A 288358-nucleotide genomic window follows, 5' to 3' on the forward strand; every position below is an offset into this window, starting at 1 on the left:
TTCATCAATATCCACATCAGCATATACATGAGTATTCCACTACATATCCATAAGAAACTTAGAACATGCAATCTAAACAGAAACTTTTATATATTACAGTAAAAACTTAAATGTGATGCAACTACTACAAGACATTCAATACAACATAGAAACTATAAAAAAGGTGAAAGCCTTGGGACATTCCTCATTAACATAAATAAAACTTGATTTAGGATCAAACTCTAAGAAAAGAACACTTGATAATTATTAAATGTTAAAAAAAAACATTATGAAAAAAGCAATAAGAAATATGTAAATAAGAAATAAGTCTATTACCCAATTACACCTCAAAACTTTCAACTTTATCCAAGGAGGCACAAAGATTAATGGTTATTGAATCTCTAAATCAACTTTGCGTACAAACAAGTACATCTACTATTCTTGGAGATAGTGAACTACAAAATGGGTCAAGCACACGACTCCTTTCACTAAAGGCTCACTTAGAAGAAACAGTGAAAATGAGAATGACCATCACAAATCATGCAACTTGTGCAAAATAGAATACTTTACTTCATCGATCTTCCATCAATCCAAAATATCAAATTTTGGAGCTCGTGTTTCACAACCATGTTCCAAGTATTGATCGATCTATGATTTTTTCATCAAATTAGATTCAATAATTCCTTGCTTACACTCAACTCAAAAAATTTGATGAGACTTATAATCAATCATATTAGGATCAACTAAGAAAGGAGGTCCAAAATAGGGGAATAACTCCACTTGAACTCACGTACATAACACTATACTCCATGTACATTTCAATCATTAGTTATTTCACTTGTACAATAATTTCTTCTACTAAACTACCACCATATACTTTTTGAACATAAAAAGGCAAAAGACTAAATTTCCATCTTGGATCAAGAACAACAACGATGAATATCATCAAGTTAGTCTTTTCAATTGATCTCCAATATTTGTCATACTTTCTCTTCATTTCATCACCATACGTCTCAACATTGGATCATCACTTTAATTCATTTTTTATAAATGTTATTGATGCCACAAAACTTTTAGAAATAAGCATTATATGTGATATACAAAGAGTTAAAAAGTCTCACAATGACATCATAAAAAAAATTTCAAAAACTTTACCAATACTCTAACTCTCTCCCAATTACTAAGTCTTGGGGGCACAACTTCATACTATGATAATAATGGAAAAAAATAATCGTCATCCTTTCCCAATTGTAAAAATGGTTTTGAAATGTTTCTACTACTTCTAACATGAGAGAAGCTGAATTCCATCATGTTGGAACATCAAGGTATACTAATTTTGAACAACCAATTTTGTCCTTCTTTATACCCTTTTTGAATTTCTCCATTCTTGCTAGAGAGGATCTAGCATATATAACCGCATTGCGCACTCTTGTGATTGAATGAACACAAACTTTTAGCCAATCATTCAAAATGAGGTTCATAATATGGGTGTAACACCTTATTTAAATATATTTTCCTTCCAACAAATGACCTCTTATGAACTTCCTCAAATACTTGATGGCAACATTTTTTAAGGAAATATTGTCAATTGTAACAGTAAATATCTTATCAACACCTCAATCTTGTGGACATAAATATACATGCTTTCAAATAGCATCTCCTTTGTGATTAGGAATCATAAAAAAATTTATAATTATTTTGTGCAATTTCTATTCACAATCAATATAGTGTGTTATAATACACATATAATTTAAGTTTTGAACTAATATCCATGTGTCAGTGGTTAAAATAATTTGCCAAACTACCTTGAGTATATTTCTTGATACAATCCCTTGCTACAATGGTTTGAGTTGGCATTTGGAATCTTGGTTCAAGTGACTTACAAACATTCCTAAATCCTAGGCTTCTACTACCCTAAAAGAAACCTCATCACAAATTATCATCTCTACAATCACCATTCCTACATTTTTCAAAAGAAACTTACGTCCAATTGCCAAGCTACTCACATCACTATCTCCAACTACCTCAAGAGCTCCCTCACGACTTATAGTTTATTGATCCATTGGTCTAATTCTATGAGGATGTTGCTTACAAGCCCTAAGATGTTGCATCATACTTGATGTACCATATTTTTTGGGATAACAAAAATAACTCTTGTGACAATAACTACACTCTGCTTTTAGGTCTTTTAAAGGGCCTCTATTTATTTTTGTGAACTGGTCTCACACTGCTAAAGGCCCCTTACTTGCTCTCTCCTTTTAGGAGGAGTAAGACCTGTAATACTGCACAAGTTAATATTTAAACTCATATGTGATCGGGTTTTCAAATGAGTAATAGCCTCGTCATCTCTTAAATTTGTAGAATTGTCACTACAAAAGCAATCCATATATGAATTGACATGAAATAGATGAAAATATAAATTAAAATCTTATTTTTGATTGTTAATCTTCCACAAAAGTCCTCATTTAATTGATTTACATTTAAGTACATGAATCTCTAAGTTGTGATTCAAAGAGTCTTTCAAAACTACATGCTATTTAACACTTTTATAAGTTGTGATTTTCTTTTCTCTATAAAAGTGGTTAAATATTTTATTTGCATCTCTTTGTTCCTTTCAAGTACCTTCAACTTAACTCTATCAATTCTAAATAGGTATGATTTGTTTAGCTACTGAAGTAACAACCTATTATAAGCCACTGAGCAACCATTAAATAATACAATCCCTCAACAACCAGTCATAAAACCTTTTTTCTATAGCCATTCATGAAACTATAAAAGAAGATCCTTGGCTAGTAAGGATAGGTTCCACCAATGCAAGTATTCTTCTTATCAAAGAATTACAATTGAATAGTGTAACACCACTGCAAACAAGTGAGATTGTATTAACAATGAACATGTAATAAGATTTGACATACAGGTCCATGTAAAATAGGGCTTTCATGTTGCCACTAGGTTTAATTGATTGGGCTAGAATATTAAACATCTAGGTGTATTTATAGGTACATGTTGGAAAATATAATGAGGAAAAACAAAATAAAATACAAGAAAAGTTCAAATTTATGTATACAACAAAAGAAATATAATTAAATTCAAGTAAAATGATGAGCTACAAGTATTAACAATGAACTCTTTTCATGAACCTAAACTCAAGTGTGTCTATAATTAGAAAAGAAAAGCATATAACTTTCAATATCATCTCTTTAAAATTGTGAGCATTCAATAATAAACTTGTCGGTCGAGTATTTGCAAAGTGGACCAAACCTTCAATTCTAACTCAAGCTCTTCACAGCCAAACTCACGTTCACATTTAAACCGAAATTATATAATGCATGGCCATTATTATACAAACCAAAGTCCAAAAGTTAAACCAAAGAGACTGGAGTCTTCTCTTTTAGCCAAAATGAGCAACTCATTTTAAAAAAAGAAAAATAAAACTATTGTTACCAAACCAAAAGATTGAGGAAGACAATAAATCCAAAGGAGACCCAATTTCTTGATAGTGAGACCAATAGACATGAACTAACAAGATCTAACTTTTAAGTGATTTTCATTTAAAAAAAAATTCTTCATTAATACCAAGACAAAACTCCAATAAGAAGTTTAAAAGTTTGCAATACCATTCAAAGTTAAAGAAATCTAGATTCTTTAAACACCAAACTAAAATTTACAAACCAAAGAACCTTCTCAGGCAACACGATTCCAACCAAAAGAAAGAAAACCAAGCAATAAGAAATTATGTCAAGGGACGAAACTCACTACATAATCTAACATCCAAAAGACTAAGAAAACAACAGATCCAAAAGAGACCCAAATTTGTGACAATGAACAAAAATACCCCTTGTTCTATACAAAAAGTGTTAGGGTACATACAAAATTAATCCGTAAAAGAAAACAAAGAGGGATTGGAAGAAAAAAACAATTTAGCAAACCAACCAAATGGATCAAGGGCTTCCAACCAAAATAGGTTCTGATCCCATATCGATCTATCATGGAAGTTCCTGTAGACCCAAAAACAAAAAGATTAAAGTGAGAAAAATTTCACATGCAGTTATGGAGAGGTTTGGTATACTATTAAGAATTGGATGGATTCAATAAGTAAAGACATGAAAAAGGTTAATAAATGTTCTAATTACAAATGTAGATTTTACAGACTCTGCAAATTCCGCCTAAAGTTCCCGCGAGGCAATATTTAAAGCTTGTGGCTTGGCAAAAGCTTGCTCAAGGGGGAGTTAAATTGAATATAGATGGGAGTAGTCTAGGAAACTCAGGTTCTTCAAGGGTGGGCGGTATTATTAGAAATGATCAACGACATTTGGGTCATGCTTTTAATTCTCATATTGGCTTCGGGTCAAATAATAGAGCTGAGTTGTTAGCTCTGATGCAGGGTCTTAAAGCCTGTAAAAATCTGGGGATTAACTTTGTGGAAATTGAACTAGATTCTCAAGTGGTAATCTCGTAGTGGAATAGGCGGAGATGTGGAGTATGATACTTGGAGGATTTTTGGGAGGATATACTTGTCCTTATGGACTCCATGGTTTGCGTAGTTTGGCACGTTTATAAGGAAGGAAATAAAGTTGCTGACTAGTTGGCTCGGAGCAGGGCGGCTAGTCTTAACACGGAATGGAATATGATGTGGGATTTGCCTATGATCCTTCGATGATTAATTCGCTTGGATAAACTTGGTTTACCATCTTTGCATTGCTGTTAGAGTCATCCATCATGTGGAGCTTGGTTGTTGTGTCTATTTTTGTTGTGCTGAATTTTTTTTGCATGTGGGATTTTTTTATTGTTTTTTCTTTGGCTTGTTGTTTTTTGGACAGCAAAATCTATGCTTTTTTTATACTTGGTTTCGGAACTTTATATTGTATCCCCAGGTATTGGTCTGTAATCAAGGTTTTCCTCCACCAAAAGTGAGGGTTTATTAATAAAATTTTTACAGGGTCACTCGTGAATAGGTGATTCTCAACTCTTTAATAATAAAAAAAAAAATTGGTTTTGCGGCTTCTTGTTTTTGCTTAAAGAGAACTCAGGGCTAGGGTTTGATGACAAACGACAATAATGAACAAAGGCGATGATGAACGAAGATAAAATGAGAGAAGTTAGGGGCGGGGGCTAGGTTTATACATAACCAAAGATAATCATACTTTAACTTAAAGAGTCAAGTTGCACTTGACACCCGACATTCATCAGCTTGGATGATCTTCAGACCAAGATTTGAGGTTAAACTGACTTTATCGGGGTAGGCCGAATCAGGTCGCGCGGACAGATCGGGCCCATGGTTGATTTGCACAAGCCGATTAGCAACATGAAGGCCTTGAACAATGCTAACAATGCAGAGATCTGTAATGGAGTTAATATTAAGGAAAATTTAAGAAAAATTGCTCTTGTTAAAAAAAATATTTGCCTCTCAAATATGGTACATGCCTTAAATACATGGTTCAATTAAATTAACTTCTACAAACTTCCATCTATTTCGATCAGTCTAGACAACATGGTATTCAACCTGTCATGAACATAGATAGTTTATTGTTAGCGGTGTGATGTAGTACACATGAAATTAGATTGTCACAAATAAAGAATATTTTACCGTAGTCGGTGTTGGTATTCACAGGTCTCTTTTGCTACTACTGTTATGTTTATTTTTCATGTTGTCAGAGCCTTCATCATCAATGAAGTACCCTTTCAACTTTGCACGGAGACGTTTGTTGTAAAATGTTGACATGTTGACTTGGAGGCATTCTTCTACAGCTCGATGAAATAGAATGACATTGTCATCATTTCTAATGGAAGCAATCCTCTTTATGCATGTTCATGAATTGGATTTTTATCTTGCTCTCCAAATATATGTGTCTAAGCGAAATTTCATACAAGTTTATGTTCATAATCTTCTACACCACTTTCCAATTAACCCCAAACTTGGCATCTTTTAGATAGATGACCTGCTTGGGCCGACATGTAAGGGTAGCGGAATCATCTATATACATATTTTAAGATGTATTCCCATTAGTTAGGTGGTCGCCTACAGTTATACCATTTTCCCATCATCTATTTCCACCATTCACATTGAAAAACATAGGCCAATCGTCATCCAATGTATTGTAATCTCAAGATATCTAGCATCACACCACAGAAATTAGTAGTTTGTGACTAATATTCCCCACGTACAACCACACTACTATTTTAGATGTAATGATTTTGTTTGCAATTATTTTTATGGAACCTAATTTTGTTCATTATATACCAGGAAAAGGTGCAACACATAAATCTGAGCTGCACACTAATGAGTAGACATTCCCACTAACATCATTCAAGCTTGGTTCCCATAGTTCTCAGACCTGTGCATAGTTGTTAAGGTCATGTCAAATGGCATCTTTTCATGTATTATGATAGAGAAAAGAGAAAAATATAAATGAGAAAACTTACAAGTGCCTTGAACCATTTAGGCAATCCATTTTTGTACCTATGCTTAATCTTAGCAAGACATTCTTCTTATATCTTTTGTAATACTTTCTATAGGATAAAATATTTTGATTATTAGATTGAGTATGACTAAGTGTCAGAATTCAGAAGGAACCCTTGTTGAGAAAAATGATATGCTTACTCTATATAATACTCAATTTTTGCACAACTATTAACAATATACCACCAATTCCTAACAAATAAGTCATCATCTAATTGATGGAATGTTTGCGAACGTAGTAGACAAATGTTTTATGAGAAAATAGATACATCTTCTTCTCCCCAATCTTGATTATGGTTGGTGTTTGATTCTCATCAAGGATGTTTGGTATCAATATCATGTAGATAAACTGAGTAAAAAGACAAATACTCAATATGATCATATATCTCGATTATTAAGCCCTCTGGCTAGGTTTCGTTTTGGATGTAATAGCTAAACATGTCTAGAAATTTTAAAAAGGATAAATCCACATGTAATGCATAGGCCCCACATGCATTTCTAATGTCATAAATGAATTATAAGGTGCACCATTATGTTGAAGATTGCATATGGGAATATCATTTCAAGTTTATAAAGGATGATACAATTATCAAATCACTATCGGTTCAAAACGAATATGGTCAATTTTCTTGAACACAATTCTTGGAAAAATTGACTCAACTCAATCAACGGTATGCATGTATCAGGTTGTAACTACACACCAAGTACTATAAGTAGCAATATTCGCATGAAAATGTGATAATCATGATTCTTCATTCTTGAGATTTTTCACTCACTAAAGTTAATGCACCTAGCAACATCGGCAAAGTCTTATGGGAATTCAAATTGTGACTACTCAAAAGGCTTGCCTCTAACTTAACTCTAACATGGAAGACTCATTAGAGAACGATCAACAACTTGTTGTAGATGTAAATCTTTTCTTATGTTAAGGATGGCCAAATCCCTATGTGCATTGACTATATCCTTGGTTGTTCCCTCAATATTCATTAAGATCCCTAAAGTTTTATCACATATGTTCTTCTCAATGTGCATTACATCTTGGTTTAAACGATTTGACAAAAATATATTTAAAAAATATATTTTTTTTTTATCTAGTTCAACTCTGTTAATGTGTTTCCTCTTTTTAATTCATTTTCTAAAGATTATATCTCTAACATGAACTAATTTTTTGATAATACATTCTACTGAAAGGTCTAAGGTAGATGGTAATAATCTTCTCAACTATTGAACGAAACATTTTCCCTTCTCCGAGGATGTTTTGGTACCAACTAATGAAGATGATTAATATAATAACGCTTTCATCTATACACAACTACACATTGAGTTCCTTCGAAAATCTTCTCGACTATTGAACGAAGCCTTTTCCCTTCTCCGAGGATGTTTTTGTACCAACCAATGAAAATGATTCATATAACAATGTTTTCACCTATACACAACTACATTGAGTTCCTTTGAAAATCTTCTCGACTATTGAACGAAGCCTTTTCTCTTCTCCGAGGATGTTTTGGTACCAACCAATGAAGATGATTCATATAACAACGCTTTTACCTACACACAACTACATTGAGTTCCTTTGAAAATCACATATAGAACAAGCTAGTTTTCAATTGGTCCTCCAATCAGATTTGGTGGCACATGTGAGAAAGTCATTAATAATTTAGAGCAATGCAACATGCAAACAAAACATCTCATGTAGACGTGTATAATACATCCAAACCATTTTTTAACAAATCTTTTAGTTCAACAAATTAAGGAAACAAGCACAAATTGATATCGTTTTCCTATGTATTGGGAACATAAATTTGCAAGTGTATCGTGAAACATGTGCATTTAATGCACATCCAAGAGAGCAAGTTGTACATACAAATATAGCTCAAACTATATTGTAGGGTATACACATTATAAAATGGGTTGAAACCATCCCCAACTAGCCCAAATTTAAGATTACAAGCATCATTAGAAAACCAAGCATGCCTCCAAACAAAGTCTCATAGAAAGTAAATAATCATGTTGTTCTCTATGTCATTACTTGTGCTATCATCATTGAAACACAATCTTTGGTGCCTCAACTTTAAATAAAAATAATGTAGCACATTTTGAGATACGCGAGAATTTTTGTAAATATTTTATGAGTTTGATTAATATCTTATAGGATCATAATTTGACATTGTGCAAAACTAAAAATACATGTACAAGTACTGATTAGACTCAATAATAGTTATATCCTGCAAGTAAAGGTTGACCGCCTATTAGATATTGTAGAAGAAATATAACTACACTCAGTTCAACCAGGTGACATAGACAGCAAATTGTTGTCACAATTACAATCCAAAAAATCATATTTAACAATAATAGGACATGCTAGTTTTATTCTGTGAAGGGAAATATAGAAGACATTGTCTTATAACTATAAGAGCACATAATCCATGTGAATAGTTTTCATGAATAAAGAAACTGCATTCCAAAAGATTATTGAAGTATTTAAAATTTTACAAACTACAAAAGAACATTTAATCAACAATCTATACGTGAGACATAATCTTTGGGCATCACGCTGAAATATAGAAAACCATTATGCATGAATTATATTGTGTAAATATGTATACATAAATACCATTATGAATACTTATTATAAATGCCAATATCTAAACTGTAGCACAATTGAGTCATATATTAGAATTTCTTCAACATTAATTGCGATAATGATCATAGGAAAATTAATAATTTAAAATTTAAATTAGGCTTACTTGAAACTTGAATGTATACATAATAATAGTAAAATATATGACTTATATATCAATGTTTAAATATAGAAATCCTTGTGCCACATTACTTAACAATGTTGAAAACCATCTAAAAGCTACCATAACAAAGTTCACTTCCTTTGGAATGAAAATGTTTTCAATTAAAAACTTAATTAATAAGAGAAAGATATAGCATTTAAAAACTGAAGAATACAAAAAACGATGTTCTATCACTGTTCACAACTTCTTACCTTTATAACAAGCCCATCAGGGACAAGAGCTTTATTTTAGAATAATTACATGCTCTTGATTTTGTGTTGATGCTTAGTGACGAAGAATGAAAACAAATATGCTTGCAAGTAAGATGTATTTTTATAGAAAAATTGCTAAAAGATTTAAGAAATAATGATGATATAGGACATAAAATAGTTCATCAATTTGGCCAAATGATCCATCTTTAAAATAGCAAAAAACATGCAATAGAACTCTATTGGCTAAATGTGAACTATTACTTCTCATACCTAAGCATCCTTAGTTAGAAATATAAACATGATACATTTGAAAAATCTTTCTTATGCTTTCAACAATGTTTTTGGCAGTTCCCATTAGAAGAAAAAAATGGAACTTAATGGCCAAGAAAGTTTCCTTTATGAATAATTCAGATAAATGCTTTACAAATTGTGACTTACTGAACTCCTAATCATTAAAACTGCAATTCAAAACTTCAACTAATCAAACATAAACAACTCTAAGTTATGATTCATTATTATGTACAACACATAAAAAACATATTTGGTTTCTGAATTATAATTTCACAATAGATGAAAGCTAAGTGTAGAAATTACGCTTGAGCATACAAGCATGAGCGATTACAAATTTTAACTAAATAGCTAGGTGGGTTAAGTTTTGTTAGGTTAGAGTAGACATGTATGCACCTTCTTTTTACTTCGACGTTGAGCAAAGGGTTTGTTAAACCAATATCTATTTATAAGAGGTAGTTAAAGAGGTTCTCTTACTTATCCAGACCCATAATGTGCTTCTGTTTCCTATTCTTTCCAGCCCCAAAAAGGTGGTTTTCTTTTCCTGAGCCTAATTCCAAGAGGTTAATTTGTACTAATCCGAATAATCATTAGAACTTCACAATGGACAGGAGCTAAGTGTAAAAGATGCATTTGTTTCCAGCATGCTGCAATTTGTTTTTATGCAAGCAACCACTTAAATATTAAAAAAATGGAAAAGTGAGAGATTGATTGTGGTCAATTGTATCTCATCAAGCTTCTCATATGGAAACGACAACAAGATCTGACAAACTCTCATTATTGGTAGTCCTTTCAATGAAGTGATCATAATTGAGAAACTAATGCAGAGAAATAACAAAGTCTACATATGTGTGTAAGAATAAAAAGAGTTCAGAGAAAAGAAGGGACTAGTACATCAAAGGAGTTGAAATCAAAATCCTTAATACACAAGATATTGAATTTTGATTGTAGAGAGAAGAGGACTTACTTTTGCAGCAGAGAGGACTGATTGCATAAAGGATATGATCACAATTAGGGTTGTCACAAGGTCATGTGAAATATATTTTCAAATTGAGGATGAAACTACAAAATTTAGTATTGACATAGTTAGGGCTTTGATTGTTAATAATCAAAATTGTGAGATTGTTGGGTTTCAGTGATTAAGGGTGCAAAATGGTTGGGAGCTGTGTTTTGTGATTTAGATGGCCGCTTAACATTGCAATGTTGCAATGTCGCTTCAATTAGTGAGAAAATCATTCAAGATGTGGTCAATACTATTCCCAAATCTGTTGTTTTTACTTTTCAAAACCGAGCAAAGTGGCACTTTAGTTGTCTTTAGAAAATGTAAGATGTGATGACAATAATCATTTGGCTACAAATAATTAGCTTCTAAATAAAGTTATGTTGTAGTGGATCTAGTTGTCTAGGTGGCATAACGTGTCATAAATGCCAAAAGGCAAAGAGTAATATTTCAATTAGTGTGCATTGTTTATTTAGTTATTTATTGCTTGCTTAGGATAGCTTTGATGTGATTATAGTTCGTTACAATTGTCCATTGTGTTATAGGTTGTTAGAGTTTTATGTATGTAGCTTCACATACTTCATTATTAGATGCGGTTAGGTAGTTTAATAGATGGTTTAATTTTAAATGGTTTAGAGTTTTTTTTGGATAAAAGTCTATTCAAGTTTTGAAATTTTTTTATAAAACCTAAATCTATAAGCTCATATAGACCTCCCTCTTGTTCTAACCTATAGAATTTGTCACAAACATGATGAAAAATGTCATACAAAGAAAGGTCATAGCTTTAAAAATTCAATTCAAAAGAAGCTCAAAACACAACTATCAAAGTCAAAATAAAGTCCGTATATGGTTTGGAAAATGCAATATGAAATAAAATTCAAAAAGCCTAAAATAGAGACCCACTTTGAAAGTTGGAATTGGGAAGTTGACATTTTAGACTTTGTTCAAAGTTAAGACCTAACCTAATTTTGAGTGACTTCATAGGTCAACCACTTTAATGAAAATTTACTTCAAATATTACACATCAACTGTTATAGCTAAAGATGATAAAACCCAAGCATTATTAAGGACAATCACTTGGAATCATTTGGGGCCCAAGCCTTATAGTTGCACACAACATTTGTAGAAGCTTTTGCATTTATTTTTCTAAGAAAAATATTATTTGAATGCCTTACACTATATATCATTCACATGGTATAATTTGATTTGTAAGATTCAAATTTTAAAATTTATTTTTTAAATCAAATTGTGGCACTTGGATGTTGTGTGGTGTAATGGTCTACAAATACATTTATTCTTTTCTTAAAACGAAAGCTATTAAAAGAATATAGAACAACATAGTTGACCAATCAATCTTCAAGTTTTCTTCATGTTTAGTTGCACAATCTACCCCTTTTGATCCAAAACTTAATTGTAGAAAAGTTCAAATGGCAAATAATAATTGGCTTGACGTGTAAAAGTTGACGTATGACTACTTCTACCAAATTTTGAATAGAAAAATGAACAAGAGGAGCTAATTCTTGTTTAGAAAGAACAAACCTCATTTCCTAATTTGATGAAAGTAAAAACCCAGGTCGTAGTTGGGAAAAGAGTAAAATTTCAAGGGTTGAAGTTATCAATTTCACTAAAATAACTATAAGAAGTTATATAGATATTTATCTTTTAGTTCCTCTTTAAAACGGACCTTCCATTTTTGTGGGTTTAACACCTTTCAATAAAAGTCGGTCACCTCAACATTCCATAGATTAAAATCATAAGACTTGATATAGGTGATAAAAGCTAATGACCTATGTGAAAAAGAAAAAATATAGGGGCATCATTGAAAATAGAGGGTTGTTTACTTTGTGAGCTTGTGAGCCATTAAGCCAGTGACCTCTAGACTGCCTTATTAGGGCACCACACTATTACCCAAAAGTTTCGTCACCACCACGACCTATCCTGACATTTGAGTTACCAAGTTCCGTAACTTAACCGTATTGGATCTTGATTCTATTTTTCTTTTTTCTACAGCTTCCTCTTATCCTTGCTTCTTATCTCTGTCATGCCCAATCTTTCTATTGGTTTGAGTTGCATATTGCTTTATTTTGAAAAAATCATATCAACATGAAAGATCATCATATTCATAATTCAAAAAGAAACAAAAATGGGGACAAGCAAATGAAGCCCACAAAACTCAGAAATGGAAAAGCTCCAAAAATACCAAATCTGAACAAGCAAACGAAACTCAAAAAGATAATTACAGAGAACGAAACCCATGAAAATTATACAGTTTATATTTTCTTACACTATCGATTTTACTTTTGAATTAAAAAGTGTAATGCTTTCACAAGCGAGCACATTTGACATGTGCACAGGCATAATTGCCTTCCCAAGCCACGAGTTTTTCCTCTTCATCGTCGAGGGTAGTGTCGCGCCTCGCTCTTGTCGAAATCGAGGGTCATGGAGATCTCTTCAGAATCGAGGGGCTTCTTCGTCGATGGAAATGGGTGAGTTCTCATCGATTCAAGGTTCACAATGATTTTGGGGGTCAAGCTTAGCCTCAGCTAGGAGAGGGGAAGCTCAATTTCGAATAAGGTTTCCTTTTTTTGTTGAGTGATCCTATATTTTCCATTCCTATGCTTAGCTCAATGCACCGCTGACGTGACACCCTCCCGTTGGAGAGTATTATATGATGAATTATAACATCTTGTACCCTTCCCTCCATATGATTTATATTTTGTAAACTTTCCAAAATACTCATTTCCTATGACTCTAGTATAAAATATTAAATAAAATAGAGTTGAAGTTCAAGATATTTATTCGATGTTGTAAGTTATCTGTCTTCGTATTGTTTTTCAAAACTAAGTTTCTTAGTGTAGAAATAATATTTTGACATATTTCAATGTAAAAATAATATAACTTCATTTGTTATTTGTTTAGATTAAGTTTCATATGAAATCGTATTGAAAATTAAAGAACTAATGATTTCGATAGACTCCCATGAGTAGCACGATCGATCAAAACTTCCATAGAGACTTTGCTAGCTTGTCATATGGTCAGTTAAGCAATGCTACATTTTATTGTTTGCTAGACATAAATAGGATACGCAGTCAAGCGAGTTACATAAGAAAATTTGGTAGACTCGTGTGACACATTTCAATTGAGTGGGTTGGGCAAAGTTTGTTTTCAAGTTTAAGAAGTTGTTTTCAACTCTAATTTGAGCCATACCAATATAAGAATTCCTACATATGATTTTCTTAGTATAGAGAGCATATTTTCAGAAAATCCTTATTTGCTTATACAAATCATTACACATTATTTTTTGGTTATCTTGTTCTTCAAAAAGGTTTAGTGAGTTCATTAGTGTGCTAGGGTTTCAAGTGGTATTGTATAATAAATTTAGAGTTTTAGATCAGTTGTGGTTAGAGATAAAGTGGTTCACTCGCAGTGACACTACAAGAAAAAACTATAAATTTGGCGCAAATACATATTTTCGGCCATTTTTCTATCGTTGAAATGTCGTCGCAATAGTTGAGCCAAGAAAATGAATTTCCAACATTTCTTTCGGTTGTCACAATTTATTAATTTTTTCTGGCTATTATATGTTGCCAAAAAAAGGCCTTATTGTTCAACGAAAAATTTCTACCAAAAAAGGAGATTTATTGCCAAAAATTTTACTATTTTCCTGAAAATTTTATTGAGCCACGAAAAATAATTTACGACTACATTCTTCGACACAAATAGATATTTCCGGCGATCTTTTTTCGCCAAAAATATATATTTTGCGGCGAGTAAGTCTCACTCGAAATAATATTATATGGCAAAAAAAATGTTTTCGGTGAATTTTGCTCGCTTGAAAAGGACTTTTACAAAAAAAATAAATAAATAAATAAAAGAAAAGGAAAGAAAGAAAGAAAGAAAATTTTCACTAATACATAAAAAAATATAACACATCCACATTATACTAACTCAGAATAAGTCACACAGCAAATATGTATTCTTCGGAACAAGTCCACAGTTTAAAATGGGAGTACTTAAATTTCGATATTATCTTGCCAAGAAACAAATTTCTCAGACATTCTAAACTTAAAGTGCATATTCAACACAAAAATAAAGAATCCAATATTACTGGCCTCCTAGTGCATATTCAATTGGATTCTTGTTTGATGTTCACCCTACGTAGTGAATAGCTTGAGTGAATTTTCTTTTAAAGAGGTTTTCAAAAGTCTCATTTCTTGATCAAGGTTTTTGTATTCCTCATTTCTTATTGTCATTTTAGATTTAAATTTTTAGATATGATATTATTTGAATACATCATTTTGATGTTTAGCACAACTCACGATTGTATTTAACATTACTATTCTTTAAGAACATTTTTTTTGAAACCTGTAAAAATTATATTATTTTTTTTTCTAGTAATGATTGGATGAAAAAATGAATTGGATTTTTTTTTATAGATCTAAAATGTCTAGTTTGATTTTGAAAAAGCAAAACTTAAAACTCTTCTAGAAATTTTATTAAACCAAACATACTCATGTATGCAAGCTCTTATATTATTGAGTTTTCAATATTATTTTAGAAAAAGTTCTGGACTTTCTTCCTTATCTAATTGAGAAATGAATACCTTTTCTTGACCCTTTACTTCTTGAAAAGGAGTAAAAGAAATGGAAGAATCTACTTTAGTAAACCTTTTAAATTAATTTGTCTGTATACCATAAATAGACCTGACTCACTTCACAAAATGCATGTGGTTGAATCTCATAAGAGAAGAAACGTTTTTGCACCACAAATTAAGCATTTCCTTTAAGGGCGAAATAACTAGAAAAATCCTAATTTATTACTATGAACTGCCATTATTGAACAGGAAAAAATAAATATGTCAATTATGCCGTATAAGGATTAAAGTCTTGAAGCTTAGCAATATTTCTTCTCCTATTGGGAAAAAAAAAAAGAATACATAAATGAGACATTATATATAAGTAAATATCATGGTGATCAACAACTAGTTAGGTTTAAATCTATTTCAAATAGATCGATGATCGAGCTCCTTCAAAAATATGTATGTAAACAAATATTGTTCATGAGTTGCTATTATGGATGGGAAAAATGGTAGTTAGCATCTCAATCATTTTGTTGGTGATTATGTTATTAGAATGTAATTAATTAACAAGTATCTTTAAAATTTCAATAATCAAAATGTTGTTAATCAGATAACTATTCCGGTATAGAAGTTCCTATAAAAATGGAACATTCCCTACCTTTGAGTCGTATTGAATAGTCGAAACATTCCCTACCTTTGAGTCGTATTGAATAGTCTATGTCGTTTGCTTTCTGTCCATATAATGCATACAGCTTTAGTTGCTGATTGGGCCGGTTCGACGGCTTTATACAAGTTAGCAGCTTTAGTTGCCGATTAGGCATATTCTTGATCCAATGTGGAGACAAGATATGTTTATTATACCTTCCATAGCTCGTATTCCTCAATCAATATTTATGATTCATTATTGTCTTTGATGAGTTTTCGGTTAGGTTAGGAAACGACAAAACTTATCATAATTTTTGTCAGCTTAACGAACAATATTATTTCACTTACGGTTATCATAATTTTAGGAATCTAGTTAACGAACAATTCATGCCCTTGCATTGTCGAAATCCTAATTATTAATTCGATAGTGCAATCAATATTTATTTATGATTCATAAAATTTAGTCTAAGCTCAAGTTTTAAGTTATTCATTTAAGTTTTAAGTCTCAAAGTGATTATTTTCGAGATATATGGGAGCAGTTGACTATCAATGAAATTAGTCTAAGCTCAAGTTTTATGTATTCAATCCACTGTGATTAGTGATTTGATGTAATGTCTTCTGTTATCAATGAAATTTAGTTTCATTTAAAAAAAAAAACCAAAAGCTTTCATCTTATTTTTAACTTGTTATCATCTTATTTTTAACTTGTTACAAAATAACATGAATTAATTAAGTGACTAGGAAAATAATTAATAATAAGATCAGAACGTGTATGGTCATACAATAAAGAAAATAATTAAAGTTTTAGAGTTTTCTTCATAAGTTTTTTTTTTTTTTCTTGTGAATTATTATATATAGGGACTTAAAAAGATTGTTGCAATTATATATGGCATATTCGTGGTTTTTTTCAACTTTATGGCTAAATGAGTCCCAAGGTGCTCATGTCTTTCGACAGTTACTCTTTGATCTGCTAAGAAACAAGAAGCTGCACATCCGTTTAAACAAAGAACCAGGCGGCCAGCTCTATATATAACAAACACCCACACTCGCAGCTCCCATTCTCCATGCATATCTAGGTCTCTGTCTGTGCGTGCGTGTGAAAATGGCGTTGCATATTCACAAAGGTTTGCTTCAAGGTTTCATTCAGTGCATGTATGACGAGGTAACCTCCTTGTCCGATCCTCTCCGCCTCGATCAGTAGTACTGTCTCGATCTAACTTTCTCCTAATAAAATATCATATGAAATCGTAACATATATACTCTGATCTCTCTTGTTTTGATCGATCAGTTCCATGGTCGACGTCTCTTTTCTTGTTTTTTTGAATCTGAACACCATTTTTGCATTATTTTTTTGTATATATGTTCATGATCAGCATGCACGTACGTGTTTTGAATAATGGTTTATATATGTTTGTTTGGAGATAGAGAAAATGAAATGTTGATGAATTTTTGGAAAATGGGTTTTGGTGTGATTTGTTTGGATGGATGCAGGGATTTGTAAATGACCAGTTCTGGCAACTTCAAATGATGAAGAGCAGCCGTAATCAACCGGATTATGTTGTCAGAGTTGTCACTTCCTATTGCTCGTCTGCCCAAACTTTGTTCTCTCAGTTGACCCATCACATGTAATTATTATTATTATTATTATTAATTTAATTTCTAACTTTAATTTCCCTGCAGCTTTATTCATAATTGCTTAGTAATGAATGATGATTAATTTATATATATATATATATATGCTTCTGATCTGCATGCATGCAGCAACCAAGAGAATGTTGATTTTCTACAAGTCAAGGTTAGTGCTCGTGAATTGTACGACAAATCGAGCAGGTAAAGATACATGATATGGGTCGTCACTTCATTATATAGTGATCATGAGGTCATGCATTTATCTGTTTAATTTGGGTTAGAGAAATATTAGTGCACGGGAGATTTCATAATTCATTGGAAGGATACATGGAACAAAATATATATATATATATATATATATTGTTCACTAAACAGTAATAAGCAATAACATAAATAGTCTCGAGTCGGTGCGTAGAGTATATACAATAAAGTACTTATATATATGATACGTATAATTTGATTTGAAAGATAAATTTTAAGATTTAAATCTTATAAATCAAATCTTATCATTTAAGTAATATAGATAGTGTATTCTACACATCGGTTTAAGAATAAAATAACTCTTAATAACAGTAATAACACAATGTTACAGTCCATTAGTGTTTGCGCTATTGTTCATTAGTACTGTTTATGTGAACAATGAAATTTATTTTCGGCTTAGCTCTTGTATCGTAATTCCGTGAAATCTTTGGTGGTTGTAGCATGACTCTTTGGGTTAATAATGCATGTCCATATGAATTGTAAGCTAGGAAGAAGATGATTTGTCTTATATATATTTTCCTTAATTTCTTGCTTTGTACAGTGTTGGTGCTGAGCATGTCAAACTTGCATGTGCTGAACTTCTTGTTGCTTGTGAGGGGCATGATAAAGAGTAGTAAGAAAACACATTCATTTATGAATATTGCATTCGTCTACCAATCATATTTATATCTGCTTGTTTCAGGAACTTTGTATTCATGTCTTACTAACTGATCTGTATTTTACAATTCATAACCAATATTGCTCGATACTCCTTCAACTCTTAATTTATAACTTTTTTACAACTCTTTTAAATGAATGGGGGGTTTTGTTTTTGTAAAATGATGGTCGATACTCCTTCAACTCTGTTGCCAAATCAACCTAGCTATAAGATCCCGTTTGAATGTTGAGCTGAGTTGAGTTCTTTATAAATAGTAGTGAGATGAAATTGTGAAGTGAGTTTTGTGGGACCCACCTAAGATGAGTTTAAATGTATTTGAATGTTAAGATGAGTTTAGATATATTTATGAAAAGTTAAAAAACGTTTTGGGTCCCGCGTGTAAAAAGGTGTTGAGTTGGAAAAAGTTGTGTGTTCCACGTGTAAAGAAGTTTTGAGTTGAGATGAGTTTAGTGATTTGAGAGTTAAGTATTTAAATGTTAGACTATTTTAAAATTAGACTAAACTCAGTCCAAGTTTCAAACGGGCCTAATAAGTATATATGGTAGAATTTGTATATTCATGTTGCGGGTTTTTTTTTTTAATTCTAATTTCTTTAAGATTTTCAAAGTGCATGATATTATATGTGATTAGATGTGAACCGGAATTTAAAGAAATTGGACTTGGCATTGGGCCGGATTAAAAATGGGCTAAAGCGTATAAAGGGCCGGATTAAAATTAGAGGGGATCGTTGTAGAAAACAAGAGTAGACGAGTGTCAAACGGGCCGAAGGAAAACAAATACTTGGGACCTAAATTTCCAGACCCAAAACTCAATCGATTTCGTAAACCGGTCCGACATTTGTTAGAACCCGGCCCAATGCTCATTAGTGGCAAGTGAAACGATGTATCGGGTCGGTTTCATGCGGTTCGTAGCCACCGTATTGCACCTCCGGCAGGTGTGGCGGCCGATATCCTGCCGGAGTTTTACTCATATCCGATGGAGGGGAGACTTGGGTTGGGTGACTCCGAAAAAAACCCATCGCCAAATGAAAGTGCCAATGGATCTAATACGAGCTCTATTATGGCAGGTAGTCCCAGTGACTCATCCATCATCTGATTCTGCTAGAGTTACTGTGGTGGGACAGGAGGTGTTAATGGTGACAAAGAAAACTACTTGAGGGGGTGATTTTGCGGATGAGCGTACTTTCTTGCTAAAAAACGGAAGAAAGTGTCATTGGAACATGGCCTATTGACTTTACACATTACGAAAGGAAGTGAGGGGTTGTATATCGAGTCCTTGGGGAGGAAAAGCAGTGGGGAATGGGGATGAGCCATGAGGTGGGTAGTAGTAGTATAGAGGTATGAGGGAGCATATCTTGTGAAGATGGTAACAGGAGAAGTGATATAGAGGTATGTCTAGCTTGGAGCTGGATGCTTATTCAGGGGAAAAGCCTATTCCATTTAGATCACTTTTTTCAAGAGAACATGGAGTAATTGATGTGTAATTCTTCTAATTGGGTTATACAAAAAGCTATAGAAATTCAACATTATAAGAGGCTATCGTATGAGGGATTTGAAGCTCAGCTTATGGCTTTGCTGACGGCCATCGAAGCTGGCTGTAGAGACAAGGGGAGGTGAAGAATGTTTCCATATGAAGCCTAAATTAGTATCTTGGAACATTAAGGGTATGATTAAAGCTAACAAGCGTCGTAGAATTAAATTGGAAGGTGGATATTATTTTGACTATAGGAGAAATTGGAAGTTTTTTTCGAATGTGTATTCAAAGCTTGTGGGGTTTTCAACAAATAAATTGATGTTACAGACGTTAATGGGCTAAATCTACATGACTTTCTTGTACCGTTAGTTTCTTCTGGGTAGGTATCTTCTTCGGTATATTTTGTACTTGAGTTGTGCCTTTTTCGCTTTTTAATAGAGAATTATTGCTTATTAAAAAAAAAAAGAGCTTTCTCTGCTATAGTGGAAGGATGAGTTTTTGAGCTTTCTCTTCTGTTTGAGTTTCTAGATCTTCTGAAATTCAAGAACTATTTCTGTCATTGTTTTTTCTCTTCTTTTTCTTTATCTTTTCCTTTTCTTTTTTTTTTCTGTATTTTCTGTTATGTGCCTCTCCGCCTACTAGGGTTCCAACCCTGTTATGATTTCTCTTTGAATTTCCTTTTTCTTATCCAAAACAAATCAAAGAAAGAGAAGAATGTAACGATAATTAGTTTCATTTGGAAATATAAAAGTTACATGAGTTAGTGATCAGTCCTTGAGAAATATCTCAATATGATGATCAGAAAAGTACTATTCAGTCAATAGATCAAACGTTGAGAACAATGCTGATAAAGTCGACTAATTGTTTTATGCCGATAATAGTTTTACGTTTCAAGATGAAAGTTCAGAAGTCAGAACTCCTCTTTCTATTTATTGGATGTTTACCGTTGGTATCATTCCCCCAATTGACATTCAATTTCATAACCACATATCCACTATGGAGAATGAACACGAGCTCTTTTTGTTCGACTTTCTTTCCTTTTTATTTGCTATAATTTACACACCACTTATTGACTTAAGATATCCTTACAATATGACTATACATGTGTTTATTTGGTTATTATTTTCTTAGTATTTCTACATATATGAATTGTTAAAGTGCATTCATTGTTTGAATGATATTTCAGTTGCTCCAAGGCTTTGTATTGGACTAAGAATGAATTTGCCCACCTGAGAAGAAAATTTGAGACTCTTGTCCAGGTAAATATCTTATGAATTTTCAGGTTCTAGGCTTCTAATGATGATTCTCCTTTTTCATTCTGGAAATATATGAACATTGTACCATCCTTTTCTTTTCTTGATAGGAATAGGCTAATAGCATATTATATCTGGCCTTTGTTCTATTTATTTTTCTTTCTTTTTTTAAAGAAAAAGGTCAGTGCAAACTTGATGCAAATATAATCCATCCTGGTATTTGAGCATGGAATTTACATTGATATTTCTTTGGATGATCATAAAAGCTCACCCAAGATTTGGGTTATAACTTTCATATTAGGTCAAGAAAGCAAATTTGAGCTAAAAGCTTAAAACAATCTGATCCAATAATTAGTGTATTGTGATGATCGCTTTATTGTGCTGTTAGACAGTTGCAGGGAGATTCTTATTAGCATGAGCTGGAGTAGGTTCTTATTGTAGCATGTTGGTAGATTTGGTTGAATCTGTTCTCCTTGTTGCGTTATCTGCATTAAGTACTCTTGCATCATTATCTGCAAACTTTTAGTGGACTATTTTTGCGAAGTGGATAAGAAAAGTGCTAGATTTACAAAGAGATCTTACATAAGTATAATATGATACGTTAGATCTACTTTATAATAAAAATAGCTTTACAATCTAACATATCATATCAAACCACATCTATTTGTAAACTTACTTGTACAAGATTTCTTTGTATACCAAGCATTTCTTAGTGGATAAATTCTTGCATCGTGTACCTCATTTTATAAGGAGGGAGAGAGAGAGAGTGGATATACGTAGTGCAGGTTTTATTTTATTTTTTTATATCCGCAGAATTTATAGATGTTTCAGGAACATAAAACTTGTTGAGGGTTGGGGATAAAAGGGTAGTATTTTGGTGTGCAACAGTTCTTAAAGTGGGATGAGGCTGCAAGGTTGCTGTGAGAAAATAGAAAAATAACAAACTAAAGAGAACATGATGTGAAACAAAATAGGAACTCTAGAACCTCAACTAAATCCTTCTAGGAGTATACTTTAGAAGAAAAAATGGTATCCTACCAATAGAAGAAGTGTAGTATTTTGTGGGTAGTACACATTTGAGTTAGGAAAATTACGCTTTGCATCCTTCAAAAATCAGGCATTTCACACTTAGCACCCTAAACTACCAAAACTAACATATTGCACCTTCAAAACTATCAAATCAAAAAATATAGCACCCTCATCCAAGTTTGGCGGGATGGAACAATCTTGACAGTCGGATCTTAACAGAGGTTGCACATGGCAACTTTTTGGCAGTTTGAATTTAGGTGCAATGTATTGGTTTTGTTAGTTTGGGTGCAAAGTGTGAAATGTTTGGTTATTAGAGGACACAAAGTATATTTTCCCTTCAAGTTTTATTTTTTCCCTTCAATTTATTGGATTGTTCACACAAATACTTGTTCATGAGAAATAAACAAGTCACAAAACAGAAACATTTAATGCAAATATGGAAAGGACTTCACAATAATTAAATGAGCTCCATCTTTAAAAAAACATTAATAGAAAAAACTTAAACCATAAACATAGGTACTAAAAGTGCCCAAATCTATAATATCATTGAACTACAATGACAAAAGATAATTATTTTCAGATTTTGTAAGAGAAGATGCTGAAAATCTTAATTGAACTATGCTGTGGTACATCTTCATCATTGATGGACCAGAACTGTGAATGGGAAATTATATCTTACAATTTCAATGTTGTTTCGCCTATCTTTGGGTAAGAACATCAAACAATAGACATTCCCCTCATCACCATTTCCTTCCCTTTAATCCTTGTCAAAGATAAGAAGCTTTCATCAAAGGCTTGAAGCATTGTAAATATTTATTTATAGAAGGCAAAGGTTTGAGTAAGACTTTAGAAATCTTTATAAGTACTAGGTATTACGCTACCTCATAGAAAAAAAGCATGTATAATAAATTTCACTAGTATGCATATTCAGTATATTCTCTCTTTCTATTTGAAAGCATGTGAAACACAAAATGTTTTCTGACTTTTGAAGTTTTTTGTATACAAAGTGTTATTAGGAAATCTTTTTATCTCTTATATCACCAACAGAATTATACATTTCTAGATACCATCTTGTGTACTTGGGCTATGCCTATTCATATCAATATAATCATTCACTTATAAAAAAAGCAGGAATAATTCATTTCTAGATATGTGAATGCAGCCATGATTCAATACATTTTTTAGAGACATTCATCCAAAATTAAAAAGAATTTGCAATATTGGAATGTGTTTCTGTAATGACAAGAGAATTACTGCAAATAGGGAATATCGGGATGCACTGTTTTCATTAAAGTTGAATATTTGTGAATTAAGTGTGAAATTTCTGCTGCCTTCAGTGTACTTATATACATGCAACATGCAGGAACAACTTTATGTCATTTAGATAGAACCTTATGGAGCTGCAAAATATTTGGAAGCAAATGAAAGCTCTTTTTTTCCTTAATACATTTTGTTTCCGAAAGAACTAGTAAGAAGAATAAAGAAGAATGGTTGCTTGATATTAACATATTATTTAAAATAAACGTGAGATATACACTAGATAAAACTTACAAAAAATAGATGCGTTTCTGCAAATGGAAGATGATATGTCCACATGCCTGAAAAAACTATTGCCAATGAGCTCTAGTTCAAATTTGATTAACTTCTCTTTGACGAAGGGGATGGAGGGTAAGATCATGGATTTAATTAGATTGATTGGTTATTTTATTATGCATCTGTTGACTTTTAAGTTATAGCTACTTGGAGTTATGGTAATTAGCAGAGATATATTGATAATTATTTGAGTTATTTATGTGCTCGGATAAGAGAAAATCTCAGTATTTTTGTTTCCCATAGAACTTTTCCTCAAAGATCTTACGTACTGTCTCCCAAAACCCTCACATCTTCCTGTTCCTCATTCTACTTTCTTTGGGCTGAAAACTATTTAAATGGATTTTTAGGAGCCAGTACTTTTTAAGTGTTTGGATATTCTAACTATGTTCATCTCTGTGCCAATTTCAAGTGCAGATGGAGAGGAAGATCATTGATCTTGAAAGTGCACCTTGAAGGAAACTGAAACCTATCTGAAGGGGTCCCATATGATATTCCCAGCTAAATAATGTCTTGAGTGAAAATCTGAAATGTAGTCTCAGGTTTGGACTAGAGAATTTGATGGATACATCAACTTTGTTATATGTGGTCTATCTATATCTATATGTTAACTTGACATCACGTTTGGGAAGTTGGTTAAAATCTAGTTGCACCAACTAATAACTTGCTCATAATAATTGTTTTGTCCTCAAATGTGCTAAGTCCATGGAGATTTTGTTGATATTTGCAATGAGTTACTCTAGAATGCCCTCAAAGTGTTAGAACCAGTAATGTTACTTGATTCCCTGGCCCCAACTATGTATGTAAGGTTAGAAAGCTGTTTAGCTTTCTTGTCTTGATATGGTCGTTAGTCATGTTACTAAGAGCGAGAGAATAGTGGCATTGTCCTCAAATGTGCTCAGCCCATGGAGATTTCATGGGGAACATTAGAAATCAGTTCTACAATCCCATTAAATGGTTGAACCTGGAATGTTGGTGGATACCCACGCCTTAGCCTTGTACGTAATATTACCGACCTGCTCAGTTTATTTGTCTTATATGGTCATCAGTCGGTCAGTTCGAGCATGAGAGTCATTCCTCATAATTTTATGTCTATATCATAAAATGTCTATATCATAAAATGCCCTTGGTGATTGCATCACAAATCATTAAGAAGTAACCAATATGATTATCCTATATCTGTTGTTTCATTCAGTTACCTATTCTTGCTAATTGGTTCTTCATTCAGTCGGTTGTGGGTGGGCATGAAAATAATCTAATGCTGGAGAGAAACACGAGAAATTCAATGGACTAGCAAGATGTTTTTGGTATCACCTTGATAATGGAGTCGGGTGTTTCACAATATGTGAACCACATAGGGTATGAAAGATGCAATTCATTTTCCTTTATGGATTTATGGATCACTAGTCTTTGAAAACAGAGTTTATGCAACGAATTTGACCCAGCTGTTTTTCTTAATGGGTTCCCTTGATGCTTCTCTGAATTTGGACTGAAAATTAATGGAAAATAGAAGAAGTGTATGCCTAGTAGCAAATAATTATAATTAGTTTGACTCTCAGTGACTTGGTTGAAAGGACATTTTTTGTGTGTTGGATCTTTGGATGGAGAGATGATGTAGGGGGATTTGAGTTCGAATCCAAGTCCGATGAGGCTCAGCTGACAGATGCAACGTTAAAAGCACTGGACTACTTCGAGAATGTAGACCAGCACAAAACTGGCAGAAAGAGATGAGTACTCCTAGGATTTGGGCGAGGAGTGGTAGATTTGGGTGAGAAGCGGTATTCGTCGGATTTGGGCAAGTAACGACTTATTTTTCGATTGGGCGAGAAGATAGAGCCTGTTTGGATAGTGAAATGAGATAAGATGAGTTGAGATGGTTTGTGAATAGCAGTGAGATTATTAGTTGAAATTAGATGAGATGAGATGAGGTGAGGTGAGATGGTTTCAAACCATCTCTGTATCCAAACGGGCCCGAAGTTGGGTAAGGAGAAGTGGCAACATCAATATCTTAACTATAACTTTGGCTATAAGTGTCAGAATCGCGCATATGACCCTAATCCGAAAAGCTCTCTTCGGCACACTCGTTGTGGTCACCATGCTTTGCCTGGGCCCCCTTGTCGACCCCAAAATCAGCCGTTTTCCCTTCTGAATCATCACTTTTAGTTAATTCTTCCATTTTTGGTCAATTTTCTTTTATGGTAATGTTTATCTTTGGTAACGATTTTATTCCGAATTCTTAGGCTAGATTTTAACCATAGTTATCTTATTCCGTATTCTATTGTTTGGCCTTAATTACAATTTTGCCATTTTTTGTTAGCTATTTAAGCTCGGTTTGTGGGCTTCAGAAGATTATCATTGATTTATTTCATAGTAAAACTCTAATCTCAAAGTTTCTCTCTGTTTGCGATTTTTCTCGATCTCTAGCTTCCATTGTTTAACTAGCCGTCAGAATAATTTCTTATTATGTTCCGGCATCAAGAGAGAGATGGGGGGAGATGAATTGAGATTTCCCTTTCTTCTCTGGACCATTTAGAAGTTCTAAGCCTTAGATATGGACCTTTGCCTTTTTCTTCTTTCTCTTTGTTTGGGGTCTTTGTTGTAACTACTTATGTTGGGGTTTCACCATCTTCCTTTATTTACTTTCTTTTGGTCGAGGTTGATTTTTTTAAAAGGAATTTCCATGTTTACATAAAACACTCTTTAAGCTCCAATTATTCAAAAACAAAAATAATAGAAAGGTTTTAAAATTGTGTTTCCTATGATCCTATATTTGTTACTTGTTCCCAATTTTGATGGGGGAGGGGGGAGGTGGCGTGTCTTACTTCAAGTGTTGAAAAAAGGAACTTCGTAACCTTGTGCTCTTGCAGGGATATGTGATTTTAACACTATCGAAAAATTGACAGACGACTACATTTCTCAGAAAATGGTGATTTTTTTTTTCACATTCTAATGTTCTCGAGCTAACCAATAGAAACCATAGAGTTCAACATAATCAAATTTGTGTCCTGTCACAAACCAATTTTTTAAACTTGATGCCAAAGTGTGTATGGTCTGAGGTTTTTTGCTTGCAGATGCTGTCCTTGCACAGTGGTAAACCACCAAATGTTAACCTTGTTAGTCAATTCTTTGGACTGTCTCTAGAGGCTCGGATCAAATCCTAATTCTACCTTTATTTGGGGAGTAAAACCGCCTCCTGCTATGTGGTTCAATGGGCTGGCCATGGACCCAAAATAAATTACTACGGGAATCTTTTTGGTTTCGTTTGATTCTCATTGCTGAAGAAATGATTCTTGATTTCTATTGCTAAACTTTGGTTTGACAAAAAAAAAAAAAAACAGCATTTTTCATGATTTTTGTTATTCATTATCTCAGTTGGATACTGCATCTGGGGATAATGTTGCTCCCCTGGTCTCTCTTCCTCCAATAGCGGATTGGATTCTGCCTAAAGTTAACGAGATTCAGCAGTTAATGGGAATTTCACATGGAGGATGTGAAGACCAATTTAAAGAACTAATCACTGCAATTGAGGCAAGTCACTCGCTTGAAACCAAATCAAGTTTCAAGAAAAGCAGGGAGTTATAGCGTCTTTCTTGGGCAATCAACTACGACGCTAAGGGTGGTAGCTCAACTAGAGGGAAGTCTAAAGGGAGGGCATTGTGAAGACTAGAAACAAGGGGTTGGGGTTGGGTTTTCCGGTAGAGTTTTAGTTCTATGGGGGTCGGGCTTAGTGTATTTTGGATTGTTTTTCATGGGCTTTTTGGGTCATTAGGGGCTTCTAATATGGGCAAGGTGTTTTCTTGTATACATCCAGTGTATTTGGTTACTCCGTTTGATATATATAATATTTTTACTTATTAAAAAAAACAAAACCAATGCAAAGCTCATAATCTTACTCGTGAAGTATTTTAGTCATGGTTTTATATTAGGTAATCTTCTTCCTTTTAATATTGAGGCTTTATTAAATTGTTTGGTCTTCATTGCATCTTCTGAGGATACCTGTTTGTTCTTTTATCCTATTAATGTTTGCATTGTGAGTAATCCTAGCAGCAATATTTCTAGCCAGCTGTCCATTATCTGTTTCTGCTCCAATTGCCTTTTAGGGTTCCATTTGTGGCTCTTCAAGAAATGGCCCATGTGTGTGTGAAGGACTCTAGAGAAAAGATATGTTTTATAAGAAATCTTTCGGCAGGATGTGTAACGTGTACTAAGTTATAAGGAAATCTGAAGAAAGGTCAAAGAGAATGCAAATAAGATAGCTAAGGAGGGAAAGAGCAAAAGCTCATAAAGATGACAGTTGTCATTTCCTCTGCCCATTCATTATGTACACATTCCTTATTATCTCTCTCTCTCAATCATTCACTGTGGAGTCCTGCCTTTTGTCCTATATGGATTTTTTTTTCTCATTTCTAATAAATTTAGAAATGTACCTACAGAGTATATTTGGGCCATTGTTTTCTTTTCATAAGATATTCTGATTCATATGTTCGGTTTGAGTTAGTTAATATCTAGTCTACTAGTGCTCTCTGGGGATTTAGTAGAATTGTGTAATATTTTATAGATTCTAGACATTTTGAATCCTTAAATTCTTTTTCATTTCTTGTTTAGTTTTGTCATTTGCTCTTCTCTCATATATGCTGGTGTACTCAGTCGGGTTCTTCTCAACATCTCCACTTCCCTCAAACTGTGTTTTTTTTTCTCATTTGAAAATATGAGGTGATGGAGATCATATAAGTGTGATTCACATTTGATGGACTAGCCATGGTGCAGGACATCTTATCTTTGTACAACACGAATGCTGTTTATAGTTATTAACTACCAATAATGGTACAGAAACATAATCGAGACATATTTGGAAGTTGGCACCCCTATATCAAAAAACCACCTCTACCAAGCTCAAAATCTCCAACTTCAACAAATATTTGTCATTTTTACATTGTTTTCAAAAGTAGTGGATTCTATTTATGTGTTAGAAAGGCAATATAAAAGTTTGCCTTATATGGTGACCCTCTAATGAGGTAAGTAAATAAATGCTCAGCTAAAAAAAGAAGCAAACATTTGAAATTCTGTACTGTTAGATAAAAAGTGAATGAATTTAATTTTAAAGAGATTTCTGACTAATCAATTATTGAAACTAAGGAATTTACGTCTGTTATCAGTATTAACATGAATAACTGACAAATATTTTACTTTTTTTGCAACAAAATAGTTGGCACTACATTGGAGGTTATTTGCTCCAAAGACAGGAAATATAATTTCGAATTTTCCTTAAACCTTACCCTTATTAATATAAATAGCCATTTTATCAGAATTGACTTGATAGATTTTGTTATCTGGTCACATCCCAGAATATTTGGCAATGGTGGTTATAGTTATAACAAGTGTACTTCTTTTATTTACTTTTGTTTCTTTAGTTCCTTTTCTATACCTCCTCTCCCTTTCTCGTGGGGTGTTGAGTCCTTTATTGGGTGGTGGTCATTATGTGCACTTACAAACTTAAATGGGATAATATAGAATCCCAACACAACCTCTTTTTTATGGTACATTAAGCCAAAAGCTTAAATTATCAAGAGGTGGGTCAACAATGTATGTCATTCTCAGATATACACTAACAATTTCTTATCATGTTAAGTGGAACGGGGAGTGCACCTAATTGGAAGCACATATAATTTAAGTGCTTTACATACTAGAATGTTATTTACTGCTATAAAATCTTTTGATGCAATAGTAAATCTGCACTTGCCTTAAATCATTAAATGTATTGATTGAGAGCAGTAAATTCTTTCAAGTTTTTTATGGTAATGTTGTTCAAATTAGATTCTCTAGAACCTAAACATGTAAGCGTACATTTGTTTGCAACTGAGCAGGGCTTTACATAGGATTCTTCTAAGTTTTGGAATTTGCAGTTGTGAAGCCATCCAATAAAGTTTTGCCACCTAGATATCAATTCCAGAAAAGGCATATATTTTGTCATTTCCTTCAAGAAAAGATAGATATTCGATTTTATGCTTTGCACCAGGGTAGTTTGTTGTCATGACTTGGTACGTTGGCCGATTATTATAAGAATAACACTATTGATTTATGGATTGTGACATTCTAATGGATTACCATTGACGGCGTTGTTGTAAATGCCCGACAGTTTGGAGTTTGAATCATCTGAAGGGCAGTGCCGCTGGGGGAATAAGCTGCTATTGAGCTGCTGCTACAGGAGTTTTTTATCCTTACCACATTATTCCATGATTGCTTTTATGGCGATTTCTCTTTTCTTAACTCCCTATATCTAGGTATGTAATATAATGCAAGTCCAGAGTGATGATTCGACAGAAATATTGAGAAGGGTCAATTTGTCATCGACATGGCAAAGATGTTAATTTAAAAGTTGTAGGTGTTATATCTACAAGGCATCATGCTAAACTCATGGCAGTCTGACGCACATTGTTGTCATCTGCAACTCATTTTTCCTTTTAAGCCTCACGCTGAAGCAAGTATGTCTCATGCATAATTGTTTCCTTCTCACCTCTGCTTAAAATTTTCTTTTAGCTTCAGTTGTTTAGGGTGTCTGCCACTATTTTATACAGAATGGCCTTGTCTATCCTTAAAGAACTGCTCCAAGGATATGTGCAATCATTGTTTGATGAGGTGATATATTCTTTTTCATTTTGTTTTTGGTTATGCTGTGATGTCTTCTTTGCCAAGGATCCCTTTTGCTCTTACTCCGTTGGGATTTATATATTGTTTGGTGTTGAAATGATATCATCTGCTTGTATAAGATGAATTCAGAGTTGGATTCTCTCAGTTGTCTAGGCTTTGAATTCTTAGATATCTGTTTTATAATTGGATACCGACACCTTGTAATGCATTAATTCATTTATTTAATAATATTTGTATAGTAATACAAGTTCAATTTTATTTGAAAAATATATAGATTTAATTTTGAATGAGATGCAACATGTATTCTGCCTCAAATATTCGTTTAGAAAAGAATGTTCAGGTGCTTGGCAAGGTGGATTGATGTCATTAATTGCAGGGAATAATAAGCAATCAGTTTTCTCATATTCAGTCTTTGGAAAGTTTGGAGGAACCTGAGCATGTTGTGCAGGTGATCGTTACGTACCTCATTGATGTCGAAACAATTTTATCAGAATTAACAAGCTACATGTACCTCCATACTCGATCAAGTTTATTTAGTTTGATTATCAATGTTACACCTACTTTAGGTTATTTCTTGTTCGTATATCTATATCTGCAGGGATTGTCCTGAAGCCGACTTCTCTACATTGGCTGCACTTTCTCACAAAGTAGAGGAGAGAAGCTCAAGGTTGTATGAAAGAATAATTTATTTATACAATATTTAACGATGTTCACTAATGTCTGATAAATGGAGAAAGTCAGTGAAGGTTAAAGATGGTATGTCGACAAGCCAGCTATATTATGAAAGGCAGTTTAGATCTATTAGGTTATATTTAAATCTGATTGTAACATTGTTTAAAATCTGGCCAGTTTTCACAAAATCCTTTGCTTTGCTCTAGTCTAGTTATCTAAGGTTTGGGACTAGACATCCATCTTAGTGGACAGGCAAGGCATGTAAACACACGATCATTAACTTTAAAGATCCGAATGATGTGATGCTAAGTAACCTGGTACTTTTATGTTTACTGGTATTGAATAGATTTCCATCTTAGTGGGATTCTGCAGAATAGACTTCCATTACTTGTATTGAATATGAAAAATCCTCATGATTTGTAGTTTGAACTTTTAAGATTCAAATGATGTGATGCCAAGTGACCTGCTACTTTTAATTTAAATGGATCCTGTAAGCTACAAAATTAGTATTCTGAGATTGAATAATATTGCTTTTGCTCTTATGATCATCTTATTGACATTATCGGCTATTCAACATGATACTTATGTGAGTAGTTAAACTTTTATGTCATTTTTTTTAGTGTTTATATAACTTAGAGAAATACTTGGTCCACAAAAAGAATTACAAAAAACTACTTCACAAAGTAATGTGGCTTGATGTGATACGTTCGATTGTAAGGCTTGCTTTGTTGTAAAGAGAATGTGACGTACCACATCAAGTCACTTCAATTTGTGAGGTAGTTTTTTGTGATTCTTTTTGTGGGCGTAGCAACTCGCTTTAACTAATCATGAATTCCTGGAAAACTTCACAATATGATTTTTAGTTGCACCTAAGGAGATGTGGAAGATTAATCTTGTCCTTCCATCTCTTAGTGATTACAGACAAGATCTTACCTTTTTGTTTGGTGTTACAGCATCGGTGCCGAGCATGTGAGACTTGCATGTGCTGATCTCATTCACGCTTGTGATCAGATGAACAAGGAAAAGTAAGGCTTCCAGTTATTCACACAGCCTAAAGACTGATGATGTCTAATCAAGAAGTAATAGATTAATAATGGCTTATTAAGAAGTAATAGATTAATGATGGCCTATTGAGAAGTAATCAAGAGAAATTGCCAATAACTTTTGGAAGTTAATATAACTGTGTTCGTCTTTTCACATGCCTTAGACCTGGATGTTTGACCATCCAAATATCAAATATGACCCTGATGCTTGTGTATGCTCCCAGACTTCATCTGTTGCTAAAGAAGTTCGTTTTCATCAAAATGCTGATAATATAAAGTGGTTTACCAGTGACCTAGATTACTACTTTGTCTAAGCCTTCTAATTGGATATCCATTTGGAAGGCATGTATTGGAAGAAAATCTTTTTGTCCTCCCTCTCTGGGTGAAGTTTAGATAAATGTGATCACTTTGTGAAGCCTTTTAAATTCTTATAATTTTCATTATGTTTTTTCCTCTCTTTCCAAGTTTCTTCCTTTTACAATTGTTCTGTGCGGTTCTTCTTGTATTCATGTGGTCCCATGGGCTTAGCCCTTTCCATATATTCCCAAATAATAACAATCGTCTAAATTACAAGAGATGTTTTTAAGCGCTCATTCACATTTTTCCACTAATTTGTTTTAGTTAATTTCCATCATAAACTGCCTAGTTAAGTTCATTTTCTGGTTCAACCTCAGGTCTGACTTTTATTTATCTATTGTAATTTTGTCCAAAGTTGAATACTAGCTACCACATACTGCACTTTCTTCTTTCCTATGAACTAGGAATCACTACTTGGGAACCTCAGCTACCTTATTACTTGACATATTTGTGCATACTACACTAACTAGGTTACAAGTTACCTAATCCTCAAATATGTAAAGCAACTTTATTTTTTGCCTAGTTAAGTTCATTACTTGACATATAGGGCATGCACACACGTACATACATGCATATGTATATTTGTATGCAGGTATGCATGTATGTATGTATGTATGTATGTATGTATGTATGATACACAAGGTAGGTAGCTATCCTTCTCCTTTGGGTTGAACCTAAATCCCTCTATTCTTAAAGGGAAGGAGATTCCAACTTGGCTGCAAAGGCTGAAAATCTAGTCTGCAATGCATCCAAGAAGGTAACTAATATGTTTTCATTTCAGCTGATAAGTAAATTCTATAACAGATAAATGACAAAGAAACAGAGATTCTGCTCCATTAAAATATGCACACCACTACTGGGTATGTACTACTATGTTTTCTTTTTCTTTTTTCCCCCATCAGTTCAACTATCTTAGTGACCTTGACGGATGGAGATCGTCTTTGATTCTCTGCCCAAATTGGAGTATCCAAATCAAAGGGAGAGACACAATATTAAATATCTATGTGAGGCCCACACAGCTCGGAAGCCTCGCACAGGCAACATTTAATGTTATAGGATCCACATGCTGGTCTGTTTCTCTTCGAACTAGACCATCAAATTCAGACAAATAACTAGAGAAGATCTCAATATGATGCTTACTGCTTACAATAAGGCAGCCAACTTGATCAAACAAATCATTTCAATGTAACCTTACAAAGAGAAGACTTAAGACATGCTAATCCCATATCGGCAATTACCTTCTCTGTTACCATGTTGGCATGTGCATGAATACCCCACTACCTGGCTTTGCTCTTCATGAAAAAAACTTGTTCATGTAGAATCACAGCCATGATTTTCAGCCACAATCAAATTCAACGAATGTTTTCATCCACATTCAACATTTAACATATGTTTTCAGCCACGTTCAACCTAGAAGCTCAATGACATCTGAGCAGTTTTAGCATACCGCCTATATGGTAAACCTTACATTTTGAATCAAGGCATAGCTGATTATATTAATTTAAACTAAGTTTATCTTTCCATTGTTCTTTTTGGTCCTTTATTTGAATGGAGATGTCAATATTATTCAGTTCTGTATTAACTAATTATATGCCATCTACGTAAGAATATTTTTCTTCATTCTCTTTCTTGATTTATTCTTTCTGTATCAAAATTTTCTATATTTGCATAATTTACTTTCTAACCCCGCCCTCTTTCTATTAAAAACCTATACGTTTCAGCTTCTCCAAAGCCTTAATTTGGGTAAAGAATGATTTTGCACAAACCCGAAACAAGCTGGAGGCGTATGCTCAGGTATTAAACAGCATTCATTTTGTCTTATGCACTTCCAAGCTAGGGTTTGATTGGAAAGAACCTACATATTCTGTGTTCTTTTGGATATATGACTTTATTTTCCTTTACCAATTTAAGTCTTCTTTGGGGAGAAAATTGTGGAGACTTGATATGTAGGACTATAAGAATTTTAGCTATTGGTGAGTGGAATTGGGGGCTGGCTTTACTCTGGGGCACAAGTTTGCACTAAAACATTTCACGAGTTCAGAAAAAGAATTTCCACGTTCATATAATTTTATGACATCACTGTAAACTGATATACCGCTTATGGTAGCCTGGAAAGTTATTTCTTTGAGAATATGTTGGTTTGGCAAGCAGAAAGTGTTACCACAAAAGCTAGGTTGAGGGAGGGAGGGGGGACCCACACACAACAAAAGCAGAAGAAAGAGAAAAATCAAAGATAAATAAAATAGGAAATAATTTAAGAAAACAAAGAATCATTGCAATTTCTGAGAATTGGAGGAGTTTTAGTCCTCTCAATGCACTAGTTGGAGCTCCTATCACCCTTGCATTTATACTTCAAGAGTCTTCATATCATCCTCTCTTAATTTCTATGTTGTCCCATAAAGGATTTTCGTATAGGATTTAACATAGCAAATCCACAAGAAGTTGATCCTATATCAACATATCCGGGCTTACATCTCATTTCTTATAATAGTTTTCTTAGTGCGCTCTTGCTCCTTTATGACCTCATGAAATTAATTTTTGAGTTGTAAAATCTTTTTGAGTGTTAATAATCAGATGATATATAGCTTATTTTTTAGTGATAGGAAGGCTTTTAGTGACGGTACATAAATATGTTCTTGGTGGAACTTATCAAGACTTCATTTTCCCAGTTATTTTATTTTTTGTTTCAAATATTTGTAACCTAATTCACAAAATCAAATGGCATAAACAAATTGGCTAAAATTACTGGGAAGAACTAAGATGACATGCCAACTGGGAGGAATTGATAATTTATGATCTTAAACCTAGTCATGATCTTCCATAAGACTTACTGGGCAGATTATTCCCATGTCCCAATAAGCCCAAACTCGACTGTTTCTTTTGTTCAGATGAAAAAAAATACTGTGTGTGTATGTGTGTCTTAAACTCAGACGCTCACAACATAAACCCAAAGGGGGGAAACTTCAAATCAAAGCAATCCAGGAGATGAAGGAATTCATATGAGTATGAAACTATTTGAAAGGCATAGGTTACTGCAGCATTTATTTTATATTTGAGTAATACCTCATCTATTTCTTTTTTATGTTCTTAATTTAAATTAACACATTTATGAGCACAGATGGAGCGGAGGATTATCAGAGTAAAGAGCAGACAGAAAAAGTAGAGCTTTTTGTGGTATCAAACTCTCTTTCAGTTTTATGGGATGAAGCTCCTGAGAATGTAATGTTTTCCTTATGTAAATGAAGGTCTAGAATAATTTGTATTAAAACTTGTGATAGTCACTGCTTCATCTACATGGTTGCATGTATTCTCAAAAGGGATACTATATGAACAGTAGCTTCTTTGTCTACCTGTAACTACCTTTAAAGGGATACTATATGTGCAGTAGCATTATTTTCAATTACACAAACTTAGAGATTTAATATATTTAACTGTGTTTAATCTTGTGAAATTTACAGATTGTGACTGTGTTTCTCTTGCCTCGTTTGTATTCGTAACCCACCTCAACTCATCTCATCTCATTATTATAACTTTTTCAAATTTCCACACAAAATATAATAAACAATTCAACTTTTTCAAATTTCAAAATAACTTTTTCAAATTTTAAAACAACTTTCTCAAATTTTCACATAAAATATAATAAATAATTTAACTTTTATTTTACTATTTACAAACCATCTCAATCCATCTCAACTTATTTCTGAATTCAAACCACTCCTAATTGTAGATAGAGAATCTCAACCCTTCACCCTTTCCTTTTGTGCAACCAATGAAGAAAAATGCACATCTATCCTTGAAAACTGATTTTTTTTTTTTTTTTTCAACAAATGTATAAAATATTTATTTTAATCAACCTACATTTACCATATTTTAAGAAGAGTTGGAAGAAATTATTTATCCCACTATTTGGGTTTCTCGCCATAAGAGACCTAAATAGATTTTATTTTTGGTCAAAATAAGAGTTTTTAAAGTGTGTGAATAATCATAAAAAAAAAAAAAAATAGATGATGTTTCGGAGTTTTACAAAGGGGTAAGAATTTTTTAAATTTCTGGATGATATATTAAATTAATTAAAAAATTATTATTATTATTATGTATATAGTAATATACGAAAAGTTTTAACTAAAAAATAAAAATCATGGTTTGATTTAGACTTAAGAGGGGTTTTAACTTGCCAAAAATCACATAAACGTAAAACCCACGAGATTTTCATCTCTCTGTTCACTGCCGGCAACCGCTATCGAGCTCCAATTTTAGTGATTCCAGCCACCAGACTAGAGGCCACACTCTCCAATATTCCAACACATATGACCCAGCCGGCAACCACCCACCCACCGGTCTAGCAACCGCCCTCCACCACCACCACTGCACGGTTAGCAAATTCTCTCTCACTCTCTCTCTCTCTCTCTCTCTCTCTGTCTCTCTGTGCCGCATAGGGTCTTAATTTACGTTATTTTGATACGCAGTCGCGTTGAAAAACTGTGAAAACAGCTTCATTTCCCAGTATATACGATCGAAATTTTATGGCTTTGTTGTCTTCAATCGTGATGCTGTACTCTAAACTGGGTTTAATAATATGCCGTTTATCTGTTCAATGAATTGCTTCAATAACTCTGGAAATTATTTTTGTAACTTGTTTCGAAAGTACTAACACAGCTGTTACGATTACTTCATTACAAACAATTCACTATTATCTACAGTTCATTACTATTCACAAATTATTTTACTACTATTCACAAACTTTTTCACTACTATTCACAGATTATCTAAGATACTCTTTAGCAACGGAGCCTAAAAATGCTTATTAGACAGCCGACTGCAGCTGTTGTGAACCCCCCCCCCCCACAAAAAAATAAAAAAAGGTTTTTGAAGTTCATTCTTGCACCTGTATTTTCTTGAGTTCTTATTCTGTATGGTGGTTTCCAGGTTTCAATTTCTCCACTTACAATTTAATTAAATCATTGGATCGTGATAGTGGAAGAAGGGTAACAAGAAAGCAATCATGGATGGTAAGGGAAACTTACCAACTCCCTTATGTAGTTTTCTTTATGCTCTGTTTTGAATTATATATCAATTTACTTATCAAAAAAATTATATATCAATTTACACTTAACTACTTCCAAAATGCTAGCTCTCCGGTTATTTTGTGTGTCAATGGTTTTGGTATTTGAAAGATGGAAACTTATTTTTATCAGAAGGTAGGAGTCCATCCATTATGCGATGAAAGTATCTTTGGCCAAAAAAACAAAAAGAGGAAGAACAAAAATAAAACAAAATAAAAATAAAGTCTAAATTTTAGTGGTGGAGTGCCCAAAGCATCCTGTTGCAAATGTTAATTGATATTCACCTGATGTTTAAGATAATCTGCAAGTTTGTTGCAGATCAATGGACATGTTTATCCCATTATTCATTGTGGGACGTTTTGAAGTACATACACCGATACACATATAGTATAGTTCCTCATGTCAGGTTAATTTGTATTTATAAAATGTGCAAGTTTTTGGTTTTAGTGTATTTCTGTAGGGTTATTTTCAAGAATTGCAGTATAAGCTTTAGTAGTGATGTAATTTCAGCATTTACTAAACGTTCTAAAGCAGCTGAACTCAGAGCACAGCCATACACTTGAATCTATAAATTTTTCTTATGACAGACCTATATTCAGTGTTTAAGGAGAGCCAATGTCTTTTACACCTCAATCGATTGACATTTAAATATGTCACCTCATTTCTTCTGCACATCTTAAGAACACTCGTGACAATGATACAGCTTCTTTAACCTAAAAAAAAAAAAAAAGGATTTTGAGGATATATCTAAGATTCATTGCTGTGTTTTTGGGCTTCAGTGGATTCACAGCCTACTATGGAGGAGACTATTCTGGTTGGTGATGATCTGATGCTGGGCCCACCATCACCTCTCATTCCACCAGAAATTGCCTCTCACGTGCTCGAAGGAGTTGATTTATGTGATGGGATTCTTAGGAATCTATTCCTCTGTAAGTTTTTCATTCTTAGTTCGTTGGCTGGATTTAATCTTGCTTTCGTAGAAATTAGTTTCTGTCCTTGTTTTATGGGTTTTATCTAGATAGCCTCATTCTACTAAGTAAAATGTCTGTATAGAATCATTGTGCCAAGAGGTGAAAACCAGCTCGGCCTAGTATTCAATGTTTCAAGCTCAGCTTGGATATGCAAGGGCCCGTTTGAACTCATCTTGAGCTCAACTAATGTATGCCATGTTTGAGCTCAATCAAGGGCATTTAACGGGCATCTTGAGCTACCTGAGTAGTTTTAAATTAGATAAGTTTTAAATTAGGGTGCAAGTATCATGTTGGAAAATGCTAAAAGGTGGACAACTGTTGCTTCGAGTTGATTGTTTTAAAAGTGTGCTTATGAAGTAACTGAATGGGGCAGTACATTGTCAGAATATAAAAATTATTTTTGATAAGTAAAAATTTTATTCATCAAAATAGTAATAGGCAAAGCCCATGTACACAGGAAGTATACAAAAGAAACACCTAGTTACATTCTAAATCTAAAAAAGCGACGACAAAAACTCATTGACAGCCCCTCCATTGAGTACAACAGCAGAAAACCAACCATGAAGTTGACCTGTTTCGAGGAATAATCCCATCCTTTTCTAATAAACTTTCATAAACTTCCTCCATAAGAACCCCTACACTCCTTGGTGCACCAACCCCCCCAATCACTTCCATATTTCAGAGCGATCACCCCCCTCCACAATGCTTCCTCTTCCCCATTATATCTCCATAACCACTTCCCCAACAACGCCTTATTAAAACTACACAAGCTGTGAACCCCCAATCCTGCATCAACAATCAGGCAGCAAACTTTTTTCCAGCTCACTAAGGGAGTCTTAGACTCCTCTTCTAAACCACCCCACAAAAAGGCTCTATACAACTTTTAAATATGGTTAGCCACTCCGACTGGTAAAGGGAATAAAGAAAGGAAATAAGTTGGGATATTAGAAAGGGTACTCTTTATAAGGGTGATTCTACCCCCTTTAGATAAATAAACTCTTTTCCACGCCGCCAACCTCTTCTCTATCTTCTCAACCACCCCATCCCAAATATGCTTAGCCTTGAATGACGCCCCCAACGGTAGTCTCAAATATTTCATGGGCAGATTAGCAACTTTACACCCCAGTAATTCTCCCCAAATTATGAATATTATGAACATCTCCCACCAGGACCAGCTCCAATTTACTTAAATTTACTTTTAGTTCGGAAATGGCTTGAAAACATAACAGGACAGCCCTCAACGCTGGAATCTGTTCTCCAACAGCATCACAAAAAATAAGAGTATCATCAGCAAAAAGCAAGTGTGATGTGGAAATGAAGCCATTAGAATTAGATCCTACCGAAAAACCTGAAATAAAACCTCCTCCTACCACTGCTTCCACCATACGGCTCAAAGCCTCCATAACAAGAACAAATAAAAAAGGAGATAATAGATCCCCCTGCCTTAAGCCTTTTGAACTCTGAAAATAACCAAAAGGCTGCCCATTAACTAAAACAGAAAACCAAACAGTTGAGATACAATGTCTTATCCAGCCACACCACTTATCACCAAAACCACATCTTCTAAGCATGTATAAAAGAAAATTCCAGTTTACATGATCGTATGTCTTTTCCATGTCCAGCTTACAAAGAACCCCCGGAACACCTTCCCGCATACGACTATCTAAACACTCATTTGCAATCAGCACAGAATCTAAAATTTGTCGACCTCTAACAAAAGCATTTTTGAGGTTTAGAAATTATCTTCTCCATCACTTTGTTCATTCGATTTGCTAAAACCTTCGAAATAATCTTATAAACACTACTCACCAAACTAATAGGACAGAAATCTTTCAACTCCAAAGCACCCACTCTCTTTGGGATTAAGGCAATAAAAGTGGCATTCAACGACTTCTCAAACTTTTGAAATTCATAAAATTCATGTAGTACCTTCATCACCTCCTTCCGCACAGTCTCCCAACAATCCTGGAAAATAGCCATAAAAAGCCCATCCGGACCAGGAGCTTTGTCTCTCCTCATCCCACAAACCACCCAATACACCTCAAGCTCTTCAAAAGGCCTCTCAAGCTAGTTTTCTGAAAATGCATCCACAGCTTTGAAGTTCAAGCCATCAATTTTGGGTCTCCAAGCTTCCGTCTCACTTAGGAGAGAACTATAAAACTGCACAACATGCTCTTGAATCTCATCAGGTCTGGATAGAAAATTATTCTCAGATTTAACAATTCAATGGCATTGTTACGCCTGTGAGAATTAGCCATTTTATGAAAAGAATTAGTACACTTATGCCCCTCTTTAAGCTATAGAACTCTCGATTTTTGCCTCCATGCTATTTCTTCCCTCAAAAGAACCCTCTCAATTTCTGCCATCACTTCTTTTTTCCTAGACGAAGTCACCTCACTTTCCCCTTTAGCCTCAAGGATTGAAGCTCATCCCAAAGGGACTTTTTCTGCTACTCTACATTCCCAAAAACTTCCTTATTCCATTTCTTCAAATCAGCTTTCAAAGCTTTAAGTTTACTTGCCAAAACAAAACTAGGAGTCCCCTCAAAATGATAAGAAAGCCACCAGCTTCTTACCTTATCAACAAAACCCTCCACTTTAAGCCACATATTCTCAAACTTAAAATAACGTTTACCCTCATGAATACCCCCACTATCAATTAAAATAGGAAAGTGGTCTGAACATACCCCCCCTTGACAATCTTTTTTGGCATAACTTCGGATAGTGAGCCTCCCATGAAGAAGAGACTAAGAATCTGTTCAGTCTTGAGCCACCTCTAGAATTAGACCACGTATATTCACCCCCCACCAGTGGCAAATCCAGCAGTTCCAAGCCAAAAACCAGCTGAGAAAAATCCTCCATAGCTGTAGTCATAGAAGATAAACCCTCCCTCACTTGGAAAACGAATTATATTAAAATCCCCGCAAATGCAGCAAGGTAGATCCCACAAAGAATAAAATACTGACACTTCATCCCACAACAAGTATCTATCCCAATCCCTATTGGGTCCATATACACTTGCCAATGCCCATGTCCACCCATCTTCCAAATTTCTTAAAACATAGGCCACCGAGAAAACACTAATACAATCTTCTACCATCTCGAGAACCCTACTATCCAACATTACTAAAACTCCACCAGAAGCACCCGAAGAAGCTAAATATGTCCAACCTACAAATGAACCTCTCCACAAACTACAAATTATACTCCTATCAACAAAATCCAGTTTGGTTTCTTGGAGGCAAACAAAATCAATCTTCCAACTATGAATGAGAGATCTAATGCGAAGACGTTTATTGATGTCATTGATCCCCCTTACATTCCAAGAAAATATTTTAGGCTCATTAACAAAAGTAAAATCCCTCCCTTTTAATCTGTCCCTCCTCAAAGTTCCCTCTTTATTGTCATAATTGATAGGACATTGCAATCGTTTCAACTCTCTCTCGTTTCTAACTGTTGACTTCATGGCCATGGAATGACCAACTTCAATGGCTACTAGGAGGACCATAAATTATTCTTCATAACCATCACAAGATAGTCTCACCTAATTTACTTATCAAAAAAAAAAGATAGTCTCACCCAATCTTGAATCTCCTCCACTTTTTTTAACACCCAGTCTAAAACTTCTTTAGACGCAATCTGAGGGGGAAGCATTTGTAAAGGTGACAGACTACCCCATCTCCTCCTCATCACTATCTACTGCAACTACATCCATTTGTAGGTCAAATTCTAACCTCTCTTTCTCTTCCATGTCAAACAACTCATACTCATATTTGACATGAAGATTTGCATCTACCTCCCACTCTCTACTTCCCTCAAAATTCAAAAAATGCTTCAACAAACTAGTGCCCTCATCTACCAGACTTGTCTCATTACCCGTGGAAGCCAGAAAATCTTTTTTACCTACAAAATTCTCCACGATTTCCCCTTCCTTGATTGTTGGCGCCTGAGACACCACCTCTAACATTCAGAAGCTTCTGTAGTATCTGTCAGAACTTTCTGTTTGATGGTTGGAGCCGTCGGCTCAAGCATCAGTGCCGAAACAGTATCGTTAGAGTTAGCCGAGACAACCGAAAAATCGAGATTGACTGTAACCTTGCCTTTTCTCACAGACAGCTCCTCTTTTCTCAACGAGGTTGTCGTAAAAAATGTGCCAGCAGCCACCGTCGATTTGGTTTGTGTCGGTATCGAGTTGTCGGGGACTAAAGATACGAAAGAAATGCTTGAATTCCCGCCTCCAGACTTCGATAGTATTGCAGCCGGTGGCGGGGCTTCCGTCGATGCTTCTGCGACCTTTAGCGAGGTCACCTGAGGCTTCGCCGGCGACAGTGGCAAGGACCCACTCGCCGATGGGCCAATGACGTGCTGTAGCTTTTTCCTCCAGAATGAGCCATACCGTTGGCCATTCTATTGTATGGACTCAGACCTCCCCGTGGGCTGAAGCCCATCACCTGGGCTAGACTGAACCGAGGCCTGGGCCTTCCCTTTAGGCCCACAAAATTGACCCAAACCCAACGGCTCCAGCAAGCCGGACCCTCTCTTCATTTGGTCTGAAACCAGACTGCAGCCTAAGCCCAAGCCGAAGCCCAAACCCAAACCCACCTCATCTTTACCCTCAACGCACCGTATTAAGCTCTTTCCTTTATCAGACATCTCATCCAACGTACTCTGCATTACAAACAACTCCTTCAGAATTCTTTCCTCTTTCTGCCCAGCAACCCCCCTGCCATCTCCCTCTTGTCTCTAAGCAGCTGCCTAAAAGGATGTGCCACCTGACCTTTGCAGTTCTGCCGTAGCTGATTGTCGCACGTCTCGAGGTATCTCCAAGACCTCCCTGTACGACCGAGACGACGAGGTGGCTACCGCTATCGTTGGTGGTAAAAATCTCCCCTGACCACCTTCTCTGCCAACATCCTTCAACGCCGCCGCAAGCTTCCTCCACCCCATTCCATCCCTATCCCCAGGGATGAAGATGAAACTTCAGTGACCTCCCCCACCATACTCTACCAGAGCCATGTAAATACCACAAGAGTTGGAGCAATGCTGGACAATGAAACCTCTGTCCCCTTCCCGATGGGCAGTGTAATACCCCTTGCTCCCAATCTTAGACATTCCTCTAGCGCTCTTGAAACCCTCGGGTAGTGGCTAACCCCAACCTCAAGTTTTTCACAACTTTCCAATCTTTCTCATTAATAAGCACATCACGCCCATCTTGTCTCACCTCAAACACTTTCGATTCAATAGCTAGACATCTCATGGGAGGCATTTTCCTTCCAAGGATACTCCAAAAAACCCACCGTCAAGTGCCCACAACCACCATCGGCGACGTGAGTTACGAAACAGACAGTAAGTGTATGAAGAGAACCCAGAAAAAGTCTTCAACTCTCTCTAATGGAAACATTTGTCAGAATATAAAGTTGACAATAGAAACATTAAGAATTTATTTAACTTCAATTTAGCCTATTAAAACACCTCAAGATCTGTTGCAAATTACTTGCACCCTGTTCATGAACATTACAAAGTCAAGCAGGCAATTGATCGAGTTTGGTTCACAAATGTAATGAACTTGAAATTGCATTTTCTATTCTCAGCTCTTCAATCTGGATGATGAGCCACATCGAGCTCAGACTGAGATAAACTTGAGTTGAACATGGGTAGATTGAGCTCATTTTACAGCCTGTTTTTGTCCCATTTCTTTTGTGTCTGAATGTGGTGCTTCTTTCTAGAAGGTTGCTAGTGACAATCTCAGCTGTAACAAATAAGTCTGCCATGTCAACATGCAGGGTGCATTGGTTTTGCCCTTAATGCTACAGAACCACATTATAGAGTCCATGTATTAAACATGGCACCTACTTATTGGCGAGAGTCACAATTTTCATTGAAATTTTCCTTAAATTAGCCTCCCCTACCCCTGCACCCCCAAGAATAAAAGAAAGAAGACACACACCTACACACAGTTCTTCAGTTCATCGATAAAGTAACTCTTAATGTAAATTTGGTCTTTGAAATTAGGCCTTGACTTAACTTATAAAAAAGAAATTAGGCCTCCAGAAACTATGCAAAATGTGGACAGAGCCTCCCAAGACTGTACATACTAAATTGGATAAGTTTCAGCATGTGTCCTAATCATGTTGGACAAATGTTATTAGAGCTAGAATCGAGCCAAGTTCGAGCTAGTAGTATCCAGTCAAACCAGGCTAGATTATTAAGAGATCGGGCTCAAGCTTGACTTGAACTCGAGTCGAGCTTTTTTGGATGTTCGAATTCAACTCGAGTAAGACTTTCTTATGGCCAGACTTGCCTCAAGACTTGACTAAAAATCAAGCCGGGTTCTTAACTCTACTTTTTTTTATCATTTTTTAAAAAATATTTAATTTAAAAAAAAATTAACAGAATATTCTTACTCACAATGTATAATTAGATACAAGTTTGTTCTTACAATCACAATTATTCATAATTATATACAAATTGAATTAAATGGCTACTTGGCTCTTATCCAACTCTAATGAATTATACTTGTAAAAGATATTGCTATATTTATTAACATTTATACAATTATACTCATAAAATAGTGAGCTATTTATATAAGAATATATCACACATGCACCTATAAAAAAAAGCGAGATATCATACATATATTACATATGTATTCATCATATTGCCATCTATATAGTGAATTATATACATATATGTAATGTGTTTTTATTATTAATATATAGTTGTGTATTAATATATGACCGAGCTAACGGTTCGAGCTGAGTTTCATATAAGCATGGTCAAGAACAATAATCAAGTTGGGCGAGTTTTATACGAGTTTATATAATCGAGTCTATTTTTTTTTTCGCAAACAACTTATTCAATAATCAAAACAAGTCGAATTCGAGTATCAAGCCAAATTTGAGCTGTCTGTTAAGTGGTCTTGTTCATTTATAGCCCTAAATGCTAAAAAGTGGACAACTGTTGTTACCAGTCAATGGTTTAAACTTATAAAAAAAAAAAAAAGGTCAATGGTTTTAAAAGTGTGGTTATGAAGTAACTGACCTGTGCAATACATTGTCAGAATATTTCATAGACATTAAGAATTCATATAACTTCAATTTGGCCAATTAAAATGGCACAAGGTCTGTTGCAAATCAGTTGTACCCTCTTCATGAACATTACAGGTCAAGCAGACAATTGACCAAGATTGGCTCACAAATGTAATGAGCTTGAAATTGTATGTTCAATTCTCAGCTTTTCAATCTGGATGATGAGCCCCATCGAGCTCCAACTGAACTAAACTTGAGCTGAATTGGTGTGATTGAGCTCATTTTACAGCCTATTTTTGTCCCATTTCTTTTGTGCTCTGAATGTGGTGCTTTTTTAAGGAAGAAATTTTTCCTAAAATGAGCACGCTGCGCAATCCACACTCCACCTACAGTGCACAAAAGAGTGTGTAGATTGAGCTCATTTTAAGGATGGAAATTTTCCTGAAATGAGCTCAATCTACCATTTACTCAATCCACATTCCTAAATAGTAGATTGAGCTCATTTTCATCCTTTAATTACCCTCCCCCATTCCTGCACCCCCAAGAATAAAAGAAAGAAGACACACACACAGAGCTCTTCAGTTCATCACCTAAATAACTCATAGAAAACGTTGGCCTTTGTAATTAGGCCTTGAGAAACTATGCAAAATGTGAACAATGCTGGGCCTCACAAGCTACATATTAAAAGTTGAATACAACACCTTTTTCAGTGGCCAGGGTTGGGAGGGGGGCTATTATCCCAGATACTTTCCTGGTGAAAAATAAAGTGGCAGATTAGGTAATGACATCAGTAGCTTTAGTTAGAAACCACATGTGTGCATGAATTGTATGGCTTTGGAAGCTTGGATCATGCATTTTCATTTTGAGGCAGTCATTTGAAGGAGGCTTTATACGAACATTTTTTAACACTCTCTGTAGGCTTGCAAATCAATGATATCGAGCCTTTTTGTCAAGATGAGATTGCTTTATATCGACAGTGCACTGACAAAAGGGTGAGACTTTTTCTATTCTGCTTCTTTTATATTCCCATTTTGTTGTTTATTTTGTAAATGAGTTGAACTGTTACTCGGTATTTCACTTCACTACTTCATGTTTGTTATTTCCAGGATAAGGAACTAAGACAACGACTTCAAGATAGTGAGCACAAATTGGGGTCATCAATGCCTTTAGATGAAGCAAAGGAGAGAGCTGCTCAACTCGAATCAGAAGTTACATCACTAGAGAGGTATTTTTTTAATTGATTGTGCTAGTGATTAATGTCTCGTGATTTTTTTCTTGATAACATGTTCTGATGCAACTAATAGTTATTCTTGCAATGGGCTATTGAGTCTGTTTTATATTTGTCTTCTCCTCAGATGCATTGAACGAGATTTAATATCTTTCCCATTAACTTTATATGCAGTTCCTTGGCATGGTGTAACCTAAATTAGGAATCAAACTTCTTCATGTCTGCTAATTGTATTGTAGATGCATGCAAAAGAAGTTTTTTCAACTTGCCTGAATGAAATATAATAAAATGCAAATGGCGTCTTTTCGATTCTTCAGCCTACTTTTGATACTGTCGCTACAAGTGAAGTCTCTGTATTCCTCAAACCATAAAGGTTTACCGGGATAAGCTTTTGTGCACATGTTACTAGGGTTTTAAACAGTTATACGGGGTAGTGTAATCATTTGCTGCTTCTACTGCTACCTCTCTCATCATGTTTTAGGGGTAGACTGAATTATGGGGCGATCAATTTTACTTTGCAATGGTCTGGTCTGAAGTTTACTTGTCCGGAAACAGAAAAATGCAGGTCAAGACTCAAGTCCTAACTGTTACATGTATTTTGATTTTGGCACAATGATACCTCCGAGGATAAAAATGATGTTGACTAGAAGTTTTACACTGGAAGATAATTGCCCAAGGCAAGAAATGGAGTACCTTGCCAATCATATTTACATACCTGAGTTTGTTCTTCTAATTACATTATCCACCCACAAGGCCTTTTGGTCTCCCAAAGTTATATTACCTGCATTTTATTGGAACCACATTCCTATAAACTTTGCTTTCCGCTTATGGACATATCTTCCTTTTTCTTTTTGCTAACATATGGTTTTATGGCATTGAATCATGTAATTATTAACCATCAGAAAAAAATCGTGTAATCATCTTTGGTAGTCTCTCAAATATATCATGTTTCTACATTTGTAGGCGCTTGATTCTTGCTACTGGAACTGAAGGCATGGAAGGATTTCGCCAGAGATGGAGCTTGCATGGTCGCCTCACAGATACCAAGTAATGCTGTTTTTCCTCTTTTGAAGAGCAGATACCTAGTAATATTTATAATACACATCCTTATGTTTTCATGGAGATGCATGAGAAGCATGTTTTGTTAGCTCTTTATACTTCTGGGTTTCTCACTCCTAAACATTTTGGTGAGACTTCACTTCTCTGTTTTCTTTTTCTTTTCTTTTTTCACCTAAAAAAAAAGGTATTAAAGAATAAGGTATGAAGATCTCTGGTTAAAAAGGTGACGGTAACACCACCTTAAATGAGACAAGGAGAATTGCTTAGAATGGATTATCCGTGGGAAATAGAGACAAATTGTTGCATCAATGAGAGAGGGTGAAGTGATAAAAGGAAACCTAAAAATAAATTGTTGCATCAATGAGAGAGGGTGAAGAGATAAAAGAAAACCTAAAATAACATGATGGAACTAGATAAATGGGAAGTTGATTAATATGTGACTGTAGATGGGATAGAGAAGACACAAGTAGCCCGCCTAAATTAGTTGGTAAAGGATTCACGGTGAAAGCTAAGTTCAATTAGTTAGGTTAACTCGTTCAGGCTTGTTTGTTTGGAGTTGACTACTATAGGTCAGGAGACAGAATTTTCTTTAGACGTGAGAAATGGTGAACTACAATGAAAAGTAGCTTTACTATTTTTCAAGTGCTTTTTATAGTTTACCAGATAATTAAATGATCTGAACGCTTACATTCAATGTTGCTATACATGCATAGCAATGGACGGTTGAAGGATTATTTTATCTGGCATTTGCTGTTGAGTTGCAAAAATAAATGTTGTTGCCTGAAGATTTTCACTATTCTCTTCTGCATGCTGTTCAATTTAATGCAAAGTCATTGCGTGGAATCCTTTAGCTGTATTGTGTTCTGTGCAGGAGAAGACTGGAGTCCTTGAATCAGGGAATTGGGAATAGAAAAAAGGATGAGCCTGTTGGTGGGTCGACTGCCAAAAGATGGTCTTTTTGGTGAAGGTTCAACAGGCACATCTTTGGCATGATTATTGGACTTGCTCTTACAATGTTGATTGGTTATAATTGGGGATTTATTATGGTTATAATTAGCCATTTTTTCAAAGTCTTTTTGACCACTTTGAAAACATCTGAGTCAGAGATGTTGTGGTGCTAAGTAATGCATGCATGAATATCACAAGGAAGTTTTGTTTTATTACGACGAAAAGCGCTTGCCTTCAAAGAGCAAGATTGATATGTGAACAGAATTTTATTTTTAAGAAAATGTAAGTTAGCAAAATTCTCTCTTTTTTATCATACAAGCGAGATGCTATGGATGCCACGTCAACATTTCGTTGATGCAGCACTTTGCCGTTAGGGATTCAGATGGATAATTAATGCACGATAAATTTTAAATAAAAAATTTATTATTTTTATCATTTTATTTTGGATAAATCTATTTATCATTTTTTTTTATCATCATCCTCTCAACATTCTTTAATGTGGTATTATAGTCTCAATAAAATATAATAAATAGTTTATAATCATTTAATATCACACTATAGGATGGTGAGAGGATGATGGTAAAAGAGATGATGAGTAGCATTACTTATGATTAAATGTCTTTGAATAGAATGATAAAAATGATAAATCATATGCCAGTTAGATAAAAGTGTGGTGTAATGCTTTCTTGTAGAGTAACTCATAACGATGGATAATTAAAAAAAAAAATGTAGGGTTAGGTACAAGCACTACTTTTTGACTCGATATTAGAATAAAAATCAAATTAAGAGATAAAGCCTAGCTAGAAAAGATAAGACAAGTTGACTCAAACTCTTAAAACGAAAGATATTCAGACTTTTAAAAGGAAAGACACTCAGAAAAATAAAATAATTCACAAGACAAGTTGGATTCAATCACTCTAAGGAAATAGGCCTCTATATACTGAGGAGATTCCCACAAATCTCAACAGAAACTCCCTATATACAAAACTCCACTACACATAGCGCATCCACCAGATCTCTCTCAAGGGAGACATCATCTTCAACCTCCTAAAATCCCATATTTCTCTATTATATTGAGCGATATATGAGACCATTTTATACCAATCATAATGGATTTTTCTCTCAAACAACTCGTGGACATAGTCTTTTATGTCGAACATGTCTCTCTTTATTTATTTTTATTTGGTCGTTTATTATTATTTTATGGATGAACGTAAAGAGTAGGGGTGTACAAAAACCATTAAAACCGACCATAACTGCCTCAGACCGGCCGCCGAAGCACGAAACTGGTGTAGAACCAGTCGATCGGCGATAGAATTATGTCAAAACCGTTGTCGGTCGGTTCGGTTTCAATTTGAAGCTGGAATGGACCGCTGAACTGGCCGATTATATAAATTATATTTTATATATTTTAGATAAAACGACGTCGTTTCACCGTTTTACACGTATTGGTTAGATACAAAAATTAGAATGAAACGACGATGTTTGGTTTAATACACCAAACGGCGTCGTTTCAATATAGGTTTAATCCCTCCACCCCCCTTCTCTTCTTCTTCAGATCTTCTTCCCTCTATTCTCTCTCTCTCTCTCTCTCTCTCTCACTCTCACACACACACACATCGCACAGTCGCGATTCGCACGACGAGCCATCTCTCTCTCATCATGATTCACATATTTGATTCTCCATTTCTGAGTTTCGCACCATTCAAGATGTTGAAGGGACACTGACGACCAACCAGGATCACGCCGAAACCAACGTCGCTGGTTTCCTCCCCTTTTACCGGCCGGTTTCGGCCGATTTTATCCATGTGTAGTGGTTACCAGTTCGGTTTCAGTTTTGGACTAAAACCGAACCAAATTGAAACCATCGGTTTTCACCCCTATCGACACCTGAATCACCATCGTTGGCCGGGGATAATTCTTTCCTCCATTTCGGTCTGTTATGCGAATTTAGACATTAACAACTGGCGCCATCTGTGGGATCAACTAATATTCTGCACCAAAATTGGGAGAATGATATTTTCCGACTCACAAGATCTTCTCTAGAAAATATCAGATAAGTTCCTCGACCCCGCACCTATTATTTTGCACCTATTATTTTATTTTGTCAGTACTATTAGAACATATATATATATATATATATTGTATATGTGGAGGGACCTAGGAAAAGGGGGTGCACTGTCAACGTGCACCAAGCACTGGCTATGTCTGCGATGTACCCCATACACAAGCACGTAACCCATACACAAGCACGTAACGTGCGTCGTGCATGGCATCGTGCACCTACACGTCCCCATGCCATGCATGACAGGCTCGTTGCCCGCAACCTCTGTGTGTGGTGTGGCATAGTCCCGGCCACTCGGTCGAGCACCAGGTGTTAAGTATCTGCTTCTCCACCAGCCAAGTAACCATAACTTTGATAAAGAACTATTAAGAAAACTCAAGAACAAATCAAGAACCCTCTCAAGAACTCAAGATGAAAACTAAGAAACCATTCTCATTTCTTGGAAGAGATTTTCGAGTAATCTCCCAAACTCCAAACAATTCACACTTAACATCCAAAAGCAAAGCCTCAGAATATACCACAAGTATGTTTTATACCTACGCGCTAATTCTCATTACAACGCATCATTTTATTACAAGAATACATTCAATACGACGCCGTATTTAGTGAAAACAACTATCGTCCATGCCACGCTTCCTCTCACCGTTTCATTAAAACCCTTCCATGCATCATTTTTTCAAAGGCCTCTTGCTTCTTTTAATCCCAAAACGCCCCATTCCACTTAATCTCAACACACCGTTTTGCCAATAGCACTTTATTCCATTACATTATTTTTCTTCCCGCCTTACAACCCAGAGCCCCTTACATTCTCCCCCTATTAAAGGACTTTCCCACATGGCCTTAACATACTTCTCCCCCTTCAGAGGACCTTGTCCACGAGGTGTTGGAAAAGTTTCCTCAATTTCCATAAGCAATCCTCCACTGGAGCACCCACTCACCTGATCAAAACTTCTGTCATTGCACAGTTCCCCTTCTTCCTCATTCTCCTGTCTAAAACCTCTTGAGGTTCTGGTTGAAGTTGTCCTTGCAAGTCTGTTAGTGGTAAAGTTGGCAAGGGAGTGAAATTCTAGCCAATCTTCTTCTTTAAACAGGATACATGAAAAGCTGGGTGTACCCTAGAAGAGATGGGCAAGTTAGGCTTATATGCCACTGAACCAATTTTCTGTACAATCTGAAAAGGTTCATAGAATCTAGGAGCCAACTTCATCTCATGCCTCATCGCTGCAGTCTTCTGTCTATATGGTTGGAGTCTTAGGAAAATCCAATCTCCCACCTAGAAGCTCCTCCCAGTTCTGTTTCTATCAGCATAAAATTTCATCTTGTGTTGGGCTTTATGCATGTTGTCCTTCAACAAAGACATTAGCTCTTCTCTTGATCATAATTAACTATCCACTGCATCATTAGTGGAGGTGCCTGGAATGTATGTTAGCAATTTAGGAGGGTCATACCTATAAAGAGCCTCAAAAGGGGTAACTCTTATAGAAGAATGTGTTGTGGTGTTATAACACCACTAAGCCAAGGGCAACCATGAACTCCACTCCTTAGGTTTCTGACTACTATAGCTTCTCCAATAACTCTCCAAGCATTTATTCAGTGCTTCTATTTGGCCATCAGATTGAGGGTGATATGTTGAACTAAAGTCCAAAGAGACTCCCTGGAATTGAAATAGCTGCTTCCAAAAAGAACTAGTCAAAATTGGATCTCTATCTGATATAATCGACTTAGGCAACCCATAAAGTTTAAAAACTCCAGTAAAGAAAACTTGAGCCACTTTACTAGATGTATAAGGGTGAGAAAGAGGGGAAAACTATACAAATTTGGTCAAGTTGTCTACCACAGAAAAAACCACAAAATATCCATTAGAAAGTGGCAACCCTTCAACAAAGTCCATGGAAATGTCCAGTCATGGAGACTCAGGAACTGGCAGTGGTTGTAGCAATCCAGGTGGATGGATAGTTTCATACTTGCTAGTCTAACATACTTTACATTCTCTGACCAATCTCCTAATGTCTTTGCGCATACATTCCCAATAAAAATCCCTCTTTTCCTTCTATAGAGTTTTATGATAACCCATATAGTCTGCTTGTGGGTTGTGGTGAATGTAATGCAAGATCTTAGTTTGAATTGATGAAGAAGGAATAACTACCAATCTACCCTTCCTCAGCAACAAGCCTTGCTGCATAGAAAAATGCATTGGCCCTTCTTGTCCCCGCTGCAGTTTAAAACAATTTAAAAAATTTAAGGACATAAAGAATAACTACCCTTCAATTCTTCAATCCATAAGGGGTTTGGAAAGGAGATGAGTGCAAGAGTTGTTGGCTCTTCCTCATTCCTTCTAGAAAGATCATTAGTCACCAGATTTTCCTTCCTTCTCTTGTAATCAACTGTAAAATCATATCCAATCAGTTTGGATATCCACTTCTGCTGCGATTCAATTCCAATATTTTGTTCTACCAAAAATTTCAAGGCCTATTAATCAGTTTTAGTCTTGAAAGGATACCCCAGCAAATAAGGCTTCCATCTCTAAACTGTATAAACTAGAGCCAGCAGCTCTTTCTCATATGTTGACAGAAGTAAAGCCTTCCTTTTCAGAGCCTTGTTGTAAAAGACAATAGGCCGAACTTCTTGTATCAATACTGCCCCTAAGCCCCACTCCAAAAGCATCACATTCAATAGCAAAGTTTTGAATACCGTTTCGGTGATCGTTTCGGTTAAGGCACTAAAACGAAATATTCCAGTATCGGTACCATTTCAGAATAGTTTATATATAGATAAATTAATTATATATAAATTATATTTCAAAATAACATCAATGCAAGTCTTAAAAAGTTAAAACACATATTTATAAAACTCAATAATACTTCTAAGTTCCCAATACAACTATTTAAAAAAATAATCACACATTTTCATCACGAAAGAGGAGTAGGGATTGGATTTTCAGTTCTCGAGAAAAGGGAATTTAAGAAAAAGTTAAAATAATGGTCTCCAGATATGAGAATTTGAGTGAAAATTATGAAAATACACTAAAAATACACAATTTTAGCAGATACACTGAAAATTGGCCAGTATACTAAAAACTAGCTAGTATTGACCGAAACGCACCGAAATGACTTGTATTTGACCCAGTATGAAACACATATCTCCCCTGTGCCAGTTACTAGTCCAGCACAATATATACCAGTCGTACCGATTGGTACGGCACGGTATTCAGAACTTTGTTCAATAGTGAATGCTTTAGTAAAATCTGGTAATCTCAAAACAGAAAGATTATTGACAGCCTTCTTCAGTATCTCAAAAGCTGTAGCAGCTTCTTCACCCTAGTGAAAAGAATTATTCTTCAACAATTTTGTTAATGGAGCCACTATAGACCCATAGCCCCTTATGAATTTCCTATAGTAGCCTATTAAACCTAAAAACCCTCTTAGAGACATCAAGGTTTTAGGTACAGGCCACTGCACCATAGCTGTTGTTTTAGAAGAATCTGTTTGCACCCCTTTTCTAGAAATGATGTGACCCAGATATTCTATCTCTTCAACACCAAACTTACATTTTGGCATCTTAAAATATAAAGTATGTTGCTTTAACACCTCCAAGACAATTCTTACATGCAAAAGATGGCCAGCCACATTCTGACTACACACTAATATATCATTATAAAAAAATAAAAAAAGGAACACAAATTTTCTCAAAAAGGGTTTAAAAATGTCATTCATCAATCATTGGAAAGTTGCATGAGCATTTGTGAGTCCAAATGGCATAACCAAAAACTCATAATGGCTTTCATAAGTTATAAAGGTTGTTCTTTAGATATCTTCTTATCTAACACGAATCTGATGGTAACCAACCCTTAAGTCCAGCTTAGAAAACACCCTAGCTCCAAAAAGCTCATCAAACAACTCATTAATGATAGGTATTAGAAACTTGTCTTTGATAATTTCTTGATTAAGTGTACAATAGTCTATGCACATACACCAAGTCCCATCAGCTTTCTTCACCAGTAAACACAGGTGAAGAAAATGGACTTTGGCTGGGTCTCACCACCCCAGACTATAACAAATCATGGACTATCTTATCTATTTCAGATTTTTGATCATGAGGGTGCTTGTATGGCTGTACTGATACAGGAGCAGTGCCCTCCTTGAGGTTGATTGGGTGATCAAAGGCTCTTCTTGGTGGTAAGTCCACAGATTCTGCAAAGACATCTTTGTACTCACTAAGTAATTTAGTCATCACACCTTTAGGATTCTCATCATTTAACTTCTCATCCACATGCATCAACTGTAAAAACCACCATTGTTTCCTCACAAAGTCAGACTTCAAGCCTCTGCTGCCTATCAACACATCCACATTGCTAGACTTCAGCCCTTGCAATCTCACTGCTTCACCACCCAGTTTGAAACTCATAGACATATCTGTAAAATCCTACTGGATAGAGCCCAAAGTTTTAAGCCATTGAACCCTAAGGACTATATCACAGCCCCTAGAGTTAACACATGAAAAGGCACTGAAAACTTGGACCCTTGGATTCTAATTATTTCTTTACCTCTCCCTTGGCTCAAGATCTTATCCCCATTAGCAACCCTGACCTGCAAGCTAGAATCTCTTTCAATCTTCACTTTAGCTTCTTGAATCACTAAAGGATTCAAGAAATTGTGTGTACCCGAGTCTATCAAAATTTCCACAACACATGTCTCAATTCTACCATGCAATCTCATAACATTATTATTATAACAACCTGAAATTGCATTGAGAGAAACCTATAAGCCCCCAACCTCATCTTCATGTAACTCTTCAACACTAGCCAACCCATCACTCTCTTCTAATACAGGCTACTGCAGATCATTATGCTCAACTTGAAATAAGTACACTTTTGGGATTTTTACATAAATGGGCTGGACTCCACTTCTCATCACAATGATAGCAAAGACCCTTCTCCCTTTTGTCATCCATTTGAGATGAGAAAATCTTCTTTATAGGCACATTACTCATTTGTATCTTAGTATTGTCCTCTCCAACTTCAGAATGACCTTTACTCGCATACACTACATTGTTCCTCCAAGACTTCCATGAAGCCAACAAATATTCCTCCTGAATCTTAGCAAGGCTAAAGACAACATTCAAATTAATGGGATTGAGCATCCGAACAGGCAATCAAATCTCATATTTTAACCCACTTATAAAACAACTCAGCTTATGTTTTTCAGACAATCCCTTCAATCTATTATATAGAGCCTCAAATTGTGCCTTATAAACAGCCACAGATGACAATTGCTTTAAACGTGTCAAAGCCTCCATAGGATTATAATAGGTCGTAAGGCCAAATCTGACTTGAAAGGCCTTCACAAAGGAATCCCAACTTGTAAAAATGCCACAATCAAAAGCATCTTGATACCACACAAGGGCCTCACCATCCATGTGATATGAGCTCATCAAGAGCCTCTGATTCGTCGATATCTAATGAAATTCAAAGTACTAAATGGCTTTGAAAATCCACCCAGCAAGATTAGACTCATCAAAATGTGGAAAGTCTAATCTAATTCCCATTGGCAACCTCTCTTCATGATACAAACTCCTCCCATAAAACCCTTCTTCATGATTCTCTTCTCTACCCCCACCAAAACCACTAGGAAGAGAATTAATTTGTTAATGTTCTACTAAAGTTCGAAAACTATCGGTAAGTTGGTCTAACCTACCCGTAATGCCATTGATAGCATGATAACCCATCACGCTGCTGAAGACCCATGATAACCAAGCGTTCGTGTGCCGGCAAGTCACCACCAATCAACACCCGAGATGCCGAAGATTTCTGTCACTAGCAAGGAGGTCACAATCCAGAAGGTGCTGCTCGTCGACCGTCCCTCGCCGTTCTCACCAATGCACACCACGAGAAGCTTGCTCGATTGTAGCTCGCTACAAGGTCTAATCGCCAACATATTCTATCGCCGATGTGGCGGCTCTCGCCGTTCCTCACCGCCATCAATGCTCCTCGCCTACATCGTTGTTCGTGAATCATACAAGTTGCAATTTTGCAATAGATGATGAAGCGCAACCACAGCATCTCCACCGCACCACCTCACTTAGCCACGTTCAAGGACAAATCGCCATGATTACACCACCGTGAAGCTGCCACCACAAGGCCACAACCCTCGGCATGGTGCTAAAGTGATCCACGACAATCCCCTGTTTTATGATACCAAAAGCAAAACACTCCACTACGACAAAGTGTTCCTCACCAATTGCTCACCACATGAAATGTTCCTCGCCAATTGCTAACTATTCGGAGTGTCCCCTAGCCATACGTAGTATTTTCCGCACCATACACATGATTTTTGTTCGGTGATACAATTCGATAAAAAAAAAATAGAGAGAGAGAGAGAGAGAGAGAAGAACAAGAACAAGTCGAGCTACTTGGCTCGGAGTTGAAACTCACCTTGCTTCCAAGAGATCAATGAACAAACAAAAATATCCCGAGACAGAATAATTTTCATTATTACAAAGCACTCAAGCATGAACAATTTTCCCATGCAAAAATTATTCAACAACAAACGATCTCAGTCAAAGAGGAATTGAAAGTAGCAACTAAATTACTTTGGTTTATCTCTTTCAAACTTCCTATTTTATTTTTACTAAAAAAATTGGTTGTCAAATATTTTCCCAACAACAAGGTTCCACAAGAAACCTAGTGGCTATAAGCCCCAAGAATACACTTCGATGGGAATCACCTGCATGGCACGAAACACTAGCTGCAAAGCCCTTCGCAAGCACCACTCATGCATATTAATTTCATATCATTAGAATAGACTGTTCAGTATCACGGGCATCCCCTGTCCTCAATGCTACCAAAGCATGGTTGCCTATGGGCATCGCTCGTGTGTCACCTGTCTTCCCCACACTCAAGTGAGATGGCTTAAGTTTGCAAACCTCAAACTTGTAATTTGGATTATTTAATCTAACCAGTTTGCTTCTTTTTGTTGGTACGATCGAGCTCTATCTCCCACCGCAACAAAGCGGTTGACATCAACTTTAACATTAATGCGGTCGAGGCATCCTCCCGTAACACTCACATCGACAGAGTTATGCGATCGAGGCATCCTCTCGCTACACTTACATCGCCAGAGTTTCGCGGTCCAGGCATTCTCCCGCTACACTCTCATCGCCAGAGTTACACGGTCCAAGCATCCTTCCACTACACTCACATCATAGAGTTACAAGCAGTTGAGGCATCCTCCCACTACACTCACATCCCAGAGTTACGCGGTTGAGGCATCCTCTCTCTACACTCTCATCAACAGAGTTACGCGGTCGAGACATCCTCCCGCTTTCTCATCGCCAGAGTTATGCGGTCGAGACATCTGCTGACTACACTTACATCCACAAAGTTACGCGGTCGAGGCATTCTTCTGCTACACTCACATCGCCAGAGTTACGTGGTCGAGGCATCCTCCTGCTACACTCACATCGCCACAATTACATGGCGGAGATATCCTCCCGCAATACTCTTATCGCCAAAGTTACGCAGTCGAGACATCCTCCTGCAACACTCACATCGCCACAGTTACGCTACGGAGGTATCCTCCCGCTACACTCTCATCGCCAAAGTTACTTTTTCAAGGCATTCTCCTGCTACACTCACATGGCCAGAGTTATGCGGTCAATGCATTCTCCCGCTACACTCTCATCGCTAGAGTTATGGGGTCGAGGCATCCTCCCGCTACACTCTCATCGCTAGAGTTACGCGGTCGAGGCATCCACCCGCTACACTCACATCTCCAGAGTTACGCAGTCGAAGCATCCTCTCGCTACACTCTCATCGCCTGAGTTACGTGGTCGAGGCATCCTCCCGCTACACTCTCATCGCCTGAGTTATGTAGTCAAGACATCCTCCCGCTACACTCACATCGCCAGAGTTACGCAGTGGAGGCATCCTCCTGCTACACACAGATCGCCAAAGCTATGCGGTGGAGGCATCCTCTCACTACACTGAGATCGCCACAATTACATGGCGGAGGCATCCACCCACTACACTCTCATCGCCAAAGTTACGTAGTTGAGGTATCCTCCCGCTACACTCTCATCGCCAAAGTTATGCGGTCTAGACATCGTCTCGCTACACTCACATCACCAGAGTTACGCGGTCTAGACATCCTCCCGCTACACTCTCATCACCAGAGTTACGCTGTCGAGGCATCTTCTTGCTACACCCACATTGCCAAAGATATGCGGTCGAGGCATCCTCCTGCTACACCCACATTCGCCACAGTTATGTGGTCGAGGCATCCTCCCACTACATTCACATTGCCACAGTTACGTGGCGGAGGCATACTCCCGCTAAATTCTCATCGCCAAAGTTACACGGTCGAGGCATCCTCCTACTACACTCACATTGCCAAAGTTATGTAGTGGAGGCATTCTCCCGCTACACTCACATCGCCAGAGTTACGCGGTCAAGGCACCCTCTTGCTACACTCACATCGCTAGAGTTACACGGTAGAGGCATACTACCGCTACACTCACATCGCCAGAGTTACATAGTAGAGGCATACTACCACTACACTCATATCACCAGAGTTACATAGCCGAGGTATACTTCTGCTACACTCTCATCGTCAAAGTTAAGCAGTTGGGGCATCCTCCCACTACATCACATCGTCAAGAGTTACACAGTCAAGGCATCCTCTCGCTACACCCACATTACCAGAGATACGCGGTTGACACATCCTCCCGCTACACCTACATCGCCACAGTTATGCGGTCGAGACATCCTCCCGCTACACTCTCATCGCCACAAGTTATGCGGTCGAGGCATCCTCCCACTACACTCTCATCGCCACAGTTTCGCAGTCAAGGCACCCTCCCTCTACACTCTCATCGCTAAAGTTACACGGTCGAAGTATCCTCCTGCTACACTCATATCGCCAGAGTTACACGGTTGAGGCATCCTCCCACTACACTCTCATTGTCAAAGTTACGTGGGCGAGACATCATCCCGCCACGCTCTCATTGCCAGAGTTACACGGTCGAGGCATCCTCTCTCTCCACCCTCACATCGCCAGAGTTATGTAGTCAAGGCATTCTCTCACTATGCTATCATGATCAGAGTTACACAGTCAAGGCATCCTCCCGCTACCCTCTCATCTCCAGAGTTACGAGGCCGAGGCATCCTCCCGCTACCCTCTCATCTCCAGAGTTACAAGGCCAAGGAATCCTCCAGCTACACTCTCATTGCCAGAGTTACGCGGTTGAGGCATCATCCGGCTACACTCACATCGCCGGAGTTACGCGGTCGAAGCATCCTCCCGCTGCACTCACATCACCACAGTTAAGCGATCGAGACATCCTCCCACTACACTCACATCAACATAGTTACTTGGTCGAGGCATCCTCCCGCTCCACTGTCATCGCCAAAGTTATCTGGTCGAGGCATCCTCGTGCTACACTCAAATCGTGAGAGTTACGCGGTTGAGGCATTCTGCCTCTACACTCATCGCCAGAGTTACGTAGTTGAGGGATCCTTTCACTACACTCACATCGCTAGAGTTACGCGGTCTGCTACACTCACCATTAGCACAGTCAAGGCTTCTTCCCGCCAAGTACAAGCCGAGTGTCTCCACTCACTACAACCGCTGCCAGCAGGTTACCTTTGGGAACAAACCTCTGAGCTCTACAACCACCTTGCATTGGTTTCCTTCGAGAACAAGTCGATGAGCCCAAAAATATGCTCAGTTCACTATCATTTGCATACAATCATCAGTACACTCAATTATCACGCAAATATTCTTACAAACTTCACTGTAGTCCATCCTCAAAGGACCTTACTACAAAGTTCACAAATGCTTCTTGAGAACCACTCATGGAGATCACCATTGCATTGCATGACATTGACAAACTATGGACCAGCTCCCAGATTTTCTTTTTCGTAGTTTCTTACAGGTTGCCTCCATCACGATTGATTTGAATATTCTCAAGGCCTTCTTGACAAACAAGTCAACCTTAAGAATCGTGAACATCTACAGGGGTCAAATTAGCAGCCTATAATTTCCTCAAGATAAGGTCGAAAATCAAGTTAAGAGATAAATCCTAGAAGAGATAAGACAAGTTGACTCAGACTCTTAAAAGAAAAGACATTCAAACTTCTAAAAGAATAAAGACTCAAAAAAGGAAAAGGCTTCATAAGGCAAGTAGGACTCAATCACTCTAAGGAAATAGACCACTATATAATGAGGAGATCCCCCAAATCTCAACAGAAGCTCCCTACATACAAAACTCCACTACACGTAGTGCATCCACCATATCTCTCTTAAGGGAGGCATCGTCTTCAACTTCATGAAACCCCAAATTTCTTCACTGTATTGAGTGATATGTGAGGTCATAAGGGATTGTAAAATACCAATCATAGTGAATTTTACCCCCAAACAACCCGTGGACTTAGGCTTTTATGCCGAACCACGTAAACTTTTGTGTCTCTCTTTATTTATTTTTATTTGGTCATTTATTATTATTTTATAGATGAATGTGAAGAGCCTCGTATCGACGCCCGAATCACCATCATAGGCTATGAATAATTCTTTTCTCCGTTCCGATTTGTTATGCCAATTTAGCATTAACAAGGGGAATGATCTCCTTGAGTTAATTGTTAATTTGACTTTTCTTTTTGGCTCGATCCATTTTTTTTCCTTTTTCTTATTTAAAAAACAATATAGCTACAATGTTGGAGCTTCAATGTGATTGAGTAGAATTTAGGTATTTTTCATCTATATCATGATGATTTGATTCAATTGTATAATCTATTTTATAGTAATTATTAGATACTTGCAGAGTATAGATATATAGTATTCATATCTTATTATAGGATGTCATGTCAATTAAAATTAATACTTCCACTAGAAATTTTAAGTGCATAACATATTATGATAGGATAAGAGTATTATGTCATTCGTACTCCAGAAGTACCTAATAACTTTTCTCTATTTTGAGTGTACGAAGTGAAAAAATAATAATAATCAACTGTAAATTCTAGCGTGGACAATGTAAAAATAGAAAATCTTAAAATTGGATTAGTGAAAAATTGAATTTTACACCCTTCAATAGGAGGGGGACACGTCAGTGGTCTTATGCATTTACTGTAGATCTAGAGACTCGAATAAAACTCTCACTTTCACTTTCCCTCAGTGAGAGGCTGAGAACCCATTGGTCACAAATTTTGTCTCAGTCACTCTCACTCTCCTCACTCTTACCAAGCTCTCTCTCTCTCCTCAACCCCATTTCTCCCTCGGTCTCTCTCTTTGTCGAAAAACCTTAGTCAAACTATCGATCGAGTCCCACATCACATACCATGCAATAATGTTAAGGACCAAAAATTGCAACAGAGAGGTTAACCTCTCTAATGAATAACATCATAGATTTGAAAATGATCTTACATTTGCATCAAAAAATGAGAAGCAATGGGGGACACAAGTAAAAATTTCCAAAACTTAAATAAATTAGCTTGCTAAAAAAACAAAATAATGAAAAGTGAATGGGAAAGAGAAACTTCTATACTAGTCATGTAGATTTTAATTTTTCCTTGGACAAAGCCCTCTATAAAAAAATTTCTTGGTTATCACATAACCCTTCCTCCACTACAAATTAGTGCAAACAACTGGTTTCTTAATACTAACAGCTTAGAAGCTCTTCACCATTTTTTGTTGTTGATTCTGATTATTTTCAACTGAAAAGGAAAAACAAAACAAAATCTCTTTAAGAACCACTAATAACGGGGGAGAGAGAGAGAGAGAGAGAGAGAGAGAGAGAGAGAGTGGCTTGGCCTATGATTTTGAGGAGAGAGAGAGCTTGAGAGCAATGACATTTGAGTGCAATGAATCCATTTGCTCCGCTACATTTGTGTCTATTGTAACAATGAGCGGTGCTACTCTGCCGCCTGAGTAACACCGCTCAAACTGACCACTAGTCAGTTTTGTAAGTTTTTTTTATTTTTTCATTTTTATATTCACATTTTTTAATATATTTAAATATTTTTTAAAAATAAAAAAATTATTAATATATTTAAAATCATTTCTTTAATCACTAGAAAAAAAAAATATCCAAACAGTACATTTAAGCGGTACACTTGGGGAGGCAGAATAGATTTTCTCTTGTAACAATATTATAAAGGTCACGTGGTTGTCTTATCACGGGTGCGAATCTCAATTTTGCACAACGTTTAGCCCAAAGAGACCCTTGTATAAAAAAAATATAGAAAATGATTAATGTATAATTCCTTTTATAACTGTATTGCCTTTTTTAATTAAATAAAAATGTTATAAAAGTAAAAAAAAAAAGAAAAATTTAGTGGAAAGAAATATTTGCATTAGTTGATTGGGCGTGAAAGAATTGCAATTGCATTTTTGCTTCATATTGTTTGCATAGGGTTGGAAGACTATTGGTCCAGATCGGAAAAATCGGCCGAACAGGATCGATAGTCTTATTGATTGGTTTTGAGATGTTTGTTTTTTTATCGGATCGGACAAAGACCAACCAAATGTGTGTATATATATATATATAATATTATTTTATATAGTAGTTGTAAAAGTTAATTATGTAATTTTCATTCAAGGGATTACCATTGACCATATATATAATGAAATTATTTAATATTCATTAATTATGTATAAAATGTTAAAGAGATTATTTAATTTTAATTTTACTAATTTAATTAATTTTTTGTATTAATATTTTTGACAAAAAAAAAAAAAAGGAGAAAAATGTTCATGGACAGATAGCTAACGGTCCAATTCAACAAAAATGATAGATCGAAATTTTCGGTCCGTGACTCCCCGGACCTGGCCGATTACACCCTTAATTACACCGGTGAATAATATATTTTGTTTTGAATCGCGTCACAAGTATTGATGCATCTTACCGATAACACATTTTATCATTTTTTTAAATATTAAAAAAAAGATACAAAATACTGCATCAGTAAGATGTAGCGGTTCCATCTGCATTTTCCTTTTATTTTTGTTATGAATCACTTTTAACTAATTTAGAGAAAAACTTACAACCGATCCATCTATTTTTCTCCAAGTAATAACACTCGAATGAGAAAATGCCACGTATGGGTCCCATTTTATCAACACTGTAACCGTACCATGGACTAATCTTCGCGAGAATAAAATTGGATCCCACTAGAAATCCTTCTCCCCCTTATCAAGGAGATCCCGTGGTTGTCTTATCACGGGTGCAAATCTCAATTTTGCACAACGTCTAGCCCAAAGAGACCCTTGTATAAAAAAAATATAGGAAATGATTAATGTATAATTCCTTTTATAACTGTATTGCCTTTTTTAATTAAATAAAAATGTTATAAAAGTAAAAAAAAGGAAAAATTTAGTGGAAAGAAATATTTGCATTAGTTGATTGGGCGTGAAAGAATTGCAATTGCATTTTTGCTTCATATTGTTTGCATAGGGTTAGAAGACTATTGGTCCAGATCGGAAAAATCGGCCGAACAGGATCGATAGACTTATGGATTGGTTTTGGGATGTTTGTTTTTTTATCGGATGGATAATGGATTTTTTTAATGTATATATATTTATTAAATAAATGGTTTTCTATAGTGGTTGGATGATTATTTATGCATTTTGGGTCAAGTAATTAGTTTGTTTGTGTAAAAATGAAAAAATTTAAAGTCCTACTTATGTTAAAATTTAAATGATTATTAATTTTAATCTTACTATTTTACCATGATGTTTGTTTATACGGCAAACAAAAAAAAAAAAAAGGATGAATGGTGATCATGGACAGAGGCAAATGAGGCACTGGACACTAATGTGAAACTTATTGTTGTGGACGATGGTGAAACGTCCCGGCTGTGGACTCAAAGAGGGAACACTCTGAATATTGAGCGACGGACGATGAACAAAGACAATAAAATTTTGGAATCGTCGAGTGCTTTGGTTTTATATTCTTTAGTGTAGATTTACTGACGTGGCGCCTTTTGATTAGAGGCTGTTAGACGCTCAAAACCAGTCGGCCGTTCCAAAGAGGAAATGACTAATTTATATATATAAATATATATATATATATAAATTTAATTTTATCTCAATTTATTTAATATCTTCTACTTATTTTGAGATCCTACCGTTAGCTTATCTTTTCAGTTCCACAACATTCATACCTTTCAGCTTCTTTCCACTTCATTTCAGTCCGTTAATCTTCACGCCGAGCACCACCAACGCCTTGCCACCGGTAATCTCTCTCTCTCTCTCTCTCTCTCTCTCTCTCTCTCTCGGATCTAACTTGTCTCCATGTTTCATTCTGAGTCATTGTCTCTCTCGAAAGTTTCATTCCGTTGATTTTTGCTATATTTCTGTTTGATGATATTTGCCATTTGGGAGTTGCTATTTTTCTTTGGGGCCGATTGCATGCACAAAAATGGGAAAAAAAACCTGCCCGCTCTGGGCGGCTGGGGGCGGTTTCGATTGCTGGACTAGGGCTGATTACGGTCGACCTTTTCTGACAGCGTACTGCACCGTTCAGTTACTTCACAACCATGCTTTTCAAACCCTTACTGATAGCAACAGTTGTCCACTTTTTACCATTTTGTCCAACATAATTAGAACACTGCTGAAACTTATCTAATTTAAAACTATCCAAGTAGCTTTAGATGCTCCTTAAATGCCCTTGATTTAGCTCAAACATGGCCTGCTCATATATTATTTGAGCTCAATTTGAGTTCAAACATGCCCCAGCATATCCAAGCCGAACTTGAAAATCCTGAATACTTGGCTCGGATGGTTTTCACCTCTAGGCACAAACTATTCTATACAGACATTTGACATCGTAGAATCACACTGTCTTAGCACTATAGAACACATAAAACAATAACAGAAACTAGTTTCTACCAAAGCAAGATTAAACCCAGGCTTATTTCAGACAACAATCGCAAGATCAGAGATACAAACCGAGTTCAAGGAAGTAAGCGAGAGCTAGATTGTATTCGAGAAATGGAATTCGCTATGTGCTCTGCTATGGGTATGAAATACAGAAGCATCTCCCCAAAAAATCTCACCCGGCATTATGGACACAAATTCTCTCCTACTGCTCCCAGAAATGGAATGGTTGTAGCAGCAAGCTGGCCCTCCTCCTCCTCCTCCTCCTCCTCCGGTCTGACTACCAATGGGCATGTCTATGAGGTGAGCAGCGGCAGCTCCCAAATTACTTCCAATAATGGTAGGTTTTATAGGAGGCAAGATTCCTGTTTAGTGAGTGCTCCACCCAGAGGTACGAAGCCACGTGCAATTATCAAGTTCTTGGGCGGTGCATTCATTGGAGCTGTTCCTGAAGTCACCTACAGCTACCTAATCGAGCAATTGGCACAGGAAGGGTTTCTCATCATTTCGGTACCTTACAATGTAACTTTTGACCACGCCCAGGCTGCTGCACAGGTTTACGAGAGGTTCAATGCCTGCTTGGACTCGGTACTCACCTCTGGATTGCCTCATGTCAATTTGACACCTGCCCAACTTGCTGGCCTTCCTCTCTTTTCTGTCGGCCATAGCAATGGTGCACTTCTCCAGGTACTTGTGGGAAGCTATTTCTCTGAGAAGGTTCCAAAGGCGAATGTCATAATCTCGTACAACAACAAGCCAGCAACAGAGGCAGTGCCTTACTTTGAGCAGCTGGGTCCTTTGGTTCGTCAGATCATGCCAGTTGTTGAAGCATCTCCAGTTTATGCGATGACTAGGAGTGCCTCGGAAGATGCATGGAAGATGCTACTTGATGTAGCTGGAGCAATGATTCCTGATGGTGATCGGGAATCCTTAGTTTCACTAAACAAATTTGTTGATCAGTTGCCATCAGTACTAAATCAGGTCACTCAAGGGATATCAGAGTTCAGGCCAAATCCATCTGAGAATCGTGATCGTTGCAAAAGCTCATACAATGTCCAACACACCCTGTTGGTGAAGTTCAGCTCTGACACCATAGACGAGACGGACCTTCTGGAGGAGGCATTGAAGCCTCGTGTGGAGTTCATGGGTGGGACACTGGAAAAGGTGCAATTGAGTGGTAATCACATCACGCCATGTGCACTGGAACCAAAGTGGCAAGTGGGTTATGTGTATACTCCAGCAGATGCCATTGCTCAGGGGCTTAAAACTCTTTCCTTGAATGAGACTAGACGACTTGCTAGAACCATAAGCAACTGGTTGGGTCATTTTGAAGATTGAAGCGTCAAAGTTTCTATTACAAATGATAAAGTGTATGTTGTGTACAAAAGTTGAGTTACGTAGCAAAAACAAGTTAGTAGAACTGAGCTTGTTTCTGTGTAATGGTAGCTGGACAAAAAGTATTACTTGATAAGCATGATTGTGATGATCCATAGAGTTAGAACCCAATTGTTATATGATATTGAATTTATCAAATGGCCATATATTAGAGTAGCACTTTTCCATTCCTTGATTGAGTGGCTATCCTTTTCTTTTAGGCATTTTGGTTTCCATATTCTTCTCAATATGCTTCTATGCATAGGGCTGTCAATGGTTAAAATTTGGATCCAAATGTGATTGAATCTGTCCTTATCAATTTGAAGCTTCCAGTGCTCAAGTTACAAACTACTGCATTTGAATTTTATTCTACTGCACTGAATAGAGATAGATCTGATTCTATTAGAATCCAGGTTCGATTGATTTTATTCCATATATAAGGTACATATAAAAGAATTGTATATATACATGTGAGGATAACAAAGGATTTTATGAGATACAATGCTTATCTGTTACCCGGCCAATGAACTAAAAATGCAATACTTACAGAGGAATAAAATCCTCAGAACTCCTTCGAGCAGGAGAGAGGCAAAGTCTGGTCGAATGAGAGGTGATGGTGGGCCTGACACCAGATCATCACCAACCAGAATAGTCTCCTCCATAGCAGGCTGTGAATCCACTGAAGGCCAAAAACACAATAACGAATCTTAGTTATACCAGTAGTTAAATATTAATTTTCACCTAACTATTTTGTCTGGCATTAGTTTTGGTGTTGAAAGATGGCAACTTATTTTCATCAGATGTTTAGGGGTCAATCTTATTATGTGATGAAAGTTTCCTGTGCCATCCATGATTGTTTTCTTATTACCCTATTACAGAGACCCAAGGATTCAATTAAATCACAAGTGGTTGAAACCTGGAAACTACCAGACACACAACACATGAACACAGAATAAGAAGAAACTCAAGAAAATATCTTCAGTTAAGTTTCTGGCGGTGTACTACTTTTCCCCACTCACACGCTCCAGTCACTTTCACTGGTATTCTCTGTGTGTGTGTGTCTGTGATCCACAGTCACGTTGAAAACCTGTAGAAACAGCTTCATTTCAAAGCATATAGGATTGGAATTCTATGGCTTGGTTTTCTTGAATTGTGATGCGGTACTCCAAACTGGGTTTAAGCTATGCCATTTATCTGTTAAATGAATTGCTTCAATATTAGAGACCCGACTATAGGATCGGAATTTATGGCTTGGTTTTCTTGAATCATGATGCAGTTCTCTAAACAGGGTTTATGCTATGCCGTTTATCTGTTAAATAAATTGCTTCAATAACTTTTTGTTTAGAAGAAAACTAAAACAGGTTATTAGAGACCCAACTATGCTGTCATGAACCCCCCCCCCCAAAAAAAAAAAAAAAAGGAAAAAACAACTCCTTCGAGCAGGAGAGAGGCAAAGTCTGGTCGAATGAGAGGTGATGGTGGGCCTGACACCAGATCATCACCAACCAGAATAGTCTCCTCCATAGCAGGCTGTGAATCCACTGAAGGCCAAAAACACAATAACGAATCTTAGTTATACCAGTAGTTAAATATTAATTTTCACCTAACTATTTTGTCTGGCATTAGTTTTGGTGTTGAAAGATGGCAACTTATTTTCATCAGATGTTTAGGGGTCAATCTTATTATGTGATGAAAGTTTCCTGTGCCATCCATGATTGTTTTCTTATTACCCTATTACAGAGACCCAAGGATTCAATTAAATCACAAGTGGTTGAAACCTGGAAACTACCAGACACACAACACATGAACACAGAATAAGAAGAAACTCAAGAAAATATCTTCAGTTAAGTTTCTGGCGGTGTACTACTTTTCCCCACTCACACGCTCCAGTCACTTTCACTGGTATTCTCTGTGTGTGTGTGTCTGTGATCCACAGTCACGTTGAAAACCTGTAGAAACAGCTTCATTTCAAAGCATATAGGATTGGAATTCTATGGCTTGGTTTTCTTGAATTGTGATGCGGTACTCCAAACTGGGTTTAAGCTATGCCATTTATCTGTTAAATGAATTGCTTCAATATTAGAGACCCGACTATAGGATCGGAATTTATGGCTTGGTTTTCTTGAATCATGATGCAGTTCTCTAAACAGGGTTTATGCTATGCCGTTTATCTGTTAAATAAATTGCTTCAATAACTTTTTGTTTAGAAGAAAACTAAAACAGGTTATTAGAGACCCAACTATGCTGTCATGAACCCCCCCCCCCAAAAAAAAAAAAAAAAGGAAAAAACTTTGAAATTCATTCTTGCACTTGTATTTTCTTGAGTTTCTTCTTATTCAGTGTTATGTGTTTAGTGGTTTCCAGGTTTCAACTGCCCCACTTGTGCGGATGGCAATGGCAGTGACTCTACGCCCAACTATCTTCACTAATATCACCCATCTCAAATCCACCACTACCAGGGCGAAGACCGCAACTTATCGTAACTCACAAGCAAACTCGGTGAGGTGCTTCGAGGGAACCGTGGAGGCCCAGCGAGTCACTGTCCAGAACGGGAATGATTCGCTGGATATATGCCGAGTCCTGAACGGGATGTGGCAGACTAGTGGTGGTTGGGGCCGAATTGATCGAGATGACGCTGTCGAAGCCATGCTCCGATACGCTGATGCAGGCCTCTCTACCTTCGACATGGCTGATCACTGTAAGTGGAGGATCTCTATGTATCCTGCTCACTGCTGCTCTCAGGCAAAAATAGTCAAAGTTCTTGCTCTCACCTTTATTTTTGTTTACATGGGAGATTTTGATTGGGCCGTATCCAACTTTCTGTGACAGATTGTTGCGTAAATAACCAGACCACATGGCCTCTCGTTAGTCACTGCTTGACCAAGAATTAGGGTTTGTCTCTAATTGTTATTATGATATTGTAGATGGGCCTGCTGAAGACCTATATGGCATCTTTATCAATCGAGTTCGTCGAGAGCGACCGCCAGAGTTTGTGGATAAGGTCAGAGGGTGAGTTACTACCATTATATTGGACACAGATATTACATGCCATCATTATCCTGTAATTATATTTATTGGAGCAATATCAATCCAGTTTACGTCGTTTGTTGCATAGAAAGAAGTTAAAGCCTTTTGATTCATTATTCTGCATGTTGTGGACAATATAGAAATGAAACTTTACAGTATGTTTGCCTCATTGTCTGTTCTACGATGTGATGCAGTCTTACAAAATGGGTGCCACCACCAGTTAAGATGACAAGTAGCTATGTGAGGGAGAACATTAATGTTTCGCGGAAGAGAATGGACGTGGCTTCCTTGGATATGCTTCAGTTTCATTGGTACCCACACACACCCACACACCCCACACACACATATTCCATTCCTAGCATATTTTTTTAAGTTGATTGATGTAGTAGCATGGTTTTTCTAGTGATGCAATTACCCAATATCGTGTTTTGTTGTCTAGTTTGAAAATGATTCCGAACCAACCATTATTATTTATAGCTTTAAAATTAAAAACGTAGACTAAGTAACAATGCTTATATCAGCTGTGCATGACAGGGTACTAATTTTTATTGGAGTGCCCATGTTACAAAATCTACAAGTGTTCTAAATTGATCCTACAAAAAATAAGAGTTCAGAAGTGCAGTATCTGTTAACTTCAAGCCCTATGAAGCTCAACAAGATTTGATAATGACATAAATTTCCTACACAATTATAGTTAAACTAACTTATACGCAAAGTTAAATCTAGATAATGATTTTGAAAGATTCTAATAGTATCTAGTTTGGTGCAGAATGGAATACTCTGCCATGTATAAGTCACCATCACTCTATAGATTGTCATTCATTATTTGTTTTGCTTGCTACTATCCTGCCCCATACAAGATAGTTTATTTGTGTTCTATGATTTGATTAACTCAAAAAAAAGACAATTTATGGCTTTTTACTTGCACTCCAACGTATATGAAATAATAGACAGCGAAGAGTAAGCTAGTTTCTTTCCAGTGTATTGTCTGATAGTAGTCTTCTGTATTTCTACTCTGAAATAGGTGGGACTATTCAAATCCTGGTTACCTCGATGCACTAAAACACCTTGCTGATCTGAAAGCAGAAGGTAGTGTCATTTCTCTCGTTAATTTGCAATTAATACCTGAGATTGCATTCCTCGACTTGATCAGATTATTTCAGCAAGTGGTTTACAGGTAAAATCAAGACAGTTGCTTTAACAAATTTTGATACAGAAAGATTGCAAATAATCCTTGAAAATGAAATTCCTGTTGTAAGCAATCAGGTAATACTAAATATATTGTTTCTTTTCTTAAATATGTTTTTATAATCCCTTATGTTGCATTTTATATTCTAATGCATTATTAGAATATAATCTTTTTAGGTGCAACATTCAATTGTTGACATGCGTCCTCAGCAGAAAATGGCAGAGCTTTGTCAGCTTACAGGAGTCAAACTTATAACGTCTCTCTCTCTCTCTCTCTCTCTCTCTCTCTCACACACACACACACACACAAATGCATATGCGCGCACAACAATATTATCTAGTCAATCATCCCCCACCCCCCCCCCCCTCCTCTTCTGCAGTAGGTTCAAATCAAGACAATCCTATAATTTAAATATGAGTCATTTTGCCCAAAACAATGTTCTTCTCCAGTGCATTGCACTGACATTGGCCAAAAGGACACCATTCTGACGACCAAAATATAGTCCTTTCAGGGGATGTCCAACTTAGATGTTCAGATTGATGTTGGGTTTTTTTATATTGTCCCTGCTAGACAACTAAACATTCCTTCACATTTCCCTTTTTTTTTTTTAATGTAATATTAATGCAGGTATGGAACAGTAATGGGTGGTCTGTTATCTGAGAAGTTTCTCGACACCAACTTAGCAATCCCTTTTGCCGGCCCTCCATTAAACACACCCTCCCTCCAGAAGTACAAAAGGGTATGAAGTCCTTTAACAGAACTATCCAGTCATAGTGATTCTGAAAATTGTAAAACTCTGTTAGGTAATGCAAATTTTGTAAAATTATTTTGGGGTGAGGGGGAGTGGGTTAGTGGAATTTGAATTTTGTGCATGATGTTGATATATCCAAATCTTTGTTTAAAATTTTGCAATATGTGGCAGATGGTTGATGCCTGGGGAGGATGGAGCCTGTTCCAAGTCCTGCTTCAAACGCTTAAAAAAGTAGCATCTAAACACAAGGTTTCGATCCCAACTGTTGCAGTGAAATATATTCTAGATCAGGTAAAATCAGTTTCCAAATTTTTTTTTTTTCAATTTTTCCCCTTTCTTTGTATAGGCCACATTGAGAAGTCCCCCCATTTTTTTTTTATTTGTTTTCGGATATGGCAGCCCACAGTGGCAGGATCAATGATTGGCGTTAGACTTGGGCTGTCAGATCACATCAACGACTCAAATGCTATCTTTTCTCTTGATCTTGACGAGGACGATATAAACAGCATAAAAGAAGTCACAAAAAAAGGGAAAGATCTCCTTCGTGTAATTGGTGACTGTGGAGATGAATATAGGCGTATATGAGACTAGACAGTGTTGACTTGCATGTTCTTCTCACTTTAATTGCTTTTACTTGAGTAATAAATAAAAAAATACTTCGCTGATTTTTCTGTTAATGTATGTTGTAAATCTTGAGTTTGTTCATTGTATTTCCTTTTTGGTCCTACCAGATTTTTTTTTGTTCGTTAAAAAAAAATTATAGATGTAATGTTTAGGTAAATTGTTTACTATATTATTTAGTAGAATTTAGGTAAATTGTTTACTATATTTTCTTCAACCTTTACTTCGAAGCATTGTTTCGTCAGTTCAACTTTAAAACATTAATTTCATGCTCATTATATATGTGAGCCAAGCTCGATCAAACTCGTGCTTGCAAAATTAGCGTTAAAAATTCTATGTTTTTTTTTTTATTATTTAAATGAAAATTTGAAAAAATTGAATTGAGATTTGAAAAAATTTAAACGGTTTATTACATTGTGTGGAAATTAGAAAAATTGAAATGATGAGATGGGACGAGACAAAATACTCTGAATCCAAAGGAGCCCTAAAAGACGTAAGCATAAATGGAAGGCCACTAAAGTTCATAAAAATGTCAATTACATAATTTACATTGAGCACGCCATCGCATATGGCCGCCGGAAGTAATCACATTTATTCTATTTCCATCCCGGAGTGACACTCCTTGACCCAAGGTCCCAAACTACATCTTCAAACCTCCATAATCCCCTCCACTTTCGTTTTAATATTTCTTGTTTTCCCATTGAAAAAAACTAAAAAAATCCCCTCCACTTTTCTGCTCTATTACATCATACAAAATATACAAAGAAATAAAAGTTGTAGCGACAACAATCTTTAGCCAAAACTTCCTCACCGTTTACAATTCTACACTCCGCCATTCCAGTTTTAATTTCCTTTTTTTTTTTTTTTGTAACTGCCAACCTTGATCAATCAGATAAAAAGAATTCTCTACAAAGGCAAAGGCAAACTCGAAGAGCTAACGAAGTTCTAAAATCCATGAGGTACACTCTTGGAGAAGTTGAAATTTCTGATGAATAGCAATGTTCAAGAAAATCTGCATTTTACTACGGAAGTCTTTCAAATCTTCCTTGCATCTAAATGAGCCGGCACATGCGCATTGCTCAGCTAAATGTGCAGCTTTCACCTGTTGGCACCTAAGGCACACCAGATCCTGAAAGTGGTAGATGCGTTCTCTTTGTCGTACAATTTGAAGAAGAGCGTTCTCCATGACCTCGCGATCATAAGGTTGGCCACATTGTGGCACGGCACAGCGCCACTCCTGATCCACTAAACCCGAATCACGGCATAAGTCTAGGTCTCTGCAGTCGTTGCAGTAGCTGTCAAGAAAAATGATCACTAATCAGCAACTTCTTCAAAGTTGGGAAGAGGTTAAATGTGATAATTGGATCCAAGGATTTAAAAGAGAGTGAAGGAAAGAATAACTTGTTTTTTAACTCTTATCAAACAAGGATCAAGCATGTATGAGCTTAAAATCAACAAGCCCCCAAATAAATCGAACATAATTCACATAATCCAACCATCCAAAGTTCCTCCTGCTACGATACTTCCTCTAGTTTTGCCATGATTCAGAGTCATACAAGTCCCTTAAGGAAATGTCTCCTGTGTCTATTAATAATGATAAACTGAACTGTTGAATTTATTCAAGGCTCCTTCAAATGTAATTTAACAAATTTCACTCTTTTCCCATAAATTGTTTTCTCCAGGAGTACTTGTACCAATAATACAGTTTTAGTATCTGGAGCATATATTACTTGGATTACTGAGGCAATGCAACAATAAACATGAGAAAGAGTTGTGTACACTTCCATTAGTATAATTAGCACAAAACTTAGGAAACAAAAAAACACTTCTCTTCTTCGTTTTTAAGAAAAATCTAACCTGCATATGACATTTGGCAAGATGAAAGATGGGCAAGGATCATGAAACTCAGCTTCTGGAGCAAACTCCCTCACACGAATGTATTTTAATAGATTCTTTCTCATCACCTGTAGAATAGGGGCAGATTATCAAAATATCACTTCAGTGTCCAAGCAGACTCAAATAGAACATTTCAACTTGTTCCAATTGTCAGAAAGAGCTGATATTCTGAAGATGGGAAAAGTGCACAAGATTTCAGTTGCAAATAATATATAATTTAGAAGCTGAAGTGGCAAAAATCTGATTGCATGAGAAAAGAAAACTCCAATCAGTCCAACATCACATGCATACTGACTCATAAATACAGTTTTGTCCTTGGTATATATGAGCTACTCAAAAGGGCCTATTCCTCAATCTTTCAAATTCTAGAGCTGTCTCTAAGGGTACGTCTGGATAGTGAGGTGATCACATCTGTGAATAGTAGTGAAAAAGTAATGATAAAATATTGAATAATAGTGAATAGTAGTAAAAAATAGTGAAAAGTAGGTGAAAAGTACTGATAACTCCACTACCCAAACACAACCTAAGTCAATTGCCAACCAGTCAGCCAGCAAAAGCCCTTACTGTGTATCTGGGGTTTACTCCCCAGGACGGGTCTGAAGGGCCATACCTTAGTGAGTTCCAGGTCATTTAAAAAAATACTTTGGCGATGCATTAATTGTCCAAGAACAACCTTGCCATAGCCAGAATTCCAGATAAGATATTTTGGTCTACAATACTGGCTATAAAAATCATTTGATTCTAAAATTAAAATAAATTCAATAATTCAATATAAGAAAATCTCCAAGTAATTAAAAACCTCGAGTGAAGCAGATAAGATTGAGCAAGTACGATATATGTGTGTTTTAGTGTGTGTGTGTGTGTGTGTATGCCTTCAGTCATAGACCCGAGGAAAAGCCAAAGAAATCAAATAGGCATGCATTATACTAAAAAACTATTAGGTACCACTTAAACTTTTTCTAAAGAGCAATTACTACTAGAAGTAGGATTGCCGTTGGGAGCAATAATAACAATGAAAAAGGTTGAAAATAATAGCGAAAAGGTAAACCCACTAATCACTGGATGAAACAACTATTTACAAGGTTTCTCTGCAAATGCAAAGATGTTAACATATTGCACAAATGTTCCTCAAAATTATATTAAATTGAAATACTGTGACTGAATATGATTTTTACAATATCATGACTTGATCAGTAGAACAAGTATTACCAGAACATCGTGTTGGACATTTTCATCCAGGGCCAGAACAGCACACACATGCTTAATGAACTCCAGCGCAGCATCCCCTTTGTGGGTTTTATCAGCGAATTGTTGGAGGCCAGAAGACGTATGCTGGTCATTTTCTGTATTGTTCACTCCCTTCATATGAAGAATGGTATCACGAACAGTACCCAGAAGTTTGTCTGTGAAGTAAGAGCTGATCTGCAGAATTTTAATAATAAAAAACAATTAGTATATACACACAATGAGGAATCAAAGGGTCGTCCAACCTCTGAATACTAGCATTCCCATTTGTACCTGCTCTCTAAGATATTCGGTCATATGTGATTCAAAAGTGTCATTAGCTGCAACAGTTACGGATGGTGTGCAGGAGTTGCCATCCCGCAAAGAGGCTCTTATTGCAGCTTGCTTTTGTGCATAACTCCAAGGAATATACAAGAACTGTGAGACAACGAAAACAAAATGATCCTGCAGGAAGAACAGAATAACTACTCAGCATGGGAAGAAGATGAATTCCCCAAAAACAATTGAATGGTAGTATCACATTTAACAAATAGAACTAAAGCACAGCATATTACTTTACTGGGAAGTTCATCAAGGTTGCATCCCGTTGGACTGCAAAAATATTATTGAGAAACTTACCTGGATTTTCTTAGGCAAATATTCAGCGATATTCCAGCATGACACAATATCCACTTGAGAATCATCATGTATGATATCATCAGCTTTGGCCGGAATTCCACCATAGTTATACTATAAAATTAAAACAACCAAATATTAATAGGTCTATATGCTTGATGGACGATGGACATGATCAAGGTGAACAAAGAAAAAGAGAACAATCTTAATAGCCAAGGCATAACAGCTCCAAGTCACAAATAATATCCTAATGCCTTTTTTTTTTTTTTTTGTTAATCCTCAATTTTCACACCAAGTTGGAAGATTTTGCCAGTAAGGCATTGATGCTTAAGTTATATCAACTGAGGAAGGATGATAATATAAACAATTTATTTTACTCAGTTTTTCACTCCAATTAAACAAAAAGACGAGACATGTCTATTATTAAGATGCATTCTCCAGCATAAGGTTCTTAAAAGTTAAGTCTAGAAACAGACAGGACTGACCCATCCCCAAACAGATACAGATATCAGGGCATGACTGTAGCAGCTAGTATTTAGCTCAGGCTCATGCAACCTAAAGCCTAGACAATCCTAAAAAATTAATATGACAAATTTACACCAAAATTTACGGTATTCCAGATTGTAGGGTGAACTCTCAAGTGAGATGGATACGGATATAAGATATTAGAAAAACTCAAAGGTAAGGATCCGTGCAAGTTACAGTGTATTCATTGCCCATTTTCGCGGCCATTCAAGAGAATGATAGAGGTGGGATGAGGGGCTAATAGCCATACCAGAAGGTCCCGCATGTAAGGGGTGGATAACCTTAGAGGAAGAACTGCACAGGGTGGCAAATTCTTTGGTAAACGCAGTTCGCTTTTGGTAAGCAAAACATTTCAGCCTTGGGACTTTGCAATTTGTGCTAAAGCGTGCTTTTATCAAAACTGATTGTATGGAGAATTAAAACACAGCTAGGAGCAGCCCCAAGGGTTCTGGGTCTAGTTCTCCCGACTCAAGATACAATGGAGAAGAATAGAAAATCTCTAGCCTTCAATAACAATGGTCAAGGGCATGTGGGTCAGAAAATGCCAAAAATCCTCTATTAATGCTCTATTTGTGCAAAGGAAGTAATGCTCAAAGTTGAGGAAGTCAACGCCAACCCTCTCTATGTATCTCAATGAATACTGACAAGGAAGTTATGGCCAAGGATCATAAGCGTAGAACCCGAGAACATCTCTGAGGGGAATGAGAGTGTGCAAGAAATTGAAGTGATGCATGGGGCATCTGAAGGCATGACAGTTATTGATATGAAGGGGGTAGGTTGTGAGAGTCAAACGCAAAGTGCCAAACAGAGGTATCTTTTGTTGGGGACGTTGTCACCGGTGGTGGTTTTCCAGCATCCAAAGATTTTGATGGGCATGGGAAGTGTAATGAAGTTACAGAAAAGGTTTCTGTAACTGAATGGGAAATAAGAATGGGGGGAAGGCAGCAGCTGGGGGAGGTGGTTCCAGAAAATCTCAAAGAGCTGGCTGTGTTAAAAGACCGCAGAAAACAAACATCCTCCTCTGCTCATTTGATTCCTATTGATGGGAATGAGCTGAATTTCTATGAGCCATTAGATGGTAAACCCCCAGAGCCCTCAAGTCGTACCTCAGCCTGGCTGTTGCAAAAGGGACAGTATCGTTGCGATGGAATGAAGATTGGTGAGATGGAAGCGGCTTTATGTGTCTAAAGGAGGCCAGATCACATTTATCAAGAGCATCCTCTCTAACTTTCCTGCATATTTGTTGTACCTTTTTCCCCATCCCAATAGATGTGACCAAACAGTTTGAGAAAACCGAGATTTTGTTTGTGGTGGTGTAGATGCCGGGTACAACTACCATTTAATTAATTGGCCTACTTGGTTGTGTTTAATCAAGCATTACTAGGCAAATCGTTGTCACGGTTTGCAACAGAGAGGGAGCACATGTGGCGATCGGTGGTGGAAATGTTTTTTTATAGGCAATTAAAAGTTTTATTGAGACAATTAAATAGGCATAGCCCAAGTATACAGGAAGAATACAAATACAGAAACCTAGTTACAAGTCAAGAACTAGAAAGAAAAAAAAAAAAAGAAGGAAATCATGGACACTAGATCCATTGAATAAAATGGCCGAAGCCCAAAAAAATAAGATGTTAAAAAAGAAACATCTAAGTTCGTCCCACCAAGTGATGTAGTCCTGCAGGAGTAGATTTTCACTTCCTAGAGATTGGCAGTTTGGGGAGGCATATAGGAAGGAAAGTATGTATGGATAATGGTTCCGATGTGCTTGATGAAGTGCATTTGAAACGAACTCAATGCTGCGATTTTAAAGACCATGAGAGATCACAACTGAAGCTAAAAATTGTATGCTTAAATCTTTGTATGAATGGTCAACCATCCACAACACTACTAGATTTTCTTCTCTTATGGACTTTTTAAAACTCTCATTCTCTTTCCTCCTCTTAGATAGGCATTCTCCAATGTATACTCCTAGTGTACTTGGTAGGCACCCTTTTGCGCTCCTAATGAAATTTTGTATTGTTACTTATAAAAATTTTGGCATGATGTATGATGCGGCGATAGGGCACTCAAGGAAGTTTATCCACAAGTTTATGGCTTAGCAAGAATGAAAGAAGCCTCGATTGCGGATCTATTAATCATCTCCAATGGTATTCTCCAATGGAATGTTACTTTCCTCAGAAATGAACAAGATTGGGAAATTGACACTTTTTCGGCATTCTTTAACTTTGTGTACTCCACCCGTTTGTTGGGGGGAGTTGAAGACAAGATCTTTTGATGCCCTTCTAAGAAGGGGACATTCACAGTCGGCACTTTCTACCAAACCATGACCACGCACAACACAAATCCATTCCCATGGAAGAGCATTTGGAAGACAACGGCACCTCCAAAGGCAGCATTTTTTGTATGGACGGCTTCTTTGGGGAAGATTCTCACTCTAGACAACTTGAAGAAACATCGAATCATAGTCACGAATTGGTAGTGTATGTGCAAGAAGAGCAGAGAGCCCATTAATCATCTACAACTTTATTGTGAGATTGTCATGACTTTGTGGAATGAAGTCTTTGATCAATTGGGACTAGCTTGGATGATGCTGAGAAGGGTAAGCAACCTCCTAGCTTCTTGGAGAGGCATTCAAGGAAACTCTCAAATTGCATCAATGGAAGATGGTCCCAATATGCCTATGGTGATGGTTTTGGAGGGAGAGAAATGAAAGAAGTTTTGAAGACAGAGAGGTCATGGATGAGATTAGAAATTTATTTTTTAATACTTTCCTCCATTAGTCGATCGTAATTGATTTTCATGGCACGACCTTTCATGAATTTCTTGTATCACTAAACTAGCATGCTTAGGTATTGCTCTTGTATATGTCCTGTATACTTGAGCTCCAGCCTACTCTTTTGATTAATAAAAATTTGTTTACCGATAAAAAAATAAAAAAATAAAAAAAATAAAAAAAATAAAAACTTATAAAAATAAAAGATTATAAAAAACTCATAAAAATCCAATTCAGCACAAACTAAGTTACAAACAAGGCGAAGGTGACAAAACCTGATCCATGAAAAGCAGGGAATGCCAGAAATTCAGCGGCTCAAACTCAATCCACTCGAATAGGTCTCTGTAAACGAAGATAAAAAATAATGGGATGGAAGAAAATTGCAATAATCTACTTAAAATTGGAAACCTACCTAGCTTTCAGAGTTTTAAGCAAGCTATCACAGTAAGCCTTGGCAGCAGAGAGATCAAATTTGCCCGTGTCTATAATAATCTTTGAGAAGTTTGCAAAAACAATTTTGGCACCCAATTTGCGAAATTCTGCCAACAATAGTGCGAACACTTTCCGCATCACCTGTAGATATTAAGAAGAATCGAAAGCAGTCATAAATCATTGCACGCCTGCTTTTACATGTACAGATAGTTATAAAAAGGCCAATTATGTAAGAACAGAATCTAAATCATTGTAATCATTCTTTTGATTACTTCTCTGTAAGAGGAATATGAAACATTTTGTCAAGAGAATGAAAAAGTAAAAGGAAAAAAAAACAAACAAACCTAGTGAGCAACCTTATAGTCTGTGCACCCTAGAACATTTTTCATGTCACAAGGAAACACCCTATGTAATCCAACAAGTATTTACCTTGTGAAGAATGCGGTGAAGGGATGGGTCATGAAGTTTTGATTGAGGGCTGCAATATAAAAGGGAAAGAGGTAATTACTTGAACCAAAAACAAGAACCATTCAAATCAAAGTTAAGATACTGCAACCTGCAGAGCCATCGATAGAGATGTTGCAATATTGCATCCGCGTATACATTTCCAAATGTGACTGCATCCGCAAGGCACCTTTGGATCAACTGTTTTAGTATACGAAATGCAGGTGCACATGCAGTATCCTCATCAAAGCCACCTTGTTCATTCAGAATATGTACTCCAGAAGTCATGTCCTGGTCATATCCTAACAAAGCACCTCCTTCCATTTCATTCACTTGGTTACTTTTTAAAAGACCATTTACAGCCAGGTGATGAATCTTTAGCTCCACAGTTATTTTTCTATATGCACCAGGGTATGTAATAACAGGTTGATGGACCTCATCAACAAAACAGGTCTCTTCTTCATTAATGCCTCCTAGATCCGGAACACCATCATCAGATATCCAAAGTACCTGTTGCTGATCATGTAGTGCTCTTGAAAAGAAAATATCTGCTGTAAAGATGAGCCAGTCGAGTTCAAAATTCCCTACTGGTACATGGGCATATTTCGAGAGAGAAATTCTCTCAGTCAACCACTGGGATGAAGCTGCACACCGCTGCATCCCTATTTTTGCAGCCACTTGTTGCCACCCAAGAACTTGATAGTGACTATCACGAGCATTGGAAGGAATGTTCACACATGGGAAATCATCTAGAGCTCGTATACCTGACTTCATTGATTGAGGATTTGGGCATTCAATAACAGCAATTGTAGGCCCAGGGTGCTGATGTCTGTGCTCATTTATTGCCCTTTGCAAAATATTTTCAGCATCCTTAACATATCCAACATAGTCCAACTTGATAACGACACCATTACTTGAAGGCTGCTTTTCAACAGACACGGCTTGGCAAGCTTCACGGAATTGTTTTTCAAGAAATAATGGTGATAAATCTTTATTTTGATAAGGATTAACCACCACAACAAATATTGTTCTTGATGCAGGAAAATACCCAATGCATATAGCTCGCCTTTCTGAGATGCTGTGATACAAGTAAAAGAAAGAGATGGATTGTTCCAGATAAGAGCATTCCGTTGTAGTCTTCATGTGAAGTTCACTTAGACTCCAGCCATCCTGAACATTTCGTTTCTTGGCTGTTTTTTCCACCTTACAGACACAACCAATCTGGAGGATAGCATTAAACTCCAATGGAACCTTCGTTTCGTATATCCCCTGACAAAGGATTGCATTCTAATCAAACTAACATATGCAATTAAACCACTCAATTAGATATTTCAAATTAAAACTCCAATTGGTAGCATACAAGTTATTCTAGCCCTACTCATAAGAAGTTCAAAATTTCAATGTACTAACCTTAAGAGTTGAATCCTCTCAAAAAAATTACTTCCTTTGTCCTCAGAAAAATTTTCATTTCTTTAAAAATGCTTGAAAATTATGACATGAATATGTGGAAGCTTTAAGCACAGATATAGTTTTTACCAGCATTTGGAGGAAAAATAACGATGTGCGGAAGCTTTTAAGGCTGAAATATATTTTTTATTGGCATATGTGAAAGCTCTATAAAACTATTGCAACCCTAAAACTAATTATTTTGCACAGAAAAAGTAAAAATTTTCAAATATAAATAAGAACCACAGGGAAGTTATACAATGATTTAATAAAAGCCTAAGCCACTGGTCCTCGGTTTACCCCCATGTGGTTTGGCATGTACTAGTTCCTGAGTTCAAATCCGAAAATGGATTTGCCTTAGGGCGTTAGTATTAGTCACCTAGGGATTCATTGAATGTCCCAGTAGGGTTGGGATCTGGCTATAGCTCAAACCCGACTTGAGGGAGCCCTATGGCTTCTCATCGTCTAGGCCTCTCCAATCAGGTTCCCAGCAAGTAGGGTGCTACCATGGTCACGCTTTGGTAGAGAGGTTGCCTCTGATTTCCCCTCCAACCCTTTATTATTCATAAAAATAAATAAAAAGTAAAGGCCCAAGCCACAATTGGACGTATACTCCAATTCACCACCCTTCTATATTCAATCTTAAGCATTACAATCCCTTCCCTTTAAATCCCTAATGCTTTCTTTAGACCATTCCCAATTCTGAAAAAAAAAAAAAAGAAGCTAAAAAACAAAAGATAGGTGGCATAGCTCAAGTCCCACACTTCTACTAGGACTAGTTTTGATACCGTCAGCAACGAACTAAGAAAAGTCCAAGTCACATTTGGGTTTATACCCAAAAGGACTATTTAAGGTTGCAATTGGAACCCCTTTGAATCATTATAAACCACAATAACATCTCCTGACACCCTCATAGGCAATGTAGGATTCTATTCACCTTCATCATATACTCAATCTGAGATGGTTGTTTTTTATAAGTTAATCTGAGATTTTACAAGCTATCATGTTTTAGTCTCACTTCACAAGCAACTAAAGAACAAAAGATGGAACACATAAAAAAATGTACTCACCTTGCAAATGTGTTGGTAGGAGTATTTTTCTAAGACTCCATCCCTTTCCAAAATCCCTTTCCAAAAATGTTACAGTAAGAATACTAGTTGGGAATGCACATTCTACGGCAACTTAGGATGCATGAAAAACTGTTTCGACCAAAAATTTCACCCGAGGTTTCTAAAGTCTAAGATAAAATTTAAGAATTCCTTAAAAACTAGCATTGGGGGTGGAGATTTTGTATTACATATAACCTCTCATCTCTAAAGCTTCCACAAATAAAATGTCCGAAAGTAAAATTTTAAACAAATGCATATAATGCTTCTATCAGGCCATAATCCCATGTCATCTTAAACCAAGGTTGGTCGAACTTTACCTTAAAAAAACCAAGGTTGGTGGAACTTGCCACATCCTTTGTGGCTTGTTATGCATTGCAACTTAATCATGAAGTCAAGAGTGGTACTCAAAAGTCTTTTTTTTTTTTTCTTTTTTTTTTTCTTTTGACAAAATGTTGTACCCTTTTTTTCTTTTTCTGGCCAGCTGAAAATCCGTGTAATGTGATAATATGGTTAGAGTTGCAACAGTCCCTTATATATTGAACTAATCTAGTAAGGTTGGTTTGTTATCTACAAATAATACCCCACATTACTGTCAATGCACAATAAGAAAACAATGAACTAAAAACCATAAAATAGATTTGCTAAAAATGTCATACTGATGCATAGCCATCACGACAAATGCAAGCAGAAATACAATGAAAGAAGTCCAAGAAACTTGTGACATTTACCGTAGATTATGACCAGAAATATAAACGAGGTACACAAACAAGAATCAAATATTTCTTTTTTTTTTTATCTTTTTTGTTTATGAAATGATTAATGTACTTGGTTACCGAGTGCTAACCTCAACTTCAGGGTCTGCCAGGAGGGCTGCAAGTTTTTTACTATATTTTCTAAATTGATCTTCATCGATTGTAACCTATTAAAATTCATCAAAGCAGAAGAAAATCAAAACCTCAGACCTTGAATGTGAAAAATAAAATCAGATGAAAGGACCATTATGAAAACTATAAAAGCCACAACACCAGGCACACCTCATATAAGTTATAGCTATGCCTTCCATGAGGAAGAATCTTGTTGACACGCCTTCCCAGAAACTCTTCAGTTACAGGTGCTTTCGAGTTGAGGTAAAATACTCTGGGAACAGTTATAGGTATCTTATGCATGAATCCTTCTACAACAACCCAGGCAAAAAATTGGCCATTCTCTGAACTCCGAACTAGCTGTACAACCTGAACCATAGAAAGATGAGATCAAGCTTTCACATTCTAATCATTCAGCCCAAACATTCAAAAGGAATTAAAGTCATATTACCTGCCAGTGGCAGCGTGTCAGGGCTACTTCATGCCTCCTAAAATATGAACTGACACCAGATTTTTCCAGAGTATCTTTCTGATTTATCACACCACCCAGGAGTTCAGAAACACCAGTACCATAGTGTCGAGTCTTTGAGTTGCTCAATCTGTCAAAGCCAGTGCCATTACATAATGTGGTAGATTATTAATACCATAGGGTAAAACATATCTGCTCACAATAAGGAGGCACACAAACAAATCACAGTCATCCAGATCTGCATCCAATTGGTGAGGGGAACCACATATTTGATCAATCCAAAATAAATTAGCAAGCATGTCTCTGTTTTCCCATGAAATTTGGATGGTAATACTGACGTACAGCCTAAGCAACATCAACCATCTTGAAGTCATTGACAATAGTTGATGGTATGGATTGATTTTAATAAATTATGGAAGTTCCTTTTTTTTTTTTTTTTATGTTCATGCTTTCCACTTTTGAATTGTCACTAGTCATGATAGATTTTTCACAAAAGCAAACCACCTAACATCCTTTGAAGCTAATAAGGATAATCAACCCCTCTGAACTTTCAGATGGAGCACAAATAAGTGTGACCTTTTAGGTAAATATTTAAACCTAACTATAAATCACATCCCATTCTATAAACAATTATATGTAAAACTCTGGTTCTCAGAATGAAGTTTTGTACTAGGAAAATCTCTGAATCCGTAGGATGACATTTTGTACCATATCTCAATCTGCATGGAAAACTTCCAAGCCTTCATAAGTAGGTAACAAAGAACAGCATACCTTTGCCTCTTCCTTCTCTCCAGAGTATCTTTCCACTTTCTTTTCTTCAGTTCAAGCCATCGTTGGTAATCCACATTCCTGTCAATATTTTCAGAAGAGCGAGCATTTTGGTGCAATTGTGGAGACTCTTGAAGCACATTTTCACCATGACCAGTTTTGTTTTGCACAGAGTGTACTTGGCCATTTTTCTTGACCAAATGCTGTTCATCATTAACTTTATAGCTACGAACAATCGGTCTAAGTCCATTTACAGAACTGCTGCTTTTATTTCGAAAGTCTTCCAAATCTTCAATGACTTCTTCATTCCTCACAACATTGCTGCCAACAGGATCACTGTTCTTTCTTAACAGATCATCTCTGTTCAATGAGTTGAAGATGTCAACTAATTTACGTTGTCGAAACTTGTCCTCCTTCTCACGAACCTTCTTATGCAGCCAATCGGGATGTACAACCCTAGGGACAGGATTTGCAACCTGAAGAATTCAAATAATATTACACAAGGCATGCAAAAGAGAAAGGGAGGTAAATAACCTCAACAATGAAAAAGCAACAAAACCTTTTGCATAGCTGCCGGAATGGTGATAATTTTCTGAATTGCTGAACTAAGCCGTTGCTTGTAATAAGACCAGTCAATAATGGATCGAATGCCAACATCCGATGAGATCTTGCACCATTTTCGTACATAAAACTTCATTATTTCTGCAAATTTGAACATTTTACCCCCTTTCTTCAATAAACAAACAAACAGAAAATGAAGTTGAAGAAAATAATGGAAGAACTTTACCTGCATCAGTTTCAAATATTGCAACAGGAACAGCACGCTCACTTACAGGTGTCCCCTACTCAGCCAACATAAAAAAATGTTTCCATCAAAATGCCCCCCAAGAAAGCAAAAGAAAAAAGGAAAGAAAGCTGAACATAACTATGCCATTTATTAGAATAACAGTTACTGAGATATCAAATAGAGATGAAACTTGCATAGCAGTAATCCATATTACTGAGGAAAAACAAAAAAAAAAGTAACGACATCACATCATGAGTAGTACTCCATAAATTTAGGAAGTGATACGCAAAAACAAATGGCTTAATTAAAAGACACTATCAGAAAAAATGTTTCCATATGTGAACTTACAATTATAAGGCATACAAAATCTCTCTGAGAAGTTGCAGAGAAGAAGAAAGAAAAGCATTGAGAGGAAAGAGAGAAGAATCCACAATGATTATCAGGTTAAGTAGTGATGTTGGAATTTTGAAGGCGTTGTTTTCTAATTACCAAGAAGAAGACGAGGAGCTGAAATTTTCTGTCAAATGATTAGATAGTGGATGTGTTATTGAGCGAAAGACTGATTAACCTTGACGGAGTAGACTTTTTACAGGAGTGGGTTCACCAGTGTAATAGCAAAAGAGCAACTTAAATCAAGGAGAGTTCCATATAATTTTAGCTGGGGTCGAGGCATGGATGAAGTGAGTCAAAAAGGCTGATGAAATTGCCAAGGCAAAGAAGCATTTTTGCAACAAATAACAATGTCTCCGATGGTGACATTGTCAGCAAAATAAACATGATGCAATTGAACATGTCGGCTTTGCTGCCACTATTGCTTATTATTCATGAGGTCCAGAAGAGAAAAAAATTGCTCTTTCTTTCCTTAAGACATTTAGAACAACTTTCCCATTGCATCTTATCTCAGTAGTGCAAATTAGATCAGTAATCCATTTTGGGTGAAAGACAACAAAAAGAACAAAATGCCAAATCTACTATCACAACCAGTGTTTTAAATTTCGTACCGTACCGGCCGGCACGCCGAAATTTTTCGTTTCGGCCGTCTGTCCGGTACAGGTACTATATCTGTTCCATACTGGCCGTACCAGCTGGTACTGGCTATACCGGACTACATTTCGGCCTGTGTTTTTTTTTTTTTTTTTTTCGTTTTTTCAAACAAACTTATTTTTTAACCCCTAATTCAGACTAGACTATTTATAATTTTTATATATATGTATTTATATATAATTTATTTATATATAGACTATTATTTTGGAATATAATTTTGATATATATTTATATATATAATTTATTTATATATCGACTATCCCGAAACGATACCGGTACCGAAATATTTCGTTCCAGTGCCTTGACCGGTATGACGTCCGGTACGGTATTCAAAACATTGATCACAACACCCTTCCGGGTTCAATCAAAGAGTATATATAACTAACCACACCTACAAAACTCATGTCAATGTAACACTGATAATATTAATGTACATAGAGCTGCAATATCGCCCATGGTAATTCACCTAAACACTGCAGAAACAAAAATGTGACAGATAACCTTCCCTGCATTTTTCACTGCCAGTGAGGAGTGTTCAGTCATGAACTCCAAACTACAAGTATATAGACTGGCTTCAGTACAAAAATAAATGCTTGTAGACTTAACTTGCAATGTTATGCCAACAAAATCCTGAATCCAACCAGTACTGTTGAATACTTTAACCTGTTCCCAATGACATAAACTTATCTTTTCTTTCAGGATAAATAGCACTTTCCTTCCCATGAACTATCATCCCTTTTTCACTTACACCCAAAAACTTTTATTCAGTGCAACTTCAACCCTATGCCATAGTTTTTGGTGACATTTTACCTCATCTATATAAAACAATCATTAACTCAGATGAAACACGTGAGAAAAGACAAGATCATTCTTAAAGGGCTTGCTTTTAATTTTAAGGGCATTTTTGTCTTTTTGACACATTTCTGTCCATATTAATGTTGGTTGACACTTGATAGAGGGGCCAAATTCAGACAGAAATTACTAGTGGGGGGGTCCGAGTCGTACTTAATTGAAGTTTAAGGTGTAAGAAAAAGATGGTAGATAGCTCATGAGGGAAGTATCATGTACCCTTTTATTATGTACGGATCCCTATTATCAATACAGTAACCTATTTCTGATTGTTCCCTTGATTTGCCACTGAAAATTCCTAATGAATATCAGAAGATAAGAAACTGCATATGCTAAGTTTTTTTTTTTTCAGTAAAAGATAGATATTATATATATGAATGAAATATGCATAGCCCTTGTACACAGGAAGTGTACATAAGAGCTCCTAAATACATTCTAAAAGCGGTAAATTAAAGACAAGAATTCCTGAACATTATCCCCATGTAATACAATAGTGGAAAACCAAAATATTAGAGTGTGGAGAAAAAAATTCTTCAACTCGGATATTGTGCATTCCTTATCTTCAAAGCAACACGCATTCCTTTCCGTCCAAATACACAACGGAATCATCTTCCACACTGCTGCCACTTGAAGACAGCCTTGCATCTTTGGCCAACAACCCAACAAATCCATCACCCTCATAGGCATAACCTAAGCAACATCAACCCTAAGAAGAATCTCATCTCACAACACCCTTGTTACCTCAAAGTGTAGTAATAGATGGTCCACAAATTCTCCATTCTTCTTACACATGTAACACCACTCCAACACCACACATCCTCTCTTTTTCAAGTTATCCGTGGTCAATATCTTCCCAATAGCAGCACTCCAAACAAAAAAAGCTACTTTAGAAGGCACTCGAGACTTCCAAATGTTCTTCCAAGGAAACGGAGTAATATCAAATTGTGTTGTCAAGATGCTATAATATGCCTTAACTGTACACATCTTGTGATTATTAGACCGCCACTTCAAGCTATCTCGCTGTGTCATAGTAGTCTTCATGGAGTATAGTAAGCTGAAAATTTCTGAAACAATAGGTAATTCCCAGTCATGGAAATCCCTATTAAAAAGAATATTCCACTGGTATGCACCATGAGAAAATAAACGCACATCCGCCACTGATACCTCCTATTAACTGCAATACAGTATAAAGCCGGAAAATTCTTTTCCAATGCATGATCTCCACACCACACATCCCGCCAAAATCTAATATGGATGCCCTCACCAACTACAAAACGGATTTGATTTGCAAAACATCGCCACCCATTCATTATATACTTCCATAAGCCCACACCATACCCCCCTCTCACTTCCTTAGAACACCAGCCTCCCCAAGCGACACCAGATCTAGCATCAATAATATCCTTCCACAATGCTCCCCCCTCCAAATAATATCTCCAAAGCCATTTTTCCAATAAAGTTTTATTAAAAGTTCTCAAGTTACACACTCTCAACCCCCCATTCACAACTGAGGCACATACAGTCTTCCATCTTACCAGATGGAATTTCTTTTCCTCCCGCATGCCTCCCCATAAGAACGCCCTGAAGAGTTTCTCCACTCTATTCACCACCCCTACAGGCGTAGGGAACAAAGATAAAAAATAGGTGGGGAGGTTAGTGAGAGTACTCTTGATAAGAGTAAGGCGGCCCCTTTTTGATAAATACACTCGTTTCCAGCCAGCCAACCTTCTCTCTATCTTCTCCACTACCCCATCCCATATAGTTCTACTCTTGAATGTTGCTCCCAGCGGAAGGCCCAGGTATTTCATTGGGAAAGAGGACACCTTACAATCCAGCAAGCTTGCCAAGCTTCGGATATTAGAGACCGCACCCACAGAAACCATCTCAGACTTGTCCAAATTCACCTTTAACCCCGACACTGCTTCAAAGCAAAGTAACAATGCTCGTAAAGTTTTAATCTGGCTCCTATCCGCTTCACAAAAAACTAACGTATCGTCTGCAAAAAGAATGTGTGAAATGATAGTAGGGCCACTAGAACCATTGCCCACCTAAAAACCCGACAAGAAACCTCTCCCAACAACAGCCTGCACCATCTTACTTAAAGCCTCCATAACTATCACAAATAGAAGAGGAGATAAAGGATCTCCCTGTCGCAATCCCCGCAAACTATCAAAATAATCAGCAGGTGTGCTGTCAACCAAAACCGAGAACCGAGCTGTTGAAATACAATGGTGTATCCATGCAATCCACCTAACCCCAAAACCACACCTCTCAAGCAAGTATAAGAGAAAATCTCAATTCACATGATCATATGCTTTCTTCATGTCAAGCTTGCACAAAACACCTAAACCTCCTTCCTGTAATCTGTAGTCCAAGCACTCATTTGCAATAAGTACTGAATCAAAAATTTGTCTTCCTCGAATAAATGCGTTATGGGACTCGGAAATAATACGTTCCAATACCGGGCTAAGCCGGTTAGCCAGAACCTTCGAGATAATCTTATAAATGCTACTAACCAGACTTATAGGCCAAAAGTCCTCAATCGCCAAAACCCCGTGTTTCTTGGAAATAAGAGCAATAAAATTCGTATTAAGGGATTTTTCAAACTTTTGGAAAGAGTGAAATTCCCTGAAAACCTGCATAACATCATCTTTCACAATGTCCCAACAAGTTTGAAAAAAACCCATTGAAAAACCATTCGGCCCCGACGCTTTGTCCTTCGCAAGGCCAAATATGACCTCATAAATCTCTTCTTCAACAAAAGGTCTCTCCAAAACATTAACACAATGCGCATCAATTGCCTCAAAATGCAAAGCATCAAGCTTCGGCCTCCAATAATCCAGTTCTATGAGAAGAGTCTCATTATACTGTACTATATAGTTTTCTATATCGGGATGAGAAGATAACACCTGAGAACCTAATTGGAGTGACTCAATGGTATTGTTACGCCGATGTGAATTAGCCACTTCGTGAAAAATCTTCGTACACCTATCACCTTCTTTCAACCAAAGAGCCCTGGATTTTTGACGCCATGAAGTCTCCTCTGGCAACAGAACCCTATCCAAGTTTGCTATAACCATGCCCTTCCTCAATAACACCTCCTCCGAATGATCTCCCAAGAATTCTTTATCCTTTATGTCTTGCAGTTCCTCCAACAATGTAATCTTCTGATTGTCAATGTGACCAAAAACCTCCAAATTCCACTTCTTCAAGTCTTGTTTCAGTGCCTTCAACTTGCTTGCCAGAATGTAACTTGGAGTACCAATAATCTGATATGAAGACCACCACCCACGCATCATCTCTACAAACCCATCCGCTGCGAGTCACATGTTTTCAAACTTGAAATACCAACGCCCTCTGTGAATACCCCCACAATTCAAAATGATAGGAAAGTGATCTTAACTAACTCGAGCTAGTCGTTTCTGACTTACTTCCGGATATTTATCTTCCCACGAAGGAAATACAAGGAATCTATTCAATCTCAACCAAACCCGCCCATTTGACCAGGTGTACTCACCCCCTACCAGAGGGATATCCATGAGGTCCAGATCAAAGATGAACTCACTGAATTCATCCATAGCTATGGTATGTCGACAACACCCTGATCGCTCACTAGGAAAGCGAATAGTGTTAAAATCACCCCTCATGCACCACGGCACATCCCATAATAAATAAATTCCCGCCAACTCCTCCCACAAACTTCTCCTGTCCCTATCCACATTAGGACCATAGGAGCCTGCAAATGCCCATTCCCATCCATCCACCACATTTTTAAAGGGATTCGCAACCGAGAACTCTCCAATACACTCCTCAATCAGCTCAACCACTCTTTTATCCCACATAATTAACACTCCACCTGACGCTCCCAAAGAGGCCAAATAAGTCCAACCCACATACGAGCACCCCCACAAACTTCTCACAATTTTCCTATCAATGCACTGCAACTTTGTTTCTTGAAAACACACCACATCACACTTCCACATCCGCAATAATGATTTAATACGAAGGCGTTTATTGCGATCATTGAGCCCCCCGGAACATTCCAAGATACAATCTTAGGTTTCATAACAAGACTATATTGCCCCTCCCTCTCAATCTATCCATTCCGCTACTCCCTTCTTTCACATCATAATTAATGGAGCAAATTAACTTTTTGAATTCTCTATCCCGCTTTGAGGCTGACTTCGAATGGCTATCCTCAAGTGCTACGAGGAGAGCCTTAAGTTGTTCTTCATAACCTCCAAACGAAATCCCAATAATAGCTTGAATCTCTTCTACTTTCTTGAAAACCCACTTTGATGAAATACTCCCATAGTTAAGGGGGAGTGTACACAAAGGAGTAAGTGATCTTTGGGAGTAAAAAAATCAATTTTAGAGCCACACACTGATTCTGGTTCCCCATAAACAGGAACCGAAAATTTTAATTCCTCAAACCCTCCCCCAGACTTATTCTCCTCAAAGGAGACCATCTCCATTGATAGAGAGTCTCTCGAAGACCTCAGTATCGAGGGATCATGCTCCGACAACACTGACTGCACATGATTCACCATTGGGCCTCCATCCACTACACACGGTGTATATTGTGCCTTCTCCAAACACAACCCACGAATCGGCGACAGGTACTCACACAAAAGCCCCTCCTCTGCCAGCGAGACTACACAAGCAACATCTGGGCCTTCAAACGCCACGCACAACTGAGTCTGTGCACTCCCCATCAACAGCCCCCCTGACGACGACGGAAAAACAACCCTCACGGTCTCATCTGGTTCCATTTCGCCGTCTTCCACCTCCTCCCGCCAGAATTGTCTATTGGCTCACCAAGGTGGTCGCCCACGGCCGTCAGCTGTCCTTTCTTTGGGCCTACAACCTGGCCCAAAGCAGGGCCCAACTCTAAGCCCGTTGAGCCAAACTGCTCCACCTACCCTCTTCTTACGTCCATAACCCTCTAGCCCGAAACACGGCCCAGATCCCTCCCTTATGTAAAGCCCACATCACAGCCCATGCCCAAACTCAACATCTCCTTACCCTTAAGCTGCGTTTCAGCCAGTCTATTTCATCTAATAACGTCTCCACTTTTTTCTCCGTGTCACCCAGCACTCTTAAGATATTTTTCTCCTTTGACCCCACCAGTATATAACCATCTCCCCCTCGTTGCTGCACAATCTATGTACTGTTCATGCCTGGCACCACAGCACCCACGACTCGTTGCACCTGTTGTGCTTGGAGCACCCCACTGTACGACTGTGCACCAGCTGCCATCCACGATGGAGCACCACCGTTGCTCTTCGAAACACCACCACCTTTAGGTACTCTGTTTCTCACACTCGAAACAGAGGGAGGGGGATTGAGCTCCTTCAATGTAACTCCAAAATTCCTCCACCCCTCCCCCTTCCTTCCGGCACCACTAGCAGTCCTCTCCTCTTTTCATGCCCAAACTCCGAGATGAAGATAAAACTGGCATTGTTATTACATCCCCTCCTCACCATTAACTCATTATTTCCTTTTCTACAAGTTCTCAGGAACTCTGAAGAACCCAATGACTCTACACAATCCTTTACCATTAAACCCAACCACCCCAGGGCTTCATGATCCAAAGAAATGTATTTCACCACACGGCGACCACGCTTTGTGATTCTCCACCACCTTTCATTCTCCTTTCTGAACTCAAATACCTTATGTTCAATAACTACCTCTCTGCACAACCCCATGAAAACCAACTAACACAGTAACTCCAACTGGACTAATGCATTAATCTCCACAAGGAGATGTAGTCATTGACACACCACAACCAACTAGTAGTAAAAACAAAGAAAGAAGAAAATGTACGGAGAGAAAATTTTTAGGAGAGAGAAAAGAGAACAAGAAAAGTCCACCTCTTGAAATGAGAACATAACTGTATATGCTAAATAAAACGTGAAAAGATCCAGCATGATAAATTCAGACTTAGAATTAAGAATGCACCTTAGGTTCACACGCAACTATATACTGGCAGCGAAGTCCTTTATCTTTAACCATTGTATCACCAAGAAAATCAGAAAGGCGTTTTGCAGTAGTTACTGCACATGACTTTTGTACACCATAGTCAGCTAACGACTTGCTCATAGTGCTTGACTCTGATATGTAATCAAGTAGCTCACTGTCCACAACATCTTTTCCTTGATTCTGAGAAGAGAAATTTTTTTATCAGTATTCTGATAGAAGAAATGAAAGAAAAGGGCATAAAAACTGAGCAATCCTGGCTGACTTGAAGATATCCAATTGCCAATAAAATAAAAAGAGAGAAAAAAAGAGTTCCACAACAAATCCCAGTGCTATACTTTAAACAAAGCAATACGCAATACTAAACCCAATTCATTAACGTACATCAAGAAGATCAAGCCAACGGTTTGCAACAGAAGCTACAGCTGAATAACACTCCTCTAAGGTGGATCCATGGAGGAACTTATCGAAGAGCTCAGCCTGCAAAAAATAGATTTTTTTTTTTTTATAAGTTAAAAGAAATATATTAATCCACATAATTAGGCATAGCCCAAGTACGCAAGGAGTATACAAGAGAAACACCTAATTCCAAGCTAAGAACTAGAAAAAGCAACATAGAAAACATGAAAACTGGTCCCATCCAATACAAAAGCCGATGCCCAAAGTAATAACTTACGGAAGAAAAAATCTCTAATCCCTCCCAACGAACAGTCTCTAGCCAATGCCCAAAGCAAAAAAGAGATTATTATATGCAAGAGATTATTATATGCATTGAATCTGGAAAAACATATTATCAGATTCATCTAAAGCAACTGCAAAAATGAACGTAGAGTTTCTTTTCCAGTTTCCTCAGAAGGAAAAGTTGGTTCCATAAAGCAATGACATGGGTCTTTGAAAAAAAAAAATTTGGTAGGCAACACAGGTCTCTCAAAAAATATATATATATTTTATAAGTAAAAATCTATTAATATCAATAGGTGTAACCAAGTACATTGGATGTATACAAGAGAGAACACCTAGCCCTTAATAGAGAACCCCTAATGACCAGTAAGTCCATCCAATATACACCAAGCCCGATTGGGACAAAACGCTCCTCCCCACGGCAAAGCAAATCACCGTAACTACCCCAATCCCTTGTTTCCACAAAACTAAGACACCACCCAAAACTCCCTTAGAAGCTACAGTCTACATACTACACCCGAAACTAATACTACACCCCTTCCTACAAGGACAGAGGAAGGCTTCATAATACAACAGGTCTCTCAAAATATACCACAGGCAAGAAGAAAAAAGACCAATTATATAGCAGGTAACAAGCAGAAGAGTATCCAAATAAGAGGTTACCTGGAAAACTTTGATGAGCTTCAGTTCACCTCTTCGTTTGATCTCAAAACCTTTAAGCTCAGCAAGGGTTCCATCATCATTAAAAACAGCATATCGCTTCTTAATAAGGATTCCTTCTTCCTTTGAAGCAGGAAGAATCATTGCCTACACGAAGATTAGTGATAAGGGTAATGCAAAGACAATGAAGAACAAATAAGTTGTTAAAATCCAATCATAACTATCAACATTACCTTGTATGGACCATCCACTTCAAATTCAATTGAGCATTCACTATGAGTTATATACGTTTTATTGATAGGATCTGTCAGCGTCTGTAAAACACAGTAGTTAGAACTTCAAGAAATGTCGTAGTTAGCATACTCAGCATGAGTACATAAGTATATAAGCATAAGCAGAATGGAACAAAATACATCAGGAAGTACACACTCTAGAAAAAGATCCCAAGCTGACCTGGTATTGATCATTTGTATTGTTTCTAGCCACATCAACATTAAGCATAACACATGGATATGAGATTGTCAGCTTCTTCCTGAGGTCTCTGAAATATGTGTTCCCATATGATGTAGTCAGTGTCTTTAGATACCCAACAACCATATTTTCACAAATGAAGATGAAACCTTGGATAACACCATTAAATTTGACTATGTACAAGTAATATATATGAAAATATCAATGAATGCCATATAAGTGATAAGGACTTTGACACCTGCAGTAGTTAATAGATACCAATGACTACTTAAACCATGAAGAGCCAGATCGTACTTGGTTTTGAAAGTAAAGTTCTCTGGAAAAGACCCAGGAAGCACACACCAGATACCATCTGTGTCTAATTCAAGTGGTTTTCCAATTTTATCAACCAATAAGCGAGCATTCTGAATTATTTTTGCTCCTGTATACGTAACTACTCCAGCCATTTCCATTGAGTACCATCTTGCACCCCTGAAAGAAAAATAACTTTGAAGATAAGACCAGCATGGAAGCCACTGTAACAGAAGACTTCATATAATAAGAATTTCAAACAAAATGGAAGTCCCCAAACTCACTTGCGCATGACATATCCATAGAACGAATTAAGAATACACTTATGAGCAAGTTGTAATGAATCATAAAGCACTACCATATCCTGCAATAACAATATGAGACTTGTAACTTGTCATCACTAAAATGGCTATTTTCCAATTACTCAATAAGCTGAAGAATAATTCCGTACTTGTGCTTCCTGGATTTTTATAGAATTTCCACTAGCCTTGGCTTCTGACAACTTCCCTTTCCAAACCTTGTTAAGTCCTTTGTATTCATACCTTCGATCCCGAAAGCTTGAGCGGGAACAAAAGCAAATATAAGTGGAAAAAAAAAGAGAGAAAAGAAGTAACAAAGAAATTTGGGAATGCAGATGTACACAACCGATTCGTCTTATCTGTCAAACTCATGTCTATCAAATGCATATCCTAGTGAGAATTCACTTCCAGTGTTTCATTACTATCTTTCTTATAAGTAAAAGAGTTTTATTAATAAGATTGAGAATAGGCATAGCCCAAGTACACAGGACGTAAACAAGACAAGACACCTAGTCACCTCCATTGTTTCATAACTATTACCTACACTTACATAGTAAAGATTATCTTTTTCGAAATTTAGTATACAAAACTTATGATATAACAAATTTTAACCGCTCACCTACGAACAGTGTCAACATAAAATGGGTTTTCCCGCATGCAGATTCCTGCTTCTCGGAGTTCAGTGACTGGCTTTTCAAGTACCCGTTTATATGCCTGTAGAAGAAAGCAAAGTTTAGTCTCTTGGGCATCAGTTATGCAAACATATCTACCAAGACAGTGAGAAATCTACCTTCTGACAGTATTTTTTTAGACGTTCTTTTAGCCTTGACTGTTGTTCTGTCTTAGGAAGGTCAAGAAAAGATTTTTTCAACTGACCATCGGCACCATCAACAAACTCAGACTCAATTTGCCTCTTCAAATGGTAATAGTCACTGAAGTTATTCAAGGTGATGTCCAGGCACAATCATCAGTTAGTCTTTTTATGGATACAGCCTATAGATATATGGGAAGATCTAAACACAGAAATGATACCTTTTCTTTGCCATGAATGTCTCTCCCCGCCAAACCCATTCAAGTTTTCGTAGACAAGTTTTGCCTGGACGGTCGAAATCACATGCAGTGCACACCTCATCTGTAACTATTGATGGTGGCTAGAAATAAAACAAGGAGAAACCTTAATATACATCGATGGTAAAGGTATGTCTAGGCAGAGGGGGCGGAGAGACAAAAACAACAATTTGAGGATGCAAGTGGGCAAAAAATAAGGCATTTTGTAAAACAAAGAATAAATCAGCTACAATTTGACAGGAAGAAACTGTAAAATATGCCAATCAGGAGACAACTCAATTAAAAGTAAAAGCCACTAACAACCCTTGCTTATAAGTGGCAATAAAGTTTCGTGTTCATTCTCTTTATTACACACAGAGAGAGCCAATTTGACTAATGTTCCCTTGGAATTGCATATAGAGGACAGGTGTTCCTCAGGAGGTTTCCTTGTTCATTTGAACAGCTGCATTGGGGAAGATCTTGATAAGAGACAATCTTAATAAAAGGGTAGCTGTCATAGTTGCTAGGTGTTACATGTGTAAAACCAATGGAGAGCCTGTTAATGACCTATTACTTCATTGTTCGGCATCAAGAGAGACCAGTTCACTTGTCATTACTCTTTACAGGCTTTCAAGGGAAGCATCATTTATGTAGAAGTAGACAAGAGAATATGGAAAGCTACTCCAGTATGTCTGTAGACAATTTATAGAGAAAAATGACCTGATGGTTTTGAGCCACATAAAGCATCCGTTTCCATGTCTTTTTAGAATTCTTAGCTTTTGGACTTAGAATGACGTGTTTTAGGAGCATTTCTTGTATATTTCAGTTACTTGAGCTTTCTGCTTTGATATATGATTATTCTTCACATTATCATGATAAAAAATGCCTTAAAGATATTCTCTAGTTATACTGTCATATACTTCATACTATAGTGAAACGCACTGCACCCTTGTCACATATTTTATAAGTGAATGTCAAATAAACCCCCCCCCCCCAAAAAAAAAAAAAAAAGAACAAAAAAAGGGGGTTGATCATAATTGATTAAAGCATTTATTACCAGCGTACCTGAAGCCTGTTTGTTAAAATAATATTTGGATACATTGCAGCCACATCGAGATGATATATTAGGGGGCATTCTTCGCGTATGGGTTCATCTCGCAATCTCACAAGCTGCAGATGAGTGAATAAATGAAAAACAGTTTTTCCAGACATCACTTTTAAGGTTCAGATGTTAATATCATAGAAAAACTTCGTTTTATAAGCATTTAGGTGAAAAAGTATTTAATAAAAAATAATATTAAGAAAGTATCGCAGGCTTTGTAGATGCAACAAAAGCTTTAAATATTAACAGAAAAATGATGGGACACTAATGCCCCTTTGTAAAGAAATTAGCCGAACACATTTGGATGAGTCCAAGCCCTATAATTAGAGATGAGCTCATATGCTTGAAAGAGAAATATTCAGCACCTTTCCCATTATAGAATCCTTCACTTCATCATAATTAGACACCGATTCCAATTCCATCTTACCCTCTACCCTTATAGCATATTGTAAATCCCGGTCAAGGTTGTTGATCAGTTGCTGCAATTCAAAATAGCATATTCAGGAAGCATAAATAATTATTCCAAAATCTTGATTGAGTAGCATCTAATTAGACCCAGAAAATTCTTTTTCTCAAAGGAAAATGATCATTGATTGCAAATATTTCAGTAAAGCAGCTTCCATGGAATCTTACAAAAGGAATGGATCAATCTTGAAGGAAGTTGTTGGAAAGAAATATCTAAGTAGAAAGTACAGCATCAAAAGTGAAGTGATTAGCAACTTAAACAGTATCTCAACGACGTACACCTCGGTAATAACAAGACCATAAGGTTAAAGAACATTTAGTTTGTTTGCACTTGTACACACGTACAAATTGCTTTTTTGGTGTACATCAAAATATTTTGACTTTGAATAATTATACATTAGAAATTTTTTTTTTATAGCTAATCAAGAAGTTTTATTCATAAGAGAAAAGGGCATAGCCCAAGTACACAGGAAGTATACATGAGAAGTGCCTAACTAGGGTTTACAACCGAAAGTGGAAATTCATGGACATATAGTCCATTGAAATCAATGACCCCCGCCCATAAGAACAAAGTTTAAAAAGAAAAAAAAAAAAGAACTTTAAGCTCGTCCATTGTCCTCTCACGAAGCTTCTATCATTCTCTTCCGCCAAATGCACAAACACATACATATAGGGGCCATTAGAAATAAAAGAACCATTAGAGTTGCTTGGAAAACCCGTCACACAAAATAGAAAAAATTCGCATGACAAAGGCCTATGAAGGTTGCAGACAGCAAAACAATAAAAAGGTACAAGTATCTGGATAGATGTGTACCAGTTTTTATCAATTTTTGGTAAAGACTGGCTCAAGCCAAACTAGGATAGCAGACAATGTAGAGAAATAGGATGAGCACTTCTTGAAACCAGAACTATCAGTCATTTTCAAGTTATATAAACAAATACAGAAACTGCATACCTCATAAGCAGATGGATCAAGCTTAAAACTGGTAGGAATATCAGATCTAAAAACCCCACTCTCAAGGCATTCCACATGGCCACCTATATAAGTCTCACTCTCAAGAAGGTGATGATTATAAAACTTCTCTGGATCAGATTGGTGTTTGTTAGGGCAGATAACATTAGCCTTGTATGCCTGTAAAGGTAGCAAAACTACAAATGAGACTGGGAGAACCATAATTGTTTAGTGGTGGAGAATTTGCTTTGCAAAGTGTAAAAGCCTCGGAATGCATGTGCACAAGAACCCACCTGAACCATTAGAAGCATTTCACAAAGGGTCCCACTACCTTTGCGTAAAACTTCATCAGGTGACATGGGTATAATAGTAGCAAGAGAGAATATGAAGGGATGAACATAGGTCATATATAGGTAGTAAGTAGCAACAGCATCAGAAACAGAATAGGAGGCCATCATCTGTAACACCATTTTCAACAACAGACTAAAAGTATTAGCAATGTTCCCAAGAAGGCGACGTACAAAAAGAAAGAAAGAAAAAGAGGCTAAAAATAAACGTCTAAACTTGAAAAAAAAATAACTAACAGGAATTAGCAGGCAACGATGCATAAGAAAATAGTTTGACATTGCTGACTGCCAAGCATAAGAGTTATCGTATATACCCTTCCATGCACCATAACATTAACACTTGGGATGGGGCATCTGATACGTTGGCAGCCAGCAACTTCCATAAACACATGTATGTGTATTGAAATAAAAGGAAGGCAGTGCAGCTGGTGGTGTTTCTTGCATTTGTTGGCTTATAAATCGCCAAAAAGACAGACAGTCCAAGCGCAAGGGTATATTATAGCAGGATTACACTCAGCCCTCATCACCCTGATGTCATATACCGTTTGTAATAGAACCAAGCATATGACAGTTCCCTACTTGCCTTTTGAGTCATAAAACCAAAGCAATCACAAGTCACTAGCAGCTGGTCCCTCTAGAATACCAATGAATTATCATTGGATCACAACAGTATAACTTTGTCAAAGATTTGCCTATGCATCTGCTTCTCTATAACCCTAAATGTAAACTATATACTTGCTGGAAGACACCGAGTTCAACCAAGTATCCATATCACTTACTCCAAAAGACCAACAAAGTAAATTTCACACATAATGCACATATTGGAAGCACCCACTTTCTACAGATGTAAATGGTCGATCATGCGATTTGCACTCGAAGCACCCCCCCCCCCCCCCCCTCCCTCCCCCCAATGGGCAAACATCTACATGACCTTCATATAGCGATCCTTTTATCCTTCGTCATCATTTTCATATAACATTATCCTCATGTTCTATTACAAAACCCCAGTAAACCTGCCACTGCTACATCAGAAACACTATTTCAGTCTGTCATACCTGAGGCTTTTCCTTCGCAAAGCAAACCATATCCTCAGGATTCACCTCCAGCGGATCATAACCCAACTTTGCTTTAGTAACAGCCTGACATCAGTTAAAGGAAATGGAAATGCATAAGCCTTCCAATTGTAAGGGGAAAACATGGATATTTGAAACTAAGAATAATGAAACAAAGAATTGTGTCAGAAACATTACAAACTCAGGTAGAGCAATGTACTGCATTGGTGAAGGAAGAACATGAATATAGCAATCAAGCTGAATTTGTGTTCATATGTTAATCGAGCAATAATTACTTGTTGTTTAAATTCATCATGGTAACTCCTATGTTGTTATATTAAAATTTTAATCGAGCAGAACCTATTCAAGTACAATATAAATAGACAATCAAGCCATAAATACACATTAATACATTATGAAGAAGCAATAGGTGAACCTATTCTGTTAGGATATCACTTTTGGTTTCGTAATATTCTCTTGGATTTGATCTGAGAGGTCTAGGATAAGGTATAAAAAACTGTCAGGAACCCAGCATCAGGCAAAATATGACATAAAATTCTGAGTGCCTTCATTCGATAAAACTGTTAGACTTTCCTGGTCCTAATTAAGATACAAAAGCCAACAAGAAAAAAGCTTAGTAAAAAGTCCTCTATATAAGTTCAAATGATAACTGCTCTTAGAATATGCAATTTCCTTTTTTTTCTATCTTCGGTCAACAACAAGAATTACGCCTAAGAGCCCTCCCAAGCCCCACCCCTATAATTGCCATTAACACTGCGCTGTGGCAGCTTTGGCATTAAGGACCCAAAAAACCAAGTCACATCTGGGCTTATACCCCAAAAGTAGTCATAGTTACAATTGGAGCCCCTTATAATTATTATGAGAGGCAAGAACTTCTTCCCCAAGCAATGTGTCATCCCATTCACCACCCTCTTATACTCCATCCCGGTTATCACAATCCCTCCCTTTAAATCCCTGGCATCCTCATAAAGTCATTCCATTGTAGGTGGCATAGCTAAAGACCCACACTTCTAACTAATGTTCACTTTGATACCATTTTTAACAACCTAAGAGAAGTCCAAGCCACATCTAAGCTTATACTCCAAAACAACTTGTCACTGTAACTATTGGAGCTCCTCACATCATTATAAAGGACCGGAACTTCTCCCCGAAGCAAGTAGGATCTCATTCACCACCCTCCTTTACTCACTCTTGGGTATTTATTACAAGGGAGACGAACTAGATTGAATTTTGTCTTGGGGCGCCATTAATAAAATATTAAAAGTCCCAAGAATTTCTATTTTGAATTTTGGGGACCAAAAGATTTCTTTTCCCCCAGATTTTGGGGGCACCTGAGATTTGTCCCTAATGTCCAGTCCCATTTTTGGAACATCACATAATGTTCGACATCAGAAACTCAAAAATAAATATATTACATATCACTAGCATGTGGTACGTCTATTAGTCATTTGAGACCTCAAAAATAAATAGTAGAAAAATAATATTAAATATATTTGTTTCTTATGTCTACCAATAGTAGTCAGAATGAAAGGATTTTTTTTATAAGAAAATAATCAGAATGAAGATATTTATATGTCAAAACAACTAAAAGCTCATTAACCATGAGAAACCCTCTCGCGATATACATTTTTTTATACATATTCTATCTAAGAGGACTTTTTTGGGAAAAGAAAAAGAAATAAGAGCACTTATAACAAACACAAGTTGAACTAATAAGAAACAAATTCCTGTTTTTTAGCTAAGTAAATAATAAAACAAAAAACACGAAACAAAACCAAGCTGGAAGTTTGTACCTTTAGGCCCTGGCTTCCTTGTGGGAGATAACTATCGCGTTTGACCCAAGCAAAACAATCCAGATGACAAGCAAATTTAGCACGACATTCCCCTTGATTCTTGTCACATTGAAATCCTAACTCCTGCATGCCAAAAAAGAAAAACAAAGTTCAGATTGAGAGGGAAAAATCAATAACTTTTTTTTATAGGTAAATAAATAACTTTTTACAAGTAGCATGAGCTTAAATAAAGAATCCCGTTGATAACTGAAAAGAGAGTATCTCCAAAATCCAGCATATATGAGAACAAGATTATTCTAATACTATACTTATAAGAAGAATAATGTCAAACTCACATCACGCCAAGAAAGCATTAAGGTCCAATGAAACAAAAGAAATTTAATTGTCATGACCTCCTTCAAAATCCTACCCTGTAGTTTTTTATGTGATATTAATACAAAACCATAAGTTCAAAGTATAATTCTTGCTATTCAAAATACCAACAGTCAAAAAAATTCATGTGTGTCAAATGCAGTTAAATGCTCAAAAAGCTAAACATAAAGAAAAAAATAAGGCACCACATATCTGAAAATCCTAGGCATAATCTAGACAACTAAAGTAACACAAATTTATAGGAAAAACAGATGCAGGCAGAAACATAAACAACAATATGGAGCCAGGTCCTTCTTTTCGGTAGAATGATTCCTGAAATCTTCTTCTACAAGCCAGAAGTCATTAGCCAACAGTAGCCAATGGTCACTTACTATGATGATAGTATTTACAGTTGATTATGTTTACACACTACGAATAGTGCAGTATTATTTACAGCCATTGATCATATTGTGCAATGCTATGAATATCTATTTTTTGAGAGGTTTGCTTGGAGGCCTAAGTCTGAAGGACTAGCATATGAGACCATAGAGGAAGAGATGGTCACATGCTTGAGAGGCCCTTCAAAGAGAATGGGGTTCTCAAAGTGGTAAAAAGATGAGCAGTACAAAGCACCAGGCCCAAATGGTTTTACAATGGCTTTCTTTCAAGCTTGCAAGGATGTGATTAAAGACAACATTATGAAGGAATTCCAGAATTTTCAAACAACTAGTAAGTTTGAAAAAAGTGTTGATGGCATTTTCTCCATTTCTAGAAAGCTGAGGCAATGGATTTTAAAGATAACCAACCGATTAGCTTGTGAATAGAATGTACAAGATAATTGTTGAAGTCCTGGCTAATCTGTTGAGTAAGCTAATTAAAAAGATTCTTTCAAAACTAGAGAATGCCTTTGTCAAAGGTAAACAAATTTTATACTCAGTGCTCATAGATAAGAAATGCTTGGATAGTAGGCTCAGCTCAAGTGAGCCAAGGGTACTTTGGAATTAGATATTGAGAAGGCCTACAATCATGTTAACTGTGAGTTTCTTTATTATTTACTTGGCATATATGATTTCTTTCTATTTTGATTGGTAAGTCTTGGGAGATATGATTTTGGGGAGCAATGACTGTCTTGGATGGTGTAATGTATCTACTCAGTGCACTTTATGTATTGGTTAATGGTATTCCCTCTTAGATTTTTCAATAGCTCTTGCCTCTCCTGGTCTGAGACTGGTGATCCCTTGTCTTTGTTACTGTTTGTTCATTTCATGAAGGCCTCAGCAAAATGTTGTCAGCAACTGTTGATGAAGGCTTTCTTTCAGGACTTATATGGGGGATAGCAATTTTGTTGTACTCAACATTTTCCATCAATTGTTTGCAGATGATACCTTGAGATTTTGTGGGGCAAACCCGTGCCACCGTTGCCCTTTGAGGGCACTTTTTTTGTACTTCAAAGATGTTTCTAGGTTGAAAGTGAAATTGGGATGTGGGTAGTGTTTCTAAAGTGGATAAGTCTAGCTAGCATATTAGGTTGCAAGGTATCCTCTTTGCCTATGAAATATCTTGGCCTCCCCTTGGGAGCCTCTTTAAAAGCCAAGTCCATTTCGAGTGGTGTGAGAGAGAAGATTGAGCATCGATTGGCCAATGGAATAAAAAAGTTATAGCAAGACTTTTTATGGAGAAAGATAGGTGAAGAGTTCAAATTTCACCTATCAAATTAGGCCAAGATAAGTTCCCTGATTTCCAAGGGAGGTTTGGTAGCTCAAAATTTGTTCTTGGTCAATCGAGCTCTCCTTGGAAAGTGGCTTTGGCGTTACTAACATGAGGAAGGCCTTGTGTAAAATTGTAGTGGCTTCTAGATTTGGTTGTACTTAGGGTGAGCATTCTAATGAGAGGCACATGGGTTGTATGAGAGTGAAAAAATATCAGAAGAGGGGAGTTTTCCCATCACACTAGACTTGAGGTGGGTGATGGCTCTAAGATTAGATTTTGGCATGACTTAAGGTATATAGACAAGGCCCGCATGCATGTGCATAAGGCTTCGGTAGCTAATTTATTGTAGTTCTCTGGTGTCTCACCTCAATAGAATGTTAGTTTTCTCAAAGTGGCTCATTGTGATACCCCAGATGATAAGGATAAAGGTAGGTGGTGTATGGGATCCCATATTGCTTGGGAAGAAGAAGTTATTGCTCTTTATAACGTTCCAATGGGGCTCCAATTGTATCATTGATTAGTTCTTTTGGAGTATAGGCCATGTGGTTTGGGCCTTCCATTGAGGCGTTTTGATATCATCACGGAATTTTTCAATCTCTTGTACTCCACTAGATTATGTCTTGGAGATCAAAATTAAAACTATTTTATCCCTTCCAAGAAAGGGAGTTCACCATTAGATCTTTTATTGGGTCCTTATGCCCCCAAGACAGTAACTCTTCCTATAAGGAGCATTTGGCAAACTAAGGCACCTCTATGAACAACTTTTTTCAGTTTGAAAGATATTTTAAGGATAATGAGTGGATGTTGAAGGAGCTTAAACTTTTCTTTTTCAATCCTTTGTTTCTTTGGTCAGCCACCATAGATTTTAGCGAGCTGAGTTTCCATGATTTTCTAGTATCTCTTTCTATTTCTAATTCGGAACCAATTTCGTTGACGCCCAATGTACTTGAGCTATGCTTTTTACATTTTTATATAAAATCTTCAATTATTTAAAAGAAATACTACAAATAAAAGAATGTTATAGACTAAAATAGAGAAAGTAAACCTTATGCAGGCAGCTAATAATAACCATGCTTTTTCCTTCTCAGTAATTAAAAGTGCTAAAATTTTAAGATGATGATGTTGGAACTCAATTAACAGAAATAAACAACGCACTTCACTCATTTTAATGCCATGATAGGCTGCTCTGCTTTCCAGGAATGGCCAGTCAAAAAAATCACCATTGTATGTGACATAAATACCGGGCTTGAGCTCTTGCATATGGGCAAACCACTGTCTAAGAAGCTCTACCTGCAAGGAGTACCAGATAACAAAACTTGACTCGTGTATCAGCATCGTAATTGATGTAAATACACACGCGTGTATACATGTGGAGAAATTATGCATACATAAAAGACATAAGTAAACAGATGCCTAGATAAATACATACATACACATACTTAAATTTGTATGTACATATGTGTGTGAGTTTGTGTGTCATTACCTCATTTTTAACATTTGTCACTTTAAAATACCCTTCAAATTCTGGTTTCGGAGTGTACTCTAGATCCTCTATATCATCTCCAACGCACTGGAGATAAACAAAAGAAATGGTGGTTATTTATAACAAATGCCAATGAAGAAATCAAGTCTATGAGCACATCCAATTAAATCTCAACTAAGAGATCAATTGATAGTGGGCAAAGGCAATAATGAGGCCTACATGGATACAAAACAAATAAATGATCATTAAGCCTCATCAGTCATCTGAGAAGAAAATCAACAAACACAGTAATTAATTCCAAAAAGAACCTGCAACAACCATATACCATCCAGAACCAATTCTACCATCAACTTGGTTAATTAAATACAAATACAAACATACCATTGTATCACAAATTGTCTAAAAACATAAGTTTGTTGTAACTAAAAGAGTACATCTTAGACATTGCAAAAAGACAGTCTTCAATGCTTATAAGCGAACTTGGTATCAGAATGTTAATTTTTCAACACACATGGAAGAGCTCTAGATATCATTCACTAGAAATGGCCATACAAAGAGTCTTACAGAGACCTCTTTATAATATCTCCGGCTACAAAATCAGTCGTAAAACCAGAAAATCACTATCTGAGAGTTTATTCCTATGCACTTACCATCTCTACTTCATCCATCAGCAACAACCCCCCCCCCCCCCCTCTCCCGCGGAACCTTAGAGGTTAAACAGGCCTTTATGAGAGGAATCAACTTTTACCAATAAATCTCAAACTTCAGAATCAAAACCAAGATTATAGTCATTCAATACATTTTAGAATGATCACAGTTATACAGACAACAGATGCAAGATTAAGTTCAAGCATGTATGCCATAAAATGCTAGTTACAACGTTATGCAACTCTTATGTCTGAACATATGCTGCAGACTAGGAATCACAAGATCTTGTTAAGGAACAAGTGAAGAAATACTGAAAGTGCATTAAGCTTAAGCCTATTATATGTACCTCTCTGTTAATGATCAGGTACCCTTGTCCATCAACCATGTATGAGATCATCATTATCAAATCGTATTCAGCATCAGGAAATTTCAAAGGAAGCTTTGTGGTCTCAATATCAAATGCACAAACATGCACTTCAGCACGTTGCAAAAGATCTGTTCTCTTCTCTAGCATAAGACCAGTACTAGATACACTAACATTGTACCACTGCCCACATCGTACATCTGAATCATATGAAATTCTCAATGTCTCGAAAAAAAGATGCAAATAAAACATAACTTCTTAATCTTCATAAAAATTAAGTAGAATCTCAAAACCAGCATCAAGAGATAAGAATCACCTTTGTCAATGGCAAATCTAACATGGTAAGGAACATCATATTCGCGGAGGTCAAAAATGCAATCTAGAAAATCTTGAGGTCTTTGTTCTCTGCAAATAGTCTTGAAATCATCAAAGAGATAACACTTATGATGGGAGGAAAAGGTCAGGTGCTCAATCCAGAAAGAGAAGCAACAGAAAGAGCAGTTACAAGGTAGAACAGCAGAAAGAAAAACAATAAACTTTTCCACCAAAGTAACAACCAATATTTAATCATTTTGCAAAACAATGGCTGTTCCAATGCAAATAGAACCTGAACCTGGAGAATAGAGCCTTACTTTTTCCCTGCTATTATGGACTCGTATGCTTCTGCAGCATCAAATTTTTCCCGGTTTCTTTCAACAACTTGCCATAGGTCACTCTTCACATTCATTAATTGTTGAACAGTGTCAAAAGATAGCTTTAAATAAGGTTTGGTCAAACCCGATAAATGGTTTTTCTGTCAAGGAGCATACAATGATATCAGAATGCATTTAAAGGGAAAAATATTAGCAAACAGTTCCACCAACTGAAGAGAAAAGAAAGACATTGAGGATCAAGGGATGTAATGATCGACTGATTAGCAAGGATCAGAGTAGAGCAGACAACTATATGCTCTAACTGTGGTTTGGTCTGTTATTTGTAAAATGTAACAGTGCTTTAATCATGAAATATATAGAGGAAACATACCAAAAAGTGCAAACCCTTATGCCCCCAGTTAGAAGTTATTTATGAATACGACAACAGTTCAAGGTGCTGGTTTTTACTCGCAGTTGAATAGTCAACAGATCTGCAGTCTAACTAAAACAAAGAAAAGCAATGCACAAGGTATGACAACAAGCTTATTGTGTCCAAACTGCAACATACACACCACAGCGATGTCAAGGGACGTGTGGCAAAGCAAGAGGCCATTTAGGAAACCATCTTTTATTTCTTTCTCTTTTTTCTTTAATAACCAGAATTGCATCATGTGAAAATACCCATTCAACGCTGAAACCTATATCCTGGTTCAGTAAAAATTGCAATGACTGCCATGGGGAGACTGAAGCAACATGCTTTGCTTTGTGCATATGAATTGATTGAGCTAGACATTTTTCTTTATATAAAGAAGGACAAAAATACATAGGGATCAACTTTTATAGTCAAGGTTGGTAATAAATACAATGGTTTTTAGATTTTTCACCAACTATGGTTTTGCTACATCAACATGAAGTGTTTTTCATTGAAGTACAATAATCACTATAATTCAAAGATGGAGACCAGGTTTAATTTTTATTGAACCATTTGTGTGTTTATGACCAAAATGCGTGCCTTTGAACTATAATTGCCATGTAGTTTCATTTTAATTTCAAATTACCAAATCTAGATCATAGATTTCAATAGTTTACATGATTTCATGGAGCTTCATGGTCCATATGCGGTGTTCATTGATTACTTTTATGCTCGTACATAACCAGGCATATTCCATTATTACAAGGCCTTCTCTAACAATGGTGAATATGAAGCAGGAACAAGATAATTTCCTCTCTGCCTAGCCTTAAACACTGCCAATATTCTGCCCATTGGTACCCTCCCCAATTTCCACATATCATTAGCTAATTGCATTTACCTTGCATACCAACAAACAAAAGCTAAGTTCCACAAGTTATTCCTAACTTCAAAGTACATTTTGTGGCACTATGACTATGCATGCTTGTTATATACACTTTTCCAAAGCTCCACCACATATAAGCCTCTGAAAAATGGAAGGCATCTTACTTTATTGTAATAAACTGCTTCCTCTTGGAGCATTCGTGTAAAATGGATTGAAGGCTATAAAAACTATGATTTATTCCAAGCTTTAAACCCCAAAAAAAAAAAAAAAGAAGATACTAAAAATTTTAAAGAAGTTATTCAGGACACTTCAAACTCAATACAGACCTAGCCCATCACAATTCACCAGTTGTTTTTTGGATAAGGTAGTTGTATAATAAACCAAAAAGAAAAACTTTTTTGACAAATCAAAAAGAAAAATAATAATAATAAACGATGAAATATGTACAATAAAGGTACAGACTAGATAGACCCTAGGTCCTAAAGCAGCATCCCAACTAACTCTTCTATTTGAAGAGACATGGATAGATCAACTCCTTAAATGACGAGAAACAAGCATCGGTGACTTCTAATGCACATTACAATTAACTCCCCTATTGGAAAAGAAAAATAACTTACTCCTATTAAAAGGGAGACTAAATTTCAAGCTTTAGGAAACTAGGCCTCGTTTGGATAGTCAGATGAGATGAGATGAGAAATTTGTGAATAGTAGTGAGATGGTTTGAGTTAAGATGAGATGAGTTGGTTTGTAAAAGTGTGTGTGTTTGGATGTAGAGGTGAGATGAGATGGTTTTAACTTTTAATGGGGATTTGATAAAGTGGCGGGTCCCACAAAGTTCTAATTATTGATTATAGCTTGGGAAATTCCCAAGTTTATTTTTTTCCAAATTTATTTAATTCGAAAATTCCCAAAATTATCCTCAATTATGGATAAAAATACACCATCCTAATTATCAATTATAGCTTAGAAAATCCCCAAATATATTTTTTTCCAAATTTATTTAATTCAAAAATTCCATAAATTATCAATTATGGATAAGAAATGCATCATTCTAATAATCAGTTATAGCTTGGAAAATTTCCAAGTGTAGGCACTGGGATAGCAAAATAAAAAGTGGTGGGTTTTGTACATACGTGTAAAAAGCAGCCATACTTTGAATGCTGTACGTATTGGGATACCAACCTCCTATATTTTTTTTTATCTCAAAACGAAAAGAGGAAAATAAATTTGCTTGTGTAGTAAAACTGGGCTACAAACATCCAGTACATGGTCTTTTCAGCTTTTTGTATGATGTGCGGTTAGTGTCAAGAGTGTACGGTCAATGAATAGTGTTGATAAATGAAGAGAACAACTTGGATGAGAATATCTTAAGACGTTAGGATACAAAGTGTGTTTTATCCGTTCGAAAGCATCTCAAATTTTTTTCATCTCGTCTAGCCATCCAAACCAGCCCTAAGTGTATGTCAGTCACATCTCAAGAGGCTAGGAAAAGGCAACAAAGTAGATAAACCATACAAGAATAGTTTGCATTCCTTAAAACCCAACCAGTATGATGAACATAGAGGCACCATCAAGAGGATCAACCATAATGTAATCCAAGCATTTCAAGCACTTTAACCACACTCCTTCAAGCCTTTTCCTCAGCATCAAGAGGCCCTATAGCTTCTAGCCCATTAAGATTTAGGGTTATCCACACCATGGCTTCAATCAAACATTGGCTCATGCCCCAATTATGTCTCACTCACCATCCTAACTTAACTTTAAACTTCCATCTGTTGATTGTTTTACCAAACAAGTAATTTCTGGGACTTCTTAATATACTTTCTTGGGAGGTGCGGATTTGGGGAGAGATGGTACTCGTGGATCAGATGGTGCATCTCAACGGTAAAGTTTTCATTGTTGGTAAATGGTAGTCCAGTTGGTTTCTTTAATAGCTCGCAAGGCTTAAGACAAGAGGTCCTTTGTCCCCACTTTTGTTTGTCATTGTTATGGAGGCACTTAGCAGAATGATCCCGGCCTTAGTGAACAATGGTTTTGTGGCTATTCTCGGTTGGTGACCCCAATAGGGGTATTCTAAACATTTATCACTTATTATTTGCAGATGACACACTGATTTTTTTGTGAGGTAAAACAAAACCAGATGCGGGCATTGAGGACTCTCTTACTCTGTTTTGAAGCGACATCATATGTGGGCATTGAAAGTGAATTTCGACAAATCAGAGTTGGTACCAGTTGGAAATGTACGCAACACCCGGCAGGTGGCTAACATTCTTGGATGTAAGGTTTCCTCTCTTCCCATGATTTACATTTGTCTTCCGTTGGGAGCAGCATCAAGGGCTAAATTGATTTGGGATACAGTAATTGAGAAGATTGAATGTAAATTAGCTGGTTGGAAGAGATTGTATTTGTCAAAAGGTAGTAAAATCACCTTAATCAAAAGCACTCTGTTTAATTTATCAATGTATTTTTGTCTTTATTCCCAATTCTAGCAAGTTTGGCGACATAGATTGAGAAACTGCATCGTGATTTATTGTGGAGTGGCATGGGGATGAATTCAAATTCCACCTGGTCAAGTGAGATAAGATATGCTCTCCTATCTCTTTTGGTGGGTTAGAAATCAGAAATCTAATGATTTTTTATAAGGCTTTACTTGGGAAATGGTTGTGAAGATACACTATGGAACTAGAAACCTTGTGGAAGTCAGTGATTGACTCCAAATATGGAGGTGTGGGGTTTGGGGGAGGGGGGGGGAGCACTAGAGAGGTGAGTGGAGCTTATGGAGTGGGAGCACTAGAGAGGTGATTGGGGCTTATGGAGTGGGAATCTAGAAGCATATTAGACGAGGATGAGGGGTCTTCACTCGTTACACTAGACTTGTGTTGGGAGATGGCCCTAGAATTAACTTCTGGAGCGACCTATGGTGTGGAGATAATGCCCTTAAGAACCCATTCCCCTCAGTTTTCAGGATTGCATGTGAAAAAGAAGCCTCAGTGGCTGATGTTATGGTGATATCTCGAGATCAAGTCCAATGGAACGTGAACTTTAGTAGGGCTACCAAAGATTGAAAAGTTGGTAGCTTTGAGGATTTTTTTCGTCTTCTATACTCCATGAGACCGAGCACTGAAGGAGTTGACAGGTTGTGGTAGATACCCGCAGGTAAAGGCACAGTCTTGGTTCGTTCTTTCTATAAGTCTCTCACACAATTGCAAGACAATCAATTCCCATGGAAGAGGATTTGGCGAAATGAGGCACCTCCTTAAGTGGCATTTTTTGCTTGGTCAGCTTCTCTAGGTAAGATTTTGACGGTGGATAACTTATAGAAACACGGGGTCATCATAGTAGACTAGTGTTGTATGTGCAAAAAAAGTGGCGAGATTGTAGATCATCTTATAATGCATTGTGAGGTTACTAGAGTGATATAGGATGATGTGTTCTGCAGGTTAGAGCTAGTTTGGGTTATGCCCACCACAGTTGCTGTATTCTTGGCTAGTTGGACAAATCTAGGAGGTGCTCCACAAATCACAGCTATGGAAAATGGTGCCTATATGTGTCCTGTGGTACTTATGGCAGGAGTGAAATGACTAAACGTTAGAAGACAAGGAACACTCTCTATGGGAAATTAGATCACTCTTTGTTAGAACATTATTTCTATGGGCCATAGCTATAGATTTAAATGGCCTTGGTTTTCATGACTTTCTTATTTCTTTTTCTTCTTCCTAGATAGGTGTTACTTCATATATACCATCTTGTGTACTTGGGTTATGACTATTCTTATTAATACAATCGTTTACTTTTCAAAAAAAAAAAAAAACAAGTAATTTCTAAAATGCCTATCATTATATATCTACTTCCAAATCACTTGTCAAAAAAATATATATCCACTTCCAAATCTATTTTAAATGATTGCAATATGATTATCTTTAACTCAACAGTGCACAATGATACTAGTCTAGCTTTGCCCAAAACAAAAGGAGCTTCTACAATTTTCAATAGAATAATCATTGGATCTCCCCGCCCCCCGGGGAAAAAAAAAAAACGCAAACAAACAACTTCACTTATTGTGCAGACCCCAAAAGTTGTTGGATAAACACTTAAATGGATAGAAACTAGAAATATTTGAAAGTAAGAGAAAAGAAAGCAGTGAAAGTATCAAAGAATTCTAGTATTTTTAAGGAAGCAAAAAAATTAAAAGAGTAGTTGGGCCAAAAGCATAGTTCTTACTAGATCAAGGTCTTCTTTCTCCATAATTTCAATATCAGCAATTTGTCTTTCATAGCGTCGTCTCAAATATGCTTCAACATCTGTTTCCATTTTATCCTAAAATATTGGCATCATCAATGCAAACAACATCAGGGAAACTATTGACCAATAACAACATTAAAATTTTGATCGGCAATAATAACATTTAAATATAGAAAGAATACCTTTGTGGCAACATAAAAATAAGGTCGGAACTTGTATTTTGACTTGAAAGTAGAACCATCCTACAATCAAACTAAAATGAGTTAGATAATCAACTAAGTCGGTTAGCAAGCACACAAGAAAGAACGTATTACAGCAGGCTACCTCCTGACCCAAAATTATATATATTCAATAAAAGTTTACCTGTGACACAAAATATAGGTCGACACAACTATAGACTTGCCGGGTGTCTTGATCCTCCCAAGATGACTGCAAAATTACAAGTAGGCCTTTAGAATGTCCACATGACAAAATTTAAGGAACTTGAATTCAAAGTTTACCGTGTCTGGATATGAAATCTCATGCATATGAAACAAAACTCAACTTTGTGAATCCCATATTATAAGAAATTATTTTTCATTCGTGAGAGTAGAGTTGCTAAATTATTTGGCCCTCGACATGAATATTGCAACAATTACTTAGTTACTAGGCTGAGTTTATGGAAAAAAAAAAACACGCCACGCACTCCATTTTTCAATTTTTCGTTTTCCCATCAAATAAACCAATCTTAAAGATGAGATAGTTAATGATACAAACCAAATTGGTACACACACACACATATATATATAATTATGCAAAAAATAAAGGCAGAAAATGCGTGCATTTAGGAGAAATAGAAGTGCATTGCGGCAAAATTGATTCTTGCATAATTAACTTACGGGAGCGAATGTAAGCAACCATCCTAGCCGCTTGTCGCCTTCGGAAAAGAGATCGAACCCTAGCTTGGACTCGAGATCCTCCTCGGCGTTGCGTATTAACTTCAGCTTCTTCGAGCTCCGAGGGTTTTGGCGGTCCCGCCTTCGTCCTTCGCCATTCATGGTTCGTTACCCGATTGAAGGTCTCTCGGTCAGAGAGGGAGGATTTCAAAACCCTTTCGAAGTTCTGATTTTAAGTGGGAAGCCGATGGAGTGGGGAGCCTGGGGACTTGGCGAGCGGAGTGAATTTCCCGCGCTTTTGTGTTCACCCACTACTGGACAAATAACAATAACAAAAAAAAAAAAAAGATTAAGCACCGTTTTGCAACACCGCACCACTTTTTTGTGAAAGTATTCCACGTGTTGTTTGCGAGGGGCTGACATGCAATTCAATAAGAGTATTGATATACATAATATATTTTCACAATATATTTCATAAACACGTTATTATGAAATGTATTGTAAAAAATATTGTGTATAAATCATTTTTTATTCTAGAACACTCAATAAAATTTTATCAAAATATGATCAAAATTCTAGAACACTAAAGAATTTATTTTTATAAATTTAGCTAATTATTTTTTAACAACATCAAATAACAGACTATTCAAATCTATCGTTATTATATTAAAATATTAATTTTGATATTTTTATTTATTTTAATTCTAATTATAATTTAAATATTTATTCGTTATTAAAAAAATACATATTAATTTTCTAACGTTGATATTAAATTCTAAAAAAAAATTGACATCAACTAATCATAATATTATAGAACTAAAACTTGAAGCACTCTAACAAGATGATGTCATGTTAATAAAATAATAATTGATAGAGACTGACTGTCTTCTGTGATTGAATTTAGAATTTGGATACTTCGTTCTTTTGAGATAGAGAAATTTTCTATAAAAAATATATTTTACGCACCAACTTGAAAATATAATAATTCAAAAAAACAATTATTGTAGTCCCCCTATCTTTCAAACAGGAGAATCGTGTCACGCCAGAGTCCTTTTAACCAAAATTAATAAAGATAAAAATTTAAAATACATTAACTCTCCATAATCAAATTGTCTAAAAATTCTTTCAAGAAAAACTAAGCTGAATATTCATAAGTTTTTTCTCTGCAATACGACTAATCTATTTATGCCACTTCGTACTTTTTTTACTACCCTCGTCTAATTCCACCCTCTTCCCATCTATTATTGGTACCGTCACGATCATCAATCACATTTGGAAAATTTAAAAAAATAAACAAGCGAGTCCACCTGTAACTGATGAACATGTACTAATGTGCATAACATTAACCAATAGTTTATATACAAAGCAATAATGAACAAAATCAATAACAAAGTAACTCAATAAGATTTATCCCAATGTCATAAACAATAACAATAACAATAGCCATAGTTTTAGAACTGTTATTTCCTTCTTTCTCTGGGTGTAAGGTTCTCTCTCTAAGTTTCTTAATAAACTTAGAGCTCTGTCCTTCTAGACTTTTATCTGTGCAGGATAGGAAATGGAGAGTGACTTATCAGCCTTATGTGAGGGCCTGAAGCTGACGGAAGAGGAACAACACGAGGTGGTGGTCAGTAATGAAGATGTGATCATATCAGAATCAAAGAGTAAGCATTGTTTCATGATGTGTCTGGTTACTGATAAGGAAGCAAATAGAGGTGCACTTAGAAGCACTATGGCTCAAGTGTGGCAAATAGAAGGAAAGGTTGTTTTCAAGGAAGTAGGAAGGAATAAGTTCTTGGTGGAGCTAAAGGAGAGGGCAAATAAAAAGAGAATCATGCAGGGCCGTCCTTGGTCTTTCGAAAAGAATTTAATTTGCATGCAGGACTGTGAATGCTTTTAGTCTTGGAAGGAATGAAGTTCCAGTATGAACCATTCTGGGTGCAATGTCATAACCTTCCTTTTGTTGAGATGAATGCTAACACTGGTATTAATCTGGGCAAAAAATTGGGGGAGGTCCTTATGGTGGATACAGATAGTAGCGGAATTTGTTGGGGGAGTTTCCTAAGGATCAAAGTTCTAATAGACCTCACAAAGCCTTTGGCGAGAGGGAGGTTTCTAACACTGGGGAACTCAAAGTACTAGATTCCTTTCAAGTATGAAAGGTTACTAAATTTTTGTTATCACTATGGGAAGATCAAACATGCTTCAAGAATGTGTGACAAACTCGATAGAGGAAATGCTAGCTTGGAAGGTCTCAGTCAACAGTACGGTGCCGGGTGCATGGTTGAGGGCCAGTCCAAAAACTCCATTTTCTGAGGTTCCCCAAACCAGAAGGGTGTCAAGTCATGGCAAGGGGTCGGGGCACACTCAGAGAAAGGGAGATGGAGGAACACAGCAGGGAAAAGGAGTACCATGAGGAACTGAGGAGGAGGTAGTGGTGGGAACTGAGGAGGATTTAGAGGCAGGAGATCAAGGTGGCAGGTATGGCAAGGTAGACTTTGAACCTTCTCAAAGAAAAGCTAACACTTCCTGCGAAGAGGGAGGAGTAAGTAGAACAGTACAAGTCCCAGGGGGAAAGGAAGTAGCTCTGACTGAAAAAGGGGAACAGATTCTTGGTTTAAAGGAAAAGGCAACAGAGGAGTCAAGGGTGGAACACATGCAGTTATCTGATGAGGAAGGTCCCTTTGCTCATGTCACCAAGGTTATTCCTACAAGGATCAAAGGTCAGTCAAGTAAATGGAAAAGGAAGGCATGTGCTGGTCCTATCAACAAGGAACTACAGACTAACACATGTGTGATGGAGGTGGATAAGTCAAGGAAAGTAAGGAAAAGAAAGGGTTAAGCAGACAATGAAGGGGTGGCTGGAAAAAGAAGTAAATAGGCTCATGTTGAGGAAGGAGGTGAGTGTGTGTGTTCAAGGCAGTGGTTGTTATGCAGCACTGCCAATCACCATGAAACTCCTATGCTAGAACTGCCGAGGGCTTGGGAACCCTCGGATAGTTAATGAACTTCACCTTTTGGTGAAGGAAAGAGCCCCATCAGTTATTTTTCTGTCAGAAACTAAGAGTAACAGATGTAAAATGGAGAAAGTGATGAACAAACTGGGATTAGAACAAAGCTTTGTGGTTGACAGTATAGGCAAGAGTGGAGGCCTTGCTAAGCTTTGGAAATCTGAGGTAAATGCTCAATTACATTCTTATTCTAATAATCATATTTCACTGACAATTATACCTGAGATTGGAGGCCAACCCTGGAGACTTTCTGGTTTCTATGGAAATCCTGCCACAGACAAGAGGAAAGATAGTTGGAGACTACACAGATTGCTTAAACCTGATTCTTCAATGGCTTGGTTATATATGAGAGATTTCAATGAAATTTTGAGTAATGAGGAGAAGTTTCGGTCAGCCACTAGATCTTTTTCTCAAATGGAAAGTTTCAGAATAGCCCTAGATGAATGTGAACTGAGTGACCTGGGATACATAAGTTCAAAGTATACATGGAGTAACAACAAGGAGGGGAGAGGTTTTATCAAAGAAAGATTGGACAAAGCTATGAGAAATGGGGCATGGGGCATGGCCATTACAATTCAGCAACACTGAAGTCTCAGTGTTATCTGCCTTCAATTCTAATCATGCCCCTTTGTTGGTCACCTGTGACAATGAGGATGTTGAAGTTAATAGAAAGACCAGATTATTTAGGTATGAAGCTTACTGGTCATCGAAGCAGGAGTGCAAAGAATTAATCAAAAGGTCCTGGCAAGCTTCCTGTAGAGGGGACCATCCACTGAGAAATTTCCAATATGGCCTGGACAATTGCAAGCAGTCATTGAAAATTTGGTCAAAAGATTTTAATGGTATGCAGAGACTTCTTATTAGACAGAGGAGCGATATGATCCAAGAGCTGCAAAGAATTAACCAAGGTGATTTTAACGACACCATCAAGGGACTTCAAGGTGAAGTTAATCAAATATTAGCTGATGAGGAAATTAAGTGGAGCCAGAGGGCAAAACAATTGTGGCTCAAGGAGGGAGATATAAACAAAAATTACTTCCATAAGTGTGCCTCTCAAAGGAAAAAGACTAACAATATTCAACAAATTACTAATGAAAGATGTGAGAATGTTAGTAACATTTCAGAAGTTAGTGAAACTTTCCAAAGGCATTATCAAAAGCTGTTTGAAACCTCTAACCCGATTGGTATCATTGAGGCACTGGTGGACTTAGAACCTGTAATTACACCTGAGATGAATTTCCAGCTAACAAAGGCTTGTACTGATGAAGAGGTAAAATGTGCTTTATTTGAAATGCATCCACTGAGCTCTCCAGGACCTAACGGATTCTTTGCTGGTTTTTAACAGCCTCTAGGACCTAAAAGGTGTGGTGGAGGCTGTTAAAGAGATATTCAATACTATGAGAGGACTACATGAGATCAAGGAAACCTTTATAGTTTTGATTCCAAAAAAGAGAAGGCCCACCCTAGTGACTGAATATAGGCCAATAAGTCTCTGCAATGTGGTGTATAAAGTGCTCTCCAAAGTAATGGCTAATAGAGTGAAGCTTTTTCTGTCCAAGTTGATCTCCCCTTTACAGAGTGTCTTTGTCCTAGGGCTTTTAATCTTAGATAACATCATAGTCGCTTATGAAGCAATGCACTCAATGAAACATAGAATGAAGAGCAAGAAGGAGGGGTACATGGCAATGAAATTGGATATGAGTAAAGCATATGACAGAATTGAGTGGCTTTTCTTGGAAGTTATGTTACTTAAGATGGGCTCCAATCCATTGTCTCTTTGTTGAGATCATTAACCACATGAGTGCATCCCCTTCAATTAGTAATCTTGAGATTCCTAGTTGTTTGCAAAAAAGCACTGCTCTGAGGGTTGCCACTGCCTCTGCAAGTTTAGCATCGGGGAACAGACTCCTTGAGGATCTCAGAGTTGCTATTACACGCCCCTCCCAGTTCCAGACCACCACACTTATTCCCATTCTATTGCTTACTCGATCAATAGAGGCATCCCAGTTGGCCTTGTAGACATTCATAGGTAGGGCTGAGCACCGACAGTTTTGGAGTCGGAGGTTGGGCCCTCCGACTCCGACTCCGACTTTGTCGAATGTCAAATCCGACCTCCAACTCCGACTCTGACATGTAGAGAATCCAACTCCGACTTGTCGGAGCGGAGTCAGATTTTTTGAATTTTTTTTATTTTTTTTTAACTTCATATTTGACCCACTTTAAAAAAAAAAATTGTGGGGTTTCAAATTTCAATTTTCTCAAAATTACAATCCAAACTTATTAAACTTTTGATTATAATAAAAAATACAACTAAATAAAACAAATAACATACTAACATAAATTCAAAAAATAAAAAGAAAGTCATATTTTTACATGTACTCCCATCGTCCATGATTTCATATCCACATCCAACTAATCACTACAATAAACAAAGGCACCGTATACGAAATGAAGATTAAAAAAAAAGCACCGTATAATTACTATAGTGTACTATTATAATTACTATGAATCTATTTTTAATTATATTATATATATATATGATATATATTATTATATATGAATATTAAAAAAAATGCACCATATATGAAATGAAGATTCAAAAAATAGTATTACTATTTTATATATAATATAGTATTAATATATGATACTATTAGTCTATTACTATATCTTATAGTATAATTACTAATACTATAGTAGCATACTATTAGTATGTTAGTAATTTAATATTATATATATTAAATCTCTAATCTCTTATACTTGATATATATATTAATATATATAAATATTAATAATACACTAATAGTATTAGTATATTAGTATTAGTATTAGTTATACTAGTAGTGATATTAGTTATACTAATAGTTATATTAGTATTAGTTATTATTAATACTATATATTATACTAACAGTGATATTAATACCATATATAGTTATAATGATTAGTATAACTACATTAGTTTTAGTTATAGTGATTTAGCATAACTATGTTAGTATAAGTTATAGTGAATCAGTGATTTAGTATGGGTATAATACTATAAGTTATAACTATAATCTATAATAGTATTAGTATAAATATTAGTATTAGTTAAAGTGAATTACTAATAGTATTAGTATTAGACCATAAATCTAATTAATATATTAATGTATATTAGTATTACTAATATATTTATCAAAAGGAATATGATGAGAATTTATTAAGTCAAAAAATATAATTAATACAAGATATTGTTATATAAAATTTATATGAATAATACTTTAGTTATTATACATTAGTATTATATGTTATTCTAAATTTATAGATTAGTGTTTATCCATTAGTATTACATGTTGTTATTATGCATCTTAGTATATACATTAGTATTACATGTTATTATATTTATACATTAGTAATTTAGTATTACAACTTACATGTAACAGGGTAGTAATATTGTAAATTTGTAATAGTATGATATTTACATATAGTTATATACTAAACTATTATTATTTATTAGTCTATTTAGTCTATATATTATAATATAAATATATTATTTAACTAGTATATTATTGAGTTTAACTAACTATATAAGATATAGTTGTATAAAATTTAAATGATTAATATGTAGAAAAACACATATATTTTTATAAAATATATATAAAATCGGAGGCGGAGTCGGAGGATCAAGTCGGAGGCAGAGGCGGATTGTCGGAGGCGAATCGGAGCGGAGTCGGAGTCGGTTCTTCAATGACTTCGACTCCGACTCCGACTCCGACTTGTCGGAGTCGGAGCGGACCCGGAGCGGAGCCAGAGCGGAGTCGGATTGTCGGATTTTTGCTCAGCCCTATTCATAGGAGGGGGTCTCCAGGTATCTGTCTCAATTGGCCTTCCAGGTTCCACTTCCAGGTTGCTGTCATTGGCCTCCTTAAATTCCTTAGTCATTTATAAAGTAGATTGAGCTACCCTTGAGGGATTCTCAAATTTCTCTTCAAACACAAGAACATTTATTCTCCTCCACACATTATAGGCTATACAGGCGAACAATTCTATATCTTCTTCATTGAGAGTTAATAACACATGCTCCACTACCTCTTTGAATGATCTAAAAGTGACCTTCATTTTCTGAAATCTCCTAAAACAGATAATCCATACATCCTGCACTGAAGGACACGACCATAGGGCATGCATAACAGATTCTGGCTCCAACCTACATGCAGGGCATACTGAGACTTCCTTGATTTTCCTCTTACTGAGGTTGAGGTTAGTTGTTAGAGATTCATGGCTAGATCTCCATAGAAACAACCTGACTGCACTTGGGATCTTTATTTTCCAGATTTTAGGCCAAACTTCCTTTTGTTTGGATTGAGCAGAAGTTTGTCCCACTGAGTTATGCGCCATTGTGCCCAATAAATGGTAGGCACTCTTGATAGTAAACAGTCCATCTTTAGTACACCTCCAAATAAGCTTGTCTGGATTACCACTCCAATTGATAGGAATCTTACAAATATTAATTATGTCTTCTTCTATGAACATACTTCTCAAAGCAGCCAAGTTCTAGGATTTGATATGCTCATTGCTAAGCTAAGGATGCATTAAACTCTCTGAGGAGAGCATTTCTATGGAGGGAGTCCCTCCTTGTATCCAAAATTTGCTAACTTAATGATGAATGTTTGATTACTCAAAAAAAAAAAAAAAAACAATAGCCATAGTTTTATGCTCATGGCAAGACTAATAACAACATCAGTAGTTAGTAGCCACATTTTACACTCACAGCGAGCCAATAATAATAACTGTAACCGAACAAAAGTATAGATTTAATAATTTGTACTCATTCCCAACGGTACATATCAACATATTTACATTTTCACAAATTATCAAACCACTACTCGTAATAATTGTACAAACCAACATAAACTCAATTTTTATAAGAGTCTAGGAATTTACCTACTATACAATGGTTGTAGCTTCATGCTAAGAGGAGTAACGATGTTGGACAACAACTGTGGGCAGTGCGATTGAATTGAAACACGGTAGATAGAGAGAGGAAAAGGGAGGGATCGAGAGAGGCTTACCCAACGTTGTGGGGAAAAGATGGAGCTGAGTGAGAAAGGTGTAGCAACGTGGTGCTCATGGCATCAGGCCTTGGAGACAATGCGGCAGAGATGGCTACTACAAAGAAGCAGAGAGAGAGGAACCAATTGAGAGAGAGAGAGTGAGAGGAGAACATAGAAAAATGGACAAATAGAAAGACTGAAGAGAGTGGAGAGAGAATTGAGGGAGAGATGAACTCTTACTGATAGCGATGGAGCACGACATGGGTGGTAATGTATGACACGATCCATGAACCCAATGCAAACACGATACAAAATAAGTAGATTTGGATCATAACGGGTTGATTCGATGAGACACAATTGTGAGCCAACTCGCAAAACTTGCAATCAACTCTATAACACAAATAGGTTCTATTTTCAAATTCTTGTAATTTTATATGCTTTATTATTGTTGTTGGGAATATTGATATTTGACTACTTAATTATTTTATAGAAATATTATTTTTCTTATATATGATTGGTTTAGATATTGATCATAATTTTATCATGAATTTAGTTGTAATTGTGAGTGATTTATATAGTTATCTATGTATTATAAGAAATTCTATTTTGAGTCCAATCTACAACCACACACGCATTGACGTGGCAAACCCGGTCTAAAACCATGTCACGATTCATCAGCTAATTTTGACTTCTTCTTCATTGAAAGTTACATTTTTACCAAGCTAGAGCTACCCCCCCCCCAAGCTTCCTTTCGTGTCAATCCCCCCTCGGTCTGGTTGCTTTCCCCCCACCCCTGTGTGATTCTCGCCCTTCTCCTCAGTTTGGTTACTTCTCCCCATGCAAATCTCCCTCCCTCAACCCACGTCTGGTTGCTTCTCCCCCATGCCTCCCATACAAATCCCTTCCCCCTTGCCCTAGTTAGTTTCAAACCCCCTTTCGAACATTGATTTCTTAGGCTCCATTCTGTCTCGCTTCAACTCTAAATCGACCTTCCCTATAGTCCACATTTTTCTTTGGTCTCATTCAATATGTTTCTGGTTAGAACCCTAGATCTATATTTTGTTATGTATTTCTTTTGCTTCAACTAGTTTTTAGGCTATTATTGCACAATTTTTTTGGGGTTGAGTTCTTATTTTCGAGTGGTTTTTTAACGTTGATTTTGGTTAGGTTTTGAGTTGGGTGATTTATGAGTTACTGTTTTTGGAATTTTGTTATGTGCTGGAGTTTGCATCACGGTTTTGGTTTTAGAGTTTACATTTCTTTATGTAACATATAACTGGTAGAGTTGATCAATTCAACCCGATTTTAATCGGGATCCTTTTCAATCTTTTAGGCAATTGATTTTGTTTCTAGAGAGGAAATAAGCACGAGGAAATCACAAAAAGATATATCATTCATTGCCTATAAGTTTTGTATTGAAATATCATGAAAAATGGAATACAAATTGGATTGTGTTTGCGTGTATTTGTGTTTAATGACTATTAACTTCAGCTAGCATTAAAGAAGTATAATTATTGTTGTAACACCCCGAATCCACGTGGGTGAGAGAGTTACCTCCTATCACTTAAAAACGTATCTCACAAAAATAATCAGTCATCAAAACACAACAAACACTGAGAAAAAAATTCTTCAATGATCATAACAACCTTCTCGGCTTAATCCACCATGCTTAACCCATCTCACCCACGCTCTCTAATCTTGATTCTCAGTTGAAATACTTAAATTATCTTAAAAGTATTGTAGAGATAAAGGATGAGTTATCAACAACTCAGCAAGCAGAAAACATATACTAGTATGTAAATATGAACAGTTACAAAGTTCAGAATTGATAACATAACATTTTTTTTTCAGAATGCAAAATCAGAACATGTTATCAAAATATCAGAGTGACAGTTCAAAACATATTCATATTCAAAAGTCATTTGGCATAGCATAATTGAGCATCATCATCATATCAGAACATTATATCAAAATAGAGGTTATGTTTAACCTCCGTGCCTTCGTGGTAGAGTCGTGCATCTGCGGATAGCCAAGCAAAATATAAATCATACTCACTAAAATGGTGTGCACTCAAATAGATATCACTATTATTACCCGTGGTAAGGCCATATGCCACTATTATCACAAGTGCCATAGTCGTATACCACTATTATTACTTATGGTAGAGTCGTATACCGTTATTATTACCCGTGATAGAGCCACATACCATTATTATCATTTATAGCGAGGCCTTAACAAAACAGAATAGAGACATAATCAGAATGTCATGCCAAATATTTTTCAATTGCCACATCATATCAAAACAGAATATTGGACAGATTCATTTCATTTTCACATAATAAAAAAAAAGATTTATGGCATCTTCACTTAATTAATAAAAAAATTTTCATATCTCATGTTCGTTCTTTTTGCACAGTTCAGAAAAAAAATGCAAAAAATATGCTCATATCTACACCAGTCATAACAGAAAATATTTTATTCTTATACAGATTTTATGGGTAATGCAGAATACATGATTGATATTGTTTTCACATTTCTTTTCAAACCATATTATGTGCATTTTATCATAAAATCAACCTTAGTCCTTTTCTTTTTATGCAAAGTCTAACATAGGAATCTCGTTTATCTGGACTTTCTAACTTCTTTAAATTTCCTCACAACAGTGCTGAGAGAATATCAATCATCATCTATAAATCAGTCATGTAACTTGCGTAAATTCCAATTAAACACGTACTTCATAATTAAAACCTGAGATATTAAATAAAAATCTATATTCTCCTGAAGTCTGAAATCCTAGAATCCTAAAATATAATCACTTCTCGAATACATAATTTCTCCAAACAATTACGTGATTAAAACCTGAGATCATATTACTCATAAATTGGTCTTAAAATATTATCAAGCAATCACGTGATCTTTGTACTAAAATATACATATGAAATTTATGATATCCACTCGTGGCTTGGAAACCTCTGCAGCCTATAACCCAAAACAAAATGGCATACTAATTTTCAAAAATAATTAAACCCAAGTCTGCCTAAGAAATCAATTTCCTCATAAAAATTGGACTCATAAGAAACTCACACAAAATCAAGCCCAGGGCACGTGAACATCCAAACCCATCATACCATGATACACATAAATGGCCTTTACCCTTGTGCGTTTTGTGGTCTCTTCAAAAGTTTTCAACGTTTTCGTATTACTCGACAATATATGGAGTTCAATATCTTACCAACAACACATATTCGTGTATAATTTGCCAACCAATTAGCATCCATTTGATGTTACGTCAAAGCCTTTCTAGGTAGTTAAAAGTAAAAAAAAAAAACAAGTGATAACAAAACCTACAGTGCCAAACTTAGTTGAACAATTAATTATAAATTAAATAGCAAAATTGTAAGACCATCTATATCAACGATAGTAAATCATGGATTATTGGCAAGCTTTTGGCTACACCTAATATAAAAGCACAATCAATCAAAAGAGTAATTTATGAAACTATACCAAACAAAGGAGCGGATGAGCGGCATGAGGCTGGGCCGAGCTTTGCTATGTACAGACGATGAAGGGTGGTGGGGCTCTGGGCCGATGAGCAACGAGAGGCTGGTAGGGGAGATTTGGGGAGAAGATAGGGAAGTACAATGGCAATGCATCAGTTGGAATCACAGCCACAGAGGCTGAGCCGATGAGTGGAAGGGAGCAGATCGGAGTAAATGGCAATGTAATAGCGTTAAATCACACCTTTCTCTACAGCGGCTACAAGCAATGAGCGGTAAGAGGCTGGGTCATTGAACGGTTGGAGGCTTCGTTTTGTAACTTAACTCTGGGAGTGTTTTTATTATTTGTCGAAGGCCGAATGAGGGAAGAGAGTCAAAAGAATGTTTTGTCTTTGTTGAGGGAGAAATGTTTCAAAAAGAAAAAAATAAAATAAAAGTATATCCACCTTCCGTAAGGGGCATGGAGGTAGCAAATTAACTCATGTATTATATATGAAATTAAATAGAAAAATGCTAAATATACTTAAGAAAAATTTACAAAAAACTTATTTCTCCACATGTTAGTTATTGATACGTTGAAAATCATAAAATTTGAAATTTGAATTTCAAAATAAAACTAACAAAATGAGTCATGTAACTAAAAGTGTAAGTAAAGTTGTAAGTACATATAGTACTACTCAATTAAATATATTAATTAGATTAAAATAAATAAACGAGTCAGCTTAACAAATTTATATGAAATGAGTTAAATGGGTAATATTTAGATTAACTCAATAAAAGTTAATTATTAAACAGGTTATGTGTATCGTGTCGAGTCACCTGTTATTTATATGGGTCGTGTTAGGTTTAGAGTTTGACCTGTTTGATTAAACATGTCGTATTCAAGTTGACTTATATAATCTAATACTCATGACTTGAGACGATTCGCGAACAAAAAATGTCACACCTATTTCGTTGTAGAGAAAATAGGAGATTGATATGGGAGGGCTCAAGGGAAGATAGGGAGAAAATATGGGATTGTAGGTCTTGTCCAAAACGGTGAGTGATGTTTTTTAATTAGTCGGTTGGGCTCTAAAATGGGCTTTGGACTTGGGTTGGGCCTCTAAGAGCTGGGTCATGACATGCTAAGTGGTATAGCGATATAAAACTAAATTTTTTAAAGAGGATAAATTGACAAAAATAAAAAACTTGTAATAAAAAGCTTAGCAATAAAGCAAATGTAAATTGGTTGCCATCATGACAATTCCTAGGGATGGGCTCCGACTCTGATGGAGTCGAAAAGTCGATCTCCGACCTCCGACTCCAAGTCAGAGGTCGAAACGGACTCCAACTCCGACTCAGATGGGAGTTAGAGTTCGATTTCGATCGGAGCTCGAAGTTTGGAGCTCTGTTTGGAGTTGGAGTTAGCCAAAGGCCCAATCTCTGTTTGGGGCCTTGGGCTCCCCATTTCCAAAAAACTTGCTTCAAATTTAAAAATAAATAAATAAAAGACTAAAAATTATCAACAACCTAGTGAGCTTCCCATTTTTGAAAAATACTATAAAAAAAAAATTTAAAAAAATATAAATACAATGAGTAAATTCCATACATTACAAAATTAAAGAAGTACAATCTCTAACACAATGTAAATCCACCACAATCACAACCAAACCTAACCAACATCACCAAAGTTCTCAACCAATCCTCCAAGGTCGCGAGGAGCTACCACCTTGGCTTAAAGATTGAACATTGTTGTTGTAATGACTATATAAGTTATCAATATCACTCTTTAGTAGTCTAATAATATGATACCCCATATGATAAGGATAAATGTAGGTGGTGTATGAGATCTCACATTACTTCGGAATGAGAAGTTCTAACTCTTTATAAGGTTCCAATTGAGTTTTAATTGTATCATTGACTAATCCTTTTGGAGTATATGCTATGTGATTTAGGCTTTCCATTGAAGGCCGTCGTAGGTGGGACGACTCAAATCTCACATTTCTGGTTGGGATAGACTCTAATACCATTTGTGACGCCACAATGGAAAACCCAAACCACATGGCCTATACTCCAAAATGACTAGTCAATGATATAATTTGAGCCTCATTGGAACTTTATAAAAAGCAAGAACTTCTCATTCCCAAACAATGTGAGATCTCATACAACATCTACCCATATCCTTATCATATGGGATATCACAAATAAACTGATCAAACTTCTCATTACCGAGAACGTTTCTAATCTAAAATTCTACAATAATCAATTTATATCAGGGATCAACAATCGCATCAATAAATAATAATCTATTTATCTTCTCAACATCCTCCCAATATTTATTATATTTGGATTTCATCCTCATAACCATACCATTCAACAATTTGGTAGTGTCATCACAGTTATGTTATAGGTGGTCATAAATCCCTAATAGCTCCTCAAAATACATGTTCACAATACAATATTTGGAACTAGATATACGCACAGTTACGTAGTAAAATAATTTCAAAAATTAAGCAAAGTACCTCACATTGGCCCAATCAACAGTGCCAAGCACATCGAGCTCCCTTCTACCCTACTGGCTCCAGCAAAGTATACATCAGGCCCCTATCTTCGACCTGCATCCACTTGAATACTCTTTAGTATTTTTGTGCTATATCCAACATTGTGTATGTAGAGTTCTATCGAGTGGGAACATCCAAGCTCAACATAATAGAAGATGAGATCTCAAATTGTTCGGTTATAGCCTTAAACTTACCAAGCCTTTGGGGAGAAGCTTTCACATATCTCACAAGGTTGCGGACTTTTGATAATTAAATAATCAACCTCCTTCAACCCTCAGCAAATATGAAGTTGATGACATGAGCACATCATTGAATATGGATAAACCCGTTCACACGAATTGTATCCACTTTTACCGTCGTATTTGAACCAATATATTCCAGTGCCATTGGCACTAACATTGTCAACTGTGATACAAAATACTTTTGTAAGCTCTAAATCCTTTATACAATCATCCATCTCATTTTCAATGGATGACCCATTGTGATCTTCAAATTGTTTGAAACCAATAATCCGTTTGTGCAACGTTCACTCATTGTCAATGAAGTGGGTTGTGATACACATATAGCTGAGATTATGTATAGATGTCCATGTATCAGTCATGAATGACACTTTAGTCAGTAGCAATAAACATCTCATTCATCTGGGCTTCCTTCTTAGTATGTCTCTTCAAACAATCTCGCGTCACCGTATAGAATGAATGCATGGGAAATTGAGGCTCAAGACACTACATAAATTTATGGAAGCTTTTTTCCTTTAACGGTGAGAAAAGGAATCTCATATGTAATGATCATTTTTGCAAGAATATCTGTAACGCCCCAATGGAAGACCCAAATCACATGATCGATACTCTAAAATAACTAGTCAATGATACAATTAAAACCCCATTGAAACCTTATAAAGAGCAAAAACTTTTTTTTTTCCAATTAATGTGGGATCTCATACACCACATACCCTTATCCTTATCATATGAAGTATCACAATCTACCCTCTTAAATTCTCAACGTCCTCATCAGGCCTATCCATTGTAGGTGGCACAGCTCAAGTTCCACATTTCTTGTTGGGATAGGCTCTGATGCCATTTATAATGCCGTAATGGAAGACCCAAACCACATGGTCTATACTCCAAAAGGACTAGTCAATAATATAATTAGAGCCCCATTAGAACATTATAAAGAGCAAGAACTTCTCATTTCCAAGCAATGTTGGATCTCATACACCACCTACCATTATCCTTATTTTATAAGATATAACCAAATCCCTCAACATTTTCTCACTGTATTGAGAGATTGATAGTTTCTTACTCTGCGTACCATTAATGGCTATAAAAGTTTCGTAACTTTGCTTATTCTGATCATTGGCCACCGATCCTTTATGTATCTTATACCACAACAACCCATAAGATGTGCTATTAATACAAAAATGTCTTACTTCTTCGAATGACAACCATAAAGTTGCTCACAGTAGTGACGTCTTGCTTACAGGTTCTCATGATTACCAGAGATTTTGGTGAAATATTCTCATGTTCACGACCTCTTTTTACTAGATCATGGTGGTCAATCGACATCAATATCTAACTCCTCTTCCTCACTAAGAATACTCTCATCTTCTATATCTATAGGTATTCAACTACTTGCAAAGAAAATAGCTGATCTAGATGTAGGTCTAGGAGTGGAAGTACCTATCAGTGTAGGAAATGTGGCATGCCCTTGTGGACAATCGCCTTCAGTAGGTGTAGCATCCATATCCATATAAATTGCACTGAAACAATTAAGAAATAACCAATAAAAACATGTTACGAAAATAATCTAGACACTGGAAGCACATTAAGATCATTTTGTCGACAGACATATATATATACTTTTTAGAAAGTACCTCAACTTTATTGAAATCCCTTAGTTTTAGAGGAGGAAAACCGTGATAACAAAAATATATACTTAAGGGTTATATAGATTCATAAAACCAAAACCCAGGCATAAAGAAGGCATATTGTTTTGAAAAGAAAAAACATGTGTTATGTGTATGGTTTTAAAAAGAAAAAAAATACTAAAACTCATACAGATTTTAAAAAAATACAAATCACGCATATTTATTGTGGAAAGACAAAACTTGTTTAATTAAATTAACCCATTGTTTTTGCTTAGTTGAGCAGTTCGCTTGAGCAAGCATCGAGTAAATAATCTGTATAAAGTTTGCTTAAGCCACAATTGAGCTAGCATCGAGAGAACAATTTATATGAAGTTCGATAGAGCTGCAATCGAGTGAGCATTGTCTGGATGGAGTTTTCAACAATAAAATCCCCCAATTCAAAGGCTACAAACCGAAATCTCCCAATTCAAACAACAAATATAATAAAATTCACAATCAACCCAATGTGATTTTGGAACCTTAAATCAGAAATGACAATAATACCCTTCCAACTAGTTAACAATCAGTTTACAACCAAGATAACAAAATTATTTTGTAAAATTATAAGATATGTTTTATATCATTTTGTTGTTGTTTGATTTATGATTTTTCCGTAGCTTAAACTATGATGGCCACAATACTTAGCTATTGCCGATCCTCAAGACGTCTTTGGTTGAATGTTCACATCTGATCCACCGTCTGCACTTTCTACATTTACTCCCGAAAATTGAAACAGAAAAATAGGAATTGTAACATTTCGGTCCGCTGTAGTCAGCCTCACGGTGTGTCACACAATGGCGTCAGACAACAGCAGGAAGGCACAACATGGCTAAGTCCTTGACAAGCAGAGAGATCAGAGAGGGGAGAGAAGGTTTGCGAAAGTGAGGGGCTGAAAGGGGGTCTTGCATTTTGGACCTCTGATGTGCACAAAATGACATCGTTCCACTTGAAATCGAATGATATCGTTTAGTTAACTTAATAATTCAAACTATCTAAATAAAAAGGTAATAATAATTCAAACTATCATATACATTTGATCTCTATTTTTTTTTTAAAAAAAAAGTCAGAGTTTGGAGTTCATATGGACTCTAATTCTGAATTCTGACTACTTCGATTGACGGAGGTGGAACAGGTGTTGGTCGGAGTCGAAGTTGGAGTCGGAGTCGGTGAAAGATTTTTATAGCCTTAGCAGTTCACTTGGGTGAGGGCCAAATCGAGCCACCACATTGAACACTTTCCGTTTGTTTTATTTTTTATTATCAAGTTTTTGTATTTTTTATTCTATTTTATCATATATATTTTTTAAAATTCTACTTAGCTAATATTTATATTCATTTGAAGTTTTATTTTCTCAAATTTAGTCTATTTTTCGTTTATAGATTAGTTTTATTTCTGTTATTTATTATTTTGTTATTTATAATTATTCTTTTTACAAAATTATTGACATAAATATGTGACATATTAGTTTTTTATTAGAAAAATGATATCTATACTTATAGTTTTACTTACCTAACCATAGGTAATGTTATGTAAGTTATTGAAAATTATAAAAATTTTAAAATTTAAAATAAAAAAATACTGATAAAATAAAATTATCACTCAATATATATAATATTATGCATAAAATTATATTATTCGTTTGAATAACAGGAAGTGAATAAAATAAAGAGTAATTCTACATACAATCGTGAAGTGCGTAACCGTCGCGTAATCTCTTTGAAAAAGAGTGGGGTCTACTATTAAAAAATTAATTTTTTTCATGTGGATCCCATGTTTTATTCATTTTTTTCAAAACGATTATGCGGCGGTTACGCAATTCATGGTTGTAAGTAAATTTTCTCTAAAATAAAAGCGTAAGAGCATTGGCATTGGATTGACTATTTTATTCTTCAAATTTTGAAGAATATATAACTTTTTCACTTTTAGCTAACCATTCAAAACTTAAAGTCTACATTGGATTAGTCATCACACTCTCTATAATAATAAAATATTATTATTTTTTATTTTTATAATTAATTATTATTTTTTAATTAATTCTATTTTCATAACTTCCTATAATTTATAACAATCATATTCATTTTCATTTTTACAATCCAATAAACAAAATTTAATCACACGATATCAATATTATCAAAATGAATTTCATCGATCTTGAATGCAACCAAGTCAATTCTTACAAACATCATCACCAACTAATGCAAAATAAGAGTAATGAATAGGGTAGTAACCAACATATAAAACTATGAACATTACATCCATATATGTGATCCAAAATAATAAAACACCACAAAATAGCATAGGCTACAACCCCAAAACTCCCCACCAGCAAAAGGCTACACATCTTCAAAAGATGAAGATTGAGATTGAGATGAAAATCGCTTCCTTGATTTCTCAAAAACCTCTTTTTGAAGATTCAAGAAATATTCTCGTTGCATTCCACTCATGCCAGTAAGATCCATCTTCATTATCTCCATATCGATCTTCCTATTCTCCGTATCATTTATCTTCTTTTTCTCTACTAGTAATTGAGCCCTATCAGCATCCAATTTACTAGTCGCTTGTCTTCTTTCAGACATGAAAACAGCTCTATCATTTGTCATGCAAGTTAAGGCCTCAACAAATTCTGCATCGCAAGATTCTGCAGCCTTCCTTTTTCTCTCCCTTTCTTTCTCAGTCTTCTTCCCTGGAGGCCTCTAAAAAATGACCTCTACATTGTCATCTATCGTGTCGTCTCTTAGTGGAGTCGACTCCGCCATAGCAGGGCGTTTCCCATGTGGTTTTCTTCTAGTTGACAACATGGACACGTGTTGCTGCCATTTTGGTTGGTGTCTCAATAGACACCAACAATGTTCCATGTTGTATGTGGCCTTCTCAGTCTCTCTATACATGATTTTAGCTCTTTCAATCTAAATATGCAAATGTAACAAGAATGTGAGAATATAATTTTAGCAAAAAAATTTAAAATGAAATTTAGTTAGAAACTCATACCTTATCCTGCTCTGTCGCACCACTTGGATGCAAAGATTCTACTTGAGCCACAACAGCACAAAATTTATTTGTGCATTTTTGGATCACCGACCATCGATTGGTCAATGATCCCCCTGAACGATTTGCCATGCTAGGTTTTTTATGCTCATTGTAATAATTGCTAATTCTCTCTCACATTTGAGAGTATTTTTTATCTGTCCCCCGTATAGTATCCATGCTAATATTGAGCCAAGCCGACACTAGGAGATTGTCCTCCTCTACGGTGAAAGACATACCTCGTTGCGTTTTCTTACTAAGTGGCCTTTTTTCACCTTCCAATTGTGTTGCTTGGAGTCCAATATTCTCATGGCTACTAGTCATTAGGGTACTTGATATACCTTGTTCACCACTTTGCAATAGAGTGCTAAAGAATGGATCTTCATCAAATGTGGTATCCATCCTTGATTCAAGTATAATATCCAAAAATTAAGACTGGACTCATACAAATATCAGAGACAGTGCAACTAAAACAGTAGCCACATACAAACATGCAATATCTATGATAACCCAACAAATGAAATTAACAACCTAGAAATACATTGGGGGGTTAAGAGTTTGAAGTTTTCTGATCAGTTATTCATTCTTTTTATCTTCATGTCAATGCAGGAGAACTTTACAAAGGTTCAAGAAGACAACGAAAATTTAAAGAAGCAAATGGAGAAGCTCAAAAGAAAACACAAGATGGAGATGATCACCATGAAGCAGTATTTTGTAGAGAGCAAATTGCCAGAATCTGCATTGCAACCGCTAAGAAGAGAGGATTCTGACGTTGCACACAACAACACACTCCCATATCCAGATGATGATCAGGCATGGAGAGCAGAATTTGGTGCAATATATCAAGAGCATTACTAATTCTCCATACAGAGCAGAATTTGGTGCAATATATCAAGAGCATTACTATTGTTGTGTGTGTTGGGTTTGCATCAGGCGACCCTACTCGGGTCCAAGCATTGTACAAATCATACAACTCTTATTTGTTGGTTTAAAACCTTTTTGTATGTTTGGTATGATTATGTTGAGAGGAATTTATTCTTTATGTGACTCTTTCTGGAAAATCATGAATTATTCTTTAAATATAGGTGTGGGACTGCAGCCACTTTGTGGGTAAACCTTGTCTCCAAAAGTCGCCTGGGAAGAGATTGATGATGAGAGTTCCAGAGAGCCAACAGCTTCATCTCTGGAAGCTTCAACATGACCATAACATTTTTGTGATACTCACATCACGCAAGACCAACTCAGACTCTAAACTGGTATTAGCAAGACCAACTTATTTCTGTTGTCACGCAATATATCAACATGACCATACCAGACTCTAAACTGGTATTAGCAAAATGGTTTCCACACCCCATGCCTTCCTTTCCAGAAAAAAGTTCACCATCTAAAGACCAACTCAGACTAGTAGTCATTCTAATGCCAAAAATTTCATCAGACACATTGTCATCAGATTCTGCCCCACCCCATGACTCAGACTAGTAGTCATTCTAAACATGCAATATCTATGCAGATTGCTTTCACATACAGATTGCTACTGAAACAACAGACATGCAGATTGCTTGTTTAATTTATGGTCTTAGTAGTGTATGATATGGTCCTGTTTGATGGTCTTGTTTAACGAACAGTTTTTTTTTTTTTAATATATATGAATATATTCATATGTTTGTTAGAAATTTGACAGTGCAAGACCATCAAACTTTAATCTTCATCAACTGTAACTCGAGGGAGATGTTGACAGTGCGCTGGATAACTGTAAATGATAACTGTTTGATGGCAAGGCAAGTGATTCTAGGTGGTACACGGGAAGAAGATAAGTATAAATGATACAAAGTGGCACCTATGAAGATCACTTTGACCGTTATGCATAAAATATATCCTCTATGTCTATATCCTTATGTCTATATCAACAAAGGTACTTGCATAAAATATATCAGCTATCTTCAGTCACATCTTTTAATCTGTACAATCAAACTTCATTTTGGATTCAACATTAAAATTTTCTTTATTGCTTTAGTCAATCTTTGGATTATTGGCATCAATTTGTCATAGCTTTGCGAGCTAATTTCACCCACAAGAATTGTAAGACTTGCTTGTATGAATCATGCATATTTCTTAAATCTTAAATTTGGACGGGAAGAGTGCCACCCCTTGAGAGCGGGCAATAAACAGATTAGATAACAAATGGTAGGCACTCCTATGGCATTCTGAATGACGCTTGAAACAATATAACCTATTAGCTGAAGTTGATATAGGTGCCTGTGTGTATTTGTTTGTGTATATATGTGAAGATGACATGCCTACGATCTATCAAAAAAAAAAAAGTTGACATGATTAGGTAAACAAGGTCCCTGTTGGGAACACTATCGTTAATGCCAATGCTACCATAACCACTATTACCTCATCACTTTTTTTTTTCTTCTACAATGCCTTTGTCCTACTGTATCCTCTTGACTACCTTCTTTAAACCCATAATTACTGGCATTGCTATCACCATGATGACATACGTTCTTTATCTATTTTTAATTAAAGCTCCTTGTGTTGCATGTAACATGAACTAAGTTCTGCTTTGTAGCTTAGGAAAATAGAAAATAGAAAAAAAATAAAATTGGTCTTTGACCTGTGTGAAAACTGTTAAGTATTAAAGAGTATGAGACTTTTTTTGGATTTTGCCTAGTTATTTCCTTAGAGCCACATAGGAGCATAAAGGCACCTTTACATAGACTCATTCTAAAATCATCATTTCCAACCAGAACTGTTAGTCTGCTACTACATACAAAATGCCGAGACTATTTTTTTGATGATTGTACAAAATGCCCAGGTGATCAAAACCATCCTCTCCAACCAGAATTGCTACTCTGCTACTACATACAAAATGGCAGACTATTTTTTTTTCTTTTTTGTCAAAACACTAACACACAAGTTCAAACCAACACTGCAGTTTACAGCAGCTACTGAAAACAAGCAGCATAACTAGAAAAAAGAAATAAAATTAAGCCCTATCGTGTTCAATCAGGACTACAAATTGAAAAACTCTTGTTGAAAATAAAATCAAATCCAAACAATAAAATCAAGAACAAAGTTTCAAATTTTACCGAGTTGCTTGTCGTGCTGGAGAGAAGCTGCTGCGATGCCGTGCTGGAGACAAGATGGAAGCTTTTTTAGCCGCGGGAGAGAAAGGGGAAGAAGAAGAGAAAGAAGAGAGAAAAAAACCTAGAAGAAGGGAAAGAAGGAAGAGGAAGGCAGAGACGCGACAGAGGGAAGACGAAGATGGTGCGAAGAGAAAAAAAAAACCATAGAAGAAGAGAAAGGAGGAAGAGGAAGCTAGAGACGCGAGAGAGTGAAGAAGAAGAGAAAGAAGAGAGAAAAAAAAAGAAGAAATTGCGAGAGAGAAAGAGGGAAGAAGAAGACAGAGACGCGAGAGACAGGGAAGAAAAAGAGAGAAGAGACGCGGGAGAGAAAAGGAAAAAAGAAGAAAGAAAGAAATCGCGGGAGATGAGTCGAAAATAATAAACAAATAGTTTGGACTTGAAATAGTTCTTTTCATCTTTAGAAAGAAAGATGAAATTATTGTAGATCAAATTTCATTTGAAATGGGCTTAGCTAATTCAATGTAGGTTAACTTTTTATAAAATTATTTAAATTTGAAGATAAAAAGGTATTTGACTAATCCAATGACAATGTTCTAAGAAAAGTAAACGTATCTTTCAAAACAATTGAAACCAGGTAATATTTGGTAATTGAAAAACATAATATGAACGGCCACGATCCAATCAAACTGACCCGTATCGGAATCAGCTCGAACCCTAGCTATATAAATGCCTTATACACTGCGAAAACTTCGCGTTCCACCAGAATAAACTCTCGGCGCTACCTCACAGACTCCATCAGTTTCCAACGCAGCCTCTGCATCCGAATCTCCACCCGGTACTCTATCTATCTATCCCCTCTTTCGGTGTTTTTCTTTACGTATGTTCGTGTGTATAAGTCCCAAGCTGATTTGCTGCATATGTTTTTGGTTGATTTAGCAGAGATGAAGGTTGTCGCATCGTACTTGTTGGCCGTGTTGGGAGGCAACACCACCCCTTGCACTGATGATTTGAAGCATATCCTCGGATCAGGTACTCCTTTCTTGTCTGATAGTTTTACCAGTGATTTTTATGAAGACAAATCGTTAGAGTTTCACATATTTATGTGCGTAAGAAATCGTTATGCGTTTTGAATTTATGTGTATAATGTTTCTGGGTCTGATTAGTTCATCAGAATTATAATATGGTGTGTGAGTTTATGGTTTATAGTTGATTTGCATATGTTTCATACTGTTTTTCGTCTTGTTCGTAGAGCATTCTTGTAAAACAAATAAAGATATCACAAATCGTTTTGGTACTGTTTCTTTGCTGATTTTTTTAAATGACCTTGTATGTGCTAAATATCAATATTTCCGATGTTCTGATCATTTGTTTTTAGATTTATTTTGTTCCATACAAGTTTCTTGGTACAATTATTTGCTTGATGCAGAATTTTGGGGACAGTTTTGTCCCCAAAATGACTTTAATGATATTGTTTTGTTGATTATAAATTATTGTGAGTTGAGCTTGCATTTAAAATAATCAGAAGCTATATGCAGAATCTTCACCCCATTGGGTTGTTCTATTTGATTCTTGTGCAATTCTATATGAAATACAGCTCTTAGGGTTTATTAGTTGAATTATATGCAATTTTTTTGTTATTATATGTTATTTATATCTGAGTTGTAGACACTTGCGTTTTGGCCACTATGACATTGAAAGATGTGCTTTGAAGCAATTTGTAAGCTTTTCTTTCTGCTTTATGTTGAACGATGGGAAACCTGCTTTGAAAACATGATTATATGGATAAAAGATTTTAGTTAACAGGAGCAAAAATTAAGATGCCACAATCTGGATGTTTAGTAATTTTGAATTGATGCTTAGATAAATGCTATTCAAAATAAAAATGCTATTGAAATGATATAGATTTTGAACTTATGCTAAAGGATATGAATTTCATGGGTTACAGTTGGAGCTGAGGCCGATGACGATAAGATTGAGTTGCTCTTGTCTGAAGTCAAGGGAAAAGATATCACAGAACTGATTGCAGCTGGAAGGGAGAAGCTGGCATCAGTCCCATCTGGTGGTGGTGGTATTGCCGTTGCTGCAGCTGCTGGCGGTGCTCCAGCTGCTGCTGCTGCTGCAGCTGAGCCAAAGAAAGAGGAGAAAGTGGAAGAGAAAGAGGAGTCCGACGATGTAAGATTTTTCAGAAAAGAATCTATACGGATTTTTTATTGCCACTTTCCATAACCCTGCCACATTCATGTTTCCTCGCTATTATCTCTTGTATTACTATTCTATTCTTACTTGTGGATTTGTTTTGCTGCAGGATATGGGTTTTAGCCTATTTGACTAAGAGATTGAAGCCTGGTGGTTTGTTTGCATTAAGACTTATCTTCGGCTAGTGTTTTTAGTAGAATTTTGAAGTTTTTTGAGTCTGTAGTTGGATGTGGTTTTAGCTATAATTGCCAAAATTTTGGATTTCCGTCAAGACATTTGAGTTCGAACTATTAAATTTTGCATTTCAGTTAATTTGAACGTTGAATTCAATTACTATATAAGTTCATATATAGCTCGAGGCTATTTGGGAGTGTATAATCTGCTTGTGCATCTGCAATCTATACTCGTCTGAATTGAACTTTTACACCCTGACCTTTCTCAGTGAGTTCGTCAGATCTGTGCTTGGTTCAATTGGTGTTATATATCAATTGTTTAGCAGAGGTGCATGTGACTTAGGTTGTGGATGGCATGTTTAGCCAGGGCTTTACATCACCTACTAAATAACTAACTCTTTTGCTTAGGTTCGTCAGATCTTTTGCTAAGTATGAAATGTGAGGTAGGGGGCAACGCTTGTCAAATGCGTCGGGTTATTTGGGTCAATTACAAATCAATTCAAACCCTGTAGGAATAATTAACAGGTGACTTTTTGAAATGAAGATGGCACTCTCTTCATTGCCTCTCGAAGTACCCAGAGCAAGTGTGAAAAACCCACTTTCTCCTTTATCTATTAATAGGTCTATGAAACTGATGTGAGTTGGCCATCATGAGCAAAAATCTGGCTCTCCGCTCCAAATTCGATGAGTCGGAGTTGAAGGTCGCAGTGTACCGATTTTGATAGTGTACATATTTTATAAAAATTATTGCACAGCCCTTCCATCAGCCCCATGAACTGAACCAATGCTCTCACCTATAAACGTCGTTGAATCAATGATCGATGTGATTGGAGAAGGTGAAAAAAATGTCGTCCTTGGTAATACATGTTTATTTATAGAGTACAACATTTATCAGCAAAAACGTTCCAATATGTACATCCACATGAAACACTACGTTTCACAACCGAATGACACATAATCATGATTTCGCACAGAGATCACTGTAGATGTCTGCATGGTGCATAAATAGTATGTATGATGAATATTTCTGTTTTTATGAGGAAGCTTTTCGTGTTTCTTTTTAGCAAAGAATACGATCCAAGTAACAAACTCCAGGAATCTAGGGAAGGCAATTGAAAGAAAACAGCGTGAAAGGATGGATCCTTTTGGGGTAAAAGAAATAAAGATAAAAGGAAGAAGAAGATACCAGAAATGATAGCCATTTAGGGCTATAAATTAGAGAAGATTAGGAAATACAAGTGTCATATTGACTTTCTGATTAAAACAAAGTTCTCGGCCATCGTCGTGTAACCTTATGATCCAAGTCTGTATCAAAGATCATGTGATAGAATTTAGACTATGTAATAGATAGACATATGAAATAGGTCATATAATTGTCCGAATGAAGATATCAACATAATTAAATGCATAATAAATTCTATACGGTCTACTTTATGTGTTTATTTTTATTCACTCAAAACCCTAAAATTCAATCAATAGCTTTAAAGAATCTGAATTCATTCTTTCACAAATTACCAAAAGTCTATGGCCTGATTGACATAAACCTCAAACATTCAAAAAGAGGTCTTGGTTCAAAACCCGCCTCCCCAAATGTACTAAAAAAAAAAATCAACTTTAAGAAATTCAAGGCTGATGGATTACTTCTCATTTTTGACTCGGAAAGTGTGACTAGCTAGAGGAACTCTATAGGTCAAACCAAACCGATACCGCGGTTTTAGCATGCTTGAGAACAAGTTTTTTTTAAAAAAATTCCTTACTCTCAATCCCTACATCTTTACACCAAAACAAGCTCAATCATTAAAAAAAAAAAAAAAATCATCTTACCTTGATATCCTAAACAATTAAAACAATTTTTCACATAAACTAAAAAATAAAACTCTTCATAAATATATTTTTAATTGTTCTCACCACTTTTTCAAACCTAAATAACATGATTTTCAGAAAAACTTCTTGATCCAAATACATTTTTAATGGTTTCCATTCCATAAATATCATCTCCAAAACATTCTAAAAAATTTCATATTTTTTAGAAGAGTAATGTTACGTATTGTGTAAGTGTTGTGCAATCGTTTTGAAAAAGAATATAGTTCACTATTAAATAATTAATTTTTTTTTATGTGAATTTTATGTTTATTCATTTTTATCAAAGAGATTATGCGACACTTATAAACTCTACGAATATAAATATCATTTCTCATTTTAGAAAATTGAGGTCCGAACCTCTCCAAAATACTAAGGTGACATCATGAGCTAACCCCAAGAAGTTTTGATAAGTCGACTTGATCAGCAGCTTTATCTAAAATTTCCATAATCTTTTTGAACGAAGAAGTTTTTCCTCTGTAATTATGCCTTCCAGTTGCTTCGTCCCGTCTACCTCTCTCTCTCTCCTTATATCCTCTCAGCACCCACAGAGGTTGAGAAAGAGAACAGGCGCAAACCATTGGAACTAGCACGCACTCAACATCAGGCAAATAAGCAAGAAACCACGCTCACAAAAATGAAAAATGAAAGAGGATTGGAGGGTCGAGCATGGAAAAATTAACTTTTGATTTATGATCATGAATAATTTCAGAACATCCCAAAATAAATTCGGATATTACAATGTAGGAGTAGAGGAATTTTCGCCCCTTCAATATGGATGACATTTAGAACGAAGTGGATGGCTTTTATTTGAGATTGTGAAAGAGGAAATAGAAAAATTATATTTGCAAGTCGGCTTAAAAGACAACTTCCTTCCATATCTATGATGTAACGTGATTAATTAATTTGCAAGAAAAATTTAAGAATTAAAAGACACATTCCATGATCCGATCCCATCCCACGTGCATGTGTTTTAAGTAGTTGTATCATAGATTAGGTTCTGATTAGATAGTAAGATGAGATGATTTTAGATAAAAGTTGAATAAAATATTATTAAAATATTATTTTTTAATATTATTATTATTTTAAAATTTTAAAAAATTAAATTATTTATCATATTTTATGTAAGAATTGAGAAATATTATAATAATAAGATGAAATGAGATAAAATCATTTCTGTATCCAAACGTTAGATTCATAAAATGTTATCGAATGTTAAAAGGTAAAAAAGCTTACAAGTTATATAGACAAAAAGGAAAGTAAGGTGATAAAAATTAAAAATGCTCAACCACATTTTGGAGATGAATATCTTAACATTAACACACTTTTAAAGGTTGTATTTATCATACAACGAGTTAAATAACTAGTTTTTTATAGTATTTATTCATGAAATAAATTTAGCTATACCTCAAGTCTCTGATTAGTGGGCTATTATATTAGACTCGTTTGAATAGTGAGATGATATAAAATAATTTTAAATGAGGTAATAAAATATTGTTAGAATATTATTTTTTAATATTATTATTGTTTTGAGATTTAAAAATGTTGAATTGTTTATTATTTTTTATATGAAAATTTGAAAAAGTTATATTAATGATGAAATGAAATGAGATGAAAATGTTTATATATCCAAACAGGGCCTTCTTTCTTCTGTCGAGAACGAACTAAAGAGTTTTCCAGTGATAAGAAAGAACAGAAATCAGGTGGATTACACAGATGTAAACTAATTACTCAAACCCCGGCATTAGATAATAAGGTAAGGAAGCACTTTTATATTTTAGTACAGTAGCTGATACAGACAGCACTGATGAAAACAGATAACAGAACAAACAAGACACTGGACTGCTCAGAAACAGACACCATGTTCACTTATAGTGAATTTGCTTACTTGGGGAACAAGACACTGGACTATCACACAGACACCATTCTCACTTATAGATGAGCTTATTACTTAAGGCTTAACAGAAAGTTTGATATTCAATAGATGCGGCGCTGACAGCACAAATACTACCAGATCTTCAGAAGATGCCTGCCATGGCGTCATCAGTATGGATTGACCTCTCCATCTGTACATGATTAGGAATAGAAAAAGTTAATAGAGAAAGTTGCAAGTACTAAGAAGTAATACAACAGATATTGATAAAACCAAATCAAAGATGACAAGGAAATAGATTTTTTCAAGTAGCTGGACTACTGGATCATTGAAGGGATCTAATTTATTTGAGGAATTGATGAATATAAATCCTTGTGCTTCAAGTACCCCAAGCATGAATCTGTTACACAAAATTTTATCTATCCAAGGATACACACACACACACACACACACATATATAGGTTTGGAAGTTGTCTCTTTTAGAAGAGAAGCAACATCATTTTGTCAAAAAAAAAAAAAAAACAGTTGGTAAAAACTTTTTAAATAGCTCAATACAAAATACAAATCAAACCCACAGCCATGACCACATCCATCCACCCCTTACAGGGACAAAAGTGCCATTTTAATACCATTACCAAATCAAATAACTCAAATGAAACAAGCAAGTGGAATTGTAAAATCGATAGAGGGAATTAAGCATCAAAGATGTGCTGCTTTGACTTACCAAACAGTTTTTTTTTTTATATCATCTCCCTTTCAAAGTTCTCTTTTCTCTGTAGATTCCAGAGACTCGTGCTATGAAGATTTTAGGGTATTTTTCTTGTTTATTAACTTGCACCCATATCTATGTCTTGCACATTTTTTTAGCAGATCTATATGATAAGATATTCACTAGACGTATATATAACATGTATACTAAACCCAACAGGTCAAAGTTCATTCCAAGTATTACCTTTGCTATGGCATTGAGATTGTCACGAACAACGAAGTATTCACGTTTGATCTTGTTGCAGGCTTCAAGGCACCTAAAAGCAGAAAGGTTAGCTTAAAAGAGGATTATAAAAGAAAAAAACGTTTTAGCTAGATGTATAAAGATATAAGAAGATGCTAGGAGCACTGAGAGTTGTGTTAAAAACACTTTGCATTGTTGCACTAAAGATTTCATAATGGAGTTAAGAGTAGGACAGATATAAAATGACCTCATCATCTTGAAACTTTGGCCTTATTTTCGTACTAATACAAGCAAAGGTTGTTCAGCTGAAGACGTAACATTAGCAAATACATGAGGTCAAATGTAAACCTTTATCAATCATAAAGTATAAGGTTAATGGCACCTTGACAAGGATACTTGGGCACCAAGGTTCTATTGCTAAAAATGTTTATACCGATGATCTCATGGTCACTTGTCTATATACACAAGTGCTTGACAAGACCAACAGAGCTGCCCTAGACCTACTACAAACCAGCCTTTCACATCCAAATGTTACATGAAACTTCACAATAGTTAGGGCAACAAATAGTTGTGATTTGGCCTGAACATAACATCAGACTTGTATCCAATTGCATTTACCTGGGAATCGGGAACCAAAGTACAAGCATTTCAATCATTTATGTGTTCTATTAAAAGAATGCAAGAACTCAAAAACTATTTGTTTGAAAATGAACAGAGTGGTACTTTGTAAAAAAACAAAAATGCAATAGTGCGGGAATGAAAAGTGACTTCATACCCTTCCTTCATTTTGTTTTCAGTAGCTTTTCGAAGCTCACGACAGGCAACGACAATCCGACAACCACCGACGCTTCATTACATTACACCATATAAGATTGAGATACAGTCAATATACAAATAAATACAACTATAGTATGGGAAGAAAGCAGCACCCAGTTAGGCCTGTATAAATGGGATGAAATACTTGTAATCGTATTTAATGCATCATGATTAAGGATGATAAAGCATTATTCCATATGAAACCTACTCTGTGGGTTTGCACTTTATTAGAGTATAAAAAACTGCCAACTGAACAGCTCAGATGGCGCCCTTATATATATGTATATGCAATATCATGTGTTCATGATGTCATCCATAGAATCATGCTGAAAGTTCCATCACTATTTTAGAGACTTGCAGCTACTAACTTCTTTACTTAGCCCATCATTCCGCGTTTTACTTCCAAGTGAAACTATATTAAGCAGCATTTTATTGGTTTTATTTATGCATTAATAACATTTACTTCACAATTAAAAAAAACAACAAATACAACAAAGTCATATTCAAGCCGATTTATGAGAAGGCATCATGATAAAAGGGGGAAGGCCATAACAAGGTTGCTTAAGGCAGTAATAGAATACAAGATTGGTTGTGATTCAACAAAGGGTCCTCCCCAAGATAGAAGTGTTGCAAGAAAGAGTAGTTTGTCGCCTCTTCTAGGTGTGTGTCGGAAATGATCAATTGAAGGGGAAAAAGAACTGAAGTAAATCTCACGCGCAGGTATGAGCGTGTCCACATGCAATTTCTTTTAATTTTCGATTCAAGGTACTTCCAAATTTGGGTATGCATGACATGCCAAGCTACGTACATACTGAATTGGAAAAACTATAAAAGATGAGATTGTTCCTAGACTTTTACAGATCCGATCATATGCTAAATAAGAAAAGGTCTAACTAATGATTGCTCCCCGTGTTTTGGTATAAAATGTATGGAATTGGCATAACTAATGATTGCTCCAACTGTTTGGGCCATACCGTGTGCCAGCCGCATATACTTCTTAATTAATGATCTCTTTTGTATGTCTAAAACGGAAAAATATTAACGAACTCACGATTCATACCGTTGTTAACACGTGTTAAGCCCCACACTCCTGTCTATATTGGAAAGTTCTTGACTAATGCATGATCCGCCCCATGCAATGCACGTAAATTTCTTAACTTGAATTCTTTTAGCTAATTTCATTTTTTATTATATCTAAATGAAGCTCTACTAACTGGTCGCATGCAAACAAGAGAAGGTGAACAGAGCTAGTTTTCAAAATGCTGAAGTACCTTGAGCTACTTCCCTTCAGTTGGTGGATAAAACCAGTCACCTTGGCATAGTCTACAACAGGCTCATCCCTGATTTTAGATCAAATATACCAAAACTGATAAGAACATAGGGGGAAAAACAGTTGCATGAAATGAGGCACCATTAGAAGATTTGGTATATAAAAAAAATTACACATATTTGGCCATTTCTGCTATGCAAATTTCTGCATCACGGCAGAACATGTCGATGATTTCCAGAACAAAGTGAGGATTTTCTTGGCACTGCAAATTTTGCACATTCTCAAAATTGTGGTCCAATATACCCTGCAAGGAAAATGCTCGGTGATAAAATCAAAAGCTCACTTATCAACAACATTAGCAAATTATCTCAAACTTTTTTCATATAGTTGACTATAACACACTCTCAAATTGACAGCCCCCCCTCCCCCCAAAAAAAATACTAAACAGAAGGAGAAAGGATCTTTTTGGTGGAAGCGGAAACAGCCTTCTTGTTTCTTGAAAAATTTTATTTCATTTTTAGACCAAGAAAATTCACTTTAGCAGCTCATTCAACTCTTTTTTCATGACTTGATCGAGTAGTTTCTTCTTTGTTCTTGTTCTCTCATGGGTTTTCAGCCAGCTACCAAACAGGAATTAAGTAGCAAAGTTATTGATTTACAGTAAAATCACAAGATTCAAACAAAATCCCACAATCTGATACCTTTAACTGATTCAAACTAATAGATTGACATTCAAACAAAAAACCTACCAAGCTTTTGAAAAATAAAAAAATCAAAACCGAGGTCTTTAATCAAAGATTAAAAACCGGATTTGAGCACACCTGCTCATGCATGGTCTGGACGTAGTCCTTGATTTGTTGCTTGACATCAGTCTCCGCCATTTTCTTGCCTTGAGAGAAAACTAGAAGAAAGCAAGGAAAGCCAGAAGAAGTCAGTTGTGTGCAAGATGAAGTGCCACACCCCCTCTATTTATAGCAGCGACCCCTCCCCACATTTAAGCCATGTGTCAGTCTTCAGAGCAGTCTCATTTGGGTTTGTTTCTGAGCAAGAGTAGCAGAGGATAACGAGCGTTTTAGTTTGAATGTGGCATTGCTATTGTTATTTTGTCAGGACTATCATGTTTCTAAACTGGCAGTTTCTTCCAGCTTTGGCAGTCAGAGCTGCCCTCTCCCATACATGGAAACAAACACCTTTACTCCCAGCAGTTACGAAGACAACTCTGAAAGACAACTTCACTGTTGTAATAGCTACGCGCTCGCATGTTTTTCTGTGGCTACAAAGGAAACGGCATAGCTATTTTTTTCCAACAATAATTCCATTTTTATATTTAATTCTATTCTATTAGACTAGAATCAGAATGTTGTGCTGGTTTTATTAATTTTCAAAATAAGATAATGATTTCTTTATAAATTTTTTTTTTTTGTAAACTAGAAGAGATATATAGAAATAATACCTGAATTTCACGGTATTTAATTTTATATGTATTTAATATACACCTCAATTTTAAAATGCTGCTTCTCTCTCTCTTTTAATTGGAAAAGATTACTCCTTTATTGAGAGATAAATATAGCAAGAAATTATTCAAAAATTATTAATGCTCAATAAATACAACACAACTCAATTTATTACAATGCAATAAATGTCAATGAAAATGAAAACACCTCTTAAAGAACACGCGCACACACAGAAAAGATGAACTCTTGCACTTGTCTTCACCTTCATTAATACATAACTGAGTTGGTAAATATGTTCTTAATTAAGTAGAACATTGGGTTAATGACATTATTACACAATGGCTTTAAATGAACTCCATTAATGAACTCTATTAATGGCAGAATATGGGATAAATGCACAAGTCATTAAAAGAAAATGCACCAGATCATAGTCTTCTTGGGCTTCCATATGTGTTCTTAACAAATATAATGGACGCTTTACTCCATTAAGTACTTACTAAAAAAGAGAGAAATAAAGAAAGAAAACCAATTCTATTTCATTGACATTGAGTGCTTAACACCACCTCCCTCCCAAAAAAATAAAAGGAAAAAGAAAAAACTGTCAAAGAAAAAGAGATTTTGTTGGCAGGGGCCTGGGGGAAGGAGCATTTATTTATAAATAATGTTGAAAGTCCAAGAATATTTTAAAACATTAAATTTGAAATTCGTTTCTTGAAATTCAAAGCTACCATTGTGAAAGAATATGTACTCCAATTTCGAAGGAGAAGGTGTCAAATTTAGAACCGGTTTTCTAGACCCAAAATCTTGCCAACCTGCAAACAATTAAAACTAGTTATATTATTTGGTTTAGAAGTTTAACCGGTCCGGTTTGATACAATTGTGGATAACTTTTAAATCTAAACTGATATCTACCGAGATGAGATGAGTTGAGATTAAAGTTAAAAAGTTGAATAAAATATTGTTAGAATATATTTTTTAATATTATTGTTGTTTTGGGATTTGAAAAAGTTGAATTGTTTATTTTATTTTGTGTGGGGATTTGTGAAAGTTGTAATGATGAAGTGAGATGAGATGAGATGTTTTTGGAAAACAAACAAGGCCTTAATTCTTGATTTTAAAACCTTTTACAATCAAGTCCATCCGTCCAACTCCGGTTAGAACCACAAAGGCATAACCAATATCCTGCACGGCAAAAAAGGGCACACTAACCACCTTATTACAAAAGTTGTAAAAAATTAAAAAGCATTTTAAAAATCCAAAAATGATTTTAAAACCCCAGATTCTTTTCTTAAAAAGAGGAAATAAAAATCTCTCAAATAAAACAAAAACTATTAGGGCTGTGCAGAAAAGTCCTTAACCCACACCGTCCGCACGAACCGACCCGACCCGACCCGACCGATAAAAGCGGGTTGAACTAACTTGCGGGTCAAACCCGCTAATTGTCGGTTTCGATCCGACTGACCTCCCCAAATCTCAAATCGTCTGCATCCCTCCCCAAATCGCAAACCCTCGCTGCCATCCCTCCCCACTTCTCTTCGTCATCACCGTCGACTCCATTCGTCATCACTGTCGACTCCAACAACCAACAAGCACTGCCTCAAACAAAGGAAAAACAAGGTAGCCCTCGTCCACCAAGCAACCAGAAATTCATCACAACAAAAAGAAATACATCACGTGACCCAACTCATACCCATCGCGTCGATATGAAAATGGAAAGAGTGGAATAACTAATCGGTGGCAAGTTTGGAAGGAGAGGAGGCGAAGCGATTCTGGAGAAGGGAGAGGAAGTTACGGGCGTCAACGTTGGTGGTGGTATTCTCGAGGCGATCAAGCAAGGATCGGAAGGCAACGTAGGATCGCATCACCGGACTACTGGCCTGGAAACTTAAAAGTGCTTTCTTGCTTACACGCTCGCACACACGCTGGTGGTGAAGATGAGATGTGACGAAGAAATCTTCAAGGCCTGGAAACAACTTTTAAGTTTTCAACTGGTAGACGGGTTGACCCGACTCAAATCGGGTTGGTTCTTTTTTTGTTGGTCTGGACACTGGGTCGGGTGGGGGCAATAATCAGTGCAGGTTGGACGGTGTGCAGGCCTAAAAACTATAAACACGTTTAAATAAAACAATAAAAAATCCAAATATTTATTAACTAATAGAAAATAAATAGATCCTCCACTTGCGAGAGGAAATGTGGGGGACGAAAGGGGTGTGTAACCACCACCCCCCATTTTCGGCAGTCGACACCTCCTTGGGATGGTTGGTGCCACCCTGGAGGTCCCCAAACAGCCACTAGCGATAGTTGGATTAGCTCAAGCTACTCAAGAATTGGCATAATTTGAGAGTCCATGAACTATCTAGGAGTAACTTGTTCCATATTTTTCAATAATATTCATAGTTTTTATATTTATAATATGAGTTATTTTATTCTTTTAAGTCGATGTATAGATCACACTATCTGCATAACTTAAATGATAAAATTTAATTTATAAAATTTAAAATTTATTTTTCATATCAAATTATTTCATGTAATTACTTTATTATGTGTGCTATAAACACCAACTTGAGAATATAATTTTTCCATGACATTCTTATGCATGGTAACCCGCATAGTTTTAGTGATAGTTGGAAGAATTAATTACAAAAAGTTTCAAAATGAAGGGTTAGAATGAAAAAAAAAATTGCAAAATAATAAAACCTTTATAAGTTTTTAACCCTTCTTTTTAACAAGGCCGCTAGCTATCTTTTTGCCATAGGTTGAATTTTAATTAGTTAACACATGACATTAATGCCAAGTGATACGCACATCGTACCTCGACAAGAACCCTTACTATTTCAAGTGAAATAGATACTATTCATTTAGTATAAAAACATGAGCTACTTTAATCATTTCACATTATGGTAACATGTAAAATGACCAAAATATCCCATGATTTACATTTACAACATTTCACTTGAATTGAAGAGGAACATGATCTTCCATAGTAAGTGGATCTATTGAGAGTTGGATCAAGCAATTAATTGCAAAGAATTTCAAACTCAAGATTAAACGCGAAGTGATTAAAAGTGACCAACCAAAAATCCCTGTATTATTGACCAACCAAACACTCCTAATTCTTAAAAGTGAAACTTCATTGAGCTACGCTACAAAAATCCATGAATGAATCTCAACAACTTCTATTTTTTCATGTAAGGATTGGAATGCAATATGAATACAAGTAAAGCTAATACATCAGCTTTGTACCGAATGATAAATGTAAACACCTACACAGTTACACTTGATTCAATATACTAAAAATTAAAAGAACTAAAATTAAAACTTGGAAAAAAGACATACCAGTGGTAGTCCACCCCAACAACGGTTAATCTGCCCACCCAGACAAGTATGGTCACAGGCCACCCACCTGGCCTAGGGTGGCTGCAAACCACCCAAAATCCACCCTGTCGGGGTGGTCTACGGCCATCTCTCACTCGAAGTTGCTCCTACCACCCCAAGAGGCAGTAGGAGTTGTGGTTTGAGGTGATCTTAAAAGTAGTCAGGGTTAGGAATCTTAGGGCTTAGGCTTTATATTTTAGAGATTTATTATAAGACGTTTAGAAAAAAAAAAAAATTGATAATCTTGTGTAGATTTTTCTAAAAACAGTAGAATCATTAGGTGGTTAATTGTTATTGAAGGGCGTAAAAGTAGTTTAAAACGGCATGTTGACAGCAGACAAATGAATTAGGTCGAATGTTCCAGCTAGAGAAACTACTCGTACATAGACAATACCACATCTCATAGGAACTACGTTGAGCAAAAGATTTTCAGCTTTGACTACAAATTCAATAAATCAATCTTCATGCATTCATTCATATGCAAAGCGTACCTGACAAAAAAGGAGTAAATCTACAGTGTGCTGTGGGTTGCAGGTGATTGCTTACACATCATCTAGTGCACTATACACAATAGAGAAAATGAGATTTTGATTCCTTAGAGTTCCTATTTGGACTTTAGGGCCTAAAGTAGGAGAGAGATAAACACATAAAATGAGTCTCATAACATTTATAGCTGCCCAAATAAATTTCTTGGACAACATTAAATACTTGATAAATGGTGTAAGACCCACTTTATGTGTCTATCTCTCTCCCACTCTAGGCCTTAAGAGCTCATACAAAATCTCTAAAAAATCCAAATCCAAGAAAATGTGGGTTGTATGATCCAATTTTAATGTGTGAAACTATTCTAGAATGAGAAATGATATTTACAATCAAGGCCTATGGGTTGCGTAAGTGCCGCATACTCATTTTGAAAAAAGTTAATAAATATAGGACCCACATGAAAAAATTTAATTTTTTAATGATGGAATCCACTCTTTTTCAAATGACGTGCACGGTACTTGCATAAACCATGACTGTATCTAACATTACTCTTCTAGAATAATGGAAATAGATCTTCATGCAGGCACACTGGTATCAGCATATTTAAGGACCTTATGAGCAGTGAAGTTTCTTTCTACTTTGTTCCAATAGATGTTCCCCAATAAACACAGAACAAAACCTCACATATGCTCCAAGGTAAAAGCCTAAAGAAGATAGATAAAACAATTACCAGATGTTTGCCCAAAGGTCAGCAATAAGGAACCACAAAACATATCTTGATTCTTAAGAGTTCAACCATTAGGAGGAAAAACCTTTAAGACTTGGGAACAGTCATTCAGAAATTTCACATCTTGGTATCACTTGATGTTTATTTTGCGTCTGTCAAGTAATAATGATGTGGTAAATAGCTAAACTCAACAATACCAGTAAGACATCCATTCCCTTAACTGTATGCTTCTTGTCCAGCCAAGGAGTAGCGACTGTGGTTATAAAGAACATAGATCCATTGGTGTTAAAAGGCCAGCATTTGCCATTGACACCATGAGAGGCATGTCATGTCGTAAACAGCAAAAACACACATGATTCATCTTATGTAACTACCAATTAACATATATAATTAACCAAATAACAGTGATCAGTTGCAGAAGCAAAAGGAAGTGGCAGTTCTTATCCACGAACTGATTGCCACTCATTTGGCACACTTGTAAACCAAACTTTATCTTCTTTAACATCAAAACTCTGAAGGTCCATTGGCGTTTGACCATGTTTGCAAATTATTGCCAAACATGGATTAGAGTGGAGCATCAACAGAGTAAAACAAAGCACAACTATAAGTGGTTTAGACGAAAGCCTACCTCTGTACACCAAGGCAAGTTAGAAATTTCAACAAGAATGGAAAAATTACAGAAATGGTACCCAAAATTCAAACCTGAATAGTAGTTGACACAGAAGATGAGACTCTCTTTACAGTATACAGTCTTATTTGTCCCGCCTTATTATTTTGAAGTGTTGACACCATTCTCATGGTTGGAACTCCTCCAATATCTTGAATGCAGGTACAGGGCATAAAAGACTGTTGAAGTAGAAATGCAATTCATATCATAATCTAGGGTCACTTTAAATGCTTGTTAGCAACCAAAACGAAGAAATGCAATGAATATCATAATCTAGCGTCACTTTAAATGTTTGTCAACTTCAACGCGATTTTTTGTGGGGAGGTTTGGGAGAGGAGTTCAAATTTCACTTGGTCAAATGGGAGATAGTATGTTGTCCTACATCCAATGGTGGTTTGGGCATTAGAAATGTAAGGACCTTCAATCGGGCGTTACTTGGCAAGTGGCTTTGGAGATATGGGAAGGAACCCAATGCCTTGTGGAGAGGGGTGATTGGGTGCAAATATGGAGACGAATGGGGGGGTTGGAGCACCAAAGAAGTTAGAGGTACTAATGGAGTGGGCTTGTGGAAACATTTTAGAAGAGGTTGGGGGGCTTTTCTTAGGCACACTCGTATTCAGTTGGGTGATGGGTCCAGGATTAAATTCTAGAAAGATATATGGTGTGGTGATAATGCTTTACAAGACTGTTTTTTTTTTTATAATTGTAAGTATATTAATAAAAGAATAGGCAAAAGCCATGTTCAGTACAAAGAATGTCCTAGCTAAGTAGGAACATTGGAAATAAGGAAAGCATGGAAATCTTGGCCATTAAAGTTAACGGAATTAGCCCAAGTACATAGAGTTCTAAACAAGAAAGCCTTTAGTTCCTCTATTGATCTTTCTTTGTCTTCAAAAGTCCGTTCGTTACGCTCCTGCCATAGACACCACATGACACAAATAGGCACCATCTTCCATATAGCCTTGATCTGTTTGTTACCTCTTAAATCTGTCCAACTAGCCAACATCTCCACCACGGACTCGGGCATAACCCATCCCAAGCCTAATCTTCTGAATACTTCATTCCATATCCCTCTAGCTATATCACAATGTAGTAGAAGATGATCCACCGATTCACCCTCGTTCTTGCACATGCAGCACCAATCAACGATGATCACTCCTCGTCTTCTCAAATTATCTGTTGTGAGTATCTTACCCAAAGAAGCAGTCCACACAAAAAACGCTGCTTTGAGGGGCGCCTTGTGTCTCCAAATCCTTTTCCAAGGGAATTGGGTTGGCTGTTCTTGTGATAAAGATTTATAATACGAGCGAACCGAGAATAAGCCTTTCCCCGTGTGTAACCACCACAACCTATCAGCTTGATGATTGCTGCGTCTGAGAGAATATAAGAGGCTGAAAAAGGCTGCGAAATTATCAACTTCCCAATCATGTGCTGCCCGGCTAAAATTAATGTTCCATTGAATTTGTTCCCCCGCTATTACCATAACTTCCGCCACGGATACATCATTATCACTTGCCACCCTAAAAAGAATAGGAAATAGATCCTTTAAAACCCCATTACCACTCCAATTATCATACCAAAATTTGATCCTAGTCCCATTTCCAAGACAAAATCTTATGTGCCTGTAAAAGACCCCCCAACCTCTTCTTATATGTTTCCACAAACTCACACCATATGTCCCACTCACTTCATTGGTACACCATCCCCCCCATAATTCTCCATATTTACTCTCGATCACCAGTTTCCATAATGCCTTAGGTTCTTTATGGTATCTCCACAACCATTTTCCAAGTAATGCCCGATTAAAGATTCTTAAATTTCTAATGCCCAACCCGCCAGAAGAGATAGGTCTACAAACATTTTCCCACCTGACTAGGTGAAATTTAAATTCTTCCCCCATTCCTCCCCATAGGAAATCTCGATGTAGTTTCTCAATGCGAACTGCCACACTTGCTGGGATAGGGAACAAGGATAGAAAATATGTCGGTAAGTTAGATACCGTACTCTTTATCAAGGTAATCCTACCGCCTTTTGACAAATACATTCTCTTCCATCCTGCTAATCGACGCCCTACTTTCTCAATCACTATATCCCATATAGGAATCGCTCGTGAGACAGATCCCAATGGAAGACCAAGGTATGTCATAGGGAGTGAAGCAGTCTTACACCCCAGAGTATTAGCCAACTGTCTTATCCGTTGCACACCTCCAATAGGCACCATCTCTGATTTATCCAAGTTCACTTTTAACCCTGAAGCTGCTTCAAAACAAAGGAGAAAGGCCTTTAAGACACGAATCTGATTGTTCTCTGCCTCGCAAAAAATAAGAGTATCATCTGCAAACAATAAATGTGAAATATTAATTGATCCTCCCCCCGGGGATCCTATTGAATACCCATTCAGACACCCATTTGCAACCAGAGCTGAAATCATTCTGCTCAAAGCCTCCATTACAATGACAAATAGTAATGGTGACAACGGATCTCCTTGTCTAAGGCCTCGTGTACTATTAAAAAAACCCGTTGGACTTCCATTTATCAGCACTGAAAATTTTGTTGTAGATATACACCAACGGATCCATGATCTCCATCTTTCCCCAAATCCACATCTCCTTAGAAGGTCTAGTAAAAATTCCCAATTTACATGGTCATACGTTTTTTCCATGTCTAGTTTGCATAAGACCCCATTACTACCATCTTTTAGTCTGCTGTCCAAACATTCATTTGCGATAAGGACAGCATCTAGGATCTGTCTATCCTTGACAAAAGCATTTTGAGGCTTTGAGATTATCTTTCCCACTACCTCACTAAGGCGTTTTGCAAGAACCTTAGAAATGATCTTGTAAACCCCATTTATTAGGCTAATGGGTCGGAAATCCCTGATTTCTTCAGCCCCAACTCTCTTTGGAATCAAAACAAGAAATGTGGCATTTAGGCTTTTCTCGAAATGTCCAGCTTCATGAAACTCCTGGAACACCAACATGAGGTCATCTTTTAGTATTTCCCAGCAAGTTTGAAAAAAACCCATAGAAAACCCGTCAGGACCCAGAGCCTTGTCTTTGGCCATCTTCCTCACCACTTCGAAAACCTCACCCTCCTCAAACGGCCTCTCCAAGTGAATACCATCCCTAGGCCCAATAGAGTCGAAAGCTAATCCATCAAGCTTCGGTCGCCAAACCTCCTGTTCAGTAAGTAGTTGTTCAAAGAACCCAACTACATGATCATTAATTCTCTGTTCATCCTTGCACTCTGCCCCATCTATCTTCAGCATCTCAATATTATTAGATCTTCTGTGAGAATTGGCCACCCTATGGAAAAACTTAGTGCATCTATCTCCTTCCTTCAACCATAGTGCTCTCGACTTTTGCCGCCACGAAATCTCTTCTAGTAGAATGATCCTCTCAAGATCTGCAACCAACTCTAATTTTTTAATCATTTCGTCCTGTGATAAAGACCTGGACTCTTGTATCCTATCCATTTCAGCGATCTCCCTTGTCTTGGTTTTCTTTTGTTCCCCAATGTCTCCAAAAGACTGCCTATTCCATAATTTTAAATCTTATTTTAAAACTTTCAATTTCCCCGCCAGAATAAAACTTGGAGTGCCCTGAAAATGATAAGATGACCACCACTGTTTGACCCTATCAACAAAACCTTCTGTTTCCAGCCACATATTTTCAAACTTAAAATACCTACGTCTTCTTTGAATCCCACCAGAATCCAACATAATTGGCCAATGATCCGACATAATCTAGGCATTCTTTTTTGCCAAACCTCAGGGAAATGACTTTCCCACTCAGGGGAAATTAAGAATCTATCTATTCGAGACCACGTCTGATTATTAGCCCACGTACCTAAGCCTCCCGCCATAGGTAGATCCACAAGATTCAACTCAAAAATACATTCCGAAAAATCAGTCATAGCTGGCCGTAGTCTTCTACTACCAAAGCTCTCACTAGGGAATCTTGTTACGTTAAAATCTCCGCCAATACACCATGGAAGATCCCACCAACTGTATACTCCAGCTAATTCATCCCACAAAAGTCTACGATCCATGTCTGAATTTGGACCATAAACCCCTGCAAATGCCCACAAAAATCCATCCGAGACGCTCATAAACGAGCATGCTACCGTAAAAGCCCCAATAAACTCCTCCTTTTTCTCCACTACCCTTTGATCCCACATCACCAAAACACCTCCTGAGGCCCCATTAGCTGCCAAGTATACCCACTCCACATGTGTGCAGCTCCATACACTTCTTACAATACTTGTGGTGATAGCTTTCAACTTCGTCTCCTGTAAACAAACAATGTCCGCCTTCCATTCTCTCAGCAAGTTTCTCACTTGAAGTCTCTTACTCAACACATTTAGGCCACGGACATTCCATGAAACTATTTTTGGTTTCATTTGGGAAGGGCCAGCCCCTTTCCTTTAGTCCTTTCCCTACTAGAACTACCTTCAGAGTTCATTGACCATGTCAACCTCCTAAGCTCGCGCTGTTTTTTGGATCCTATTTTCTTTTGTTGTTGATGGCCTGCTTCAATGGCCGTGAGGAGTGCCATGAATTGCTCCTCATACCCTTCACATTTCAATCCCACAATTTCCTGAATATCTTTTACTGTTTTAAAAACCCAATCTGAAGCATTCGACTAATCTGGGAAGAGACAACTCAACGGGAAAGGATTTTGAATTTGAAATTCCTGTAGTTCCTCCAGGCCTACTTCATCCATAGAGTTATTTGACACCTGAATAAGCCTCTGGGAATTTTCCTCATCCGAAAGGAATAAATCTTCACTTGCCGAATCTCCCATTTCACTGTCCCTCCTTAATACGTCTTCATTGTATGGCTCAGAAGTGCACGTCGGACCTTCATCACCCCCCCCACTCCCCATCGGCACGTTCTGTGCACCTTCACCACCTCCCCCACTCCCCATCGACACGTTCTGTGCACTCGGAGGAGGAAGAACTACGCTCTGTGGTGGTGGAAGAACCACTTCTCGGTTTGTTTCTATCGCCGACGTGTGCTTCTCACCTTCCTGCTGGATCAGTATCTTCGTCGGCGACTTCTGAGTTCGTCACGACGATGATTCCGGCATGTCCTCAGCCTGTTTATGGCGCTGCGACATCGATGACGGCTGCTCTCCTCCCTTCACAGAAGTTGCCCTAGGCCTCCAGAGGTTTCGGGTCTTGAAGATGGGCCTCCATCTTCCGCGCGGGTCTCGGGCCTGTTTTGGCCCATAAGGGCCCATATGAGATGGCCCTCCCATTGTCTGCCCCTTCCCCTTATCATCCCTTAAACGCCCCGTTTCAACAAGACCCATTCCATCCCCGACAACACGCAACACCTTTTCTACTTCCTTCTGCAAGTTCCTCAACTGCCACTGCACGTCCCTCACCATGCAGTGTACCTCCCGCATGTCTCTCTCGTAATCTCCTTCCCGAAAGTAGCCCTGGTGACCTCGAGACCCTTCTCCTCCGCCAGCCCCTTTCCTTGGCTCAACGAATGTCTCTGTCGATGTTAAAGCTTCTTTATATGATTTAACTTGAGTCTCCTTCCCCCACTGCCTCCTCTGAATATCATCACCATACCCAGCGGACTTTCTACCCAGCAGAGTGGCCTTCCTTAGCACCTCCCTCAATCTTCTCCATCCCCTTCCTCCCTCTTCTTCAGGAATCAAAATGAGACTACGGCGACCCCCTTCAGCATACACTGCAATCTCCAAGAATCTGCCACGTTTATTGGAACATCTCTGTGCTATGAAACTCCGGTACCCCTCCCTTGTTGATGAATAATAATCCTTTTTAACACCCATCTCACTCTCCTCCAAAACTCTCTCAAGCCACTGTGCAGTGCTCAAGCCCATCAACACCTCCTGTTTAAACCTCCTACCTCTCTCAATGATACGTATGAGACCTCCTTCTCTCATGATGGAGAAGATTTTTGCTTCAATGACAAGTTCCCAAAAACTTCCCATACTTTTCTCCAGATGATATGCCTTTTTCCAGATGATACCAATCTAAATTCTACACTAGACTACATGCTAATCACCACTGGGCTACATGTTAATCACCACTTACAAGACCGTTTTCCCTCACTATTCCATATTGCTTGTGCTAAAGAGGCTTCAGTGGCGGATGTAATGGGGATGGTGGGTAGACAAGTTCATTGGGATATCAGCTTTAATAGGGCAGCACAAGATTGAGAGATGGACAATTTTGTTGATTTTTACAGCCTCTTGTATTCTGTGAAGCCAAGTAATCAACAAGAAGATGGTTTGGGATGGTTACCCTCCCGGAGAAGTGTTTTCTCGGTCCGTTCATATTATAAGGCTCTCACCCAAGAGCCTAATACTCAGTTTCCGTGGAAATGACTTTGAAAGCACAAGGCGCCTCCCAAAGTTGCTTTCTTTGTGTGGACAACAGCATTGGGCAGAATACTCACTATCGATAATTTGAGAAAGCAGAGGGTTATCATAGTAGATTGGTGTTGTATGTGCAGGGGAGGGGGAGAGTCGGTAGACCATCTCCTATTGCATTGTGAGACTGCAAGGGCTTTATGGTATGAGGTATTGAGTAGCGTAGAGCTGGCTTGGTTTATGCCGGAGAATGTGGTGGCAACGCTGGCCAGCTGGCCAAACATTGGAGGTATGAATCAGATCAAATCAATTTGGAGGATGATTCCAATGTGTATCATGTGGTGCTTGTGGCAAGAACGTAATGCGTGGACGTTTGAGGACAATGAGAGAACGTTAGAGGATTTGTTAGCATTATTTTATAGCACACTTTGTATTTGGGCCATTGTTGTTGATTTTAAATGGCATGGCCCTTCATGATGTTCTAGTCTCTCTAGCACCCTCTTAGTCAGGGCTTTCTATTGTATATACTGGGCTAGGCCTATTCTTTGAGCAATATAGTTTTCTTACTTATCAAAAAAAAAAAAAAATGCTTGTCAGCAACCAAAACGACCTCACCCTCTACCCAAAGATATATCTACTATAAGACATTCTCTTATGATAGATAAAGTACCAACTAACCCTAGGGGTTGGCTCAAGTGGGTAAGGGCCCTGGTCATGGGTCTATTCCCCCTCCCCCCAATCCCAAGTCCGAGTTTCGAATCCCTGGGGCAAACAATTTTAAGGGACATGCTCCATTGGTAAAAAAATTGATGATTTACCTAAACGTGTGATGAGAACACGTTACAACTAACACAGGTCTGAAGTTTAAACTGGATTAAAGAAATATTCTGTTTGCACATTCTCTGGGGTTCCTAATCATAAAAAATGATAGATAAAGCACCAAATAAGTCAACAAGAAGAATCTCTTTTCCTTTTATCTACCATGCAGCATCATATCTCAAGCTAACTATGTAATGCCCCAAAGGAGGCCCAAGCCACATATGCGCCCAACTGCAAAAGGACTAGTCAATAATATAATTGGAGCCTATTTGAATCATTATAAAGAGCAATAACTTCTCCCTCCCAAATAATGCGGCGTCCATACACCACCTACACTCATTAGTCAATATGGAGCATCACAAACTATATGCTACAACAAACTGTCCAAGTTACAACCCAAAATTCTTTACTGCCTCCCACTGTACTCATTCCATGTGAAGAAACAATCTTGGCCAAATTTCTCGATTATCTTCAATCATAAAAACCTGTAACTAGGTACATAGGCAAAAAAAATTTTCACTTCCCACTACTTTTGACACTCATCCATCTCAACCACCTCACCTCAATTACACTCATACCATACAAATTACTCAAAAGCATCTCCCACCGATTTTAATTTGTACGCAATTAAAACAAAGTCCCCAACCCTGAGGTGCATATCCTTAGGGTCAAACACCACAGCCACCAAATAAAATTTGTTAAACAAAATGTTTTCGACACACCACTTCATGTGAAAACAAACTTAAACTTATACTACACCAAATAGGATTTGTATTACTCCATTTCCACATCACATTAGAATACTACCATGATATTTTTCTAGACACTAATTTATGTACTAGTATAAGAAAAATAAAGCCGGTTATATCTCTTTGATGAATAGAAAGTATGTACCACGACGTGTGTTAATGAGGGTAGTTTGTGTTAGCTAGTGGTTACACTTAAGTTTGCAGTGTTGTGTGTAGTTTATGCATCTTGTGCTAATAGAATACAAAGGTGCTTTACCCACCCATGCGTAGCCCAAGTGGTAAGGGCGAACTTATGTGAATGAGCCCCATGTCACAGATTCGAATCCCCCTGGGATCAAATCGCGATTTAAGTGGGAGACCATGGCGGTGGGTTGTTGTGCTAGAGTCTAGGTTCCATAGGTGAGTCCTAAGGGCTAAGTCATGGGGTGGCTCCCCATCATCAAAAAACAAAAACAAAAATACATATGGGTTTCAAGACAGAGGATGTGAAATATGAAAGATTTCATCGTCATCAGCCCACTGATTATGCCCTAACTCTTCATTGTCCCTAAGACCCATTGGCTATGCGCAAACTATATAACAATATCTCCTACAAAAATTGGGATTGGAAGAGTGTTTGCATAGGTGCTATGTGTTCCATGTACTTGGTGTCAGATTTGGCAAAGATGGAGCTGGGCGGTTCTTAGCTCAACGCAAATGAAAGGCAAAACAGAGCAAGGAAAGGGAAAAAAGTAATTCTGTATATATTTTGTCTACCTTTCTACGCTGTACAGTCACCAATTTATAGAAAGAATTGACTAAGTTATGTAATGAAAAAGTATTGAACTATCCCTAAACGAATATACAAATAACAAATTATTTGCTGGAAGTTTGTTGGGAATTCTGTTGCATATTCCTTGAGACGTTTGGCAGTGCAGCAGCTGGTATATCATTCCGTAATACTTGGGTTATGCCCGCTTCTTTCATCAATAAAATGCCTCTTTACCGGTTCAAGAAAAATAAGTAGCGTGAGACCGAGAACCCCATTTCCTTCCAATGACTACGTAAATTTCTTTCTATGAAGCAAACAACTCATTAAAGCTCTATACTAAGACTATACCTTAAATAACAAGTCCAGGTTGATTATTAGGGGTTTATGAAATAAAAAATAAAACGATAATTTTGGTTTTACCATCAGCGCTCCTAGTGATGAAAAAATCTGCCGAAGAGACGGCAACATGCGTAACCACGCCACGGTCAATAAAAATTTTCTCATACCTGTAAAACCAAGCTTCAAGGATGAGAAATCGTCTATAATACCCACAAACTGTTATACCATAACTAAACAATCTTGCTTCAGAAAGCACAAAACATTCTTAAGCACTTGTATGGAACCCGAGTTTGTCCAACTAATAAAATTAAAACCTCGAATTGTATAAATTTTGAAACTTAATTCATAATCACATAGAAAAAGCCTTAAATCCTAAGCAGATAATTCAAATCCAGAAAACCCAAAACCCTCAACAACACAGAGAATGTACCAATCCTACAAGTTAGCGGAGGGAAGCGCGTCGAGTTTACGGTGCCGTTTGTGCTTCCTCCATTATCTTCCTAGAGTCTCGAGTGTCTGCAGAAGAGGAAGAACGGAATGGAGCGTAGGCGTATGGATGATATCAGACTTTTTCCCACTCATCTGTGCCAGTGTGCCACTCAATGACTCAAAACCTAATCTAAAATTAAAATAAAATTAAAAAAAAAAAAAAAACCCCTAGTCTCATATCATGGACATCTTAAAATCTAATGCAGAAATGCTAAAGGTCTCAAAAGTTTATTTTGAAAATGTATTTTGAAATTTTTTTTATTTAATAATTAAGAAAGTATTTTTTAATAATATTATAAATTTTTTTTTAAATGTTTATGATCATTAAAAAAATCTATGAAAAAAAGGAAAATAAAAATAAAAAGATGAAATGTAATTTTCGGGACAAATTTTTGATAGATGTAGTGTTGCTCAATCTAATGAGGTGAGAAGTTTGAGTTCTACGCCCAACAAGAGAGAGACACGTGTGCGTTCTAATATTCTTACTACATATCTAAATATAATGATAAAGAATAGTACTACATGTATTTACAGTTTTATTAATACTTTTATTTATAAAATTTATTTTGTTAGTTTTCTTTTGAAATTTAAATTTTGAAATTCAAATTTTATGATTTTCAACTTATCAATAACTGACATGTAGAGAAGTAAATTTTTTATAAATTTTTCTTAAGTACATTTAGCATTTTTTAATGATAAAACTCACTTGTAACTCCTTACTTTCCCACGGGTCTCTCACAAATAGGGGTGAAAAAAAAAATCGGACCCGACCAAACCCGGTCTGATCTTATATCAATTCCATTTTTTTCAAAACTGGTCGAAATCGGTCTGGTTTCGATTTTCCTTTTTCTAACAACAAACCGACTGGACCGGTTCATATATATATATATTAATTTTTTATATTGTATAAAATATTTTTTATATGATTTTTTATTTATATATAACATATATAATTATATATAAAATAATTTTGTATTATATGATAAATTACTAATTAATATAATATTAAAATTTAAAATCTTCTATAAATAACTATATATTATCATTATAGTCTATTATATTAGTAGTTATACTAATATTATATCACTATAAATTATAATATACTATAATATATATATATTATATATACTATATAACATACCGGAAAAATCAAATCGAGCTGGACTGGAATTAATAAAATCAGAAGTACTGATTTATGAGTATAACCAGTGCAGTATCGCTTTTTCAAATCTCAAAACTAGTATATATCGGTTTGGCAATTTGATTCTAAAATATGTTCAAAACCAGACTGCACCGAACTAGTTACACCCCTACTCACAAATACTCTCTCGCCTTCTCTCTCTCAAGCCTCAAGACCAACAGTCTCTCAAGCCCGTCGCTTTCTAATCCAATGTAAGATTAAAGAAATTGCAAAGAAAGTTCGACACATTCAACTTTAGTTATGACTTTGAGTGGATAATTACATCTTTGAAAAATCAATAACTAGGATGAGGATCCCAAGCCACGCTTTAGGCGAAACATCTTCAAAACCACCAACTAGAACACCTACATAATGTAATCGTACAGGGTTTTCAATCCATGTATTACAGCACATAATCACTTAATTTTAGTAATCTCACCAATTTAGTTAATTGACAGTTACACAAATTTGTAATGACTTTGTTAAATATGGTTGTGTAATGGCTGTAAAAATGCAGGATAGTATGGATTTGGAATGTAGGAATGAATGTAAGTGTTCTGTTTGTGGAAATGTTTGTGACGAAGAAATGAGAAAATGAATGATATAGGATTCTTCGATGGCCACTTAACCTCCAAAAGCTTCTATCCAGATTTGTAATAATTATTCAGATGCTCTTTCCTGTGAATTTCCTAATTCTAATACACACGCAGGAGTAACTACTCAAAGCAATAACATATGGACACTTGTCATGACTCTAACAGAAATAAAGCAAGAAAAATCCTTACAAGGTTCTAGAACATGTAAAAGAAAATAACAAACAAAACAGTGCACTTTAACTATGAATAAAACGGTGCACTTTGGAACATTGAAATGTGTTGATGTCCTCATGAAACGGTGCATTGCTCCTTACTGCTGCTGTGGGTTTTGATGCTTCAAGCCAAGTGGAACGTTGCGTTTTGGAATGGCTTCTCAACTCAACTATCTTCCTAACACTTAACTCTCAAAGTCCTCAGTTGTGTCTTCCATCGTCATTACTCCTTTGTGAACCCTAGACCCCTATGTAATTCTCCTCTCTTCTCCATGGGGTCATAACAATTCTCCCCCGTTAAAGGACCTTGCCCACAAGGTGCGGGTACAGGTCCTTCATCTTCGAGAGTGGCTCCCAATTGTTGTTCTCCGAGGAAGCCTCGATCCACTTGATCAAGACTTCTGTGATGGCTCTGTCCCCGTGTCGTTTCATATGTCTGTCAACGATGCTCTCGGGCTCAGGTTGCATTTCCCCCTCCTTATTGACGGGTGGAAGTGTGGGAAGAGGGCAGATCTAGCTTCCCAGTTTACGTTTCAAGCAAGAAACGACACCGGATGAATGCGTGAGGTCACTGGTAAATCAAGCTTGTAAGCTACTTCCCCTACCCTTTGCAATAACTGGAATGGGCCATAAGATCTGGGCGATAACTTGAGGTTGTGACGTGTCACGATGGAGCTCTACCGATAGGGCTGCAAGCGGAGGTAAACCCAATCTCCCTCCATAAACTGACATTCTGATTTTTTTTATCTGCATAGAATTTCATTCTTTGTTGAGATTGCTGTAAGTTGTGTCTGAGTAGAGTTTTGATTTGGTCTCTGGTAGTTAAATGTTAATCAGCTGCTTCATTGAGTATTGTCCCAGGAATATAAGAGTTGAGTCGTGGTGGACAGTAACTATATAAGGCCTCAAATGGGGAAATTTTGGTCGAGGTGTGGTATGAAGAATTATACCACCACTTGGCCATGGGTAACCACTGTACCCAGCCTTGAGGTTTAGCCCCAGCATAACAACGTAAGTAGCCTTCCAAGGTCTTGTTTAGGGCTTCAGTCTAACCATCGGTTTGTGGATGGTAGGCTAAGCTGTAGTGTAACACAGATCCTTGCAATTGAAATAAAGTCTTCTAAAAAATGCTAAGAAAGATGGTATCACGATCCAAGAGAATAACTTTAGGCAACCCATGTAATTTAAGAATTTTCTTAAAGAATAATTGTGCAACCCCAGCAGCTGTATATGGGTGTGCCAAAGCCACAAAATGGCCATATTTTGTCAGTCTATCAATGACTACCAATATTACATTGAACCCTTGGGATTTGGGTAAACCTTCCACAAAGTTGAGTGAGATCTCCTCCCAAGCTTGTTAGGGGATTGGAAGGGGTTGGAGAAGACCAGGGGTAAAGTGGTTTTAGTTTTGTTTACTTGGCAAGTTTCACATTCCCAGACCATCTGCTTGATGTCCTTCTTCATTCCTTACCAATAGAAATCTCTTTTTGCTCTCTGATATGTTTTCAAATAATCAGAGTGGCCTGCTTGGGGATCCGAGTGAATATAACTGAGGACCTTAGCCTTGAACAATGACTGAGGGTCAATGACCAACTTGCCCTTTTTGAAGAGTAACCATTGCCTCGTAACATAACCTTTAGGCCCCTGTTGACCTGTAGTGAGCTGCTATATAATCTCATTCAACTCGGAAGATGCTGCATAGGTAGCTTTGAGTTCATTTATCCACATAGGAGTAGGAAATGTGAGAAGACCCATAAATCCCCCTTGAATCAGATCTGGTTCATGCCTTCGGGAGAGGGCAGCAGCCACTTTATTTTCCCTCCCTTACTTATACTGAATAGTAAAATCATAGCTCATTAATTTTGTGATCCATTTTTGCTGCTTCACTGTGCCCACCTTTTGCTCTAATAGATACTTGAGTGACTGTTGGTCCGTTTTAACAATGAAAGTCTGGCCCAATAAATAGGGTCTCCACTTGTGGACAACCATGACCAAAGTTAGGAGTTCTTTTTCATAGGTAGAGAGGCCAGAGTTGTACCCGTTAATGCTTTGCTTAAATAAGCAATAAGTTGGCCCTCTTGCATTAATACGGCCCCCACCCCACATCCACTTGCATCCCACTCAACAATGATTTTTTGTGAAAAGTTGGGTAACCTTAGCACAGGTGGGGTAGAGACTGCTGCCTTAAGTTTCTAAAAAGCCTCATTAGCCATATCATCCCAATGAAAAAGCATTCTTTCGCAAAAGAGTTGTGAGTGGGGCTGCAATAAGGCCATAACCCTGTATAAACTTCCGATAGTACTCCATTAAGCCTAAGAAGCCCCTCAAGGCTTTAGTATTAACTGGAGTTGGCCACTCCACCATTGCTTGTACCTTCTTTGGGTTAGCTTTAACACCCACTCCAGAAACTATGTGACCCAAATAATCAACATTGGCTACCCCAAATTGACACTTGGATAGTTTAGCAAACAAACAATATGTAGATAAGGTGTAGAACTAATATAAGATGCCCAATGTGTTGTTCCATGGTGCAGCTGTACACCAAGATATCGTCAAAAAATACTAAGAAAAATCTTCGTAAATACATCCTAAAAATTGTGTTCATGAACCCTTGAAATGTGGAAGGCGTATTGGTAAGCCCAAATGGCATTACCAAGAACTCATAATGCCCCTCATGAGTTGGGAAGGCCGTTTTACGAATATCCTCAGGTACTACCCTTATTTGATGATAGCCGGATCGAAGGTCTAGCTTTGAGAACACTGTTGCCCCATGTAGTTCATCTAGGAGTTCATCAATCACTGGAATAGGAAACTTGTCCTTAACCGTTTCCTGGTTTAGTGCCTGATAGTCAATACATAAACGCCAACTCCCATCAGCTTTTTGGACCAATAAAACAGGCAATGAAAAAGGACTAGAGCTTGGTCTAATGACACCTGTCTTAAGTAATTCAGCCACTAGTTTCTATATTTCTGATTTTTGGTAGAAAAGGTATCGATAAGGCCTTGTAGAAATGGGACTAGTACCCTCCTTGAGGACAATGCGATGGTCATGAGACCTTACGGGTGGCAACCCAGTGGGCTCATCAAAAACATGTTTAAAAACTGATAAGACTTGTTTAATTCCTTAGTGATGCACCTCATTGGGCAATGATGCAGGTTTGACTTGTAATTGTAGGATTAAAACTTTACCTTTGTAACAAGAGTTTAGAAACAGTTTGTGACAATTAGAGAATGAAGTGCCTTGTAACTGAAGGCCTTTAAACATCACTGTTTTAACCTTCCACTGAAACTGCATTTGTAGGGTAGAAAAATTCCAATTAATGTACTTAAGAGATTCCAGCCACTGAATCCCTAATACCCCATCACACCCAGCTAGGGGTAAGACAAAATAAGAAGGTTTAAAACAAGCCCCCTGAATCCGAGTAGACACTTCATTACAGGATCCTAAAATTTCCACCACTTCACCGTTAGCCACTTGCACTTTTAATTTCAGCTCACTATTAACTTGCAGCTTAGTTTTTTTTAACAATGGATGGGTCCAGGAAGTTGTGAGTACTTCCTGTATCCACTAAAATAAGCACCGGTGCAGCACCAATATGTCCATATAATCTCATAGTTTTGGGGTAACGAGTATCTGTTAAGGCATCGAGTGTAATAATTGGACCATCCTGTGTTGCTATTGGTGGGGCTATTTCAGTCAAATCTGTGGTGTCATAGAACACCTCATTGCCTTTGTCATCACTCACTTGATTCACAGCTTGTAAGAAATAGATCTTTGGGGTTTTACACACATGACCCAAATGCCACTTTTCCTCACAGTGAAAACACAACAATTTTTTCCTTTTATCATCCATTTGGCTAGAAAACACCATTCTCATAGGGGTGAGAGATTTTGGAGTTTGAGCTGTACTACTATTAGGGGCTGAATACAGACTTCCAGTGGTGTGTTGGTATGTGTTTCGGTCTCCCCAAGGTTTACTAGTTCTTCTTGTGCTAACTCAAAATTCTTCTTGTATTTTTGCGAGGCTAAATGCTATGTTGAGGTTCACTGGTTTTAGCAACTGAAAAGGGAGACGAATTTCATCTTTGAGGTCACTAAGGAAGCAGCTCAACTTATGCTTGAGAGAGACTCAAACTGAGCCTTATACACAGCCACTGTAGAGGTTTGTTTCAGCCTGGTAAGAGACTCCATCAGATCATCATACGCTGTGGAACCAAAGCGAAGTTGGAGTGCTTCAGTGAAGGTCGGCTAGTTTGTGAACTGCCCTGTATCAACATCATCTTGATACCAAGTGAGAGCCTCTCCCTCCATGTGATATGAGGCCATTAAAAGTTTCTACGCCATAGGTGTTTGATAAAAGCTAAATTAGTGGTTCATCTTGAAAACCCAACTCGCTGGGTCATCCCCAAGAAAATGAGGGAAGTTTAGCTTAACTCCTCTTTGCCCTTGTCTACGTTGCTGCCCCTCTGGTTCTACCTCATGGTCTGCTTCTTGTAGTTGTTGATGGTCTTGGTTGACATTTTGAGCCTGATTTGCTAGAACTGTTCTTAGCATATCAGATATTTGATGCATTTGTTCTCTCGTATCGTGAATGGCTTAGTCATGCTGAAGTAGCATATCTTGCTGCTGCTGTTTGGTGTGGACATTCTCAGCCATTAGGAACATTAGGCTCTAGATACCACTTGTAATGACTTTATTAAATCTGGTTGTGTAATGGTTGTAAAAATGCAAGATAGTATGGATTTGGAATGTAGGAATGAATGTAGGTGTTCTGTTTGGAGAAATATTTGCGATGAAGAAATAAGAAAATGAATGATATAGGGTTTTTCGAGGGCCCCTTAACCTCCAAAAGCTTCTATTCAGATTTGTGATAATTGTTCAGATGCTCTTTCCTATGAATTTCCTAATTCTAATACCCACACAGGAGTAACTACTCTAAGCAATAACATATGGACACCTGTCCTGACTCTAACAGAAATAAAGCAAGAAAAGTCCTTACAAGGCTCTAGAACATGTAAAGGAAAATAACAAATAAAACGGTACACTTTAACAATGAATAAAACGATGCACTTTGGAACATTGAAATGTGATGATGTCCTCATGAAATGGTGCATTGCTCCTTACTGCTGTTGTGCGTTTTGATGCTTCAACCCAGGTGGAACGCTGCGTTTTGGAATGGCTTCTCAACTCAACTATCTTCCCAACACTTAACTCCCAAAGTCCTCAGTTGTGTCTTTGTGTCTTCCATCATCATTACTCCTCTGTGAACCCTAGACCTCTCCGTACTTCTTTTCTCTTCTCCATGGGGCCATAACAAAGTTCTGTATAGCTAATTTGCCTCTCTTTCCATGTATAAATCATCTACTCATACTTGTATATATTTGTATATGAGATCAATGAAAATAAGAGAATTATTTCTACTAATTTATTTCTTAACATGGTATTAGGCAAAAATCGACTCTGATATACCTTTTACACAGTCATGGCTTCCTCTTCCAATGCTTCTCCAATTTCCTCCCCATATCTCTTTCATCCCTCTGATTCTCACAGTCTCGTCCTTGTCTCTGGTTTCCTCACTAGAAATAATTTTTCCAAATGACAACGTGCACTTCACTGAGCCCTTAATGCCAAAAATAAACTTTGTTTTGTTGATGGCACCCTCAAAGCACTAGCCACCACCTCCACCGATTATGCCCCATGGAGTAGGACCAAAGATATGGTCCTCGCTTGGATTCTAAACACCATAACTCCTTTCCTAGCCAATTCTCTGGACTATCATGATGACCCTCGTGATGTATGGCTCGACCTTGAGTCTTGATTTTTCCATGGCAACAACGCTCGTCTCTTCCATCCCAAATGAGAAATCTCCAACCTCCACCAAAATCAACTCTCAATCCTTGACTATTATAACAGCATCAAACAATTATGGGATGAACTCGACAACATTCAAACCCCCACCGACACCAACACCTTGGAGAAGAGAGCAGAGGACAAACGTGTCTTCCAATTTCTACTAGGACTCAACGATTCTTTCGCTGCCCTTCGCACCCAAATCTTCACCATCGATCCACTCCCACCCCTCAACAAAGTCTTCTCCACCATTTTCCAAGAGGAACATCAGCGTCTTCTTCAAATTCCAATTTATTTCTTAACACCATGTGGCAATAATCATTTAGAAATAAAATTATAAGCAAATAGAGAAGAATACATCTAATTCAAGATCCAATTTGTGATCAACAACATGCAATAACATAAAATATTATTAATTTTCTGAATTTTTTTATTAGTTTTTATTTAATTTATTTTGATCAAATATTACAGATTTATTGGTAATATTTTAATTTTAAAATTTAATTAAAATATTTGAGTAATGCTAGATACAATCATAGATTGCGCAAGCGCCGTGCACTCCTTTTAAAAAAGAGTAGAGTCCATCATTAAAGAATTAAACTTTTCATGTAGATTTTATATTTTTTCACTTTTTTCAAAAGGAGTGTGTGACGTTTGCGCACTCAATGACTGCAAATATCATTTATCGAATAGATATATATTTTAAAATAAGAATTGTATGAGAGTTTGTGAATGTGAATATATAAAGTTAAATTTTAATATAATTTTTTGATATTATTTTGTTTTGAAGTTTGTAGAAATTGTATTGATTTTTGTGTTTAAGTAATGATTAAATGAAAAATTTAAAATTTAAAATAAAGAAGTATTTTGTATTTGAATGATGTTTGAAAATGAAATTATGATATATATTTTTTTTAGAAACAATATATTATTGATAACTTCTATCAAAGAAGGAAAATAATATAAGAGAGACAATCCTCCAATCAATGGCATCATTCAATAGCTCAAGAGCATTCTTTGCTAAAAAATGAGCCATAACATTAGCTTTCCTTCTAATATGTTGGATAGAGCAACTATCAAAGTGTGAAAGTTGTTATTTAACATATGTGATTAGCACTCCTGCAACATTCCAAGAACTTTCAGATTGTGTAATTCTATTGACAACTTGGAGAGCAACACCTTCTAAAATAATTTTCCTTGAACCAATTTCAGCTGCAAAAATTGTTGCTCGAAGAGTCCCTAAAAATTCAACTAGGTTAGGGTCAGGAAACAACTCTTTATGCATTCTTTTTGTGACTATCACTTTTTACATTTACAGTCTCTAGCTACTATCCCAATGCCAATTTTGCCAAGAGCAATGCTACGTACAGTCTCCATTTGGAGACTGTATTGCAAGTTTAGTTAATTTTATCTTTAATTTTTTTAAAAAATTACAATAATATTCTTATTTAAATGATACTTTTTCCATTTAATGAAGATCTTGCACATACAGTCCCCATTTAGAAACTGCAAATAGAATTTCTCCTTTGCCAAAAGATTTGTTGATGGCTCCATCCTTGTTTACCTTGTAAACACCTTCAGGAGAAGGCTCCTATCTACATCTCAGCTTGTCCACACTTGCTACTGAATTAGCAACTCCTTTTTGCACTTCCTTGAGATCTAGCAAAAGCTATTTAGAGTACTGCACCACAGAATTTGGGTGGGTGAAATTGAAATTTTAGAAATGTTAGTATTATCCAAACATGCCTGAACTTAAAACCTTCTCAATTTGGCTTCGACCAGAGGACTGTCGTCTTTTTAACCATCCAATATTATACGTCACTAAAATATTAAACTTCAAATCTCATTTATCTATCAGAGTAATGTTACTCTTAATCCTAAAATTAGTCCTCCAATTAAACGCTTCTAAAATAATAAGCTTCAATGTCATTTATGTATCCCAAATAATGAAATTGCTGGTTTTGATAGTGAGATAAGATGAGATGATTTTAGATGAGTTAAATAAAATATTATTAGAATATTATTTTTTAATATTATTATTGTTGTTTTGGAATTTAAAAAAGTTAAATTTTTTTATTATATTTTGTGAGAATTTGAGAAATTTTTAATGATGAGATAAGTTTAGAGTGTTTTTGTATCTAAACGGGACCTAATATTTGATATATACTAATATTTGTTTATCTGATATATTCTAAATAACTTTTGATCTAAGTATTTGATATATGAAATCACTTAAAATGCATAAAATCATCAAGTGTGACTATGGAAGAAAAAATCTAAAATGAAGAATAACATTCTTATTTATCTAAAATATAAAAATTGTTGTTCTTTATTTTGAATTTTATAATTTTTAGTCACATTAATTGATGTGTTATATTTTAAGAAATTACTTTTCATTTAAATGGTTGACTTACACAGCCAATTAAAACATGTCTGATCAATTTGTGTGAATGAAGATAATAAATTTCAAGATCAAGACTAATTTTGCTCTAACATATATTTGTTAGAAATTCTTTTATGGGGATTTTTCCAGAAATTGTATTTTCTGTTTATGTAACATTTTGAGCTTTAAACGTAAAAACACAAAAGTAATAATTAAATATGAAAAGAAATGCAGATAAAATGTCAACTTATTTTTCTTTAAAAAAAATTATTACCTTGCTATTTGGCTATTTCGTCTAAGGTTCTTTTGTAGAGAAACGCTACTTCCATCGAATTTGTATACCGAATTTTTATACCGTATTGTATTTTTATTTAATGGTTAAAATTTTTTTTTTTATAAATTTGTAAATTTTAATTTTTTTAAGTTTTTTAAAAATGATTTACAAAATGTTTGAAGAAAAAATAAAGAAAAAAAATTTACACTATTCAATACTCATTCGGTGCCAAACTTTCGGTAGGAGTAGCACCGCTCTCTTTTTTATTTCTTTTTCTTCGTATAGAGATTTAAGCTAAGTTTATATTTAATAAATTGGATAATCGTATTACCTTTTCTAAGAGAAAGTGGGATAAAAATATAGATGGAAAATTTAATTTTTCTATTTGTTTTAATTCAAATGATCAAAACTGTTGATTGTCAACAAAATATCATTTAAAAAAAAGAATATTCCAAATATAATCAAATAATTAATTTAAAATATACATTATATATTTGGAAAGAGATATAATCAAATGAGAAATGCTCAATGCAACCGCCTCTCATGCAACCGTGTAACCACCACATCAGCTTAATGAAACGGTGTGTTTCATTTAAGAGAAAAATGAAAACCGAATGACCAAATGGACTTAATTGAAACGGTGTGTTTCACTGGCAAAGACTAAACCCTAAGACCAAAACGAAACGGTGTGTTTTGCTCTTCTCCCTTCTCCGTTCTCTGTGCGTCCATCCCCCTTCTCCTTAACCTTAACACAAAGCTCACACATGAAGGCAGATTTGTTGGAGACACGGTCACCCAAAAAAAAGGAAGTGACTTAGTGAAACTGGGAAATCAATTAAGTACTTGAGGTAATCTCGAAATCAATTACAAATAACATTTCGATTTCACGAGTTTTGAACTAAAAATTTACAATAATATAGCAACAACATTAGAAATTTTGGTCTGTCAGATTTGAGAAGATATCTTGATGGAGATTTAAATAGTTGTATTAACTATTAGTTGAAAGAGTGAAAATTTGAAATCTGCTGCACATCCATTTGTTGAGTGCTCTATTGTTGTTGGCTTGATGATTTCGATATTACCTGAAGCTAACCATGGAGACAAGACAAAGCTACAAAAAATATAGGATCGATCTACCAGTTCTTCACGCTCATGATGAGATATACTTTCTCTGTCTAACTGGTTGAACAGAGATGGACCACAAAAAAATGGGTAAAACTAGCCAAACTGGTACCCTATGATTCACAGACGGAGACGACGCAGTGAGGAAGGAAACGAAACCATGATTCACACATGGGATACCCAAAAACGACGAAGATGCAGTGAGGAACGGAGCTGTTCTTCATGTTTTCTTTTACTGTATTGAAATGAATTCTTAACTCCCGTTTCTCGTATGCTTCTTCTTTTCTTTTCTTTTCTTTTTTTTTTTTTTTTTTTTTTTTTTTTTTATTTATTTATTTATTTTTTTTTTAGTTAAGTCCATTTGGTCATTTGGTTTTCATTTTTCTCTTAAATGAAACACACCGTTTCATTAAGCTGATGTGGCGGTTACACGGTTATATGAGAGGCGGTTGCATTGAGCATTTCTCCAATCAAATTATGATCATTTAGATGTAAATGGGCAATTTTAGTAGTTTAGATTGCAAATTAAAGTTACTAGTTTATTAAATAATCAAAATAAAGAGAAAATATAAATTAAAAATAAATAAAATTACAAAAAAAAAAAAACGTGAAGAACTAAGTCGAACTGACAAAAATATATATATATATATATAATAATTATATATGTAATCAAAATAAAGAGAAGAAAAATTATAAAAACTAAAATTTAAACACAAAAAAGAAAGATGTGATGACTTAAGTCGAACATACAAAAATTATAATAATGATATATATATATATATAGGAAAATGATTTAAAACACTTAGTTTAAAATCATTTGTATGAATCGATCGCTTTTAATTTCATAAAAAATATTGCATTTGAAAAAAAAGAAAAAGAAAAAGAAAGTAAATTACTCAAACTTGGTTGTATATTCAATCTAAAAACAATGAAACTTGTTCGAGATCGTTCGTTAATTAATGAATAAAGTTATACCTTGAAAAGATTGATGGTTTTTGCTTGTTACTCTCCAAATTGCAAATAAGGACTTTATTTTCTTCCAATGATGTCTTGTATCACAATTGGTAGTCCGTAATTACCCAATAAATTCTATCATAAGGGATATAAATTAGCAGTATTAATGCCCGTAATACATGATATTTTTTATGATAAAATGCGAGTAGCAAGTCATTTACATGACACGAGTACTACCAATTATTGTGTATAATAGTGAAACGATTTAAATTAATATGTTTTATGGGATTTTGAGAAATGAAACAGAAAAAATTGAATACAAATGTAAAAAGTAAAAATATTATTAGAATATTAGTTTTAGTTTGAGATTTGAAAAAAAAAAAGTCGAATTGTTTTTTTTGTATTTTGTTTGGATGTTTGAGAAATTTATAATGATTAGGTAATGATTAGATGAAAAATATTGAAGATTTGAAATTGAAAAGTGCTATATTTGTAGTATTTGGATATTGAAATGAGATATGATGAGATGTGATGAATTTAGAAGACTTTGCTATCCAAATCAATCCTAAATGATATGGATCATCTGCGCATATATATTAAACGAAAGAATATATTAAATAGGATTTCACGTATCTCCACTTTTAGAAATGAGGAAAATAAATTTTCTTTACTTCATAATAATAATAATAATAATATAATTATTATTATTATTATTGTGGAAGAGAAGAAGCAAGTTGCATGTGAGTTTATGAGCTAAAAGAAAATCAAAGACGAGTAGCTCGTAGAAGACAGAAGCCATTTTCCATCAGCACAAAGCAAAGCACATGGTGGGGGCATTGTCTTCACTACCAAACACACAAACAAATACATTATATACACCCTCCGCATTGGCTTTGGGTGTGTGTCTGAGTACATCAACCAATGCCCATGTCTCCACTCCACCCGCCATGGGTGGACCTTGACAGCCTATCACGCGGTGCCACTCTCTTTACTCTCCCAATCCAACACCATTCTTTATGTTTTATGTTCTTGGATCCACTTCCCCCCATGCTCTATTTACAATAATAATTGAGTTTTATTGGTGCTTACTTACTTAGCACTTGTTGTGGAGTGCATTATAATTATAAATATATATATATATATAAATATTTTTATGCTAATTATGTATCAAGTTTTCATTGTTTTATGAAAAATTATTCTCATCAGTCACTATTCACTATCATACTCACACCTTATGAAAAAAAAATTATAGATATAGGATGTGGGAATGAATAATGACTGACACATAATATTTATATATATATATATATATATATATATATATATATTACAAAAATACTTTTACCCAAATATGTTGAAATGGGAGCACATTTTTTTCTGATCAAAATTATCGATCAGATGGTAATCAACTTCCTGCCACCTTGATTGATTGATTGAGGCAAGTTTGTGAATATCCATCTGCTGATATTCTGCTCGATCTTTTTGTTCGTCTTTTTATGAGCAATAGCAACTCTAAATCATGCTCACAATCATTTGTCCCATTTTCCACTCAATACCAGTAGAATCACCAATGCAGCTACATATGATCAAATCAAAGTGGGTCAAATTATGGCAAGTGGACCAACCAATCAAGTCATTATCTATGTTTTGTATTGTGAGATCTTCTTTATTTAATATATATATATATTTCTTTTTTTTTTTTATCACTAATAATAATCCATACGCGTCTCTGGACAACTTTCATCTACTTCTCTAGTGAATGGTGGGGGAACAAAGGGTGGGGCTGTACATCTTAACAATGCCCAATTGACTCCTTGGAAAAAGGGGTGGTGCTTGATGGCCGACGCACCCATTGTGTTCCCTAGCCGCCTCACCGGATCTTTAGCCAATAGTTGAGATATGAGGTCCTTTGCCGAGGCGGGCACGACAGGCTCCTTTGGAAACTCGAGGGCTCGAGCCACAATGTTAGCTAGGGTTAGATCATTGCCCACACCCCTAAAGGGTGTGACCCCATAAAATAGCTCAAACATAAATATCCCTAGTGTCCACCAATCAACAGCACTCCCATGGCCCTCACCGGACACAATCTCCGGTGCCAAATACTCGTGGGTCCCAACGAAAGACATGGACCGAACATCAATAGGCTCGGCCACGAATTTGGGTCTACCGTGCATGCCCAGTTTCTTCTTGCGCTTGCGCCTTGGTTGGAAACACGACACAGCAGGGACCATACAATTAGGAATAATGCATGAAGTTGAGGTGAAAGGGGGTGGATCGACCGGACAGTCCTTCTGAGGGGCGGGACTTGATAGGTCCTGATCAGAAACAATCTGAGCCGCCGATGTAGAGCTGTCACACTTTAACGAGAGGTCAAAGTCAGTGAGCATGATGTGGCCGTCCGACCTAACGAGCACATTTTCGGGCTTGAGATCACGGTAAACAATCCCCATCATGTGAAGGTATTCTAAAGCCACCACCACCTCTGATGCATAGAACCTGAAGAGGCACCAACAGATTATGATTATTTTCAAGTAAAAATGATAAGATCATAAACAGTACTAAAAGATCAATATGGCTGGTGTCGAGAACCAACCGTCATGCAGCCAATGCTTACTAGTTTTCTTAAAAAAACAAACATTACCATACGTAGACATTAAAGTTCTATTTGGATTCAAAAAATATTTTATCTCATATCATTATTATAATTTTTTTAAATTTTTACACAAAATATAATAGGCAATTCAATTTTTTTAAATTCCAATTCAACTTTTTCAAATTCCAAAACAATAATAATATTAAATAATATTTTAACAATATTTTTTTTCAACTTTAATATTTTATCTAAAACCATCTCATCTTAACTATAAATCCAAACCAATCCTAAATTTTTTGATAAGTCAAACCAGTCCTAAAATTAAAGGAGGTAAAGAATATATGATGAATCAATCTCTAGCTTGTTCCATAAAGGACTGATATGACCGAAAATGATGAAATAGATTGGTTTTGTTATCATGTCGGATGTATACTTTCCATATTTGTTTAAGCAGATGAGTTTGAAATCATCATCAAAATCTAGTGCAATACTGTGTTGGGAGTCTGATACCCATATTGCCGTTTACTTTCCAAACCTATATAGTAATTTGCAAGAAATTTGCTACCTACCATCCATCTTGATGTCGTATTCTTTCCAAATGTTATTTGAACGGCTCAAAATCAGGATAAAGGAATATACAGAAAGTGGGAAAACAAAGTAATAAAATAGACGGCAAAGGTACGTCCAGGTGTTCTAGAAGTGGCGGGAAAAGGGGGTGAAAAGATAAGATATTTTAAACAATTTAGGTGCTCTAGAAAGGCAATAAATAAAAATCAAAACGGAGGGGCCAGAAAGCAATAAACTAAATACTAGGTGCCAATGGTATCAGATAAATTTACCCAAAAAAAAATTAAATTAAATCCAGAAATCCAGTGAAAGCTCACGGATTTCCTGGACGTGTAATTGGCCTCATGAACAGTAGAAATAAATAAAAATGGCAAGATATGATTCCAATTTCCAGTAGAGAAAACAAACTAGATTTTTAAGGATTTCGTGTCTCTCAAACAACGTACGTACGTTTCTGTTTTATGAATTAGAACAGAATCTAATTAATGCCGACCGATCAAGAGTAATTGTAAAGCCCAAACCACCATGAATTAGCGCCGGCAGGTTAGCCCAACTGTCGCAACAGAAGAATTTAAGGAAAATGGGATGGGACATAAAACCTTGGATTGATGACTCTTGAACGAACTACCAATCGTACGTATGTACCATTAATTTCAGAAAATGATATAATTATCTCAATCTACCATATCTATTAAATTTCTTAGAATTTTTATACGGAATTTAGACCGTTAATATTACATGTAGGAATTTTTTTATTGTTTTTTATTTGAATTTAGAGATGAGATGAGATAATTTTAAATAAAAATTAAAAAAAATATTATTTTTTAATAATATTATTATTTTAAGATTTAAAAAAATTAAATTTAAAAATTTTAAAAATTAAATTATTTATTATATTTTATATCAGAGATATATATATTTTTCAGTAATTTTGATATATACGAAGATAACAAGCATGCATACATCATGAAAGAGGGATTTTTCTTCAACAAGTGCATGCATTATCAGGGTATTGTCACTGAATAATATTCCTTATTACTCGGTGTTCAGCATTAATTAATTTCCTCCTCAAGAAAAGCTAATTGTTTATCAAAAGGCAGCCCTACAAGCTTTAGTGATCATGGCGATCGAATTATAGTCAGAACAATAACTACTAATATTATAAATGAATCAAAATTCCTAAACATATATGATTAAGGAAAGGAAATAGCTAGCTTGATGCGTTCGAGGATTACATTAAGATCTGAATGTAGAAGAAAGAGAGATGGGTAAATCTTATAAAAGAGTTCGTTATTTTGAACAAATTTAGAAGAGTTTTTATTTTATTTTTAGTTGAAAAGATTAATAGGAGTTATGGCGCACCTGACGGCAGATTGGTGGAAGCGTTTGGAGGGCTGGCGTTGCCGGAGCACGTGGAGGTCGCCGCCGGGGCAGAACTCGGTCAAGAGGCAGAGCCATTTGGGGGCGTCGATGCTGGCGTAGAGCGTGGGCAAGAAAGGGTGGTCCAACATTTCGAGGATTTCCCTCTCGGTTTTGGCGCGACCTTCTTTACTCCGGCTGGCGAGCTCCTTCTTGTCCATCACCTTGGCGGCAAAGAGGCAGCCCTCGGAGTCGGCCGGTGCGGACTTGACCTCTGCCAGGTAGACGGAGCCGATGTCGCCGGAACCGAGCCGGAGGACGAAGCGGAGGTCGGAGAGGCCGAGCTGGCGAGTAGGGGACTCGGACCGGATCCGGTGGATGGCGGACCAGCAGGGATCGGAGGAGGGTGCGTGGGGCTTAGAGGTGGAGCCAAGGGAGCCGGAGGAGACAGTGAGAGTGGCCTCGGAGCCGAAGCTAGTGCCGCGGTTGATGTCGGCTGTGGCAGTGGTGGCGGTGGTGGCTGTGGAGGTGAAGCTCAGGCTCTGGAGGTCGTCGGCTAAGTCGTCGAGCCAAGGCTCCATTTTACTTGGAGGAGTAAGAGAGTGTGTAGTGGGAGAGGGAGAACGAGAGAGAGAGAGAGAGAGACAGAGGTTTTGAAGAGTTGGGGAGGAGGGTGTTGGGAGTGATGACTGATGGGCCAATAAGAGTAGTTTGGGCCATGTGCGGGGGCCAGGTCCAAACTTGGTTTCGTGTGGAATTTTGGTACAAGATGGTCCGGATTTAAGTGAGAAATATCAAAAGAGTAGTATTATATATATTTATAATTTTTATTTATAAGATTAATTTATTAGTTTTATTTTTAAATTTAAATTTTAAATTTTATAATTTTTAGTATATCAATAATCCATATATAAAGAAGTAAATTTTTATGAATTTTTCTTAAGTACAAATATAATTTTTCATATCAAAACATCCAATTATCACGTACCCACGTGCAATAAAAATCAACTTTTGCAAAATCGAAATCTGATTATTTAATTTTGAATCGGGTATTTTAATATTAATAAAAATTATTAAAAGTAATATAAAAAAATGAGATTCAATCATTTAAATTCGAGTTTAAAATATGAATTCATTAACAAAATCCTTTCATATATTTGGTTTAAGTTGTTCAAGTTGAAAGAATATTTCAATAAAAACACCCAAATCCCTAACCAATAAAATAAGTTTATTTTAATAAACTTAACGATTCGTTTGGTTATACAGTTCAGATGAGATAAGATATTTTGTTAAAAATTAAATAAAATATTATTATAATATAATTTTTATTTTAAAATTTAAAAAAATTGAATTATTTATTATATTTTATGTATAAAATTTAAAAAATTATAATAATTATATGAGATGAAACGAAATAAGATAGCTTAATTTTGTGTAATTAAATTTGTCCAAAAAATAAAAAAAAAAATAAAAATAAAAGAAAGAAAAAAGAAGAAGAAGACAATTCACCCTCAAAACGACGACTTTTCTGCGTACTGCCAATTCTGCCTTTTACTAGGAGAAGCCCCACAATTTAAAGACAGTGAGACACGTTCCCCCCGTATGACAAAGTGTTATTTTAGCAGATACGGTGTCGTCTACGAGGCGTGCTCTAATTGGAGTGGTCAGCATCTTGTGCTTTTGTGTTGCTGCTGAGTGCTGAGACATGTACGTACGTACGTACAGTGCGCAAAAGATATGCATATGTTGTGTTTTTAGGGAATGGATTTTGTCTGAAAGAAAGCCACCATTAAGTGAGATTTTTTATTTGAAATTTATGAATAATAATAAGGAAAACACAACTTTGTCTTCTCATTTGTACCGTTCTATTTGACTATTTGGTAAATTTTTTTTATTTTTATTTAGTAATTAAGGAAGTGATTTTAAATGTATTAATATATTTTTTTTTTATTTTTTAAAAATATTTAAATGTATTAAAAAAATATAAACAGAAAAAAAAAATACTGAGCGGTACACCCAGCGGTAAAAGTGGGGCGGCATAGTAACCCCACTCATAATAATAAATAGTAATGAGATGAGTCTCATCTCCCAATCTAAATAGGCTCCTAGTAAATAAGAAAAATACAAGAATCCATACATGCATTCCTAGGCTAAACATTTTTTTTTTATTGTTTTCATGAAAATAATCACTAATATTCCAATATTCAAGCATTTTTTTCCCTTTTGAAAAGCAAATTAATGGAAATTCCAGGAGAAGGAAAATATTATTAAAAGGAGAATATATATTTATTTTTATTGTGATCATCATCCATATGTATATATATATATATATAAAGTGCTGGAGACAACCGAGAGAGGAAACTATGGTGTAATCGCATCCTATGTGTCATTAAATAAAAAACACAATTTCATTTCTTCGTATCTCAAAATCATTCATTCTCATTTTCACACTTCGTCTTAGCGTCTTCATCTTCCCCAACCATTCCTTCATCTCAAAATCGAACAAGCACATTTGTTCCTTCATCTTCCCTAAGCACAGAGGTACCCCCTTCGTCTTCCAGCATAGAGGTTCATTTGGCTTCCAGCTCGTCTTCCAGCGTAGAGGTTTATTTTTCTTCCAGATCAGAGGTGTTTACTTCAGCGGGTTTGTTCTCCTCTTTCTGAGATGGTGAGGAGTTGGGTTTTGGATTTTGTTTCAATTTCCCTTACTCAAGCTCCATTATCTTGGCTTGGACTCTTCTTTCTTGTTCCTGAAACTCTTGGATATATTCAATGGCATCTTTGATTATCGAAGCTTTATCCATCTGAATGTCAACCAAATGATATTTGTACTATTAACATACCAAAAACGGGAATTCTTCCTTTTAAAAAAAGAAATGAAGCCTGTAATTTAACGCGAAGTGATGAACAGTAACAAAACCCCCTTTGTCTTCTCCATGAACCCAAACTAAATAAAAAAAATAAAACCTTGCTGGTGCTTAGCAACTCAGTATTCCATTTGTGGTTAACTAATTATGAAGTAAGAGAAATCTTATACAACATATCGATATAAAGCAACAAAAGGAACTGAGCTTAATGAAGACTGTTTTCACAAGCCTCCCAGAAAAAAATTTCCAGAAGGAAGTTGGTGTTGAAGTCCACCACCTTTTCCGCCTTGATGCGGAGAGGGAAGCCGTTGGCGACGCCCTTGATGTTCAACGACAGCATGTTGTGAGTTAGCAACCTCATCTCTCACTCTCTCTCTCTGCCGCTTTCTTTTTTCTAACTCTGCAATGGACTGGGAGGGGGTCCTTTCGCCTCTATGTGAAGGGTTTAGGCTTTTCTGAAGGACAAAAATGCCTTTTTTTAAGTAACAGTTTCTGAGTTTTTCATTGAATAGAAAAATGAAGGGGAAAGAAAGAGGGAGGAAGAAAGAAAGACAGAAAAAAAAAGAAAAAGTAGGACCCAACTGTGTCAGTTGGTTGCACCACAGTTGCAAATGCCGGTTGTATGTAGCAAAGTTGATATGTGTGTGTGTGTGTGTGTGTGATCATCCTGCATCATTAGTCGATCGATGATATAGCAGATAGAGAGAAGTTATATGATCCAATATAATGGACTTCTTTTTATAACCCTTGATCATTTCTTGAGGGGCTAATTAAAGTCATAGTTATTATGCTCATACTTCTTTCGGAAATGGGATTTGTCATGATCTAACACATGCTCGTTGAAGTGGGTTAATTAGTTTCGAGAACTGCTACAGATATAAATAGATTATACAAAGTAAACTCACAAACTGATATAGTTTCATGAAATTTGTTAGATCTACTTTATAATAAAAGTAACTTTATAATCTGATGTATCATATCAAACCACATCAGTTTGTAGGTTTATTTTTGTGTAATCACTAATTTGTGGCTAAAGTATTTTCCATTAGTTTCACAGTAATTACGAAACAATATATATAATTAACACTTTAATTAACGTTTTTATAACTATAATGATCAATCCCACAAAAAATTATATTTGGTAAATTAAGGGTAATGATATTTTTCATCCAAAATTTTGTCATTTCCCGTCATACATGTTGATATGGCGTATTTTTAATACTTTCATATATTAATTCACATGGAAATGAATAGACATTCTATTAGCAAGTGTGGTCAAATGCAAAATCTAAAATGAAAAACATCGTTATTTCTCTTTTGCAAATTGAATATAAAATCTTAGTATTTTGATTTCCACTTCTTCGAAAATGGGGGTTTGTCATAGTTGATTAAAGAAGATATGTTTACAAGTCTAATTTTTAGGTTGTGTTTGGGTAGGGAGGTGATTTCAGATATATATTCTATAAATAGCAGTAAAAAAATAATTATAAAATATTGATCAATAGTAGTGAAAATTAGTAAAAAATATGTAAAAAGTAATGATAAAATAATGAATAATAGTAAAATGTTCTCAGATCCAAATACTATTTGGACTTTTTACAAGTATATTAATAAATTACGTAAAAGTTCACATCATGCATTTTGCAAAATGGAATACTATTAATCTTCATTCTAAATTTTATCATCTCTAATCATATTTATTTACGTGATATATATATATATATATATATATATATATATATATATATCTATATTCAAACTCATGTTTCGCATCATGAATTGTCGCAACAACACTTTTGTCTGCTAACCGTTGTCATAAAATCTATTCACACCGGCCACCAATATGCATGCCACATGGATTTAAAACCAAAACCACCATGTTAGTTGATTGCTGCATGCTGCGCATGCAATATCACCCACAGATTTTGAAGGCCATGCACTTTATGAATATGCATGGAACCATCTGGCTGGTGGATGATCTGATGCATGCATGCTGCATCCATGCATGTCTTCAACATTAAATACATAAACAACAGACATAAACATCTCTCTCACCCACCTCATCCTTTTGTTTCCTTCATACGTCGCAACCCAAGATTACTCCCATTAATGAACAATACATTAACGTATGACTAATTTAATTATCATATATATATATATATATAATATATATATATATAGGTCGCAGTCTCACAGAGTTGAGGGCTATTTTATTATTATGTATTAACAAAGATTATAATATAATGACTTGGGACTTCTATTAACCGCGTTGTTTACTTCTTGTTCTTGTCCTCGCATGCATATTGCTATCAGATGGACACGGACATGATCATGTAATGGATGTAAGAGAATGATGCTCTTAATTAGCATTGTTGTCTTTTACCTAGAAGTTTAGAAACCGAAAAAAAGTGTAAGTCATATATAGGTGGTGCAGATATATGGTCAGGAAAAAATGCAAATCATATGATCTAGGCCTATATATATTCCAAAAGAATTAGTGTAATTCAAACGATTTGAAATCACTATAACCAATTAAAAAGCATATTATATAGTAGTTTGACACGAGCAAATAATACAATTATTCATTTTTAATGCTCTAATTTACTACTTTAAACCGATTTCGATTCCTAGCCGGCCCTAGTTTTAGAGAGAGACTCCTCCTTCTCTCTAGAAACTATGACCAAATCAAAACCTGCGCAGAGGGGTGAGGAGCTTCAGCTCCTCCCAACCTCCTCCCCCCTTCATCCCTCCTCCATCTCCTCTTTAGTTTTCTTATTTTATTTTCTTTTTTTGGTTTTTTTTTAGGGCTAAGTATGGTGGAAGGCTGATCTGTTGTTCTCTGGCGACCACCACACGCCCTACCACAGGTTTCCCAAGGTGCCGATCTTTCAAACAGGCGAAAAATTTTGTCGAACAGCGCTGTGCGTGAGCTACACGCGTGGTCCAAAGTGGGTGCATGAAATCCACGCACCACCACTAAGGGTGCTCTTCTGCCTCCATGCACAACTTTTCTGGGTCCAAGGCCACCGTTTACTTTAAACCTGACTGACCGCCATACTCCCAGGGTGGCGCGTGACTCTCAAGCGCCATCACAGTCATTTTGTTTATTTTTTTTTTCAAAGGTTGAAAATGCGGTTCAATGCTTTTCCAAGATGTAATCCATTTTTTTTTCATGTATTTTTAATTTCTGTTATGTCTTTTGTTTTATAAAAATAAAAATAAAAAACACAGTCTTTTAGACTTTTGTCCATAGAATGTGTCATCTACTCTGTCTTAGACAAAGTATGAGGTTTATAAACTCTATCTTGAACAAAGTTGTGTTGTCTCTTAGACGTAGAGATTTGCAGCATGTATTAGACCATGTCAGTAATAGTTGTGTACTGTGAAACTATTAATATTGTAGTTGGTTTGTTATGTATGATTTAGGTCAAATTGTAATGTTCGTTATTAATGAATGGAGTATATTTTATAAAAATAAAAAATACTACTTTAAACCAAACGTGTGGATTCATAAAGATCAAGTCGTACGTACGTAAGAAGCCGCTCAATCGATCGATCGTTGTTTGACATATTCATGCAATTAAGCATTGCATGCAATATTTATTCATTTGTAATACTCTTCACTACTTTAACCAAATATATATATATATATATATATATACACAAAATATATAAAACTGTTTAATTATTAAAATGGGGTTGTTGATATATATGGATTATTAAAGAGCAAGAAATTATTAATGCCAAAAAAGGTTTTCTACCTGCAAATTAAGTCTTTAATTTTATATATGCAAGTAAATTCACTGTATACTAAAAATTGAATGGCCTTTCTATATAGAGAAATGATAGTTGCAGTCGTGAGTATGCAAGCGCCATACAATCACTTTGAAAAAAATGAATAAATATGAGATTTATATAAAAATAAATTAATTTTTTAATAATAGATCTTACTATTTTTCAAAATGACTGCACAATATTTACGCATTTCACGTTTATATATAACATTACTCGTTATGGTAATTAATATTTGTATATCTCATGAGGTGAAACCAATTATATGGATCCTTACATTTAATATTATTTGCAGAGTGTTCCAAGAAAAAAGCGGGGGGAAAGGGAAAAAAGTAACTTGATTATTTAACTCGGAGACCTTTCAAAATCTAGCTAGGGGAATTAGGGAAAGAATGTCTAAATTATTTAGTTGATGATATTGATAGGTGAAAGCAAGCAAACGTCTTCTTCGCAATCATTATAACAGGAGAGTGTTTTTTTTATTTTTTATAATCTCTAATTGCATGGTTGACTGACCCTTAATTGGGTTGAATATTGCTAAGTTTGGAGTTTATTTTTCTTTAATTAAATGCTTGAGATATTTTATATAAAGAAAAAAACTTAAATTAAACATGAACTATATATATATATATATATGATCCCTCCGACTATATTATTATTATCAAACTTCTTTATATTTCCATTCCATAAATCTAAATCTAGGAATAAATTATCTCAGTCTAGCATTTATATTACATTTTTTAGAATTTTTTTTTGAAATTTAGAATCTAAAATGATAGAGATCAGAAATATAAAATGGACTGATCAAAATATTTACTATTACATGTATGAGTTTTTTCACCGTTTCAAATGCATAAATGTTTTAAAGTTTATTAATTTTTATGCCGATATGATCTCCCCCCACCTCTCTCTCTCTCTCTCTCTCTCTCTCTCTATATATATATATATATATATATATATATATACCTTAAATTTTGGACATAAATATGAAGCGATATAGCTAGCTAACAAGCACATTATATGCATACATGAAAGAGGGATTTTTCTAAAAAAAAAAAAACATTAATATCAGGGTATTGTCAGTACTGAATATTCCTTACTCGAGGTCGTGTTCACTGTTCAATATAATTAAATATTTCCTCGTCAAAAGCTAATTCATGTTTATCAAATGGATGGCAGCCCTACAAGTTTAATTTTAGTGATCATGACCATCGAATTAGTCAGAACAATAAGTACTGCTAATATTATAAATGAATCAAAATTCCTAAACAGATTATATATATAATCAAAGAAATAGATAGCTAGCGCCTAGTATGTAGCTTGATGTCTCCGCGCGAGTCTTACATTCATGCATTAATATTATGATCATCTGATTAATGTAGAAGAAAGAGATCGATCAAACATGATTAGCATAAATTATATATAGGCCAGCCAAGATCATGCATGGCCGGAATTATTATATGGCCGGGTTGGTTCACATGAAGAATATGTCAGGCCATGACATGGTGGAGTACTCATGTTTTTTTCTTTAAACGTTGGCTCTTCGATCACTATGATCATGAAAGCAAAACTCATACCAAAAAAAAAAAAAAAAAAAAAAAAAATCTAGATTAGTAATTACGTACTTTAGTTTTGTGCAAATTTTAACGTGTAGGATGGGGAATTAAGAGTAAACATATATATATATATATATGAAATAGATGTTAATTACAACATATAGCTAGTGAGCATTTAATGTTATACGAAAGATTTAGAGAGACGGACTTGGATCCGCCTCTATATATATACTCTTTAGTTATATTGACTGAATTCTATGGTTTAGAGTGGAGTAGAGATAGATATATGAAATGAGCTCCACACACTACAAGAAAAATGGATTTTTGTGACTATTTAATTACGACGAAAAGAGTATTTGTGACCAAAACAGACTTATTTTAACTGTAAATAGTCATTTTGCTAGAATTAACTAGCTACAAATAAGCAGTTTTATTATAGTAACAATATTTATAGCTGCCCAAGTAAATTCCTCTGTAGCATGCTAATTAATAAGTATCCGGAAATCCATTACATATGTCTACTCTCTCATACTTTAGACCTTAGAGTTCGATCAAGGAGATCTCAATTCCACATAGATATATAGTTGTACGTACATATATAGCAAGTAAATGTTGTATGCTTTACTTAATTTGCTATCTAGCTCTCTCAATCTAATTAGCGCGCCCTAAAGATTGGAAATATAAGAATTATAAGAGATTACAATCCTAATTAAAATGTATAAATAATAACCTCTTAATAATTAAAAAGAAGAAGATAGAAGAACTGGCCAGTCATGCTACTTTAAAGCTTCAATGACACGTGTCAATATTTGCATTGAATTGCATATATTAAATGAAATAAATTTGGGCCACAAAGACAGTGAGGAAAAGGCAGCTAGCTAGCTTGTATGTTAAAGAGAGTTAATTGTCTTTGTTCATTAGTACATGCGCAGATGGATGGGTGAAAAAATAAATGATATACTCAATGCCTTTCATTTCACTGATCAACAAAGTAATTGGTTATGAAAGTTTGATTGAATTGCTATATATCTGATCTTTTTGGTTCTATTTGAAAATGAGAAAACCTTATGATGTCCTAAAATAATGTGAAATTGGCACATGACATTATAAATGGAGATCATGATCAGTAGTAGTACTATTGCATAAAAAAACCTATCAAATAAAATCTAAAAAAAAAATAAAAAATTAAAGGATATTTTTAGTGGAAAATTTTTCCATTTTATTTTTGTGAGACAAGACAGTTCTAGTACTAATGACTTAATTAATTGTGCACCTAAAACCTCTCATCTTGAAAATAGCATCAAGATCCTCTAAATTTGATCTATGAGTTGACTATCCATCCATGCAAGTTCCTAAAATTTAAACCATTATTTTGTTACCTAATTAATTAACAATTATAGTCTAATGACATTTATCTTCGAAAGATTTCTAAAGATTTAGTCTACATACCCTGAACTGTCTTGTGAAATTATCAGGATATATTCGAATTCAAAATTCCTGCTATGCATGATACCATGTGAAATCACGACTTAATTATCCCAAAAGTTTAACTTAATGGAAAAAGATAGATTATATTATTTATAATATATCTTAACACACTTCATTAAATTCATACACATTATATATATATATATATATTACATATTGTTGATATATAGATCATATACACACATATATAAATTAAGGACTTTAATTAATTACTTGCCCTATATATCATATATATATATATATAAGCTCATGAATATATATTTTATAATTTATTTTATCTCGATGATCCCCATATATATATATATATAATCATGATTATAAGCTGCTGGTAGCTGGCTGGTTTTGGTTATACTATTCTCAGAATTGCCACAATAATGTGACTGTCCAAAGAAGACTTAGCCGCGCATTCAAAGCCCATAATTTATATCTATGATGATGGTTAAAACAATAAAGCTTTCTACCTATCGAGTAAAAGGAAGAAATTTTGGACCTACATTATTTTGTTTAGCCTCTAAAGTTGCATCGCTTCATTATTTTGTTCTAGTGTTTACCATTATTACATGATAATCAAGGTCCCCTTCCTTTTGCTTTCTAAGAATGGTAACACCAAGTTCGATGCGTAATTTATTGTTGCAACTAAGTGGCATTAAGGGAGACAAATATGCTATTGCTATTTTCTTGTGTGCTTTAACCACCTTTTTATTTTTTCACATGTTCTTTTACTTTTGTTGTTTAACTTTGTTTTATATATATATAGTAATATATAAATCTTATAAAAGAGCAAATCTAAAAGTTGGTTGGATTCTATATATAACGAATCCTTTGGGCAGGCAGTGGCTGGATCTATTAATGGTCACTGATATGAATCTGTTTGAATAAAATCCCTTAAACCCACAATCAATTTGAAAACTCACTCAAAAAAGTCAAAATTAAGCCAATGAAAAATTAATTTAAACACGTTGAGGAACTTGTTTAAAAAACCTAAATTATATGAAAATCTAGACCCGTTCATGAATCTATATATATATTGTTATTTGTTATTTTTTTTTATTAAATCTAGAAGAGTTTTTATTTTCTTTTTAATATATGAAAACTCTAATGAGAGGTAAGAATTCATTCATATATTTCCCAACTAGGTCTCAATCTTTCCCGCCCCACTTTTCCTGATCTTAATTATTAATTTGATTCAAAACCTCGAATGACACTTCACATTTATATTTTATAGACGTTCATCTCCATCTCGGAGTTCGGTTTTTTTTTTTTGTTTTTTTACACGTTAGAAAAATTATATATCCACATAATCGAATCGTTATGTGTTACATGATCTGTGATCATAACGTTCCGGTGGATTCTAGATACTCATGACAGGAATATTATATAGTGTCATGACTCATGAGTTTTATCCATATATATATAGTCGACTTGTAATCAAAGAGATGAATTGTTGCGGAGTTTTTGCTGTGCGTGAGTGAAACCCGCAATGGAAATGTAAGTGTGCTTTGATAGTGTATACAGCAAGATAGTTGATGAAGATCATCTCTCTAGGGTTCTTGGATAAAGAAGCATATCTTAGAGCGGCTCTTGTCAAAAGAAAAATATTAATGTTTCTACCTAGTTTGGTTTTTCACTTATTTATTTAACATGAATCACATGCGAAGATAATAAATAATAATGTTTCCTTCTAACCAAAATAGAAAATATGGTTAAAAGAAAGAGAAGAAGGAAAGGAGGAGAGAAAGGGGATCGAGTGAAGGGAGGCCGGAAAAGTCGATCGAGGTCCCTCCTAGCTACTTCGATGTATCACAACAAGCTTCGTCACATAAACGGAAAAAAAAATATATTTATATATCTTTAATAAGAGAGTTTGGAGATCAAGAGACTGCTGATTAATTTAAATGCTTTACCACTTCCATAAAGATATATAATATATATCTTGTTATAATTAATTTCTCTAAAAAATAACCCATTTGGACGAGAATCGATTTTTTGCAGCCAGCAGATAGTGCAAGCCACATGCTAAAACAGAAGGATTAGACCCTTAATGGAAGTAATGGTTGGCCTATATTCTGAAAACCATTGATGACCAGACAAAGCATTTTTGTATTTAAGTGTTGATATGATCATGCTCCTTTTTTTTTTCCTCATTCACTTTTTCGAAAAAGTTAACCTCGATCTTCATTTTTTTTTTGAATTTAGCCTTATGTGGCTCTCCTTTAAATTTGAAGGAAATACCCTAAATATATATAATCTCAAATTCATGATCTTAAAAGAATTAATTATAACTAAAATTTTTGGTTTTTTTTTTTTTAAATTTGAATTTGATTTTTTACAGAAATAATTATTTTTTGAAATTTATAATATTTTATTTAATTATTATTATCATTTTTCAATTTTTCAACTTGGCAAGTTGATTCATGCTAAGCATTAATTATATATATATATATAATTAATATTTTAATTACATATATAATCTTAACGCGACGACTGACTAACACGATCAATCTTAAAAACACACGATGAAGTACAAATTAAACTCAATATAAAAGCAGTAGAAGTACAAATTAAACACATAGATCAACAATATACTATTTAATCTTAAAAAAAAAAAATGCAATGTGGTTCTAAATTAACAGGCCGACACAATGGTCAAATAGATTTTATATAGATCAACAACCGTTGGGGTAGACAAAAAATGGCACTTTCAAAGGAATCTTCTTGTTCACCTAAGTACTAATTAATAATATATAATTAGCCCCCCCTCCCTCCCTTGGGGTAATCCCTGGCCCTACCCAAATTAACCCTGGAAAAGAAAACCAGACAAGGCTAATTTAAGGTCCTAGCTAGCTAGGTTTGGGTCCATATATATATATATATGCATGCAGCTAGCAACAGGGTTATTTTCTCCTTCTTTTCAAAATTTTGGTGATTTATCAAAATTATTAAACTCTCAAAATTTGAGTTCAAATTTCCTGTTTGTAGGGAAAATATTCTAGGAAATTTCAGTTCTAGATGTAGATAGATCAACTGTCTTTTAACTATATCTTGCATATATGTGAGTTAATTGGTTTTGTCTGCAACATGATATATATATATATATTATATATATATATATATTATATATATATATATATATATATAGAAAAATGATAGTTGTAGTCGTGAGTGCGCAAGCACCGTATAAACACTTTGAAAAAAATGAATAAAACATTTTTTTATTTGTGGGTATATATGCATGCATGCAATGTCGATTAATTAATTGGGTGCAATCATAAATAAAAGTATATATCATAAACAGTGACAGATTCAGGAATTTATTTTTGGAGGGACGAACATGAAGTGATCTTATATATCATAAATAAAAGTATATATATTTTCATGTGTTTTTTCATAAATATGGTTCATATATAGATTTATAGTCTAATTATTAAAGGATCACAATTAATTTTTGTACGGGCAAATGTTACAAGAAGGGAAAGATCAATAGAAAAATACATATATCATGTATGCAGGTTCACGGTAAATTAAAAACAAATTAAACTCATTAATTTCTTATAAGCTGCTAGCTAGGAGATCGATCGAGCGAGCATATATAAATATATATATATATATAAATATATATATATATATATAAATATATATATATATATATATATATCTTTGGCTTCCCCCATGCTAGAGCTAGCTAGCTAGCTAGCGACATGATCAAGACAACTACTGCATGCATGCATGAGCCTTCCGTCCAAACGTATAAAAATTAAAGCCTTTGGTGTTGTGGCAGACCGTTGCTAGCATAAAAATTCTAGCTTATACGTACGCCAAAGTTGAGTACTTCAAAGAAAGGAAATCTCGATCTCTCTAATTTCTTTATGTTGATTTTGCTTAATTGACATGCTAGCTTCTCTATGCATGCTCTCTATACTATATATATAATATGTTCTCCTAATAGACTAGTACTGTACGTACGTGCCTGCTTGTTTTTAATTCATGTGTTACCACCAGCTTGTTCCTCAAAAGCTATTATGTCATATATTATATCCATTGCAATTACTCATGCAAACAACACGAGATCAGGTAGGGTTCAAGATGTTTCTTATCCATTATTCCATGATCGATCTAGATCATATTTGGAGGCCGCTATTGGGGTTCTTAATTTTCATATACACCGGCCTTGTGCAAAGTGGCATTAATCTAAGATCGATAAGGTACTGCTCTTTGGTCTCCGAATATAATATATGCAAGATTAATATTATATGCTACAGTACTTCTATTTTATTTTCTTTTTACTTTGTAAGATGTGACACATCTATCACTAAAAATCATCTAATGATAAAAATGTGTCGTATCTTACATAGTTAGTCGATGAAAATAGAATGATAGCGTAATGTATAAAATTTTCTCATATAAAATAGAGGTAATGATTTTCTTTTCTCCTAAGAAAGGAATGAATCTTGCCAGGGCTGATTTAGTAGCTAGGAAGGGTTGAGCAAGCGACTTTCAATATAAATAATTTGGGTCGATCGGTATGCATGCAGTCTTGATGGATAGGGCACCACTTTTGTTGGTGGTCCACTTTAGAGCATCTTGGTCGGCTTGTTGTGAGATGTATATCCCGAGGATATTGTTAGCCATCTTGGTATCAAATGTTTGTCTGATTTTGGGTCTCGCTCCATGTCCATGCAGCAGGTAAGGTTAGGATCATGAGCTCAACTACTTTTTCATTTTGGTTTTGTATTATGGTGATCTCCATGGAAGGACAGGTCTTGAAATTCTCTAAGCTAGGGATTCACGGGTTATCTTAGTGGGGTAAGAGGAGCTCCTTATATATTTTTGCTCCATGGTCTTTACCCAAAGGATGTTGGGGGTAGTTCAAGATTCCCAACCCAATTTTGCAATGCGAGCCATGTTGAATTATGTCATAGATTTTTCTTACAACTTCTTTTGGTAGACAGATTGTATTCTAAAATTTGGAAGTAAAAATTATTTTCTTGGAGAATCTCAGTTGAATATTCCTGAACATAATATCCAATATCAAGTATAAAGATTTTAGTAGGAGGAATGTAGATATGCTTAGGGGTGGAGGCCGGCCCGCCCGCTCGCCTAAGGATGGCGGGGCAGTTTGCTCGCATCTGGTAGACGGACGGGAAGGCATCAACCCTCCTGAGAAAACGGTGGAGGGTGCTGGGTGGGGTACTGCCCTTGCTCGGGTTTTATCCATCTACTTAGGTTTATATATATATATATATATATATATATGTATATATATAATCATACGTTTTTCTTAAATATGATACGAGTGGTTCTATTTAAAATATATATATATATATATATATATATATATATAAATTTACAAGCCCGTTGATTAACACACCATTATTACATCATTGATTTGAAAGCTTTTTACATTAATTATCATAAAAACTTGTGATATATTTTTCTAATAATTATAATAAGTCATACAATAAATAATGTATTTATATACTAATTACCACTAAATAATAACGTGATTATATACGAATTTCTAATAGTAAAACTCATTTAAATTTGGTTTTGCAATTTAAAAATTGGTTGTATTATTTTATATTTACTTTAACAATTTAATAATTTATGTTGACTTTGATTAAAAAAGGTGCATTCTCCATCATCCTCTTCTCTTCTTTTGATGATCGATTAAAATGTCTTTTATCTTATCAATACTTTAAAACCTTCTTAAATTGTGCACCCACCATATATATATATATATATATATATATATATATATCGAACCATATTCATAGAAAATACAATTAATATATAAGGAAATTGACATGAAAAAAATATGAACCTTTCACAATAATTTCTTTTTCCCTAGTCTACTCTCTATTTATTATCTCCTCTCTAAAACATAAAAAAGACCTAAAAATACAAACATCTTTTGTCCAAAGTTCCAAACATGCTCTAAGATCAATTATATAAAGAAAACATTAGATAAAAGCTTTTATGAAACCCATTATAACCTAAAACGACTCAAAGTCGCAAACTACTTACTAACACTAAAATAATAAAAAAAAAGAGAGCAAATTTTGCCATACCAAATTCATAATTTCATTAAAAGATATTTGTATAAAACGTACATTATAAATCAAAGACATATTAATAGCTCAACTGATACAACTTTTAACAAAAAGTTTTAATTTTTTGTATCAAAGACATATTTTTTAATTTTAACAAAAATCATCAAGTTCAGAATATATTTTTATGGAACTCGTAGAAATAGGGGAATATGAGTAGTAAATAATACAGTTTTACTTATAATATTAATTTTGTTAGTTTTTTTTTAAAATTTAAAATTTAAAATTTAAATTTAATAATTTTTAATATATCAATAATTAATATGTAGAGAAATAAATTTTGTTTAAAATATTATTTTGATTTTTATGTTTTTATTGTTTGAAGAAATCGGAGATTGTTTGGTGTTTAATGATGATGAAGATTTTTATTTTTTTTAAAATCCTCGAGATTTTTTGAAGGCCGAAAACTCACTTTCTTCTTTCCGCCATTCGGAGGAGAGAGAGAGCGAGAGAGAGAGAGAGAGAGGGGGAGAGAGGGGGAGGGGGGAAATAAACAGTACTCGGAGCTGTAGTTGGAGCAGAAGTAGTAGTAGGAGTAATCTCTGATATTTCTCGTGATTTGCATTTCAACCCTTTTCCTCTCTCTCTCTTCATTCACTCCTCTTCCTCAACCTCTAACCAAACCAACCTTCATTCTCTCGTGTTCCCTAACCTGTAGCCTACCCGAAAGCCCAGGAAAGCCTCTCTCTTTCTCTCTCTGTCTCTCTGCTGAAGAATTCGAACACTTGTTAGTTTTTCTGTCCGTGACGCCACACCTCTTTCCGTTCAAGAAAGGGCGTTTTTTTTTTCCTTTACTTACTTTGTGGCTGGTTTTCGATCCGTCTGTGTTTTCTGGGACCACTCTGATCTTGTTCTGGGTATGCTTTACTTTTTTTTTTCTGTAACATAAAAGTTTGTGTTTTGTTGCTGCTGCTGCTGTGAGTGGTGGTGGTGTTCTCGTTGCTTTTGCAGTGCTCCTTTATTCTGCAAAAAAGAAAAAAAACTTGCAGTTCTCTTTTGTTTTGAAATCGGTCTAATTTTACTATGGCACATAAAAAATAGAGTGGATTTTGAGGTGGCACTTTCATGATTATATAGTTTTTTCCCTGAAGACTTTTTTCTTTTTGATTTCAACTTTAAATAGTTAGATTAATTTTGCTGGTTCAATTAATCGGTAATTACCTCAGGATATTTTTAGAAATAAGTCCTGCATTCTTCAAAATCTTCAAATGAAGGAAAAATAAATTTTTTGAGCGTTTCTTTTTAATATTTAAAGAATTTGAAGGGAAAAAAGGATTAGGTGGATCCATTATCAAGTAGCTGTTCCTAACTGATCGTTGAGTTTGTGATTCTTTTGTCCTTTTTTTTTGTGTGTTTGTCTTAAGATCAATTATTTGCTGATCTCGACTGCGGATGCGTGTGTTATGATTTATGATATTGCAAACATAATACATTAAATTTTCTTGAGTTTGAGAGCTTGAGTTAAACAACTTCAGAGAAAAGGAAAAAATTGTTATGGTTTTTGCTGGTGATCGTTGGATCAAATGGCATTTCCTCCACTCACTTGACCAAGGGTTGGAAGGACAGGGTCACGGGTTCACCCACTCTAACCAATGTACTCATCCATTCGATTTTTTTTGTTAATTGTTTAAAGTTCAGCATTTGAGTTGTATTTAGTGCCAGCGATGCACATGGAATACAATTTTTTGGGAAATAAATCAAACAAAAAAAAGATGTGACAAATTAATGTGCCAAGTGAAAAAACTTATCAAGTCTTGCTTTTGGGTGAACTCCGTGAATCCATGTTTGATTACAGAAAAAAACTAGCTGAAGGTTTTGTTTTTCTGGTCTAAGAATAAGTTTTACTTGTAATTGCATTCGTTTAGTTTTTTTTAACATTCTAGTTGAATACCTATAAAAAAAACATTCTTGTTGAGTAGAATAGAATTAAGATAACAAGAAACAAAGGAGTTTTTTTTTTTATCCTCATAGAGAAAGATGGTGAAAAGAGGAATTGCAGCCAAGACAGAGATGTTTTGTTTATAAGAGTGCTACAAGCTTTTTACCATGCCTTCCCATTGCTATTAGCCTGGTGCAAATGTTCAGATAGAACCCTTAATATACAGACGTATATAAAGGTCTCGTTTGTTTTCGCAGATGAGATGAGTTGAGATAAAAGTTGAAAGTTGAATAAAATATTGTTAGAATATATTGTTTTAATATTTTTTTTGTTTTGAGATTTGAAAATTTTGAATTGTTTATCTTATTTTGTGTAGGAATTTAGAAAAATTGTAATGATTAGATGAGATGAGATGAGAATGGTTGTAAAAACAAATGAGGCCAAAGTGTATAGAGAAGAAAGAAGATTAAAGACTCAAGGAGAAGATGGTAGGAAATCCCAAACCATTTCTTTAAGCATGAATAACTCAAGCAGATAATTACATATCCCTCTAACCCTTGGTCAATTGAGTTCATGATTGGTGATGGACACAGGTGAACTAACTTGCAAGTTCTTTTGGGGGGGATTGTTGACATATGTGACTAAGTAATCTTCTGAGAGTTAGTTGTTTTTTATTGGATTAGGTGGTGTACTTCTTGTATATGAAAGTAAAAATTGAGTCTTTAGCCGTTTGGTTTCATATATGTATATATATTAGCACTTTGTGGAAGGAAAAAATATGTAACCTCTTTTGTTAAGATGTGATTTTAAGGCCTGTACTTATCTAAATTTTGTTATCTCTACAGATTTGAATGCTTCAACTTTGAAGGAGCCATTTAATTTTGCAAGCAACTATGATTGAAGGAAGCTCCAGAATATATGTGGCGTGTTTTCTAATTTCTGTTCTTCTCCCTATTCGAAATTCTTCTCTTGAATTGGGTTAGAGTTACTTTGCAAGGCCGTGTCTAACTTTTGTGGAAGTTTGGATGAATCTGGCAAAAATGGGTACCTTACCCAGTACTAGTGAAATTGTTGAATCAACAGAAGAATCTGATTCTCAATCGAAAGTGGATGAGCAAACTGGAAAGCACTGCATGTCAGACTCGGGAACTAAGTATTCTATAGAAGATGACATTAATTGCCTTTTCCAGGCAATTGACCTCAGAACTAAAGCTAGAAGGTTGGGTCAGTCGCATGAAATTGGAGACCCATTGAGAAAGAGTGCACAAAAAAGGCCAATGAGAGTTAGTTCCTCCCATTCATCGGGAATTGGAATATCAGAGCCTGTGAGTTTGAAGCAAGCTCTAAGAGGACTATGCATCTCCCAGGCATCAGAGATGGCTGCTATGAAGCGATTATCTAAGCCAGCCAGTTCGCCAAGGGTCTCGGAAGCGGGGACTATCAAAAGGTTGTATAGGGCAGTGGTTGTTGAGGCTGATGGATCCAGTGTTGTGACAAAAGGAGGTAAGGGGAATTTGATGGAAATCACTCTTGTACCAGAAGAAAACAAATCAAAACTTTCTCGTATGATGCCTGAATCCATGCAAGTGCCAGAAGCAGAGTTATCAAAAGAAAGGGTTCATCCTTCTACTTCTTTGTCTGATAAAATAATGCCAGAGGCAATGATGACTGGATTTCCATCACATGGTCAGATTGTTCCTTTGCAGACAGAGGTTGGGGGTGAAATTTTGAAGGCAGAGGTTGGAAAACTGAATGCTGCTGAATCTTCAATTGCTCATACTGGCCAGGGATTGGATGCAGCTGCTCCCACCTCAGTAGAAGTTCCAAGCGAAACTCCAATGGTAGATGGGGGGCAGAAAGGTAAGTTGCATTCTCTGACTTCCTTATCTAGCTTCGGCAGTGCCACTAGGATAAGCAAATGGACAAGTAGTAGTCCGCATTCGATGAAGCCAGTCTTTGGGAACAAGAACTCTGTTAACAAGAAAATAAAGCAGGATTCAAATTCTGCCTCAAGCAGTTGCAATCCATGTAATGGAAAAGTTGAGGATGATTTGGTTCCTAGTACAAGTAATTTAGACAATCAGAAGCAAACTTGTTCTATGGAGCATGATGGGAAACTTAACGAGAAAGCTTCTCCAGCATCCAGCAGTTTGAATCTTAACGTTGAAGTCAATTCAAGTACTATGGACACAGGCTCAAGCAAATCTGGTTTTGTTTTGAATTGCACCAACAGAAGTAAATCTCTAGTGATAAAAGCTGATGAGAGATCAAGGTCAAGAGAAAAGGGGGAGTTCTCCCAAAGCTCAAAAAGTAGCATTGGTGACTATAGCAGTAGCACAACGAATAGTGAGGAAAGCAATGTGTGTGGTTCTAGTCGTAGTGGCAAAAGGCCTCACATGTCGAAAGATTTGAGATGGGAAGCCATCCGCAGTGTTGAGAAACAGCAAGGAAGCTTGAGTTTGAGGCACTTCAAGCTGCTCAGAAAGCTTGGTTGTGGGGACATTGGAACTGTTTATCTTGCTGAGCTGACTAGTACAAACTGCCTATTTGCATTGAAAGTGATGGATAATGAATTCCTGGTTAGCAGGAAAAAAATGCCCAGGGCCCAAACTGAGAGAGGGATACTCCAAATGCTGGATCATCCTTTTCTTCCTACCCTGTATGCCCATTTTGCAACAGAGAAGCTCTCATGCTTGGTTATGGAGTATTGTCCAGGTGGAGACTTACATGTGCTGCGGCAGAAGCAACCAAGCAGAAATTTCTCTGAACTAGCTGCCAGGTAGTTTTTCTTGTAGGTTCAGTTCTGAAGATCTGTGCATGCCTTTTTTTATTCATCATGTTATGGGTTGTGATGATGACCCGTAAATATATAGTCCTGGGATATGTTGTCTTCTACAGTTTTGTTATGGGTGATGTGCTTTTTTTTCCTCTCACTAGTCATCTCTGTTGCTTATGTACTATATACCTATCAAGAAAAAATACCACATACATAGATTAGACTAAAGTTTCCCCCGGTTTGAATTAAGAATTTTGCAACTTAATTGGTTTTATTTAGACCATTTTGTTAAGTCCCCCACTGGATGAAATGTCTTTCTAACCATCATGCTTACCTAATGTTAAGGTGATTGAATATTGAAAACTATCTTATCATTGAGATGTTCAAAGTATTAGTGTTTTGGTACTCTTTTATTTTGCCAAGTTTGCTTATTTGTTTGTTTGTTTTTTTTTTTTATTATTCTTGAATATACTTGGGAAATAGAAAGTTTATGAATTTGATAGGTAATTGTTGTGAAATTTGGCATTTGTGATAAGTCTATTGATTTAGTTGAAGTTATTGATAGGTATCACTCGAACCCAACCCTCTATAAAGGATTTATAACCTTCTTGAAATTTTCTATTTTTTCAGCTATCAAAGCTGTTGTATTGTGAAAAAGTCGAGCTTTTAGCTGACATTGGAAAATTTGCCATTCTTCAGTGGACTTGCTTTATAGGTTTAAACGTACCATTACTTTTAATTTCCAGAATTAATCTTTTAGGTTTGGAAAATATCATGGGTAAACCTTAATCTGCCTCTGGTATTTAAGGTTCGAGGAGGATTTCCTTGCATTTACTCAGGGCCTTGTAGCTGCCAATTTCCAATATGTTAGGAAATCAGTGAAGCTATGCTCTCCTCTAGATACATTGGATGGACTGGACTCAGAATTTGGGGCCAAATAATTAGAGAATAGTTAAGAAGGTTTTAATTAAGCTCTCGCTTTGGAGTCAGAACTATCTTTTCAACTGATTGATGGATGAAAGTAGAAGTGAGCAGTGGTATTACCAGTGACAGGAAACTAACCGGGTGGCTCCCAGATTTGGCTTTCAATCTAGGTTGACCTTGAATTTCAGGTTTCTCACTCACATCCCATGCTTAATAGGTGAAAGTCGGATTCATGTCAACTTAGATATGATTACTGGGTATCACTACAGATGCTGGCGAAGTGGCATGGATGGATAATGTATTGATGAATTTTATTTTATTATTTTTTGTTGTCATATTCTATTGGCAAAAATTATGTTGGACTCTCCATGATAGCCATAGGTTGTGTAGCAGAAACTTAATTACATTCTACAGATAAAAAATAAAAAATTACGAAATTTGCCTCACTAGTCACCGACAACATGATGGTTCCTCGGTCCTTTCAGTCTTCTTTGGAATAATCCATGTTATCGCATTTGCAGATTTTATGTCGCTGAAGTCCTCCTTGCACTGGAGTATTTACACATGCTAGGAGTTGTGTATAGAGATTTGAAACCGGAAAATATTCTGGTCCGAGAAGATGGTCACATCATGCTCTCAGATTTTGACTTGTCACTCAGATGTTCTGTCAATCCAATGGTGGTTAAATCATCTTCTCCCGTAGTGGAGCCCCCAAAAAAGATGTCAAGTCCATGTACCGAATCCAGCTGCATCGACCCATTTTGTCTCCAACCATCCTGGCAAGTCCCATGCTTCACTCCTAGACTTATATCTGCTGCAGCAAAAGCTCGGAAGATAAAAGCAGATCTAGCTGCCCAGGTCAGCCCTCTGCCACAGCTTGTTGTGGAGCCAACGAATGCCCGATCAAACTCCTTTGTAGGTACGCATGAGTACCTTGCTCCTGAGATCATCAAAGGTGAGGGTCATGGGAGTGCGGTTGATTGGTGGACTTTTGGAATTTTCCTGTTTGAGATGTTATACGGTAAGACACCTTTCAAAGGTTCAGGAAATGAGGAAACATTGTCTAATGTGGTGTCTCGGAGCCTCAGATTCCCAAGTAGCCCTATAGTTAGCTTCCATGCAAGAGATTTGATCAGAGGCCTATTAATCAAGGACCCTGAGAATCGGTTAGGATCTGTGAAAGGAGCTGCAGAGATCAAGCATCATCCTTTCTTTGAAGGGCTTAATTGGGCTCTGATACGTTGTGCAGTACCACCAGAGCTACCGAAGTCTTCTGATATTGAATTTGCTGCACTGAAAAAGGAGAGTATTAAGTGTAATGAGCTTGAGGCTGCAGGAGGAGAGTATGTGGAGTTTGAACTATTCTAGTTAGAAGACCGTTTTCTTTTCTTAACTTTTCCATCCTTTGTTGCAACTGATAATATAGCTTATAATGTAAATAATCTATAGCAGTGCGGAAAATTACAGATTTTTATATGTCAATACTGAATCAGAGTAGCTGAGAATCTGGAAAGGGAATTTAGGGGAGCATTTTTCTTAGTTGCTTGCTCGCTCTGACCTTGTTCATTAGCTTTTCTTTTCTTTTCTTTCGGCAGAATTAACCTTGTTCTTAAATCCCGGGTTTTATGCTTGGTTAAGAATTTGTGGAAGAAACTGGGCATCTTTTGCTTTGATCAGCCAAGCTGGAAGAGGTCAATCAATCTCTCTGCTTGGTTCATTGGCAGCCTTACATCTTATGTGGCAGATATGACAGTCAAATTTAAGGCCTCGTTTGTTTTGAGAAAACATCTCATCTCATTTCATCTAATCATTACAACTTTCTCAACTTTCAATACAAAATAAAATAAACAGTTCAATTTTTTCAAATTTTAAAATAAAAATAATATTAAAAAATATACTTTAATAATATTTTATTCAACTTTTTAATTTTAATCTCATCTCATCTCTGAAAACAAACGAGAACTTATTTTCATGATCTTTCGATCCCAAAGCATTCATTTTCCATCTTCCATGAGTTTGGCCTCTTGAAGCATTCCCCATAATTGTGGGTTCAGAAAATGAGTTATCCTTTCATTTGTAGCCAAAATATAACCACATAAAATGTCATGGAGACCAATAGAGTGAGAGAACGGGTCAACAATGCACAGTCACCACGCCACATAATCGAAAAAAATAGTTGCAAATTAAAAAAAAATAAAAAATAAAAAATAAAAACTTACAAATATAAAATAAAAGAAATGCAAATTGGAGACTGCCCACCAACCCTTTTAATACCTTGAACAGTACCAAACTAATATGCTAGATTAATAAAATCGAAACACAAGTGCAGAATATGGTATGGTTTTTTTAAGCAAATTACATTAAAAAAGCAAATTACATCCCATGATTGCTTGCAACAATTAAAAGAAAAATAAAAAGAAAAAGAGAAAAAGGCAATGGACCAATAGTCCGAGTCCTTCTTCTTTGGCAATGTTAGAGTTCCGTCGATGGCAAGATACCAATGAGGAAGACAGGAGATGAGTTACGGAAGTTAAGTGTTGCAAGATCTGTTGAAGTGAATAAGGGAGACTTGAAGCAGTTCAAAGAGGCTGGAACGACGTCGTGGAGTTTGGGACTTGAAGAACAAGACGCACCGTATTGCTGGGTGTCTTTTGTTAGCTGTAGACGGGTGCTACGCACCATTTCGGGTGTCTTTATTATTAGAGTAGTGATACACCTACAACACATTTTACAACACATTGTACAATAATGTGTTAAATGAGGGGCATTATTGTAAAATCATCTTATTTTTATAAGATGATTTTACAATAATGCCCCTCATTTAACACATTGTTGTACAATGTGTTGTAAAATGTGTTGTAGATAAATCATTTTCCTTATTATTATAGGGTTTGTAAACACAGCGTTTAGAATTATTCCAAACAATGCGTTCATCTATCAACTGTCTATTTTTTTATATTGGTCTGTCATTTAAGTTCTACATGCTGTGAGGTCAAGTTAGTTTAATTGGAATTCTGTTAGAGTAACGTCTTAAGGTAGGGAAATGAGTAGAATGGGATATGAGAGAATTTTGTAAGGAGGTTGGGAGCCCTCGAAGTTACTCCCGCAACAATACAATTCCTCTAGCATTTATCCAAACACCTGGTGTGTGCATTCATCATAGCATTAGTACGTTGCATTCCATTTCCACTGCACTCCTCATTACAACAACAATTCCACAGAAGCAATACTAAGCCGTAATCTCCATTTCCACCATCTTCACTATTACAATAGCATCACATTCAGGTTCTTAACAGTGGTATCAGCTAGCAGTCGTTCCTATGGCAGACAATACACGCTCCAAAAATCAGCGATATGATGCCCTCAATCAATAGGTTTAGGATATCCAGCAGCAAAACATTCATCATCATCAAACAATGGAGGACCTGAAAGCAAACATACAACAGTTAAATGATCTGGTACGTACCATTGTCATAGCCCAAAATACCCAAGTTCCCCAAAACAGAGACCATCACCAAGAACACCCCCATTTCCAAAATGACCAATTCCAAAATGACTATGACCAAAATGACCTCGGGAGGCCTAATCTGAGGGGAGTTAAACTGGATTTTCCCCATTTCCATGGTGATAATGCGGCAGCTTGGCTCTTTAAAGCCAATCACTATTTTGAATTTCATCAAACACCTTTACCTCACCGTTTACTTATGGCCTCCTATTATATGGATGGAGAAGCTCTTGTGTGGTACCAAGAGGCTTTGGAGGGGGGCCAATTTTGAGATTGGGATACTTTTGCAAGATCTTTGCTGATTCGGTTTGGACCAACAGCTTATGATGACCCCATGGAGGCATTAACTCGTTTGAAGCAAACAGGTTCTATAGCTGTTTATCAAGCACAGTTTGAGGCCCTTTCCAATCGGTTAAGGGGATTATCCGATGTGCACAAGCTGAGTTGTTTCCTAAGTGGGTTGAAGGATGAGATCCGTCTCCCCATTCGCATGTTCAACCCCGTTAGTTTAAATGCTGCGTACGCGTTGGCTAAAATACAAGAAGAATACCTTGCAAGTTCCAAGAAATCAAGGTGGTGTTGGATAAAATAAGTCCAATGGGAGGAGGAAGTTACAGCCGTGGACCTTATTCGGGGGAAGGAAACAACAACAAATGGCAAAAGCCGTGGGGGGGAACGAGGAAGGTTTCATCTATTCAAATGGATGAAAAGAGGAAAAAATGTTTGTGCTACCACTGTGATGAGAAATGGAACCCACATCACACGTGCAAGAATCCTAGAATTTACTTGATGCAAGTTGATGAAGAGCTGCATGAAACTGAAATGGAACCAGTAGTGGAAGAAATTAATGAAGATGAAGTGTTAGGAGTGGCTGAGACTAGTGTTGAAGCACCTGAAATTTCTCTAGCAGCTATTACAGGAACACCCACCATGAGTACCATGCGTTTACTAGGAACTTTGATGGGAGAACCTGTCGTAATCTTAGTGGACTCGGGGAGCTCACACAACTTTGTGGAGTCCACTTTGATAACCAAATTGAAGCTGCCTGTTGATGTTTCCAGTAACTTGAATGTAAGGGTGTTTGAGGAGCGGTGGTGTATGCAAGGAAGTGAAGTTAAAGGTGCAAGGTATAATGTTCCAAACCTCTCTTCATTTATTAAATCTTGCTAATTGTGACATTGTGTTGGACATTCAATGGCTGGTTACTTTAGACACTATAACGTGGAACTTTTCTAAGTTGTTGATGGGTTTTACATATGGAGGAAAAAGAGTGGAATTAAAGGGGTTAAAATTAAACCCATCTGTGATAGAAGATGGACACAAGCTACTCAAGGCCACCACAGCTAAGAGCAAGGGAATTTTGCTACAAATCATGACCCAAGAAGTAAAGGAGCTAAAAAAAGAGTTGTTAGATCCTGAGTTTACCAAACTGTTGGCTGAGCTGGGAGGGGTTTTTAAGAGCCTGAAGGGTTACCACCACCACGAAAACATGACAATAAAATTGTCCTCAAGGAGGGCACCCAACCCATTGCTAATAGGCCATACCGATACCTGTATTACCAAAAAACTGAGATAGAAAAAATTGTAGTAGAGTTGTTGAAGTCCAAAGTTGTAAGACCAAGTATGAGCCCTTTTTCATTTCCTGTTTTCCTAGTAAGAAAGGCGGATGGGAGTTGGAGACTTTGTGTGGATTACCGGGCACTTAATAAAGAAACTGTGAAGGCAAAATTTCTCATTCTCGTGATTGATGAACTGTTGGATGAGTTAGCTGGTTCGATAGTGTTTTCTAAGCTTGATTTAAGGTCTGGATACCACCAAGTGAGAGTGGCAGTGGATGATGTTCCCAAAACAACTTTCCAAACACATGAAGGGCATTACGAGTTCTTGGTAATGTCCTTTGGCTTAACTAATGTCCCGGCCACTTTTCAAGGATTGATGAACGATGTGTTCAAACATTTTTTGAGGAAATTCGTATTTGTTTTTTTTTTATGATATACTGGTGTACAGCCGGTCTCGGGGGGAACATTTGAACCATTTGAAACAAGTTTTATCACTGCTGGAACATAATTCATTGTTTGCTAAGAGGTCCAAGTGTATGTTTGTTGTGGGGGAAATTGAATATTTAGGCCATGTCATTAATGCTAAGGGGGTAATGGCCGACCCCTCTAAGATTGCCACTATGTTGGAGTGGCCCAAGCCTAAGAATGTGAAGGTCCTAAGGGGATTCTTAGGGCTAACGGGGTATTACCGAAAGTTCATAAAAGGATACGGGACTATCGCAGCCCCATTAACAGAATTATTAAAAAAGAATTCTTTTGAGTGGAATGGCAAGGCTAAGAAGGCCTTTGAGGAGCTTAAGTAGGCTGTATCACAGCCTCCCATGTTGAGATTACTTGATTTTAATAGTCCTTTCACTATTGAGTGTGATGCGTGTGGAATAGGGTTGGGTGCCGTGTTAATGCAAGCGGGACAACCCATTTCTTACATGAGTAAGGGGCTTAAGGGGAACTTATTTGCTTGGTCAAGCTTTTATTATTAAAACTGACCAAGAAGCGCTTAAATATTTGTTAGAACAAAGGATGTGAACTGAAATGCAGCAAAAATGGGTGGCTAAGTTGATGGGCTATCATTTCTCTATTGAGTATAAGAAAGGAAAAGAAAATAAGGTGGCGGATGCGCTCTCAAGAAGGATGGAAGGCCTAATCAAGGGTGAATGTACAGCTATACTCTCTTTCCCTACCCCCTCGTGGTTAGATGAATTAAAACATAATTATCAAGAATCAAGTGAGATGATTATGTTGCTTGATCAACTCAAGGCGAACCTGGAAGTGTCTAAGGGGTATTCGTTGAGACAAGGCGTAATTCTAAGAAAGGGTCGTATTGTGTTACCTGAAGATTTTGATTTTAAGAAAAAAATGTTACAATTTATCCATAATAACCCTCAAGCAGGCCATTCGGGGTACTTGAAAACTTATAAGAGGGCCAAAATGAATTTTTTCTGGAAATGGATGAAAAATGACATAAAGAGGTTGGTTCAGGAGTGTGACACTTGTCAGATTATGAAGAACAAGACAGTACATCCAGCTGGATTACTCCAGCCACTTCCCATTCCCAATCAGCCTTGGACTGATATATCACTTGATTTTGTGGAAGGGTTACCAGTGTCGAAGAGTTTTAGTGTAATATTGGTGGTAGTTGACCGACTCTCTAAGTATAGCCATTTTATACCTTTGGCCCATCCTTATACTGCTCAAGTAGTAGCGGAGGAGTTTATGAAAAATGTTTTTAAGTTACATGGGTGCCCTAGGTCTGTGGTGTCAGATAGGGACCCAATTTTTCTGAGTAATTTCTGGAAGGCCATTTTCACTGCACAAGGATCTTCACTAGACTTCAGTTCAGCTTATCACCAGCATTCGGATGGCCAAACCGAAGTAGTGAATAAATGCGTGGAAGCCTACTTACGTTGCTATGCTAGTTCCAAACCTAAGGTATGGGTTCACTGGCTCCCAATGGATGAGTGGTAGTATAATACCACCTATCATACAGCCACAAAAATGACTCCTTATCAGCTGTCTACGGCTACCCCCCACCCACTCTTCTATCCTACATACCAGGCACAGTCACAAATGAAGCAGTAAATTAGTTCCTCAACAACAGAGATCAAGTTATAAATTTATTGAAACAGAACTTAACAGAGGCACAACAAAGAATGAAACATTACGCTGACAAGCAAAGAACTGAAAGGGAATTTATAAAGGGAGATTGGGTTTACCTGAAGCTTCAGCCATATCGTCAAAAAACCATAGCTTTGAGGAGGAATTTGAAGCTCTCTTCGAGGTACTATGGGCCGTTCCAGGTTGAAGATAGGGTCAGATCCGTGGCCTACAGACTGAAACTTCCCGAATATTCCAAGATCCACCCCACCTTTCACGTTTCTTATTTGAAGAGAAAGTTGGGATCACAAGTTCCCATACTTCAGACCCTTCCTCCCACTGATTCTTCTGAAGAGATACAACCCGAACCTGAGGAAATTTTAGAGAGAATGATGAGGAGCCATGGGGACCGTGTGGTTACAGAGGTGCTAGTTAAATGGAATAGGTTACCTAAGGAAGAAAGTACCTGGGAAATTTTGTGGAAGCTTCAAGGCCTTTACCCACACCTTGTGGGCAAGGTTTTTTTGAAGAGGAGGAGATTGTTAGAGCTCCGTCGATGGCAAGATACCAAGGAGGAAAACAGGAGCTGAGTTACGGAAGTCAAGTGTTGCAGGATCTGTTGAAGTGAATAAGGGAGACTTGAAGCAGTTCAAAGAGGCTGGAATGACGTCGTGGAGTCTGAGACTTGAAGAACAAGACACACCGTATTGCTAGGTGTCTTTTGTTAGCTGTAGATGGGTGCTACGCACCTTTTCAGGTGTCTTTATTATTATAGGGTCTTTAAATGCATCGTTTGGAATTATTCCAAATGATGCATTCATCTATCAACTGTCTGTTTTTTTTATATTGGTCTGTCATTTAAGTTCTACATGCTGTGAGGTCAAGTTAGTTTAATTAGAATTCTATTACAGTAACGTCTTAAGGCAGGGAAGTGAGTGGAATGAGACACGAGAGAATTTTGTAAGAAGTGAATTCTGTAAGGAGGTTGGGAGCCCTCGAAGTTACTCCCGTAGCAATACAATTCCTCTAGCATTTATCCAAACACTTGGTGTGTGCATTCATCATAGCATCAGTACGTTGCATTCCATTTCCACTGCACTCCTCATTACAACAACAATTCCACAGAAGCAATACTAAGCCGTAATCTCCATTTCCACCATCTTCACTATTACAGTAGCATCACATTCAGGTTCTTAACAGGCAACGTTAAGGAGGAGGGACTGTGTTAAGCAAACAATCATTTTGATGTGTTTGTTGGAGATTCTCACGTCGATTACCTCCATGTCCTTGTTGAGAAAAAGCGAGAACATGATTAGATTGTTACCGTATATAATTTTAGGAATTTATACAATTTAGGACTCTGTTAACATTAGTTTTACAGATTATCTTACCATATATAGATGTAGAATATTAGGAATCAGTTAGACGCCGTGTATAGCACATACTTCTGTGTATAGATGGAATTACGATATAATGAAAGAGCGAAACTCACAAGAGGGAGTTTTTTCAAAACAAAGTTCTCAGTTTCTCTAGAGTTTTCTGAGTGTTTTGACATGGTATTAAGAGCATGTTACTAGATTTTCTGTCTTTCACGAATATTTTTTTTTTCTTTCTCGGGAGAGCTTCTTTGTGGGTTCTTCATTCTCAGTGCTGTCTAGTTCATGATTAGCCTTTCGTGTGATTTTGGTGCCATCTAAGTCGAACCTTAGGGTTCCTGGTGACTTTTGGTGCCATCTAAATCCTCCTTGTGAATTTTCGACACCATCTGAGTGTTTCTTGCGAATTTTCGGCGTCGTCTCAGTCGATTTTTGGAGTTCTTGCTTTTCGGTACAACAACTGGGATTTCAACAACTTCTGTTGTGTTTTCTGGGTTCTATTCTTATTTTGGTGGCCTTGGATTTCGGTGCTCTTTCTCTGGTTCAGTTGTGCTGTTTCGACGCATTTTTCTGGTTTGGGTATCACTTTTCGGCACCTTCTGCTCAGCATTTTGGTGAGTTACTTCCTTTTGGCACCTTTGTTGTTATTCTCAGGTTTGGAGTGTTATCGGCACTGAAACATATTGATGGGAGTGCTCCTGCACCTCAAAATGTCGAGGCTTTTTCTAAACGGGAAATCAAGGATGATCGGGTTATGACCTAGATCCTTAGCTCAGTTGAGCCTCACCTTGTTCTCAATCTTAGGCCTTATACAATTGCCACTACCATGTGGAATTATCTGAATAAGGTTTACAATCAAGACAACACGGCTCGGCGTTTTCAATTGGAGTATGAGATGGCTAATTTCACACAGGGAAGTCTCTCCATTGAGGAATATTTTTCTGGTTTTCAAAATCTTTGGGTTGATTATTTAGATATTATTTATGCTAATGTTCTCGTTGCAGCTCTCTCTACTCTTCAAGCACTGCATGAAACAAGCATGAGGGATCAATTCTTGATGAAGCTCCGTTCTGATTTTGAAACTGCACGTTCTAATCTGATGAATCGTCATCCTATACCATCTCTGGATTCCTGTTTGAGTGAACTTCTTCGTGAGGAGCAGCGTATTGTAACTCAGGCTGCCATGGAACATCATGCTAATGCTAGTGCACCTGTTTCTGTGGCTTATGCAGTACATGGGAGAAATAATGGTAGAGACATGCATGCTGTCTAGTGCTTTAGTTGTAAAACTTTTGGTCATATTGCTCGGGATTGCCTCAAGAAGTCATGTAACTACTGCAAGAAATAGGATCATATCATCTCTGCTTGTCCCATTCGACCTGAACGGAAGCAGGGTACTGCTTATCATGCCTCCACTGGTGCCTCTAATTCTGCTGCATTGCCTGTTGCCTCGCCAGTTGTTCCTATTCCTGCTCCTACAGCCTTAGCAAACCCGAACACACTCACTTATGGAATGGTACAACAGATGATCATTTTTGTTTTTTCTGCTTTTGGGCTCTCAGGTAATCATAAAGTTTCTTCTAAGCCATGGTATTTTGACTTCGGAACCTCTAATCATATGACCACTATTGTTATTCCTCTTTTTAATGTAAGAAATTATTATGGAAATATGAAAATTAACACCGCTGATGGTAGTTCTCTGTCTATCAGTGCTGTTGGTGATCTTTCCTCTTCCTTAATTGATGTTTTTGTGTCTCCTGACCTCTCCACAAATCTTATTTCTGTTGGTCAATTGGTTGATAATAATTATAATGTCCATTTCTCTCGTTCTGGTTATGTTGTGTAGGATTAAGTATCAGGGAAGATGATCGCGAAGGGGCCTAAAGTGAGACGACTTTTTCCTCTTCACACTTCTCCTTCCACTATTATTCCTAGTTTTCCTTTGCATATAATGTTGTTGGTTCTGGAAATAAGATGTGGCATATACGTCTAGGCCACCCAAACTCTGATGTACTTCGTACTTTGTTTAATTCTAGATTAGTGGGAAATAAAACATGTTCTTCTCTTTATCTTTTTTTTTTATTGTACATCATGAAAACTTGGCAAAAGTAAAGTTCTACATTTTCCTCATCATGCATCTCGTTCCTCACAATGTTTCGATATTATTCATAGTGATGTTTGGAGTATTGCACCTGTTGTTTCTCATGTGCATTACAAATACTTTGTTATTTTCATTGATAACTTTAGTCGCTTCACTTGGGTTTACTTCCTCCGGGCTAAGGCAGAAGTTTTTTCAGTCTTCAAGTGCTTTTTTGCACTTTTTAAGACTCAATTCTCTACCAGCATCAAGGTCTTGCACTCTGCTTCTGGGAACGAATACATATCTAATGAGTTTTAGGACTTTCTTCAAAGCAAAGGGATCATCTCTCAACGTTCTTGTTCTTTGACACCACAGCAAAACAGTGTTGATGAGAGGAAAAATCGTCACCTTCTTGATGTGGTAAGAACTCTTTTACTTGAATCATCTTTTCCTCCTCGTTTTTGGTGTGAAACACTTTCTACTTCAGTTCATTTGATTAATCGCTTACCCTCTCCTACATTAAATCATGTTTCTCATTTCTTTAAGTTGTTTGGTTATTTTCCTTTATATTCTGATCTTCATACATTTGGTTGTGTTTGTTTTGTGCATCTCCCTGCTCATGAACGACATAAACTTACTGCTCAGTCTGTTAAGTGTGTTTTTCTTGGTTATGATATCCCTCAAAAGAGTTATGTTTGTTATGATCCCCATGCTCGTCGTATACAGGTTTCTAGGAATATGATTTTCTTTGAAAATCAATATTTCTTTTCATCTTATATTGAGCTGCCATCTGCATCTTTATCTCTTCTGTCTAGTTTTTTTGATTCCCCAATAATTGTGAAAATGTTCAAACCTGGTATCATGTAAGAAAGACATAGTCGACATGAGTCTGGTTCCACTTCCTCTATGCCCTCTTCCGATCTTGACCTGGCACCTGATCCTGCTCCTGCTTCCACCACTCTTTGTCGATCTATTCGTCCTTCTCGACCCCCTGATTGGTATGGTTTCTTCTCTCCTATCTCTCTTGTCGCTACTTTATCTACTATTTCCATTCTCTCTTGCTACAAACAGGTCACAGAACATGAGTGTTGGTAAAATGCAATGCAAGTAGAACTTCAAGCACTTGAGGAGAATCACACTTGAAATATTATTCCTTGTCCTCCTACAGTCAAACCTATTGGGAGTAAATGAGTTTTCTCTGTAAAACTTTGTTCTAATGGCTCTTTGGACTGGTACAAAACTCATCTTGTAGCTCTAGGTAACAAGCAAGAATATGAGATTGATTATGAGTAGACATTTGCTCATGTTGCCAAAATGACCACAGTTCGAACCATCTTAGCTATTGCCGCTTCACAGTCGTGTCAACTGTATCAGATGGATGTGAAGAATGATTTTCTCCATGGTGATCTCTAGGAAGAGATTTACATGAAGCTTCCCTCTAGTATGACTACTTTTTCTCCGCATGATGTCTGTAAGCTAAGGCGTTCTCTGTATGGGCTCAAATAGGCACCCCGGGCTTGATTTGAGAAATTTCCCAGTACACTTCTTTCCTTCAGTTTTACACAAAGTATGATTCTTCTCTCTTCTTCCACACCCCTGCGTCGGGTTTAGTCATTCTCTTGGTTTATGTGGATGATATTATCATTACTGGCACTGACTATGGTTTGATTACTAAGCTTCAACAATTGTTACATGCAACTTTCCATATGAAAGATCCTGGCCAGCTCACATACTTCTTAGGATTGGAAGTTGATCATCGGACGAATGGTATTTTCGTGAACCAACATAAGTATATTCAAGATCTTATCACTTTGGCTAGTTTGGAGGATACTTCTTCTGTTAATACTCCTATAGAGGTAAATGTCAAATACAAGAAAGATGAAGGGGACCTTCTGGATGATCCTACTCTCTATCGGCACCTGGTTGAGAGTCTTATCTACTTGACCACTACTTGACCTGATATCTCCTATGATGTTCATCAGGTTAGTCAGTTTATGTCTTCTCCTCGGCATTTCCATCTTGCTATAGTTCAACGCATATCCATTATCTTCGAGGTTCACCTACTCATGGGTTGTTCTTTCCTACCGACTCCTCTCTTCAACTTGTTGCCTATAGTGATGCTGATTAGGTTGGGTGTCTGGATACACGTCGATCTACTACAGGTTGGTGTATGTTTTTAGGTAATGCCTTAATTTCTTGGAGATGTAAGAAACAAGATCATATTTCTAAATCCTCTACTGAGGCTGAGTATCGTGCCATGTCTACTACTTGTTCTGAAATTGCATGGCTACGCGATCTTATTGAGAAGCTTGGGTTTCCTCAGACTACTTCTACCCATTTTCATGCTGATAACACTTGTGCTATTCAGATTGCCACCAATCCCGTTTTCTATGAACGTACCAAACACATTGAGGTTGATTGTTATTCTATTTGGGACACCTTGGAAAGTCGGGTGATATCTCTTCCTCACATCTCTTCTGATCTCCAAGTGGCTGATGTCTTCACCAAAGCTATGACTCAACAACGGCATCAATTTCTTGTTGGCAAATTGTTGCTGATTGACTTACTAGCATCAATTTGAGGGGGGGGGGGTGTTACCGTATATAATTTTAGGAATTTATATAATTTAGGACTCTTTTAATATTAGCTATATAGATTATTTTACTATGCATAGATGCTGAATATTAGGAATCAGTTAGACTCCGTGTATAACATATACTTATGTGTATAGATGGAATTACGATATAATGAAAGAGCAAAACTCACAAGAGGCAGTTTTTCCAAAACAAAGTTCTCAGTTTCTCTTGGTTTTCTGAGTGTTTTGACATAGATGTCTATGTCAAAACAATAGAGTTGCTGGGGGATCACTAGTGCCGCACAACACAGTGCCCAAGCACTAGTGGTGGAGGGATGGTGAAGGTTGTTTATGGAAGATCTGAGACTGGGGAGTCAAGCGGTACATGTATACTGTTTACATGCACCAATGTAAGATGACGTATGAGACTTACACGGTGCTTCGTTTGGAATGTTGCTTTTGAAGGTTATAGATCGGTGAATTCTGAACCTATCATTTGTAGGTCACGTGCATCATGTTCATGGCAAGAAAACGGTAAATCTAATATTTTCGATCTAGAATAAAAAGTCAAAAAGAAAATTGACAGAAAGATAAACCAAAATCAAAGAGTAGCATTAGTGGAGGAGGGGGGAGTTCCCCTCCTAGGAAAGTCTTTTCTAGGGACAAGTTATAGTTTTTATTTTATTTTTTTGAGGTTAGAGAGAGAGAGAGAATCCGGTCCAAAACTGAGTTTTTTGTTACGACATTTTTTTGGATGGACCGTGGACGTGATCTTTTCCTCGTTTGGCCCATCTCCAAAATACTTGGTAGTTCGAGCATTGAAAGCCAATCCAATTCCCACAATTCCTCCAAGAGTCCACACTCCACTCGCAGGACTCAGGAGGGATGAGGGCACTGCAAAGTAGACTGTCATGCCCTTTAAATTTACAGTGTGGTCACTTCTTCCACCCTCGGGCCCTCTCTCTGAAACCCCGGATTCCTGTTCTTCTTCCACCTACCCAATACCCGCCTCTCCAAAACTCGATTCTTTCTCGAGTTCCTTGCAGACCCACTTCCTCCTTTTCGTTTGGCTCTCTGATAAAAGCATCTATGGCTTCTTCTGCAACACCAGACACTGACGCAGAGACAGCGACCAAACCCTTCTCTGTGCTCTTTGTTTGCTTGGGCAACATTTGTAGAAGCCCAGCTGCTGAAGGAGTCTTCACAGACTTGGTCAAGAAAAGGGGTTTGGATTCCAAGTTTAACATTGATTCTGCTGGCACCATTAACTACCATGAGGTAGGATCATTCAATTATATACCCTTGAGGAAAGGGAAAGAAAATTATAAAAGTAGTGAGGAACTGAATTGAAAATGATATGTATTTTTTTTTTGGTTCTTGGTTTTCTTAATGAATGTTTCACTGTTATAAGGGAAATCAAGCTGACCCAAGAATGAGGGCGGCCTCCAAAAGGCGTGGGGTTGAGATAACATCTATATCGAGGCCCATCCGGCCGTCTGATTTTAGAGATTTCGATCTGATTCTTGCAATGGACAGGCAAAACAGAGGTTGGATATCTTAAGCGTTTTACTCAAGAATTAAGGGTTGATTTTATTTTTCTTGAATAATTTCGAATGAATGAATTTTCGTGCACAATTGTGTATTTATACCAAACTCCACTTATTTTGTGGGTGTTATGTTGTGGCTTTAGAGGATATATTGGAGGCTTTTAATAGGTGGAAATTTAGAGAAACCCTGCCCGCTGATGCACACAAAAAGGTGAGTATATTAATTGTTGTCATCATCTGGTGCTGTTTTGGTTGTGTGGTCTCATTGGGGTATGGATGACTTAGGTGAAGTTGATGTGCTCCTATTGCAAGGAACATGATGAAACTGAAGTCCCAGATCCTTACTATGGTGGACCACAAGGTTTTGAGAAGGTAATTTAAGATCAGTTCATCCACCTATGTCTTTTACAGAGATGGGGAACTACATGCCTTTGTTTGTTGTAAATATAGGGTTAGAGAAGGTTCCCAAAGAGTGTGACTAGTCTAGATGGTTCGTTTGAAAGTCATAACTACGGTATTTGAGCTTGGCTTAAGAAATCCTGTTCTGTCATCTTGTCAGCTCCCGTAGATGCATGAGGGTATGGTTGACGATCGAGTTTGTAATTACGGTTGCAGTTGTTGGAAAGCTGGACACAACATTTTCTATGTTTCAATATGTGACCACTTTCCACCTCATGTGCATCAATTCACTTATAATAACCAAACTTGCACAAGAGCTACTTAATGCCATGAATTCTACCAACTTGCTGGTTACTGGGATTTTTTCTATTGTCTGTCCTTGTTGGGTGTCAAATTGTCTTGCAAGAATACATGAGCTCCTCGATTGAGTTGAAACAAAATTCTAAGATACTATCAAAATGGTCTCTAGCCAAAAGATTTAAATTATACTGCCGATGCATCTCAACATTCTGCTTTAAACTGGTAGTCTTGGTGAGATAATGAAATTTCTGTACTTCTCAGTTTATAGTTTGGCTTCTACAATCTCGTCGTATGGCAGGTTTTGGATTTACTTGAAGATGCTTGTGGATCATTGCTGGATAGCATCTTGGCAGAAAACAAACAGATTGAGGATTCTTAGCACCTGGTAGAAAAGCAAGTTGATAATCTCCTGCATAAGATTGATGAGAAAACTGCGTTCTTCATTGTATAATGTCTCACGAATAGCATTCATGTAAAGTCCACCGTAGCTGCTGCGGCCTTTTTTTTTCCCACCCATCTATTGGCATTGGCATATGATGCTTCCAACTATTTTTTGTTGAATTCGTGGAATCACTTTGTTAAGCTAAATAATGAACAAATGGAGATATATATAGCATCGGAGGCAGCAATTAGCATGTGGGTTAGATACAACGTACTGGAAAAAGAACCACTTTGCGTATTTTGGATGAAGCGTCTCTTTTGAATAACCCCTCCTCTGATGTTCATGTGTTTTCGTCTAGTGATTGTTCTGGGTTCACTCCTTTCTCAAACAGTGTTACAAGCTGCACGGTTCATGGCGAATGTAAAGAACATACCATTCCATTAACATTTTCCTGAATGCTAATTAACCTGTAGTCCTTTTCGGGTTTATGTCGTTCAAACTTTGTGTAAAGAGAAATGCATTAACAATAAAGAAATTTTATAATAATAAACTTACAAACTAACCTGATTTAATGTATTACGTTAGATTGTAAAATTACTTAGATAATTTACGCTGAACTATTTCCAAATTGATTGTGCAGGTGAAATCCAATTAGTCAATCAAGCAAATACTAAGTCCATAAAGAACATCAAGAGAAGTGCTAGAAAGCTCGTAAACAGATTGTAAAGTTTTTTTTACTATAAAGTAGATTTAACATGTCAAAACAATACACATCCATTTGTAAACTTCTTTCTAACTAAACAACTAGCTTAATGAAATCTGCTAGCAGACAATTACTCAATGAATTTTGACGAGGCTATCTGGGAAAAAGTTCGCTATCACAACTCCCAAGGTTCTCAAACAATCTCTAATAGGCCCTACTATTGTCAAAGCAAAGGAAATTTATACATCCTCCATATTCTGATCGTTATCATGGTCTCCTTCGTAATATTCATCATCACGTTGTATCTGCTTGTCTTGAGTGTGTTCTGAAAAGAAAAGAAAAAATAAAATAAAAATCAATCGAATGACAAATATAAAAAAAGTGTTTGATGACTGGAGCATGCACAGCCACTAGGATGCATCAGATTTCTTGATTTACTTACGATCCATGCGCTCATCAGGGTTTTGCTCATCTTCATCGAAGTCAGGAATGTAAAAGTCGGGTGGAACCTGCAACAGAAAAATCATTGCTCAGTCCAATAACTAAGGCCCCGTTTGGTTGTTAAGCTCATCTGAGTTCAACTTAGTTCAGTCTAATTTTAAGTTGAGTCTAATATCAAAATATCCAACTCTCAAATTACTAAACTCATCTCAACTAAAAACCTCTTTACACGTGAGACCCAAAACCTTTTTCAACTTCTCATAAATACATCTAAACTCATCTTAACATCCAAATACATTTAAACTCCTTTTAAGTGGACTCCAAAAAACTCACTCTACCATCTCAACTCACTACTATTCATAAATAACTCAACTCCACACGCAGCCTTAGTTACTGCCATTCCAAGCATTATTAATCTGCCAAGTCAACTAATAGTCTGCCATCAACCTTACACCCGAATTACCAATCATTTTGAATGTGCACTTGAAATCGCAGAAAATTGAAATGCACACCTTAAACTACCAATAGGTTTCAATGTGCACCCTCATTAAAGGTACCATTAAAATGAACGAAAAAATAGATCACGTGACAATGAAGGGTACACATTAAAACTTATATATTGGTATTCTAGAATGTACATTACAACTAATTGCTACTTAGGATGTATAGATCAGGCTGAAAGGCATAGTCGATGCACAAGTAATATTCCTGTACTGCCCCTTGTTGGCCCAAGGGACAGAGGAGGCTAGGTTAGCTGAAAGATGTTAGGGTAAGAAGGGGTTGTTTGAGATACATGTTACATCTTCCATATTATAAAAAAGCATTACCCCAAAAATATCACCATTAGGCTGCACCAAGGATCTGATGGGCTATTCAAACCATGCAATTTAAGATGTTTCCACAATTTTGGACGTCTCATACAGACAATAGCTCCTTTTGTGTTCACATTGCAGCAAACAGCTTTTTTTCCTAATTTATTCCACAATTCAATCAGCATCCCCTCTGGGATTGTATATAAAATCATTCTTGATGGCTCACCAATTTAAGCAACTACATATTTAAATCATTAATGACTATTATTGTTATGTCGTAAATATCAATTGAGATGCAAAGAAACAACAACACTTCTATTTGAGTGCGGTAGAATCTCCATGTAAACTTCCCAATGGAAAACTCACGAAGGTTAAAACTCAACAAAAGCATTTTTGGCTCTGAATATAGAAACTAGATCTCTAGGCTAATTTGAGGCAATGGCTATCCCCAAGGGAATCCACCAAGTGATTCTAAAGTCAGCGGACATATCTCAGTGAATACCAGATAACCAGCATGCCTATAGCATAATATGCCATTCAACTTAACTTTAGTCATTAAAGGCTGACCGACAGTACAGCAAAGCAAAGTAAGCGAAGGCCTAACTAAAACTTAAAATGAATTTCACTTCATAAAAACGAGGACTTGGAAACATTTGCATTCTACTCACCTCTTGCATTTGTACACCGGGAGCATGTTGGATGCTTCGAAGGTTTTCGAAGACTTGCATTTTTATTGTGCCAAGGTATGATTTGCTATTTAAGTTTTCCTGCTCAATCAATGTGAGGAAAAAGAATGAGAGAGAGAGAGAGAGACTTTAATGCTGAGAATATATGTTGCACACTGAAAATGAACCTCAGATATGACCAATTCACCCATGAAAAACTTATTAGTTCCCCATGTTCCAAAACCGGTGCATGGAATCAAATGAAATGCACCACTAAAACAAGCTTTCTGAGAAATTACATACTATGTGCCCATTTGGAATCCTCAATGAGTATTCTGGAGAAAAATATTTAATATACTCGTTGTCAGGGATCTCTGCAAGAAAGATGAATTGATAAGAGAAACTTACACTCCAAATGTAGTGAAACAGAAAACCAATTATAGCAAGGAGAAAAAAATGCACAACGTGCATCATAATCAGAAAGCATTGGGCCTACGGAGATATTCTTATCAGAAAGCATAGGGCATACGCAAAAGCTAAAATTATGCGCATAAATATGAAAATAAAGGATGATTATTTTAGATGTAGAAGGACGAACAAAGAACCGGTTACAACTTGCCTCTACTGTACATTGAGAAAGCCCAATAAAAGAATGAAGATAGAAAAAAAACTAATGTTTTGCCAATTGCATATAAAGCATGTCATTCCGTATCTCCCCACCACCCATTTTTTCATGTTCAGTGTGAAAGAGAAGACAACGATTATAGAAGGACAAGGGCTTTAAAACCAGTGTCAGAAGACTAACTAAACACAGTTGCAAATATCAAGCGAGGTAAATGCGAATAATGCAATTTACCTAAATGCGTACAATGAAATTTACCTAAATGCTTATGCTAAATCAAATACAATATCAAGAATATATTGCTTGTCCTTTCCCCCTTATCCATAACATTATTCGAAAAAGAATGTTAGTAAAATTCAGCAATCTATGTGGCTTTTTGGAGCTGAGATTATGTAAGCATAATCAATCATAACCTCAACAAAGAATCAATTGGGCTGGCTACAATGATGCCTACTGATAATTAAAAAAAAGCATATTCAGAGAATCATGGGATACATGCAAATCATAAAAGAGCATCAAATTAACAAACCATTGGGAAGTTCTGTATCAAGAAGAACTCCGGTTTCCACAGTCCAACATCGAGCAACGTTCTCTTTTGTATATCCCCCACCTCCAGTTACCTGCACCAAGAAGTTTCTCCCTGTAGCTCTGATGTATGATGCTAATGGGCTGTGTCTATTATTGGTGAAATAGAAACATACCAGTAACGGCAAATTAAATTTCTTCACAAACCTAACGCATTCGGCATGCCCTGTAAGAAGCATCACGATGCCATACACAAAGTAAACTTCACAATCAAAGTGAAGACATTGGGAACTAATTGAAAAGTGATCTAAACAATAAGTAAAAGGTGCAATGGAGAAAAATGCCTATATTTGACATATCATGACAAGCATGGAGAAAAATGTTTAATTACAAGGAGTATGCACCATCAATGGAGAGATTGAAGCAGCCCAAGCGGTCCCCAGCAAGCGAATCTGCCCCACATTGGAGAACTATTGCACCTGGGACATATGTTTCAACAACCTTGGAAATAATCTACAACATCAAAGTTTACAAGCAAAAGTTTACTCCTGGCATGATAAACCAGAGATAAAGACATCAATCTACCACCTTTTTTTTTTTTTTTAAAGCAAAAGACATCAATTTAACTTAGTTACTTATTTCCAGTACTTACACTTTTAAAAAGTCTAGTGAAGCTAGTGTCATCTATTCCATCCTTGAGTGGGACATTTATGGCATAATACTTGCCTTCTCTTTCTCCTGTTTCCTTCAGTACAAAATAAGGACAATTAAAACCACTTAGATTTCAAATATATAGGATACCCATATTCCAAGGATTCTGTGCTATTATCATGTTCTTGGCTGGTGTTTCTCAGGTATATGTCCTGTGTACTTGGAAGCACCTTATTGGATCATTGACAAAGTTTTACATACTAAATAAAAATGAGATTATGAATACCACCGGGTGAGCATGCAAACCACTCCCTGGATCCTTCGAAGGTTAAGCATTCCAGTAAATGGTTTGCATGCTCACCCATACATTTTTGTATATAATCCAGTAAACATCCCATCACAGCTAAAGAAAGCATAGATTGAAACCTGCCACTGCAACTCTTAAGAGCTTTTATATGTTCAACTGTAATGACAACCCCTTCCCCCCTTCTCTGCCATGCTCTCTAGGGGCAAAGCAGAGAATAGATAATTTGGACACTTGACAAGCACCAGTCAGATGGCAAAGTGCAGGTTTATATGGCAATTGTGAGAGTAACAGATGATGTGCTAAGTCAAGCAAAACTAAATCATTACTTTGATGTTCTCTTTGACTTTAGGTGTTTCAGAAGTTATATTTACATAGATTGCATACATGCAAGAATATTAATCTCCCCATAAAAAAGAACTTGTTGAGACAATTTTAGGTTTCAACTAGGACTTCAGTTTCTTCATTAGATCCGACTACATTATTGCTGATACTTACATGAGGCATATAGGCAATGAAATGGATTAAAGCTGACTAGAAACAACAGTAAGGCAACTATTTAAGTTTAAAGATAATCAATAAAAGGGTAGTTGATGTCAGTATTTACAAAACAAATTATGATCACCATGCTCAGATTCTATAACAGTTTTTTTTACAAGTAGATTCTATAACGGTTGACACAGAAAATTTACAAAAAAATATTCAATAATTATTTTGAACGAAATTGGTTAGAGAAAATGCAAGTCTTAACAGGATGTAAATGCGTGTGTAGACCAAATAACTGAGCACGAAGTAGAAATTTCTTGAAAATGGCTGGCTTAATGATATTAACTGCTGAGCTCAAATTCAAAAATGATATTAACTAATTAATACACCAAAAACAAAATAATAAAGCATTAAAGACTCACCTTAACATCACCGGTTCCTGGAAAAAACATATCCCCATACTTGTGAAAACTAACAGTCATCACCCTGTCATGTCCAACTTCACAGACTTAGTTGAGTATAAAAAGCATGATGACATAACTAAGACCATTTGAGGCGATCTACTTGATTAGCCACAAATACCAATCAACACTCTTCGATAAAATTTTGAAGGACTTGAAAAATAAAAGGAGGATATAAATTGTTTTCCGTGGTAACCCATGAAACAGGTGTGATCGACGATCAGCACTCTTTATTCTCGAAAACATTTTAAAAAATGAATAACTGCATAAATTATTGATTGCTAGACTTGAGGATACACATTTTTTTAATCAGTAAAAGAACTTGAGGATATACAATTTACACGGGTAAAAGAGTCCAACTAACATAATTTTTTTATTTTTGAGAAGTAATAGTAAAATTTTATTGACAGGAAAAGGCATAGCCCAAGCCAAGGAACATAATTTTGGACCAGGTGCAGAACTGAAAGAACCCCTTACAGGTTCAGATGTTAGATCATGATAACTTGGAGGTGGCCAAGTGCACAAAATGACGGTACTACCATAGAAATATAAAAAATTACTAAGAATAATCTCAAAATCTGCTAGTGTCTTACTACCTCCACCCGTGCTGGGCCCATATATGCAAGCAAGTTGCTGGTTTCAAGCGGAAGTCTAGTTAGCCAGGCAATTGCTCCTGAACCATCTCCTATCGGAGAGCCCCTACCATAAGTTGACAGATAAAGGTTCTATGCTCTTTTTTAAATGACACCACAACAGATTGCAAAACAAGATGAATTTAGAACCACCCAAGGGAATGGCTGAACCACCATGGGGAGGCGGTAGACCATCTCAGAAGGGGTGGATCTGGAGACCCTAATGCCAGGGTGGCCACAGTGCAAAGGGTGGTTGTTGTGTAGACCCACCCCTGAGCGTTGTCGGTCAGCCCACCCTACCCAGGGTGGTGTGTCATGGTTTTATTAGATCCAATTACGTACATTTTTAACATCATAATACAACTGTTTGCAAAGCAAAGCAACATCCAGGCATATCTTTTTTTTTTTTTTAATAATTAATAAGAGATTTTATTATCAAGACTAGGCACAGCCTAAGTACACGGGAAGTATACAAAGGAAATACCTACCACACTCTAGAAGCAGGAAAAAGACTAAAACAAATTCAGTACATTATCATCATCCCTTACAAAAATCCTAGCCCACAAACACAAAGTAAAAAAGAAAAAATTCCGAAGTTCTCCGAGAGAACGCTCTATATATTCAAAACATCTCTCATTCATTTCCAGCCAAATACACCACATTAAACACAAAGGAATCATATTCCATCTGGCAGCTACACATTTCCTTCCCTCAAAACCTCTCCAACATGCTAGAAGATCACAACTTCCTTTGGCATCACCCAATATAAACATGTCCGACTCAAAACCATACCACAAAAACTTTGCCACCTCACAATGAAGAAAGAGAAGATTTACAGATTCACCATCCTTCTTACACATGACACACCAATCAGCAATGCACATACCTAGTTTTATAAGGTTATCCGTGGTCAAAACTTTCCCTAGAGCAACCACCCAACTGAAAAACACCACCTTAGTAGGAGCCTTCACCCTCCAAATGATTTTCCAAGGGAAAGTACAACCAGAATGACAAGTCAGCACCTTATAAAAAGAACTAACAAAAAACCTGGACTTTCCAGCATGGTCCCACAGTAAATTGTCCTCTCTTCCCTGCATCACTTTTGAATTATAAATTCTTCCCAAAAAATCAGAAACATCATTCACTTCCCAGTCATTTACCTCTCTGATAAAATCAACATTCCACAGAATATTATCATCCGTATGTTGGAAATAATCTGCCACAGCATTTTGATCCCTTGCAATCCTACAAAGGAAGGGAAAATCAGATTTGAGAGCTGATTCCCCATACCAAATATCATGCCAAAAAAGAATCCTCTTCCCTTCCTTCCCCCAACTTAAATGTAATATGTTTCGAAAACAACCCCCAACCTTTCCTAACGAACTTCCATAAATTCACCCCATACGATCCTCTAACTTCATTAGAACACCAATCCCCTCACCCACTCCCATATTTTACAGCAACAACATTCTTCCATAAAGCATCTCTCTCTAAATGATATCTCCAAAGCCATTTCCCAAGAAGTGCTTTGTTAAACATCCTCAAATTTCTCACCCCCAATCCTCCAAAAGAAATTGGTTGACAAACCTTGTTTCAACTAACCAAATGAAACTTTTTCTCCTCTCCTATACATCCCCATAAGAAATTGCGATAAATTTTCTCAATTTTTTTTGCAACCCCTGCTGCCAAAGGGAAAATTGAAAGAAAATACGTGAGAAGATTAAACAGCATACTCTTTATCAAAGTAATTCATCCCCCTTTAGACAAGTATAGCTTTTTCCATCTAGCCAACCTTCTCTCGATCTTCTCAATCACCCCTTCCCATATGGAAATGGATTTGTGAGAGGCACCCAAGATACTTCAGCGGCAACGAAGAAATCTTTCACTCCAAAATATTAGCCAAATCTGAAATATTGGCTATTGCACCCATTGGAACAATCTCAGACTTGTTAAAATTAATCCTTAGACCCGAGACAACTTCAAAACATAACAACAATGCTCTCAAAGATCGAAGATGTTCTTAATTAGGCTCACAAAAAATTAAAGTGTCATCGGCAAAGAGAAGATGAGATAATTTAATGCTATTCTGATCCTCATTTCCCACCTCAAGTATAGCCCAAGAATAGGCATAGCCCAAGTACACATGATATATACAAAGCAAAATACCTACTACACTCTAGAAAGCAGGAAAATTAAAACAGAAACAGATTTAGTACATTATCATTCCTTACGAAGATCTTACCCCACAAACTCAATAGAAAAGATAAAATTCCGAAGATCTTCAAAAGAACGCTCTGTCTTCAAATTATCTCCCATTCCTTTCCAACCATAGACACCACATTAAACACAAAGGAATAATTCTCCACCTGGTAGCTACACATTTCCTTGCCTCAAAACCACACCAACATGCAAGAAGATCCACAACTTCCTTAGGCATCGGCCAATATAAACCCGTCTGACCAATAACCTCATTCCACAAAGACTTTGCCACCTCACAATGTCAAAAAAAGATGATTTACAGATTCATCATCCTTCTTGCACATAACACACCAATCAACTATACACAAACCACGCTTTCTAAGGTTATCCATGGTCGATACTTTCCCTAGAGCAACCACCCTATTGAAGAACACCACCTTAGTAGGTACCTTCACCCTCCAAATGCTTTTCCTGGGGAATACACAACCAGAATGACAATTAAGCACCTAGAACTAACTGAAAACCTGAAATTTCCAGCATGGTCCCACAATAGCTTGTCCTCTCTTCGCTGCATCACTTTTGAATTATAAATTCTTCCCAAAAAATCTGAAACAACATTCACTTCTCAATCATTTTCATCTCTAATAAAGTCAACATTCCATAGAATATTATTATCTGTACATTGAAGATAATCTGCCACAGCAACATTTTGATCCCTTACAATCCTATAAAGAGATGGAAAATCTGACTTGAGAGCTGATTCCTCACACCAAATGTCATGCCAAAAGAGAATCCTCTTCCCTTTCCCCACCTTAAATTTAATATGGTTAGAAAACTTCCCCCAACCTTTCCTAATATTCTCCCATAAACTCACACCAAACGCTCCTCTAACTTCATTAGAACACTAATCCCCCCACCCACTCCCATATTTAATAGCAACAACATTCCTCCATAAAGCATCTCTCTCTTCATGATATCTCCAAAGCCATTTTCCAAGAAGTGCTTTATTAAACAACCTCAAATTTCTCACCCCCAATCCTCCACAAGAAACCGGTTGACAAACCATATTCCAACTAACCAAATGAAATTTATTTTCCTCTCCTATTCCTCCCCATAAGAAATTATGATAAAGTTTCTCAATTGTTCTTGCTACTCCAGCTGGCAAAGGGAAAAGTGAAAGAAAATATGTAGGAAGATTAGACAACGTACTCTTTATCAAAGTAATTCTTCCCCCTTTAGACAAATATAACTTTTTCCATCCAGCCAACCTTCTCTCGATCTTCTCAATCACCCCATCCCATATCAAAACAGATTTGTAAGAAGCACCCAAGGGAAGACCAAGATACTTCAGCAGCAATGAAGAAATCTTACACTCCAAAATTTTAGCCAAATCTGAAATATTGCCTACAGCACCCACAGGTACAATTTCAAACTTGTTTAGGTTAATCCTTAGACCCGAGACAGCTTCAAAATATAACAAGGCTCTCAAAGTTTGAATATGTTCTTGGTTGGGCTCCTTGAAAATCAAAGTGTCATCGGCAAGAAGAAGATGAGATAATTTAATGCTATTTCGTTCCTCATTTCCCACCTCAAAACCTGACAAGTACCTTCCTTCTACCGCCGCTTCCAACATTCTACTCAACGCATCCATGACAAGGACAAAAAGAAAAGGAGATAGCGGATCTCCTTGTCTCAAACCATGTGACCTATTAAAAAACCCAACCGGGGTGCCATTCACCAAAATGGAAAATCTCGACGTTGAAATGCATTGCTTGATCCACATACACAATTTCTCTCCAAAACCATATCTCCCAAGCAAATACAAGAGAAAATCCCAACTAACATGGTCATATGCTTTTTCCATGTCCAATTTAATCAAAATTTCAGATTCATTTGATTTAATTATGATGTCCACGTCCTCATTAGCAACTAAAACCGATTCAAGAATTTGTCTCCCTCTTACAAAGGCATTTTGAGATTTCGATATAATATTTACCAACACTACACTCATACAATTATCTAACACCTTAGAGATTATCTTGTATGCCCCATTCACCAAACTAATAGGCCAAAAATCCAGCATCTCCACAGCCCCTAGGAATGCGATAAATGTAGCATTGAAACTTTTTTCAAATTTCATAAATGTATAAAATTCAAGAAAAACCTTCATAATATCATCCCACACTATATCCCAACAAGATTGAAAAAAAGCCATTGAGAAACCATCCGGACCCGGAACCTTATCCCTTGCCATTCCTCTAACCACATCAAGAACTTAATCCTCTTCAAAAGCTCTCTCTAACCATTATGCACTTGCCTGATCAATGGAGTCAAAAACCAATCCATTAAGCTTTTTTCTCCATGAGTATTCTTCCCTGAACAACTTCTCATAGAAATTGACAATGTGATCCTTAATGACCTCTTAATCTGAAATGATGATTTCACCATCATGAAGAGCCTCAATAACATTATTTCTTCAATGAAAGTTTGCCATACGGTGAAAAAACTTTGTGCACTTGTCACCTTCCTTCAGCCAAAGGAACCGAGATTTCTGCCTCCAAGAGATTTCCTCCATTAAAATGATCTTCTCTAATTCATTCACCACCACTTTTTTTCTCTCCAATTCCTCACCGGATATGTCCCCCAGCAGCTCTCTTTCCTCCAAACTCTTCAACTGATGCAACAAAAGTTTCCATTTATTTTTTGTGTTCCCAACCTCCTTAACATTCCACTTCCTCAAATATATTTTTAATGCTTTAAGTTTACCAGCCAGTACAAAGCTCGGAGTACCAGAAAGAGTACGAAGACCACCACCTCACCCTATCCACAAAACCTTCAACCTCCAACCACATATTTTCAAATTTAAAATACCTTAGCCCTCTAAAAATGCCCCCACTCTCCAGCATAATAGGATAATGGTCAGAACACATTCTCGGTGACCTTTTCTGCCTCAAATCAAGAAAACAAACCTCCCAAGAAACTGAAATCAGAAATCTGTCCAGCCTAGACCATGCCCTTCCATTGGACCACGTAAAATCCCCACCAACCAGGGTAAATCGATCAAACCAAGCTCCAAAATCAGATCTGAAAAAGCATTCATGGCATGAGAGAGATAATTATCCCCCACTCGCTCGCTAGGGAACCGTGTAATGTTGAAATCCCCTCCAAAACAACAAGGAACATCCCAACAGCAGCAAACACCCGCCATTTCATCCCATAAAATACTCCTACTATTATCCACATTAGGACCAAAAATCCTCGCAAAAGCCCGTAAACTGTTCACAATTGTTTGATTAACCAACTTCAGCTTGGCTTCTTGGAAACAAATAACATCAGCACTCCACTTTCGAATCATATTCTTTACCCGACGACGTTTTCAAAAGGCATTCAGCCCCCTCACATTCCAAGAGATGATTGTTGGTTTCATTGGTAACTATAAATAATCCTCTCCTTGCCTTTATCTCTAAGGCACTTCCTCCCTTTGTATTATAATTAATAGAACACGATAAACTCTTCAATTCCCTCTCCTTCTTTAGAGCAGATCTAGCCAATGAAGGTTGACCAACCTCTATAGCCATTAGAAGTGTTCTAAATTGTTCCTCAAATCCGACATGAGATTCCCACACAATCCTTGATTTCATCCACTTTCCTCATCACCCTATCAGATGAAGAATTGTGCCCATCAATTTCAAGAAGGATAGAACACAACGGATTTGGGTCCATTTCTTCATCAGACTCCCTTAGCTCTCCTGACTCACTTGCCTTTGCTTCCTCCTCCCCTCCAAGAACCATCTACAGCTCAGAGTTAAGCCTTTGGGTGCAAGGGAACCCAGAAACAAACTCCTCAATGGACCCAATGACATTACCACTCATTTCCACATCTCCCTCCACCACTTCCACGGTTCCACCCCCTTTGAAACCCTCTCAGTCCCTCCAAAACATAGCTTAGTAGGAGCCAGTAATAGCTGAGAAGAGAACCTCCCAACACCGAGATGAGAATCTCCCATTAGAAACTCAAGCTCAAAGAAAGGCAACAAACTACCCTTCGCCGGAGTTGAACTCACCACCTGAATACCCTTAAGAGGGATCGACTACCACCGTCGTCCCTTTCTGTGAAGAAATCGCAACCTCCTGTGCCGTTGATGGTTTAATCTGGGTCTCCTCAGAGTTCCGATTCTCAGATTTGAGTAAATGAAGAGTTGTCGTAGGATCAGCCCCCATCAGAGAGCCTCTCAAGGACTCGCCTGCTGCTGACGACCCTGTATGTGACATCGAAGTGCCTGTCGGAGCCACCAAGCCCTTGGGCTGTGCCTCCACTCCCCTTGGGCTTTTGGAGCCATGTATTTCAAGTAAGGGCTTTGCCCTCCAATGATCAGGCCTGTTTGTTGGGCCTCGATCATGCCCATCTGCTGTCTTAACTTTAAAACCCTCAAGCCCATACTGCAACTCCCCCATCCTTTTTCCTTCTTCCTTATCCGTTGAATTTAACACCTTTCGAAGATGTATCAGAAATAATCTTATTTCTGGAATCCCATTCATTGGGACAACTCTATTTTCAGAAACTACGACAGAGTTCCTAAAATCAACCATCTTTTTTTTTATAAGTAAACCGAGCATCCTAAAATCAATCATCTCTCTTATTAATCTCACAAAACCTGCCCAACCACCAACTTTCCTCCCTTCTAGAATCACTATGATTCCATTCCCAGTAACAATGCCAAACTCAATCAGCTTCACAAATCTGCCAAACGCGTTTTGAAACTTTTGGACCATAAAACTCTATTACCTTCCCTTTTTGTCTGAAAAGAATCTTTATTGCCCGATAACCTTAGACAGTCCTCCACCACCTTTGCCATCCAAATAACCATTCCTCCACTGACATGAAGGGATTTAGACATCTTCCTGCTCCTCTCAGTAATACAGAAAACGTTACCACCTTTCTTACTAAACACAAACCTCTTAGCTTCAATGCAAAATCTACGATCCATCTTTCAACAAACTAAAGATAAAACTAAAAGAAGAAAAAAGAAAAATGGAACACGAATCAGGGAAGCAATGAAATATTAAGGATTATCCCCGGCGAGGAGTGCTAGGAATGGAAGATGAAAGGCCATACTGAGAGAGAGAGAGAGAGAGATAATTTTTTCCAATAAAGAAAACGGACTATTCCTCTCAGTGGAGCTATTGACTCTTCATTATTTACTCCTTTGGCTTCCTCATTTCTTATCTATTCTACTTTGAACTCTTTGTATTCTTACCAGTTAATTTTGATGTTTGTTGAGATATAAAAATTGTTATCCCTCAAGATTATAAGAATAATTTTACATTTTAGACTCTTTGTGATAGAAATTATAGACAATCAATGCATAGTAAGCTAGTTATTCCCGCTCATGGCGCTGGTCGATGATTAGTTTAACTAATTTCAAGGTTTGCAAAGCATTTTTAGTGCATGTTTCCTTATTTGAATTCCATGCATAATAAGATGACTATTTTACCTGTCAGTGAAATAAAAGGCTTCTTCTACACCATCCCCATGATGCACGTCTATATCAATATACAAAACACGGGCATGATGTTTTAGAAGCTCCAAGATTCCCAAAACCAAGTCATTGATGTAGCAAAAGCCGGATGCCTCACACTTCTTTGCATGGTGTAATCCACCAGCCCAATTTATAGCAATATCACAAAGTTGATTGTTCAATCTGCGTGCGGCATCTGCTAGCAAATGTCAATTGGTATACAAGGCCAATAGACATTATCCAATCTTTTAGAGCAAGACTTTTATGGTTAAATAATCATAATTACCTATAGTTCCACCAGCATAAATTTGACAAAACTCAAACAAGTTTTCAAATACAGGGCAATCTTCTCCAAGATTATCTGGTCAAACAAAAAAGAAACAGCAAAAAAACTGGAGTTAAAACAAACCAAGAAAATAAATTTAAATTGTAGCCATAAGTATTTGATGCCCCCATATCCATATCTGGCGATTGACTATGGTACAAATTATCAGTGTTTACACACCACATGTGGGTTACTCTTGGGTCAATAACACATTCAAATTAATGGTAAATTATAGAATTTGCATGAATTACTAAACATATAACAGCTAAAATAGACTTTCTTTTATGTCATGCCAGTAGTGCCATAGTTGAAACAACTATTCAACTTTGCAAGCCACTATTTTTTATTTGTTTGACAAGCGACTCTACAACCCACTTAAAATTAGTCAACACTTAAAATCATGGAGATACCAAGGTACCAATACAATGTATTAAATTACCAATCACTACTTTGAAGTGTGTCAAAATAATTTCAATACTTTGAATTTATTGCCACCACTTGCTTCTGCACGTGCCATAGTTATTAAAATCATACTGAACCAGTGGTTGGGTGCTTGGTTTCAGTTTAAACCTGAGTTTGAGTGACAAAAGTCGATACGGCTAAGCTAGAAGAGCTTCTTTTGCAAGAAACACTTTTATTATTATTAGCTTTTTATTTATGATTAATACAACACAGAAGATATTTCTATTTAAAGGCTAACTCATCAATTACACTGGTTGTATTGAGAACCACCATTCCCCATCCATGCTGAGCACAGTTTTGATAACTATTGTCAAACCTGGACCTTCACAATGCTTACAGTTTTAAGAATTTAATAACAAAATTCACTACTCAATCTTTGAAGGACCAAAACACTAAAATCAATTTTCTATCAAAGATTTGAGACATTTACTGAATACTTTTCCAACATTTTTATACAATAAATGGATATTACCACATATCAATAGCTTATGGAACTAAATGCACTGAAAAAAAAATACATTTTACTAATTCATCTGAGAACATGTGTTGAGTGTCAGGTGTAATCCGGTGTAAAAAGTCAACATAATCAGCTGAATGGAATTGAGCAAGCTCAACTGGGTATGCCTTGTGAGGCCGCTGCATTATACAACAAAAACAGTCCAAACCATAAAATTGTTGTCAGAAAACTTACAATAAATTATAATATACAAAAAATCTAGTTACTATATAAAGCACTTCTATGCTTAGTAACTTACATATACTTCCATCTTCTGGTGGAGCTCGTAGGAGAGGACGAGATGGTGGGTCATACAAAGCCGGTGTGGCTTCATCGGATGGTTTGGGCCAAAATAAACACTACCCACATCCCCTGTAATACCCATTTTCACGTAAGTACCTTACAAACAACTTATTTCTTTCATTGTAAATATGACTGCAACATAAGAGTGTTAAACTCTATTATATAGCACAACTTAAGATTTTTTTTTTATAAGATAAATTTAACCAAGTAAAAAGGGGAGTTAACCAAAACAAAGGATCCACGCAAGAGATGTGCCTAAATAGAAAAAGGAAATAGATCCAAAAATTCCTGGAAACTAGACATATAAAAGGTGACACTATTGTGGACCACCCTTCAATGGTTTTTTTGATAAGTCGACCACCCTTCAATGGTACTGGGTGTTTGGAATCTAGGTCATGAGGTCCATCACTGGCTTCTCACAATCTTCAAAGCTAGGGCCATTTCTCTCCCTCCAAATACACTACATTAAAAAAGACAAGATCATTTCCCACAATAATGCACATTGATGACTACCAAGAAGCCCATTCCAATAAGCTATAAGAACACTTGTGAAGTCACGGCCCAAATTACCTCAAAAAGGCAGAAGATGGAGCAAACTCCCCCAAACCCTTCAAATGTTCTTCCAAGAGGCAATCCTGAGAGACCATTGACCTCAAGAAAAACCAACCTTCTCCTGAGTTTCGTGTCCACTGACACCCTCCAAAACCACTCATTCGTAGATAACTTAAAATTATATACATTGGGCAAAAAACATTCATCGCACATAACACACTAGTCTTGTTGCTAATAGAACCAATCAAAAGTATCCATCTAGGCCTAAATTTGCCTTCATTCCGGTTCTCAAAATATGCAATAATATGAAAAACAGGCCGCACTTCACGGAAACCATATAAATAAACAATTAGATGTACTTGAAACAGTTCATTATTGCTCAATTTATGGTAGAAACAATGCTTGCGACCTCTTCAGCTAGCCATTAAGTCCCAGGATACTGTGCAGTCGTTAACACAATCAAAGTAACTAGCTGAATAGTGACGTCTGGCCCAGCCAAGCGCAGGTTCGGTTGGCTCAGTCCAAGTAACAGAGATTTCAAGATGGATAGAAAATTAACACCTTTCCCAATTCAACATTTATCTTCAGAGCCAAACATACAGAAAGATCGCATATACAGGCCTACAGGGAAAGGCTAGGGTTTCGGTTTTCATAAATATCTTGGCAGAATGTTTGAAGTACATATTTACATATTGTTTAAGGGTGGTATTTAATTAAGAAAAGAAAGAAAGAATATCTAATTAAGAAAAGAAAGAAAGAAAGAATGTTGAACATTTGCCAGTAATATCATCAAGGAGAGGAGATGAGAGAATAGTACCGTCGTAAAAGTAGGAGATTCTGTCCTTGGAACGCATTTCAGCGAGAAGCCCAGTGGAGGGAGGAAGAGCGATCAAAGAAGGATGGATTGGCTATACGGGTTGCGCCATTATTGGTGCTCGAGGGAAAAGGCTGATCATGCATCGGCTGGATTCGTTTCCGCAGAGATTTGGCGACCGAAAACTGTTCAGTTTGGGTTTATTGAATCTTTATTTCATATTTCATTGAAATAAGAGATAAAGAATAATTTCATATATTTCTACGTGCAGAAATGTAAAATTTATGTTTAGAATTTTTTTTATACGAGTGGTGATAGGCTACCGTATTGATTCACAATTTATTTAAAATTTTTGTTTAGTTATTAAACTCATCTTAATTTATTTAAACTCATTATTATAATTTTTTAGAATTTTAAAATAATAATAATATTAAAAAATAATATTTTAACAATATTTTATCATCTCAATTCAACTCATTTTAATATCAAAACGTAGCCTAAATAAGATTTTTTATTAAATTTAAAGCCAACATATCAAAAATCAAAATCAAAATAAATTTTAAAATAATATTATTTTATTACATAATTATAAACAAATTATTATGAATTAATAAAAGTCTCTCTTGGTGTGAACGGAAGCGAGATGAGAGATGCATCTTGCGATCTGTAAATTTCAATCTGCTGTTATGATTTTAGAAGAATTGGGCTTATGTCTGAGGGATACATAGGAAGAGGCAATTGTATGTAGTTAGGGTTATTCATGTAATTTCTTATTTTAAGTGTTTGTCAAGCGGGAGCTTGGCTCCTTCCCTTTCCCTCATTCCAGTCCAGTGCTTCCTCCCCCCTTTCTCTTTCCATGTTTTTTTTTAATTTTTTTTTTCAGGTCAAATAAAGGAGAAACGCCGACCCTTGGTTTTTCAGTAACCAACGTACTACACGTGCTCCACCATGGGTATTTTTAGTCACCGATCTTCCAAACCACCGAATATGGCACTAAAAGGAGTGGTGCGTAGCACATACGTGTGGGTCATCGCGAACGTGTGGCTTCCACGCACCACCACGAGAAGGCTTGCGTTGTTGCCACTCGCGTCGTTTCTGGGGCCAGCAACTCTGGTATCCTCAAGATCTACTATCCGACATTCTCCTAGAGTAGCACATGTCCTTTACGCACCACTACAGCCGCCTTGACCAGTATTTTTTTTTTATAGTGTTTTTAAGTGTCTGGAGTTTTTATCTTTGTTTGTGCTAGGAAATAAAAGAAATAGGCTATTGAACTTTGGTACATAGCAGGAGAATCCCCACCTTTGGAGGATGGGTGGTGGTCTAGTCCTTCTCCTCCTTTGGAGATTGGGTGTTTTGTCATTCTCTTCATTTGGAGGATGGGGTGGTTTTGTCATTCTCTTCCTTTTGGAGGAGGATGGTTATCTCTCTCTTTTTTTTTTTTTTTACAAAGAATGGTACCCTCAAACAAACTACTTTTGTCAGTGGAGAGTTCCTAGAAGTTAAAACAATGTCTGTCGCAAATAAATTTGTGTATAAGGAAGCTCCCCATAGATGAGTAGTTTGGCTTGTAATATGAGTTTTTTCTCTATATTGATTAATCACAGTTTTAACTTCAATTTCATGAATGAAATGATATCAATTTCCTATATAAAAAAAAAAATGGGCTTATGTGTTAGTGGGTTAGTTATTTGATAGTGCGTCAGTTATTTGATTAAAGTCGGTTAATTTGTTAAGTCCAGCAGTCATGGGTTGAATTAGTCTATTTTCAACATCTATAAGTATTGTAACGACTATCAATGAAAATCATCAGATTTCATCCAAAAAATTGTTAAGTGTTTGGAGGTCAGGCCCCTCGAAGTGCCTAGCTATATTACAATTACACCATATCAAGTAATCTCAGAGCCACATTTATGCACAATGGTTGAGGGTACTCGTCACGCTCAACTTGCTGATACAGTGTCTACTCTGAAGCGCGAGACAACTCAATTGAGAGAAGAATAGGAGCGGCAACGACAATTGCTGGAGATGGTGCTAAAGAAGATTAGTAATTTGGCAGCCAGCAACGATTAATTGACTGTTAAAACAATGACTAATAATTCAGGTGAGGGCTCTTCTAGACCGGTGATGAAAATCAATGATAATCCTATGTTTGGGGGAAATACAGGTATTCAAGCGTAGACACTTAGTTTGGATTTTCCAAGGTTTGATGGTTTGGAACTTGTGGAACGGATTCTCAAGGCCCAACAATTTTACGTTTATTGTAATGCTCCGGTAAAACATAAATTGCAAATTGCTTCCTTCCATATGGAAGGTAGGGCTCTCTCATGGTATTATTGGTTGATGGACTCTAGCCCAGTTCATTCCTGGGAGGAATTTGTGGTGGTTCTCAAGGTCCATTTTGGGCTTTCGGCTTATGAGGATCTAGTTGGGGCGTTCACAAATCTCTGTTAGACAGACTCAGTGGAGGATTACCAAACCCAGTTTGAGATACTATCAAATAGGATCAATGGGCTTATCGAGGAGTTCCGCATCAATACTTCTTTAAGTGGGCTACGAGATGACTTGCGGATTGTGGTAACCATGTTTAAGCCTACAACGTTGTTGGCTGCTTTTGGGCTTGCAAGGTTACAAGAAGAAGATGTGTGACATAGGTTCAAACACCAAAAACCACCCGACCTAACCCAACCCAATACCCCTAGACTACCTGCACCCATACTAAGGCTACCATCACCTCCACCACTCCCTAAAGCAAGAAATCTCCAGCTTAACAGCCCACCACCTACCCCTAACATAAGACCCACCATACCTATTAAGAGAATTTTCCTAGCCCAAATGCAAGAAAGACGAGAAAAATGACTATGCTATTACTGTAATGAAAAATTCCAGGCCGGACTTAGGTGTTAAGCACCTAAATTAATTTTATTGGAAAGACTAGAACCAAAAGGATAAGAGGAAGTATTTTAGAGTATTCCCAATGAATAGGTGATGAGAATGGTCCAAGAGTCCTCTCAAAAAGGAGAGTTGCTAGGAATTTTCCTTCATGCTATTTTGGGCACATCATTTCGACAGACTATGTGATTATGGGTTATAGTAGGAGATTAATTAGTGGTGGTCCTAATTGATACAGGAAGCATACACAACTTCGTCGATCCGAAAGTGACAAGAAGAGCAAATCCTTATATTGACAAGAGTTGAAAATGGAGAGCAGGTACCAAGTTTGGGATGTTATGAGGTAGTCTCATTCCAATTACAAGGTCAATCCATTGTTGCACATTTACACTTACTACTTTTGGCAGGATTTGACCTTGTATTAGGCATGAATTGGCTCCATCAATTGGGATCAGATTTCTCTAAACTTACTACGAAATTTATGTTGTATAGAAAATCAATTTAGTTAAAAGGACTTTGCCAATCGGATTTCACAAGAAAAGATTTTATCTCGGAAAAGTTGGGTGAACACTGGAGGAAGTTTCCAGACCTTGCGGACAAGGTCTTTTGAAGAGGGGGAGTATTTTATGATTTTAGCAGTATTAGGAATTGGGCTTATGTCTAAGGGATACATAGGAAGGGGCAATTTCTTATTTTAAGTGTTTATCAAGTAGGGCTTGGTCATAAGCCACGATTAGAAACATGTGGGTTAGTTATTTGATAGAGGGTTAGTTATTTGATTAAGGTTGGTTAATTTGTTAAGGCTAGTAGTCATGGGTTGAATTAGTCTATTTTCAATGTCTATAAATATTGTAACGACTATCAATGAAAATCATCAGATTTCATCCAAAATATTATCAAGTGTTTGGAGGTCAGACCTCTCGAAGTGCCTAGCTATATTTACTTACCTACATGTTACAATTAGGCCATAACATTTTCTAGGTTTCGAATATGAGAAATCAGTTTCAATGGAGGATTTACTCCTTCGCTCCCATGAGGATTTGGTGTTAACTGAAGAGGAAGGAACGGTCTAATGTGATAATCACGACAACCAAAATGTAGAATACTTCGCACAAAGGGATTACTATTTATTCGAAATTCTTGTTTTTGATCGTGACACAGAGTTCAATTGTTCAAAATACTATGCGAAAAATTAGGCGTTTGTATGGATCTATCCAATTTTCTGGGGTGGCTCGAATGTGTTTGTGATTGAATTTGTTAACAAAGAGGATATCCACAAGGTGAAGATGGGCCACCCTTGGTTATTTGATAATTGCCAATTTTGTATTAAAAACTTTGATGGGTCTCTTTTTAGGCACGATTTGAAGTATACTACAGAGTCTTTTAGGGTTCAATTACACGACTTGGCTTTTGGGTGTACGAATCATCAGGTTGGGGAGCATATTGGTGGATTGCTAGGGACAGTGGATGTTATGAGTCTGACACAAAATGTAAGAACGTAGAGAATTGTGGATGGATGATTGTGAAGGATTTGTATTGGGTTTTGACATTATTCCAAATGTGTTCTTCCAAGTGTAGAAATGTCAAGTTGTATCAAGTATGAAATCTGCCTGAGTCGCAATTCTCCCTTTCTGAAAAACACGCCCGCACCACCAAGCTCTTTGCTTTTTTTCTTTTTTTTTGTACTCTAGGGATCACACACCAAAATACTCAATTTCCAGCCGTAATTCATTTTTCTCAAAACCACGCCCCTACTCTCCAATCTCTGCCACAAATCGTGTATATGCCCCTTGGACCAATTCCAGCCGCAATCTGTGTATATCCTAGGGACCACTTTAGCCTCAATTTCTTTTTCTTCCATTTTTATTCCCGGGGCCACTTCTTTCAATTGTTGCCGTCTTTCCTTCTCTCTCATGCCCAGGTGCTCCACTCTAATTCCCTTAGGTAATATCGGCTGAAGGGTGAGAAAATAAAACAACTCCATACTGCATAACTCTTTCTTTTAGTTTTCTTTCAGAAAATGCCCTGCAGCCTATAAGCATAGTATAAGTGTTTATCATTTGAATGGAAAATATGGAACTTTTGTGTGTTAAATATTGGTATCAATAAATTTTGCATCCAGTACTAGAATTTGATGCACAATTAAGTGAGCAACTCTTTTGATGAGATAAATCACTCACTTAAACTACTTAATTATGCATTTTGAATGCTTTATCACACCCTCGAATTAGCTTTTTGCTAGTCTCTAGCAAATAATGCGATCAAAGAGTGAATGATTAAATTGCCCTCCAAAATTCTATATTAAAAAATCTCTACTAAAGAGCAAATCATGTTGAAGTCTTGGGTAATAGAACGAAGCTAGGTCAAGTTATAGTTCAACATGAAGGCCTATAAAATTCTCAAGAACTCAAACAAGGGAAATGTATTACAACTGCAGATCTTTGAGTACATCAGGTATGTGATCAGGTTGCCATTTGTTGGTTTCAAAATTTCTCACAATAATTTCAAACCAACAGCTCTTCAAGAAAAACCAAAAAGGCTTTAATCCAATTCAAAATCATTACACTGGTGGCTTTCCCGCTATCACACTTTAAAAAACTTTTTCTTACTTGAAAAAAAAAATCCCAGTGATAGGCAACCTTTTCAAATGTTCACCAATTTCTTTTCTTTGATCTCTGACATGTCCCTTTTCTTATGTATTTTACCTCCAAATAGTTTTTTTTTTTTTTGTTGCAAAACTATAATGGATGGAGTTTCTCATTTGCTTTTCCTAGGCCATTAAGATATAGTTCATTGAAGTTCTTGTTAGCTGCTTGGATGAAAACCACTTATTGATATCAAACAAAACAACAAAAGCATCTGCTTATGTCTATTAAGGTCATCAATCAATAGCTTTGAAATACGTTGCCTAAATTTGAGTTGCTAAGACTTTCATATGGTCCTATGTTGAACTTAAACCTAAACTAGTGGGAATTAGTGTAACCCAAGACTATAACTATCTAATCTTAAGTAGAGAGGTTTGAAAATAACAACTTTTTTCTTTTTTTTTTCCTAGTTTTTTTCAATTATTTAAAAATAGAACAACAACTTTGCAAAGAAAATAATCATTAGAGACTAAATGGTGGAGGACTCTCCTTACCCCCAACTCAAAATGAGTATTGTCTTCAATGAGTAAAAAGGATGGATAAGTAAGCCAAAAATAGTGCAATAAATAGGCGAAGAAAGTGAGGAATGTTACCCGATAGAGAGAAAAGAAACTAGAAGACTAGAAAAAGAAAAAGAAATTATGCAAAAACCAAAACAAAAGACAAAACATACAAAACAAAAAATAAAGAAAGTAAAGGAAAATAACAAAAAAAGTAGTAAACTAAACAGCAGTAGAAGAAATGGGCTCTTGCAGATGGATGGTAGTGTCCTCTGGAGAGAAATTGGTCAAGAAGGGTTTAAGGCATTGTCCATTACTTTAAAGGTATTTCCATTTTAAGGGTTGATCAATTCAACTACACTATGTGAATAAACAATCTTAACAACATAAGGTCCACTCCACCTAGACCGTAATTTTCTGGAAAAACGATGAAGGCAAGAGTTATAAAGTAAGACTGGTTGACCCGTGAAAAGGTTTTCCTCTAAATATGCTTGTCATGAAAATGCTTCATGCACTCCTTGGACAACTTGGAGTTATCATATGCATCCATTTAGAGTTCATCCAACTCTAAAATCTACAACTTCCTCACAAAACTAGCTTGGTTAACATTAAAATTGAACTGTTTAATAACCCAATATGTCTTATGTTCTAACTCAACTGGTAGATGACATGCCTTGCCATACACCAAATGATGAGGAGACATATTAAGGAAAGTTTTGTAGGTTGTTCTATAAGCTTTAAGAGCATCAGTCAATCGCAAGGACCAATCCTTCCGAGTAGGACTGATGGTTTTTTCAAGAATATGCTTGATCTCCCTGTTAGCTAACTCAGCTTGTCCATTCATTTGGGGGTGATATGGGGTAGAGACCTTACGGTGGATACCATACTTTTTCATGAGGGCAACAAAAGATTTGTTACAGAAATGGCTCTCATTATCACTAATAATAGCCCTAGGTATGTCAAATCTAGCAAAAATGTTCTCCTTCAAGAATATAAGCACTACTTGATGGTCATTTGTCTTACATGATATAGCTTCAACTCACTTAGAAACATACTCTAGAGCAACCAAAATGTATAAATATCCAAAAGATGAGGGGAAAGGTCACATAAAATCAATCCCCCAACAATCAAATATTTCAATGATAAGAACAGGTTGCAAATGTATCGTATTTTGTTCAGCGATTGCACCTAAGCGCTAACATGACTCACAAGTTTTGTAAAAATTATGAACACCTTTAAACATACTAGGCCAATAAAATTCACTTTGCAAAATCTTTGTTGCAGTTTTGTTAACTGAAAAATGAGCACCACATGCTTCGGAATGACATAAAGAAAGAACACTAGAAATCTCAGTATTTGGCACACATTATTGAATTATTTGGTCTGAACAATATTTGAGAAAATAGGGATCATCATAGAAAAAAAAATTTAACCTCTGATTTGAACCAGCGGAGATCTTGGGCACTCCAATTAAATGGACTTTTTCCTGTAACCAAAAAATTATCAATGTCAGCATACCACAGTACAACACTAATTGAAAACAATTGCTCATCAGGAAAGGAGTCAAGAACAGGTGTTGGTTGCTCTGTTTCAACAATTGTGAGCCTAGACAAATGGTCAGTTACCACATTCTCAACTCTTTTCTTGTCCTTGATGATAATGTTGAACTCTTGGAGCAAAAGTACCCATCTAATCAGACTTGATTTTGCATCTTTCTTTGAGAATAAATATTTTAGCGTTGTATGATCAGTAAAGATGACTATAGGAGAACCAAGAGTATATAGGCACAAAACTTTTCTAAAGCAAATACTACAGCAAGTAATTCCTTTTTAGTAGTAGAATAATTATTTTGAGCCGCATTTAAAATTTTACTTGCATAGTAAATGACATAAGGAAGTTTGTCCCTACGCTGTCCAAGCACAACTCCTATAGTAAAATCACTAGCATCACACATAATTTTAAAAGAAAGTGACCAATCAGGAGACTGAAGAATAGGGGCAGTAGTTAGCAAAGTCTTAGGTCGACAAAAAGCTTCTTGACATTCGGATGTCAAATCAAAATCTACATCATGCATCAATAAATGACATAGAGGTTTAGAAATAGAGTTAAAGTCCTTAATAAACCTCCTATAAAAACCAGCATGATCAAGAAAATGTCTAATATCTTTTATTGAATTAGGGGTAGAAAGTTTAGAAATTGACTCAATTTTTACTCTATCTACTTCAATTCTTCTAGACGAAACAATATGCCCAAGAACAATGCCCTGTTGAACCATGAAATGACACTTCTCCCAATTAAGTAACAATTGCTTTTCTTCACACCTAGCAAAACAACTTGCAAATTGGTTAAACAACTCTAAAATGAATCACCAAATATAGAAAAATCATCCATAAATGCTTCTAGGATGTTCTCAATTATGTCACTAAAACTACTAAGTATGCATCTTCGGAAATTTGCCAGTGCGTTGCATAAATCAAAGGACAAGGCTAGAGCCACCGCGCTAGAGCCACCGCTTGGGGCTCCTGCTGGGAGCTCCCGCTGGCTATAACATGTATTTTTTCATGTGTTTTTTTAAGTTATTTTTTACATTGAGTTTTTTAACACTTTTAAATATTTTTAAAAAATAAAATAAATTTAGAACATCATTAAAAAATATTTCCTTAATCATAAAGTTAAAAAAAAACATTAAAAAAAATACTTTCTTAATTACAAAGTAAAATAAAAAATATTTTTTTATATTTTATATTTTACTTCGTCATTAAGGAATCATTTTTTAATGATGTAGTGAATTTTTTTTTTATTTTTTCCAAATATTTAAAATTGTTAAAAAAATCTATATAAAAAAAGAACTAAAATAAAACACATAAAAAAATACATGCTAGAGCCTAGTAGGAGCCCCCAGCGGTGGCTCTAGTATTATTCTAAATCAAATGGCATTCTCCTAAAGGTAAAAGTACCAAAAGGACAAGTAAATTTAGTCTTTTCTTGATCCTCTGGTACTATTTCCAGTTGATAGTAATCGGAGAATCCATCCAAGAAATAATTAAAAGAATATCTAGCAATTTTTTCTAAAATTTGATCAAGAAAAGGTAATGGAAAATGGTCTTTTCGTATGGCTGAGTTGAGTTTCCTATAGTCTACGCACATCTTCCAACCCATGATTACACGTGCAGACACTAGCTCATCTTTCTTATTTTTTACCACGGTCACCCCAAATTTCTTTGGTACTACCTGAATAGAACTAACTCATTTGCTATCCAAGATGGGGTAAATAATATCCACATCAAACAATTTCAGCACCTCATTTTTAAGTACCTCATTCATTGTGGGATTTAACCTCCTTTGCATTTCTCTATAAGACTTTGCATCCTCTTCTAATAAATTCTATAGGTGCACACCAATGGACGTATACTTTTTACATCAGCTATTGTCCACCCAATGTACTTTTTATGCTTCCTAAGGATGTCTAGCAACCTATCTTCTTGTTCACTAGTTAAATTAGAAGAAATTACCACAAGGAATGTACTTTGTAGTCCTAAGAAAGCATACTTCAGCTCCAATGGAAGATGTTTGAGGTCCAAAGTTGGAGATTTCTCCTTTGAAGACTTGAGAGTTGCTGTCAAGGGTGGAAGTTGCTCAAATTTTAATCTCTATGGTGACACAATTTGTTGACCTGTTGAGGAAACATGAGATGAGTCATAAACATTATCAAATAATTTCAAATAATTTTCTAATTCCTCTAAAGAATTAGTAATTTGAAGGTATGATGCAGAATTTTCATAAATAAAAGTTTCCAACAAGTTCACTTCATGAACTTTCTTAACTTCTCGCGGTTGCCTGCAAAAATTGAAAATATTTAGTTCAAAAGTCATATTTTCAAAACTCAACTTTAAAACTCAACTTCTACAATTTATAAGAGCATTAGAAGTGGCTAAAAAAGATCTTCCTAAGATAACAGGTGTTTGGAAGGTAGAACGAGTAGTCAATTGCATGTCAAGTACCACAAAATCTACCGGGTAGTAGAATTTGTCTACTTGAACTAAAACATCTTCCACAACACTTCAAGGAATCTTAATAGACCGATCAGCCAGCTACAAAGTAATATAAGTAGATTTCAACTCACCAAACCTAAGCTGAACATAAACATTATAATGCAATAAATTCACACTTGAACCTAAGTCTAACAATGTTTGGCTAATTTTTGAACTCTCTATCATGTAAGCTATGGTAGGAGATCTTGGGTCTTTGTATTTGGGAGGGGTGTTGGTTTGGATAATGGCACTAACCTGCTCAGTAAGAAAAGTTTTCTTTTGCACATTCAACTTTTTTTACGGTGCATAAATCCTTTACAAATTTAGCATATGAACCTGTTGAATAGCATCTAACAGAGGGATATTAATCCTAACTTGCTTGAAGATCTCAAGGATTTCAGCTTTATGCTTGTCTTTGTGCAAATGGGTTAACCTTTGAGGAAAAGGTGCAGGTGTAGTGTTTGGAACTTTTTCAGGTTCTAAGGGGTCTTGTAAATCATTTTCAAGAAGAGGTCTAGAAGTTTTACCATTCTTTTCTGTCTCTTGAGTTGGTATGTCAATCACCCTACCATTTCTCAAAGTTGAAATAGCCTTGACTTGCTTGACATTGGAATCTCTAGGTACACCTTTGAATTAGTTGGTTCTGGCCTTGGGGGTTAGGTTGAGGTTGTGCAAGGAACTTCTCTTTCTTTTGAGCACTCAAGGTTGTGGTCAACCTGGTGATTGAATCTCTGATATCAGTGATTGCTTGTAAGTTCTGACTATTGATGGCAGCGTGGCTTTGCATGAATTGCTGAAAATTGGTGGCCAGCTGCTAGACAGTATCTTCAAGGTTCTTTTTCTGAGTTGGAAGCATGTGGTTGGCATATTGAGATGGCCCTGGCCCCCCCGGGGCTGTGTATGGTGCAAATTGTAAAGGTCCAGCTATGTTGGGCATAGGTACAATAGCTTGTTCACCCCTCCAACTGAAGTAAGGATGATTTCTCCATCTCGGATTGTAAGTGTTTGAATAAGGATTTAAAAAATGTTTAGAAACCATATTGACAACATTAAATTGATCCAAGAGAACTTCCTTATGGGTTGGGATGGTTGGACAATCGTTAATTGAAGCCCTTGATCCTCACAAATACTACAACTATTGGTCATCTGAGAACTTGTACCTCATTCACCTTCTTCAGTTCTATGGTTTCTAACTTCTTAGAAATCATAGCTAACCTAGCATTTAAATCATTTACCTCATTCAAATTATATTTCCCACCCCCTGAGATGGTCCTTGAACTTTTAGACCTATCATAAATATAATATGTATCCCATGATTGTGCATTTTCAGCTAGATAATCAAAATACTCGAAAGCTTTTTTAGGTAAAAAAATTTCACTACACATGGTTTCTACAAATTGCCTCATTTTTTATTGCAAACCCTCATAGAAAAAACTAATAACACGCCAATTCTCATAACCATGGTGAGGGCATGCATTTAACAGGTCCTTGAATCTCTCCTAACACTGATAGAAGGTTTCAACATCTTTTTGAGCAAAATTCATGATCTGTCTCTTTAAGGCATTAGTTCTATGCATTGGAAAAAACTTTTTCAGGAACTCAAATTTCATTTCTTGCCAAGTTCGTATAGTTTTAGGCCTTAAAGAGTTCAGCCACGTTTTATCTTGGTCCTTTAGAGAAAATGGAAATAATTTCAATCTAATTACTTCCTCAGTGCAAGTTTGATCCATGAGAGTTGAACAAACTTCATCGAACTCTTTTATATGCAAATATGGATTTTCAGACTCCATGCCATGAAAATGAGGTATTAAAGGTATCATTCTAGGTTTGAAGCTAAAAGCATTTGCATTAAAAGGCAAAATGATGCAAGAAGGTGTGCTAGTCCTAACAGACTGAAGATACTCTCTAAGTGTCCAGTTTTAATTAATAACCATCCTTTCTTCATGCCTTTCTTCAGCCATTGTGCTTTGTGTTTCAGAAGTGGAGCTAATGGAAGCGGTTACAAAATCAGAGTATGTGAGGGACTTAATCCTGACCAATCTATCTGTAGGATCACGAATCTAATTAAACATATGAATTCCATTGCATCTCTAAATGTATAACAATAGTAGATCAAATGAAGTTGTAGCCTCAAATTTGTGAAACAAATATACAGTAGTAGGATTATGGACTTAAGTGCAGAAAGTGAAAATGAAAGAGAAAATGAAACAAACTAAAGAGATGAAAGTTCGGAGGTCACCAAAGTTGTGAAGAGGTTCACAACAATAGAAACGTCATCTCCGCAAAAGAAAATCACTCTAATAGACACCGATGTCCCCGGTAATGGTGCCAAAAACTTGACGTTGTTCCAAATGTATTCTTCCAGGTGTAGAAGTGTCAAGTTGTATCAAGGATAAATCCAGGATCGTATCGTATTTCACAGGGACAAAGGGTTTATGTCAAGTGTTGGTGGATGAAGTTCTGGTATATGAACAAATGAGAATTTTCATGAACATTGTTTTTGTGTTTTTAACACTTTTGAAAAGAAAATGTAAAATAGATTATGTACAAAGGTAGAAAGGGGTTTGTGATTTGTAGAAGAGATGTGTCATTCTAAGATGGCATTTGCTAATATGAAGTGTAAAACTGAAATTTTACAGTAAAAAAAAAAAACAAAGTTTGTAGAAGAAAATTATGATTTGACCAAAAAGACAAACACCTAAGCTTCAGGCCTAGCTCGAGTTGGTTGTGGTTCTTGCAATCTCAATCTCTTTTGTTTTCTCGATTATTAATCCATCTAAGGTATTTATAATCGGAGGATTTGACTTTGGAAGTTCATTTGCAAAGTTCTTCTACATATTTTTTGAAATTCAAAAATGGAAATAGAAAATCAGGTTAGTATTGAATCATTGCATTCTTTTAAGCATCTAATGTGCCTTTTGTCAACAACAGATCTTGAGCAAGAGATTCAAGCTATTTCTGAGATAAGTCTATCCACAATACAATAAATGAAAATGAATAAGAGCATATGTGATTTCTATTACAAGAAACCACAGCCAGTTCAAGTTATTCCATTGGCTTAGGCTATAAAACTCGCCTTCCATACTCAATGTAAAATCAAACGAAAACACTAAGGAAATTAACATTGCTATTCAAAGATAATTGAAAAAACAAAAAAAATTCCCCTAGTTCCTCTCATAGAACAAAGCCAAAAATAAAGAAAAACTTCAAAAAAAGTCCGTAATGAATTTTGCCCCAAGCTGTGATTCTCGCTTTTTGAAAAACAAGCCCGCGCCACCAAGCTCTTTGCTCTTTTTTTTGTTTTGTTTTACTACCAGGGACCACACACCAAAATACTCCATTTCCAGCCGTAATTCCTTTTTCTCAAAACCATGCCCCTGCTCTCTAATCTCTGCTACAAATCATGTATATGCCCCCTGGATCACTTCCAGCCGCAATCCATGTATATTCTAGTGACCACTTCGTTTCATTTCAGCCTTAATTTCTTTTTTCTTCCGTTTCTATTCTTGGGACAACTTCTTTCAATTCTTGCCGTCTTTCCTTCTCTCCCGTGCCCAAGAGCTCCACTCTAATACCCTTAGGCAATATCAATTGAAGGGTGAGGAAATTAAACAACTTCATGCCGCATGACTCTCTCTTTTAGTTTTCTTTCAAAAAATGCCCTGCAACCTATAAGTATAGTATAAGTGTTTATCATTTGAAGCGAAAATACGAAACTTTTGTGTGCAAAATATTGGCATTAATTAATTTGGCATCCAATACTAGAATTTAATGCATAATTAAGTGATCAACTCTTTTGATGAGATAAATCACTTGCTTAAGCTACTTAATTATGCATTTCTAACACTTATCAAGTTTAATGCAATGAACGATAAATGCTTGTGAAATAGAAACTAAGAATGGAATTCATATTGACATTAGGGTTCATTCGAGGGAATCCCTTAACCTCCAGAGCATTCCAATATCGACAATTATCCAGAATGATTCCCACCATTTCTCCGTTTCTCTCATATTCCCCACAAGGTAACTAACAGATCAAATAACTTGCTAACACGTGGAAATAAAATAACAACTTCAGAAAATAAACTACTACAAAGAAAGTAAAATAACAACTAAGACTTCATGTACTGAAATGTTGGGCTTCACTGAAACATGCGTTCCATGCTTTATTGAAATGGTGCATTGCGGCAACTAGCTCATACTCCCTTCAGCTACGAAACAGTGCATTCCTCTAACCTCTACACTGTGTTTTGAGTTGTGTTCCCCCTCTTACACTTCTCTTCCTCATCTCCCTTACACGACGGTAGGGCTGTAACCGTAGGTAAATCCAGTCCCCTTCTTTGAATTCTCGTTCAGTTCTTTTACAATCTGCATAAAATGTCATTCTTTGTTGGGCTAGATCTAAGTTTTCCTTGAGTAGTGTCCTGATCTAGTCACGGGTGTGTAATAGTTGGTCAACGACGTCTTTTGAAGTAGTACTAGGCACATAGGCTGTGAGTTTGGATAGGGGGTATCCATATAGAGCTTCAAAAGGGGAGAGTTTGGTCGAGGTGTGGTATGAGGTATTATACCACCACTCGGCCATTGGAAGCCACCGAACCCAATCCTTAGGTTTAGCACCTGTATAACATCTCAAGTAGCCTTCTAGGCACTTGTTAAGGGCCTCTGTTTGGCCATCTGTCTTTGGGTGAGAAGCTAAATTGTAATTCAACGATGAGACTTGTAGTTCAAATAGGGTCTTCCAAAAAGAGCTGGGGAACACTGGGTCTTGATCTGAAATGATGGCCTTAGGCAGGCCGTGTAACTTAAACACCTCCTTTAGAAATATTTGGGCCACCCCAACTGTTGTGTAAGGATGAGATAATGCAACAAAGTGATCATATTTGGTCAGTCTATCAACCACTACTAAAATTACACTGGCTCCTTGAGAGACTAGTAGGTCGTCAAAAAAATCTAGGAAAATCTCTTCCCACACTTGGTCACTATGGGAAGAGATTGGAGAAGTCTTGGTGGCAGAACCGTTTCACTTTTATTGATATGACATGTATCCCATTCACGCACTACCTTCTTTATCTCCCTCTTCATTCCCTTAAAAAAAATCCTTTTCATTTGATAGGTTTTTAGAAACCCTAAATGCCCTGCTTGCAGATTTTCATGTATAAATTTGAGGACCTCGCCCTTAAATGAGGATTGAGGATCTACTACAATTCGGCTTTTCTTAAGAATTAAGCCCTGTTGGAGTGTAAAGCCCTTTGGTGCCTCTTGTTTGGACTGAAGTTTGGTTAAAATTTCTTGTAGCTCAAGTGATGGTGAATAAGTCATCTTAAGCTCATCTATCCAAACTGAAGTTGGGAACGTAATTACTGCTAGCAACCCTTCTATTGTCTGATCTGGTTCATGTCTTCTAGAGAGGGCATACGCAACCTTATTCTCCTTACCCTTTTTGTACTCAATGCAAAAATCATAGCCCATAAGTTTAGTAACCCATTTTTGTTGGGCTATAGTACCAACCTTCTGTTCCAGTAGGAATTCTAAGGCCTGGTGGTCAGTTTTAACTCTGAAAGCTTGGTCCAATAAATAGGGCCTCCATTTTCTAACAGTCGTGACTAGAGCCAATAACTCCTTTTTCGTATGTGGAGAGGGTAAGGGCCCTTCCTTTAAAGGCTTTTCTGAGGAAGGCTATGGGCTGCCCACTTTGCATTATGACAGCACCTATACCACCTCAACTTGTAACACATTCTAGGGTGAAAGGTTGAGAAAAATTGGGTAATCTCAGCACAAGAGGTTTGGTCATAGCAGTTTGAGTTTTTGAAATGCTTGGGCAGCCCTGTCATCCCAGGTGAATGAATTTTTCCTTAATAGATCGATGATTGGAGCTGCAATAATCCCATACCCCCAGATAAATTTTCTGTAATAACCTGTTAGACCTAAGAATCCCTTTAGAGATTTAGTGTTTTTGGACACGGGCGACTCCAACATTGCCGCCACCTTCTTAGGGTCAGCCTTTACCCTTTCTCCTGTCACAATATGCCTCAAATAATCCACCTCAGCCACTCCAAAAAGGCACTTAGACCTCTTAGTATACCAACTATGATGGGCTAGTGTTTCCATGACCAATTTTAAGTGACCTATATGCTCTCCCATGCTACTGCTATACACAAGAATGTCATCAAAAAATACCAGCACAAACATTCACAAAAATGGTTGAAAAACAGTATTAATTAGCCTCTGAAATGTGGAAGGGGCGTTGTTAAGTCCAAAGGGCATTACCAAAAACTCATAATGGCCTTTATGGGTTTGGAAGGCTGTCTTTGGTACGTCTTCAGGCACCACCTTGATTTGGTGGTAGCTGGACCTTAAGTCCAACTTAGAGAACACCACTACTCCGTGTAATTCGTCAATTACGGGTATAGGAAACTTGTCATTCACTATCTTTTAATTTAGGGCCCTGTAGTCCATGCATATTCGCTAACTTCCATCTTGTTTTCTTACTAATAGGACAGGAGACGAGAAGGGACTGAAGCTAGGCCTAATCACTTCTATCTTAAGTAGTTTAGTAACAATCTTATCTATTTCTGCCTTTTAGTAGTGGAGATACCTGTAAGGCCTAGTAGAAAAGGGGCTAGTACCCTTTTTCAACACTATCTTGTGGTCGTGGGTTTTCTTTGGGGGTAGCCTAATGGGTTCTTGAAACACCTGTTTAAAGTCATCCAGTACTTGCACAATTTTTGGACAGCACAAATAATTTGGCTCCTGAACCTTACTAGGAACTAACTGTAAAAACAGCCCATTGCCTCTATTAAGGGTGTGCCACATGGTACGTTTTCCCCCATCATCAAAAGTAGTCTCCCTCGATTTCAATCCTCTTAACCCTATCATCTGTCCCTTCCACTGGAACTTCATATGTAAGTTTGAAAAATCCCATGTAATATGGCCTAATGTCTTAAGCCATTGTATCTCTAACACAGCATCACAACCAGCTAAAGGTAGAATATATAAGGAAATGCTGAAATTAGTACCTTGTATTTTTGTCAACAAACTGCTGCAGGTGCCCATACTCTGCATAATTTCACCATTTGCCACCATGACTTTAAGCCTTCCAACCCCATCGATAGGTAAGTTATTTTTACTTGCAACTAAAGGATCAAGGAAGTTGTGGGTACTTCCCGAATCTACCAAGATCACCACCTCTACATTACCAATTTTCCTACATAATCTTATAGTACTTAGGCAAGGAGTGTTAGTTAATGCATTAAAAGATATTTCAGGATTACCATCTGTAGCATTGTTGGGCCCATTTTCCTCCGTCTCTTTCGAATCATAAAATACTTCCTCCCCTCTTCCCTCCATTCCATCATTAGTTCCTTGGAGTAAATATAGTTTAGGAGATTTGCACACATGAGAATGGTTCCATTTCTCCTCATAATGGTAACACAACCCTCTCATTCTCTTCTCATCCATTTGTGCCGAAGAGATCTGCCATGCTGGGTTAAATGGTTTCTGTCCACGACTTGGTATTGATGCAATTTGATGTCCCTAGGTCAGAATAGAAGTCGATCGGCCATTACACTTTTCCCCTAAGTTTTGACAGACTTCTTTGCACCAGCCAAATACTTCTCCTATATCTTGGCTAAGCCAAATGCAGCATTCAAACTAAGAGGGTTCAACATGTTTATGGGAAGATAGATTTCATCTTTCAACCCGCTAGAAAAAAAACTTAGCTTGTGGGATTCCGGAAGTCCCCTAAGTCTGTTAGAGATTGCTTCGAATTGAGCCTTACAGGCCACAACAGTTTTAGCCTAGTTAATGCTTCCATGATCATCGCAGGTGGTTGGTCCAAATCGAAGCAGTAAGGCCCTAGTAAATGTCTTCCAGTTATTAAACTGACCCCCTTCAGCTGCATCTTGATACCTTACTAATGCTTCTCCCTCTATATAATATGATGCCATTAATAACCTTTGTGCAGGTGGTGTTTGATGATAATCAAAATAATGAGAGGTTTTGAAAACCCAACCTGCTGGGTTGTCCCCATCAAAATGGGGAAACTTAAGTCTCACCCCCTTCTGGCCTCCCCTGCGAAATTTTGAAGCTCCATGTCGTAGTGAAGGTTTGGTTCCCTCTAGATTACCTAGGCAGTCTGGTTAGTCACCAAGGTGCAAACCATCTCAATGAGCTGGGCAATTTCCTCCTATGTGGCATGCATTTTTTTCTTCTTGGGCATCCTAGCGTTGGGTAAGTTCCTGGTGTTTGGATCTAGTGTGTTCAACCATCAAGGATTGGTGTTGCAGATACCAATTTGTTATGAGTCGGACACTGAATGTAAGAACGTAGAAAATTATGGATGGATGATTGTGAAGGATTTGTACTGGGTTTAATGGAATGAACGATAAAAGCTTGTGAAATAGAAGCTGAGAATGGAATTCATATTGATATTAGGGTTCATTCGAGGGAATCCCTTAACCTCCAGAGTATTCTAATATCAACAATTGTCCAGAATGATTTCTACCCTTTCTTCATTTCCCTCAGATTCTGTAACACCCCAATGGAAGGCCCAAACCACATGGCCTATACTCCAAAAGGACTAGTCAATGATACATTTAGAGCCCCATTGGCACCATATAAAGAGCAAGAACTTCTCCTTCCCAAGCAATGTGGGATCCCATACACCACTTACCCTTATCCATATTATATGGGTATCACAGATTCCCCACAAGGTAACTAACAGATCAAATAACTTGCTAACACGTGGAAATAAAATAACTTCAGAAAATAAACGACTACAAGGAAAGTAAAATAACAACTAAGGTTGTATTTGGGTAGTGAAGTGATCTTAGATATTCTGTGAACAATAGTGAAAAAGTAATTATAGAATATTGAATAGTAGTGAATAGTAGTAAAAAGTAGGTGAATACTAATAATAAAATAATGAATAGTAGTTGAGTATTCTCAAACTAGGCCTAAGACTTGAGGTACTGAAACACTGGGCTTCATTGAAACGGTGCATTCCATGCTTTATTGAAAAGGTACGCTGCGGCAACTAGCTCATGCTCCTTTCAGCTACGAAACAGTGTGTTCCTCTAACCTCTACGTTGCGTTTTGAGTTGTGTTCCCCCTCTTACACTTCCCTTCCTCGTCTCCCTTACACGACAGATCACTTCAAACCCCATTGTCTCTTCCTTCATCAGAGTCCTCCCGATCTCTCACAGTCCTTCTGTGACAGGTCATAACAGTGGAACAAGTCGATGTGGATCAAAACAGAATAAGTTGGAGACAGTTCTTAAGGGTGAAAGTAGCATTGGACATCACTAAACCTCTGGTATGTGGAATATGTGGAAAATCGGTGGTGGTTTAGGGTCATTCTCGTTGGGTTTCCTTACGCTGTGCACGCCTCCCCCGGTTTTGTTTCCAGCGTGGTATCATCAAACACCCATCCGGTGGGTGTCTGCTCCCTCCTAAGAGAACTATGCATGGAGTCTCTTCTAAGAATGTAACACACCCAAAGGGGCTAAGGGATAATCTCACTTCAATAGTGAGTACCTTTAAAAGAAGAAGAAAATTTATCTTTCTTTACTATTTGGATGATTTTTCTGAGCAAAAACCGCTCATTACATATAACTGTCTTCCCTAACAAATTCACCCACGTAATGGGCTTAGCTAACCAAAGCAAATAAATCACAATTTGCAAAATAACTAAGGCTATGGCTTAAGCCCATTAACTATTACAACCAAAGGTCCAATAAAATAGTCTAAGGTCCAATAAATCACAATTTCCTGCTGCCAATTGATGCCATCCTCGTTCGAATTCATCCCAGTCATTCTCATAACAACCCATTGTGAGATCCATGCTACCATCACCAGGGTAAAAAATGAGGATGCTCTTTTTACTAATTTTGTCACACTTCTGCTTTTTAGTCCTTGCTTTCAGTCCCTGCCAAGGAAGACCTCCTCTCAAGAAGTACACAAGGACATATCCAAGGGATTCTAAATCATCCCTCTAGCTTTGTTCTATACCAAAAGAGTTTTGATACTTGCATATCTATCTACGAGACTAGCAAGCCATTGCTCATTCATCTTGATCTCACCCTTTTCAATACAAGTATGGGTCCACCTTCCAGCATACTCTTCTTTTGTACATACTATCCACTTCCCCAGTTCTGCTAAATCAGATTTCATATATTCTCCATTTGAAAATGTGTCACATTCATGTTGGAGGAGAATAGTGTTGAAAAGTGAGAGATTGATGAAAGGAAATACCTGGGTAATTAGCCTACAGATAGAAAATGAGGGTGCACGATTACAATGTAATCGACTCATAAAAGAATCCAAAGATTTGATGATATTATCCCACTGGTTGCTAGGTAGTTGCAGAAGAACACCTCTAGGTGATTTAAATGATTTTCCAACATGTACTCTTGCTTTGGGTGCTTGAATGCATGGGCCCAATAGTGGAAATAATTCTTTTCCCAAATTGTTACAACTCTGACAAGAAAGCTTTTCCACACAAGCAGTCAATTGTTGTTTGAATAGTATAGCAGGATATCTTGCTTCCACATGTGACATGCCATCCGCAAATCCACCAATAAATTTGAAAGGAGATTTTGGACCATGCCCCACCCTGCAAATTAACCCAGAAGACCCAACAGAATGCTGAGTAACGGTGGTCAGAAAACCCTTACATCTTAAATTTCTCTGCCCATATGGCAACGCAACATTCTCATCTCCGACCTTCAGGACTTCACTAATTCCCTCTATTATGAAGTCAAACATTTGAGTCTGCTCAAACTCAAGGGCATTTATAACTGATGCATGCTGCCAGTGAATAACCTTTAAAACCCAAGTCTTCATTAATACACCTTGAAAGGAATTCATGATTCTCCTCACCCATATTGAGCACACTTCTCTTATAAATCAACAACAAGAACAATAGTGCAAACAAATTAATCGTAGCAAAGCACATCACATGATAAAAGGTCCAATAACTACCTACAATCTTATTCAATATTACATCAAACACTTTACGTGCTGCACTCTTTTTTGCACCAACCATCCCAATTCTCTCATCAAACCCACTCTCCATACTTATTACACTCGCCAACTCCAAAAGGCCCAATTCCACAAGCATCATCCCTTTAAGATTGTTGTTGTCAAGACCCAAGTAATATAAATTCCTCAAATGCACACCCATTTTTAGCTTAATTTCTTTAAGAAAATTGGAAGAGAATAAGGTTTGTATCAAACACAAGATAGGTATTTTTTTTTTTTTTTGTTATCATGGGAATCACAATCCGAGGTAAGAAATAGATCACCAACACCTACTCCTTTGGCCTTAAACCATCGGCAGTACCACGATACCACACCCAAGGAATAATATGAGAAACTACCTCAGAAGCTTTGCATCCCCGAAGAATGAGCATCATGTAGTCTCGGTGTTTCTCTTTGATCTTAGAAATCATAATGGTATCCATTCCAGATCCAGTTTCTCTTCCTAGAGAATGACACACTTGAAATTCATGCAAACAATCGTCATTCTTAAACTCTTTACAGACCACCTCGAGCACATAATCAATGAGCTCTACACACTCCATTTCCCATAACTTGGATTCGATCTGGTTCCCAATAATGTGCCCCCAGGGTCAAACTCCCAAATTTGAGAATCTGATCATGAAACTCGAGGCTGGAGCAGCAGTGGTGCTCAATTCCAACTCTGAGAGATTTCAAGACCGCACGACGTCTCATCTTTCTCTCTAGCCATTCTTTATTTATGAGTAGTGTGCAGTTGTTGCTAGGGACAACCGCCATATATGAAGGAAAGAGGAAATAACTTTTAAGAGGAAAGGAAGGAAACAAGAGTCTTAGAGGGAATTCTGAGAATTGAGAAATTGATTTTCAATTTCTAAAAGGATTTCTGATAACAGAAGAAAGAGTCATCTCGTCGAGATAGCACTTAGCTCGTTATTCCTCTTCCTGCAACGCACGAAGCTGTTGCTCCAAATGGTTAAATTTTTCTTCAAAATCCTTCTAGCCATCAATTACCCGCTGATGGATAATTTCAAAGTTTTCTTGTAATCGCACCATTGACTTCCTAATTTTGTTGAGGGATACAAAAATCTCCTTCATGATAGCATAGAGATCTGTGTCTCTCTTATACCACTTTGTAACACATCCAAATGGGCTAAAAGATAATCTCACTTCGAGGGTGAGTACCTCCGAAAAAAGAAGAAGATAAAAGAAGAAAATTGATCTTTCTTTATTATTTGGATGATTTTTCAAAGCAAAAACCGCTCATTACATATAGCTTGCTTCCCTAACAAATTCACCCATGTAATGGGCTTAGCTAACCAAAATAGATAAATCACAATTTACAAAGTAAACTAAGGCTATGGCCTAAGCCCATTAACTATTACAACCAAAAGTCCAATAAAATAGTTTAAGGCGTAACACACAAGGATAAAAAAAGTAAAAGTAAAAGTAAAAAAAGGATAAATGTGATCCAGGGTTTGGATTGGACCCAAGTTAATTGACTTGTTACAAAGGACCAAAATGGACCTTGGATTCGTGCGGCTACAAAATTCGTTTCTTCTATGATCGGAAAATCTCACCCTCCTCCACCGTCCAATGCCCAGTCTCCATCGGCAGTTAGTTAATTGAAATTCACGGTGGTAGTAAATCCAGCCGTTGTTTCTAATTCTCTGCAGATGGACAATTATGCAGTTACAAGGGAGAGCTTGTTAGGGACCTCGGTCAAGTCCCTAAACACTATGTTCTCCACGCCAATGGTAGTCTTGAAATGACCAAAACCTTGTCCCTCTCTTGCTTGGTCCTCGATCAATGATGGTCACAATGACCAATTTGGGATGGTGAGATTAAGTGTTTAGGTTAGAATGAATGTTTGGAATGGTGGAAAAGGTCAAGGAAGTGTATGGCTAGAATGGTGGTAATGGCGCACAGCACTAGTGTTGAACTAGGGTTGGGGCCACTTGGAAGTTAGGGTTTGGAGTATGGATGATGGAGTTGGGCGGCTAGGGTTTAGGTTTAGGGTTTGGTAATGGGAAGCTAGGGTTGGACGGCCACAAGGAATAAGATGGTCAACTAGGGTTCCTCACATGTAGGAACACTAATTATGGTAAGTGAGATGGGCGGCTAAGGCAAGTGGTAATAAGGCAAGTGGTTGCCGAATTGGAATTGGACTTGGCAAGGATGTGGTGTTCAGCTAGGGCAACAAAAGATGAGCAATCAACTTATGGAAAGTTGACCAACACCTATGTTGGTTGACCACTAGGGCAAAAAGGATTTGGAAGAGCAAAAATGTGAAGAACTCAAAGAACAATGATGAACACTTAAGGACAAAATGCAAAACACTTATGAACTTGAATGAACAAAAGCATTAACAATAACAATCCAATACTTGAATCACGAATTGCACAAGAATTGAATAAACCTCATGTATTGATAACCACAACTTAGATTCACGAATTGCACCAAGTTGTAAAGAAACAAGATAAATGGATTACACCTATTCAATGAATTGCAAGGTGTAATCCTTTCTTTGAGATTCACGAATTTCACCCAAAAAGTCCAAGTGCAAAGGCACTAAAAATAATCTCTCAAACAATAGTTCTCTCACTAAGAGTTTTGCTAAAAGATTCTAAGGCAATTGCATAAGGTTCTATTTATAAGTAAAACAATTTGGAAACCTCCAATAAGTCCATTGAAATAAAATAAATAAATAAAGTAAATGACATGATAGTGGTCATGGACCAAGTCTAGCCGTGGCATGCATGGCACATGATGGGCTAGGTTGGTGCATGGTGGTCTCGGGCTGGTCCATGGTCAAGTGGTGCAGCACGGCTTGCTGATGGTGAGCCATGGTGGTACGCTGCATGGCCTAGGCTGGTGGCCTAGGCACTGGCTGCAAGGCATGGGCTGGAGCCATGCGCTGGATGGCATGCCTGGTGGGTATGCCATTGGCCTGCTCTGCAAGGCATGGGTTGGAGCCATGCACTGGATGGCATGTCGCTAACCTCGTTGGTGTGCGGCAGGATGGTGGGCATGGGTGTGCGTTGACATGCGGTTGGATGGTAGGCATGGGCGTGTGCGCCCGCGCGATGACTGGGCTGGTCGTGCGGCACATGGATGTGCGCATGGCCTTGCGGCAATTGGGCGCACGCAGGGCCACGTGGCCCATTAGTGTGCACACGGGCCTGCGCACTGGAATGTGCGTGGGCGTGGGGCGTTCCATGCCAAGCGCACGGGCTGTGCTGCAAGCATTGCCGCACGCATGGGCGTGCGGTGCTTGGCTGTGCGCCTGGGCAGGCCCTCAGTAGCCTCACTAGCCCGCATGTTGGGCGTCCCGTGAGTGACATCGCGCAGGCCAAGGCATGCATGCATGCTGGGCGCCCTGTGCGTGACCTCCCACGGGCCAAGGCATGGTTGTGGGCTAGCTAAGGTGTATGTTTTCACCATGACTAGGGCATGTGCGGCATCTCTAGAGACAACTTGACGTGGGGGTCTAACAGAACTCCCTCTGTCAAAGTGCGGATTTGAGGGATGGCAAAATTAAAATTTTTTACCATCTCATTTGGATAAATCCATTAGGATAACTGCTGATAATCCAACTGAGGATCTGGAGATTCAGGTAGAGTCTTCCGGTTCGGTGTCCTCTACAACTGTGTCTCAATCAAGTGTAGAGCATAAAATTTGGAAAAGACATGTTCGGCTGAGTAAGGAAAATGTTCCATTGCGCATTAATCTGATTGCCATGCAAGAGAAGAGGAAATAGGTTGGTATTCTCCCTGAGAAACAAAAGCCAGGTAAACTGCCTAAAACTCACAAAACTCGCTCTGGTCTTTTTACTCTGAAGGAGACTGATCAAGATAACAATGAGATATCGGCGGTGGCTGCTTGCAACCCTATTAGGAATTATGAATCTTATAAACTAGAATTGTCAAGGGCTTGGAAACCCTTGATCAGTTCAAGCCCTTTGCCTTTGGTAAAGGAAAAGAGGCTGGTGATTTTGTTTCTTATGGAAACGAAATTGCAAAAAAATAAGATGGAAGGTATAAAGTTGAAATTAGGTTATTCTCATATGCTGGAAGTTGGTAGTGTTGGGGCTAGTTGAGGTATTTCTCTACTTTGGACTGATGCCTTTGTCATTAGTCTATTAAATTTTTCCTTAAAACACATCCATGTTGAGGTAGCACTTGTGGGAGAATCTGTAAAGTGGGTTTTAACTGGCTTTTATAGTTATCTTGATGTGGTTTGTCGGTTAGGTAGTTAGGCATTATTAAGGAAAATACAAGTTGATTGTCATACTCCTTGGTTAGTCATTGGGGATTTCAATGAAATATTGGATAATAATAATAAAAAGTTGAGGTAGCATGCGATATGTCAAGCATATGGAGGAATTTCATACGGCTTTGGATGATTGTGGTTTGACCGATCAGGGTTTTATTGGCCCCAAATTTACATGAAGGAACAACAGAAATGAAGGATTTATTGCTAAGAGATTGGATCGAACAGTGGCAAATAAAGCTTGGCTATCCAAGTTTGGAAGACGAAAGGCACAAACCATTCCAATTTCTATTTATGATCATATTCCTATTTGCCTACAAATTACGACAAATTCATCCAGCATGAACTATCATAGAAAAATCTGGAGATATGAAGCTCATTGGAAATTCAGAAAGGATTGTAAGGATGTGATTCGCAATATTTGAAATGAAAGGCTTCTGAGGGGAATTTTCTATGGAGTATAAAACATAAACTTGGGTTGTGCCAAAATGCTCTTAGAACTTGGGACAGATCTCATTTCCTTATGGTGGTTTCTCAGCTGAAGGAGTTACAGTAGGATTTATCCCTGTTGCTGAATAGAGAGAATTCTGCCACTAGTGAACAAACTAACCAGCTTCAAAAGGAAATTAATATTGAGTTAGAATGGGCTGGCCTTAAGTGGAAACAGAGGGCCAAGCAAGATTGGCTTAAAGGGGAGGATCAAAATACAAGGTTTTTTTCACCTGTGTGCTAATCAGAAGAAAAAAAATCTAATTTTATATAAGGTGGAAAATGATAATGGTTTTGTTCAGTATGAAGCTAAAGCTGTTAAAGAGATTTTTCGCAGATTTTATAAGAATCTTTTCCAAAGTTCTGAATCAGATGCTTCTATTGAGAGTCTATTGGTGATTGAGCCTAGAATTACAGTGGATATGAATCACGATCTTGATAAGCCTTATACAACAGAAGAGATCACTTCAGCATTGTTCCAACTGTCTCCATTGGTCCAGATGGTTATGTTGTAGCTTTCTATCAAGATCATTGGGATATTGTCAGTCCTGAGGCATGTTCTAGTCTATTGAAGTGCTTAAATGGGGTTTGTTCTCTAGAATCCATCAATGCTACTTATATTGTATTAATCTCAAAGAAAAAAAAAAGGCAATAAATTGTACTGATTTTTGACCCATAAGTCTTTGTAATGTCCTATATAAGATAGTCTCTAAGGTACTTTCAAATAGACCTAAGAAAGTGTTGGATTCTATTATCTCACCAAATCAAAGTGCGTTTATACCTGGCCAGCTTATATTTGACAATATTATTGCTGCCTACGAGACATTGCGTACTATGCATTGTAAGTTGCATGGTAAAGAGGGTTATATGGCTGTTAAATTGGATATGAGTAAGGCGTATGATCGGGTTGAATGGGGTTTTCTAAAATTGGTAATGGAGAAAGTGGACTTCAGTGATAGGTGGATTTCTTTCATTATGGAATGTATAACATTGGTGTCTTATTCAATTCTGGTGAATGGAGAACCTCACGAAACATTCAAACCTAGTAGGGGTATAAGGTAAGGTGATCCACTAAGTCCTTATCTTTTCTTATTGTATTCATAAGTTCTAAGTGGATTGATTAAACATGCTGAATGTAAAAAATTCCTCCATGGAGTTCCAATTGCAAGAGGGGTGGTATGGGTTTCACATTTATTTTGTGCAGAAGATAGTCTAATTTTTATCAAAGCTAATTCTCTTGAGTGGAGTAGACTACAAGGATTATTAGAGCTGTATGAAAGAGCTTCGGGACAACCACTCAACCTAGAGAAAACAACATTGTTTTTCAGTAAAAACACCACTCAAGAGACATGGAACCTTATCCTACCTATTGCTGGCATACAAACCTCTCACAACTTTGAAAGGTATCTTGGAGTGCCTGCTTTAATTGGAAGATCTCGTGCCAAGTCTTTCAAATACATAGCTGATTGAGTGTGGCATAGACTTTAGCAATTGGAAGCATAAGTTTCTCTCACAGGCAGGTAAGGAAGTTCTTTTGAAGCATGTTATTCAGGCAATACCAACTTATTCTATGAGCATTTTTTTGTTGCCCAAGACTTTGTGTTTGCAGCTTAATAGGATGATGTAGAGGTTTTTTTCTGGGACATCAGCAAATTGAGCCTAAGATTCACTAGATGAGTCGGGAGAATATGGGTATTTCCAAAAACTCGGTTGTATGGGCTTTCGTGATTTGGAGTGTTTTAATAAAGCACTTTTAGCAAAACAGTTATGGAGATTATTTCACAATCCTCAATCCATTTATGCTTTAATTTTAAAAGCAAAGTATTTCCCCCATGGAGATGTTAAGTCTGCTGCTGTACATAATGGTATTTCTTACTTATGGTGACGTTTCTTGGCAGCTAAGAATCTTTTTCATGATGGCTTGATTTGGAGGGTTGGTAATGGAAAAATTATTTGGATTTGGAAGGATAAATGATTATTAAATAAATCTACTTTCATGTTACAATCTCCTATTATGAATTTAGATGTTAATGCCATAGTTGATATTTCAGTTAATCCTCATGGTAAAGAGTGGAATTCTAGGTTGGTCAGGCCAACTTTCTCTGATGATGAAGGTTATATGATTCTGAGTTTACCTCTAAGCCCTTTGATGTCAGCAGATAAACAAATATGGTATGATACTTCCACGGGTTGTTTTAATGTTAAGAGGGCCTATCATTTGGAGAAGGAAAGATCTGTCAAACACTTGTGTGGCCCTTCTAGGTTAAGACCTATGAAGAATTTTGGATGAAAATCTGGTTTACCCATGTTCCTAACACGGGCTTGGGTCCGACCCAAGGTGCAAGGCCAAAACCGCCCCATAGGGCATGCGGCCCACGAGTCTAGGCATAATTAATATACATGTTCGGCTCAGATTTTAGAAAAATGAAAGGTTACAACTTTTCCTTTATTGAGAGGATGGCCTCCACACGAGCCTGGGTCCAGTCCAAGGCACAAGGCCAACAACAGTCCCATAGGGTGTGCGGCCCATGAGTCTAGGCTTAATTAATATACCCATTCGGCTTAGATTCAAGAAAAAAGAAAAAGTTACAACTTTTCATTCACATCATTTGACCTTTTATAAATAGACTCATTGACCTACGAATTTAATATGATAGAATTATATAATGGAAAGAAGGCAATTTCAAAATTCTCTCTCTCCCAAAAGTTTTAATTTCTTTGAAACTTGTTATTAGGATCTGTTCATTCTGCAGAGAACAAGTTTCCAATCTCTTAGTTGAATAGTAAGATCTGAGGGTATTCGGGGTCTAATTTCGTTTGTGCATAAAATAGTTAGACAAACAAACTTATTATGGGCTTTATTGTATCTTGGAGACAAATTCACTTATAACTCGTGTGCATACCGTTATTGGTGGGAGCGAATATTGTCTTAAGGGAAAGCGACATTTGTAACGCGCCTTGAAGCAAACTTTTATCTCACTAGTTTTTGTTTTGCAGCTCCTTCTGTACCAACATTTTAATTTATAATTTAAATTATATTATAATTTAGATCTAAAAAAATTTTAAATCCAAAAATAATTTATAGACCCATCCCGTACCGCACCATGCTACGAAATCTGATTTATCTCTCACCATGCTCTTCACTTTCAAGAGGATTTTTTCTTTTGAAAAATAATTTTGAATAACAAAAATAATAAAAAAATATCATTATTAGGATTGAGCTTCCGAAACTTATTGATCATGACAAGTATTACAAAGGGGAAAAATTGTTTGAGAGTTCTTTGATACAATGTTCAAATTAGTACAACTTTGCTGTTGAGTTCAGACGGAATTTTTCAAATGTGTATTCGGAGATGGCCTTCATCGAATAGGTTATAGCATTTTGACTCTGAGATATGAGAAAACTGCTTTGGCCGATGTTCAAAATCAACTTTTGGGAACGCCAGGCATCCCTAATGCGACAGTAACAACTAACAAGTAGGCACGATGTTTTGCATTATTATTGATCAGGTTCTTGTGAATTAACGTAGCTAACTAGCTAGCTAGGTGCATCACTGCGATCCCCCAAAGCAGATACCCAACGTCTAATCTTGACTAAACCATGATCCCACATTCTCAAATATTTATATAGGTTTTATTTCAATCCTTTCTAGTATTTTGATGCAGATTGTGCAGGCACATGGACAGGAGATTTAACTCCAGGATATTGTATGATTGTAGGAGGATAAAAACAGCTCAAAAAAAGTCTAAAATCTGACTACGTTTCAACAAGTTAAAGTTGGAGTTAGAGTCAGAGCTAGGATGGGCATACCGACTCCGACTTGGTCGGTGCGCTTAGCCCTATTAAGGAGGTAATCTTGTTACATGCATGGAGGAGTAAAAAACTTGTGAATGATATGAACTAGATTCTTAGATGATAGAAGGTTGATCACGTGTTTGATGCTACATTATTCTGATCTAGTAAATTTCTTTTCTTTTTGTATGGGAAAGGTATGCTTATCTTGTAATACTTAGGCAGACGAAAACGACTGACATTATGGGAAGAGAAAGTCTGAAGTGCTTGGAGCAAGCTAGGATATGCATGGAGGCCGCAACCTGATTGCAGAGAGGAAGAGGTTTGCCATTGTTGTTGTTCAATTTGAAAAATCAAGCATCTTTCACATTTTCTACTTTCTAATGCTGATCTATTTGGACAAAATTTCCCAATGCCTGAAAGAACAAATTGGAAACAGAAACATGCTGAATTAGCCTTTTCCCTCATTATAATTTACAACTCCACATTATCATTTAAATATAGAAAGAATGTTCCATTGAATTTATGATCTGACATAGTAAATGTGCAAGTGGGGATTGAGTTTATTATGTAAACTGTCTGGTATTCAAGGTATAGTTGTTCCTTTTCTCGAGAATTAAGCTAGGTTTTTGCAACCATTTTGTCCTTTTTTTTTTTTTTGTAGGCCTCAATATCTGTCAAAACCCTTATAATAATCATTGAATCAAACATTTTTTTTTTAATAATCATATTTATATTAAACTAAAACCAGAGGTACAAGAGGAGAGCCTGAAGAGGGCTGGCTTGACTAAAATTAATATAGCCATATATATATATATATATATATATATATTTTACAGAAACTAAAAGTTAAAAATTAAATAAAGTATTATTAAAATATTATTTTTTAATATTATTATTATTTTAAAATTTAAAAAGGTTAAATTATTTATTATATTTTATATAAAAATTTAAAAAAATTATAACGATAAGATAAAATGAAATGAAATAATTTAGCATTCAAACGATGCTTTATTCTGTCTCTTCAGTTCTGATCCATTTGTCCATGTAGTTAAACTCCCTTCCATCCTTGAATATGTTACTTTTCATATCTATTGATTGTTGTAACTCATGTTGTTTGTAGTTTGTACCCTTTTTCAAAGTCCACAGTCGAGTTTAGAAGTATTTTTTTTCTTTGAATATATGGAGGTGTGGGGCCGGGATTGACTATCGTTGGATGGTTTCAATCTTCTTTTTAATGCCTAAAACAGCACGAAGATTAGTTCAGTTTACATTATGCTGTTTAATATATAATTTTCTATGCCAAAAATATGGACCCGGAAAATCTGATCTAGACTTTTGAAGCTGAAGTATGGAAAATTTTTGTTTGTATCTTCTGGGTTTGTTTGGACTTTTATCACAAGAGTTGTAAAGAATGTAATGATCAGTGTGAAATATGCCTGCGCCATTGACAATATGAACAATTCATTCTGTTTGACGATTTGATCAGTTTTCAGCAAGTGGGCAGTGTGGTGACAGTTTGTCGACGTCCAGATGAGGAGAATGCATGGCAGCTCCGTGCATGCACCGAAATTCAAGTACTAAACGATGTAGACATTGCATCTTAAACGATGTAGACATGTAGACATTCTGTTTATTTGTTTTTTTTTTCTAAGTAAGAAGTTTCATAAATAAACTACGGGTTACATGATATAAGATTTAATGAAGTAGGAGTCTCCAACAATCATCCCAAAGCAAACAAATGCAACACTAATGAAAATAAAAAAGAAAGATCTGGAGTCAAATTTTGGTTGTAGAGAGGAGCGTAAGACTGTCAATGGACTTATGTGTAATGCATTTTGTAAATATAAGACGAGTTGTCATGAGTATTAGATAAGTTCAAGAACAAGAAAAATGCACACCATCATCTTTTTTAGAATGTCCGACCTTCTAATTGGAAAACATTTTATGACATATTTGGGGATTTATCATATAAAGAAAATTAAATAAATTTTTTTATGTATCCTATTTATAATTTTCGTTTCCTAATATTTAAAATTTCTATGCAAGAGTGAAGTTCTATAACAAAACAAATAGATCGAACTTGAACTAAATGTCCGAACGTACGTACTAATATGAAATCGTTCGATCTTATCATTGTCCGTTCAAACGTCTTATTGTTCGACTATCAAATTGTTTATTCGAATATCTCCTCATGCATATTTGGTCGAACGGACTGGTATTAATCGATCACTCACGAAGGACACGTCCAAACATACAATACGTTCGAACGTCAATTTTGTACCGTTTGAATGTAATTATGGGATGAAATTCAAGCTTCCAAAAAAAATATTCCGTTTGAACATGCAGATCGAATGGTTCTGCTCAATTTCGTTCGAAAAGATATTTTTAGGGATAAAATTGATATTTTCATTCTAAAATACCAGTTGGGACACTGTTATTGTAACAACCTTGGGATGTTTTTTTTCGTCTCAAGAAGTATTTTGGGATGAAATCCCAATTTTTTGAGACAAGAATTGTCGTCCCAAAAAACCAGTTATATTGTAGTGGTATGTGTTTGTTAAATTATTATTTGTTCTAAAAGTTTAAACTAATTATGAGAGAAAGAACTACTAGGTTTCATTATTTATATTTCTAACACTTAATTTCACATGTGGGCTAGACTTTTATTCAATAAGTGGGTTCAACATGTGAAATATTTAATTAATTGGACAAAGTGTAGAGTTGGGTTAGAATTTAGAACTTATATTCTAATAATATGTGAAATCACTACTTGTTTCAACAGTTTAAGTTGATTGGAAGAGATAATATTTATATTTTTAACATGTGTTAATGGAGAAGATTACGAGTGATAAAAAAAATTCTATGTTTGTAACTAGAAGAATATGGATGAATATTGTGTATGTGTGTGTGATTTACTATGCATCAATTACTATTCACTCTCATATTTATATAATGTGCAAAGCACGTTTGTCCATTTATCTAATTAAAAATTATATGTCCAAAAAAAGAATATGATGTGTAAAAATAATATATTTTTTTTAAAGAAAATTAATTAGTTAATAATTTAATGCACAGGAGCAGTAAAATAAATTTTAACAAGCATTATAATGATAACAAAATATTACAGTAATATGAGTAATATGAAAATTAAAAGATTTTGGATATTTTTACAATAGTTTTCTTAGCAACATATATGAATTGTATTGAATTCAACCAGAATACGCAATGACCAAAGGTAAACTGAAAAAATACATAATCTTTTATTTCTATATTGCTCTCACATTTTTTCATCATTAAAGTAAGTCTTTTCTATTTTTGAAACTCTAAAAATATTATAATGGTAAATATCATTTTATCTAAATAATTTTAGTTAATTAAGAATATTATGATATTTAAATTATATTAAAAATTCTAATTATTTATATGATTTTACTCTCTTAAAAATATGAAAAATGATACTTGCAGTCGTGAGTGTGCAAGCGCCGTGCAGTCGCTTTGAAAAAAGTGAATAAATATGGAATCCAGGTGAAAATAAATTAATTTTTTAATAGTAAACTCAACTATTTTTTAAAGCGACTGTACGGCGTTTGCGCATTCCACGACTGTATATAACATTACTTTAAAAATATTTAACAAAACTCTATCATTTATTTGACTGTTTAGTACTATTTATTACTGTTCACTAACACTAATCATCACTGTAGCACATACTGTAATACTGTTCATTACTGTAACATGTTTTATATTGTTTGCACTGTTCAATACTGTAGCACTGTACACTATTAATTACCGTTCACGTTGTTTATAGCCACTTTTAAATTGAACGAGATATATATATACACATACAAAACTATATGTTTAGAATCACAAAAACCCACAACGAGTTGGTATAGCACACCAGCAAGTAAAAATTATATAGGAATTATAAGGTTGGGGATAGAGTTGACTTGCATAGACTCTGAGATATTGTTTGGAAATGTATTTTTTTTTTTTTTCAACTTTAGAAAGCATGCATAAAAGTCATTTTTCTATAAAATTAATAAAGCTATGACATTTGGTTGGTGGTGTTAAACTTTTGACTAAAATCTTATGTAGCATCAAATATAAGAAAATTTGAAACATTTATTAGAGCGTACATTATACGGCATATATGCATAATTTCCTTTGTTTTTTTTTTTTTTTTTTTGGAAAAAAAAAAAACAATTTCGTTGCATTTACTTCATGTATGGATGTCGACTTCACAACGATCTTCTCGAAGATGATGAAGCAAAGTTTGGGTGCCGGAATTTCCATGCAGGTGCCACGTTGGACTTTTTATCCAACTCCAAGAATTAAGGATTGGTTTCAGATTGAATAATCCAATAGATATTTTCAGCATTTTTATTTTTATTTTTATATATTTTAGATTAGATTACCTCCTCCTATTCTTCTTCGTTTCTTATCTCTGCCAGTGTTTTTTTCTTCTTTCTTTTTGGTATAGCCTGAGTGCTTGACCAGTAACTAAAGTCTAGTTGCACTGACTATTTCAATTTTAGTTAAAGCTTGTATGAATTATGAAAGCCTTGAATTTGAATACTAATATATAGTGATTCTTTTTATTTTGCCTCTTGACCTAATATGTTTTTTTGAGTAGTATTATAGACATGTATATGTAATTTTATGCACATTATTATACGAATTGGGTATCCGTCTTATTTTATCAATTTTTTTTAATTCAAATTTTGAGTTTCAAAATCTACACTATTTCAATGATTAAAACGTCAGCACGTTTAGTTATGTACGTAAAATTATAACTATATATCGTATTTTCCATGTTCTTTCTTTTAATGACTGAAGAGTGTAAAAGAATTACATCTAGTTTGGTATGCAACTAATAAAAATGTTACTCCTAAACTATTTTTTTTTTTAAAGTGAGAGATATTAATTAGATTGTTGATTATTCTTGGGAATGCATTGTAGAGCTAATTAGGTGGCATTACCATAATCATGTGAGAGTCACCATAATTTTCACTTCCAAGGTTTTTTTAAAGAGAGCCTTTGCTCCCACTGGAGACCATTGGCCTATTAATGGTATTGATTATGGTTTTTTGGTGGGTCAAAGTTGGTGAAATAGCATCTTCATAAAATAAACATGAGAAATATTGAAACATTTGCATGTTTCCCACGACTCCAAAAGCACTCGATTGATGACTAAAATATTGTCCTAAACAACTTTACTTTACTGATGGGATATTGGGAAATGAAATTATATGAGAAATATGTGAATAATAATTGTTGAGAAGTCCCACACGGCTTAGGAATAAACTCATCCTGAACTTTATAAAGAGTTACCTTACTCCTCCTATTAGGATTTTTATGGGAAGAAATAAGTGTTTCTACATGGTATCAGAACAGGTTAACCTATGACTGATGATGAGCTCCTACGACCTATCCATGATGATGGTACTGGAAACACCGGCTCACATGTGAGGGGGCGTGTTGAGAAGTCCCACACGATTTAAGAACAAACTCATCTTGGACTTTATAAGGAGTTACATCACTCCTCCTATTAAGCCTTTTATGGAAAGAAATAAGTGTTTCTACAGTAGTGAAATGATTTGTTAATAATGATAAAATAGTTTGAGTTACGATATTTTATGAGATTTTGGTAAATAAAAGATATAAAGTTAAATAAAAATATTATAAAATTAAAATATTATTAGAATATAATTTTTTAATATAATTTTTATTTTGAGATTTCAAAAAGATGAATTATTTTTTATATTTTATTTAGAAGTTTAGAAAAATAGTAATGATTAGATGAAAGAATTAAATATTTTCAATTAAAAAATATTTAATTTTGAGTGATGTTTAAAGAAAAAAAATTGAGATGAAACCATCACATCTTTCAAACAACTCAAGTTTACTTGGTGTAATACCTATTGAGATTTTACAGCTCAGAGCATTCACATCCGATTCCTTAAATTTTTCCTTAAATTTTAGTTAAAAAAGACACTCCCTATAATTTTATCCTAAATTTTAGTCATTTTTAAAAAATCTTCTACATCTCATTCCCTATCATTTCTCTATTCTATTAAAATAATATTCTTCTATTATTTCTTTATTACTTTTTTCTCTCACTTCCATTTTCAAACTTAACTACTTAATATTTTTTCTTATGTTTTGAACTATTATTATAGTGAATATTTTAAACAAAAATTTAAATTATTTTTTTAAGGGTTTAATAATATTTTTAAAATTATTATTTTTATATTTTAGTAATTATTTAAATTATTTTTAAAAATATTATTTAAAAGTATAATAAATATGAGTATAAGAGAAAATGTAGTTGATTGAAAAAAGAATTTATTTTATATATTTGAATAAAATATTAATAAAAAATGATTTAGGAGATGTAGGGAACTACTATTCATTTCCTAAATCAAAATCCTAAAATAGGGAATGGGATGGGAGGGGGTTTTTGAGCTTTTTCCTAAATTTTTTCCTATAATTTAGAGATAATAGTGATATGAGGAATGAGATGGGATGCTCTTAAGCAATCACAGTGTATTCTAACTATAAAAAATGTATTGTTTATAATTTTATTATTATAATATAAAAAATAAATTACATGATGTCAACTTGACAGTCCGACTACGTTATAATCTTAAAAGAGTAATGCTCTTTTTCTTCCCATAACAAGTTAGTTTATTTTTGTAGATAATATAAAATAAATTGAGATAAAAATTAAATAAAATATTATAAAAATATATTTTTTAATATTATTTTTTATTTTTTATTTAAAATTTAAAAATTATTTATTTTATTTTATATAAAAATTTTAATAAATTATAATAAGTAAATAAGATAAAATAAGTTTAGGTAACGAGCTATTTTCAAATGCGATATATTTCAAGTGATTAGAATATTATATTTAGGTAATGAGGTATTTTCAATTATTTTATTTTAATAGTAAAATAATAAATAATAATGAAATATTATAAAAATATCATAAAGTACCCAAATTACGATTAACTTTATTTTTTTATAGTCTGACTAGGGTCACAGCAATGTTTCTAAACCAGGATTTACTCAGAAAGACCTTGGTCGAAGAAGCTAGCACATCTACCAAAATCATTATCTTAGTTTATTTATTTATTTATTGTTCTAAGTGAGAAGTAAAATAATGATGTATTATGGGAGGGAGTGGCACAAGTAACCAAGGAATAAGAAAATCCTTTTGAAAATGATGAGGCCTGTGGATTTTCTTTGAGGTAGGTATTATTACATGATTATCTGCACTTTGAATTATATATTTTTTATTCGGAGAAAATACACTTTGAATTATATATATATATATATATTTTTGTACCAGTATCTCTGTTTTTTTTTTTAAATAAAACCCTAAAATATAAACACCAAATTATTATTTTTTAAATAAAACCCTAAAATATAATTAATCCTAAACTTTTAAATATCAATAATGATTTTTTAGATAATTATTAAACACCGTTGTTGGCAACGGTTAGATTAATCACAAAAGAAATTAATTTAGATGTTGTACGTACAGAATGGTAACTATCATCCGCCACTTGTTGGTGGCAGTCACCACCATGAGCAGCAGCCGGAGCCCTGGTGAAAAAACCCTAACGATGGATTCGGACGAAGACGGCATTGGTGTGGATGGATCCGGTGCCAACTGGACGCTGGATTTGACCGACTTTGGCCAAATCTGGCAAATGATCTGGCACTAAAGAAGCATTGAATTCACCTACTCCTGTCGGTTTAGGCAGCCCAGCACCGGACTTGGATGGTCTACACAATGGTCTACGCAACCGTTTGAATCGAGATGTTGATACTGATATCGTTTTAAAATAATTTATATATAAATAAATTATATATATAAATTATAAATAATTTAATCATAAAAAACTGAGTTTGCACTTTAAAGAAATAAAAATTAAAAATTAAAATTAAAATATAAGTCAATACAGACCGAAATATCTGTCGATATAAGTCGAAATGATTAAAATTCTAATCAATATAAAATTATAGAGAAATAATACTTACAATTATAAATGTGTAAATACCGTATAATCGTTTTAAAAGAAATGAATAAATATGAGATTCATATAAAAATAAATTAATTTTTTATGAATTATATTTTTTTTAAAACGATTATCTAATATTTATATATTTCACGATTATAAAACATTACTCAAAATTATATCATTCTTTATATCGACTATGCAATAAAAATAATATATTTTAACCGTACAATCTGGTACGAAATTCATAACTTTGCGTTCACGGTGGTAGTACTTAGTAGTCCACCAAACATTATTATTATCTAAATCTTAATTAATTTTTTTAAATTAATATTATTAAAATTCTATGTGGCGGATCTACTTTTACCATTTATGTGTGCCAGCTTTTTATTGGACGGTGAAAAGGTCCTGACTTACAGTGATAATATATAACACGAAATAAACGTGTTTGAATTTGATATAAATATATTTGATTCGGAATGAATTGTTTGATAAGACACATTAATAAAAGAGTTAATTGTGGGTCATTCCGTGAAGGAAAATAATAAAGTTACTATTTTTTTACTATTTATTTATTATTTTTTTTATATTTAATTTTTTTTATAATTTTTTATTTTACTTAATAGTTAAGGAAGTGATAATTAGTAAATTTATATATTTTTTAATTTTTTCTTAATGATTAAGGATGTTAAAAAAATACTTAAAATAAAATGATAAAAAAATAAAAACACTACAAGTAGTAGATGGGTAGTAAATATGTAGTAAGCCTATCACTACCCCTCCGTGAAACCTGTAATTAATCTATGAATAAATATATTTTTAAATTTTATAAATATTTAATTTTATATATCTTTTTTATTGTTGATCAGATGTAATATTAATATTAATATTTAACTATTTGACATATCAAACTATCAATTTTCTTTGTTAATGTGTAATTTTATATTGTGAAGATATTAATTTTTTTTTTATATTATTGGTTTAGATATTAATAATAAAATATTTTATCTTAAATCCAGTTGTAATTGTAAATAATTTATATAGTTATTATTATGTTATATATGAAATTATATTAATTGGGATAAAAAAATAAAATATATGAGTCAGTTCAACTCATTAATATAATATAAAATGAGTTTAAATGGATCGAAATGGATTAAGTGGGCTGAAACTGATTAAATGTGTCGTGTCCAAGTTAATCCAATGAAAATTAATTATTAAACAAGTTAAACTGATTGTATCATATAATTCCCTATTTATATAGACCGTATTAGAGTCTTAAGAGTCTGATCTATTTAATTAAACGATTCATATTTGAGTTAATTTATATGTCTAATACTCATGACTTGATATAATACAAATATGACATGCGCATTGCCACCCGTGACACCAAGTCCTAATTTTAGATTTTTTCTTATTTGTTGGTAGCAACTTTATAATTTATCACAATATTCCATACCTTATTTGAAGTGTCAACATCAATTATTGGATAGCCTTTTTTTTTTTTTTAATATAAAGGACAAATTTTCCTTCACAATCTAATTATAAATCTTGTTTGGAACTCGAGATGGTCTCAATCCATCTCATCTCAATATCTAAATATCACTTAAATACAAAATACTTTTCACTTTAAAACTTTTAAATTTTTAACTTTTTCATATAGTTATTATCTAAATATCATTACAATTTTCTCAAATTTTCAAACAAAACATAAAAAATAATTTAATTTTTCTAAATCTCAAAAAAAAAATATTTTAAAAATATTTTCACTTTATATATTTTATTCAACTCTTTCTCTCATATTTTCTAAAATTCTATAAAATATTTTACTCAAACCATTTTACAACTATTCATAAAATATTTTACTCAAACCATTTTACAACTATTCATAAAATATTTTATTATTATGCTTCTCATCTCATCTCATCTTATCTCAACTCAACATTCAAACGAAGAGTTATATTTGATTTATATGAGAATCAAATGTATCTATAATTGAATTAAAAATAGTATGTGAAAAGCCGCATGCTAATTTTTCCTAAAACAAAGAATGAGCTCATCTATATATAAAAAAGAAATTGAAGTTGGAGGAAAAAAAGAACTTATCATTTAAATATTGATACATTGGATAAGCGTTATCCTAGAGAATGTCAATGTTGCCTTAATTATACCCACCCCACCTTGTACATTAAAATTTAAATGTATAAAATTATCTTTCGATCTTCATTTAACTGCATGGGAAAAGCCTATTCTTGTACTAGGATAGTTTCAACAACGACCTCTACTTATAAATCTATTACGTCAGCTTCTCATCTCAAAAAAAAAAAAAAAACCTTAACTCAATCGAAAGAGTAAGGAATTATTATTCAAGGAGAAAGATACTATATAATATATATATATATATATATATATAGACTGTAGAGATGAAGAAAAAGGTTTCGCATGCACCGAAGCCGTTGCCCGTTGGAGTAATGATTACCTCCGATGTCTTACATCAATAGATTCAATACAAACACCATTTTCTAACACTTACTTGCAGACATTCCTAACTTATAAACTCAACTTCCAAATCAAAGAAATTAAATGCATGTTCTGGAGTAACTGTTGGAATTTAAAGGTTTTAAATAGAATATATATATATATATATATATATGAAGAGAAATACTATAAAGAAATCTTATATATATATATATATCACATAATATGTAATTTATTATTTTTATAATTTTATTTAAAATAAAAGAATAAAAATAACAAATCATGTATTGATTAAATAAAAGTATATGGTATAAGACTAATTTCATGTAAAATTTCTCATAGATAAAAAAAAAAAAAAAAACAACGAGTCTTGTATCGTTAATAAACATACAGTACTGTTAAAAAAATTTAACAATATATATATATCTACTCTATTATAATAAGTGGCTATCTAATTGTGAATGATAACTTTTGTTATTTTTTTGTTATATTTTTTTATTTTTCCGTTAAGTCCGTTAAGTCCTGTTTTATTAAAATGTCCTTAAAAATCTTGACCATTTGATGTGTAACTTCCTTATAGAATTTAATAAATGATCATATTTTACCAAAAGATCTTTAATATGAATTGACGTCTCATTTTCATATTATTTTTGTTTTGACAATGTACTCGTTTTCTTCTCTTTTTGTTTTAATTTTTTTAAATAAAAAATTAATAATATTTTATTATTATATAAATAGTAGTAAATAGATAATCAAATATGAATGTAGATCAATACTCATACTTTATTAAAATTTATATTTTTTTGTAATCTTTATTTTGTAATCTTTTTTTAACTTTATATTTTATTTTTCTAAACAAATAAGCTATTAATTTTTTTATTTTTTTTATTTAAATTATTATGTCATGTCAAGTGCATCCAGAACCGTTCGCTAATATATATATATATATATATATATATATATATATAACAAAAATATCCAACAGGGGATGAAGACTTTTGAACCAACGAATTAATTGAATGGCCCTGGCGGGCCCGCCTTGCACGCCGTGCATTCCCATTGCAATCGTGGAATCTACGCATCATATTTATGTGTATAACAGCATATATAGCAACGGGGCATTTTAGTCAATGCTCCAATTAAAACAAAAAAAAAAAAAAGTATTTTTGTCAAGTCTTTTCTAGAAGGCGTTGAAAGCGTTAGAGCAGCGTTCCAGCTCGTTCATAGTTCATACCAGACAGATTGAGACTCGAGAGAAGAGAGAATGCTCGCAAGCTTGGAGTGAACAACAACATTTGTCCTCCAGCAGATGCTTCTCTATTTTCATTTTGGTCAGCAAAATACAACCTTGGAAAGGAAACCTCTTTCCTCTTTCCTACTTTGACCAATCAAAATAATATTAAAAAAAAACAAAAAACAAAAGACAACAGTCCGAGACTCCGAGAGAGAGAGAGAGAGAGAGACCTCGCTGGCCGCTGCTGCTCTTATTCTTCTTCTACACTACATATAAACTTCAAGACATCCTCGCAAAAATATCTCTCCCTCCTCTCCTTGTTTTCTCACTCACCAAAACATACGCGTAGAAAGATTGAGAAATCAATCAATCTCTACGCTTCATGAATTTGTTGTGCTGAAGAATCACCAAGATTGGTACTCCATACGTTGAATTATTTTTAGTCTTCACTGGGTGCTAAAACTTTGAGCTAGAGTTTAGTGGTACGTTGTTAATCACTCCGAGGGCTGCCGGAGGACTCAGAAATGGCGGTGGCATTTGTCGGAGACGACCTGGCTAGGCAGTCGAGTAGTAGGAGGAGCTGGCGGTCGGCCAGCGTGCGGGAAATGTGGAATGAGCCGGACGTGTTTCAGCGGAGCGGGCGGCAGGTGGAGAACGACGAGGAGGAGTTGAAGTGGGCTGCAATAGAGAGGCTGCCCACGTATGATAGGGTGAGGACGGGGATGCTAAAGCAGGTGATGAGCAACGGGAGGGTTGTGCATGGGGAGGTTGATGTCACCAAGCTGGGCTCTCAGGATAAGAAGCAGTTGATGGAGAGCATTCTCAAGGTTATTGAAGAGGATAATGAGAAGTTCCTCAGGAGGCTTAGGGACAGAACTGATAGGTTGGTTTCTAACATAAATATATATATATATATATATATATATATGTTCGTATATATATCTGCAAATGTTTTGTTCTTCTGGAATAGTTTTGTTTCGTTGCTGGGAAAATGGAGGGCATCAGAAAAGGATTAAGGTTTTGAATCTAGTAGTAGTTTTAAGGCAAAAGTTGTAGCTCCACTGCGGTTTGGTTTTATTTATTTTCTCTGATTATATCCACTTCTCAGCAACTGAATATATATTAGGTGTGCGCTTTTGTGATTTTTATTTCATTTCTGGAAAATGGTAGGAATTTATTCTTTTGATCTCCATTTGTCTTTTGGAACTAGTTATTCCTTCTTCTGATGCGAAATCTTCTTGATTGATAATCTTTTTTGGAAACAGGGTAGGAATAGAGATCCCAAAGATTGAAGTAAGATTCCAGCAGTTATCGGTTGAAGGAGACGCATACGTTGGGACCAGAGCACTTCCAACTCTGCTTAATTCCTCCTTGAACGCAATAGAGGTATTGTATTCGTGCTATTGATTTCTCTCTTATTCTAGCATTAATTTTCCTGTTGATTTTACTATTTCCCCTTCAAGTTACACTTTATGCTGTGAACAGGGAGTTCTAGGGAAGATTCGGCTCACTCCATCAAAGAAAAGAGTTGTCAAGATACTCAAAGATGTGACCGGTGTAGTCAAGCCATCGAGGTATGTTCATGAATTGTGCATATATTGCAGAACTAATATCTTTTGCTTACAAATTTTCTCCTCGTAAAAGGAAGGACATACTAATTTATTGTTTATACATTTTCAGGATGACATTGCTTCTAGGGCCTCCTGCGTCAGGGAAAACAACATTGCTACAAGCACTTTCAGGGAAGCTGGATGATGACTTAAGGGTTTGTGATCCTCTCCTTCTTTCTACCTCGTGTGTTAATCCTATTCACTCGTATACACAATTTGATTTTGGAGGTAATATTAATGAGTGGGGGCGATGAACAGGTAACTGGGAAAGTCACATACTGTGGCCATGAACTCAATGAATTCGTGCCTCAAAGAACCTGTGCTTATATCAGCCAGCATGATCTCCATTACGGTGAGATGACTGTTCGTGAAACGTTGGATTTTTCGGCACGTAGTTTAGGAGTTGGAACCAGGTACGAAATGCTATTAGAGTTGGCTAGACGCGAGAAAGAAGCAGGAATTAAACCAGATCCCGAGATTGATGCTTTCATGAAAGCTACGGCTATGGTCGGACAGGAGACAAGCTTGATCACTGATTACAATCTCAAGGTTCTATTACTTAGCGAGTTGGTTGCTTATGTTTTTATTTTGCCACCAGTTATATAACTCACTTAAAAATTTTTACGGGCTTCCAACAGATACTGGGATTGGATATTTGTGCTGATACTATGGTGGGGGATGACATGAGAAGGGGTATTTCTGGTGGTCAAAAGAAGCGTGTAACCACTGGTATGTATCAATGACATAAAGAACATATTTAAACATGATGGCAAAAAAGAACAGTTATGTCCCTTTTCTTCTTATAGGAAGAGTTTCACCTACAAATAGTTTCATAATCCTCCGCACTTGGAAATTTATGATAGATTATTTCCGTAGATTGTATCAGATGTCGAAATGTCCTTTCTGGGTTACCATATCTTGGAAAACCCATTCTGTCTATTGACTTATGTTATAATGTCAGCTTCTTCTATTATTACCTGTGAGCGTGTATTTAAGATTAAAGTTCAAAACCATTTCTGAATCTCAGACCAGAATTATTTGTATTGAGTGCAGGAGAAATGTTGGTTGGACCAGCAAAAGCATTTTTTATGGATGAAATATCAACAGGGCTGGACAGCTCCACCACGTTTCAGATTGTCAAGTTCATGAGACAAATGGTTCATATCATGGATGTCACCATGGTCATCTCTCTCTTGCAGCCAGCCCCTGAAACGTATGATCTTTTTGATGACATTATCCTTCTCTCTGAGGGCCAGATTGTATATCAAGGTCCGCGTGAGAATGTTCTTGAGTTCTTCGAATATGTGGGTTTCAAATGTCCAGAAAGGAAAGGAGTTGCTGACTTTCTGCAGGAAGTAACTTCCAAGAATGACCAAGAACAATATTGGTTCAGAAGGGACCAACCTTACCGATATATCTCTGTACCTGAGTTTCTAAGAGCCTTCAACTCTTTTCACATTGGGCAACAACTCTCAGAAGATTTAAGAATTCCATATGACAAATCCAGAGCCCATCCTGCTGCTTTGGTAAGAGAAAAGTACGGGATCTCCAACATGGAACTCTTCAAGGCTAATTTCGCAAGGGAATGGCTGCTGATGAAGCGCAGCTCGTTTGTATACATATTCAAAACTACTCAGCTAACAGTCATGGCAACAATTGCATTGACTGTGTTCTTCAGGACAGAAATGAAAACTGGACAAATTAGAGATGGAGCAAAATTTTGGGGAGCACTATTTTTCAGCCTCATTAATGTCATGTTTAATGGAATGACAGAACTTGCAATGACAGTTTTTAGGCTTCCTGTGTTTTTTAAACAGAGGGATTTCTTGTTCTACCCTGCATGGGCTTTTGCATTGCCTATTTGGCTCCTCAGAATTCCAGTTTCACTGATGGAATCTGGTCTTTGGATCATTCTTACATATTACACCATTGGGTTTGCACCTTCCGCCAGTAGGTAAGTACTAAATTTATCTTCTCGTTTTAAATACTCCTAGCTTTAGATTTGTGGTACTTATGAAAATTGGAATCTAGTAGTTCAACAAATGAAAACTCTCTGTTGATTAGTGTTCTACTTGTTCAGGTTCTTCAAGCAGTTCTTGGCTTTCTTTGGCGTACATCAGATGGCACTCTGCCTCTTCCGTTTCATTGCAGCTGCCGGAAGAACACAGGTTGTTGCAAGCACTCTTGGTACCTTTACATTGCTGCTGGTGTTCGTTCTTGGTGGTTTCATTGTTTCCAAAGGTCAGAAATCCTTCTGTGTTCACCTTGTTAAAGAGTATTTAGCCATGAAACTACTCTTCTAATGCCTGGATTGTTGTAAATCATGAAAAATACAATGATAAACTGCTGGAGTATTTGATATATTTTCAACATATTAAAATGCCACTCATATTGGTGCGTAGATGACATTGAGTCATGGATGATATGGGGCTACTACGTTTCTCCCATGATGTATGGACAAAATGCAATTGCTATCAACGAGTTTCTTGATGACAGATGGAGTACTGTAAGTTCTTTTAGATGACAGAAAAACTCGTGATTTGCAGTGAATTTTTTATCATCACATTTGGTTCTCCTCATGCATTAACATATATATATATATATATATATCATCATTGCATTTGTTAAATTCAAATCTATTATTTGCTTGATATCATCTTGATTTCTTCGGTACAGCCAACACCAAACTCCAGTCAACCAACAGTTGGAAAGACTCTTCTCAAGGAGAGAGGCCTGTTCACTGAGGAATATTGGTATTGGATATGTATTGCAGCACTCCTCGGGTTTTCTCTTCTTTTCAATTTTCTTTTCATTGCAGCACTGACATTCCTGAATAGTAAGTGAATAATTTTAATTTTTTGCATTGGTTTTTCATACTGCAATAAGATACATGAATTGACATTCTGCCATTTCCTTTCAACTCAATTCAGTGCCCGGTGATACTAAAGCTGTGATCGTGGAGGATGAGTCTGAAAGGAAGCCTAGGAGGCAATTGGCAACCACTTCAGAAGGTTAGTGTTGGCATCAAAGTTATACGGACTATGGCATTAATAAAATCAAAGCTAATAAGACCTAAAATCTTTGCCAAGCCTGCTCTCTTCTGGGGTATCAAACATGGTGATGGCAAGAAAAGCATTAGGTTAATTATAACCACGCTGCAAGATTCCTATTCACCACTTGCCCCAATTCTAAAAAAATGTGATCATGATGTAGCACTAGTTCTACAGCATAAGCCTCGCATTGAGTATAGCAGCCCCACTATCACATTATTTTGGTAGTCTAATACTAATCACCATTACAGGTATTGACATGTCAGTGAGAAATGCTCAAGGAAGTACCAGCTCAGTTCAATCTAAACGAGGAATGGTTTTGCCCTTCCAGCCCCTTTCACTTGCTTTCAATCATGTGAATTACTACGTGGATATGCCTGCAGTAAGTCACTTGTTCCCATCATAAACAAAAAGAAACTGAAACAGTTACTTGATATTTGGTTACTAACTCATTAGGTTCCTAGAGGACAGTTTTGACTGGAATTTTCAAAAAATAATTGAATTTCCAGTGGATAGCGAATCAAACATTTTAATTTGAGAAATTTTTTAAAAGGCCATATGATACCAAACATCGTTCATGGGTCATATTTGATTTTTCTAAAAAGCAAAGTGGTATCCTTTTCAGGAAATGAAGACCCAAGGTGTTGATGAGACCCGACTGCAGCTACTCCGAGATGTTAGTGGCGCTTTCCGACCTGGTGTACTGACAGCATTAGTTGGTGTCAGTGGTGCTGGAAAGACTACCTTGATGGATGTCTTAGCAGGAAGAAAGACTGGTGGATATATTGAAGGAAGTATTAGCATTTCTGGTTACCCAAAGAACCAAGCCACATTTGCTCGGGTCAGCGGTTATTGTGAACAGAATGACATTCATTCCCCATATGTCACTGTTTATGAATCTCTTGTATATTCTGCATGGTTGCGTCTCTCTTCGGATGTTAAAACGGAAACACGAAAGGTAGCAAATTTTTTCTTTGAGAGCTCTGCATTTATTTCTCTAATTGGATACAATTTTATCCTCCAAATAGTCAACTATTCCACCTGAAATTGTGCGGTTATATTATCTTCATTTATATTTTGAATTTTTAATCATTTGTCTAGCTGAAAATCCTTTTACTCTCTAGTTTGCATTGAATATGAGAAACTGGATGAGATGAACAATATGTTTTTGACTGTGATCTTCTTCATTCTTATAGATGTTTGTTGACGAAGTCATGGATTTGGTTGAGCTTCATCCTTTGAGGGATGCTCTGGTTGGACTTCCAGGAGTTAATGGTCTTTCAACTGAGCAGAGAAAGAGGCTCACCATTGCTGTGGAATTGGTTGCAAACCCTTCCATCATCTTTATGGATGAGCCCACGTCAGGCCTTGATGCTAGAGCTGCTGCCATTGTCATGCGTACTGTAAGAAACACAGTGAATACTGGACGAACTGTTGTCTGCACAATTCACCAACCGAGCATTGACATCTTTGAAGCTTTTGATGAGGTATGGTTCAATTTTTAACTTATTCAGTCTCTTATATGTTTCATGTATGATGTAACATCATTTCATCTGCTCTGTTTCACCTTGTTATTGTCTTGTGCTTGCAGCTTTTCTTGATGAAAAGAGGAGGACAGGCAATTTATGCCGGACCTCTTGGTGATCGTTCTCACAAACTTGTCGAGTATTTTGAGGTGAGTTCCAATTTTTCTTACATGCTTGATTGCACACCAATTATGCCCAAAACGTTGGCAGCTCAGAACTTCTTTCCAACATGTTTGTGTTCAAGCTGCTCACGGTCCTTTGTCATACTACTAATCATTTCTAGTTGCATAATCAATGTTGAATCCCTTTAATGATGAACACCTCTGCCTGAGCAAAATGGTTAATTCAGATTGTTCATATAATTTTCTAAGGATCAGGAAGAGTATTCATGTCCTTTTTTTAAGGACTAGGAAGCATGTGCTCCTAAAATTATCCAAATACAATTTTGACTAATATTGAGAACCTCTGTTAGGCTATCCAAGGGGTCCCCAAGATCAAAAAGGGGTACAATCCTGCTACCTGGATGTTGGAGGTCAGTTCTACTTCAGTTGAGGGTCAACTTGACATTGATTTTGCCGAAGTTTTTGCCAGCTCTGACCTCTATAGGTGAGTAATAAATGAGAGAATATTCACTCTTCTTTCGACATCCTCCCTGTCTGTGTGTGTGCTGACCTATTGCTATTTTATTTTGCTAATTTTCAGGAGAAATCAGGAACTTATCAAGGAGCTGAGCTCCCCACAACCTGGTTCAGAGGATCTTTACTTCCCCACTCAGTACTCCCAAAGCTTCCTAACTCAGTGCAAGGCATGTTTCTGGAAGCAGCACTGGTCATACTGGAGAAACTCGGAATACAATGCAATTCGGTTTTTCTTGACAATTGTCATTGGTGTTATGTTTGGTGTTATCTTCTGGAGCAAGGGAGACCAGATGTAAGTCTAAATTTCTTTATCCTAACCTTCATTTGCTTTTGTTTCCATCATTTAATGGCCCATCTAAAATCACTTTTAAGAACATGTAAATCTATTTTCTTTTTCGGAATTAGCATAGAAGCAATATTGTACTTCATGTTCCTTACTCTGAATTGGTACTTACGAGGTCAATCACATCTTACTTTCTTAACAGACAGAGACAGCAAGACCTGATCAATCTTTTGGGAGCTACCTATGCTGCTGTTCTTTTCCTTGGAGGTATCAATGCTTCTGCCGTACAATCTGTGGTTGCAGTAGAGAGAACAGTCTTTTACCGTGAAAGAGCAGCTGGAATGTATTCAGAGTTGCCCTATGCATTTGCTCAGGTAAGAGATTGGAAGTTGTTCTCGGTTACAACGAGCTCTATTGTGTATCAAATCGCCTGTTTTCTCAAAAAAGAAAAAAAGAATGGAAAAGTCTATATGTAATCTGTATATATACTGATGGGTGACTTTTTCATTGCAGGTGGCCATTGAGACAATTTATGTTGCAGTACAAACGTTTGTGTATGCTCTTCTTCTGTACTCGATGATTGGATTCCACTGGAAGGTGGACAAGTTCTTGTATTTCTACTACTTCATATTCATGTGCTTTACATACTTCTCAATGTACGGGATGATGGTTGTTGCACTGACTCCGGGCCATCAAATTGCTGCAATTGTTATGTCCTTCTTCTTGAGCTTTTGGAACTTGTTCTCTGGTTTCCTCATTCCTAGGCCGGTATGTGATTTCAAAACCATATCTTTGTTTCATTTCCAAGCATTAGAAGGTTGGAAAAACTATGGGAATGTATCATTTCAAGCAGTGGAGATCCAAAAACAAAGAAGTTTTTATTACATCCAAAAACTAAGAATAAACTTGGAAACTTAGAAACCGAGTTGTGTATATATATAATTTTCATGAAAAGATACCAAACCATTCAATTGAGAAAAATAGAAAAGGCATCTTAATTTTGAAACAGAGTCCTTGTGCTGTAATCATAACACTTTGGTGCTTTTTCATTGCAGCTGATCCCCATATGGTGGAGGTGGTATTACTGGGCTTCACCTGTTGCTTGGACAATCTATGGTGTTTTTGCATCTCAAATTGCAGACAAGAAGACTCCGCTTCTACTTTCTGATTCAACCAGCGTACCTGTAGACCAATTCCTAAAGGATTACATGGGTTTTGAGCATGACTTCCTTGTCCCTGTAGTCTTCGCCCATGTTGGTTGGGTCCTCCTCTTCTTCTTTGTCTTTGCCTATGGCATCAAGTTCCTCAACTTCCAGAGGAGATGAGGAGCTTTTTTTTCTGCATCAGAGAAACTTTGGAACATAAAGATATATAGATTGATAGATAGCTGATTGATTGTACAATATTATACTGAGTCAGTGAGGAAAAGTTTTATACTTTTCCCTCTGTCTTTCCTTTTTATTTCTTCACTCCAATTTTTTTGTGTAATTTTTCTAGGCTTGGCTATATCAAAATGTAAAGTTTTGGAATTTCCCTCTGTAGTTTCCACACCAGTTTGTTTTTGTACTCTTAAATAATAGATGAAAAGCATTGAGTTATTTATTATCAACATTGATAATTGCTTGACCATTTTTTTTAGTTATTTTATGAAAATTAAAATTAAAAAACATAAAATCAAACAAATTTTACAAAAACAAAAATAAAAGCCATCATAAAAATTTATATTCAAATAACTTTTCAACTTTACCTATCTAGTAATACCCATACAACATATTTCACATATGACATTTCAAATAACTTTTCAACTTTGTTGTTGCCATGGCCTATGCAGACACAGATGACATATTAGGAACATGCAACAGATGCTCCAGATGATCTTCAATTGTTTGCCCCTGATAGCAATCCGGATTGGTAAACTTATGCCAATATATATCATTCGGTGTAGTGCCGTGAATAATATTATGTATGACACAACATCCAATGATAATATATCGCTGCCTGCAAAGCTTGTACCCATTCATGTATCGCAATATCTTAAAGCGTTTATTTAGAACACCAAATGTTCGCTCAATAACATTCCGTAGGGAAAAATGTCGATAATTGAAATAGTCTTGGTATCCTTGGAATGAACGATTGTCGTGACGTTCAAACCTATGATATCGCACCCTTGGATACGACGACATAAATCCCCTAATACACGGAAAGACGGAATCTACTAAATAATATCTATCTAAAAAATATAAACATTCCATTAATAATGTTTTCTTCAAAAATTACGAAATGCCGCTTGTCTAGAAATTAATTAATATCCAATACTTACACTCAGGAGGCTATGGGAAACGTGTCTCTATACGACTCAACACATCCATAAATACTCGAGAATAGTGGGCAGTGCCCTCCCACCCATAGTATACTAATGTAAACATCATATTGAAATCACACAATACGAGGACATTATGGCTAACTCGATGACGCTGAATTATATACGCGTTAGTTATCTGCGCGGGCACCACTGCGTCGATCAAAGTCCCGTCGATTGCACCATAACATTTCTACACGTATATAAGGAAATTGTGAGTTCTAAATGTGTAGTAAATGAGATTGAGCACACTGCGATAGTGTCAACCACATATATATTTTTCTTAAGGCAGAGGAAGAATTTGTTACCTTGAACTATGGATAATTTTTGGGATTGTCGAGAATAAAAGGCGCCACCCCATCACCTTATGTAGGTACAATCACTTGAGAAGTAAGGTGACATAGTGCACACATCACTTGGTACACATGTCGATTAACAATTTCAAATGAATGTTGAAACTAGTCAGCTGTGATCTGTTGAGCTGAGCCATGGGCGACAATGTATGCAAACATGGAAACGGCTTCCTCAACGGAAACCCCTCGGGTCGATTCAAGAATGGCACCCGCACATAACGTATTGCATAACACTTGGAACACATATACTTCCATCTAAAACATGTTCAGACAATTTCCCGAATGTCCATTGAGAATTGCTATGATATAATCTCGTCCGTGTATGCTGATATTATGCTGCGACATTTGCTCAACCGCTGGCACGACGGATTCCTATTCTGTAATGACAATAAGAAGAGCTAGGTTATTTATATCTGAGGGATCATGCCTCTGCCATTGTTGGTATTCCTGTCAAGATAAGTCGAAATATTGTGTGAAAATAGCCGAGATGTCGGCCTTGTGGTTTCTCTCCAATATATAAATTGTACAAAGAATTCTGTACATGGAAAGAACGTTGTATATGCTAATTCTATCCCTTTACAATCTGTCAAATATTAAGCTAATTATTCTGAAGAGTAAATCAAGGAAACAAATATGGACAGCAAAGCTGTCCATTGACAGCCCCCCTCAAATTGATGCGGGTTGATCAACCAACATCAATTTGCTACTTAGGAAGCAATGTCGATGACGAGTAAGAGCCTTGGTAAAGATATCTGTAATTTGTAGCTCAGTGGAAATGTGCGGAAGAGTGATAACACGAGCTTCAAAGGCTTCACGGATAGAATGACAATCTACTTCAATATGCTTGGTGCGCTCATGATAGACAGGATTAGCCGTGATCTAAAATGGAACCAGTAATTCTATCCGTGATAACACATATCACGGATATCATCAACATAAACCAGATGCGCTCAGATGAGTCTTACCCATGTCTGATTTTCGATGTGCTCAGACATGGGTAAAACATGGGTAAATCAGACAAGTATCATCAACATAAACTAGATGCGCTCAGACATGGGTAAAACAGAATTGGAACCAGTAATCACAATATCATCAACATAAACCAAAAGGACAATAATACCCATGTCTGATTTTCGAAGAAACAATGAAGTGTCATACTTGCTCTGCTTGAAGGAAAATTGTAATAAAATGGTTCGAAACTTATCAAATCAGGCCCTTGGAGCTTGTTTGAGACCATAAAGAGAGCGACGGAGTTTACATACATTGGAGGTCGGAGAGGGAAACAATCCCGGGGGCGGCTTCATATAAATACACTCTTTAAGGTCCCCATGAAGAAAATCATTCTTGACATCCATCTGATGTAGTGGCCAATCATGGGAAGCAGCAAGAGCTAGGATCGTACGAACAGTGGTCATCTTAGCCATAGGAGCAAAGGTCTCTTCATAATTGACACCATATTCTTGATTATTCCCAAGGGCAACAAGTCGAGATTTATAACGATCCAAACTTCCATCAAAGCGAACCTTGACTAAGTAAACCCATTTGCAACCCTGAGGAACTATAGTGGAAGGACAAGGTTCAATATCCCAAGTATGATTGGCCTCTAGAGTGGCAATCTCTTCCTGCATAGCTTGTCGCCAACAGTCATGCTTGACAGCATGTGAGTAGCATGTGGGAATATCAAAATTGGACAATGCAGCAGTAAGAGCGGAAATGGAATTGCCAGAAGAGAACCCATACCTATCTGGGGGTATAGACACTCGAGGAGAGCGACGTACCAAAGGCTCTGGAGGCGCTGCAACTAACTGATTCTGATGCATGTTAGGATCAGATATCGGGTGAGCCACCGGAAGAGACTGTGGGCGGGAGCGTCTCGTATACACCATACCTGGTTTAAAGCGAGAACTGACTTGATGAAGATCTGAGAGCTGCTGCTCAAAAGAGGGGAGGACCACAGTAGAAGAAGAGGGCATAGAAGACACAGGAAAGAAATGTTGATTTTCAAAGAAAATAACATTCCTAGAAATGCGTGTGCGATGTAAAGTAGGATCATAGCAAACAAATCCCTTTTGACACACATTATATCCCAAGAATGCACATATAATAGATTGAACAGATAATTTATGTCGCTCATGAGGAGGTAAATGAACAAAACATACACAATCAAAGATACAGAGATTATTGTAACTACGTTGCTTAGCAAACAAACGGAAATAGGGAGATTCCATGTGTAAGACTTGGGAAGGTAAACGATTAATCAAGTGAGTAGCAGTTTTCAGAGCCTCGACCCAAAACTTGGATGGAACAGATGATTCTAATAAGAGAGTACGTACCACATCAAGAAGATGGCGATTCTTGCGTTCAGCTACTCCATTTTGTTGGGGAGTAGCAGGACATGAACGTTGATGAATAATACCTTTAGAAGCCAAGAATGCCTGAAACTCAGTAGACAAATATTCACCACCAGAATCTGTGCGTAACGTCTTAATAGTCGCATAAAATTGATTGTCGACATACGCTAAAAACTTAGTGAAAGTACGAAAAACCTCAGATTTAGAGCGAAGAAAATAAACCCAAGTGAATCTGCTATGATCATTAATAAAAGTCACATAGTATTTAAATTTTTCATGTGAACTAACTGGGGAAGGTCCCCAAACATCACTATGGATAAGATCAAAGCAATGAGACGCTCTACTAGCATGCAAAGGAAATGGAAGTGTTTTGCTTTTACCAAGTTTACAAGAATCACACTCTAAAGATAAAGAAGAAGAACGTTCTTTATTACCAAGAAAACCAGAGTGCAATACATGAGATAAGATCTGAGTATTGGGATGGTCTAAATGACGATGCCATACCATACTCAGATCAGGAACATTATTACAAGCAAAAGATTTAATAGAAAACACTGAAGAAAGTGTGGGAATAGGTAAAAATAATGGAAACAAGCGCCCCACTTTAGGTCCCTTTGCGATCGGCTCCTTCGTAACCTGGTCCTGCACAACACAACCATCACTAGAAAAATTAACAGCACAATTGTTATCAACTAATTGACCAATAGAAATAAGATTCGTGGAAAGTTGAGGAGCAAGAAACACATCAGTAAATGTGGAAGAGGCATCTCCAACAGCATCTATAGGCAAAGAACTGCCATTGGCAGTCTGAATGTCAGATTGACCAGCATAGGGCCGAACATGACACAAAGTTGTGGGAGTATTCGTCATGTGATTAGAAGCGCCTGAGTCTACGTACCAGAGTTTAGTATTATTTTTACCTTGAAATCTCATCACAGATAATGCCGAAATTAGCATTTGTTGCACCATTTCTGGTGTGCAGTAATTTGCTGCAGGAGGTGCAAGATCAGAGGAAGCACCTGAGGAGGAGCCATGTGCTACAAGAGTTGCTGCGGGGGGAACAATAACAGAAGTCTGGAATGCTTGAGCTTGACGATTCTGTGGGCGGATGCGACATTCTTTGATAATATGACTCTTTTTCTTGCAATAAGAACAATATTTATTGGGACAATTGGCAGTAATATGCCCATATTCCTTGCAACAGAAACATTGCAAATTTTTAGAAGTCATAGGTGATCCTCGTCCTTGGGCAGCATAAGCCACAGTTGCCATCCCAGAACTACCATGAGATTGCTCCAGAATAGCTTGAGTACTAAGATGTT

The 288358-nt window shown here is 36.2% G+C and overlaps 13 protein-coding genes and 1 non-coding gene across 24 annotated transcripts; 10 read left to right on the forward strand and 4 right to left on the reverse strand.

The window, feature by feature from the left end:
* The first annotated feature begins 17031 nt into the window (after positions 1–17031).
* Positions 17032–24483, forward strand: LOC108988599 (histidine-containing phosphotransfer protein 1-like). 3 transcript variants are annotated; one of them, XM_018961910.2, is made up of 6 exons: positions 17032–17108; positions 17438–17571; positions 17708–17776; positions 18378–18449; positions 21154–21226; positions 24252–24483. In XM_018961910.2, exons 1-6 carry the CDS (start codon positions 17049–17051, stop codon positions 24303–24305), a joined length of 462 nt encoding a protein of 153 aa, XP_018817455.1. In that variant the 5' UTR covers positions 17032–17048; the 3' UTR covers positions 24306–24483. The 3 variants fall into 3 exon arrangements, with proteins under 3 accessions (XP_018817455.1, XP_018817456.1, XP_018817457.1); XM_018961911.2 differs by having other exon boundaries at positions 24257–24483; XM_018961912.2 differs by lacking the exon at positions 18378–18449.
* Positions 24484–30415: 5932 nt separating this feature from the next.
* Positions 30416–35920, forward strand: LOC108988600 (histidine-containing phosphotransfer protein 2-like). The gene is made up of 6 exons (XM_018961913.2): positions 30416–30475; positions 30864–30994; positions 31086–31154; positions 32113–32184; positions 34281–34353; positions 35678–35920. The coding sequence occupies exons 1-6, from the start codon at positions 30416–30418 to the stop codon at positions 35720–35722; spliced, it is 450 nt and encodes a 149-aa protein (XP_018817458.1). The 3' UTR covers positions 35723–35920.
* An 822-nt stretch (positions 35921–36742) lies between these two features.
* LOC108988596 lies at positions 36743–49193 on the forward strand. The gene is made up of 7 exons (XM_018961906.2): positions 36743–36931; positions 37486–37568; positions 38402–38551; positions 46539–46612; positions 46727–46845; positions 47812–47895; positions 48779–49193. Exons 2-7 carry the CDS (start codon positions 37562–37564, stop codon positions 48870–48872), a joined length of 528 nt encoding a protein of 175 aa, XP_018817451.2. The 5' UTR covers positions 36743–36931; positions 37486–37561; the 3' UTR covers positions 48873–49193.
* Positions 49194–65001: 15808 nt separating this feature from the next.
* Positions 65002–72954, forward strand: LOC109008754 (1-deoxyxylulose-5-phosphate synthase YajO). Of its 4 annotated transcripts, XM_035685263.1 has the most exons (11): positions 65036–65146; positions 68043–68145; positions 69529–69862; positions 70089–70173; positions 70386–70502; positions 71216–71280; positions 71369–71457; positions 71557–71636; positions 72008–72119; positions 72303–72422; positions 72531–72808. In XM_035685263.1, exons 3-11 carry the CDS (start codon positions 69553–69555, stop codon positions 72714–72716), a joined length of 1164 nt encoding a protein of 387 aa, XP_035541156.1. In that variant the 5' UTR covers positions 65036–65146; positions 68043–68145; positions 69529–69552; the 3' UTR covers positions 72717–72808. The 4 variants fall into 4 exon arrangements, with proteins under 4 accessions (XP_035541158.1, XP_035541156.1, XP_018844514.2 ...); XM_035685265.1 differs by lacking the exon at positions 68043–68145 and having other exon boundaries at positions 65002–65146; positions 69519–69862; positions 72531–72954; XM_018988969.2 differs by lacking the exon at positions 68043–68145 and having other exon boundaries at positions 65041–65146.
* On the forward strand, positions 65041–67355 carry LOC109008752. Its single transcript, XM_035685262.1, has 2 exons — positions 65041–65146; positions 65834–67355. Exon 2 carries the CDS (start codon positions 65905–65907, stop codon positions 67126–67128), a length of 1224 nt encoding a protein of 407 aa, XP_035541155.1. The 5' UTR covers positions 65041–65146; positions 65834–65904; the 3' UTR covers positions 67129–67355.
* Positions 72955–73226: 272 nt separating the features above from the next.
* LOC109008755 (DNA polymerase epsilon catalytic subunit A-like) lies at positions 73227–114999 on the reverse strand. Its single transcript, XM_018988971.2, has 41 exons — positions 114781–114999; positions 114266–114331; positions 114085–114144; positions 113882–113977; positions 108366–108526; positions 108050–108138; positions 107716–107933; positions 106722–106808; positions 106394–106528; positions 103178–103300; positions 101367–101450; positions 100258–100422; positions 99968–100144; positions 98913–99026; positions 98511–98615; positions 97431–97549; positions 97189–97330; positions 97018–97112; positions 96551–96656; positions 96384–96463; positions 96103–96279; positions 95791–95878; positions 95571–95651; positions 95341–95484; positions 94381–94476; positions 93979–94179; positions 86125–86179; positions 85897–86039; positions 85341–85813; positions 84552–84699; positions 84272–84469; positions 84082–84156; positions 80795–81951; positions 80668–80716; positions 80219–80379; positions 80082–80148; positions 76512–76622; positions 76167–76337; positions 75858–76070; positions 74610–74716; positions 73227–74047 (listed from the first exon to the last, which is right to left on the reverse strand). Exons 1-41 carry the CDS (start codon positions 114937–114939, stop codon positions 73687–73689), a joined length of 6657 nt encoding a protein of 2218 aa, XP_018844516.1. The 5' UTR covers positions 114940–114999; the 3' UTR covers positions 73227–73686.
* A 22575-nt stretch (positions 115000–137574) lies between these two features.
* LOC109008756 (60S acidic ribosomal protein P2A) lies at positions 137575–139445 on the forward strand. Of its 2 annotated transcripts, none has more exons than XM_018988973.2 (4): positions 137575–137706; positions 137808–137900; positions 138817–139043; positions 139177–139445. In XM_018988973.2, exons 2-4 carry the CDS (start codon positions 137813–137815, stop codon positions 139201–139203), a joined length of 342 nt encoding a protein of 113 aa, XP_018844518.1. In that variant the 5' UTR covers positions 137575–137706; positions 137808–137812; the 3' UTR covers positions 139204–139445. The 2 variants fall into 2 exon arrangements, with proteins under 2 accessions (XP_018844518.1, XP_018844519.1); XM_018988974.2 differs by having other exon boundaries at positions 137576–137706; positions 137811–137900.
* Positions 139446–142819: 3374 nt separating this feature from the next.
* On the reverse strand, positions 142820–162316 carry LOC109008757 (histidine-containing phosphotransfer protein 2-like). Of its 4 annotated transcripts, XM_018988975.2 has the most exons (11): positions 162156–162316; positions 161807–161892; positions 152753–152896; positions 148587–148647; positions 148194–148277; positions 146833–146912; positions 146185–146315; positions 146013–146081; positions 144701–144772; positions 143926–143998; positions 142820–143166 (listed from the first exon to the last, which is right to left on the reverse strand). In XM_018988975.2, the coding sequence occupies exons 2-11, from the start codon at positions 161888–161890 to the stop codon at positions 143119–143121; spliced, it is 846 nt and encodes a 281-aa protein (XP_018844520.2). In that variant the 5' UTR covers positions 161891–161892; positions 162156–162316; the 3' UTR covers positions 142820–143118. The 4 variants fall into 4 exon arrangements, with proteins under 4 accessions (XP_018844520.2, XP_018844523.2, XP_018844522.2 ...); XM_018988978.2 differs by lacking the exon at positions 152753–152896 and having other exon boundaries at positions 162156–162315; XM_018988977.2 differs by lacking the exon at positions 148194–148277 and having other exon boundaries at positions 162156–162315.
* A 14156-nt stretch (positions 162317–176472) lies between these two features.
* LOC109008758 (serine/threonine-protein kinase D6PK) lies at positions 176473–179970 on the reverse strand. The gene is made up of 2 exons (XM_018988980.2): positions 179309–179970; positions 176473–177282 (listed from the first exon to the last, which is right to left on the reverse strand). Exons 1-2 carry the CDS (start codon positions 179884–179886, stop codon positions 176493–176495), a joined length of 1368 nt encoding a protein of 455 aa, XP_018844525.1. The 5' UTR covers positions 179887–179970; the 3' UTR covers positions 176473–176492.
* Positions 179971–195540: 15570 nt separating this feature from the next.
* LOC109008759 (serine/threonine-protein kinase D6PKL1-like) lies at positions 195541–202300 on the forward strand. 2 transcript variants are annotated; one of them, XM_018988981.2, is made up of 3 exons: positions 195541–195972; positions 197840–199773; positions 201216–202300. In XM_018988981.2, exons 2-3 carry the CDS (start codon positions 198020–198022, stop codon positions 202060–202062), a joined length of 2601 nt encoding a protein of 866 aa, XP_018844526.1. In that variant the 5' UTR covers positions 195541–195972; positions 197840–198019; the 3' UTR covers positions 202063–202300. The 2 variants fall into 2 exon arrangements, with proteins under 2 accessions (XP_018844526.1, XP_035541159.1); XM_035685266.1 differs by lacking the exon at positions 195541–195972 and adding an exon at positions 197464–197482.
* A 12415-nt stretch (positions 202301–214715) lies between these two features.
* Positions 214716–216815, forward strand: LOC109008761 (putative low molecular weight protein-tyrosine-phosphatase slr0328). The gene is made up of 5 exons (XM_018988985.2): positions 214716–215161; positions 215295–215430; positions 215574–215641; positions 215716–215802; positions 216428–216815. Exons 1-5 carry the CDS (start codon positions 214769–214771, stop codon positions 216506–216508), a joined length of 765 nt encoding a protein of 254 aa, XP_018844530.1. The 5' UTR covers positions 214716–214768; the 3' UTR covers positions 216509–216815.
* A 410-nt stretch (positions 216816–217225) lies between these two features.
* On the reverse strand, positions 217226–233754 carry LOC109008762 (histone deacetylase 9). The gene is made up of 14 exons (XM_018988986.2): positions 233487–233754; positions 232074–232186; positions 231837–231954; positions 230818–230892; positions 230508–230727; positions 222143–222206; positions 220932–221024; positions 220684–220792; positions 220456–220505; positions 220284–220374; positions 219436–219506; positions 219136–219234; positions 217657–217723; positions 217226–217539 (listed from the first exon to the last, which is right to left on the reverse strand). Exons 1-14 carry the CDS (start codon positions 233521–233523, stop codon positions 217454–217456), a joined length of 1293 nt encoding a protein of 430 aa, XP_018844531.2. The 5' UTR covers positions 233524–233754; the 3' UTR covers positions 217226–217453.
* Positions 233755–245006: 11252 nt separating this feature from the next.
* LOC118344615 lies at positions 245007–245114 on the forward strand. Its single transcript, XR_004798395.1, has one exon. It is a non-coding gene; the product is annotated as a small nucleolar RNA R71 (small nucleolar RNA).
* A 30276-nt stretch (positions 245115–275390) lies between these two features.
* Positions 275391–283298, forward strand: LOC109008760 (pleiotropic drug resistance protein 2-like). Its single transcript, XM_018988984.2, has 20 exons — positions 275391–275749; positions 276132–276252; positions 276352–276440; positions 276547–276631; positions 276735–277025; positions 277115–277205; positions 277530–278430; positions 278557–278717; positions 278879–278982; positions 279153–279312; positions 279407–279487; positions 279778–279908; positions 280152–280484; positions 280723–281013; positions 281118–281201; positions 281525–281658; positions 281755–281982; positions 282176–282347; positions 282487–282741; positions 283029–283298. Exons 1-20 carry the CDS (start codon positions 275391–275393, stop codon positions 283296–283298), a joined length of 4341 nt encoding a protein of 1446 aa, XP_018844529.1.
* Positions 283299–288358: the final 5060 nt, after the last annotated feature.

Source organism: Juglans regia, chromosome 14, assembly GCF_001411555.2.
Source record: "Juglans regia cultivar Chandler chromosome 14, Walnut 2.0, whole genome shotgun sequence".
Taxonomy (NCBI): domain Eukaryota; kingdom Viridiplantae; phylum Streptophyta; class Magnoliopsida; order Fagales; family Juglandaceae; genus Juglans; species Juglans regia.

Excerpts from the sequence above, each read along its gene's own strand:
- LOC109008759 (XM_018988981.2), top strand. The coding sequence starts at position 198,020 with ATGAATCTGGCAAAAATGGGTACCTTACCCAGTACTAGTGAAATTGTT. Across the intron at positions 199,774-201,215 it reads TTCTCTGAACTAGCTGCCAG|ATTTTATGTCGCTGAAGTCC; the intron begins GTAGTTTTTCTT and ends TCGCATTTGCAG.
- LOC109008762 (XM_018988986.2), bottom strand. The coding sequence starts at position 233,523 with ATGCGTTCCAAGGACAGAATCTCCTACTTTTACGACG. Across the intron at positions 219,507-220,283 it reads TGATACAGAACTTCCCAATG|AGATCCCTGACAACGAGTAT; the intron begins GTTTGTTAATTT and ends TCTTTCTTGCAG. Across the intron at positions 217,724-219,135 it reads CCGGTGTACAAATGCAAGAG|GTTCCACCCGACTTTTACAT; the intron begins GTGAGTAGAATG and ends TTTCTGTTGCAG.
- LOC109008755 (XM_018988971.2), bottom strand. The coding sequence starts at position 114,939 with ATGAATGGCGAAGGACGAAGGCGGGACCGCCAAAACCCTCGGAGCTCG. Across the intron at positions 95,485-95,570 it reads AAGTGGATGGTCCATACAAG|GCAATGATTCTTCCTGCTTC; the intron begins GTAATGTTGATA and ends ATCTTCGTGTAG. Across the intron at positions 74,048-74,609 it reads TTGCCAAATGTCATATGCAG|CTACTGCAACGACTGCAGAG; the intron begins GTTAGATTTTTC and ends TTTTCTTGACAG.
- LOC108988600 (XM_018961913.2), top strand. The coding sequence starts at position 30,416 with ATGGCCTTGTCTATCCTTAAAGAACTGCTCCAAGGATATGTGCAATCA. Across the intron at positions 30,476-30,863 it reads TGCAATCATTGTTTGATGAG|GGAATAATAAGCAATCAGTT; the intron begins GTGATATATTCT and ends CATTAATTGCAG. Across the intron at positions 31,155-32,112 it reads GTAGAGGAGAGAAGCTCAAG|CATCGGTGCCGAGCATGTGA; the intron begins GTTGTATGAAAG and ends TTGGTGTTACAG.
- LOC109008752 (XM_035685262.1), top strand. The coding sequence starts at position 65,905 with ATGGAATTCGCTATGTGCTCTGCTATGGGTATGAAATACAGAAGCATC.
- LOC109008760 (XM_018988984.2), top strand. The coding sequence starts at position 275,391 with ATGGCGGTGGCATTTGTCGGAGACGACCTGGCTAGGCAGTCGAGTAGT. Across the intron at positions 276,253-276,351 it reads CCTCCTTGAACGCAATAGAG|GGAGTTCTAGGGAAGATTCG; the intron begins GTATTGTATTCG and ends TGCTGTGAACAG. Across the intron at positions 279,909-280,151 it reads ACTACGTGGATATGCCTGCA|GAAATGAAGACCCAAGGTGT; the intron begins GTAAGTCACTTG and ends TATCCTTTTCAG.
- LOC109008757 (XM_018988975.2), bottom strand. The coding sequence starts at position 161,890 with ATGAGAAAATTTTTATTGACCGTGGCGTGGTTACGCATGTTGCCGTCT. Across the intron at positions 152,897-161,806 it reads CATCACTAGGAGCGCTGATG|TCTTTTATGCCCTGTACCTG; the intron begins GTAAAACCAAAA and ends CTACTTCAACAG. Across the intron at positions 146,316-146,832 it reads TCCAGACCATGCATGAGCAG|GGTATATTGGACCACAATTT; the intron begins GTGTGCTCAAAT and ends TTTTCCTTGCAG.
- LOC109008754 (XM_035685265.1), top strand. The coding sequence starts at position 69,553 with ATGGCAATGGCAGTGACTCTACGCCCAACTATCTTCACTAATATCACC. Across the intron at positions 69,863-70,088 it reads CTTCGACATGGCTGATCACT|ATGGGCCTGCTGAAGACCTA; the intron begins GTAAGTGGAGGA and ends ATGATATTGTAG. Across the intron at positions 71,458-71,556 it reads TTCCTGTTGTAAGCAATCAG|GTGCAACATTCAATTGTTGA; the intron begins GTAATACTAAAT and ends TAATCTTTTTAG.
- LOC109008761 (XM_018988985.2), top strand. The coding sequence starts at position 214,769 with ATGAGGGCACTGCAAAGTAGACTGTCATGCCCTTTAAATTTACAGTGT. Across the intron at positions 215,162-215,294 it reads GCACCATTAACTACCATGAG|GGAAATCAAGCTGACCCAAG; the intron begins GTAGGATCATTC and ends CACTGTTATAAG. Across the intron at positions 215,803-216,427 it reads GACCACAAGGTTTTGAGAAG|GTTTTGGATTTACTTGAAGA; the intron begins GTAATTTAAGAT and ends GTCGTATGGCAG.
- LOC109008758 (XM_018988980.2), bottom strand. The coding sequence starts at position 179,886 with ATGGAGCCTTGGCTCGACGACTTAGCCGACGACCTCCAGAGCCTGAGC. Across the intron at positions 177,283-179,308 it reads TTCCACCAATCTGCCGTCAG|GTTCTATGCATCAGAGGTGG; the intron begins GTGCGCCATAAC and ends GTGCCTCTTCAG.
- LOC108988596 (XM_018961906.2), top strand. Across the intron at positions 38,552-46,538 it reads TCTTAGGAATCTATTCCTCT|GCTTGCAAATCAATGATATC; the intron begins GTAAGTTTTTCA and ends CACTCTCTGTAG. Across the intron at positions 46,613-46,726 it reads GACAGTGCACTGACAAAAGG|GATAAGGAACTAAGACAACG; the intron begins GTGAGACTTTTT and ends TGTTATTTCCAG.
- LOC109008756 (XM_018988973.2), top strand. The coding sequence starts at position 137,813 with ATGAAGGTTGTCGCATCGTACTTGTTGGCCGTGTTGGGAGGCAACACC. Across the intron at positions 137,901-138,816 it reads GAAGCATATCCTCGGATCAG|TTGGAGCTGAGGCCGATGAC; the intron begins GTACTCCTTTCT and ends CATGGGTTACAG. Across the intron at positions 139,044-139,176 it reads AGAAAGAGGAGTCCGACGAT|GATATGGGTTTTAGCCTATT; the intron begins GTAAGATTTTTC and ends GTTTTGCTGCAG.
- LOC108988599 (XM_018961910.2), top strand. The coding sequence starts at position 17,049 with ATGGCGTTGCATATTCACAAAGGTTTGCTTCAAGGTTTCATTCAGTGC. Across the intron at positions 18,450-21,153 it reads GAGGGGCATGATAAAGAGTA|TTGCTCCAAGGCTTTGTATT; the intron begins GTAAGAAAACAC and ends ATGATATTTCAG. Across the intron at positions 21,227-24,251 it reads AATTTGAGACTCTTGTCCAG|TGCAGATGGAGAGGAAGATC; the intron begins GTAAATATCTTA and ends GCCAATTTCAAG.